This window comes from Rhinoderma darwinii, chromosome 3 (genome assembly GCF_050947455.1).
Source record: "Rhinoderma darwinii isolate aRhiDar2 chromosome 3, aRhiDar2.hap1, whole genome shotgun sequence".
In the NCBI taxonomy this organism is placed as follows: Eukaryota; Metazoa; Chordata; class Amphibia; order Anura; family Rhinodermatidae; genus Rhinoderma; species Rhinoderma darwinii.
Window position 1 is genome coordinate 124,671,094 of NC_134689.1, and position 255,809 is coordinate 124,926,902.

Below are 255,809 nucleotides of genomic sequence, written 5' to 3' on the forward strand. Positions count from 1 at the left end.
AGTATAAACATCATGCACAATGTTGTCACAGTACAGACATCATGCACAAAGTGATGTCATTGTAAAGACATTATCCAAACAGTGATGTCAAAGTACAGACATCATGCACAAAGTGAAATCACCGTACAGACATCATGCAGACAGTGATGTCACAGTAGACATGATGCACACAGTGATGTCACATTACAGGATTAATGCACACAGTTATGTCACAGTACAGACATAATGCACATTGAGATGTCACAAAACAGACATCTTGCACTATGACATTACTGTGTTCCTAATGTCTCTACTGTGACATCACTATGTGTATGATGTCTGCACTGTGACATCACTTTGTGCATGATGTCTGTACTGTGACATCGCTGTGTGCATAATGTGTGGTCTGTGACAGTACCGTATGCATAATTTCTGTACTGTGACATCACTGTGTGCATTATAATCTGTACTGTGACATCACTATGTGCATGATGTCTGTACTGTGACATCACTGTGTGCATTAATCCTGTAATAAGACATCAATGTGTGCATAATGTCTATTTTGTGACATTAACATGCGCAATATGTCTGTACTGTGATGTCACTGTGTGCCTTATTTTTGTACTGCGACGCACACAGTGATGTCTCAGTGCAGACAATATGCACACAGTAATTTCACAGCACAGCCATAATGCACATATGGATGTCACATTACAAACATCATACACACAGTGATGTCACAGTACAAATATAGGGCACATAGCGACATCATAGTACAGACAACATGCAGACAGTGATGTCACATTACAGGATGAATGCACAGAGTGATGTCACAGCACACACATCATGCCCACAGTGATGTCACAGTATAGACATCATGCACACAGTGATGTCACAGTGATGTCGCAGTACAGACATCATGCACAAAGTGATGTCACAGTACATATAAGGCACACAGTGACATCACAGTAATAACATCATGCACACAGTTATGTCACAGTACAGACATCATGCACAAATTAATGTCACATTATAGGATTAATGCACACAAAGATTTCACAGTAAAGATATCATGCACACAGTAATGTTACAGTACAGACATAATGCACACAATGATGTCACAGTGCAGTCATCATGCACACAGTGATGTCAAAGTACAGTTATCATGCACACAGTGATGTCACATTACAGACATTATGCACCAAATCATGTCACAATATAGATATAAGACACAAAGTGACATCACAGTAAAGACATCATGCACACAGTGACATTAAAGTACAGACATCATGCACACAGTTATGTCTTATTACAGGATTATTGCACACAGCGATGTCACAATACAGACATCATGCAAACATTGATGTCACAGTACAGACATAATGCACACAGTGATGTCACAGTACATATATAAGGCACGCAGTGATGTCACAGTACAGACATTATGCACACAGGGATGTTACAGTATAAACATAATGCACACTGATGGACAGGAGGAATGTACGAGGCACTCACCGCACTGGCAATAGAAAGGATTTATTTGAACAGATCTCGGACAATGATGATGTGAAGAATGCCAATGACCGTTTCACGCTGAGAGCGCTTTGTCAAGGCTGACACGTCCCTTCCTCATTGCTCTTTTTATAACACGCCCGTAAGAGCTTACAAGTACAATAAAGGAAAAACATAAAAAGGAACACAAGAGTGCACAGAAAATAGGTAACAAGATACTTAAAATCTAACAATGTGCATGTAGTATGAAATTTATTCAACGAATTGAAACAATAATTATATTAAAAAGTAACTGAGATCGTTGCGGTCATTCAGACCCAGCGGTCCTAGTGCCTCCGTTTTTAAAATAAATTCAGCCTCTTTTCTTAATAGAGTGCCATGCCTGTCTCCCACCGATGGGGACAATTTAATCTGAGTTAAAAATGCGAAACGCAGTGTCCTGTAATTGTTACCATGGCACTCGTTCATATGCTGCATGAATCTTTGGCAGCCCATTCCTGTGTCTAAGGATCTCACATGTTCACCAAAGCGTTTCTGCATCTGGCGTATTGTCTTGCCTATATAAAAAATTTTGCAAGGACAGAAAATCAAATAAACCACAAATTGCGATTTGCAGGTAATCATGTCATCTACGTAGAACGAACAGCCCCCCAATTTTAGGTACCTTGTTCACAAAAGCAGATCACAAAACCTACATTGGCCACATCTATAATTCCCTTTCGGTAAAGATGCTGTTAGCCAATTTCCTGACTCAGAATGGGAAGAAAACCTCCCCTTAACAAGTACGTCTCTCAGATTCTGACTGCGACGGAAAGAAACAATTAGACGTCTGGTTGAGACGTCCGTGAGTAAAGGATCATTCTCGACCAGATGTCAATTATTTTGAATAATCAAGCGTATTACTTCACTCATTGGGCTAAAAGCAAACGACAACACAAAACGTTTGTTGTCTTTTTTGGAGATCACATTCCTACGTCTAGATTTTAACAATGATCGTTGACTTTGGCCAGTAACGCGAGCTAATGATTTTGCAATGAGATGTGTAGGGTATCCCCGAGTAGCTAGTCTCTGACTAAGTTCCTTGTTTAAAAAATGTATCATCTTGATTATTTAGTCTCCTTAGTCTCAAAAATTGTGCATACGGGAGGGAATTCATAACATGACCAGGATGATAGCTATCAAACCTTAGCAATGAATTAGTTGCATGCAGTAGGTTTTCTATATCCCTTAGTACATAATTGACCCTCGATTATGCTCACATGTACATCCAAAAACTCTATCTCTTGATCTCCAAATTTATAAGTAAAATTCATGTTCATCGTGTTGTTATTGAGATATTCCATGAAATGGACAAATTCATTCTGTGTCCCTGACCATACTATGAATATGTCATCGACATAACGCAAAAAGATTTGCAAATGTTTGACAAAGGGATTGGATATATTGTAAATTAATACTCGCTCCAATTCTGCAAGGAAAAGGTTCGCAAAGGAGGGGGCCACAGGGGTCCCCATTGCCGTACCGGCTATCTGATGGTACCACTGTCCATCAAATTGGAAAGAGTTATGGTTGAGGACAAACTGTAACGCTTCACAAAAATATTTGGAAACGGCTTATAAAGACAGCAGCAGATCACCCAGAGGTCTACGGATGTATAAAGACATTTCACAATAGCAAGACGACAAAGTATTTACATCTATGTGGAAGCAATTACATATACAGCACTCTTTGAATTTGACAGAACTTATCTTGGTGCGTACTGAGAGGGAGTATCTTTCCATTAAAAATGATCTGGGAAAAGTCAAAATGGAGCTCAAATCTAGATTGACTGATTTGCAATTCCAGACGTTTATCTAAAAAGTGGATAAAAAGATTATTCCGATTCAATCTGAAATAAAAGAACGGAAAAAAGATAAATTCATCAGAGATAAGTCTGATTTTGATAATGATCGTGTCTTCAACTGGGGTAATCGCAAATATTTGTGATCTGCTTTTGCGACCAAGGTACCTAAAATTGGGGGGCTGTTCGTTCTACGTAGATGACATGATTACCTGCAAATCGCAATTTGTGGTTTATGTGATTTTCTGTCCTTGCAAATTTTTTTATATAGGCAGGACAATACGCCAGATGCAGAAACGCTTTGGTGAACATGTGGGCCACCAGAACTGACGGGCAGGCAATTAGGTCTCGGGTCTTACGGGCACCCGCGTGACCTGCCAGCTTGGAACTGTGACCCAAGCGAAGGATTCATCCTCAATCTGCCTGATGTACAAAAGTCCTTCCCGGAGGAATGTCTCTAACTTGCAGAGGGTTAACAGAATAGATGCAGGAAGGGTCGATAATATTGTGTGGGGACTCCATAGTGTCCTCTGTTTCAAACGACCTAGACAAGGCATCGGCCCCCACATTCTTGTCGGCAGGTCGGTAGTGGAGTTTGAACCGGAACCAAGCAAAGAACAGCGATCACCTGGCTTGACTAAGATTCAGCCGTTGAGCCGTCTGTATATAGGTCAGGTTCTTGCTATCCATGAAGACCAGGATAGGATGAGCTGCGCCTTCCAGTAGGTGTCTCCACTCTCCTGCAGGGCCAGCTTGATGGCCAGTAACTCCCGATCCCCAATCGAGTAGTTGCGCTTTGCGGGAAAAAACAGCTTAGAATAGTAGCCACATGCCACAGTCTTGCCTTTCGAACTTCTCTGGAACAAAAGCGCACCGGCACCAATAGAGGAAGCGTCCACCTCTAATGGAAACTGTAGCAATACATCAGGGTGATGAAGAATAGAGGCTGACGTGAAGGGCTTTTTTTTTTTTTTTTTAAAACATCATTTTTATTAATATTTTTCAAATTTTGTACAAACTTTTCACAAAAAAATTTGCGACATCAATGAACAGCTCGCAACTGCGAGTATAACAGAAACAGAATAAATACATACATGTATGGCATATCGACTTGCATTTGTTAAGCAATTAACATGACTTCCCCTATTCCCGATCACGACTTAGGTCATTAAAGAGTAGCTCCTCCCCCTTTATCCCCTATCTACTAATAGACTAAAGTTGTAAGCCTCCTAAAGTGCCAGCCAGAAGCTGCGTATGATACCACGCTGTGTGTCTAAACGGCTCAACAATTTCCACCACCTCAGTCGCTGTGCATTGCGTTTCTATAAATAGCTGCCATTTAGCAAAACAACTTTTTGGCTCCCATTTCTTTCCTTTTTTCTACCTCCACTCGTTCAAGGGTTACAATTGTTTTAAGCGAGACACGATCATATCGATGTCCGGTGTATCAGCTTCCAGCCATTTACATAGAAGGCATCTCAAAGCCACCAACAAAATTGTGTGCAACAGGGGGGGAGGAGATCTCGTTCCTCCAGCAACCTCTACCTCTGGCGGTCGTGCCTGATGGAACAGCAGCGTTTGGGGCGTCATTGGAAGGTTTGCTTTCCAATGATCTGAAATATAGTTGCGTATCATTACCCAGTACCGATTAGTATGAACACAACCCCATACTCCGTGCCACAAATTCGTCAGGGGGGTATTGCATTTGGGACAGCTCGTGATGCGATCGGGGAAGGACTGTGAAGGCAGAATATTGAAGCCATATATAGCCGCATGCATTAATTTGAAATAGGTTTCCCTCCAGCTCTCGTTAATGACCACCTTCCGTACCGTCTCCCAACCCCCCAATATGGTCTCTCCTATTTCCGGATCATGCGTCCACCGTTCCCAGACTTTGAACATTACCCGTTGTTGTGGGCTGACGAAATGCTCCCCGAGTGCTCTATACAAACGCGCGATAGTCGCCCGAAGAGCCACTGGGCCAATGACCTCATCTAACATATGAGTGGTGGCCTCCTTATTTAAATCTCTGAGCCTAGAGGTACAGAATGACCGCACCTGGAGAACTTGTAGGAAATTAGCACTGTCCTCTAAGGGATTGAGTTTAGCCCTGATTTCCGATCCGGTTAACCATCTCCTTTCCTCTGTATGCATAAGGTCCCCTGCATTACTAATACCTGCATTCCCCAAGAGGCAAATTTGTCTCTACTGTCTACTCCCGGTAAGAATTCCGGGTGTCCACACAACGGCATGTGCTTGGATAGTAGATAAGGCAAGTCCAAAATTTTACGAACCACTTTCCAGGCTAGGACTGTATCTCTCAGAACAATGGAGGTTTTGAGACGGCACGGAAGAGAGGCCACCCAACAATGCAACAAGGCCTTTAAGTTCCAGGGTGAGGCATACTCCCCCTCTAGATCTAAGTTGGAATAATGGTTCGTTTCATGAAGCCAATCCACTAAATGTCGAAAGAGGCACACCACATTGTATCCCCTAATATTAGGAAATTTCAGCCCCCCCTCATGCTTGTCCCTCATGAGCTTAGTGAGTGCAATGCGAGGCCTCTTTCCCGCCCATATGAATTTTGTAAATGCCGAATTCAGCTTAGAGACGTCCCCATGTTTCAGTAAGAGCGGGAGTGTTTGAAAGGGATATAGCAATCTGGGGAAACTGACCATCTTAATTAGGTGGCACCTCCCCAGAAGGGATATCGGTAACTGACTCCAGCTGGTGAGTTCCGCCTGCATTTTTTTAAACAGTGGTGGATAATTCAAGCCATACAAGGTTTCAGGTGCCTTCCCTAACTTAATTCTCAGATAAGTGATGCATTGTTTCACCGGGGATATCCCACATCCCAAAGATTGCCAAAAGGTCCCAGGTAATGGTTTGCCCAACTCCAGCAGTTCACTTTTAGCTACATTGACTTTGTATCCCGAGCATTGCCCAAAGTCCTGCAAAAAGCGAAAGACTGGCAATAAGTGTTCTTGAGGATTCGACAGAAACAAAATAACATCATCAGCGAACAAGGCTAGCTTGACCATCAAAGACCCCACCTGGATACCTCTGAATACTGCCAACTCTTCCAGAAATCTAGCCATTGGTTCAAGTGCTAGATTAAATAAAAGTGGCGACAAGGGACATCCCTTCCGGGTCCCTTTATAAAATTGAAAGGGAGCCGACAGAAATCATGAAGAGTAGACACGCGCTTGGGGATTAGTATAGACCCCTTTCAGAAAGATCCGAAAGGCTCCCTGGACATTCATCTTGTCTAACACCATCCCCAGCCATTCCCACTGGATGTTATCAAACACTTTCTCTGCGTCTAGCGCTAAGAGTGCCGGCCGGGTACCTGGCCGGGGATCGTGTCGGACTGTTTCTAGTACTGTTAACACCTTACGCAGGTTAGTCACTGCTGCCCTGCCCTTTACAAAACCCACTTGGGATTTTCCCATCAATGTCGGTAAATACATGGCCAAACGATTGGCTAAGATTTTTGTAAGTAGTTTCTGGTCTTGGTCCATCAATGATATTGGTCGGTAGGACAAGGTCCAGAGGGTCCCTCCCCTTTTTGGGCAGCACCTTTATATGTGCAATTTTGGCCTCCATTGGTAGCGTACCGGTCTGTAATAAAATGTTATAATATTCCACCAAGATGGGGCTAATCTCTTCTCTGAGGGACTTACAAAACTCACCCATGAACCCATCCGGCCCAGGGGCCTTCCCATTAGATAAGGATCTAATGGTATCCGCTATCTCTTCCAACGTGATTTCTGCGCTCAGCAGCTCGTTCTGCTCCTGCGTGAGGCCAGGCAGCTTTACCTTCTCCAAAAATTCCTTTCCTTTTTGGGTGTCGACAGGCGTGTCTGAGTACAGGGCCTGATAATATGTACGCAGTATAGTGTTTATGGTTTTTGGATCCACTGTGGGAAGTCCATTGGTGTCTTTAAGGGTTAAAATGTGTGACGGTGTATACCTCCCCTTCGCGAATCTTGCTAGTAATTTGCCCGCTTTATTACCGAAATGCATAAGGTCAGCATCAAATTGAGATAAATGCTTTCTCTTTTGTCTAGACATTGATCATACTGTCGCTTGGCTTCCCTCCAAGCCTCTCCCAGAGACGCTGATGGAGATTGTAAAAACGCCGTATATGCGCACCTTAATCGGTCGCTCGCCGTCTTATACCCTTCTGTGGTTTTACGTTTAAGATTGGTCATAAATTGTATGATTTTCCCGCGAATTACCGCTTTAGCTGTACGCCAGTATAACGACGGGTCCGTACGGTGTGGTGCATTATCCCCGTCAAATTCCGTCCACCAGCCCTTTAGCTTCTGTACAAAGCCCTCATCCGCCACCAGAAAGGAGGGGAACCGCCAAATAAAATCCAGTCCCTTAGCTACCGCGTCTGCCAAAGTAATTGTGATTGGGGAGTGGTCAGAGATGACCATATCTTCTATTGCCGCGTCACGTAGCCGGCGGGAGAAAGCGTCGTTCACCAGTAAGTAATCAATGCGCGACCACGACTGATGTACATGAGAAAAGTGTGTGTACTCCCTCGCATCAGGGTGCAAACTCCTCCAAGCATCTGTGAGGGCCATGTGTCTCAAAAAATCTGGCAGGATCCTATCCCTCTGTCTCTGCAAAATGGGCCCTACACTTCTATCCAGATGGGTTACACCCTAGAATTCTTAAAGAGCTTAGTTCAGTTATTTCTGTCCCCCTTTTCTTAATATTCAGAGAATCTCTAGTGACTGGTATAGTGCCAAGGGACTGGCGCAGGGCAAATGTGGTGCCTATTTTCAAAAAGGGCTCTAGGTCTTCCCCGGGTAATTATAGACCAGTAAGCTTAACATCCATCGTGGGGAAAATGTTTGAGGGGCTATTGAGGGACTATATACAGGATTATGTGACAATAAATAGCATTATAAGTGACAGCCAGCATGGTTTTACTAAGGACAGAAGTTGTCAAACTAACCTAATCTGTTTTTATGAAGAGGTAAGCAGAAGTCTAGACAGAGGGGCCGCTGTGGATTTAGTGTTTTTGGACTTTGCAAAGGCATTTGACACTGTCCCCCATAGACGCCTAATGGGTAAATTACGGACTATAGGTTTAGAAAATATAGTTTGTAATTGGATTGAGAATTGGCTCAAGGACCGTATCCAGAGAGTTGTGGTCAATGATTCCTTCTCTGAATGGTCACCGGTTATAAGTGGTGTACCCCAGGGTTCAGTGCTGGGACCACTATTATTCAACTTATTTATTAATGATATAGAGGATGGGATTAATAGCACTATTTCTATTTTTGCAGATGACACCAAGCTATGTAATATAGTTCAGACTATGGAAGATGTTCATGAATTACAGGCAGATTTAAACAAACTAAGTGTTTGGGCGTCCACTTGGCAGATGAAGTTTAATGTAGATAAATGTAAAGTTATGCATCTGGGTACCAACAACCTGCATGCATCATATGTCCTAGGGGGAGCTACACTGGCGGATTCACTTGTTGAGAAGGATCTGGGTGTTCTTGTAAATCATAAACTCAATAACAGCATGCAGTGTCAATCAGCTGCTTCAAAGGCCAGCAAGATATTGTCGTGTATTAAAAGAGGCATGGACTCGCGGGACAGAGATGTAATATTGCCACTTTACAAAGCATTAGTGAGGCCCCATCTAGAATATGCAGTTCAGTTCTGGGCTCCAGTTCATAGAAAGGATGCCCTGGAGTTGGAAAAAATACAAAGAAGAGCAACGAAGCTAATAAGGGGCATGGAGAATTTAAGTTATGAGAAAAGATTGAAAGAATTAAACCTATTTAGCCTTGAAAAAAGACGACTAAGGGGGGACATGATTAACTTATATAAATATATTAATGGCACATACAAAAAATATGGTGATATCCTGTTCCTTGTAAAACCCCCTCAAAAAACAAGGGGGCACTCCCTCCGTCTGGAGAAAAAAAGGTTCAAGCTGCAGAGGCGACAAGGCTTCTTTACAGTAAGAACGGTGAATTTATGGAATAGCCTACCGCAGGAGCTGGTCACAGCAGGGACAGTAGATGGCTTTAAAAAAGGGTTAGATAATTTCCTAGAACAAAAAAATATTAGCTCCTATGTGTAGAAATTTTTCCTTCCCTTTTCCCTTCCCTTGGTTGGACTTGATGGACATGTGTCTTTTTTCAGCCGTACTAACTATGTAACTATGTAACTATGTAACGTAGCCGGCGGGAGAAAGCGTCGTTCACCAGTAAGTAATCAATGCGCGACCACGACTGATGTACATGAGAAAAGTGTGTGTACTCCCTCGCATCAGGGTGCAAACTCCTCCAAGCATCTGTGAGGGCCATGTGTCTCAAAAAATCTGGCAGGATCCTATCCCTCTGTCTCTGCAAAATGGGCCCTACACTTCTATCCTCCCTAGCGGACCTTGCGGTATTAAGGTGTCCCCCTAGCACCAGCAGCTTAGTGCGATCCTGCTGGAGTTGGGTTTCCAATTTACCAAAGAATTCTGCGTTGGCCGCATTAGGCCCATAAACATTATGGATGCTAATAGTTTCCCCTGCATGCTCCATCACTAGATGTATCCAACGACCCTCATCATCACATTCCTGGGACACCACCGTAAAAGCAAAATTTTTGTGCAACAATATTATCACTCCCGCTTTACCGTCTTTTGCGGCCGAGCCAAAAACTTGGCCCACCCAAAACGTTTGTAGATATTTAAATTCAGATTCGGTAAGGTGGGTTTCCTGTAACAGGGCTACATCTGGACGTAATCTCTTCATATGTCGTAAGAGTTTGGTCCGTTTCTGTGGTGATCTAAGCCCCTTAACGTTCCATGAAACCATTTTCATGTTATTGGGCTATGTCTAAGGTGAGCTAAGGTGTCCAAAAATCGTTACCGAGTCGGGGTGTCAGAGCCATCTTTCCCTAAGTGCCATGCATGAACATTTAAAACTCGGCCAAAACCCGGCCTAGAAAACAAAGCTAAACTTCAACCCAAAGCCTTCAGACTTTGTTCAGAAAACCTTGAAAACCTTGAAAAAACGCCTGTGACAAGGGCAGTCATCTTCCTAGTACACATTGACGTCAGAGACTTCACTTTTTTCTGTTGCGCACCAACACATCCCTCCCTCCCACCCCCTCCCAGACCTGCGTAGCAGAAATTTCCAACCGACCGAGCCTTACCCGCCCACCATCTCATCCTTGAGCAGCAATCTCTAGCAGCCAATACCCGTTCCGATAGCAACGGGTCAAACCCCAGTTTCCGCTCCATTCACCATGTCTCATTTAGACCTGATCACTGTTCCACTTTAAGGTTTCCCCCAGCAACCATCCAGGAGCCCCTACCTAGACTTCCCCTCGTATTTGACTGCAATGGTCCTAGCCAAACTCATTAGAGAGACCAGCCTCGTAAAATTCCCACTCGAAGAGCCCCACCTACTAACGAGCATGGACTGCATAACCTTGAAACCAGCTCAAGCTCAAACTAAAGCCCCTAGCAGTGTAACTACGTCATTACATCCTTAATATTATAACGGCATTATAACATTAGGGCAGTATATCAGAATGCATACAGTTTGGCATGAAAACATTTGGCAACCGACTGAAATATTGTAGTGATAAAAGACTAACGTGTGCAACCATCAAGCCATATCATTCTCTGCTAATATCTGTAATAACTGTAAACTTATCTGCTTAAGATCGGAGCCTGCAATTGCTCTACAGCGTCCTCAGGACCCTCGCATAACGTATGAGGATATCACAAAAAAAACATTAGTCCTCAATCTTCAATCCGAGAACGCGGACCTGGAATGATCACGCGGACGTCTCTGTGGCTTCAGAGACGCACCTCTGTTCCTGGCTCTTCCTCCGCGTTCTCTGCCAGGTGTGGGCAATAAAGCTTCAGCCCAAGTCCGCTCCATATCCAAACGACTCCCTCCGACTTCTCTTGACTTGTGGCGCGGGCTGTGGTCTGGAGTGCGTCGCACCTCGTGCCGGGGGCAGCTTCCACATAGCTCTGTCAGAGCCTCCTCCGCTGTGGCGAACATCTTGATCCGCCCGTTTGCCTGGAACACTCGTAAGATAGCCGGATACTGCAGGTTAAAGCGCACCTTCGCTTGAAACAATTCCGTACAGATCTTGCTGAAGGTTCGCCTACGTTTCGCGACCTCCGTAGAATAATCCTCAAAAAGTAGCACTTTCATGCCCATTATCTCCAAGGGTCGGGACCTGATTCGATATGCCTTCATCATTGCCACCTTGTCATTATAATCCAACAGCTTAAAGATGACTTGTCTGGGGCGAAGTGAACTGCTGCTGTTGTCTGCTGGTGGTAGATTTCTTGGGTCCGGTCCCACCCTGTGTGCCCTCTCCACCCGGCATGGACGTGGGAGACCCAATGCTGCCGGCAACGATCTCTCGCATATACGCTGCAACTCAGAAGGGACCACCGTTTCCTTCAGGCCCACTATTCGCAGGTTACTCCTCCTGGATCGGTTTTCCAGGTCCTCCACCTTTTCCCCCAACTGCGTAGTACTGGATAGCACCGTTTTAAGCTTGGACTGCAGGCGCTCATTCTCATCCTCCAGCAGCGATACACGTTACTCCAATTCGTTAGTCCTGGAGGTTACTTGTGCCAGGTCCGCATGCATGCGGTTGAGCGACTCTTGCACCGTTTTTTCCAGCGTTTTCTGCAGGTGTGGGGCTATGCGTTTAGCCACTTCATGAGCCAATGCTATATAATCCACAGGTGCATGGTTAGAAGAGGTTATGGGCTCTGCTGGGCTTGTAATCGGTGACTGGGACTGGGGCCATAGCTGTTCCTCATCCTGTGAATACAACAGGGGAGCAGTGGCGGGAAACGCCGCCATCTTACCTCCCCTGTTTACTCCCGCGTCTAGATCATCCATGCCTGGCTTATGTGCGTTCCTGAGGAGGTATCGGTCCATGCAGGCACCCCCGGGTACTCTTCTGTGTGCAGGGCCGGTGTCGGTGTCTGTCAGCCGGTTGTCGCCAGCGAAGTGGCTTTTGCCGATAAGCAGGTTAGTCGGGAGCGGGAGCTCAGTCACACGCGTCCTGCATCGCCAGCGCCGGAACCGGAAGTTCGAAGGCCTTTTTTAAGGTTTTAAATGCGACTTCTGCTTCTGGAGTCCACACCTCGGCATTCATGCCCTTTTAGTGAGGGTAGAGATGGGAGCTGTCAATGAAGAGAAATTGGGGATGAACAGCCGGTAGAAGTTGGAGAATCCCAGGAAGCATTGTATGGCCCTTAAGCCTTGGGGGCATGGCCATTCCAGGACAGCCTTTACCTTCTCAGGGTCCATCTTGAGACCCTGATTGGAGATGATATAGCCCAGGAAGGGTAGAGACTTCTTTTCAAACACGCACTTCTCCAGCTTGGCATAAAGACGATTCTCCCTTAATCGAAGCAACAGGTGGCGGACATGACCCTGATGAGTCACAATATCTGGGGATAAAAATCAAAATTTCATTGAGATACACCACAACACAGATATAGAGGAGATCACGAAAAATGTCATTGACAAATTCTTGAAACACCGCGGGGGCGTTACACAGGCCGAAGGGCATGGCCACATATTTGTAGTGTCCATCACGTGTATTAAATGCAGTCTTCCACTAGTCACCCTAACGAATCCGGATTAGATTGTAAATCCCCGCAGGTCTAGCTTAGAAAAAAAATGTGCCCCCCATATGCGATTAAACAGTTGGGTACCTGTTCTTCATCGTGATCTGGTTGAGGCCTCGGTAGTCAATGCAGGGTCGGAGGGATTCCTCTTTCTTCTTGACAAAGAAAAACCAAGCTCCAGCCGGGGATGAGGATTTTCATATGAAGCCCTTCTCCAGATTCTCCTTAAGGTAGGCTGACATAGACTGGGTCTCAGGCAAGGAGAGAGGGTATACTCTACCGCGAGGAGGGGATGAATCAGGATCCAAGTCGATAGGGCAATCATACCCTCGATGTGGTGGCAATGTCTCTGCCTCCTTCTTGTTGAAGACATCTAAGAACAGAGAGTAACAAGGAGGCAACCCAGCCAGTGACTGATGCGGAGGAGACTGAGGCGGATGGACGTGCACCAGACAGCGGTTGAGACACTTGGGACCCCACTCGAGAACCTCTCCAGAGTTCCAATCCAGTACTGGGGCGTGTAGACGGAAACAAGGCAAACCCTGCAGCACGGGGTTGACGGCCTTGGGCAGGACAAACAGGGAGATCAGTTCAGAGTGAAGAACTCCCACTTGGAGTCTTAACGGCTTGGTCACAGACAAAACTGGGTCAGGCAAAGGCAGTCCACCTACCGAGGCAACGATCAACAGCCTTTCCAGCAGAACAGTGGGCAACTGAAGAAGATCCACAAGGTCTTGGCAGATGAAATTGGCTGCAGAGCCAGAGTCGAGGTAGGCAGAGACTGGATGGGGCCTCTTGCCAGCGATGATGGTCACAGGAATGAACAGTTTGGAGGAGAATTCTCTATTAAGTGCAGTATCACCCAGGGTTGTCTCTCCAACCAATCCTAGGCTTTGGGGTTTTTTGGCTTCTGGGGGGGTACACAGACGCACGACATGGCCAGCGAGGCCGCAATATAAACAGACGTGCGCCTTTGCTGTTTCTCTTGAACGGACAGTTTAAGCCGATCCACCTGCATCGGAACCTCAGGTGGAGCAGTAGAAGAAGGCAAAAGGGGTTGCTGGAAGTTGGGCGCCAATCTAGGAAGCCGTCTCCCCTGTCGAATCTCTTGAGATCTCTCTCTGAGCCTTATGTCCACTCGAGTAGCAAGTAGAATCAGGTCGTCCAAGGCAGATGGTAGATCTCGAGCAGCAAGTTCGTCCTTGATCTCGGGCGATAGGACATGCCAGAAGGTTGCTACCAAGGCCTCATTGTTTCAGGACAGTTCTGCCAGGGTCCGGAACTGGATGGTGTATTCGCCCACGGAGGCGTTCTCCTGGCGAAGGTTAAAGATAGCAGTGGCTGCCTTCGAGACTTATCCAGGCTTCTCGAATACGGTATGGAATAACCGCACAATGCCCTGGAAGTCTCGGGTCCCTGTCGTTCCCAGATTGGATTCGCCCACGCCAGGGCCTTGCCGGCAAGTAGAGACATAATGAAGGCGATCCTGGCTCCGTCCGAAGGAAATGCTCGGGCGTGCAGTGAAGTGGATATGGCATTGGTTCAGAAAACCCCTGCACGTACTTGCCTCTCCATGGAACCGAGGTGGCAATGGCAGCGAGAACCGCGGATCCAAACTGGAGCTGCCAGGAAGTGTAACAGGAGGGTCGATCGGGGGAGCTTGAATAGGAGCGGAGAAGAAAGTTGCTAGCACCCCTAGCTTCTGTGCCATGGAGTCTACTGCCACAAGAAGTTGATCCTGTCGTGCTTGCAGATCCTGCAGGTCCGCCTGCAAGGCTTGGGAGGGTGGCAGGCCCTTGAATTGACAAGCGGGGTCCATGGCCTGAGCGTACTGTCACAACGCGGGGTGTTGACCCACTGGGCTGTACCGTGTAGCGGGATAGCAGCTGGCCTACTAGGTACAAAACAATGTTTATAGTCCAGAAAGGGTACCTGAGGCAATGTAGACAGTAGCTGTGACACAACTTGACTTTCACTGTAGATGGCACAGTAGATGCAGCGGAAGACACGACTTAACTCTCACTGTAGATGGCACAGTAGATGCAGCGGAAGACACGACTTGACTTTCACTGTAGATGGCACAGAGGCACGGTAGCACGGAATACAGGGTACAGGCAGCAGGAACGGGTAACACTGGGAACTGGAAAACACTGGGAGACCATTTGCAAGACAAACTTTAGGTATACAACAACGCTCAGGCAAGGATCAAGAAGGCAGAGCCCTTTTTATAGTCCAACAGCATTCTAGGCTAATTACTGATTAATAACAACTGGACGCGTACTGGCCCTTTAAGGCCGTGCGCGCGTCCTGCGGGAAACAGTCTCAGAACCCGGAAGTGAGTGTCGGCATCTCCCTGGAGGGAGATGCTGCCGAGAACACAGACGTCCAATGCCAGGGCCGTCAGAGGGTAAGTCTGAATTACGGTCCTCGGCCATAGATGTTAAAATAAGGCCCACAGTTAAATCGCAGAAAACAGACATCATGCACACAGTGATGTCACATTACAGGACTAATGCACACAGTTATGTTACAATATAGACATCATGCACACAGAGATGTCACAATACAGCCATTATGCACACAGTGATATCACAGTATACTGTCGATTTTAATGCACACAGTGATGTCACAGTACAGACATATTACAAACAGCGATGTCACAGAATAGACATCATGCACACAGTGATGTCACAGTACAAATATCATTCAGTGATGTCACATTACAGAATTAATGGACACAGTCATATAAGAGTACAGACATATTGCACATAGTCATGTCACAGTACATACATTATACATACAGTGATGTCAAAGTAAAGACATCATGCACACAGTGATGTCGCAGTACAGACATCATACACACTTTAATGTCACATTATAGGATTAATGCACACAGTACTGTCACATTATTGACACAGTAATTTCACAGTACAGACATAATGCACACAATGATGTTACAGTACAGACATCATGCACACAGTGATGTCACAGTACAGACATCAATCACAGAGTGATGTCACAATACAGACATCATACACACAATAATGTCAAATTATAGGATTAATGCACACAGTGCTGTCACATTATGCACACAGTAATGTCACAGTGCAGACATAATGCACACAATGATATCAAAGTACAGACATCATGCACACGGTGAAATCACAGTACAAACATCATGCACACAGTGTCGTCACAGTAAATGCATCATGCACACAGTGATGTCAAAGGACATATATAAGGCACACAGTGACATTACAGTACAAACCCCATGGACACACTAATGTCACAGTACAAACATAATGCACACATTAATGTCACAGTACATACATCATGCACACAGTCATGTCACAGTACAGACATCATGCACAAAGTGATGTCACAGTACAGTCATAATGCACACATTTATGTTACAGTACAGACATAATGTACAATGTGATGTCACAGTACATTGATCATGCACACGGTGATGTTACAGTGCAGACATTAAGCACACAGTAATGTCACAGTACAGACATACTGCACACATGGATGTCACAGTACAGACATCATGCACACAGTGATGTCACAATACAGATATAAGGACACAGCATGACATCACAGTACATATGCATCATACACAGTGATGTCACATTACAGGATTAATGCGTTTATTGATGTCACAGTACAAACATCGTGCACACAGGGATGTCACAGTACAGACGCAAGAAGGTAGAGAAACCGCAGCACACACGTTATCCAGGTATCAAAAAGAGGTGTCTTTATTTCACTATAAAAAGCGATGTTTCAACTCACAGTAAAATAACCATCAGCTTACAGTAATGACCATCAGCCCCCCACTCACAATAATGACCATCAGCCCCCCACTCAAGTAAAATGACCATCAGCCCCCCACTCACAGTATAATGATCCCTCAGTAAAGAGACCATAAGCCCCCTCCAGTAAAGTGACCATCAGCCTCAGCCCCCCAGTAAAGTGGCCATCAGCTTCAACCCCCCCCAGTAAAATGACCATCAGCCCCCTCCAGTAAAGCCACCATAAGCCTCAGTCCCCCCCGTCCCCCCGTAAAATAACCATCTGCCCCTCTTGTAAAGTGACCATCACTGAGAGAAAGTTTGCTTACTCCTGGAGAAGGAATAAATAAGGAGGTATAAGAAAAACAACTCCAAGCATGTTGAGGCTGTTATTAAGGGATATAAGATGACATTACAGGGAGGGGGTATAAGAGTAGAGAACTACAACTCCCAGAATGTCCAGGATGTTATGTGATATCAGAGAAAGTTTACAGGAGAAGGTAGAAGAGGAGAGAACTACAACTCCCAGCATGTCCAGGATGTTATGTGATATCAGAGAAAGTTTACAGGGGGAGGAGGAGGTAGAAGAGGAGAGAACTACGACTCCCAGCATGTCCAAGCTGTTATTAAGGGATATAAGAGGACATTACCGGGAGGGGGTATAAGAGGAGAGAACTACAACTCCCAGCATGTCCAGGATGTTATGTGATATCAGAGAAAGTTTACAGGAGGAGGAGGTATAAGAACAACAACTCTCAGCATGTCCAGGCTGTTATTAAGGGATATAAGAGGACATTACAGGGAGGGGGTATAAGAGGAGAGAACTACAACTCCCAGCTTGTCCAGACTGGTATGTGATATCAGAGGACATTACAGGGAGGAGGTATAAGAGGAGAGGACTACAACTTCCGGCATTCCCCTGGCTCCATTTCTCACACAATTGGTAACAAACGAAAGAAAAAAAAAAAGACTCGCACGTCTGCTACAACGTCAGGGGCGGAGCTTGTAGCAAAAAAAAATAATATTTTTTGTACTGGATGAGCAGAATGTCGCGGCACCCCTGGATGGTTCTCGCGGCACCCCAGGGTGCCACGGCACCCCGGTTGGGAACCACTGGTACACAGTGATGTCACAGTACAGACATTATGCACACAGTGATGTCACATTACAGGATTATTACATATAGTGATGTCACAGTACAGCAATAATGCACACAATAATGTTGGGTTGCGATAACAAAACCATACTTTGCCAACATTTTAAATAAAAACACAAAAATATAAAGACCTTTCATTTTATGAACATCATTTATTTTTATTGGATTGAATCCTCCAAAATTGTATAAAAATTGTACAAAAAAAAAACCCAGGGCTTTCCCTTACCTGCTGACAGCCGCGACCGCAGACCTCTCTCCTTCTTCCGACGTCTCCCTTCCCGGAGACACTAGCACATCCGGCCTCTCTGGCCTGCAGTGTCCACCACTAGGGTGCGCGCCCTAGTTCCCAGCCGTAAAGGGCCAGTGCGCGCACATGTAAATAATTAATTATCTCCAGATCACGCTGGACTATAAAGAGGGCCATGCCCTTTTACTCCTTGCCTGAGCATTGTTGTGTATTCCCATAATAGTCTTGGCAAATGGTCCCTTAGTCGTATCTTGTTCTCAGTGTTCACATGCCCTGCTACCTGTATCCTGTGCTGTATTAGTTCCTGAGCCTTATCTAGTGTTGGAGTCGTGTTGTGCCCCCTGTCACGCCTGCTGTCCTACACCACATCTGGTGTCATCTGCCACATCTACTGGCATACCAGTGGGGGTGTCTGGTGTCATCTGCCACGCCTGATATCATCCGCCATATGTAAATAATTAATTATCTCCAGATCACCCTGGACTATAAAGAGGGCCCTGCCCTTTTACTCCTTGCCTAAGCGTTGTTGTGTATTCCCATAATAGACTTGGCAAATGGTCCCTTAGTCATATCTAGTTCCCAGTGTTCACGTGCCCTGCTACCTGTATCCACGCCTTATATCATCTGCCACATGTGGCGTCATCTACCTTCAAGTTCCATCTGTACCTAAGCCTCTGATTCTGTCTGCACTATTACAGGTACTCTTGTGCTAGGACTTTACATAGACTGTTGTTTGGCCAGCTACTACTCCGCTATGGTGGTGCGGCCTAGTGTGTCCACATACCCACGGATAGTGACAGTACTCTTCGGCCATGAACCCCGCTCGTCAACCAAAAAACCATGACGACATCACAAATCATGCAGGCAGACATGCAAGACCTCCGGTCATGACAGGATCAACTACTCCAGGCGGTAAACGCTATTGCACATAGCCTGGATGCGCAAGCTGCAGCATTCATGGCACCTGCTCCTATTGCTCCTGCTGTTCCTCCTGCTACACCTCCTGTCAGTACCAGTGCTGATCCCCAATTCTCCCTGCCACTGCCTCCTTGTTATGACGGAGACACGAGGACCTGCAGGTGATCTCTGAACCAATGCCAGATCCACTTCAGACTGCATGCAAAGGCCTTTCCTTCTGATGACTCAAGCATTGCCTTCATACTCTCTTTCCTTACTGGCAAGGTCCTGGCATGGGCGAACCCCATTTGGGAGCATCAGGGACCAGAGACCTGTGACTTACAGTGTTTCTTACAGACTTTCCGTACAGTATTTGAGCAACATTGGAGAGTCTCTTTTGACCCTTCACCAGGGAGATTCCAGAGAAGCTTCAAAGGAAAAGCAGTGGTGTGTGGCTATTATTCGAGACTTTTTTTCTCCCGCAGAGCGCAATTACTCTATTAAGGATCTAGAGTTACCGGCCATCAAGTTGGCACTAGAGGAGTGGAGACATCTGCTAGAGGGCGCAGTTCATCCCATTCTGATATACACCGAACACAAGAATTTCACCTATCTCCACTCGGCTCAACGGCTAAACCCCCGTCAAGACAGGTGGTCGTTGTTCTTCACCCGTTACCAGTTTGTGCTCCACTACCGTCCTGCTGACAAAAATGTGAGGGCCAATGCCCTGTCCAGGTCGTTTGAAACAGAGGACACTGAGCAGGGGCGTAACTAGGAAAGACTGGGCCCCATAGCAAACTTTTGACTGGGGCCCCCCCTCTGCTGGGTATCACACAACCCCCCCCCCCTTGTAGATAGTGCCTCCCTATAGATTCCACCACATAGCGCCCCCTATAGATAGCACCATACACAGCCCCCTGCAGATAACGCCATACAGCCCCCCTGTAGATAACGCCATACAGACCCCCTCTGTAGATAACGCCATACAGCCCCCCTGTAGATAACGCCATACAGTCCCCCCTGTAGAGAACGCCATACAGCCCCCCCTGTAGATAACGCCATACAGAACCCCTCTGTAGATAACGCCATATAGCCCCCCCCCCAAAAAAAAACGTCCTATAGTTTGTCCTACAAAAGACATGCATGTGTGATCGCTGGCAGTGATAAGGAGAACGGGGGACCGAAAGTCTCCATGACTAACCTCGGACTTCCGGCGTCTGCGCAGTTCAATAAAAATGAAAGGAGCGCTAGTCACGCATGCGCACAAGCGCAACCGGCGCTCCATTCATTTCTACGGAGCTGCCGACACAGACCCCGGAAGTCCAAGGTTTGTCATGGAGAACTTAGGGGGGACTTTCGGTCCCCCGTTCTCCTCATCGCTGCCAGCGATCACACATGTATCCCCTATCCTGTGGATAGGGGATACATGTCTTTATGTAGGAACAACCCCTTCAGTGGCGTCGCGCTGTAGCAGCCATAGCGGCTGCTAGCGGAGCCTGCGGCCATGGGAGGGGGCCGTGCCGGCGGGTGGCACGGGCCCCCTCATGCTGCAGGCCCTGTAGAAGTCGCTACGGCTGCTATAGCGGTAGTTACGCCACTTCGTATAGGTTTGTACGGCGTAAAACTACAGCTCCCAGCATGGCCGGAACAATGGTAAGGATATGCTGGGAGATGCGGTTTCACAAAAAAAATCCTATCACCATCATCTCGCTGCAGATCATACAGTGACTACATTACTGATTAGAGGCAGAATAAACATTTACATTAAGTGACTCACCGGTGACGTCTCAGATTCTAGTTCTTTTCTTCTCCCTCCGGTTCAGACATCTATGATGGATTTCTCCCGGCCATGACCCATTTCTGCAGTTTTCCGTTTAGATGTCTTCAGCTTCTCACTATTAAAACATTTCTGCACCTATAAACAAAGTTAAAATTCTCAACACATCTAAATATAACTGTCACAAACACACAACATGCCCCCTGTAGATAGTGACCTACATAGAAGCCCCTGTAGATAGTGCCCACATATGGACTCCAGAGCTGCAAGGCAATAGTGCTAACCACTGAGCCACCGTGCTGCCCTACATATAGCTTCCCCTATAGTTAGTGCTCCACGTATAGCCCACCTCTGTATATAGTGTCTCACATATAGCTCCCCCTGTATATAGTGTCCCACATATAGCCCACCCCTGTAGACTGTGCACTACATATAGCCACCCTGTTGCTAGTGCCCCACAGGTAACCCACCCCTGTATATAGTGTAACACATATAGACCCCCCTGTATATAGTGGCCCACATATAGACCCCCCTGTATATAGTGGCCCACATATGGACCCCCCTGTATATAGTGGCCAACATATAGAGCCCCCTGTATATAATGGCCCACGTATAGAGCCCCCTGTATATAATGGCCCACACCCCCACATCTAGACCCCCCCTGTAGCTACTGCCCCACACATAGACCCCCTATATATAATAGCCCACATAAAGATGACCCCCCCCCCACCCCCCCACTATAGATAATGCCATTCACATTTTTATGAGGGAAAAAAAACAAAAACTTGACATACTCACATTCTCCGGTTCCCACGCTGTTCACTGGCGATGCAGACATGCTCTCTTCTGAGCATGTCTGCAGGAGCTGAACGAGCGTCCTCCAATGACGCTGATTGGCGGGGCAGAATGACTTGCCCCGCCAATCAGCACCTTCCAAGCATGGAAGCGGCGCGATGATGTCATCGCGCCGCTAGCCAATCAGTGTCATTGTAAGGCACTGGATGGTCAGGCACGGAACATGCCCGGCCATTCAGTGCTAATACATGTATTTGGCTGCCGCTAGCACTGGGGCCCCCTCCGGTGCTAGCGACACCTACAGGCATGAGAGGGCCTGTGTAAGGCTCGGCGTCGCGGGCCCCACAGTAGCGACGCTACCGCTGTAGTAGCCATAACGGCTGCTAGCGGCGCCACCGGGCCCCCTCAAGCCCCGGGCCCCGTAGCAGCCGCTACTGCTGCTACCGCGGTAGTTACGCCACTGACACTGAGGAGACCCCTCAATGTATCATGGACTCATCCTGCATTGTTACTGCTAATCCCCTGCAAGTTAGAGACATCCCTCCGTGGAGGACTTTTGTTTGTTTGGCAGACAGGAGGAGAATTCTTCGTTGGGGACACAGCTCTAAACTGGCTGGGCACGCTGGTGTTCCTAATACTCGAGACCTGATAGCTCGTCATTTCTGGTTATGCACACTGCCCAAAGATAATGTGGAATTTGTCTCTTCCTGCACTGTCTGTGCTTCTAATAAGGTTGCTCAATCCAAGCCTACCAGCCTGCTTGTAGCGCCCATGGCCGCGGGCCGTCGGGTTCACTCACCTCCTGACGCCCGCAGCCATGGATCCGTGAGCGCTGGTCCCCGTCTCCCTCCTAGGATACGCCAGCGCTCACTTCCGCTCCGTTCGGCTGTGTCCCGTAGGGTGCGCGCGCACACTCGCACCCGGCCTTAAAGGGCCAGTGCGCGCAATAAGGAAATTGTCATCATCATCAAATGCCACGATTTCCTGGTCTATAAAAAGGCCCCTGGTCTATAAAAAGGCCCCTGGCCTTCTAATCCTTGCCTGAGCGTTGTTAGTTTTCTCAGTCTGTCTTGCAAATGGTCCCTTAGTGTTTCCCGTTCCTGTTGTTACCCGTGCCTTGTTCCCCGTTCCTGTTTTCCCGTGCTTTGCCTTAGTATCAAGTCCTGCCACGTCCAGAGGAATCTGCCACGTCCTGTGTCATCTGCCACGTCCAGAGGAATCTGCCACGTCCAGAGGAATCTGCCACGTCCTGTGTCATCTGCCACGTCCGGAGGAATCCGCCACGTCTGGCGCAACTTGCGGCTCTTGTGTCATCCGCCACAATTGGCGCCATCCGCTGCACCCATCTCATCTGTGCCAGAGCTGCGGCCACCATCTGGACTATTCAGGTACCCTTGTGCGGGACATTGTATTTCTGGGGTTTCCTGTGGTTTGGCCAGCTGCCTTCCCTCTACGGCGGTACGGCCTAGTGGGTCCACTAACCCGCTTCGTGACAGTACGATCAAGCCATGGACCCCGCTGGTCAACCTGAGACTTTGACGACACAAGCCATGCTGGCCGAGATGGAGGATCTCCAGTCACGACAACACCAGCTCCTCCTGTCGGTGAACGCTATTGCCCATCGGCTGCTTGCTCCAACAGCAGTCGTCACCGCACCCGTTCCTGCGGTTCCACCTGCTACACTTCCTGTCTGTACCGGTACCAACCCCCTGTGTTTTTTGCCGCTACCTCCACGCTATGACGGAGATCCGAGGTCCTGCAGGGGATTTTTGAATCAGTGCCTGATCCATTTCAGACTTCATGCCAGGTCCTTCTGTTCGGATGACGTCCGGATCGCCTTCATCATCTCCCTCTTTACAGGCAAAGCCCTGGCATGGGCCAATCCTCTGTGGGAACGTCAGGGACCAGAGACCCGGGACTTGCAGTGCTTCTTACGGACCTTCCGCTCGATCTTTGAGGAACCTGGAAGAGTTTCTTCGGCTGCTGCATCCCTGTTGACCCTACATCAGGGAGACCTCTCCGTGGGCGAGTATGTCATCCAGTTCCGTATCCTGGCTGCTGAATTGACCTGGAACAACAAGGCTTTGGTGGCTACATTCTGGCAGGGACTGTCTTCATGGATAAAGGATGAGCTGGCTGCTCGTGATCTGCCATCCACCCTGGACGATCTTATCTTACTCGCCTCCCGTGTCGACATGAGGATCCGGGAACGTTCCCAAGAGGTTCTCCGGGGGAGAGAACTCCCCAGGCTGGATTCTGCTGTCCCGCAATCCTCCTCGGTCGTCCCACCAGAGGATCCGATGCAGGGCAATTATGTCAAAGTGTCCACCCAGGAGAAACAACGCAGACGCACTTCTGGACTTTGTCTGTATTGCGGCCATGGAGGCCATATTGTGCGTCTGTGTCCCCAGATGCCAGAGAGACGACCCCCTTGCCTAGGATTGGTTGGAGAGACGACCCTAGGTGGAACGGAGCCTAACAGAGCATTCGCTTCCAAATTGACTATTCCTGTGACCCTGGTATCCGGCGAGAGGACGCATCAAGTCTCTGCCTATCTTGACTCTGGCTCTGCTGCAAACTTCATCCAGAAAGAGATGGTGGATCATCTTCAGTTGCCCACAGTTCCCCTGGAGACATCTCTGGCTGTTGCCTCAGTTAATGGACTGCCTCTGCCTGATCCCATTATCTCTAAAACCAAGCCGTTGAAGCTCCAGGTCGGAGTACTTCATTCTGAATACATTTCTTTCCTTGTTTTGCCCAAGGCCATCAATCCTGTTCTGCTGGGCCTGCCTTGGCTTCAACTATATGCCCCAGTCCTGGACTGGAATTCTGGAGAGGTTCTCCAATGGGGCTCCAAGTGCCATGGTCGTTGTCTGTTGCAGACCCATCCTGTCAAGCCTCCTCTGCCTCAGTCGTTGGCGGGATTGCCTTCCCAATTTGCTCAGTATGCAGATGTTTTCAGCAAAAGGGAGGCTGAGACGCTGCCTCCACATCGGACCTATGACTGCCCCATTGAACTGGTTCCTAATGCCTCTCTCCCCCGTATATCCTCTCTCCTTGCCTGAGTCTCTATCCATGTCGGCCTATATCAAGGAGAATCTGGAGAGGGGTTTTATACGAAAATCCTCCTCCCTGGCCGGGGTTGGATTCTTCTTCATTAAAAAGAAGGATGGATCCCTTCGTCCCTGCATTGACTACAGGGGCCTCAACCTGATCACAGTCAAAAACAAATACCCGCTGCCTCTCATCTCTGAGCTGTTTGATCGCATACGAGGGGCCAAAAATTTTTCTAAGCTAGATCTGCGTGGGGCTTAAAAATCTAGTCCGGATTCGCCGGGGTGATGAATGGAAGACAGCATTTAACACCCGGGACGGGAACTACGAATACCTGGTGATGCCCTTCGGCCTGTGTAACGCTCTCGCAGTGTTTCAGGAGTTCGTTAACGATATCTTCCGGGATCTACTCTATGTCTGTGTTGTTGTTTATCTCGATGATATTTTGATTTTCTCCCCAGATCCGACGACTCATCGGAGGCATGTCCGTCAGGTTCTACTACGATTGAGGGACAATCATTTATACGCCAAGTTGGAGAAGTGCGTCTTTGAGAAGAACTCTCTGCCCTTTCTGGGCTACATCATCTCGGATCAAGGCCTCAAAATGGATCCTGAGAAAGTGAAGGCTGTCCTGGAGTGGCCACCTCCCCAAGGCTTAAGGGCCATGCAGCGGTTCCTGGGATTCCCCAATTTCTACCGGCAGTTCATTCCTAACTTCTCTTCTCTGACGGCTCCCATCTCGACGCTTACCAAGAAGGGTGTGAACGCCAAAGTGTGGACTCCAGAGGCAGAGTCCGCATTTATTAGCCTCAAGAAATACTTCACTTCAGCCTCGATCCTCCATCATCCTGACGTATCTTGGCCGTTCTCACTGGAAGTGGACGGTTCCTCTGTTGGTGCAGGCGCACTTCTGTTCCAGAGGAGCTCCAAAGGAAAGGCAGTAGTATGTGGCTACTACTCAAGACTGTTTTCCTCTGCTGAGCGCAATTACTCCATTGGAGATCGGGAGCTGCTGGCCGTCAAGTTGGCTCTGGAGGAGTGGAGACATCTTCTGGAGGGCGCTGCTCACCCCATCCTGATCTTCACCGACCACAAGAATCTTACTTACCTTCAGTCCGCTCAAAGACTGAATCCTCGTCAAGCCAAGTGGTCGCTGTTCTTCACCCGTTTTCAGTTTCTGCTCCACTACCGTCCTGCAGACAAGAATGTGAGGGCCGATGCCATGTCCAGATCGTTTGAGACGGAAGACTCGATGGAGTCCCTTCAGACCATCATAGACCCATCCTGCATTGTCACTGCTAATCCTCTGCAGGTTAGAGACATCCATCCTGGGAGGACTTTTGTTCGGTTGGCAGACAGAAAAAGAATTCTCCGCTGGGGACACTGTTCTAAATTGGCTGGGCACGCCGGTGTCCGTAAAACCCAAGACCTGATTGCTCGTCACTTCTGGTGGCTCACGCTACCTAAAGATGTTCTGGACTTTGTCTCTGCTTGCACGGTCTGTGCCTCTAACAAAGTGACTCACAGCAAGCCCGCCGGCCTACTTCAACCTCTGCCTGTACCCAGTGCCCCCTGGCAGCACATTGCGATGGACTTCGTCACAGACCTTCCCCCCTTAGCAGGATGTAACACTGTCTGGGTGGTGGTGTACCGGTTCTCTAAGATGGCTCATTTTATCCCGCTGACCGGCTTACCCTCTGCTCCTCGTCTGGCGAGTCTCTTCATTCAGCACATCTCCCGCTTGCATGGCTTACCTCTTCACATCGTGTCAGATCGGGGTGTTCAGTTCACCTCTAGGTTCTGGAGAGCCCTCTGTAAACTCCTGGATGTGAGTTTGGACTTTTCCTCTGCCTATCACCCCCAGTCCAATGGGCAAGTTAAGAGGATCAACCAGATCATGGAAAATTATCTCCGCCACTTCAGCTCTTCACAGCACGATAACTGGTTACAGCTTCTTCCATGGGCTGAGTTTTCATATAATAACCACACAAGTGAGTCCACCACTTCCACTCTGTTTCACATCGTGTACAGTCAACATCCCAGAGTCCCTCTTCCTGTATCAACTTCATCTCAGGTACCCGCTGCTGACTCTGCATATGGGGACTTCCTGCAAATCTGGCAACAGACCCGGTCCTCTATTTTGCTGGCGGTAGATCGCATGAAGCGTAAGGCGGATACTAGGAGAAGAGTGCCGCCTCAGTATCTTCCTGGGACTAAAGTCTGGCTGTCTTCTCGGAACATTCGCTTAAGGGTGCCTTCATACAAGTTCGCTCCCAGGTTCCCTGGTCCTTTCGAGATCCTGCAACAAATCAACCCTGTCTCCTATAAGCTGCGGCTGCCTCCTACCCTCAGAATCCCTAACTCCTTCCATGTGTCCCTCCTGAAACCAGTGGTCCTGAACCGCTACAGCAAGACTTCTAGTTCCACAGTTGTTTTCTGCGGTCCCTCTGATATATTCGAGGTAAAGGAGATCCTGGACTGCAAAAGGGTAGGAGGAAGGACTTTCTATTTGGTGGACTGGAGTGGGTTTGGTCCTGAGGAGAGGTCCTGGGAGCCAGAAGAGAACCTCAGCACCCCTGCTCTTATTAAAAAGTTCCTCTCTCACTCTGGCCCCAAGAAGAGGGGGCGTAAGAGGGGGGATACTGTAGCGCCCATGGCCGCAGGCCGTCGGGTTCACTCACCTCCCGACGCCCGCAGCCATGGATCTGTGAGCGCTGGTCCCCGTCTTCCTCCTAGGAGACGCCAGTGCTCACTTCCGCTCCGTTCGGCTGTGTCCCATAGGGTGCGCGCGCACGCTCGCGCCCGGCCTTAAAGGGCCAGTGCGCGCAATAAGGAAATCGTCATCATCATCATTAACTGCCACGATTTCCTGGTCTATAAAAAGGCCCCTGGCCTTCTAATCCTTGCCTGAGCGTTGTTAGTTTTCCCAGTCTGTCTTGCAAATGGTCCCTTAGTGTTTCCCGTTCCTGTTGTTACCTGTGCCTTGTTCCCCGTTCCTGTTTTCCCGTGCTTTGCCTTAGTATCAAGTCCTGCCACGTCCAGAGGAATCTGCCACGTCCAGAGGAATCTGCCACGTCCCGTGTCATCTGCCACGTCCAGAGGAATCTGCCACGTACAGAGGAATCTGCCACGTCCTGTGTCATCTGTCACGTCCGGAGGAATCCGCCATGTCTGGCGCAACTGGCGGCTCCTATGTCATCCGCCACGTTTGGCACCATCCGCTGCACCCATCTCATCTGTGCCAGAGCTGCGGCCACAATCTGGACTATTCAGGTACCCTTGTGCGGGACATTGTATTTCTGGGGTTTCCTGTGGTTTGGCCAGCTGCCTTCCCGCTATGGCGGTACGGCCTAGTGGGTCCACTAACCCGCTTCGTGACACTGCTCCAACCTCTGCCTGTGCCCAACGCTCCCTGGCAGCATATTGCAATGGACTTTGTCACAGATCTTCCTCCCTGAGCAGGATGCAATACTGTCTGAGTGGTGGTGAACCAGTTCTCGAAGATGGCACACTTTATTCCGCTGACCGGCCTACCTTCTGCTCCTCGACTGCCAAATCTCTTCATTCTGCATATCTTCTGCTTGCATGGCTTGCCTCTTCATATAGTGTCTGATCGTGGGTTTCAGTTCACCTCAAAATTCTGTAGAGCCCTCTGTAAACTCGTAGTTGTGAAATTGGACTTTTCCTCTGCCTATCATCCCCAGTCCAATAGTGAAATCAAGAGGATTAACCAAATCATGGAGAATTATCTTTGTCACTTTATCTCCTTGCAGCATGATGACTGGGAAAAGCTTCCTCCATGGGCCGAATTCTCGTATAACAACCACACAAGTGAGTCCACTACTTCCACGCAATTCTACATTATCTATGGCCAACATCCACAAATTCCTCTTCCTGTTCCTGCTACATCCCATGTGCCCGCAGCTGACTCTGTGTTTGGGGACTTTTTATAAATTTGACAGCAGACCAGGTCCTCTATTCTCAGTTGATCGAATGAAGCGAAAAGCTGATAAACGAAGAGGAGAGCCGCCAGCAGTTCTCTCCGGGAACCAAAGTCTGGCTGTCCTCAAGGAACATTCGATTGAAGGTTCCCTCATACAAATTAGCTCCCAGGTTCCTCGGACCATTTCAGATCCTGCAACAGATAAACCCTGTCTCCTATAAGCTTCGGCTGCCTCCAACTCTCAGAATCCCCAACTCCTTTTATGTGTCTCTGCTGAAACCTGTGGTTCTGAACCGCTACAGTAAGACTCCTAGTACTGTAGTTGCTCCCAGCGGTTCTTCTGATGTATCCGAGGTAAAGAAGATCCTTGACTGCAAGAGGGTAGGAGGAAGGACTTTCTATTTGGCCGACTAGAAAGGGTTTGGTCCTGAGGAGGGGTCCTGGGAACCAGCAGAGAACTTTAATGCCCCTACCCTCGTTAAAAAGTTCTTGCTCTTGCTCTGGACCCAAGAAGAGGGGGTGTAAGGGGGGTAATGTAAGGGCTGCAGTCGCGGACCACCGCCTCCCCTTACCTGCTGACGGCCGTGACTGCAGACCTCTCTCCTGCTGCAGACGTCTTCCTCCCCAGAGACGCCAGCACATCAGGCCGCTCTGCCCTGCAGTGACCACTGAGATGCGCACGCTAGTTCCTGGCCTTAAAGGGCCAGCGCGCGGACATGTAAATAATTAATTATCCCCAGATCACCCTGGACTATAAAAAGGGCCCTGCCTTTTCACTTCTTGCCTTAGCATTGTTGTGTATTCACATGTTAGTCTTAGAAAATGGTCCCTTAGTCATATCTTGTTCCCAGTGTTCCTGTGCCCTGCTACCTGTATCCTGTATTCTGTGCTGTATTTGTTCCGGAGCCTTATCTAGTGTTGGAGTCGTGTTGTTCCATCTGTCACGCCTGCTGTCATACACCACGTATGGTGTCATCTGCCACGTCTACTCTAATACACCACGTCTAGTGTCATCTGCCATGCCTGATATCATCCGCCACGTGTGGCGTCATCTACCTTCAAGTTCCATTTGTGCCTAAGCCTCTGCTACTGTTTGGTCTATTACAGGTACTCTTGTGCTAGGACTTTGCATAGACTGTTGTTTGGCCAGCTGCTACTCCGCTACAGCGGTGCGGCCTAGTGGGTCCACATACCCATGGATCGTGACAAAAACATTGTATACAAAATTCAATCAGTGATCCATAATAAGATGCACCGTAAAGTGCGCACAAGCCCCAAACTAGATCAGACCTGCCGGACACATAAATGAACCCTAACAAGAATCCCATTTCAATACATGTGGTATATCCTAACATAGAATAAGATCATGAATAAATGTGACATACAATGCAAAAAGGCACATACCTAGGCACATACCCCACGAGTTTCACCAGGAGAAACCAAGCTTCCTCAGGGGTGTAAATGTTCAACTCTCAGTGACTACACTGCAGCGCGGTCCTGATTCCAAACTTAGGACCCGAGCGACAGAGGCACAGGCATGTCAACAGGAACCAACTACCTGTGTCACTTGCACCATTCTCCTCCATCCCTGCCCCTACTCACACAAGCAGAACATTATTGGTGGCAGCGGAAACAGGAGGGAGGACTCAGCTCATCATTGGTAGCACTGGGAAAGGAGGGAGAAGCGTTCCTCCCTCCTACTGTTACGCGCCCAGGACTAATAACGAGTGGGGCTGTCACTGAAGGAAGAGAACAATGCTGGCGCTGTACTGTGCATGCGCCATGTTCTCATTATGTATTTTAATAGTAAGCTGTGCGGACGCACAGCTTAGTATGGAAATACGTAAATTGACGGTATCGAACCGTTTCCCAGCACACAGCATTCAAATGGTATCGAAATTTCGATGCATCAAGCATCCCTTCAGTGATGTCACATCACATTTGAACACTATGTTTGGTGTACATGCCTGGAAAAGCTCCCGGCGTATACACCAAATGTATCCATAGAGTTCCATTTACCCGACGAGGCCAAAAGAGAGTTTTTTGGTCTCCATCGGGCTGGTATTCGTCGGTATACCATTTTCTTTTTTTAGCCAAATAGGAAAGCGTAGTCTACTACGCTTTTTTTATGCAGAAGCATCCCACAAAAAAAGTATACTGCACAGTATACTTTTTTATCATTGGAACATGTGAACAGTGCCTAATCCGCAGTGATGCAAAGGAATAACAAGAAAAATTCATGCAGTCTTTAGGAGATGGCGCCAGGCAAGTAGGACCAATTGCAATGTGTAGAGCCTGGGCTGATGGTCGCTTTATGGGGGGCTGATGGTCACTTTACTGGGGGGCTGAGGCTGATGGTTAATTTACTGGAGGGGCTTATGGTCTCTTTACTAGGGGGGGCTGATGTTCATTTTACTGTGAGTGGGAGGCTGATGGTCACTTTACTGGAGGGAGCTGATGGTCACTTTACTCGAGGGGGCTGATGGTCACTTTACTGGGGGGCTGATGGCCACTTTACTGGGGGGGCTGAGGCTGATAGTCACTTTACTGGAGGAGGCTAATAGTCATTTTACTGTGAGGGGGGCTGATGGTCACTTTACTAGAGGGGGCCAATGGTCACTTTACTAGAGGAGGCTGATGGTCACCTTACGGGGGGGGGGGGGGGCAGATGGTCCCTTTACTGGGGGGGGCTGAGGCTGATGGTCACTTTATTGGAGGGGACTTATAGCCTCTTTACTGAGGGCCTGATGGCCATTTTACTGTGAGTGGGGGCTGATGGTCACTTTACTAGAGCGGGCTGATGGTCACTTTACTGGGGGGCTGAGGCTGATGGTCACTTTACTGGAGGGGGCTGAGGGTCATTTTATTGTGAGGGGGACTGATGCTTTTTTTACTGTGAGTGGGGGTCTGATGGTCATTTTACTGTGAATGGGGGTCTGATGATCATTTTGCTGTGAGTGGGGATCTGATGGTCATTTTACTGTGATTGGGTGTTGATGGTCATTTTACTGTGCGTGAGGGGCTCATGGTCATTTTACTGTGAGTGTGGGTCTCATGGTCATTTTACTGTGAGTGGTGGGCTGATGGTTATTTTACTGTGAGGGAGGCTGATGCTTTTTTTACAGTGAGTGGGGGGCTGATGGTCATTTTACTGTGAATGGGGGGCTAATGGTCATTTTACTGTAAGTGGGGGCCTGATGGTCTTTGAGTGGTTTCCGCCTCTGACCTCCCGTTGAAATTAATAGGATGCGGAAAAACCTGCGGCACTCGTGTGGAGTGCTTTTTTGGCTGCGCTTTTTGCATTAGCTTCAACAGGGGCGTAGCTAGGGGGGGCAGGCGGGGCATGCACCCCGGGCGCAACTTAGAGGGGGCGCCAGGGTCGCACCATCCATGATGGCGGCCTGCTGCCTCCCTGAGGGGTCGGCGGCGCCACTGAAACCAGCCGCCGCCACCCCCTCCTGCACTATAATTGTACCTGCGTCTATAGGACACAGGTACAATTAGAAGCAATGAATGCCCGGGTACGTTCCGTGCCCGGCCATTCAGTGCCTTTCTACGAGTGAAGCACCACAATACTTTGCGCCACTTGGGCCATTGAAAGGCGCTGAATGACAGGGAAAGTCATTCTGCCCTGCCAATCAGCATCTTTCATAGACACAAGCGGTGCGATCACGTCATCGCACTGTTTGCGTCGTTCAACCCCAGGAGACCTGCGCAGAAGAGAGCAGGTCTCCATTGCCGCCGGACAACGCGGGAACAGGATTAAGGTGAGTTTGTATAGTTTGTTTTTTTATCCTAATAAAAAAAATTGTGGCACTATCTACGGGGGTTGGCTTTATCTATGGGGGCTTAATCTATGGGTGGGCTTTATCTATGGGGGGGGCGATATCTACAGGGTGGGCTATATACTGAGGTGTGCTATATGTGTAGCACTATATACAGGGGTGGTGTAATGGATTTGCCTGACACAGCTTCTTTCCCATGGTTAATCAGCCTGCATCTGTGCCTAGGTCTGTTAGAGTGACTCGATCTGCTACCACTCAGGTTGGGAGGCTGAGGAGTGGGAGAACCTATCACAGCCTGGACAGATGGAGCTAGCTCCCACCCTCTGTCTATTTATACCTTCATTTCCTGCTCCTCCTTTGCCTGTGATTCTGTCTGGTTTCCTGGCTCTGCTGCTCCTGCTAATACTATTGACCTCTGCTTCAAAGTGACCCTGGCTTTACTGACTACTCTCCTGCTCTGTGTTTGGTACCTCGTACACTCCGGGTTTGACTTGGCTCGTTCACTACTCTTGTTGCTCATGGTGTTGCCGTGGGCAACTGCATCATTTCCCTTAGCTTCTGTGTACCCTTGTCTGTTGGTCTGTCGTACACTTATTGAGCGTAGGGACCGTTGCCCAGTTGTACGCCGTCGCCTAGGACGGGCCGTGCAAGTAGGCAGGGACTGAGTGGCGGGTAGATTAGGGCTCACCAGTCTGTCTCCCTACCCCATCATTACATAATCACAGGCCCAAATACCTTTTCTACCCTGGTTCCTGACACACTATGGACCCCCTTGGGGCCCTGGCTCAGCAAATGTAGGGTCTTTCCCTACAGGTCCAAGACCTGGCTCAGAGGTGCAACCAGCGTGATGCTACCCTGGTAGTGCCCCCCACCTCACCTCTAGAACCCCACCTCAAGTTGCCTGACCGGTACTCAGGGGACCGGAAGACTTTTTTCTCCTTCCAGGAGAGTTGTAGGCTCTATTTCCGTTTAAGGCCCCACTCCCGGCTCTAGGAATGGGCCTTCTCCTTGGCTCTTGACGCCCCTGAACTTTCGTCTGTTGATTTTTTTTTCCCGCTCTCGGGCTCATCTATGACGAGACTGACAAGACTGCCTTTGCCGAGAGTCAGCTGGTGACCTTACGTCAGGGTAAGAGACCCGTTGAGGAGTACTGTTCTGACTTTAGGAAGTGGTGTGTAGCTTCTCGGTGGAATGACCCTGCCCTGAGGTGTCAATTTAGATTGGGTCTGTCGAACACCCTGAAAGACCTGTTAGTTAGTTATCCCTCTTCGGACTCTCTAGATCAGGTTATGGCTTTAGCGGTACGTCTTGAACGACGTCTCAGGGAACGACGACGCGAACGTTTTTGTGCCTTTTCCTCTGACTCCACTTTGATGGCTCCAGAGGTTCCGTTGCTTCGTTCTTCCACGGAAAACTCGGATGAACCTATGCAACTCGGGACCCACGTGTCTCCTCAACAACGTAGAGAGTTCCGCAGGAAGAATGGTTTCTGCTTCTACTGTGGGGATGACAAGCATCAAGTGAACGACTGTCCTAGGCGTAAGAATAAGCAGCCGGAAAACTTTTGCGCCTAAGTGACCATCGGGGAGGTCGCTTGGGTGCACAGGTATTTCCCGTAAATATGAAGCCTAATAAGATCTTGCTTCCCTTTCAGGTATCTTTTGGTGGTAGGTCTGCCACCGGCAGTGCCTTCGTGGACTCAGGGTCTTCTGCTAATATTATGTCTGTGGAATTTGCTATGTCTCTAGCTATGCCTTTAATTGATTTGCCTAAACCTGTCCCGGTAGTGGGTATCGACTCCACTCCACTTGCTAACGGTTATTTTACACAGCATACCCCTGTATTTGAACTCATAGTTGGCTCCATGCATTTGGAGCAGTGTTCTGTGTTGGTGATGCAGGGATTATCGTCAGGTTGGTTTTAGGCCTTCCTTGGTTGCAGATGCATAATCCCACGTTTAACTGGAATACTGGGGATCTTACTAAATGGGGTAATGAATGCATTACTACCTGTTTTTCTATTAATTTGGTTTCTCTCGCTGAGGAGGTGAACACTCTACCTGAGTTTATTCAAGACTTCGCTGATGTTTTTTTCTAAAAAAGCCTCTGAAGAGTTACCTCCTCATAGAGAGTACGATTGCGCAATCGATTTGGTACCAGGAGCTAAGCTCCCTAAAGGTAGGATATTTAATCTCTCTTGTCCTGAACGTGAAGCCATGAGAGAATATATCCAGGAAAGCCTGGCCAAGGGTTACATCCGCCCCTCTACTTCTCCGGTAGGTGCTGGCTTCTTCTTAGCCGTCGCCTAGGACAAGTAGGCAGGGATTGAGTGGCGGGTAGATTAGGGCTCACCTGTCTGTCTCCCTACCCCGTCATTACAGGTGGGCTATATGTGGAACACTATATACAGGGGTGGGCTATATCTAGAGGGGGCTATATACAGGGGCCGGCTATCTGTGGAGCATTATATGCAGGAGTGGGCTATATGTGGAGCACTATATACAGGGGTAGGCTATATCTTCAGGGGGCTATATACAAGGGTGGGCTATCTGTGGAGCACTATAGGGGGAGCTATATGTGGGACACTATAAACAGGGGTGGGATCTATGGGGGACACTATCTACAGGGGGGCTCTATGGCAGGCACTATCTACAGGGGGCACGGTGTGTGTGTGGGACACGGTGTATGGTGCTATTATAATTAGAGGTGTAGTGTATGGCGCTATTATATTTAGGGGCGTAGTGTTTAGTATAATGAGAACTTTATATGTGTTTATAGGTGTAGAAATGTTTGAAAAGTGAGAAGCTGAAGACATCTGAGCGGCAAACTGCAGAAATGGACTGTAACCGGGAGAAGTCATCATAGAGGTCTGGACCGGATGGAGAAAAAGAACTAGAATCTGAGACGTCACTGGTGAGTCACTTAATGTAAATGTTTATTCTGCCTCTAATCAGTACTGTAGTCACTGTATGATTTGCAGCGAGATGATGGAGATATAATTTTTTTAGTGAAACACCAACTCCCAGCATATCCTTACCATCAGTCGGGCCCTGCTGGGAGCTGGAAACAATTTAGTGCAAACCTATACGGCAGTGGTTTCACTAAATTGAGCTGTATTTGTGATGGTGCTGTATTTATGTACTGAGCTTTGTTCTGGTGTTGTATATATGTACTGAGCATGGTTCTGTTACTATATATATGTACTGAGCTGTGGCTGTATTTATGTACTGAGCTTGGTTCTGGGGCTGTATTTATGTACTGAGCTTTGCTCTGCTGCTGTATATATGTAATGATCTTGGTTCTGGAGCTGTATTTATATATTGAGCTTGGTTTTGGTGCTGTATATATGTAGTGAGCTTTGTTCTGGTGCTGTATATATGTAATGAGCTTGGTTCTGGTGTTGTGTATAGAACTATATTGCTTGTAAAATGTACAAATGTTTTTATGCTCGAGAAACATAAAAAAAAATGTGGAAAAGAAATGACACGTCATTGATTGGTAGAGAAAACAAACATGGTGAGGGGGAAGGAGATGTCGGGAAAGAGGTTGGGGCGGAGCGCCAAACTGAATCTTTGCCCTGGGTGCTGGAGAAACTAGCTACGCCTCTGGCTTCAACGGCTTACAAAAAATGTGGGCAAAAAGCAACGGGGAAAAAAAGCGTAAAAAAACGCTGCCAATTCAAAATCTGGCTCAAAGTTCCTAAAGGAATTTTTTTTCTGCCTTACAAAAAAACGCTGTGTGAACATACCCTAAGAGTGTAGAGCTTGTTTTTAGCCATTTTTTTTTGTTGCTTTGTAAACAATTTTTGGTAGGGGTGCCCTGAGGAAATATTTTTTTCCCAGGGGTGCCTTGAGCCTGAAAAGGTTGCGAAACTCTGAAATACAGGAATGATTGCACCAAATTAAAACAAAGTCCAAATTCGATTTTTACAGACTTTGTCTCTATGAAATAGAACTCAAAGGATCATTTAGTTTGGATTTTCTTCACTTGAATCAAGTCTCTTGCTATACAGTTTCTTGCTATACAGCGATTAAGACAATGTCTGCTAACTTCTAATGCACAATACTTTTTTACAAAAATGTGATAAACAAACAACAAAATAATGGGATACAGTTTTAATTGCTAATAATATTGATGTAAAACGTTTGCATGAAATGTTTATTTGTGCTTGTTCATGATGTCAAAACAAGCGCTTTGTTTCTGTTTTCTCCTCCCCCCTTTTTGTATGTTCTTTTCAAAAGAAATGTAACCGTTTCTGCCCGGGTTTTCACGTTTTTTTATGATGTAAAATAGGGCGCACCTTCCAAGTGCAAACATTATACCTGCCCTGACGAAGGGACCGGTATGGTACCGCACGAATAAAAAGAGATAAACCTCTATACATTGCAATTGGTCCTACTTGCCTGGCGCCGTCACCTAAAGACTGCATGGATTTTTCTTGTTTTTCCTTTGCATTTTATCTCATCCCCACGACAAGGATTCGTTCTTTCAAGGGATCACAGTAGGAGGCTGCCAGCACACTCCGCTACCATACAGATCCACGACCGCTGGTTCTTCTGATGTCATGCCGAATACCAAGGAATGAGCTAACAGCTGGGTCTTGTGGTACTAGATAAAAGCAATCAAGGTACAGATTGCACTTTGAACGACATTGCTTCTGAGGTGCGCCACTGTCTCCTTTTCCCCCTTATATTCTCGTATTTAATTCACAGTGATGTCACAGTACAGACATATTGCAAACTGATTTTAAAGTATGCACAACATGATGTCACAGAACATGGATAATGGACACAGTACAGGAACAATGCACACAGCAATGTGCAAACATTATGAACAAAATGATGTCATCATACTGGAATAAAGCACACAGTGATGTTACAGCTATTAGATAAAGCACATAACAATGTCACTGTATAGGGATAATGCACTCAGTAAAGGTATGACTAAATCATACAAATAGTGATGTCACAGTAGTGGAATATTTGCACATAGTGATGTCACAGTACAGAGACTTGCTAATTACATGGGCTGTCCAGATGGAAAAACTCCTTTCATAACCCTTCACTATATCAGCCTGATGAAGGGCTTATTAGCTGAACAGTTGTTATATGTGGCGATTTCACCAGCGCTGATAGTTGGCACATGAATGCTTGAATAAAGGGCTTTCACTAGATGTCACCTGTCTGGAGTGCTGTTCTATTACATTTATATTTATACTGGAAGTTTGGGTGAAAAATATACCACAACACTAAAACTAAAGCTAAACTGCATGTTCATTCAAAAGAAAAGCTTCAGTTTTAATAAGAAAAATAAAGTATATATAGGCACACAATTTCAAACATGTATGTATAGTATAATATACAGAACGGATCTCCTCAGAAGTGCCAGGCGCTTCTTCTTCCAGGGTTCCCCGGTGCCGCCCTCTCCTAGCAGTGATGTCACTAGGAAGTGACCGGCCTCCTATATAGTGGCGCCGCTCGCTGTTTCACACTCAGTCCCCGCAATGTCTCCTGCTCGGGCATTTCTAGGAGGCTGCTGCCGGCTGACCCTGTCCACTGGAAAGATGGTGGCCGGGAGCTTCGGACCTCCACTCAGGACTACGAACGGATGGCTGCGTTACCTCTCGGCTTGTTATTCAAGCGGCCCGGAGGACGGCGATATGAGGAGGTATCTGAGTCAGCACTACAACGAGGCGAGGAGGAATATCAACGGTGAGCCGAGAATGACTGTGCCCCACACTGGCATTCCCTCCCTGGGCTGTGAATGTGTGTGGTCGTGGCGAGAGTAGAGAGTGACACAACAGGTGAATGAGTCCCGGGGTCGTGCCCTCGTATACAGTGATAATATACGTTCCAGATCTCCCCTCACAAGGACTCACCTGAGCGCTACCACCCTACTGCACCTGCAGCCTGACAGTCCCCCGTCTCCCAATGTCACATAGCACATAGTGTTGTCCCGGTTTAGTAATAAGCTATAGGGACTGAGATCAGACAGAGCAATACAATGACTAATGAATTATGCTAGTATATATATATATATATATATAATAGCACTGACATGCTGTAGACATTGTCACTACTCATGTCAGTGCCTGCCCTCAACGGAGCTCACGATCCCAATTTCCGATACACGAGGGTCAATTAATCGATCTATGTTTTTGAAGTGTGGGAGGAGACCCATATAAACACCTGGAGAATGTACCGACTCCATGCAGTTATTGTCCTTGGCTAGAATTGAGCTAACCACTGAGCCACCATGCTTCCCATGTTCTCGTATTAAGGCCTCACTCACACGAGCGTGGCGTTTTTGCGCGCGCAAAAACCACTTAACCGCTCCGTGTGGCAGCAGCATATGATGCACGGCTGCGTGCTTTTCGCGCAGCCGCCATCATTATGACACTCCATTTGGATGTTTGTAAACCGAAAAGCACATGGTGCTTTTTTGTTTACATTCATCCTTTTGACAGCTGTTGCGCGAATCACGCAGTCCGCACGGAAGTGCTTCCGTGCGGCATGCATGGTTTTCACGCACCCATTGACTTCAATGGGTGCGTGATTCACGCAAAACGCCCGAAGAACGGACATGTTGTGACTTTTTCAGCGGACTCACGCTCAGTATAAATCACGAACATGTCTGCACAGCCCCATAGACTAATATAGGTCTGTGCAACGCGCGTGCAAATCACGCGCGTTTCACGGACGTTTTTCCCGTTCGTCTGAATAAAGCCTAACAAGTATGGTCTTCGTTCTGAGCACCATATTTCTAAAGACCCACTGTTAGTTTCTGTCATAAGAAGATGTGACTTTCCACTGGCGCGAAGTGTGACTTCTGAAAACTTTCTGCACATTTCAGTATCCTGGACCATGTTTCCCAAGGAACGTGGAGCCATTGGTGCATACGGTGTACATGACAGCAAATCTGCCCTGCTGTGTTTTGTTGCAAAGGAATATCCTCATGCTTAATTTAAGGTATATCACTGGGATCCCTACTTATTACTATAGTGCATCTAAGTGGTTTGATAGAGCGATGGTGCCACTGCAACATACACCCCCGAAAAGAAATGAAAGAAGAATTTATGTACCTCAGAATCCTATAAAAACAAAGGCCTCATACAGCTAATTCCATGGCAAAAATGAAAAAGTTATAAAAAGAAAAAAAAAATTGCTACATGATTAAAGGCCACCTTTGACATGGAAAAAGAAAGATTTTTACATATATACTAGTCCCTCTCAATGAATTAGAATATCATCAAAAAGTTTATTTCCGTAATTCAATTCAAAAAGTAAAAAAACTCCTATAGATTCATCACACACTGAGTGATCTATTTCCATCATTTTATTTCTTTTAATGTTGATGATTATGTTAACCGTTAATGAAAATCCAAAATTTAGTGTCCGTGAAAATCAGAATATTATATAAGCCCAACTTCAAAAATGATTTTTTATACCGAAATGTTGGCCTACTGAAAAGTATGTACAGTATATGTGCTCAATACTTGGTCGGGGCTCCTTTTGCATGAATTACTGCATCAATGCGGCGTGGCAGGGAGGCGATCAGCCTGTGGCACTGCTGAGCTGTTATGGAAGGCCAGGTTGCTTTGATAGCGGCCTTCAGCTCGTCTGCATTGTTGGGTCTGGTGTCTCATCTTCCTCGTGACAATACCCCATAGATTCTCTATGGGGTTTAGGTTAGGCGAGTTTGCTGGCCAATCAAGCGCAGTGATGTAGATTATGTACCGCCAGTTCTGCATTCTGTTTTTTTTTTCCTGAATAGATAATTGCTGGTTCACAGCGTGTGACATTAAAGCATTGGGTGAGCATCTGTGTTTCTGTAAAAATCAGTGTTTGGCAGGCTAGAAAGTGAGACTTTCGGGGTTCGTGTGTGAAAACCAGTGCAGACATAAAGTAAAGCCGTTGTTTATAGTAACCAATTATTAAATTCCAGTTTTCCTTTTCACAACTCTAGAAGATTTAAGGGGTTGTCTGGTCTGGACAAACATTTACCCCATATTAGATCCTCCGGTGATCAGCTGTTTGGATGACTGACCGTGAGTCCTCATTGTAAGTCATTAAAGCATTATCCATGGTAATCGAAAAAATACTAGTTCCTTTAGAGGGAGAGCCACAGTTGCGAGTGGAGGACCCCTTTTTATTGCGTCCATTTGCCCTAATAGGGCATATTGAGAAGGGTTGTCTAAAATAGTCAACTCCTTTAAAGTGTAGCTAAACGTTTGACAAACTTCTGACATGTCGTCATAGAGACATGTCAGAAGTTTGGAAATAGCCGAACAGACACGAAGCGGCTAAGCGCTCACACGAGCACTTCAGCTGCTTCGTTCTAGCGATTTGGTGGGGGTCTCAGTGCTCGGACCCCCACCAATCCAAACTTCTGACATGTCTCTATGACATGTCAGAAGTTTGTCAAACGTTTAGCTACACTTTAAAGAGTCTCTGTCACCAGATTATAAGTGCCCTATCTCCTACATAATCTGATCGGCGCTGTAATGTAGATAACAGCAGTGGTTTTTATTTGGAAAAACTGTCATTTTTGAGCAATTTTAGATTTATGCTAATTAGTTTCTTAATAGACAACTGGGCGTGTTTTTACTTTTGACCAAGTGGGTGTTGTACAGAGGAGTGTATGATGGTGACCAATCAGTGTCATACACTTCTCATTGTTCTAGCCCAGCTTCTTTCACTGCACAATCACACTGTGCTCTGGATCATGCTGGGCTGGAACAATGAGAAGTGTATGATGCTGATTAGTTGGCGTCATACACTTCTCTTCACAACGCCCAGTTGGTAAAAAGTAAAAAGACGCCCAGTTGTCTATTAACCCCTTCCCGTCTTAAACAACTTAAATAATGATGTATTGTAATAGTTCAGACTTTTACGGACGCAGCGATACCAATTATGTTTATTTATTTACTATGCTCTAGGGGGAAAATGGGAAAAGGTTTTGTTTTTTTTTAACTTTTAATATTTTTTTTATTTTTTTTTTAACACAAAAAAAAACTTTATTTAACTCCATTTTTACTTTTTTTTTTATTAGTCCCCCTAGAGGACTTCAACCAGCGATCGTTAGATCGCTTGCACGATATACTGCAATACTAATGTATTGCAGTATATCGTGATTCTGACAGGCATCTATTAAGCCCTGCCAGAGGCAAGGCTTAATAGGTGTACAAATATGGCAGACCTCGGGGTCTTCATTAGGCCCCCAGGCAGCCATAGCAACCATCGCCCCCAACCCCCCGCGATGAGCTGTTAGAGGGGGTCGCCCCCCTCTTTCTCACGATTTAAATGCTGCGGTCGGCATTTACCTAGTTAAACTAGCGGGATCGCGCTCGAGAGTGATTGCCGCTAGTTACTCTGAAGTGTCGGCTGTAACATACAGCCGACACCGGCATTGAATGGAGTGAGCTCACTGCGTGAGCCCGCTTCATACTTCCCCCTTCTCGGCTATGATGTAACTGTATGTCATGTGTCGGGAAGGGGTTAAGAAAGTAATTACCATAAATCTGAAATTGCTCGTAACTTGCTCAAAAATGATCGTTTTTCAAAATAAAAACCACTGTTCTCTACATTACAGCGCCTATCAGATTATGTAGGAGATAGGGCACTTATAATCTGGTGACAGCCTCTTTAAGCCATTTGATTGGTTGCTATGGGTAACTGTACCACGTTTTTACTTGCTTATTTGTCTCTTAGAGTTAATCAGGACTCCCATTCATAATACATGAATAATGTACCAACTACCAAGATACTAGAAGCTAGGTGATTTTTGCCTTGTAATTATTGGTATAACTTACTGTAAGGCAGGGGTGGGGAACGTCTGGGCCGTATAAGGCCCCCAAGATCATTTGGTCCAGCCCGACCTCACTTAGACTGCGCTGCTGCCGCCTCATTCGCTACTTGGCTCTGTCCGCCCTACTTACTCGCATTTAGGAGAAGGGCGGATGGAGCCAGGTATGGCGGTGGTCTGAGTGAGGTCGGTGCGTTCCGGCCCAAGAGTGGAGCTGTCTCGTCACCTGAGTCAGTGATGTGAGGTCAGGGGACTGGTCTTGTCCACTCCCGTCACAGCACACCCCGAAATCACTGGCCGCCGTGTCATTCTCTCCTTGGCTCCATCCGCTTCCCTACTCACTCTAAGTGAGGTCAGGTGACTTAAAGTTTTTTTTTAATTCATCAAGGGCATTTATGGTATATCCACAGGATATGTCAGATGCGGGTCCCATCTCTGGCTCCCAGATCTATCTCTAGAACGGGGCCCCCTAAACCCTGTTCTATCTCTGTGTTGTGATTGAAGCTTGTGATTTCTGACCATGAAGAAGAAAACAGCGTAGCTCGCTGAGCTACACTGTTTCTGTAAGTCCCATAGAACTGAATGGTAGTTACTGAAACAGCGTTACTCACATGCAACGCTGCTTCCGTAACTGCCATTCCCTACTATGGAAGTTACGGAAACCGCTCAGCGAGCTACGCTGTCTTCTTCATGGTCAGAAATCAGCCGGAACACAGAGAGGTAGAACGGGGTTTAGGAGGCCCCGTTCTAGAGATGCATGGTGGTCCCAACTCTGGGACATGCACCTATCTGACATTTATGACATATCCAGTGGATATGCCCTAAATGTCCCAGATGGGGAAAACCCCTATAAGTAAGTCGGAACAACTTTCTCCTGCGAGTTCTTTTCAAAGCTTACCAAAGATTCGACCGCTCCAGACTGACCGACGCAGTAGCATGGTCATCGATGCCGGCTAACATCACGCGCCTTACCAAATAGTAGCAGTTCCAGCCATAACATTAGGGGTGAGTTAATTGAATGTTTAACCAAATATAGCAGGGTCAGTTTTAAGTTGATAATTTTGTATGGCCTGCGAATGATATTACAAATATCCACATGGCCCTTGGCAGAAAAAAGGTTCCCCACCCCTGCTGTAAGGGATTAATTGCTTATAGTACATACTTTCTTCTGAAATAACTTATGCAGCTCCTAGAGTGTGTGTGTGTGTGTGTGTGTGTGTGTTGCTTTTGCAGTACCTGATGATGTACCTCGGTAGGGGGCTTCATGTAAGTCGTTATAAAGGTCCGGAGAAAGTTTCTCTAAGGGTAAACATGGGATGGGCCTAAGGAGGAAAGCGTATTTCATCATGGGGAGGTGTTTTTGGGTGTAGCATTGTGCAGGCTTTCACTGGAGCTGAGAATGAACTGTTCCCCTGCTGTGTCTAGATCAGTGTAGCCCCAGTCCTTTCAAATCTGTGCCTTATGCATGCTGTTCTAAATCCCCTTTCACATCAGCATATAGTCTAACTGAAGTACTAGTCCTTCTCAATAAATTAGAATATCATCGAAAAGTTAATTTATTTCAGTATAGATTTATTACACACGGTTATCTATTTCCAGCATTTTTTTTATTTTAATGTTGAAGATTACGGCTACCAATTAATGAAAAACCCAAATTTAGTCTCTCAGAATATTAGAATATTGGGTAAAAGTTGAAGATTGTAGACTCATGGTGTCACACTATAATCAGCTAATCATCGCAAAACACCTGCAATGGTTTCCTAAGCCTTTAAATGGTCCAACAGTCTGGTTCAATAGGCTTCGCAATCGTGGGGAAGACTGCTGTCTTGACAGTTGTCTGGAAGACCGTTATTGACATCCTCCACAAGGAGGATAAGCCACAAAAGGACATTGCTAAAGAAGCTGGCTGTTTACAGAGTGCTGTATACAAGCATATTAACGGAAAGTTGAGAGGAAGGAAAAAGTGTGGTAGAAAAAGGTGCAGAAGCAACAGGGATAACCGCAGCCTTGAAAGGATTGTCAAGAAAAGGCCATTCAAGAATCTGGAGGAAATCCACAAGGAGTGGACTGCGGCTGGAGTCAGTGCTTCAAGAGCCACCACACACAGACGTATCCAGGAGATGGGCTACAACTGTCGCATTCCTTGAGACAACGTCAGAAGCGTCTTACCTGGACGAAGGAGAAAAAGGATTGGTCTGTTGCTCAGTGGTCCAAAGTCCTGTTTTCGGATGATTTCCAAATGAAATGCAAAATTTACTTTCGAGGTCCCATAGTCTGGAGGAAGAGTGGAGAGGCACTCAATCCAAGTTGCTTGCGGTCCAATGTGAAGTTTCCACAGTCACTGATGGTTTGGGGCCATGTCATCTGCTGGTGTTGGTCTACTTTGTTATATCATGTCCAGAGTCAACGCAGCCGTCTACCAATAAATTTTAGAGCACTTCATGCTTCCCTCTGCTGACGATCTTTATGGCGCTGCAAATTTCATTTTCCAGCAGGTCTTGTCACCTGCCCACACTGCCAAAAGTACAATACCTGGTTTAATAACCACAGTATCACTGTCCTTGATTGGCCAGCAAACTTGCCTGACCTAAACCCCATAGAGAATCTATGGGGTATTGTCAGCAAAAGGAGCCCCGACCAAGTATTGAGCGCATATGCTGTACATACTTTTCAGTAGGCCTACATTTCGGTATTAAAAATCATTTTTGAAATCGGGATTATTTAATATTCAAATTTTTTGAGACACTAAATTATGGGTTTTCATGAACTGTTACCATAATCCTCAACATTAAAAGAAAAAAATGCTGGAAATAGATCACTGTGTGTAATGAATCCATATAATATGAGTTTCATCTTCTGAATTGAATTACTGAAATTAGCTTTTTGATATTCATTGAGAAGGACTAGTATATGTCGGATTCCTGACATACACCTCCGATGGAAGGCTTCAATGTATTTCACTATATAGGCATGCAGTGGGATGTGTCGCTCCAACCCCTCTGGCAGAGCGCTAACTGAAGTGCTGTGCCTGGGAAAGCTCCAGAAGTTATTGTCCATTTATGGACCGTGATGTCAGGAGCTCTACAATGCCCCGGGACCCTGGCCAGGGCATCCCAATTCTGGACCGAACGCTACCTGATGCTCTTCTCTAGGAATCTGTCCCCTCGGAAGCCTCCAAACAAATGCGTTCAACATATACCTGTGATGGATGCCCTACAATAATGGTATGTCCATACGATTTTTTTCGCAACGTATTTAATTGTGGAAAATCCGCAGTGTAATACAGTAGCAGCAGAGTGGATGAGATTTGAATCTCATCCACACACAGCATAAAAATCAGCTGAAAAAACGTTCATAAATTGACGTGCGCTGCGTTTTTTTTTGTTTTTTTCCGCAGCATTTTATGCTGCGGAATAGATGGTTTTCTGTTGCGGGTTTTCCACCTTGAATCAATGGGAGGTAAAACCTGCAACAAACAGCAGATGTTGCGGTTTTTATGGCAGAAAAGCTGTGATTCTGCCGTCAGAAATATCGCATTTCATTTAAAAATAAATTATGCTTACCTAAATCTCTCTGCTTCTGGATCCAGCCTGACCTCCTGGGACGACGTTTCATTTCATGTGACTGTGCAGCAATCACAGGCTGCAGCGGTCACACGGGATGAAACGTCATCGCTGCAGGACATCAGGGGGATGCATCGCCATGGCTACGAGTAAGTATAGACTATACTTTTATGTGCGGTTTACTTCAGCGGACATTTCCGTCTGAAAAGTGCACCTGCGGGGATCAGGGCGGATACGCGGTGTAATTTTCTGCAGTGTATCCGCCCTGTGTGAACTAAGCCTGAGGCTTCCATGTTAAAAAAAACAAAAGCCTATACTGCGCAGTGTACCCCCCCCTTTTTTTTTTTTCTCTCGCATCCCTCATGATGGAATAGCATAGTCTACTACGCTAATCCATCCTTCAAACAAAAAGGTATACTGATGTATACCAGCCCAACACTGGCTAAAAGGACACACTTTTGGTCTCTGTTCGGATAATAGATCTCTATGGACCCGTTGAGCGTGTATGCCGAGAGCTTTATCGACGTACATTCTAAACGTAGTTCAATAACGAGATGTGAACTAGGCCTATCTGATATTATTTACATTCAGGTTAGTGAAAAATTCTCCATTAACCCTGACCTGACCGCGCACTGTCTTCTGACGGCAGGCCGTGCAGGTCCTTAGTCTACAGTGACGTGTTTTTTTTTTTTTTTTTGTTTTGTTTAGTTTTTTTTTTCTACAGCGCTTCCAAGACCTATATGAGCGCTCATCCTCTAACAGCTCCTGAACTTGGAGAAGCCTACTAAGTACAGCTGGGATCGGGAAAAACTCAGATCCCAGCTGTTTAACCCTTTGATCGCTGCGGTCCGTGGCATCATCAAAAGGGACTACCCTCTTCAATTGTGTCACCGGAAACCCGGTGATGCAATTTGATATTGGGGGAACCCTCTGCAGTCAGCCCTGGGGACCTAGAAAGGACCACAATTGTCTGTTCTATAAGCCTGCTGTTGGGGCACACTATGTATTGCCCTAATAGCAGCCTGTGTCATAATGACAAAGTATAATGTATTCACATATAGGAGTTGCAGCAAAATGCAGCGTATCACCAGTGTCCTATTGGACATATTGCTCAAAATGCTTGAATGATAGTTTTGTTCCTGCGTTTTTTGAATTTTTATAAAAGTTATGGTTTGTGTTGTTGTTTCATGAGATCAGTGCAGAGGGGTGTATATTCATTGGCTAAAGCTGTAACGGGCTACTAAATGGACACAACAAAGCCAGCCACTCAAATCCTGGGTTTTTAATTTGTAACACAAGGTTCTGTATTTGTCAGCTGTTTTGATTATTTTTTTTTTTCTTCTTCTTTTACAGAGATTATTCCTTCAATTTCAAGTAATATGCTGAATCCAAATGCTATATTTTCCAACAATGAAATGAACCTAGAAAACATTGAAATTTATGGCTTTGATTATGATTATACTTTAGCTTTCTACTCTAAAGATCTTCACAGTTTGATTTTCAACACCGCTCGCGACCTTCTGATTAATGAGCATCGGGTAAGTCTTTCAATAAATTGTTACTGTTAAAATAAGTATATTTATTGTTTTACAGGTATGAAATAAGTAATATATAATTTGACTCGTTACTAGAGTAGTTATGTTAAGCTGACGGTTCCAGTTTTCTGTAGATCACTTAGCTTTGCTGTATTGACTGGGGCAAAGGAGCAGAGTAATCTCCTAATTAGAAGATGGGAAAATAATAACCACTCTATTGTACCCCTGTCACTCTCTGTTGAAAGAGGCTATATTCCATAACTTTCCGGAGACTGTAATATTCTGTAACATTTCTTCATTATGCTTCTATTCATTTCACTTGCCGCAAAACACACAACACTGCTGCATTGTCTATGTAGATAATACAAGCAGGAAGTGTTTTCTCCAATATGGCCGCCAAAAAGGAAGTTTTCAAATCTAAATGAGAAATTAGTACAACTTTTTTTAAAAAACAGAACAAACGCGTTAGTTCTCTTCTACTAACTTGCATCTGATTACATTTTTACTTATAGTTTCATTAATTTGTTTTACCGCTCTGACGGTCTCCAGACTCAATATTTCTCCTGCTCAATATTTGTCAGAGATATGTTCCATTGACGGCATGCATTTTAGATGTACAGCTGGGCACACCCTCTGTGCCACAATCGGGCTACCTTGAAGATGATCCTAACAGATCAATACCTCACAATTGCGTGTTTCGTTGAAAGGTTTTATTTATATGTACAGGATTAAAATAAAATCAAGCATAAAATTTTTATGCGGCACACCAAGTGTCTAGCCCGACCATGGTTTTTGCCGTTATGTCTTTTTCCAGGGCATACAAGGCATTCTAACACAATTCAAACACTCGCCCAATCAATTAATAATAGCTTACTTACATTTATCAAAACAAATAGCACTAGGTGTACATATATACATCAGGGCAATAGTATCTATAAAAAAAAACTATCAATCCAAATATTTTAAATTCTATTTCACATTGTAAAAAACCCTATAGTTATATTTACTCCCCCACGTTTAGATAAAGCTTCATGTCTCATATTATAACATAGTACGATTAAAACCATTATTTGTACTTAAAAACTTATAAGGTGACTTAGGCCTCATTCACACGACAGGTTTTCCTGGCCGGGTGCCGGCCGTTCATAAATCGGCCGGCACCCGGCTGCATTAGGAATAATAGACCCCTAATGGGGCTATTCACACGACCGATTTTTTGACGGCCGGGAAAACCGGCCGTCAAAAAATAGGACGTGCTCTATTTTCGGCCGGGTACCCGGCCGCCCGGCTCCCATAGTCTATGGGGCCGGGTAATACCCGGCCATCACCGGAATGTGTCCCGAGTGATGGCCGGGTTTCCCGTCGCTAGCGCTCTATCTCCTCCTCCTCACAGCGCAGAGTGCATGTGAGGAGGAGGAGTTGATGCCATTCGGACGAATGGCTACGCTGTACACTGCTGTGGCTGCTACTACTGTAGCGACGCCACTATAGCAGAGCGCGGAGGTATCTCCCCGCTCTGCTATGTACTAGCCCCACTTAAGCTCCTTGAAGGAGCGGAATCCCCGTGTTTTCGGGGATTCCGCTCCTGGACAGAGCGCTTGATGTCTCTGTCCATATCTGGGCAGTGACATCAGGGGAAACTCCTGAAGCGGAATCCCCGAACACATGGGGATTCCCCTTCAGGAGTTGCTGCTGATGTCACTGTCCAGATCTGCCCGGCCCGGAACGGATGCAAAACTTTATGCAAACCGGCCGGGCAAAATGGCCGATTTTACCGGCCGGCACTCGGGCTCGGGCGGGACCCGGTCGTGTGAATCCCGCCTAATTTGACCAATAGACAGGCTACTATGTATTTCATTGATAAAAATGATGTCCGATATTTCGCCTATCACGTGGTCTCTTTTGACCAATCATAAGTTTCTAATTACTCTTGGTTTGTGCACTGTCCTTGAATATATGTCACTGCATCTCATTCCACTAATGGAATACATTCATCTGACCGCATTTATTCCTGTTTATTGTTGGGAACTTTTTATACAAAAACACGTTACATAGAATATAAAGCCGTGTGGCTAACTGTGACATGGTAATTCTACTTATTTTGGTCCTTTCTCGATCTTCGGCAGAACCATCTATGGTAGGAAAAACAATAACCGTAGGCCGTTTTGACGTGTGTATGTATGTATGTGTATATATATATACACACCCCGTTTCTTTTAGTATATTTTACATAAAATTATTATTATTTTTTCCTACAAATTATTTGTATTTATGCACTTTAGATGACTTCACAATATGTAAGTACTCTATATATATATATATATATATATATATATATATTATATTGCAAAGATATGATCACACATATGTATGTGTTTGAGATTGATAGATATATATATATTTATATCTCAATCAATGTCGAGTCACATTATTATAACCACCAGCTAATATCCAGAGTAACCGCCGTATGCAGCACGGACAGCAGCTAGATGGGCTGGGTGTCAGTCAATAAGGTGCAGGTAGGTTGTTTCAGGTATCTGGAGCCACGCTGACTGCAGTGCATCCCACATCCCAATCATCGATGGTCCAATTCCAATATTGCCCTGCAAATTGAAGCTTTTTTTTTTTTTTTTTTTTTTTTTTTTTACAATGCTCCTTTTAGCATAGGAGCAGTGACTAGCCTTCTGCTTCGGAGCCCCATACGCAGTAGGGTTTGCTGAACTGTTTGATACACACGTCTGGTAACCCCCTGTTTGATTTTTACGGTGAACTGTTCTACTATAGGGTGTCGTTCGGCCCTCGCGCACCTTCACAGCCTTAGTTCACCTCTCAACAATGGCACCTGGTGCTCCAGTTTCCACTTCAGTTATTCCCAATGGTGCCATTTGTCCACTTGCAATACACTTTCACCAGAGCAGCATGCAAACCGTTCACAAACTGCGCTGTTTGAGAAATACTGCCACCCTTGGCCCGAAAGCCAATAATCCTCATCCCTTTTTGCAACTCTGATCGCCCCTTTTACCCATGGCAACAATAAAGTGATGTGTTCAGACAGCCTATCGCACACCTTATATACCCACCATGCCAGCCCACAACACATTACTTCCTTCATGGCCTATGCGCTGCCGACGTCGAAAGTAGGAGGTGGTCATAAATTACTACCAAATGCATGTGCAATAAATATTATTATAGTTTAAGAAATAACTATAAGCCCTATTTCAGTGGCTATAAAGGAATTTAAGCTTCTGGTGTTAACTACCTTGCATAATTTGTCAGGGTCCACAACAATATATGCAACAGTGAAGAAGGCATAACACTGTATTTATGTTTTAAGAGTTTTAAAAAGTTTGTGTTTGAGGTTTTACAAAAAAAGTTATCGGGCAACCATTGAGTTTTGACTTTCGGCGTCACAGTCTAGTATGGCAACAGAGAAAGATAAGCATTTGCTGTGTAGGCTGGCTAAAACGGCTGGTGCCATTGTTGGCTTCAATGATTTACAATACACCGGTATTTGAGGAGCGTTGTTTGATTAGAGCAGCTAAAATCTTAAGGACCATTTGACACCCATGAAATGGCCTGTTTGAATTTCTACCATCTGGAAGGCAGTATAGTGCTATTAGAACACGAACAAGCAGGTTAAGGTCATTTTCACATATTTGTAAGCCAAAACCAGGTGTCGGTCCAAAATACGAAAAGAGGTACAATCTTTCCATTATACTTTTTCTCTGTTTTTTGTTTCACTCCTGGACTTGGCTTCCAAATACTGACACAAATCCTGTCGTGTGAAAGCTGTCTAAGGGCTTATTCTGACTCCTGGGATCCCTGTCGATCAGCTGTTTTGAAGGGGGTACAGCACTCGTACGAGCGCCACTTCCCCTTCACTTCTACTTGCTCAATGTGAATCGCCAACACACATGTTTTGGCGATTCACCTGTATTGTAGCCTCCTTCTTTTCCTATTCACTTCAATGGGAGAAGAAGGCTGCAGTACCTGTGAATCGCCACAACATCTGCGTCGGCGATTCACAGTGAGCCAGTAGAAATGAAGGGGCGCTGCACCCCTTCAAAAAAAGCTGATCGGCGGGGGTCGCGACAGTCCTAAGGATAGGCGATCAATTTTTAGGGACTGGAAAACCCCTTTTAAGTGCAAAGTATAGTGCAACTAAGATTATTTTATAAAACATTTTAATTCAAAGTCTTTATTTAGACCCATATGTGTCAAAGTATTATGGATAGGAATTGGATTCATAGGGCAGCACATAATTTCCTCCACCGCTGTGCCACAAAAGACTATGGGAAAACCATGACAAAAACTATATGTGGTAATTGCCATTTTGCCATGCTGCTGATTTTTCTTTTACCTTTTTATATTAAGAAGAAAAAGGCAACAACAATAATAAAAATAAATTCCAGTAAGCCTACACTAGAAATCATCATTTTTACTTTTCAATTGCAAAACACAAATGACCTTTTTAAAATCTAATTTTAAACCTCTTCCTTGTAACATCTGAAGACCATGGTTGTTCTACACTGAGGAAAAATTGCAACACAAACGCAAAATGTGAACGATGATGTGAATGCACTGCTGCAGGGAAAACACCGCAACAACCTGCTAGGTTTTGTTAAAACATCGCATTAAAATTAGGCTGTGAAACCGGCCTTAAAATCTGCGCCGAAATTCGCAATGAAATATGCTTAGATTTTGTTGTTGATTTTGATGTGAAAGTTTATCTGTGGATTCCCAATCCTTGCAATAGGTGAATTCCGCAATGAAAAGCTACAACATTTTTGCAACTGATGTGACATCCTGCAGATTTAAAAATCTTAATATCGAATAAAGATGGTGACCACCTTCTTAAATTACATATATGTTTGTATAGGGGAATAAACCACACTACGTGTACACCACCAATGGATATGTAACTATATATTAGAAAAAGTTGAGAGGACTAATGTGTGGTTGTATAGTATAACAAATAAAATAACTTTTATTAGATTTAGTAAAACGAACAAAATATTTAAAAAGATATATTCATCTCCCACGCCTCAGAATAATTCCAAGTAGATGTGAGTGACGCCCCCCCCCCCCTCTCCAATGTCACACCCTCAGACTGGACAAAATTAGCCAACAATAATCTGTTTATTCATGTGGTAATTGTATAATTAGCCAAATAACACTTATATGAATAACCGGTAAAAACTGTAGAATTAGCTACCTTGAAATAAAGGGCTATTCTATAAAGGAAGGACACCAGAATATACATGTACTATAGCAGTACGACCTGTGCGATGTTCTGCCGCAGCGCCTCACTGGGCCCCTGTGGATATGGCCCTACTAAGGAGGTGGTGCGCATGTAGGAAACAGAGCTGGCAGAGTGCCAGTAGGACTGACCAGCGTGTGTGAAGCCTGTTGCTCGTAGAGCAGTGTAGCTGCCAGCTAGGAGTGTTTCTTCGGAACACTAAGTAAACTCTCCTGGATGTGACACAGTATACTTCTTTGCCGTGCTGAGCTGATAGCGGCAGGGCAGAACGTGAGTGATCTGCTTGATATTTTTGAATAAACTCGAAGTCCCTGTCTGTACATAAATTGTGGTTGGGAGATTAAAAATAACTAGACACACACTGTGCGTTTCTCTGTCATTTCTGGCTTCTTCCAGGGGTGGGGACTATAATTCTCAGGGCCGTTTTATAGGTCAAAGTTTGATTGTCTATATGACCTGTCAATCACAATATTTAGATAATGTAACCCAGTAGGAAAGCTAAATGTTGATTTTTTTTTTTGTAATACAATGTTACTCCTTTCGGACTAACAAAGTTTGCCACCATTAGAGAAATACTGTATTGTACAAAAAGAGTGCATTTAAAAGGAATTGCACCCACTTGCACAATAGTGTATAATAAACAAATATTTTAAAATAGGTCTACTTTAGGACTGGGCAATTAATTGTAAAAGAAACCGAAATTCAGCGCAGATAATTGAGGTCATCATGTGCATTAGGTTGTTTTTGTTCCGGTTTCAACTGTATCTGCGTCCTCAGGATCCTATAATAGAACAGGGAGCCGTAAGTTCCCTATGTAACGCCGGCCGTTCATGGCTCAGCGCAGACAGGTGCAATGACGTACAACTGGGCGTGTTTAAAGTTAAAGTACAAGTGGGCGTGTATTGTGTATGTACATCTGGGCGTTTTTGCTTCTTTTACTAGCTGGGCGTTGTGAATGGGAGTGTATGATGCTGACGAATCAGCATCATCCACTTCTCTTCACAATGCCCAGCTTCTGGCAGTGCACAGACACAGCGTGTTCTTGAGAGATCACGCTGTGACGTCCCTCACTTCCTGCCCCAGGTCCTGCATCGTGTCGGACGAGCGAGGACACATCGGCACCAGAGGCTGCATTTGATTCTGCAGCAGCATCAGCGTTTGCAGGTAAGTATCTACATCACTTTAAACACGCCCAGTTGTACTTTAGAAAGCCTCATTTGCATAAATATAAAAATGGTCATAACTTGGCCAAAAATGCTCGTTTAAAAAAAAAAAAAAAAAAGCGTTACTCTTATCTACATTGCAGCGCCGATCTGCTGCAATAGGAGATAGGGTTTGCAAAATCTGGTGACAGAGCCTCTTTAAGGATGACTGTTTCCAAAGTTGATTTTTAGGCACCATAGTGTCTTTGCGGAGGCCTTGTGGTGTCGGATCATAAAAATACACTTAAAAATGACCCAATCTGGGAAAGAAGACCCCACAGGGTTTTTACCTAAAATTTTTATGACACTATGTATTATCACAGACCTAAAGATATGCATCTAGGGGTATAGTGAGAATGAAAACAGAAAAAAAAAGTTTTTCCCTACAGATGTAAAGACCACCCCCCCCCCCCACCCAGAATTCTCATTGACCGGTTCACTTTCGCATAAGGAATCCCTGCCTATTTTGGTTTTCCCTAATTCAGTAATTTGCTACTGTATGGTAGGTCTCAAAGCATGGGTGATTACACAGTCCTGGTTTTGAAGGGCAAAAGGGGCACAAAAAAAAAAACGTGATTCGCTTCTTCGGTCATGTTTTTGGAAAACTCCATGTCTTCTGCGGATACATTTTGTGTCTCAGGGACAGGATGTAAAAAGTGACACTCCGGGAGTCTCTTGACATCTTCTGACTCATGGCGTCCTACTTCCCCCATCTTCAAATAAAAGATGTTCAATAATTTTTTGGGGGAATTCCAGATATGTCATGGTACCCTGGGCCTTTTTGTATATTACATAAGAATTGAAATTAGAAACCTGCATCAGATATATTGCCAATTTCTTGTACCAGGCTCTAGTTCTCCTTTTGATCAAATAAGGTTGGAGAGCTTGGTCTGAAAGGTCGACGCCACCCATGAACCTGTTGTATTCTGTAATACAGAGCGGACTCTTTTTCTAACTACATTTTTTTTTTTTCTTTGTATTTTTTTTTATAATTTTTATTTTTATGACGTTTACTATAAAAATTGAAATAAACACTAACAAAAAAAACGGGGGGGGGGGGGGGGGGTGGTTATTACAGTGTAATGTGATGTGTTTTTCACGGTTTGTAACTATTTGTTTCTATTCTCGCCACAGGTCTCGGTCTCTCCTCTCACAAAACCACAACTGAGGGGAGAGGCGGAGAGCAGAGGAGAGAGCCCGTTGTTTAAATTCAGCGGGTGGTGATCGCTGTGATAGGGTGTTCACAGCGATCACCTCCTCCTATCAGAGGGTCCCCTGATGTTGTCTCCAAGCCTCCAGCTGTCGCCTAACAGCCGTGAATAGGCTTATCGGCGGTCATTAAGGGGTTAAAGTTGATTGTATCAGTGCTCTTTACACTTTGCATTTCCTTTCACAGGATGCCTGTATTTTCTAAACAGCAGGTCCTGGTCATTAATTATATATGTAGGCTGATACTGGTTTTTGTTTTTATGGTTACCACAAAAGAAATCCTCGTGTTTTCCCAGATACTCAACTACAAAAAGAAAACCCTACAAGAAACGTGAAAAACATTTAACATCCATGCAGAACAGAGCGTATACTATGCCAGTGAAAGAAATTCATCTGATTTTATTTAATGCTGCATATATTTCCTCAGATTTTATAGCATTTTTCCTGTGCTGTACCTTGTTCACACAGAGGAAAATTCAGGCGAATTTCAACACATTTTCTACATTGAAATTAGCGTGAACTCTGCTTGAAAAAAACCCTCTCAATGTTCAAACAGGGTGACATTTTCTGCACGTGGAATTGAAAACCAAAAAAAAATGTCCGGTAGCCACACGCAGATTAGCCCCATAAAATGCGCAAAACCTCAACAGAAATTAGGGTCAGTTTAGGATTTCTGCAGCAGGATCTCCGCCAAATCCACATCTAATTTTTTTGTCAGGAAAAATCCTCTGTGTGAACACTGCCTAAATAGTACACGATCCTCTCTTAGTTGTTTTGTGTGTTTTTTTTTTATTTATTTTGTTTAATTGGACTAAGAAAAGGAATAAATATTTTGTACAAATACACATCTACATATGATCAATAAAATGCACAGACATTTCAAACATCAGGGAAAGTGTATATATAGTAAGTGTCAGAAGGTTATGTTATGTCACAATGAGTGGGATTCAGTTAACAGATCCCAACTAAGATCATTCATGGTACCCTACTACTAGTCGCAAGCTGAGAATGCAGTGACATCAGAGAGAATTGTGTCAGTAGAGAGGAGCACCAAGAACCCCATACCATGGAGCATTTTTCTGTCGGCATCCTCTATTTATATATACAATGTGTTCGTGTGGGAAGGGCTCATTGACCATTTTTTTTTTTTTCTATTGAGTTCTTGAGGGGGGTCTTTACCTATCCCCATTAGATTAGCGATGAGATGGGGTAGAGTTATCCATCAAGCCCAAAAGGCAAACATGAGGAGTGTGGCTATAGTAGAAAGACTTAATAGTACATAATACATCTACAAACCCTCCCTAAAAGGCCTGAGCATAGGGGCATAGCCAGGCCATGTTCTAAAAGTCTGCCTCCTCCCTTGAGCATCTATGACCTGGAGAATGTGATAATTTTCCCATCCTATGTAAACATTTTAGTGTCCAGTAACATTGAGTTAAAAAATACAACTATTATACTATTGTTAACAGCAGGCGACAAAAATAATGAAGACTCTACAGCAGTGGCGGATTAAGTAGACAATGGGCCCTGGGCTGTTGCCCAAACTTGGGCCCCCCTTCCTCACCGCCGCCCTGCCGCGCCGTAACTATTTTTAACACTACCTTTTTGGGCAAGCATTAACAGTGTTACGATTTCCCTTGTCACAGCGTGGTGTCCCTACATACTGACAGTATCACACTGCAGGGACACAACCTCCTGACAAGGGGAATTGTCTATCGGTCCTGGACTGCAGAAAGACTTTTTGTGAAATACAAGGATTTCCTATAATAAACATGTCAGGAAAGGTGACAGATTCTCTATAAATCTAGTGACTCACAGGTGACGACGTCTCAGATTCTAGTAGTTTTTTTTCCTCTTTTCTTCTCCATCTGGTCCAGCGCTCATGTCGACTTCTCCCGGCCATGACTCATTTCTGCAGAATTTGCCACTCAGACGTCTCCTCACTTTTCCAACATTTCCACACCTATAAACGAAAATAAAGTTATCCTGGTGCCACATACTGTACCCCTAAATATAATGGCACCAAACACTGCGCGCCTGAATATAATAATACCACACACTGTAAAACACCACATACACACAGCCCCCTGTACATAGTGCCACACACAGCCCCCTCGTAGAGAGCGTTACACACAGCCCCCTATAGATAGTGCCATACAGCCCCCCTGTAGAGAGCGCCACACAGCCCTCCCCCTCTTGTAAATGGCACCAAAAAGCCCCCCCTATAAAGAGCGCCACACACATACCACTGTGGATAGCACTACACAGCCCCCCCCCTTGTATATAGTGCCACACAGCGCTCCCCCTTGTATATAGTGCCACACAGCGCTCCCCCTTGTATATAGTGCCACACAGCGCTCCCCCTTGTATATAGTGCCACACAGCGCTCCCCCTTGTATATAGTACCTCACAGCACTCACTCTTGTATATAGTGCCACACAGCGCTCCACCTTGTATATAGTGCCTCACGGTGCTCCCCCTTGTATATAGTGCCTCACAGCGCTCCCCCTTGTATATAGTGCCACAAGGTTATGTACACATTTAAAAACTTTATATTATAATTATATATATATATATATATGTGTGTGTGTGTGTGTGTATAAGTGTGATTGATTGATTGATTGATTTTATTAAAAAATATTTTTATTTATATTTTCTTTTTTGAGATACAGCTGCTTTGTATCCTGTATCCATCAGGTCAGCAGGACTGACAGGATCAGTGACACGCAGGATCCACCTCAAATCTATCACATTTATGATTCTAATTTAGCGCAGGGCCCGTTTCACTGATCCCGTCAGTCTTGCTGACCTGACGGATACAGGATACAAAGCAGATGTATCTCAAAAAGTGAAAATATTTTTTAATAAAACGTAATTGCAAAGTTGCACCAAACATTTTTATTAAAAAAAAATAAAACCCACGTGATTTTTGCGATGTTTTTTCCGTAGACAATGCAGGTTTCTTTTTTTAGCGTTTTTATACACACCTTTTTTGCTATTTTAGAATTTTTATTCATAAAGTTTGAAAATAATAGTAAAAAAATAAGCTTTTTTACGTTTCAGCTATTTTTTTTTTTGGTAATATCATAGTTTTACCCTAAAATAGACCTTTTATTTGTAATCGTCATTGTTTACCGTAAATTTTAATATATTACATGTCTATATTAGGGCAATTGGGTCAGCGCTAGCGTTACAACAAAGATTGGCAGGGGGAACGTTTTTTTTGGGGTGGGCATTTTATGTGTATTTCATTTTTTTTTTTTGCACTTTACTTTACTATTTTTTTATTACTATGGTTTGTTCCTCAAAGGTCAAAAAAGACCTTTGGGGAACTTTATATATTTTTTTTTCTTTTACACCATGTTTTTCCACTGTAACTGGGGCTGCACAGCAGCCCCAGTTACAGGGGAAATCAGCCCTCTCATAGTGACGATTGTCACTAATAGGGCTGTGCTGGGTCTAGTAAGACCCAGCAACAGTCTGCCACTAACGGCACCCGGCGATCAGGTGACCAGTCACATGATCACCGGGAGGAATAGAGACAGCGCCGCTGCTGCTGTCTCTATTCCTTTACACAGCGTTCATTGAGCGCTGCGTAAAAGAGATCAGAGAAGACAGAAGCAGCGAAAGATGCTTCTATCTTCTCCTCGGGGTCCCCGGCAGTCACTGACAGCCGGAGACCCGACATTAAGCTGCCCGATCGTGCGGGCAGCAAGTTAAAACCCGAGCCATAGAAAGTCTATGGCTCGGGTTTTAAGGACCCGTCCCTGACCGCTGGCCGTAAAAATACAGCCAGCGGTCGGGAACCAGTTGGGCAGGATAAGTCAACTAACCTAAGCGCCGGTGACCGCCCGCCCGGCTCTTCTCTTGCAGCTTTGGAGTAACAGAACAGCCGTCCGTCTCTGTTCTGTTACTCAATGGCGGCGCCCGCACTGTCGGGGAGGCGTGTCCTACCCCTGGATCCCGGCCAATTCCCTGCTCCTCCCCATCTTCGGCAGTTAGCAGCGCTAGCGCGCTGAATAGGTTTATAGGACGATGTTTTGATAATCCGCCACTGCTCTACAGGGTCCTCCCAGTCACAGGTTTTAGCTGTCTAATTTGTTTGTTCCACCTGCTCTCTGTAGGATGTTGCATAGGGGCAATTCTGGCACCGAAGAGATATGTGTAAAGGATAGAGAGCAAGCCCTGGGGACCCTGGAAAGTGCATATCCCAATAAAAGGGTGGTGAGATATGGGTATACTCGTGGCAGGGAATTTTTTTTTTTTTTAGGGCATATCCGAATTGCAAATACCTGTAAAACGAGGTTCTAGGGAGATCATAGCATTCTTGTAGCTGTGTTTAAGAGCAGACAATACCGGATTGTTAAATCCCCCCAGTGTTTAGATCCCTCGTGATTCCAGATAGGTGAAATCGGGAAGAGGGATTAAGTGAGGAAACCTAAGATTATGCTATAGAGCTAGTGAATTTGAGAAATCGCTTTATTATTTGATATCCTTCGCCACCTTCCACACCTGAACTGCCAATTTATGCAACAAAAGTTAACAAGTGTATAGTGACGGTTGTTCAATGACCGGCCAAAATATAGGAGAACCTAAATGAGATGCCAAGTAATAATCAGAACTCGTTATTTGGGTAGCTTCCACCCATTTGTTTAAATACCTAAGCTGGCCAGCCAAAAAGTACAAATAAAAATTGGGGAAAGCCATCCCACCGTGTCTTTGCTCTCCTAGCTTACATAGCAAGTAACAGTTTTGTCCTCTGTTTGCCTCCAGAAAATCATGAGTTTAATTTTGGATTGATGTAGTTTAAAGAGGTTATCTAGGAGCTTTTTTTTTTGTTTTAGAAAGGGGAAATTAAATAAGTATTGCTTCTCTATTCTTGCTCACGGCAATCCTGCGCTATTGCCCCGACGGCACTCCCGGTTGTTGATTGGCTGCAGCAGTTACATGCATGTAATCGGGGCTCCCTGGTGACTAATGGTATTTCCGGCATAATGCCAGAAGTGCAACTTATGGCCGCTATGTTCACAAACAACAGCGCTAGATTGCCAGCGGCAAGGATAGGTAAGTATTGTTTTTTGGGTTTATTTTATTTCCAGCCCCTAATAATAAAATTCACATCCCGGGTAACCCCTTTTTATATCTTTGGATTGGACAGTGGAGGGACAAGTCTATGAATTGCTACTTCCATCTCATCCCAAAAATGTTCAGTGAAATTAAGGACTGGGGATTGTGCACAAAGTAGATGAAAGTAGACCACTGTATAGCGGCCGTGCTGCAGTATCGCAGCTCTGCTCCTATCACTTGAATAGCAGTAGAGATACGGTGTTGCAGCACGGTTGCTATACAGTGGTCGGAGCTTTCTACTTCTGGCACCGACCACTCCATATCTTCCGGTGCAGGCGGCGGCCAGAACAGTTGAGCGGTGTGGGGTCTGGGTGTTCAGCCATAATAAAATAAAACCACTGATGGGTGAAGTGATTAACACGGATTATCTTATTACAATAGCACCTGTCAAGAAGTGTGATATATTAGGCAGCAAATCAACAGTCAGTTCTTGAAGTTAAAATGTTGGAAGCAGGAAAAATGTGCAATCGTAAGGCGAATTTGACAAGGGCCAAATTGTAATGGCTAATCGACTGGGTCTGAGGATCCCCCAAAACGGCAGGTCTTATGAGGTGTTCCTAGTATGCAGTGGTTAATACCCACCAAAAGTGGTCCAAGGAAGGATAACTAACAAAGGCATGCCCATGTGGTCTGATCCCACAGAAGTTACTATAGCCAAATTTGCTGAAAAAGTTAATGCTGGCTATAAGCGAATACATATGTCAGAATATACAGTGCATCACAGTTTTCTGCATATGGGGCTGCGTAGCTGCAGACTGGTCATTGCCCATGCTGACCTCTGTCCACCCGCCGAATGCACCTACAATGGACGTGTAAGCATAAGAACTGGACCATGGAGGAGTGAAAGAAGTGCAGTGCGTGTGTCTCGAATATCTGGAGAATAGGGGGCACAAGTTTGCACTTTCAATAGAAGACAGTCTGGTGGAGGCAGTGTAATGCTCTGGGTGATGTTCTGCTGGGAAACCTTAGGGGGAGTTCACTCGAGTTTTTTTTTTTTATGCGGAAACCGCGTCGCAAAACGCGCCAAAAAACAGCCGAAAATGCGTTCTATTGATTTCAATGGGAGGCGGAGGCGTTTTTTCCCATGAGCGGACAAACTGGCTCGTGGGAAAAAGGGACATGCCCTATCTTCGGGCGTTTACGCCTCTAACCTCCCATTGACCTCAATGGGAGGCAGAGAAAGCGTCTTTCGCTGCTTTTTATGTCCGCGGGCGAAAAACGCAGCGAAAATCGGCATGCAGGCAGAGGAAAATCTGCCTCAAAATTCCAAACTGAATTTTTAGGCAGATTTTCCTCCTCCAAAAAACTCAGTGTGAACCCAGCCTTAGGTTCTGGGATTCATGTAAATATTTCACGTGTCACCTACCTGAATTTAGTTGCAGACCAAATGCTGTACTCTATTGTTTCCACCATTCCCTTAAACTTTGAATGGAGTGGCAGCGCTCATGCTCGACAGCTGCTCCATTTAATATACTTCTCATTGCAGTCGAGCGGTGAGGAGGAACAGGTGGTTCCTGACCCCCATTCTCGTTATCCATGTAGCTCCAGCTGTGGGACCCCCAACGATCAGACAGTTATCACCCATCCGCTGGATAGGTGATAATTATTGATTCTGGATATACCCCTTCTATTTAAAGGCTGAATGGTGTATATAGATGTATATAGACTGGCTTGATTTGCACGAGCACTTGTGTAAATGTGCAAATGTCCAGACATCGAATCCGTGGAGACAGACAAGCCGTTAACATAAGTCTGGCAAAACTTTGTATGACTAATTGAAAAGATCCAGCGCCAAGACAGGTATAGTGGTTAAAAAGGAAGCTCCGTTTCAAATTTTATCCCATAAATGTATTAAAATCAGAAAGATATATTCCAGGTACAAAAGGTGGTTGTGGGTATAGGCGGTGCCTACGCGTTTCGGATGACTGCAGCGTCCTTACTCATGGCTTGTTTGAAACAGGTAACACACAAGACTGGGGTTTATATTCGGTTACACACGTGGACTAAATTGCGGTCCAGGGAGGGTCTTAACCTAAAAAAAGAGCTAATGTTCCACTACTAGATATGAATCAATATTTGGCCAAAAATAAATCTCGCTTACCAAGAAGAAAAATATAAAATTTAAAATATTTAAACTGAAAATCAAGTATGATATGAATAAACTCATCAAAAACACCCTTCTCAGAGGTGATCGACATGATTACTAAGCAAAAAATTCCATCCAAACAAGGAAGGTAAAATGATATAAAAACAAATCAACATATTCAATGTTACCTATATCGTACATCAAAATATATTCCAGTGATCTGTATTATGCATATAAATTAGAATGCTTCTGATTGTTAATGCACTTTCCACCTAGTATCGAATCTTTCTTTTATCTACCATTATATCAGCATCTACGGATGTTTATATGTATGTTTTTAGCCTCTTTTCTTACACCATTGCAATTTGAGTTTTTCAATGGTTGACAGGGTTTACATCCGGTCAAACACAATTACGGTACATTGTTAGAATTTTAAAACTAGTACCCAAAGTATATAGTGGTGTACTTTATCATAAAATATTCACTTACTTTGACCTCGCTATGTAATTGGACACCCTCCGTAACTTGGTGCCTAAACTGCTAGGTCATGTGCGCTCCAGAATTACTTTTTCCCTGGACCGCAATTTAGTCCACGTGTGTAACCGGACATAAACCCCAGTCTTGTGTGTTACCTGTTTCAAGCAAGCCATGAGTAAGGACGCTGCAGTCGAAACGCGTAGGCACCGCCTATACCCACAACCACCTTTTATACCTGGAATAGATCTTTCTGATTTTAATACATTTATGGAATAAAATTTTGGAACGGAGCTTCCTTTTTAACCACTATACCTGTCTTGGTGCTGGATCCACTACTTGCATTCCTTCCTGTTTCTATGCCGTGTGCCGACCCGGGGATCCGGGCGCAGCCAGCGGTGTGAATCTGCTTAAAGGTGAGCTGGAGGATTTATCCTATAAACATTTTTTCTAATTGAAAAGATAACTGATGCACTTTAAGTAATTTCATATATTGTAAGGTGTAGTTTTAAAGTGTGCCCACACTTTAAGGTCAGATTAATGAAGTCCTTGTTTTACTGTGCTCACGTTTAGCAGTAGTGGTTGCAATTAAAGGCGAAAATAAAAGTGGCACAAATCGCTGAAAGTACTGAAGTAAAGCAAAAGGTTTAACTTTACCTAATGGTGAATATGTAAAATTATCAAAATATGCTGCATGCCTTCATGAATTAAGATACAGTGGATTTAGGAACTGTCAGATGTTTTAAGATTAAGGTGGAAGAAAAGCATAAACTCTGTTTATTTAAACTTTGTTTCTGGTTTATCTTATGACGTTCCTCACAAGTTTCTATATAAGCTTCAAAGTAACTATCATCATATGAGGAAAGAAAGTGAAAAAAACGGAATATAGCTGTTCCAAAAGATGGACTCGCATTAGGCTGTGTCTTTAAAGGGGTATTTTGGGTTTCAAGAAAAATCTTTTAGATTGTGTAATGTAAAGTTCTAAATTTTTCCTATATACTTTTTTTAATGTCCTTTTTTTTTTTTTTTTTTTTATTTTTTTTTTTTTTTACACACAGGTGAACAGTTTGTTACAAGCCACTCTATACTGTAACTGTAATAAGCAGTACACCTGTGTGATCATCACATGACTTGGACAAATGTGTATTCACTAGAAGTAAACCATAAGCATTCCTATTCAATAATTGCAATCAGAGTTCTTAAAAACTGAGGTATTGATACAGAAAGCATATTGGAAAATTGCATAACTATTCATTATACAAAAAATAACATTTATTTGCTGAAACCTGGAATACCCCTTTCATTAAATACTCTTATCTATCCAGAGAAACTTGTAGAACAAACTCTTGGCATCATGTTAATCAAAAAGTTTTCCCCAGCACAGGCATGCTAAGCGGTGGTATTTTATGCCATTCTGCAAATTCAGCTTGGTTAAGTCCCTCACTTGTTTGTTAGATTGGCAATTACACTGGCACTTATTCCTATTCTGTAACCATTGAAACATGTATGATACAGTTTTGGCTTTTCGTCTGAAGTATACGTCGGTAGTCTTCCCGACGTACACATGCAACGGAAGGCCAAAACGTGATGTAAATGGGGCCTTACTGGTACTGCTGGAATTTTTACTGTTATTGTCCCTCTGGATTTATTGCGTGCGTTTTGGTTTACCTTTTTCCTTTTCAGGTACCGTTCTACTTGTACTGCCAGTCAGAGGCTGCCCAGTGGTCCTCCTAATAGTCTGTATTTTCTAACCGGGCTCACTATAAAGGTTACTAGGAAGTTCATGATGGTGGAATTGCTCTTATCAGGGATGCAGTTCCGCTGTAGGTAGGGGTCCTCTAGAGTTAGGGTTGATTTAGGGTTGCCCATTGGACCTCAGAGGTTGCTCACTGGGTAACTTGTGCCAAGTCTGACTGCAATACCTTGAGTTTAACGGTAACATGACACATAAAAAAAACCTGAGAATTCTGGCAAATATATAACTTCATAAGCTATGGTTATGTATATTAATGTTAGAACTTTTTTTTTATTTCTTACAGTATCCAAATGAATTGAGAAGATATGAGTTTGACCCTAACTTTGCAATTCGGGGTCTACACTATGATATTCATAAGGTTAGTATTTTGACGTTCAGTAATAAGGGTCTACTGTTTGAAGAGACCTAATTAACGCGATCAAAGTTTACAATTAATTTAAAATATGTAGATTTGCTTTTAAAAAAATAATTATATATATTTATATAAAACTCTTTCTAATTAAGGAGCTGTTTTCAGCACATTTTCAGAAACGTTTAACTTGACTTTGTTTTGCACATTTTCCCATTGTGGATTATATTTATTTTTTTTGAAGCCCCACTTCCCCTTGCTAATTAACGTAACCTTTTTTTTTCTTCATACACAATCTAAATTTATTCCTAGTTTATTATGACTTGTCTAATATGAAAATGTTGATTGTCTATTTTCCTTATTAGGCACTACTAATGAAGATTGACTCCTTCCATTACATCCAACTTGGAGCCGTATATCGGTGAGTCAAGCACACTTATCGGCAGGGCTTAACTGGCAGTTTTGGCAAATTCCAGATGTGCCGGTGAGCAGTGGGCCGCCTGCTGGCCGCCCACACAAATAGTTTCGGGAAGTGGTGAACACTAGCACTGATGGGAAGGAGAATTGCAGAAATCAAGTACCGTATTTTTTTGGACTATAAGACGCACCTGACTATAAAACACACCCAGATTTTAGACAGCAGAAAATAGGAAAAAATTATTTCATATTTGACTACTTCTACAAAGAAAAAACGATTTGTTAAAAAAAAAATAAAAAAAAATTGTTCTGTTTCACCACATTCTGAGAGCCATAATTTTTTATATTTTTTTTTTCATCGAGCGGTGTGAGGGATTATTTTTTGCCGGAAGGGTTGACGTTTTTATTTGCACCATTTTATGGTACATATGATTTTTTTGATCATTTTTTTTTTTTCAAAATGTAGCACTAAGATGACCAAAAAAACAATGATTCCAGTGTTTTCAATTTTATTTTTATTTTTTACGAACGCAGTGATGCCAAATTTTTTTACTGTGTGTGTGCGTTTTTTTTGAACTTTTAATATTTACCTAACTTTCTTTTACACATTTTATCAATTCACCTAGGGGACTTGAATCAGCGATAGTTTTGTATTGTAATTTTTACATGGCTTAGCAGAGGCAGACAGAAGGAAGACCTGGGGGCCTTCATTAGGTCCCCGGGCTGCCATGACAACCATTGGCACCGTCCCTCTCCGAACTGTTTAAATGCCGTGGATCCTGTGGATATGTCATAAATGTCCCTCATGGGAAAACCCCTTTAACTAGTTAAACGTCCAGGAACAACACAATCCCTGTTCCTGGCCGTTGGAGCAGCGTGTCCGCTGTAAAACACAGCTGACACCTGCAGTGTATCGAGCGGGCTCCGCGCGTAAGCCCAGGCCAAACGTCACCCACCCACTTGATGACATGCCGGCACATCATGTGTCTGGAAGGGGTTAAGGATGTGGTCAGGGGGGTCTGGCGCAGCCGGGCCTTTTGACTGCCGACTATAAGACATAGATACTTTTTAGCAAGATTTATTCTTGCTAAAAAGTGTGTCGTCTAGTACGAAAAATACGGTATATCGTGGTTGGCCAAGCCACAGCTAATCCACTCTAGGCTTGTTTTCTGCACTGATGGCCATCTCATCAGAGCACAGTTATACATCTCTGGCACCACAAAGGAAAAGGAGAATCCGTACCTACCCTGCCTCATATACAAATCAAGTCTAGCACTGGTTGGCCGAGCAACAGCCAATCCGTGATAGGCTTGCTATTTCTACAGATTCAGTCTGGCTGCCAAGGAGAAGGGGACTCCAGCCCCTGCCAGGCACGTTGCTGATGGCTGCAGCGCCAGCAGGTTTATTTCTTTCGCTGCTTCAGCTTCATGTAAGCTGCAAGCAGCCTGCTACAGTGAAGGGGGGGGGGGCATAAGTGAGTGTAGAGGACATGGGTGATGCACACCGTATAGTCTGCATCTGCAAGCAGCCTCTTGTGGGAGGGCAGGGGGGTTCCAGCTACTATAGGTAGCTGGAAGGTTAGAAGCATAAGCAACAGGTTATGGTTAATTTGAACCACAGATGGGAGGAGCCTAGTGAAAAGGGTCTGACTTCGGTCACATGGGTGGGGCTTAGTGGTGGAGGGGTGTCTCCGGTATAGATTCCTATGTACTTCCAGTGCCCAAGAATCAGCAGTTTACTAAAGAAAGCTGGTAAATATAGCAATGTGCGTGAAATGATGTGTTGGACTGATATTTGTAGTGTGAATGATTGGTGTAGTGTTTACAGTGTATGGCCATTGTATGAGTGCAATATGCAATTTGTGTGAGGTTTGTGTCTGAATCTAATGTATTAGAGGCATTTGTATGCGTCTTGTATCCAGTGTGTGAGTGGTATGGGACTAGTGTGTATGTGGTATGTGTTTGGGGGTGTGTGCAGTATGTGTCCAGTGTGTAAGTAGTTTGTGACTAGAGTGCGTGCTGCATCTGTGCTAGGTATGAGCGGTGAGTCTGCAACATGTGTGCTAGTGGAGTGAGCACGGCATGTGTCCAGCACAGAGCGGAATTGGAACGGATACAAACCGGCCGGGAAAAACTGTCTATTTTATCGGCCGACACTCGGACCCTGTCGTGTGAATAAGGCCTTAGCAATTAAATCTATACACTTTTCCTGCAAACATTAGATCAGAGGTCCACAAATGTTTTTTATTTTTTTTTGTCACTTTGAACAATGAGGAGGTGATGTTGAGTCATATTCGGTATCCTTAAAGAGAAGCCGGCCTGGCGATCAGCTACTCCTTGCGAGTCCAGCTAGCAATTGTTAACTCTGCGGGAGGCAGCATCTATCCAAAAGTCTTAATGCTCAAGCATATGGTACATAGCAGGCCAGATCCACCTGAGCGAAGCCTGCACCTTTTGAGCGTCTCGTCACACTGGCTCACTGGGCAGGTGTAGGGGGGTATCTAGATTGGGAAATATATGTATTAAATATTTTTAGTCAGAGCCTGCTTATTTTCTATGGGGGGAAACAGGGTTTAAGCATGTTGCATTTGAACATGTCTGACCCTTTGTTCAACTGAGAGAGAAGCCGTATCAACCCCCTCAGCATGTCAGGGGAGATAGCTTCTGGCTTATTCATCTTAAAGTTGTAGGGACTGAATTATGAATGAGACGGAGTGGTTTTACACCTAAAGGTTTCTTGGTAGTTAACGAGCCGATTAGAGGTGCTTGTTTGCTCCATTTATGTAAAGCAATGATCGTGACTATGGGGATTACCAGTTGTTAATACTCCATCACTAGAGATTGGAATAATCAAAGTAATTTCTCTGTTAAGAGGCAGGCCTTTCGTCACATAGTACTCCGATCCCAGGCATTTAACCCCTCAGATGCCACGGACAGCAGCATCTAAGTAGTTAGACCGAGAGAGGGGCCTCAAAACCGATCTTTGGTTGCCAATGGATTGCCATGGCAGCTGTGGGCCTAAAGAATGACTTCAGGTCTGCCATGTTTGTATGACTATGAGGCCCTGCCCTTGCAGTGTATTATGGTAGCAATCGCATGGTCAAACTCCCCCCGCCCCCCCCCCCCCAAAAAAAAAGCCGGTACTCAAAAACCTATATGGAAAGAGGAAACAAAACTTCTTTATTTTTCCCCTTTTCATAATGCTGTATTATGCAAAAATAACACTATTACTTACTCATGGTGAATGCCCTAAAAAAAAGAAAGCTAGGAATTGTATTTTTGTTCAGCCCCCTCGTAAAAAAAAAAAAAAAAAGACTAAAGTTGATCAATAAGAATAAGTTCTCCATCCCCCCCCCCCAAAAAAAACGGAAAAATGAAAAAGTTATGTAGATCAGTGATGAGAAAAACCCAAAATGATGACTCGTCAAGGGCCAATATAGCTGCATAGAGGCTTAAATAGAACCTTTCACCTGCCCATACATGTGCAGCATGTAATGGGCAGGGCTGCACAAACCCTGGGGCATTTTACTTTTTTTTTTTTTTCTACCTTCCCTCGTTATTTAGATATCGGTGACGTTCTATTTGGCACCCGATATTTAAATAACCCCCTGAAATGTCAATGGGGCGTGTAATGGCAAGGGGGCGAGTTATTATGGCTGTGACACTGTCCAATCAGCTACGGACAGTGTTACAGCAAGAGCGAGAAGAGCGTGTGCATGCACGCTCTCCTCTCTCCAGCTCTTACACTGTCCGTAGCAGTGACCACGCCCCCTTGCCAGTTCGGCAGACAAGTACAAGACTGTGATCTCTCGCAAGAGCACACGCTCTCTTTCCTCGCTCTTGCTGTAACCCTGTCCGTAGCTGATTGGACAGTGTCACAGCCATAGTAACACGCACCCTTGCCTTTTACACGCCCCATTGACCGTTCAGGGGGTTATTTTAAATATCCGGTGCCAAATATAACGTCACCGATATCTAAATAACGGAGGAGGGTAGAAAAAAAGATTGTAAGGCTGGATTCACACGAGCACATTACGTCCGTAATGGACGGATGTATTTCGGCCACAAGTCCCGGACCGAACACACTGCAGGGAGCCGGGCTCCTAGCATCATACTTATGTACGATGCTAGGAGTCCCTGCCTCTCCGTGGAACTACTGTCCCGTACTGAAAACATGATTACAGTACGGGACAGTTGTCCGGCAGGGACTCCTAGCATCGTACATAAGTATGATGCTGGGAGCCCGGCTCCCTGCAGTGTGTTCAGTCCGGGACTTGTGGCCGAAATACATCCGTCCATTACGGACGTAATGTGCTCGTGTGAATCCAGCCTAAAGTGCCCCAGGGGTTGTGCAGCCCTGTTCATTACATGCTGCACTCAGCTGCACATGCATGGACAGGTGACCGGTTCTCTTTAAAGCACGGTAACCCCTTTAAAGTCCAACCATTTTTAGTTTTTCACTCCCTGCCTTCCAGGTGCCATAACTTTTTATTTTTTTTATTTTATTTTACTATCAATGAAGTGGTTTAAAGGCTTTTTTTTTTTTTTTTTGCAGGAGGAGCTGTATTTTGTAATAGCATTGTTTCAAGTACTATATAATGTACTGGGAAACTAAAAAAAACTCTGTGCGGTGTAATTGGAAAAAACGGATTCCTCCATAGCTTTCTGGGTATCGTTTTTACGGCATTTACCGTGCAGTAAAAACGACAAATTAACTTTACTCTGCTGGTCAATACGATAACGGTGATATAAAATTTATATAGTGTTTTGTTTTTTTTTTTTAATGTTTTATTACTTTTACAAAGAAAGCATTTGTGGGAAAACAATTTTTTTTTGTCTCCATATTCTGAGAGCCATAAGTTTTTGGGTTTTTTGTTTGTTTTTTTTCTCTGTCGTCTGAGCAGTGTGAGGGCTTTTATCTTGAGGGAAAAGCTGTAATTATTTTTGGTACATATGACTTTTTTTTTGATCACTTTTTAAAAAAAAATTGGAGAACTTTGGGGACCAAAAAAATCAGCGATTCTGGCATTTTTAATTTATTCAGATTTTTTTACAGGGTTCACCATGCGGGATAAATAATGTTATATAGTAATGGTTTTTTTAGACATTTTTGTTTTATATTTTTTCTTTAGAGAAAAAATAGGAAAAATATTTTTTTTTAACTTAATTTTTTTGTATATTTTTTTGTAAAATACCTAAAACTTTATATAACTATTTTTAACAACATTATTTTTTTAAAATTCTGTTTCCCTAGGGGATTTGACCCAGCAATTATTAGATCGCTGTTGCAATACGCTGCAATAGAAATGTCATTTTCACTGGCTCCTGTTAAGCCCTGCTAAGGCTTAACATGAGCAGAAAGAAGGCAAACCCTTCATTAGGCCCCTAAGCTGCCATGACAACCATCATCATCCCGCGATTGTGTCGTGGGTGCGATGGGCTGTAGGAGGGGGCTGCCACCTCTTTCAGACAGTTGCTATTGACTGCGGCATCTAAGTGGTGGTTAAATGGCCAGGATCAGAGTTCTCTCTCTTCCTGGCCATTAGTGTGAGGTGTCAGCTGACATCCACAGTGTATCGAGCGGGCTCATCCCATGAGCCCGCTCCATACTTCAACCCCCGCACCATGACGTACAGTTTCGTCATGGTGGTGTGTCAAGGGGTTAATTGAGTGCTAGGCTGGTTTCACACTGTTTTTGTTGCGTTTTTAGCTTGGATTTTTTTTTTCCATTTCGTTGATGACCTTTTTTTTTGAGAGACATGAGAGTTTATCAACCAAAAGACAAAAATGCAAGCTAAACCATTAAAAAAAAACAGTGTGAACCTAGCCTTAGAGTCCATTCATACGTTGCGTTTGAGGTGCGGTTAGAACGGCATAAAAAAACAAATCGAATTTGCTTTTACTGCGATTTGACACGATTGTGGCGCATGCACAGCATAAAGATGCAACATATTTATTAGGGGGAGTGTGCCTTTTAATAAATCTGTCGCGTCTTACTCCAGCGGAGCAGAAAGCTAAGACTGGCGTCTAAAGCGTCAGTCTTGGTAAATCTGCCCCAATGTCCTCAGATTAGGAACAGTGTTTAGTGTTTGGGACCGTGATGGTTAGTGGTGTCTAGTGTTTGGGTCAGTGTTCAGGGATGGATATAGGGAATAATAGAGTTGGGGGCAGCTTGTTACCATCACGCACCATCATCTTGTTACCATCCCTGTCTTCAATCAGTGAGTTCCTGTTTTCATATATTCTAGTTCCCTGCTACAGTTGTGATTCATGCTCCATGTTTCCCTTTCCTTCCACTATCCGGTTGGCTTACTATTTGACCCTCCCTCCTGGGGATTACTGCGTACTGGGAAAAGCTGTTCTTCCCATGGTGAAGCCTAATTCTGCTGCCTTTTTGCCAGCTGGTGTCGTCTACAGTGAGCCCTAAAGTGCTCCAACTATACAGCAGTTTGGGGGGTTGTATAGGCATCCAAATGAAAAGGATATTTGAGAACCTGCTGTAATTGGCCAAACAGCATCCAATCTGCTAAGATATTATTGGCTTCGGGTATGTTTCTTAGCTGTTGGGCTTAGTACTAGAATACTTAATTGCAATAAAACAAAGCAGGGCAAGGATAGCATGCCCTGCATGCCCACCAGGTAACGTGCTTGTACTTGTAATGTTTAAATGGGTTTTCTAGGAGTTACAAAAAAACAGAAATTGCTTCACAAACATGTTTCCTGCGGAAATAATAACTGAATACACTTCTGCCTGTTCTTTCAACTGTTTTGATATGCTTCGGTACTTCCGGCTTTAGAGACAGTAAAACTTCTGCTTTGCACCCTCCCACTACACCGCCTATCTCTCTCCATTTTCACCCAGGACACCTCCTAGTCCTATCAAACAACGCCCAGTATGCCTTTCTACAACCATGGTGTAGAGTTATGTCTGTGACATCACATTCGTAGCCTGTTTTTTCCCAAGTGTCTTTAAACAGCTCCAGATTTGACCCATGTTCGTGACATCCGTAATGACGACCCGTACATTGGGGGGGGGGGGGGGAGACATCCATCAAAGATCACGTGTCCGATGAACGACACATCATATACACTGCAAGTGGAAGAGAGTACACGTGACCTGTATCCGAATGGACGCATAGGTAAATCTATTGAAAGGGGGGTAAATTAAAAAGTTATCCAACGTTATTGAATCGTTTTTTTTCATTAAAAAGTAAGGTTTGGAAAACCCCCTTTAGCTTGTAATACTGGGCGTTCCATACCAGATGAGCCCTGATGTCTTCCCTCAGTTTGATTGGTTCAGGTTTTTTCAAGAGTTTGTATGTTACCTTTTTGTATAACAAAAATTGGTTGATGCGGATGGCTTGCAGATTGTGATCGCTGCATTTAGGGTGTTTTGGAGAACATCGGCAGTCCCCATGCAATTGTGGGGGTTGCTAATGCTATGGACGCCTATGTCCTATAGCTGGTCCTCGTAGACTTACTGTCAGAGTGACTGTGATGTCACACTGACAGTTGGAATACGTTACACTACCTAGGTAGTGTAATGTATTCTACAGCGATCAGAGCTGCAGGTAAAAAAAAAGTGTAAAAAGTAAAAAAATTTTTTTTAAAAAGTACACATATTTGGTATCACCGCATTCGTAACGACCCAAACTATAAAACGATAATGTTGTTTTTCCAGCACCGCAAACAAAATAAATGAAAAACTATGCCAGCATCGCTATTTTTTTGTTCCCCACCCCTCCCAGGATATAGGATAAAAAGTGATCAAAAAGTCGCATATACCCCAAAATAGTACCAAAAAAAACTACAACCCATCCCACAAAAAACAAGACCTCCCACAGCTATTTTGACTAAGAAATAAAGAATTTAAAACGACAAAATCACAGGGTTTTTTTTTTGTCACCTTCGCTCTAAAAATAAATATAATAAAAAGTGATCAAGACGTTGTATGTACCAATAAATGCTACAGCTCCTCCCGCCAAAAATAAGCCCCAGACCACTCCATCGACCAAAAAACTAAAAGTTATGCATCTCAGAATGTGATACAAAACAATTTTTTTTTTTTAACAAATAGTTTTTTCCTTATAAAAGTAGTAAAATCTAAAAAAGCTATATAAATTTGGTATCACCGTAATCTTATTGAGATGCAGAATAAAACTAATTTGTCGTTTTTACTGCACGGTGAAAGACTTAAAAACAAAACCCCAAAAACAATGGAGGAATCAAAGTTTTTTCCAATTTCAGCACACAAATAATTTTTGTTCAGTTTCCTAGTACATTATATGGTACTTTAAATGGTGTGAATAGAAAGTACAAAGCCCTCACACCGCTCTATTGATTGAAAAATAAAAAAGTTATGGCTCTTGGAAGGCGGGGAGTGAAAAACTAAATTGAAAAAGCAAAAAAGGATCAGACCTGAAAGGGTTAATTAATTTCTCAAACATTTATAACCACAATATTCGGTATTACCGTACTCTGGACAAATTGCTTTACAAACGTTGGGCAGCTTTTCTCTTTTATCGCTTGTGAAAATTAAAAAATGCAACATTTTAGTGAAATGTTGATATTCATTGTCACGGCATAATTCCACAAAATTCTACAAAAAACCTGTGTGGTCAAAATGCTAACTATACACCTAGAAAAATTCCTTGTGGGGTGTAGTTTCCAAAATGTTATCACTTTTGGGGGGTTTCCACTGTTTTGGTCCCTCCAGGGCGTTGCAAATGAGACATGGCACCGAAAACCAATCCAGCAAAATTGGCGCTCCTTCCCTTCTGAGCACTGCTGTGGGTCCAAACAGCAATTTTTCCATTGTTTTTTTTATTTTTTTTACGGCGTTTACCGTGTGGGTTAAATAATGTAATAGATTTATAGTCGGGGTCGTTACGGACGCGGCGATACCAAATATGTGTAACGTTTTTGCTTTCTTTTGTTTTTTTTAATAGTAAAGCATTTTGTAAGGGGAAAAAGTGGATTTTTCATTTATTTTTATTTTTTTCACATTTTTTTTAAATTAACTTTATTAAACTTTTTTACTAGTCCTACTAGGGCACTTTAATATGTGATCCTCCGATCGCATTTATAATACACTGCAATACTTTTGCAGTGTCTTACCGTTTAAAACGGACAAGCATTTGCTAGGTCATGCCTCTGGCCTTTATTAGGCCCCGGCTGCCATCGGAGACCCAGACAATCGGCGATTTTATCGCCGGGTGCCGGTGGGATGAGAGGGAGCTCCCTCCCTCTCTGCAAAACCACTCGCTATTGAGCGCCGCATCTGAGGGGTTAAACGGATGAGATCGATACTAATATCGATCTCACTCGTTCGAACAGGGATGCCCCCAGCTACCTCTGGCAGCTGAGAGCAGGGAGATTTAACGGCTCCCTGCTCTGTTTATTTATTCTGATGCAGAGCCGTGAAAAGACTATTGCATCAGAATAAAGCCCACTAATGACCGCCGTGAAAAGGCTTATCGGCGGCCATTAAGGGGTTAAACAGGTCAGAGACTCAGTGAAAATAATCTTAACTACACATGTTGGGGAAAACTAACGGAAATTGAGAATTACTTACAGTGATTTAAAGTTCTAAGCCTTGTAACGTTCAAGAAAATAAAAGGACGTGAAAAAAACAATGCTAACATATAGTAGACATATGGGAAATGTAAACTAGTAACTATTTGGTGTGGTATTGCTATCTGTTTTACAAGTACATTTAGAAAACTGCAAATTTTCGCTAAAATTTGAAGTTTTTCACAAATAAATATTGCATTTATCGACCACATTTTTTCACTAACATAAAGTACAATATGTCAGGAGAAAACAATCTCAGAATCGCTTGGATATGTAAAGCATTCCAAAGTTATTACCACATAAAGCGACACATGTCAGATTTGAAAAAATCATCTGTGTCCACAAGGCCAAAACAGGCTGGCTAATTACATGTAAACACTCAGCTTTAACTTGTTTTGTATTAAAGAATACATCTATATATTATACGAATTGCATATACACTATTTGGCCAAATGTATGTACATACACCTTCTGATTATTGAGTTCTGGTGTTTCAGCCACACCTATTATAAACCGGTGTATAAAATCAAGCACACGACCATACAATCTCCGAAGACCACCATTGCTAGTATTATGGGACGTACTGAAGAGCTCATTGACTTTAATCCTTTCCCTGCCATGGACGTATCTCATACATCCTGGTGGGGAGGCTGTTTAATAGCACGTGACATATCTGTTAAAGGGGTTTTTCGAGTTATTTTTATCTGGCCACTATATTTAGTCTCTCCCAAACTAAATTTGTAATTTACTTACTCATCCTAAAGTCCCGTGTTTCTCTGTTCTCTACGATCGTCATGTGACCTCTGATGTTACATTTCCTGTACCCTTTACAGATGTGTCGTGTACTGGTCACATGTTCTGGGATCTGATAGTCCTAGTCAAGTATATGTCACGACATTAGTGGCGTCTCGTTTTTGGAGCATGTATTTTCACAGTAGGGGAATGCGCATTATGGGACATGTAGTCTCCGCATGGAGCTCAATAAACGAGCATTTGTTTTAAATTGCAGTCGACTGCGCTATTGATTCCGTCATTAAAACGGAAACCTTCCGGAATGGTGAAGAACGGAAACCATTAGCAATGTTTCTGTCACCATTGATATCAATGGTGATGGAAACGGAAGCTGTGGTTTCAGTTTGACTTTCCGTTGCGAGGTTCACCCGACGGAAACCTCAGACGGAACCCCGGAACGGAAGGCCAACGCTGATGTGAACAGGCCCTCCTTTGGCTCTTGTCAAAATTGCTCAGATCCTTACTCCCATTTATCCTGCTTCCAACACATCAGCTTCAAGAACTGACTGTTCACCTAATATATCCCATTCTTGTCAGATGCCATTGTAATGAGATAACCGATGTTGTTCAATTCACCTGTCAGTGGTTTTATTGTTGTAGCTGATCGGTGTATATGACATCGCTATGCATGGGATAATTAGTTTTCCAAGCCTAGTACCTCCTAGTCAAAGAAATTTTCAGCCAAGTGCCCCCAAAGCTACAGCCCATTGCAATCTTAAGCAAATGTACTCTGCTAGCTGCATATTACACGACGATGTTGCCATTAGTGCAAATTCATGCATAAATCAATCACAAATAATGAAATACAATAGACGAATACACAAGAAGAAAATTGTCAATGTGGAGGTTCATAGCTATCCTTCAACCTTTACCGCCATACAATTCTTACTTAGTACCCCAATAAATTGTTCGATTTATTACTACCCAGACAAGTATTAATCAATTAATGCCGCCATTTAGTGTCCAGTTAATGCAGTATATTAAGAAAAAATGTATTACAGAAAAGTTCGCTCACTGCGTTTCCAATGCGTTTTCAAAGCGTTACATGATGCAAGTTTTCATTCAAATGCTGCAGGTGCTTGAAGATACCCTCAACGTAGTCCTGTATCGACAGCAGGTATGCAAGGCAATGGAAATGAACAATGATGGTGTATCCAGCACTCGATATAAAAGTTAAATGGTTTATTAGTTCATGTTAAAAACAAAAGTTTAAAACAAAAATCCTGGGACCACGCTTACGCGTTTCAGACCGTTAAGGTCCTTAGTCATAGCTTGACTAAGGACCTTAACGGTCTGAAACACATAAGCGTGGTCCCAGGATTTTTGTTTCAAACTTTTGTTTTTAACATGACCTAATAAACCATTTAACTTTTATATCGAGTGCTGGATACACCATCATTGTTCATTTCCATTGCAATGCAGTATATTGCCAATGCTCATTAATTGCCACTATCCACAGTACAATTGATGCGGCTATTTAGTTGTGAATGAATGGCCACACTTAATGCCGCCTTTCATCCCCAGTTCAATTAATGCTGCCACCCCCCCCCCCCCCAATACAATTATTGCTATTATTCACCCTAAGTACACAGTACAAATAAGGCTGGAATCACACATCGCATATATGTTGCAAATCTTAGCGCAGATTTTTTTCTGCCAAAGCCACAAAGCCAGAAGTTGATCCAGAAGGGAGAAGTATAAGTTCTTCCTTTTTACATTTACCATTCCTTTTGAAACCACTTCTGGCTTTGGCTCAAAAAGCTGCAGCAAATACGCATCGTACAAATCCAGTCTTTGGGTATGTCAACACGGAAAATTTCCACAACAAGTCCGGTGACAGCCGTTGGGAAATCCACAGCGGCAAGTCCGCACCAAATAAATTGGATTTTGGTGCGGATTTCCCAGTCACGGGTGACTTAAAATTAAAAAACGCCACTATACTCTCCTCCCATGACAACGCTTCCCTCATCTCTGTACGTGTTGTCGCATGTGATCGCTGCAGCATCACATGTTGTCACGACACTACCCCCACTGGAGGTTGGGTGTACAGACACCGAGGGATGCGTTGCCATGAATGTACCATAAGAGGTGAGTATAGTGTGTTTTTTTTTATTTTAAACTAACTTTACACTATCTGGACAGGCAGAATTTGCTGCGGATTCACAGGTAATCTCCAGCAAAATACGTAACAATTAGGATTTGTTGCTTATTTTGACTTTACCATTGAACTGAATGGGGAAAATCTACAACAAATCTGTGACCAATCCGCATCAGGAATTGACATATTGTAGATTTAAAACTGCATCACAGGTCAATTTCCATTTGAAATGAGATAAGTAATTTCACCCGTTTCACTGCGGATTTTCAGCCCGCAAATCTGTTTGAAAAATTGCAAATTACCAGCCCTTAAAGGGAATGTGTTGCCAGAAAAACATGTTTTTTTTTTTTTTAATTAAACATTTAGTGTGTAGGTGATTAAACATTGTTCAATTTTTTTTTTTTTTTTTTCACGAGTCAGGAAATATTATAAATTAATTCTAATTTATAATATTTCCCATTGCTGGTCACTAGATGGAGCTATTCCCGAAATTGCAGCATTGCAAAATTGGGTAAAAAGCCCTCGCTCTAGTGAGCTCTCAGCATCCCCCCCTCCTTTATCCTGGCTAGTGCCGGGATAAACGAGGGGTTTGAACGGTCTAACCTCCTACACGGTGTGTCGCCATTTTTTGAGCTAACACACAGTGTAGTAGGTTTACATACAGTAGTAAACGTACACAAACACGAACATACATTGAAATCTCTTACCTGCTCCTGCCGCGACTTCCGGTCCACAGGAAAATGGCGCCGGACGGCGCCAATTTCAAGTTGGACTGTGTGGGAGCGGCGCATGCGCAGTTCCCACACAGACGGCGTACATAGAAGTGGATGGGACGGGACCCGTTCGCAGTCTCTATGGGACTGTGGCTGCCGTATTCCATGTCTGTATGTGTCGTTAATCGACACATACAGAAATGGAACAAAAAATGGCAGCCCCCATAGGGAAGAAAAAGTGTAAAAATAAGAAAAAGTAAAACACAAACACACAAATAAATATAAACGTTTTTAATAAAGCACTAACATCTTTAACATATTAAAAAAAAATTTGTGATGACACTGTTCCTTTAAAGAGGCTCTGTCACCAGATTTTGCAACCCCTATCTGCTATTGGTTGATTCTGCAGCAGCATCAGCGTTTGCAGGTAAGTCGATCTTACCTGCAAACGCTGATGCTGCTGCAGAATCAACTGTAGCCTCTGCTGCCGATGTGGCCGTCACGATGCAGGACCTGTGAGTGACGTCACAGATCTGCACTGTCAGAAGCTGGGCGTTCTGAAGAGAAGAGGATGTTACTTCTCTTCAGAGCGCCCAGCTAGTAAAAGTATTAAAAACGCCCCGATGTACGCACATAATACACGCCCACTTGGACTTTTACTTTTAAACACACCCACTTGGACTTTTGCAAGCCTCATTTGCATAACTACAAAAATGGTCATAACTTGGCCAAAAATGCTCGTTTTTTTAAAATAAAAACGTTACTGTAATCTACATTGCAGCGCCTATCTGCTGCAATAGCAGATAGGGGTTGCAAAATCTGGTGACAGAGCCTCTTTAAACTACATTGAAACTACAGGAATAAATGTTTGATTTATGAAAGTCTGACACTGGAAATTCTATAATTTTCAGAACTCTGGTCCATTGGCCTTTTCTCCATACATGGTCTGTTGGTCTGGTGGAGCAGCAGCCATATACTTACTCTGTCAGTGTTGTGTCTGAATCTCACAACATGTCAGGTGTGCATATTTTTAAACGTTGGGGCTTCTTTCCTCTAAATTCCTAGTATATTACTCGATGGAGCGTGTGTTTCTTTTTCCTTTTTTTTTTTTTTTTTTTTTTTTTTTTTTTCTTTTTTTTCTTCTCTCGTCTCGATTTTACCTCGGGTCACATTTTTAGCACAAGCATATTGCAATGTGTCAGCTTGTACACACACACACACACACACACACACACTATTATTTTTTTATTATTTATTTATTTTTTAGTGCTGTAAAAAATAAGCCTAGGTTATAAACCCAGCAGAACCTATTTTAACTAATTTTCTGCATAGTTCACATGCGTGTCCTAGTCTTCTGTTTTTACAAAAGCCATGATTGATATGACTGATCCACTATGATCTGTTGTGTAACTGATCCGGACTGGTTCTCAAAAGTAAAATCGTGGGATTACAGCATTGTGACCTAAATGTTTTTCTGTGCTTTGAGATTGTTATACTGCCAGTTTCTAAATACACAGGGGCTTCTGTTGCAAGACAATCCAGCTTGAATTTTCAAAATCGTATTGTAAGAATGAAACCTGCAGTGTTGGCTGGCTGCTTAGGCACATTGTAAATTAGGTACATATAAAAACAGTTGTGATTTGGCGATGGCAACCAATTGGATTACAGATGTGATTTATTTTTTCTAAAGCGTTTACCATCATCTACAACTTCCCTTTTCTTTTGCAAACCTACTGGAGAAGATTCATAAAAATTCAGTTTCTCTAGTAGTTTTCTAATGAAACTGCCATACAATGTCATTTATTTTCAGAGGATTTGATGTTGTACCAGATTCTGAGGTTATTGAAATGTATCAAGGTTCTCATGTACCACTGGAACAGATGAGTGACTTTTATGGAAAGGTAAAGCTATTCTTAAACTTATTTCTAGTGCAGAAAATAATTAAATGATCTTAAACTTTGACAAAGTCTCGCTAATGCAAAATCACTGCAGTTATTCATGCAATTGAGGGAACCTGCCACATTGAAATGCAGTCCAATCGGCAGGCTACATGTCCTAGAGCAGGAGGATCTGAGTAGATTGATATATAGAAAATTGTGGAAGAAATCCTCCAGCTCACTGTTTACCAGGTCTTGAGTGCAGGCTGCGCCCGGATCTCTGCGACGGCACACGGTAGAATCAGCAGAGACATAGGAGAAGCAATGACCCAGCGCAAAATAATTTTCAAAGGAAGCACGGTTCCAATTTTATTTAAAAAAACTTCTTTAAAAAGATGTGTGTCTCAGATACATAGGTGGTTGGCTATACTCAGTGGTGCCTACGCGTTTCGGACAGTTACAATGTCCTTACTCATGGCTCATTTTAAAGAAGTTTTTTTAAATACAATTGGAACCGTGCTTCCTTTTAAATTACTTTGCGCTGCACCATTGCTTCTCCTCCGTCTCTGTAGATTGATATATAGTTTGTTGGAAAAGATTCAGCATAACTTGCAATTTTATTAATTTAAACCTCTGCTCATTTTATGCTTTGGAGTCCAGTGGGCAGTCTCAGTCCATGATTAACAGCCTTCCCTCCAGAAGTGTGAATAGAGATAGCTGTCAATCACTGATTAGAACCACCCACTGGACTCCTAAACCCAGAATGAGCAGAGGTCTAATAAATTACGAAGTGATTAAGTGATACTTTATCTTTTTCCACAAAACTATTAATCTGCTCAGCTCTTCCTGCTCTAGAACATGCTGCCCGCAGATTGGACTGCATTTTCAATGTGACAGGTTCCCTTTAATTGTTCTGTACTGTCCTAACTCTAGAAATTGTTTTCTTGCCTTTTTTGTTCATGTAAGAATTATGCTGTTGGTTCAGAACACAAAGGGTTATTCCCATCTTCAACATTTATCACATATCCTTTGGGTTTGCCAAAATTCAGGTTAGTTGCTTCTTGGCTCTTACCTGAACTCCTATATACTTCATTGAAGTGGGCTGCACACAAGTCGGGCCACATCCCCATTCCCTACAATGGGGTAAGAGGCCAGTGTGAATTGAGGAACGATAGTTAAGGTATCACGTCCTCCCAATAGGTAGGATCCACAGTGATGTGGATATGCCATAAGTGTTGAAGATGGTAATACCCCTTTAATTTGTACCTCACAGTTGCACTTCTCTTATATTGGCGCAGACCGTAGGAGTTTTTACCTACTCAAACACTTTTGTTGTAAAGAGAAAAGCACCAACTATTTGTAGTTTTTATTTCCTGTTTGACTTTGCAGAGCTCAGAAGGGAACACCTTGAAGCAGTTTATGGATATATTCTCATTACCAGAGATGACTTTGCTGTCCTGTGTCAATGATTATTTCCTGAAAAACAACATTGATTATGAGCCTGTACATTTGTATAAAGATGTAAAGGTATGTGTTCTAAGACCTAAATATGATGTCTGCAGAAAAGTGACTCTACAGATTACATTAATATGAATAATTTGTCAGTTTTGGAGCACTACTTTGCACATAGACTTAAGGGGATGCTGGACATCAATAGACTCTGTGATATGCTTACTGAATATCAGAAGTTTCATGAAGAGCACTTTTTATTCTTAGACAGAGCATGAAAAGAAAGTTGAGACGTCCCCTTATGCTTTCTTTAACCCCTTAATGACCAGCCTATTTTAAACCTTAATGACCAAGCCATTTTTTACGCTTTTCCATCGTCGCATTCCAAGAGCTATAACCTTTTTATTTTTGCGTAGTCATAGCTGTATAAGGTCTTGTTTTTTGCGGGACAAGTTGTATTTTTTAATAGCACCATTTTGGGGGACATATTTATTGATTAACTTTTTAACTTTTTTTGGGGGGGGGAATAGAAAAAAACCTGAAATTTCGCCACTCTTTTTCGCATCTTAAATCAACGCCGTTTACCGTGTGATATAAATAACACAATAACTTTATTCAGCGGGTTGTTACGATTGCAAAGATACCAAATTTGTATCGTTTTTGTGTTTTACTACTTTTACACAGTAAAAACGCTTTTTTTTCAAAACGATTTGTTTTTGTGTCTCCATATTTGAAGAGCCGTAACGTTTTTATTTTTTCGCCGATGCGGTTGTATGAGGGCTTTTTTTTTGCGGGAAGACTTGTAGTTTTTATTGGTACCATTTTGGAGTAGATGCGACTTTTTGATCACTTTTTATCACATTTTTTTTAAGTCAGGATTCACAGAAAACAGCAATTTTTCCATAGTTTTTTATTACATTTTTTACGGCGTACACCGTGCGGGTTAAATAATGTAATATATTTATAGTCGGGGTCGTTACGGACGTGGCGATACCAAATATGTGTAACTTTTTTTTACTTTTATTTTGGTTTTCTAATAGTAAAGCATTTTGTAAGGGGAAAAAGTGGGTTTTATTTTTTTTTCACTTTTTTTTTTTTATTAACTTTATTAAACTTTTTTTTTACTAGTCCCACTAGGGGACTTTAATATGCGATTCTCCGATCGCTATTATAATACACTGCAATACTTTTGTATTGCAGTGTATTACTGCCTGTCCGTTTAAAACGGACAGGCATCTGCTAGGTGATGCTTCCGGCATGATCTAGCAGGCATTCGCTCCAGGCAGACCTGGGGGCCTTTAGGCCCCCGGCTGCCATTGGAGACACAGACACTCGGCGATCGTATCGCCGGGTGTCGGTGGGAGAGAGAGGGAGCTCCCTCCCTCTCTCCAAAACCACTCAGATGCGGTGCACGCTATTGTGCTCCGCATCGGAGGGGTTAAACGGGTGAGATCGATACTTATATCAATCTCACACGGCAGAGCAGGGATGCCCTCAGCTGCCTCTGGCAGCTGAGAGCAGGGAGATTTGACCTCTCCCTGCTCTGTTTACTTTATCCTGATGCAGTGCCGTAAAAAGGAATATGCATCAGAATAAAGCCCGTTAGTGGCCGCCGTTAAAAGGCGTATTGGCAGTCACTAACGGGTCAAACATTGAAAAGGGTATTCCCAGAATTGACATCTATTACATATCCACAGGATAGATGAGGTGTTCACTAGAATAGAGGTCCCAAGCCCCTCGTTCCACCTCACTGCACACCCCACAGTGAGGAGGAGCTTTAATAGAACGGCAGTAGAGCATGCACGCTTCCGCTTGATTCAATGTCTATGGGACTGACGGAAACAGCAGATCGCTGTACTCGGCTGTCTCCTTACTCGGCTGCACATAAGTAGGATTTGCCGTTACTTATCGGTGGAGGTCTGATCTCTGGAATGAAAAAAGAGGCTCCCATCAGGTTACATTCATATGAATGTGATTGTTTCTGCTGCACGTGCATGGATTTCTGCAATAAAATATGTCATATATATTTAATAGGGAAAAAGGTTTGTTTATCCAAAATCTTATTTTAATTTAAAAAAATTCTCCAAATTCTCCACGATAGGGACTACATTTTTATTTATTTTTTTAAACATATTCGGCCAACATATTGTGCCTGTGCATAGAAATAGCATGCAATAATAATAACTTGAAAGTCATACACGTAAAACAGCCCTGGGGACCTTTGGCATCCCCATGGTGACGCTAGCCCCGGTGATTTGTACCATTACTGTTTTATCGCAGTATTGAAATGTTTAAGGCAGGGGCGGGGCTGTATATTACACAAGGTTGCACCGACAATGCTTTTGAGATTGTCATGACTAAAATTTAAAAACTGCAACAAATTGCAAATGTTGTGATTTTTGCGACAGAAAAGCTGCTATTCCACCACAAAAATCGGAAATCTGAAAAAAAATAAAACATTTGTCAAGATTTGATTGAATAAAGAAAGTCTATACTTGTCCCCCTGGAATTGTCATAGAGACAGCTCCTTGTTTCACCAGCAGTTCTCTGGGCAGCTTGGCCTCCTCGTTTTCAATCCATGTGACTGCTGCAGCCAATCAGACTGTAGTGGGGTCACATGGCCTGCAGAGTCTTCACAGGAGGCCATGCTGCATGGAGAACAGAGGGATGCTACAGTGTGGCAAGACCAGTGAAGGTAAGCTTGTTGGGGTTTTTTCAGCTCTTTTTTTTTCAGCGGTAAATTTGGTGCGGTGTTTACCATGAATTCCCCACCGGTTCTAGGTCGGATACACTGTGTTCTTTTATGCAGTGTATCTGACTCGTGTGAACATATCTGAACGGGTGTAGAATTGTGATCTGACCTTATATAACCATGTTTTTGGGCAGGATGCAATTCGAGATGTCCATGTGAAAGGTCTGATGTACCGAGCTGTGGAGGCTGACATTGGTAAGTAGTGTTTCCTTCTATTCTCCTGCTAGATACGAAGTACGTGAAATACTGATCTGTTAAAATGTTATAGATTGCCTGTGGAGCAATGGACCAGCCTTTCTACATTCTGCTGACATTGTTTTATTAGGTGCAGCGAGGAGATTATACCTCTTTATGGGTGTTATGAAATCATTTAAGAGTGAACTTTATACAGTTTTTAGTGGAGACCAGTATTACCTTGCAGCTCAGCCTTTCATGTTCCGTTCTCCTTGGCTAAAATGTAGTACTTGTGTTTAAATGAAACATGCCATTTTCTCATATTTCTCACCCAGTATTCATAATCCCAGCCCCGTATATTGATCTGAATTTTACCTTATCTCCTCAACCTCTGGAAAAACTATTATATATGCTTTACTGCCGTGTCTGAATATAGGTGTCACCTATGTACCTTATTTGATCAGAATTATGTTCTTTTACAAATTGGTCACTTCTATTGGAGTTCTAATCCATGTAGACAATCTCTCTAGGGAATATATTGTATCAAGTTTTTATTTTTAAGTTGAGCTTTTTTTATTTTATTTTTCCTTTTTATTAGAAAAATTTAATTAGGTGTGAATAGTTATAAGGGGTATGCCATTCCCCAAATCAGTCTATAGGACTACATTTATTTGTTTTTAAACTCGTTTTATTGAAAGTAAAACCACAGAGTCAAATTGCACGCAAACCTCAGAATAAGATGTACCAGATAATCCAGAACACAACAAGAAGTATTAGTCATTATGCATCCAAAATGATGCAATGTAAAACAGATGCACACTATACATACAGTTGTACAGAGTGATGATGCATTTGTTTGTTTTTAGAGTTTTGATCAGAAAGATGAGGGGGAATGAATCTCGTAACCCACACACAGGCATGTGGTGAATTACCCATGAGAGTACATTACATCCAAAAATAATGCTTTAACCAAGCCCAATCATAGCATTTGCCAAAGAATCACTTAATCCTTGAACTGTACAGTGAGTGAGATTCGAGGAGCACCAACCACCCCAAATTAAAGTAAATTTAGCAGGACAACCACGATACTTTTATCCAATTTTCTCATACAGAAGAATATCATTTATCAATTTACTCCATTGTGCTATAGTCCACGTCCTATCAGCCATCCATCGTATAGCCACCGCCTTCCTTGCCATAAAGAGTGACTCCCTAAGAAAAAGCCTCTCATGCGCTGGCCACCTTCCTCTGACATCAACCCCAGAAAACACAATTCCGGCTTGAGTTTAACCTCTTTCCCACCACTTCGGTTAGTAAATATACCACTTCGTTCCAGAAGGCAGAGATCCAATGACACTGCCATATGAGATGTATAAAGTCCGCCCTATCCTCACCACATCTATGACCACTAGAGGAATCCATCCTTCTCATGTGTCTTAATCTGATCGGAGTTAAGTAACATTGAATATATGATATATAATTGCACCAATTTATTATTGGCAGCTGGAGAGACTAACAAATTGGATCTCTGAGCCTCCCTCCAATCCTCATCAGACAATGAAGGAATCCACTCCCTCCATTTACTTTCTGCTACAATGGATTCTAGAGGCATTTTGGCATCCAACAAATGAGAGTAGATCAGAGACACGTACCCTTTTGGTGTTTGGGCGGCTAAATGTGTCACTAGAGTACAACAGGATAACATGGTGGAGGCTGGTGGAAACTGATTGGTCACATCATGGTACAGTTGCATACAATTTTATGTATCCCCTTGAGGTATTTTAAAGGAATTCCAAATCTCACCCACTGACATAACAGTATTGACTACTCTTCGCAATTGTGACATAACATGTATGTCCCTAGAAACCCAGTAAGATTTCCCAGGTAAACCCAGGAGATGAGAAACTCGGATTATCCCATAGCGGGGCATCAGTCACTACCCCAGTGAATCCAGTTACAGATTTAGCTTGTTGCCATACCCGTCTCGCCAATTTGTATAAGGATAACAGATGACAATTGCTAAAAATATGCAGCTCTAACACCGGCAACAAATTTTTCAAGCCCAGCACATGGGCTGAATGAAGTTCAGCAGTTGAAGTCAATGGGGAAGAGACCCAATCTACCAGGTATCGAAGCTAGACCGCTAGATAGTACAGGTACAAATCCAGCAACCCAGCTCCAGCCTCCTCTTTGGGTCTTTGAAGGGTTGAAAGTTTGAGCTTAGATCCCCCCCCCCCCCCCCCCCCACACACACACACACACACACACACACACACACACAGCAAACAGTGCATTGACTATTCTGAAAAAGTGCTTCGGTACAATCACGTCTACATGTTCCAATATATACAAGAGCTTGGGTAGTATAACTATTTTCAAGAGATTTATTTGTCCTGCCACTGACAGAGGTAAAAGCTTCCCCGTCTGGAATTTGTCCCGAAGATATTGTATTAAATGTGTGACAATCAAATCATTGGACCAAGTGCTGTTCCTGGTAATACATATCCCCAGATATTTAAAGTCAGGAGTTACTGTCAAACCACAGATTTATGAATTCCAACTACAATCCTCTCCTCTCAGAGGCATTAAGAAATATTTCTGCCAGTTTATCAATAGACCTGAGTACTTCCCAAAGGTGTTAATAATGGATTTAGCTCTAGGAAGAGTAGCATTGAGATTTGCCATAAAAAAGTGCCATGTCGTCCACATAGAGACCTATACGATCCTCGCGAGAACCTATTCTAATGCCTAAATATGCAGCATCTTGCCTAATCCGGAGAGCCAATGGTTCTATAGCGAGTGCAAAGAGGAGTGGTGAAAGGGGGCACCCCTGCCTCGTGCCTCTATGGAGGCCAAAGGAAGGGGACAGCATCCCATTCACCAACACCTGTACCCTGGGAGACTGATACAACCGAGACACCCAATTAATGAAACTTTCCCCAAATCCAAACTTGCAAAGCACTGCCAATAAATAAGGCCATTCGACCGAATCAAATCCCTTGGCCGCATCTAAGGAGGCCAAAGCCCAGTCCTGCTGCTCCCCCATACGACCTGCTATGCAACCTGCACCCGTCTTGCGGTCTCAGAAGTGGATTTACCTGGCATAAACCCACATTGGTCTGGGTGAATGACATCCTGTATCGCTTTACATAAACGATTAGCTAGCAATTTAATTAATATTTTATAGTCTACCGTTAATAGCGATATTGGTCTGTAGGACCCACATTCCTCAGGATTTTTCTCAGGTTTTAATAAGACTACTACGGTCGCATCGCACATCGATTCTGTAGAGTAAATTCCTGAAAAATAAAATCAAAAAGGGTCAACAGTTGAGGAGCTAGCTATTCCCCATACTGTAAATAAACCAAGTGGGATCTCATCTGGTCCATATGCCTTCCCTTTTGGACATCAATGCCATCCCTCCCAATATCTCTTCCAATGTAAAAGGAGTATGCAACATTTGTACGTGAACTGGCGTCAAAGCGGGGAAAGACTCTCCATCCAAGTATGACTCCAGCTCATAGTCAACCTGAGAGGAATGTAATTGACCATAAAATATTGCAAATTGATTGAGGATGTCTTCCAGCTTGTGACTGACCTGTTATCCTGTCCCACTATGCAAAGCACAGGAGGAGATGCAGAGTTGTTCCTAACCACTTGAGCAAGCAATTTACCAGATTGGTTTCCCAACTCCAATTGGGATTGCTTGGTGAAAAACAATTTACACAAGGATTTATCTTTCAGAACCTGAAGATACTGTCTGCCCACATCTAACCACTCCTGTCTATTCGACAGGGATGGATCTTGTACAAATCTCCCCTCCGCTTGCAAGCACATTTGTGCCAAGTTCTTCTATTGAAGGGCTGAAGTGCATTTTACATAAGAGATGGAAGACCTAAGACATCCCCTCGATAGGCTTTGAGAGTGTTCCAGACAAGCATACGGTTCTTCATTCGAGAATGGGCATCTAGAAATATTGACAATTGGTCAGGTATCTGGTCATTCTGCTGAATGAGTTGAAGCCAGAAAGGATGAATCGTACTCGCCCCCCTCTGAGCAATCTGAGTGTTGCAATGTCATCAATAATGGGCTATGGTCCGATATTCCTCTTGGCAAATTGGATATAGAAACTACATCTCTCAAAATGACAGGAGATTCAAACATAAGCTATTTTAGATAATACATTATGTTGTGGGGTATGACACGTAAATTCTCGAATACCAGAATGAGTAGCCCTCCACAGGTCTATCTAACCCATTTCTTGCATAAGTAGGTTGAGCTGAGACGGCCCATTTGAGCTACGCCCCTCAGGACGGTGTAAACGATCCAGAAATGGATCCATAAGAAGATTCAAATGCCCCATTAATATAATACGGGTCCCTGGATATGTTGACGCAAAACTCATTGCATCCTGAATAATCTCTGTGGCCGGATGGGGAATTATAAACAAATATTATTACATGGGGAAAGAGAAATCTACCGTTCGGATCAATGCTTGACTGTAGAAGTTTCCATCTTAACCTAGAGTGCACTAGTAATGCCACCCCTCTAAAATAAGTAGTGTGTGATGCGTGGCCAACCCACTGTAACCAAGATTTATTCAAAGCGGGAGCAGTGTCCGATGTCATATGCGTCTCCTGCAAACATTTCAAATGGGGTTGGTGTTTTCTCAGGACTGAAAAAATCTGATGTTTTTTTTTTACAGGGGAGCCCATAACTCGCACGTTCCAGGACATTATCTGTAAGCCTGCCATTTCCTTTTATGTTTTGGTTATTCTGGCAGCTATATCCTAGAACCCCGTGAATTAATATCTGAGCATTAAAATTCCTGAACCAGCAATTATATCTTATTATCCGTAGTACAGTAGTTGTGGACTCGCATATGTCTCCAGCAATCATAATTGACCCATAAACTTGTAAAAAGCAACTAGGTATAAACATTGCTCCACAGGAGCTAACTTTTCGCAGCCAAGAAGCTAGGGGATAGTCTTTACAGCTAGCCGAACTTCTACCGTAAAGACTCAAGAGTGTCTGAGTACTGCAACCCTTCCTTCAGCCTGCACCCATAAAGCGTAAAACTTAGACGTATCCATATCTGGTCACTGGTCAGCCACATATAGTATGACCGTTACATCTCTATTACAGGTACAATTAGGTCATGAATATGAATACCATTGTTAAGTGACCAGTTCTATGAAATTCACATAACAGTAAACTACCCTTGAGCATCAGCACAGATTGTAGCAATTATGAGAAGCGATATACATGACCGTTACTACTGTATAACCAAAAGTTCTGTATAGATGCTATAGTCTCCCTTCATAAATGTCCATTAGGATCAGCGACGAGAGTGTCTATTTTTAGTGAGCCAGTCATCAGCTTCAGACGGATTAGTGAAAAATAATGCAGTCTCCATCCACAACCCGAAGTCTAGCAGGATATGCCATTGAGTACGGAATCTGCAAGTCCCGAAGACGTCTCTTAATCTGAGCATATGACGCTCTTTGGCACTGCAAATCAGTAGAAAAATCAGGAAAGATGGAAACCAAGGTGTTTTCAAACAGGATCCCTCCAGCCTTGCGAGTCGCCAATAGAACGGTATCTCTGTCCATACAATTGAGCAAACGTGCTAGCAGGGGTCTCAGGAGGGGGGGGGGGCTCCCGGAATGGGGTGTTTAGCCAGTACATAATGTGCCCTCTCCACCGCAAACGCCATCGAAAATGGGGCCTCGGGGAAGGTTTTTTTAAATCCAAACTCCCCAGGGTGTTGCCCCTCTGCCTTCTCTAAGTGATCCTACAATCCGAAGATTATTGCGCCGTGACCTATTTTCCAGGTCGTCCTCTTTCTGGCTCCACAAATCTACCTTCCGATGCAGGTCCTGTATATCAGCTGCCATGCCCTCAGTACGGTCTTCCAGAGAGGATACTCTGCTCTCCGCCTCAGTCACGCGCTCTCTCAGATTCTGGAGATCTTGACGCAACAAGCTCACATCTACCCTCACCTCGTCAATCTTAGAGGTGAGTGAGGTTCTAGTATCCAGAATTGCGGATGAAAGCTTCCATGATGCCTCCTGTAACGCCATCTCTTTTTCTGAGGCAGCAGGTGTAGGGCTATCCGCCACAGCCGTAGCAGCGGCTGATGTCTGTATAGATAAGCTCCCACCAACACCATCTTGGTTTACCACGCAGGCATAAGTTTTGAGTTTTTCCGCTGCTTCTGTTGCATTATTTGGTCCCATCCTTCTCTTGGGAGATTTCCTTCCCTTTTTTACGCAGTTGGTATGGAATTTTAGCAGGGTTTTAAGTCTCCGGTTGTAATCTAGCAGGATGCTGGCCCGGAGCTACAGCCGCACGCGTCCTCTCACATCAGCAGTTAGCCACGCCCCCCAGGACTACCAGTATGTAGGGGAATCCGCTAAATTATGTATTCTAAGTAGGCTGGACAGAGGCAGAACCCCATAATAAATATTCACGAGCAGCCATATTGATTATAATACAAGTGAAATTCAGGAGGATAACCATGTAAAATAACTATCATTCAGGGCAAAATTTATGCATCATATGTTTCTACACTTTAAAGAGTAAATGTGTATTTGTTACAGTCACGGGACACTACAAGACTTGGCAAATTCTAAATGCATCATTAAAAAGCATTTTTTTGTATTAATACCTATGTTCAGGTCTATTTCATTAATTTGTATTTATTCTTTTCCTAGAGCGGTATATTCGCTATGGGGAGAAAACTCGAGCTGTGTTGGCAAAGTTGGCAAATCACGGAAAAAAGATGTTTCTGATAACAAACAGCCCCAGCAGCTTTGTGTAAGTGATCTTTTTTCAAATCGCAAAAGCAAAAGCAAGGATTGGATTCTAGTCTAGGGCTACTTGGCGATACAACTTTACATGTGAATTGCAGGCGACTTTATTGTTTAGTTGCAAGCAAGTGGACAGATATATTGTAAAGAAAAAAAAAAATCAAATACGTTGCCTTTAAATAGGCTCTGTCACCACATTATAAGTGCACTATCTCCTACATAATCTGATTTGGCGCTGTAATGTAGATAACAACACTGTTTTATTTTGAAAAACTATCATTTTTGAGCAATTTTAGATTTATGCTAATTAGTTTCTTAATGCCCAACTGGGAGTTTTTTAACTTTTGACCAAGTGGGCGTTGTACAGACGAGTGTATGACGCTGACCAATCAGCGTCATACTTTCTCTCTATTCATGATTTGTTTGTGTAGGACTTAATCACAGCAGTGCGTGATCTCGTGAGGTCACGCTGTGAATGACAGTGTGATTAAGTCCCACAAAAACTTTACCGAAGTGTCAGGATTGGGAATAGACATTGCGTCCTTGCTGGGGGTGATGTCTATTCACTCTCAAGACACTTCAGTAAAGTTAATGTGGATGTATGTGACAGCACAGCGTGATCTCGTGAGATCACGCTGCGCAGTGAATACAAATGGACATGAATGGAGAGAAGTGTATGACGCTGATTGGTCAGCGTCATACACTCCTTTTGTACAATGCCCACTTGGTCAAAAGTTAAACACCCAGTTGAGCATTAACAAACTAACTAGCATAAATCTAAAATTGCTCATAACTTGCTCAAAAATGATAGTTTTTCAAAATAAAAAAACACTCATCTACATTACAGCGCCAATCACATTATGTAGGAGATAGGGCACTTATAATGTGGTGACCGAGCCTCTTTAAAGACACCGCAAACAATGGCTGTGCCTGCTTCATGATTTTTATCCCCCCATTTTTAAAGGTTTCTCTGGATATGTCCAGTTACTTGATATATTTTAATACTAGACTTTCAACCTGTTGCATTGTGAAGGACATTTCCTGGATAGTTCAATAAAGCCAATTTAAATAAGACAATACAAAAAGAGTAATTTAAAATAAAAAAATTAGTAAGTGTCCCTTATAGCTTCTGTCCACAATACGAGTGATTCTAGAAACTAATCATTTGCTAATGGACATGTAACATGCATTTCCTTTGTAAAGAATCTATTTTAACACCCCACCCCTCCTTTTTTTATTTATTTTTTTGCGCACTGAGTGGCAGAATAGCTTAACGTCCCTTTACACGGGCCGATATGGGCCGTGAAAACAAGCTCCGATCAACAAGACAGCTAGTTGATTGTTGCTCATTTGCTCCTTTCAAAAGGAGCAATAATCTGTAATGTATGGAGACGATCGATTGTCCCTACGATCGCTCGTTACTACGATTGCTCGTCCACATACATTTCTATCACCGGGAGATGTGCTGCCAACAACGATAATATTTCTTGCAGCATAAATTATACAATCAGCCAATGAACGAGTTTTTATATGTACGCTCGTTTGCCCAATCATTTGCCTGTGTAAAAGGACCATTAGTTTGTTTCTATTCTATGGGTCTTAACCGACCCATTAGAAGTCAATGGGTTCTAATCCTAAGATTCATTACAAAACAAATCACATAGGATATTTCATCCTTCATTTTTAATGTAAAAATGGAGCCCAGAACGCCAATGTAAACAAAGCTTTACACTGGGAAAACCAAATCAGAAGCGAAAATCCTACGCATGTCTGGTGCCAACTAAATACACTATATTGCTGGTTGCCAAGTCTGCATCAACCGTGTTGCATTACTTCTTCCTCCTCAAGGCTGGAAGCACTTGTATGAAATACACCCTACTTAATCACAGCTGCCCCTAACTTTTTTTTGTTTACCTTGACCTAGATGTATGAGGCCTTGTTTTACAAAACTAGTTTTTTGTTTTGTTTTTTAAAAGCCTCATTTTGGGGTATAAACTTCAGCATTTAAAGCCTACTTCACACATCCATATTACGGCCTCATTTTGGCGTCTGTATTATGGACGCAACATCAGGGCCTCCCTGCTGATCTACTGAACCGAACGGGCCACTATAGCTTAGGAGAACCATGGGAGGTCCTGTGTCCAGAAGACAGAAGCTAAAATGTACATCAAGGCATCCCAACTGGTAACTCAAATTGGTTATAAAAAAAAAAGTAAATACAAACTATTTCTTCACAGATATTATCATTTGTCTCTTTAATCTTTGAATTATATATTTGTGATTTTTTATTTTTTAATTTAAATACATTTTGAAAATATGAATGTATTTGTTGTTTTTTTTTTTTTAGCAAACTTTAGTAAGCTTTCAATTTAGTGTTAACAAGGAGTTAATGTTGCATAATTTCTGTACAGAGATAAAGGAATGCATTTCATTGTGGGAAAAGATTGGAGAGATCTTTTTGATGTTGTCATTGTTCAAGCTGACAAGCCAAATTTCTTTAATGACAAAAGAAGGTAACTATTTATTTTTTACAAAGCTTAGAAAATATGTATTTTCAGTGACCTTATGATCTAAATCTAACAGCGACAATGCTCTTGTTACTTCCTTGCTTACATGGTCTCTGTTCACATCGCCAATTTGTACAAATCTTTGCATTTAATAAGCAATTTGCATCCATGCAGCCATTAAAAAAAAAAATAGGAGGGGAAGTTTGGGCAACGTGTACTTTAGCTAACGGAAACCTATCATAAGTACTACATGATGACATTTAGCTTGAATAAAAAATGTGAAACTTTTTTTTATTTTTATATTTTAGCATGTATTCTCACGGTGTAGGTTTGTTATGCAGCCGAAAACCACACTGCAAAAACGCATGTGTTTGTACCACAATCTGCAGTTGGCATAGAAACCGCACTAAAAACGCATGCAATTTTTATTTTTCAGTCCAGTTTTTGGCCGTGCAACAAAGCCTCACCATGTTATAAATGTTGTTTTTATAAGTGCTTCAAGTTAGGTTCTGTTCACACTTGTATTATAAAGTTTCCGGTCACTGGTTACGATATTTTTGACGGGAAGAATAGTCCAGTCTTGCAGTACTTAACTTGCTATCAAAAATACTAGATCCCTGATGGACACCATTATAAGTCATTAGAGTGTGTGAAAATTCACTGGGACCCTTTAGCAAAGCTAAACTGACATTTAGCTAGACCTACTTCACACTAGCATCATTACATTTGTTCCCAAGCCTGCAGATGTGCTTTTTCTATGTCCTCATGACATCATTTCTCTGTAATTTCTGACATATTCTGTATTATTACAGGATATGTGTGGATCCAAAACACCATCCACATTTTTTTTTAAAGTGGCAGTAATGCGTGTGCATTTAATATTGATGCGAACTGTCCCAGTAAGTCCAACAAAACAATTAGGGTATGTGCACACGATAACTGCAATTACGTCTGAAATTACGGAGCTGTTTTCAGGAGAAAACAGCTCCTGCATTTCAGACGTAAGCATGTACTCGCGTTTTGCGGGGCGTCTTTTACGGACATAATTTGGAGCTGTTCTTCATTGGAGTAAATGAAAAACTGCTCCAATTATGTCCCAAGAAGTGTCCTTGCACTTCTTTTGACGAGGCTGTCATTTTACGCGCCGTCTTTTGACAGCGACGCGTAAAATGACAGGTCGTCGGCACAGTACATCGTAAAGCCCATTACAAGCAATGGGCAGATGTTTGCCGACGTATTGGAGCAGTTTTTTCAGACGTAATTCAAGGCGTAAAACGCCTCCATTACGTCTGAAAATAGGTCGTGTGAACCCAGTCTTAGGGTGGATTTACACGAGCGTGTGCGTTTTGCATGCGTGAAAGGCACTTAACAGCTCCATGTGTCATCACCATATGATGCGCGGCTGCGTGCTTTTCGCGCAGCCGCCATCATTATGACACACTGTTTGTATGTTTGTAAACAGAAAAGCACGTGGTGCTTTTCTGTTTTCAAGCATACTTTTGACTGCTGTTGCGCGAATCACGCACGTCCCACGGAAGTGCTTCCGTGTGGTGCGTGTGATTTTCATGCACCCATTGACTTCAATGGGTGCGTGATGCGCGAGAAACGCAGAAATATAGGACGTCGTGAGTTTTACGCAGCGGAAACCCGCTGCGTAAAAATCACGGACTGTCTGCACGACCACATAGACTAATATAGGTCCGTGCGAGGCGCGTGAAATTCACGCGCGTTGCACAGACGTATATCACGTTCGTGTAAATCCGCCCTTAGTGTTGTCATAGGTGTATTGCAACTGCGGTGGGGAGAACTGTATTCACATTATTTTATGTACAAGAAAAACAAACATGAAAAGTCCTTAGAGTTCTGCTTTTAAAAAGAGCAGGTAAATTTCTACCATACGATCTGCACTTATTTGTTGCACAGATCTTGCACTAGGACATGCTCTGTAAGTAGGAATTTAGGCATAAAATCTTGATGAATTACCTTTTATCTTCTATCTACCCAGACATCACTCAGCATGCACGCGCACACAGCCTAATAATTGTAACCAAGACTTGGCACAAGGATGGTTTCATTTACAACCTTCATATTGTGTTTGGATTGGTGGGGGTCTGAGCACTGAGACCCCCACCAATCGCTAAAACGGAGCAGCTGAATCGCTCATATGAGTCCTCAGCCGCTTCGTTTCTGTTCGGCTTTTTCCGGAAATGAATCTATCAGAGGACGGATGCATTAGAAAGTCTGAGCCCGTACTCCGATACATCGGATTTCCGGAAAAAGCCGAACAGAAACAAAGTGGCTGAGCGCTCACATGAGTGCTTCAGTTGCTTTGTTTTAGCGATTGGTGGGGGTCTCAGTGCCCGGACCCCCACCAATCAAAATTTCTGACATGTCACTATGATCGTGTACGGATTTTCTGCAGTACAGGACCGTATTCCCGCGGGGAGGCAGGGACACCTAGCATCATACATTACTATGATGCTAGGAGCCCGGCTCCCTGAACGGGTGTTCGGTCCGGGAAATGCGGACGACATGTGGACCGAACACGGCCGTGTGAATAAGGCCTTAAGCCGGCCATACACTTGAGATCATTTTCAGCCAACAGTTATTTTTCACAACAGCGGATTTACACGAACGGACCTATGTTAGCCTATGGGGCCGTGCAGACAGTCCGTGATTTTCATGCAGCGTGTGTCCGCACGACATGGTCTATATTTCTGCGCCGTTCCCGCATCACGCACCCATTGAAGTCAATGGGTGCGTGAAAATCATGCGCACCACACGGAAGCACTTCCGTGGGACGCGCGTGATTCGCGCAACAGCAGTAAGAAGTGTGATTGAAAACAGAAAAGCACCACGTGCTTTTCTGTTTACAAACATACAAACAGAGTGTCATAATGATGGCGGCTGCGCGAAAATCACGCAGCCGCGCATCATATGGTGATGACACACGGAGCTGTTAAGTGCCTTTTGCGCACGCAAAACGCACACGCTCGTGTAAATCCTCCCTAAATGCCAAGCATGCATGCTAATTTCATTGGGGAGACGGAAATAAGCAAGCTTTTATTTAATTTCTCATGACCTATGACAAATAATTCAGAACATTTTACAATGCGGCAGCTACTGCTCTGATTACTAGTAATTCATTACCTTTTCATTTTTTATTAAGACCATTTCGTAAGGTTACAAATCGAGGTGTTTTACTGTGGGATAAAATTAACCAACTAGAAAAAGGCATGATTTACAAGCAGGTATGTTCTGTAGCTTTCTTTTTGAATTGGATTTGTTTTTAAGACTTTGAGTATACAGAAGGGTATTGTCTTACAGTTTTTTTGCTTTTCTCTTCTATAGGGCAACCTGTTTGAATTTTTGAAACTTACGGGCTGGCGAGGATCAAAAGTGTTATACTTTGGTGATCATATATACAGTGATCTGGCAGTAAGACCTGTCTATTTACTAAATCTGCAAGTTACTCTTACCTTTATAATGGATGCTGTAACTTGTTTCACTTTATGTCAGCTTTATTATAGCTCTTACGTTTTTATCAAACTGATTTCTGTACATCATCTAGGGTGTGTTCACATCAGCGTTCCATCAGGCTTTTACGTCGGAGGAACCCATCAACTGAAAGGCAAACGAAAACGATAGCAATGGTAATGCTTGCATTGCTAATGGTTACCATTTGTCTCCGTTCCGTAAGGTTTATGTTTTTTGATGGAATCAGCTGACTGAAATCAATGGTAATTCGAACGGAAAGCTATGGTTTCCCTTTGCCTTTCCGTTGACGGGTTCCCCTGACGGAAAGTTTTGACGGAACCCAATGCTGATGTGAACAGGCACTTGGACAGTTGGAGAAGTGACATCCCATAGTGTTACGCAAATATTTATTGAAAAATAGATCCGAAATCTGTATACAACTACAGTAGTATTTAGTTATTTATTTTTATAAATAAAAGAGGATTTGGCCATAAATCACCATTTCACATGGAGTGTGGTTGCTGGTCGGTCATCTGGGTCTACATCCAATTTGACGATTACATCAAATTTATACCACTCGAGAAAAAAAAGACACATTCGTGTAGCCAACCTCTTGTTACTTTATATTCGTGAATGTGAAGTCTGGCAATTTAGCAACGCACAAACCTAAGCAATGTCTTAACATGTCTTTCTTGTTGACTAGGACCTAACATTAAAGCATGGGTGGAGAACAGGTGCCATTATTCCTGAGCTGAAATCAGAACTTACCATCATGAACACGTCTCAGTATATTCAGACTATGGCCTGGCTTCAGGGTTTAACTGGTTTACTTGAACGAATGCAGGTATGTAGATTTTCTATCAAATTCACTTATCAGCTGGGCAGAGAAGTCCCTCCATCTCCACTGTCCTAAATACGATTAAACCGTACTTCCAGTGTTCCACTTAAAACCTTTTAGTGCATGAACCCCATTGAGTAAATTCAAGCTCTAATCTAGAATTTAAAAAAAAAAAAAGAGTGCTCTATGCTGTTTATTCGCTTTATTCACTTGCTTCACACTCTATTCATTTCAATATGAGGCATGGTAGGACACTTGAAATGCCACTGCCCCATACGTCCCCCCTGCTGAGAGATGGAGATAAAGCTAAAAGAACTTGAATATCTTACCCAAACAGGGAATTAGGAGCTATTTGAGTGTCTTTAGAGGGAACTCTCTCTCTGCAGTGTTAGAGGGTTTGGGAGATGGGGAGAAGTGGTGTACGTGTAATGTGAGCTAGCGGGATCTAAAACTGTGGCTGTGACCGGACTGCAGCTTCACTGTATCAGTAACATGCAAACAATGATAATTTCCTATTAGTGAATTAGGAAGAAAGAGGTTTGAAATGCAAATAGCTGAGCTTTGAATAGAACAACCACAAAGGTGAGCCTCTAATTGGACTTCACATCAGTAAGCTGCAATACCAGGCACAGCCACTAACCGATGTATGGAGTTTTACATGATAAACAATGAATGGGAGGCAGTTCTCTCCAGAGCTCCAAAGGCCGCTTCAATCAGCTGATCAGTGGGGTGTTGGGAGCCAGGCCGCCACCAGCCTGAAATATATGGTCTATCCTATAAAAGGGTTTTCAGGAGTTAGAGTTGGTATGTCTTGTGATTTATATTCAAAAATAGGAAACAGAGCGATCTGTAATTTGCTAAAGGCTTCTACAAGATCGATACTCCATACCTCGGACATTTTTCAATTCCTACATAAATTAAGAATTCAGTTTTGGCGTTCTCACTATATATACAGGCATCTGCAGTTGCAGAAGTGAGGAGAGCGTGCAAGATCCAAGATTTATCACATATCATTGCTGGAATCCCATCTTGCCACTCTATATACGCTGCAGGTGATGAATCATGGAAAGAGAAAGCAAGCACTGCGTTGAAACCGGTTAAAAAGGGAAATCCGCTGCTTGCTTTATTATACTCACAAGATGTGAAATTCTAAATAGCCTTTTTAGGTAAATTGTATTAAGTGATTTTTAAGATTTTTACTAACCGCCACCTCCCTTCCCGAATTGACCAATCCCATTAGAGCAGTATTAAAAGATAAAAGCATCTAACATTAAAAAAAAATCATTTCTAAAATAGCAGTTAATGTCCAGCTCTATATTTAATTATTTATTTGTTTGTTTGGGATACATTGTGTCAAGCAGATAAATAAATTCTGTTACTTTCTGTGACAATACCTTATTCACATCTCCAACCTTCCAATGGCAATCCACAGACCCGTATTGGCCACAAGGCACTAGGGGTGTAGTGCCTAGGGCGTCCAGTAGAGGGGTGTCGGCTGCAGGTGCAAAAAAAAATAAATGAGCTATGACCTGACTGACGGGCAGTCAGATCACTTGTGGTGGGAGTGGGGAAGAGGGGTCCCGGGGCGGAGCATCAGCTAGTGCTCTGCCCAGGGACTCAAGCACTGCACCTGACGACACTGTCCATATATGGACAGTGACGTCAGGAGTTTCCTGGTGCCAGTGGCGTAGCTATGGGGGTCGCAATTACGCCCAAGACCCCCCGCAAAACGTCTATCCACTGTTAATACTGTTAATATGGTAACTGGGGCCTATGTAATAAACGACATGGGCCCCAGTTACTATAGTAAAGGGCGCACACAAGGAGGGTGGAAGGGCCCTTACATACTAGTGGCATAGCTGTCACCAGGCATTGGCCGCTGCCCCGGGCGACTGCCACATTTAATTGTATCTGCGTCCTCATGATGCAGATACAATTTAATTCTATGACAAAGCAGGGAGCACTATCTACATGTGGGGGGGGGGAGGGTGTGGCACTATGCTGGTTTTTAAGCTACAAGTAGTAGTCAGCATATATAGCCTAGCCCTTTTTTTATTAGAGCTTGTAATATAAAATGCTTGGCTGGTGGATACGTGCAGACCCATACTCGTTGCTTACAAAACAGAGGGTAGCGGGAGTGTGATTGAAAAGTATGCGTTTGGAAACCCCCCTTTAAAAACCCTGTGTTTGCCCCTGACGGTATACTTATCGACCTCGCTCCCGAGTTCGGACTGGGCACAGCACGAGTCTTGACGCCTTTCAGCATCACGGCGTCACAACGTTATGTGTGCGCCGCTGATGACATTGGGACCCGCACTGCACCCGGACCCGAAGAGAACCCAGCTCAGGAGCGAGGTGAATAAGTAAGAGTACTGTTCTCCTACCATATGGTTGGCTTAGATACAGGGCCCAGCAAACCGTATCACACATGTCTGCTGCCAATAAAGAGAAGTTGGTGGTGTGGCTGAAGAAGGACCTTTGCACCGTGGCACCATAAACTTTAGCTATGCCCTTCCTGGCGCTAGAGTCCCCAAGCAGAGCATCTGCTAGCGCTCTGCCCGGGGATTCCAGCAATTCTCCTGACATCACAGTTCGTATATGGACAGTCACGTCTGGAGCTTTCCCAGGGCCGGAAACCCAGGGCAGGGCCTTTTGTTGGCGCTCTGCCCGGGGATTCAGACTCTGGGGAAGCCCCTGCTGACATCACTGTTCATATATGGACCATGACGTCAGGAGCTTTCCCTGGACCGGAGTCCCGGGAAAGAGCCTCTACTAGCGCTCTCCCCGGGGACTCCAGCACTGCTCCTGTCGACACTGTCCATATATGGACAGTGATGTCTGCTGCTCCAGTAGGTATACGTTTAACGTATACTTGTGATGGATGCTATACAGTGGCATCCGTCACCCATAGGCTCCCATGTAAGGCCTAATTCACATCTGCGTTGGAGGCTCCACCGAAAATACCGTTAACAATAGCGCAGCATGCTGCACTATTTCTGGTAAAACCACGGACACCCGACGATACCCATTAAATTAAATGCGTTCTGTCAGGCGTCTTAAACGTATATAGTGTGGTATAGTTTTTGTTTTTTTTGTGGGATCCCTCAGCATGGAATAGCGTAGTCCTTTAAGCTATTCCATCCTTCAAAAAAAGCTATACCGACGGAGAGCAAAAGGACGATCTTTTGGTGGTCAGGATAATATACGTCGGAAGCTTTCCCGACCTACACGATAAACATAGGGCGATAACGTGATGCGAATGGGGTCTAACCTGGTTATTCACGATCATTCACCTGCTTTTGAAAGAAGATGAAAGACCACTAATAACTCTTAGTGCTGGGACTCCATTGTACCTGGTGTCCCCACACTAGGGTTTTTTAATGGCACGCGTGTGCGCACGCACCCGAGATTCGCCAAAATTCCAGCACGTCAGTAAAGCTTATCAGTAAACTAAGCAGTGACTGCTCTAACTGGTCATTTGTTAGTTTACATCATGTGGTGCCCGGTTACCTCAGTTCATTGCTCTACATTTAATTGTCCTACTGATGTAAACTAACCAAGGACAGCTTAGAGTCTAGTGGCGGGAGAGGTATACTTTCTAGGAATTTCTGTGCATGCTGTATTTATGTACGGACTTGAGCGCCAGTGCAGTGAATACATGAAGTACGGCTCACTTCAGTGGACGCTGGAGGGAGGAAGCTTTCTATCTAAACATCAGAAATAGTCACGGCACGGCTGAAACTGCTGCTGAGCTGCCTCCTCTGGAACTATGCATTTGCAAACAGCAACGTCACAACGCTGCCATGGGGGCGGGGCCAATAGTGTGTGTGGCGCGGGAGAATCTGCATCCAACATTGGACACATGTATACAGGCTGCACATGCTTTGAAGTAGTGCAGCGCACATATCCCAGACGTCGGACAGACTTCTCACACCGTTCATATGTCATTTAGATTGTACAAGTATCGAAACACTATAAAAATATAAAACCTGCATTCAATTTCATAGCCGAGAAATGGCTGATATTTGCACTACAAAATACAGTGGGTATCTCACTCTGATGGACTTGGCACGTTCGTTCGTTCGTTCGTTCGTTCGTTCGTTCGTTCGTTCGTTCGTTCGTTCGTTCGTTCGTTCGTTCGTTCATTGATTTCAATGAGAACTGTGTAATGCTTCCTGTACAGATGATCACTTGGGGTTATCTTATTGTCGTGGGACTCTTTTAACAAAATGGGATTATCCGAGGTAGACAACCCCTTTAAGGACTGTTCAGCCCAAGCTCCCAGCTCAGAAGATGTCGAGCATGATTATTGGAAAATGATTGAATGTATGCTATAATATTAATCGATTGTCAAAAACCAATAAGGCACAGTAATCTAAGGTTATTGGGGCTTTGTGTGTGTATACTTTGTTGTCCTACTTTACAATAGTAAACATCTATTTCTTAAATAGGTTTACAGAGATGCTGAGTCACAAATGGTCTTACTAGACTGGATAAAAGAAAGACAGGAGACGAGGTAATTTTTTTTTTTGTGTGACCCTGGTGATAAACACCAGACTATCCTGTCAGTCCACCCTTCTATAGTATCTAGAGCAGGGATATCAAACTCGGCCGGGTAAATGGGCCGCACATAGAAAAAATTAGAAGTTGACGGGCCGCATTACTTTCAAATTTGAGAATATACCAAATTATTGTTAATCAATTAGTTATTTGAACTACTATAACACTACTACATTACTATAATAATGCTACATTACTATAACACTACTGCAAGACTATATTAATACTACATTACTATAACAATACTACCACTGGCGTAGCTATAGGGGTCGCAGCGGTCGCAATTGCGACCGGGCCCCAAAGCCAGGGGGGCCCACGGCCCCCCGCACCACATCAATAAAAAGTTACTATAGTAACTCGGGCCGCGGGCCCCTGTTACTATAGTAACATACCTTCCTGGTTCCGGATCGCAGCGGAGGTCCTGACGTCAAGCGCTGTGCGCAGCGCATTACGTCACAGCGCTATGCGCCGCGCACAGCATCGAGACGACAGAACTCCCGCCGAAGAGGAAGGTAAGGTTATCCCTGACTGGCGGGGTCCGACTCCCGGGACCCGCCAATCAGCTGTTTTGAAGGGGCCGCAGCACTCGTACGAGAGCTGCTCCCCTTCATTCCGGTCACACTGTGAATCCGTGTCGGCGATTCACAGTGTGAGCGAGTAGTGAAATGAAGGGGAAGCAGCTCTCGTACGAGTGCTGCGGCCCCTTCAAAACAGCTGATTTGCGGGTCCCGAGAGACACATCAGCTATTGATGGCCTATCCTGTGGATAGGCCATCAATGTTTAGGGACTGTACAACCCCTAAGCCTACGATGTAGCAGGCTTAGGGGGCCCATGAGACCGGATCACAGATTGTGTGATCCTGTCTGCTGGGCCCTGTATCTAAGCCAATCACATGGTAGGCTTAGATACATGGCCCATGCGTGATCCTGTCTGCTGGGCCCTGTATCTAAGCCAATCACATGGTAGGCTTAGATACATGGCCCATGCGTGATCCTGTCTGCTGGGCCCTGTATCTAAGCCAATCACATGGTAGGCTTAGATACATGGCCCATGCGTGATCCTGTCTGCTGGGCCCTGTATCTAAGCCAATCACATGGTAGGCTTAGATACATGGCCCATGTGTGATCCTGTCTGATGGGCCCTGTATATAAGCCTACCACACTGTAGGTTTAGATACAGGGCCCCAGCACACAGTAATCTTATACTGTATAAGATTACTGTCTGCTGGACCCTGTATCTAAGCCTACGTTGTGGTAGACTTAGATACAGGGTCCCACAGACAGTATCACACATGGGCCCTGTATCTAAGCCTAATACACGTGTTACTAATCATTTTTTGTGTGTTTTCTTACAGGTTCGGTCGTTGGACTACGGCGGATTCCAGGACTACTTCGATGACAGCTTTTTTTTAATTATCAATAAAATGGTTAATGAGGGCTGTGTGGGTTTTTTTTTTTTATTTCAATAAAATATTTTTTCTATGTCTTTGTGTTTTTTTTTAAACTATATTACTACCGCCTTAGTAATGGCCGCCGGCTGATTGACCGCATCCATTGCTAAGGCGGGGCTTAGTGTTCGCCGATGCAGAGGCGAACACTAACCCCCTTTATTACCCCGGTACCCACCGCCACCAGGGGTGCTGGGAAGAGCCGGGTACGATCCAGTTCCTGACCATCTGTAGTGATGGTCGGCCACTGGGGTGGCCGCAGGCTGGTATTATCAGGAGGGGAAAGGCCAAAAACAGTGGCCCTTCCCACCCTGGTGATGCTAGGCTGCTGCTGCTTTATTGTATCTGGCTGGTTATGAAAAATGGGGGGGACCCCACGTCATTTAAAAAAAAAAATTATAATAATAATTGGAAAGAACGATGTGGGGCCCCCCCCAATTTTCATAACCAGCCAGATGCAACACAGCAGCAGCAGGCAGCATTACAAGGGTGGGAAGGGCCACTGTTTTTGGCCTTCCCCAGCCTAATACTACCAGCCTGCGGCCACCCCGGTGCCTGCCCGTCACTACAGATGGTCGGGTACTGGTTCGTACCCGGCTCTTCCCAGTACTCCTGGTGGCGGTGGGTACCGGGGTAATAATGGGGGTTAGTGTAGCCTCTGCACCGGCTAACATTAAGCCCCGCCTTAGTAATGGAGGTTGTCAATCAGCCAGCGGCCATTACTAAGGCGTGATAATAAAGTTTAAAAAGATACAAGCACATAGAAAAAATATTTTATTGAAATAAAAAAACACAACCCTCATTAACCATTTTATTGAGAATAAAAAAAACGCCGTCATTGAAGTCCACGAATCCGAAATCCAACAACCGAACCTGTAAAAAAACACAAACACATAAAGAAGCAAAATTATTATTCTTACCTATCCTGGGTCCAGGGCTGGAGCCGCAATGTTAGCGAGCTCAGACCTGTATCTAATCCAATCATGTGTGATACTGTCTGCTGAGCTGTGTATCTAATCCAATCATGTGTGATACTGTCTGATGGGCCCTGTATCTAATCGTATCTTGTGTGATACTGCCTTCTGAGCCACTGTATCTAATCCTATCATGTGTCGTACTGTCTGCTGAGCCACTGTATCTAATCCTATCATGTGTGATACTGTCTCCTGGGCCCTATATCTAATCCTATCATGTGTGATACTGTCTGCTGAGCCACTGTATCTAATCCTATCATGCGTGATACTGTCTGCTGAGCCACTGTATCTAATCCTATCCATAGTTTATAGGGTCGTAGTGCTATATATATGCTATGCTGTCTCATATACACACTTTTTTTTGGGCGGACACATATGTATTGGGGCTTTTTCCCTGACATTTTAAGCCCTGAGGGTATGTTCACACGGCAGCGTCTGTTACGGCTGAAATTACGGTGCTGTTTTCAGGAGAAAACTGCACCGTAATTTCAGCCGTAATGGCAAGTTCAGGCGTCTTTCGCTGCGTCCATTACGGACGTAATTGGAGCTGTTTTTCTATGGAGTCCATGGAAAACGGCTCCATTTACGTCTGAAGAAGTGACAGGCACTTCTTTGAGGCGGGCGTCTTTTTTACGTGCCGCCTTTTGACAGCGGCGCGTAACAAAAAATGACCGTCTGCACAGAACATCGTAAGACCCATTCAAATTAATTTGCAGATGTTTGCCAACGCTTTTGAGCTGCATTTTCGGACGTAATTCAATGCTAAAACGCCCGAATTACGTCCGTAAATAGGGTGTGTGAACCCAGCCTTAGTGACGCCCCGGCTGCTAGTGCTGCATTGTTGGGTCACTTAGGAGACCCAGCGATGCAGCTGGAAGCTGCGGACCGTCGGCCATGAGAAGTTTGCGGGGGGGGGGGGGGGGGAGACCCAGTAAGAATTATTGCATCGGGGCCCATGAGCCTTTAGCTACGCCCCTGAATACTACATTACTATAACCATTCTACATTACTATAATAAAAACACTACTACATTACTGTAACACTACTACATTACTATAACACTACTGCAAGACTATATTAATACTACATTACTATAACACTACTACATTACTATAACAATTCTACATTACTATAATAAAAACACTACTACATTACTATAACAATGCTACATTACTATAATAAAAATAATACTACATTACTATAATACTACATTATATTACATTAATAATACTACATTGCCATAACAAAACTATAATACTACATTACCATAATAATACTACATTACTATAATAATACCGCTAGGTTTAAACTTACCGGAAATTTGCAAGTTTACCCCACGTGCTTATTTTAACAATCCAGTTTTCCAGTTTGTGTCGCTAAATTCAGTCTGGCGGCTCAGTTGGCAGCGTTTGGCAGGCACAAGAATGTCAAGATTGGGCAGCCCCTTTTTAGTGCCACAGTGCCCTCTGTAGATACTGCCACCCCGTTGATAATGCCACAGTTCCCTCTGTAGGTAGTGCCACACACATCCCCCTATAGATAGGTCCATTGGTGCTTCCTCTAGGAGTGGAATCCCCCCAAAGCGTTGCCGGCTCTTTGTCCGGGGATTCTTTTCCTAGAGGAGCCCCTGACGTCACGGTCTATATATGGACAGTTAAAGAGGCTCTGTCACCACATTATAAGTGCCCTATCTCCTATATAAGGAGATCGGCGCTATAATGTAGGTGACCGTAATGCTTTTTATTTAGAAAAACAATCTATTTGAAACCACTTTATGAGCGATTTTTAGCTTTATGCTAATGAGTTGCTTAATGCCCAAGTGGGCGTGTTTTTACTTTAGACCAAGTGGGAGTTGTACAGAGGAGTGTATGACGCTGACCAATCAGCGTCATGCACTTCTCTCCATTCATTTACACTGCACTAGCGATATAGTTATATCGCTATGTGCAGCTTCATACACACACTATAACATTACTGCAGTGTCCTGATAATGAATATACATCACTACCAGCCTGGACGTGATGTGTATTCAGAATAATGACACGTCTGTAGCGTCTCTGTGAGATTTACAGCAAGGCAAACGTAATCTCGCGAGATTACGATGTAACCTGTCATTTCAAACGGGATTACGTTTGCCTTGCTGGAATCTCACAGAAAAGATTCAGAAGTGGTCAGGATTCTGAATAAACATCACGTCCAGGCTGGTAGTGATGTATATTCATTATCAGGACACTGCAGTAATGTTATAGTGTATGTATGAAGCTGCACATAGCGATATAACTATATCGCTAGTGTAGTGTAAATGAATGGAGAGAAGTGTATGATGCGGATTGGTCAGCGTCATACACTCCTTTGTACAACGCCCACTTGGTCTAAAGTAAAAAAACGCCCAGTTGGGCATTAAGAAACTCATTAGCATAAAGCTAAAAATCGCTCATAAAGTGGTTTAAAATAGATAGTTTTCCCAAATAAAAAGAATTACTGTCACCTACATTATAGCGCCGATCTCCTTATATAGGAGATAGGGCACTTATAATGTGGTGACAGTCTTTTAAGTGAGAGGCCTCGTCTATCAGCGGAATCCCCGACCAGTGTATCGGCAACACGCTAGCCGGGCATTCTGGTCCAGGAGAAGCCACGGACTTCACTTTCTTAGTATGGATAGTTACTTCAGTGGCCTTGTCCATCAGCAGAATCCCCGACCAGAGCGCTCTGGCTGGGGATTCCACTCCTAGACGGAGCCCCAATGAAGCCATCTATAGAGAGTGGGTGTAGCGCTGTCCACAGGGTGGGGTGTGTGGCGTGGCACTATCTACATGGGGGGTTGTACGGCAATCCTTCTTTTACCCGGCTCTCTCACGGTCAGTGGGCCGCAGATGACCGCTTTGAGGGCCGTGTGTTTGAGACCTCTGATCTAGGGGCTTGGAACTGGTTACTATATTCCTGATAGCAGGGCTGGCCTTAGGCTGGACGGCACCATTTGCGAGACTGTGTTGCTTTCTTCCCCACACTTTTTGGGTTCATTCACATGTGCCGTTCATTATGCAGTTTAATAGCTGCTTAACAACTGCTCCTGACCACTTTGTAGGGAGCAAGAGGCAAGGGAATTGTATAGCAGGGTCAGCCATGCATCGTCCCTCTCTTGCCAGTATGGTGCAGCGTCCTGTGCAACTGCACAGGTCGCACACCCCTAAGGCCGGCCCTGCCTGCTTGTTATTAATTGTTCATTTTAGGTTTGGTTTTGTATTAATTAGAGCACTTAACCCATGCCTCCCGTGTGGAAGTACACAATCTCTTGGGGATCTGCATTATATACACTCTCTAGCACTCAGTATCACATCTTTTGTGCAAACAAAGGGGGGGCCGATATGAAGAAATCAAATCCCCATGGTTATGGGACACATAGACAATGAGGAGCAGGTCTCCTACAGATCATAATATGAGGACAATAAATATAATGCTGCCCCTTTAATATAGCTTCTGTTCCTGCAAAACATAGGTTCACTTTACAAGTAATATGGTGTGAAGGGTTCTTTTGTCATTCTGTGTACAGATTTTGGTTGAAGCAATGTCACAAATGCAACTTATAACAGCAACTGACTAACCTTTGTTTTCTTCACACTAGGGACATGGCACGAAAAATCTTTAACCCTCGTTTTGGCAGTATATTCCGGACTGATCATAATCCAACCTACTTCTTGAGGCGCCTCTCTCGTTTTGCTGATATTTACATGGAATCTTTAAGCTGCTTACTGAACTATGACGTTCATCACACTTTTTATCCAAAGAGAACGCCACTACAGCATGAAGTTCCAGTGTGGTCTGATCAGCAGTACCCTGGCACATTTGGTATCCCATTCTTACAGGAAATTGCTCAGCTAAAGTGATTCCAATTTTTTTAAACTCCGGTTGTGCACCAGTATGGCTTAGGTGGATGATGGATTGTAGCTTTTTTAAAGGGAACATGTCAAATTGAATTTGCAGACTGATTGGCAGGATGCATACTAGAGAGCAGGAGGAGCTGGACAGATTGACCTATAGCTGTGTGAGAAAAGATTTAGTATAAGGAGTCCAGTGGGCGGTCCTCATCAGTGATTGACAGCCTTCCCAGTATGAATGACATATGTTTGTATACACATTCACAGAAAAGGATTGCCCACTGGACTCCTAAGCCCACAAAACTTTATATTAATCGGCTCAACTCCTCCTGCTTTATAACATGCTGCAACTAGACCAAACTGCATTTTCAATGTGACCGGTTCCCTTTAAGTAATTTTATGTGGTTCATTGTTCGTAACACTCGATTTTAACAGCTTTTATGGAGTGCATAGTGCCACGTGTATTTAAAACTGAACGTGAATGCTGACTGATACAGAGCAGCATTGTTTTTATGTTGGTTTTTAGAGCTGTTACCAGTCCATCAAAGTGTTTCTGTTATATGGTTCTCTTCATGACGCAGCTATTTTTACAATTGTAGACTGAGTTTAAGTAGTTTGGAGATTTTTTTTGTAACGTTTGTTTTATAGTTTTAGAGAAAAAATTGTTGTGTTCTAATACACAACCAGCCATCATAAGCAAAGTAAAGCATGTTGTATGAACTTTAAACCTATGTAACCCTAAGGTGGCTTGCCTTAATTCCAACCTGAAATAAACTGGCAGAGCACTGGAGTAATGGAAAGAGCTGTTAACAGTGATCGATTGAATTTGTCTGAAAGGACCTGCCCGGTCAGTATCGCAGTTACCACACATCCAGTCCATCGTCTGAATCTTCCATCTAGTCCTTAGCAGCACAGTAAAGAAAGTCAGTGCAAAGTTCCTGGCAAGGGCTCTCTAGGTGGAAGATAACATGATTGAAGAAATTCTGTTTACACACTATTTTCTTGCACTGCTTTGCCTTGTAAAATCTAGAATCTTTTTTGTTGGTGTTGCTCCAATGTGTATTTGCCTCAGAACAATGTTTCTATTTTTGTGTGTGCAAGGAGTGTAAAAATGTATGTTCTCCGCCATGTCCATGTACCCAGAAATGTAAAGTGTCATATTAGTGTGAAATAATTGTAAGCAAATCAGCCGGCATATTGAATATAAATATGTCTATATCATGTGTTAGAATCTGTACTTTTTCTTCAGTTTATCCACCAACATAAAACGTATTCATTTGTAATTAGGCTCCCTCTTTATTCCCTATTGGAAGGGAATACAATAGTGTGTGTGCGTGTGTAAGTGTGTGTGTAAGTGTGTAATCTTAAGGGGGAAAATATGCCTGAGATTTGGGAATTTCTGAATGTACACTTCTGCATTGGAGGCTCCATTATGGGGTCTCCATCGCTGATCCGGCAGGGATTACTAGAAACAATAGTGCATCATTTTGAGCTATTGTTTCCGGTAAAATCACGGACACCCCGACGGAACCAATTAAAGTCAATGGGGTCCGTCGGCCGAAAGCATTGCTTCCGTTCTTCCCTTGTTCTGCTCCTCTGTTGGAGCAGAACAATGGAACACACAGACGCAGGTGTGAACATAGCCTAACAAATTAATTCTCTTTACTGTACTAAGCATGTGTAAAGAGATGGCAAGACGCCGGCATGACTCCCACAGCACAATAAATAAGGTTGATGCTGACAAAACTAGATGTTTAAAACTAGATTTTGGGTAGCATGATAATATTGCTTCGCTTTTCCTGGCTCTAAGCCCTTTCTATGTTCCCGGAGCAAGGAAAAAAAGCAGGCATCACTACTATATAGTTATGGGGGACAGTTTCATGAAAGACTGCCCACAGAATTATATATAGAAGAAAATGGGCTACTTGTCTGTGAAAACAATGGCTATGCCATGCATTTGCGTGATGGGAAAACCCCCTATATCTGTTCCTTATCATAGTTGATCACATTAAAGCTACCAGTCATGTGTTTTTTTTTTAGATATTCGCTCTATCTGCTACTATCTGCTAATGCTGCAAAATGAGCTGTTTCTATGTGCAGTACTGGGAGTCTTTGTGTGAGGGGTGATTATTTTAGTCCTTTTTAGTTAATTCTTAAATTTTCTTCTAATACTCCATGTCCATTATTGATTTGTATATTTCTTGTATGGTCATAGACAGACTGTGACTGTGAAGTATGTTTACACTGATGGGTTTTGTATATTTGCCGCTTGTAGCACAGTGCAGCCACTACCATACGATTGTAAGTACATTATGTTGCTCTTTTGCACATTTTCTATTGTGTAGTAAATACAGCTTTAGAGTATTTATAAATGGCACCAGCTGATCTCCACGTTGTATTTCAGTATGATCCTGTGCAATGTCTCTATTTATGACCGGTAAATTGATTAAACTATGTAATACTTACTGTATTATACATATATGTAGTAATTATTTTTTCAGTTTTAATAAAAGTGATTTTAGACTAATAATAAAAATGTATGTTTGAATAATTGTTATTTCGTATACTTAATTTTAATGTAGGGTGTAGTGACCGAACTAATGTGTTTAAGAGGACTAGAGTACATAAACCCATTATTGACCTGAGCACACAGGAATTACATATAGGCAATGACGAAATAACCTTTTAAATATTTTCGTGTATGCAAATACCTGTTAATTTCAAATAGACATCCTGTAATTTTATTGAGTAAACCATTACTGGTACCACACAGAACATTTACCTTGTTTAACCCCTTAATGACCAGCCTATTTTAGACCTTAATGACCAGGCTATTTTTTACATTTTTCCATCGTCGCATTCCAAGAGCTATAACTCTTTTAATTTTGCGTCGACGTAGCTGTATAAGGTCTTGTTTTTTGCGGGACAAGTTGTATTTTTTAATAGCACCATTTTGAGGTACATATTATTTATTGATTAGATTTTATTAACTTTTTTTGAGGGGGGAATAGAAAAAAATCAGACATTTCGCCACTCTTTTTTGCGTCCTAAATCTACGCCGTTTACCGTGTGGTATAAATAACACTAACTTTATTCAGCGGGTTCTTACGATTGCAACGATACCAAATTTGTATAATTTTTGTATGTTTTACTACTTTTACACAGTAAAAACGCTTTTTTTCAAAATAATTTTGTTTTTGTGTCTCCATATTTGAAGAGCCGTAACGTTTTTATTTTTTTGCCGATGCAGTTGTATGAGGGCTTTTTTTTTGCGGGATGATTTGTAGTTTTTATTGGTACCATTTTGGAGTAGATGCGACTTTTTGATCACTTTTTAATCACATTTTTTTCAAGTCAGGATTCACAGAAAATAGCAATTTTTCCGTCGTTCTTTATTTAATTTTTTACGGCGTTCACCGTGTGGGTTAAGTATTGTAATAGCTTTATAGTCGGGGTCGTTACAGACGCGGCGATACCAAATATGTGTAACTTTTTTACTTTATTTTGGTTGTTTAATAGTAAAGCAGTTTGTAAGGGGAAAAAGTGGGTTTTTCATTTTTTTTTTATTAACTTTATTAAACTTTTTTTTAAACTTTTTTACTAGTCCCACTAGGGGACTTTAATATGCGATTCTCCGATCGCTATTATAATACACTGCAATACTTTTGTATTGCAGTGTATTACTGCCTGTCCGTTTAAAATGGACAGGCATCTGCTAGGTCATGCCTGCGGCATGATCTAGCAGGCATTCATTACAGGCAGACCTGGGGACCTTTATTAGGCCCCCGGCTGCCATCGGAGACACAGACACTCGGCGATCTTATCGCCGGGTGTCAGTGGGATGAGAGGGAGCTCCCTCCCACTCTCCAAAACCACTCAGATGCGGTGCACGCTGTTGAGCACCGCATCTGAAGGGTTAAACGGGTGAGATCGATACTAATATCGATCTCACCCGGCAGAGCAGGGACACCCCCAGCCCTCAGCTACCTCTGGTTTCTGAGAGCAGGGAGATTTGACAGCTCCCTGCTCTATTTACTTATTCCGATGCCGCGACGTAAAAAGTCTATGGCATCGGAATAAGGCCCATTAGTGACCGACGGAGAAACACTATGGGCCGGTCACTAACGGGTTAATAATTGTCTATTTCTCATTTCTTCAGCCAACACAATCCATTTTTCTAAAACGCAAAGTGGGGCATAGTCTCTAATACTGGCGTATAACCATATGGTCCATCAGTATGAAATTTTAATCTAGTATGTGCACATTATGACAAAAGGGGGACCCCTGCTAAATTTCAAGACCTATGGTCCCCTTGGTTGGACACCCCAGGTTTGGATCCAGCGATTCTACTGGTGGATAAGCCCTCTATACATTGACAATCTCCTGGTGTGGGGGGAATGGCGGATCATCAGTCGCTGGCGCTTTGATTTCTGTCAATGTACATCTGGGATGTGGGTTAATTTTTGCTTATCACATGTTTGATGTATCTGTGTTCCATGATTGAGTCATATTTGGCATGTTAAGGGATGGGGGTACTTTATTTACTTCCTTGCTGTTGCTACTTTGGAGGACTATCTGGGAACATCCATGGACTGGCGGGTTGGAAGATCTTTAACAATCAATGTAGAACTTTTGTTTGTGAGCGGAAGGATTTGGGTGGGGTTGGGAATTCTAATTTGTTAAATTTGTAATAAACTTTTTTTGATCAAAAAGAAGTAACCACTCCATTAGGCTAAATGGAACAGATTTTCAGTCACATAAATTTGTGCAACAAGTGCATAGTGAAAATTACCTGCCTGTGGGGGAGCTAGATAAAGAACAGTTATGTGTTTACTAATGCCTGTCTTTTCAGAAGGCACAATAATTATTGATTTTGACCCCTTAAAGCGTACCTATCTTTTCAGATGACTTTTCAGAATAAGCTGGTCATATGTGTGTGTACATAGAAATAACACAAATTCTGACCATTATGACTTGTACTCTGCTAAAAAAAAAAAAAAAAAATTGGCGTTTTCTCATCTGCAAACTCTCTCTCTAGCCTAACGACTATAATGTCTTCTATCCACAGCACACAGAGATAGAAGAGCAGGATATAGAAGCTGCAGCAGCATTGAGGACATTATACAGCAGTAATGAGCAGTGTATCTCTGAATACCGCACTGGGATGGGACAGTGAGGCTATGTTCACACTGCTTAGTTTCAGCCATTTTTTGGGCCGTAAAGCCCTGAAAAATTGCTTAAAAAATGGACGTCTCCAAACGTTTGCCCATTGATTTCAATGGGAAAAACTGTTTCGTTCCGACGGGGCGTTTTTTTTACATGGCCGTTTGAAAAAACGGCGTGTAAAAAATACGTCCTGTAAAAAGAAGTGCATGTCACTTGAGCTGTTTTTCATTGTCTTAATAGAAAATCGGCTCTAAAAACGCATCAAAAAACGTTTGCTGCTTAAAAAAACGGCTGAAAATCAGAGGTTGTTCTCCCTTGAAAACAGCTCTGTATTTTATAGCCGTTTTTTGTTTGGCGTGTGAATATACCCTAAAACTTACCAGGAAGCGCCAGCACGTCTGTGTGTATCTTTCGCACTCTGCTCACTGCTCCTCCCTCCCCTCTCCATAGACTTTTATGGCAGCAATGTTTGTGTTTCTCACTTTTCTCCTGCTTCCTCCTCGCCACTCTCCTCTCCATATATTTCTATAGGCAGGCTGTGAAGAGACATGCCCCCACTTGCTGCAGTCCGTACTATCTGCTCTGTAACTATGGACGGGTTTTGCTTGAGGGTGGACAGCAGATTACTGGAAAGGAAACACCTAGTAGCAGTAAATTCATACAGAATTTGCATGGATAAAACAACCAACTTAGTATACCTCATATAGATTAAATTTTAAGAATAAGTAACTTTCAATTAGATTAGCATAGGCAGTTTGAAAAGTTAGTGTCCATTAAGCCTTCAGAATACAGTGATCTTTTTTTACATTGCGAGAGCCCTGACTTTTTTATTTTTCTGTAGAGATAGCTGTATGAAGGCTTGTTTTTTTGCGGGACGAGTTTTATGTTTAAACGCAACCATTTTGGGGCATATATAACTTATATATAACATATTCCCCCATACATAACTTTTTTTTATTTTTTCCGTTCACAGAGCTGTGTGAGGGCTTTGTTTTTTTTGCAGGACCAATTGACTTTTTAATTGGAACAAAAGACAGCGTGGGTATGCTGTGATAATGGCCCAAACGATAAAAGATTTTTTTTTTCTACATAAAGCATTTTTTTCTTAAACGTTTATTTGCCCTTTTTTTTCCCCCCTCCATCTTTCCTTCCTCTCTTCCCAGGGGACTAGACTTTGCAATCTGTTGATCACTGATACTTCTGTATTGTAGTGTATAATTCCGGTCAGCATAACTATAGCAACCCGTCTTTGATTCCGCCTGTTGGAGTGAGTTGTCGGCTGTATTACACATCGACACTCGCTAAGTATGGCGCAACCTCCTACTTCCCCCTTAATGGCTACTACGTACATGGCATGTCGTTAAGGGGTTAAAGATCGTCATATTATATCACTTTATACAGTGTACCATATTCTACATCTCATACAGCTAAAATGAGCTGCTATGGTGTATAGAGGAACATGCACTGCATACAAAAGGATACAGATTAGCACGTTTATCATACTGATGTGTCCTCCTTAACTTCTCTCTAAACCGACGTATCCTGAGATGTATGGCACGAGAAGTTAAACATGTGAAAAAAAAGTATACCTCTGACGAATGTCATCTCTCATCCCTAGGAAATTTTTGTTTAATAAAAAGCATATGGTTAATGTATGTGTGTATAAAAGAGTATCCGGCACACCAATTTTGAAACAAAGGTATTTTTATTTTGTTTTTAATGCCAGCGGCAGAGTGTGACGTTTCGGTCTAAGCGACCTTCATCAGGCACTGCGCCGTGCTGGAAAATTGCATAGACGGGCGCTAGTGGTGCTGATAGCGGCTGGCCGCTGTGTCATGGCGCCCTGTGTTTTGTATGTTTCAGGTTGTTTTTGTTTTACAGGATTGCGTGAGATTGTATTGAATTGGTAACATGACAAATTGTATAACTTAATGCTATTGAAGAAACACGTGTATACAGTATGTGGTCCTTTGTATATTTGTTTTCTTGTAGCATTAAAATTGAGTAAAACGCTATTAAAAGTAAATGAAAAATTAGTATGTATCACCTGTGTACAGGGTACTTCTAATTTTGTTACTATATATCTACAAGTATCCAATTGATCGATATAGAAATTCCCAATTTTACTCGCTGATTTTTTTTGTACATGGATTTCCATTTATGTGCCGTGGCTTTCTGCCCTGTTTTCTGCGTCAAGTCAGGTCACTTGATGCAGATTTTAAATCCGCGCCGGAAAACGGCAATGTGGGTTTTCCATTTAAATCAATGGGAGGTGGTTTGTGGGTGGATTTCAGGCACCCAGTCCACGTGCATATTCTGCCTCGTGAACATGGACTGAAGTGCACTTTTTTTTTTTAACAGAGTTTTATATTGGTAATCATTCAATTGGATGCTTGTAGATTGCCATGTAACAACAAATAAGAGCGATTTGTGAACAGAGGATTTGCACCAATTTTAAATTGTTTTTTAATTGTGTTTTACTTGATAGTACAATAAAAAACAAATATTCATTTAAAAAGGACTACATAGGTGCTGAACAGGCCAAGCTTTTTTTTTTTTTGTTGGTGTCTGTTCTTGAGGAGGAGCAATATTTACCTTGACTGAAAATAGAAGAATGCACCTGTTCTAAAATTGTGCAATATATTATGCACTAAATGCATATTGTGGCTATTTTACCTGTACTCCCCTGTCTTAACTTGTTTTCTTGACTTTTTGATATGTGCTGCATGATGGTTACATTGAAAAGTATTCCATTATGGAGTGTATGACTGTTAGTGGGGAAAGACATAGTCAAGCATTAATGTGGAACGAACCTGACGTGTCTTGTGTTCTACAGTTTATTATCCGTGTGACGTCTGTAACGCAAATCTTCAATGCATTTCTCAAGCAAGTCTTGAAGGTGAACCGAACTCTTAGGCTGGGTTCACACGTGGCGGAATTTCACTTAAATTCCGCTGCGGACACTCCGCAGCGTTAATCCGCAGCGGTGCCGTTTGTCCATTGACTTACACTTTAATTTAGCAGTGTTCGTTTAGACGAGGCGTAAAATTCCGCTGCGGAGCATAGGCTGCGGAGCGGAATTTGGTGTCCGCAGCATGCTCTGTCTGTTGCGGAGCAGTGGCGGACTCATGGCGGAATTTCTCCATTGACTTCAATGGAGAGTCAAAATTCCGCAATGAAGTCCGCAGATCTTATGTGTGCTGCGGAGCGTATTGGTTTTACTACCATGACATTTCTTCATTCTGGCTGGACCTATGTATTTCTAGGTCTACAGCCAGACTGAGGAAGTCAATGGGGCTCCCGTAATGACGGGAGCGTTGCTAGGAGACGTCTGTAAATAGTCACTGTCCAGGGTGCTGAAAGAGTTAAGCGATCGGCAGTAACTGTTTCTGCACCCGGGACAGTGACTACCGATCTCAATATACATGTATCTGTAAAAAAACATATAAGTTCATACTTACCGAGAACTCCCTGCGTCTGTCTCCAGTCCGGCCTCCCAGGATGACGTTTCAGTGTAAGTGACGGCTGCAGCCAATCACAGGCCAAGCACAGGCTGCAGCGGTCACATGGACTGGCGCGTCATCCAGGGAGGTCGGGCTGGATGCCGAAAGAGGGACGCGTCACCAAGACAACGGCCGGTAAGTATGAAATTCTTTTACTTTCACTAGGGAAAGTGCTGTCCCTTCTCTCTATCCTGCACTGATAGGGAGAAGGGAAGCACTTTTCCCGCAGTCCGCAGCAGCTAGTCCGCATCAATTTTCTGCATATTTTGTGCAGATCCGCAGCAGAATCTGCGACGCAGATTCTGTGCGGCATTGATGCGGACAGTTGCGGAGGAAATCCGCCACGTGTGGTCATGCCCTAAGAACATGAATGGATATGATGTCCAAACTGAATCAATGGTTTTTATTTACAGGTTCACAGTAAAAGAGCCAAATAAAGTGTGGACCTGCCCCAAAGCTAGGCCCCAATAATCTCTGCAGGCAGGAACTGTACAATCTACAGGGTAACTGAATAATTGGACACCATCTGGTTTATGCAAGTGAATGGAACCGACCAGACTGATAGGCTGGAACAGACACCTGCAGTTTGTAGTCATCAGCTGTTAGGTTATGGTTACAACAGCAGTCACCCACTTGTGTCAGCTACCGCTGGATTTATCCTATTTACAATTTTTTTCTTCGGCCACCAAAGTTTACTAGCTGCTGATCGTCTGAGTCCTGAAAAAAAAAAAAAAAAGGAAAACATTCTATATAATGTACATTAAATATTAGATTTTCTAGGACTGTAGTAGCAAATGTAATATACTAACCATAATTTTATAAAGTCATGTAAACAAAAAGTACATGATCTTTATGCCCAGCTAAGCAACATATCTGGAATCATATTAAATTGTGATTGGGTTATGTCTACATGCCTTATATCACAGGAACGGGCAAGTATAGAATACATACTATACAAAGCATGGAAATCCACACAGTCGTTTTTCAACTACATCTGATTGATTGAGACAGCAACTATTTATGTAAGCAGTCTGGGCAATAAGTGTAAAATATCATGACCTTAAGAAATTTTTGGTGGGTCCCCTATTTTGCAGTGTGCACAGTGCATGATACAGGAGAGAACATTGTGACTAACTGGCAAGAGTTCTGTATGTACGGGGCACTGAGAACATTCAGTAATTTAATAGGGAACACTTTAAATAGAAACGTATTCTCTCGTCATCAATGCCGACATTGACTTAGTCATCTATGCAAAGCTTCCGTGTGCCAAGAGTAAAATATTTTACTCCTGCTCTTCCATTCAGTCTGAAGCAGGGGCACCTAGTGTCATAGATCACTATGATGCTAGAAGCCCGGCTCCCTACAGTGCGTTCGGTCCGGGAAACGCGGCCGACATACGGACCGTATATCACAGGTCGAACACGCTCATGTGAATCCAGCCTTAGGATGAGACCAAACATGGCAGAGAATTTCCACCGCGGATTTTACCACAAATCCGTGATGAATCCACATGCGGATTTTGCAATGAATTCGCTGCAGATTTGTGGAGATTCTCCACTATTGCCGCTGATTTTTGCTGTGGATTTCACCTTATGAAAGGGTGGTCCATGGCTTTTCCACACAAGAATTTGCAGCATGCTCTGATTTTCATGTGGATGGGGTTTTGAAAACCCTATGCACTTGAATTGAACTGTAAATTTATGCACATTTGCGATGTGGCATTCGCATTGCAAATCTACCACGTTAGTCCACACCCTTAAAGGTCCTAATTAAAAACTATAATTCTACCAAAAAAATAATAATTTTTGTTTTACTTTAATACTTTAAAGGGCCTTTCCGGCTTTATGTATATAATGCCAGTGGCGTAACTATTGGGGTCGCAATTGCGACCGGCCTCTAAGCCCCCCCCCCGCACCACATCAATGAAAAGTTACTATAGTAACTGGGGCCTGTGTAATAAACGACACGGGTCCCCATTACCTATAGCAACTGACAGTACTTACCTTCCTTGTTTCGGAATGCAGCGAAGGTCCTGATATCACAGCGCTGTGCACAGCGCATGACGTCACAACGCTATGCGCTGCGCACAGCGCATGACGTCACAACGCTATGCGCTGCGCACAACATCCTGACCATGGATGGAGTCAGGACCTCCGCTGCAGCTGAAGAGGATGGTAAGTTTAATACCACTGTCTGCTGGAGCTGATAGGTCGGGGTCCGACTCCTGAGACCTCTGCCAAAGAGCTGTTTTGAAGGGGGCGCAGCGCTACTTGCCCTTCATTCCGGTCACTTTCTCACACTGAATCGCCGACACGGACGTGTCAGCGATTCAGTGTGAGCAAGTAAGGGAAATTGAAGGCGAAAGCCGCGTTTGTACGAGCACTGCACCCCCTTCAAAACAGCTGATTGGCGGGGGTCCCGGGAGTCGGACCCCGACCCATCCGCTATTGATGGCCTATCCTGAGGATAGGCCATCAATGTTTAGGGACTGGACAACCACTTTAAACCTACCATGTGGTAGGCTTAGATACAGGGTCCAGCAGAGAGTAATCTTATACTGTATAAGATTACTGTCTGCTGGACCCTGTATCTAAGCCTACCATATGTGTTAGGCTGTGTTCACATCACCGTTGCCCTTCCGTTAAGGGGTTCCGTAGGAGGTTTTTGTTGGGTAACCCCTCAACGGAAAGGCAAACTGAAACCTCAGCTTCCGTTTCCCTCACCATTGATCTCAAAGGTGACGGAAACGTTGCTAAAGTTTTCCGCTTGTCACAGTTATGACAGGGTTCCGTTGTTCTTGACGCCACCAATAGCGCAGTCGACTGCGCTATTGATTCTGTTCTTGACGCAAGCAATAGCGCAGTCGACTGCTCTATTTGCATCCTTATTGAATTCAATGGGGAAAACCCGCAACAGAAAAGCGACGAAAACGCATAAATTGACGTGCTGTGGATTTAAATTCTGCAATGCAGGTCAATTAACGTTTACGCTGCAGGTTTTTTTCCGCAGCGTGGGAACGAGATCTAAAACTCATACACTTTGCTGTTACTCTAAGGCTGGGTTCACACGACCATGTTACGTCCGTAATGTACGGAACGTAATTCGGCCGGAAGACCCGGACCGAACACAGTGCAGGGAGCCGGGCTCCTAGCATCATAGTTATGTACGATGCTAGGAGTCCCTGCCTCTGCGTGGAACTACTGTCCCGTACTGTAATCATGATTACAGTACGGAACAGTTGTCCTGCAGCGAGGCAGGGACTCCTAGCGTCGTACATCACTATGATGCTAGGAGCCCGGCTCCCTGCACTGTGTTCGGTCCGGGTCTTCCGGCCGAATTACGTTCCGTACATTACGGACGTAACATGGTCGTGTGAACCCAGCCCTAGTGCTGCGGAATTTCCTCACAGAATTCTGTTGCGGAAATTCTGCAGTGTTTACACTACGTGGGAATCCGGCCTTAATCTTTAGTTGCATAAAACCAGAAAACGCCTTTACAGTCCCATCAATCAAGGGCAGTGGAAGTTGTAAATACAATTTGGTTATTATATGGTTCACATTTTAACAAACATGAATAATATGTTATAAAAGTATAGAATGTATTGATATAGACTACATGGTCATAAAATTTTTGTATGAGCATACTCTCCTACCCCCTGTATTGTGCAGAAGTCTCCCAAAAAAGGGGAGAGCGACAGAATCTAGTTAAAGGGTCAGGCAAGTGGCCTACAAAGTCAGTTCAGCTGGAGCAGTCATTCACTGACTATGCCACCGAACTGAATATATACGGCAGTAAGTCACATGTTAGTGGCTGCACACATAGCTTTCTGACAGCGCAGAGTGAGGAGGAGTGTGGGTTTTTTGATCATTGAACTTATTAGCTAGGATTGTGTATGAGGTGATTTTTGGCTTGGAACGCGCTAGCTTTGGCACAGTTAGGGCTTGTCCACATGTAATGGAAATGCAATTCCGCAGAAACTAGCAAGATTTCAGCTGCGGAAAAACCACAGTTTCCTGCATTTTTTACTTCAGAAAATAAGGGTATGTGCACACACACTAATTACGTCCGTAGTTGACGGACGTATTTCGGCCGCAAGTACCGGACCGAACACACTGCAGGGACCCGGGCTCCTAGCATCATAGTTATATACGATGCTAGGAGTCCCTGCCTCTCTGCAGGACAACTGTCTCGTACTGTAATCGTGTTTTCAGTACGGGACAGTAGTTCCACGGAGAGGCAGGAACTCCTAGCATCGTACATAAGTATGATGCTAGGAGCCCGGCTCCCTGCACTGAGTTCGGTCCACTACTTGCGGCCGAAATACGTCCGTCAATTACGGACGTAATTAGTGTGTGTGCACATACCCTAAGGGCGGGTTCACACATAGCGGAATTTCACTTAAATTCCGCTGCGGACACTCCGCAGCGTTAATCCGCAGCGGAGCCGTTTCTCCATTGACTTTCACTTTAATTTAGCAGTGTTCGTTTACACGATGCGTACAATTCCGCTGCGGAGCATAGGCTGCGGAGCGGAATTTGGTGTCCGCAGCATGCTCTGTCTGTTGCGGAGCAGTGGCGGACTCATGGCGGAATTTCTCCATTGACTTCAATGGAGATTCAAAGTTCCGCAATGAAGTCCGCAGCTGTCATGCACATGTCATGTGTGCTGCGGATGCGTCTTGCTTTTTTAACTTGACATTTCTTCATTCTGGCTGGACCTATGTATTTCTAGGTCTACAGCCAGACTGAGGAAGTCAATGGGGCTCCCGTAATGACGGGAGCGTTGCTAGGAGACGTCAGTAAATAGTCACTGTCCAGGGTGCTGAAAGAGTTAAGCGATCGGCAGTAACTGTTTCTGCACCCGGGACAGTGACTACCGATCTCAATATACATGTATCTGTAAAAAAATATATAAGTTCATACTTACCGAGAACTCCCTGGGTCTGTCTCCAGTCCGGCCTCCCAGGATGACGATTCAGTGTAAGTGACGGCTGCAGCCAATCACAGGCCAAGCACAGGCTGCAGCGGTCACATGGACTGGCGCGTCATCCAGGGAGGTCGGGCTGGATGCCGAAAGAGGGACGCGTCACCAAGACAACGGCCGGTAAGTATGAAAGTCGTTTACTTTCACTAGGGAAAGTGCTGTCCCTTCTCTCTATCCTGCACTGATAGGGAGAAGGGAAGCACTTTTCCTGCAGTCCGCAGCGGCCAGTCCGCATCAATGTACTGCACATTTTGTGCAGATCCGCAGCAGAATCTGCAACGCAGATTCTGTGCGGCATGGATGCGGACAGTTGCGGAGGAATTCCGCCATGTGTGGTCATGCCCTAATGCAGATTTTGCTGCGTTTTTCTCAATGTTGGGAGATGGTGACATCTCTGAAAAAACGCAGCAATTCAGTCCACTTTCCGCAGCAGGAATTGACATGCTGCGGTACGAAAAATACGCACCGCAGGTCAATATCTGGTCGGAAATTTTACACAGTGTGTGGATGAGATTTGTTAAATCTCACCCACTTTGCTGCTACTGTATTCTGCTGCATATTTTCCGTCTGCAATTTCGCACGGAAAATATGCAGAAATTCCGCTACGTGTAGACAAGCCCTTAGATGGCACTGGCACTGTTAATGGGGCTGCAATGGTAGCGTAGTTAGAATTTGAGGGCTGTGCTCATGTGGACATTTTGCTTTTTTAATCTAGAATTTCCCTGCAATCTTTTTTCAAAAATGGTCACTATGGGTATAACTGAATGAACATGTATAGCATCATATTACATATAACGTTAGTAACACAGCTAGTTATCAAACTTCGCAATCTGAATGACAACAGAGCAGAAAACTTACAGAAAATGGTTGAAACGTTGGCTCTGCTGTAGGTTCCGGAGGGATGTTGGCAGTTTCCACGCTGTCATACATGGGGTTTGCAATGTTTGAGGATGGAACTATGTTGAAATCAGACACTACTTCCTTTTCATCATACTGTATAACATAAAAGACTTCACATGTCAGACTTCATTCTACCAAGACATTACTCGTTACTAATAATACATGTTCACCTTACATTATATAAGAAGCATTTGTGAGTAGAATAGAGTGACTCAGAAGCATTTCTGCAAGGTTTATTTATAAACAGTATATCGCAGTATATCGCAAGACTGATAGATCACATATCTATGTCTTATAATTTACTAAACGGGAAGGGTAATTAATAATGGTAGTTGAATAAAGTGAAAGATAACAGTGAGTGAACCTTCCAGCAAGTGCATTGCTGTGGCCCCAGGTGTTCTTATTCATAATTTTTCCCCTCCTGTCATCTGTGCCTGTTTTCTGTTTCTGCTAAAGGTGGCCATATACATTAGATTAACTTAGACTGAACCCGCCGATTTCTGCGGGATCGGTTGGTTCATCCAACGTTTGTATGGCAGATGTTGAGGGAAAAAACTGGGCATGTTACATTTTAAGATGGCCAATCCTTTGTTTTCAAATGTGATAAGAGGTGTTTAGCAGCGGCTTAGTCCCCTCTCACCATTGAAAATAAGTGCACACTCTTCCGAACCGAGCGTGCATGTGTATGGGGAGGTCGGGAGGAATAGTTGCTTATTCGGCCGATAGCAATTGAAGGTGTATGGCCACCTTAAGACAGATGACAGGGCATGAGGGAAGGATAAAAAATAGGATAGGAAATGGCTTTTTCAATCATTTTCAACTTGAAGCTATAGTGCCCTCGGATCTGCTACTGTTCTATGATGAAGAGCTGGGTAAAGCTCCTTACTGCTCTACTCTTTCCTCTGTCACCGCTACACTTTTAGTCGTGTCTATTTTCTTTAAAACAGGCACAGATGAAGGAACAGAAGTGTATGCAACCTGTGCAAGTATGGATCGGGGGCACAGGCTTAGCCCATTCCATACGCTGACACTTATAGCGGACACCTCACGCTAAAGGGCAGGATCAAAAATAATTCAGATCATGGCATATTAACCACCTAGATGCTGCGATAAATATCAACTGCGGCATCTAAGCCGTTATAAATGGGGGTGCTTACTCTGTTACTCCATCCGCCCCCTGCAAAGCCATTACTGATAGTTGTCATAGCAGCCAGGGGGTCTAACAAAGGGCCACAAGTCTGCCGATCAGCAAGTTATGCAGTGGTCGGTGTCAGAAGCAGATGGCTCTGACCACTGCATAGCGGTCATGGTGCAACACTGCAGCTCTGCTCCTATTACAATCAATAGGAGCATAGCTGCAGCATAGTCGCTATGCAGTGCACGGAGCCATCTGCTTCCGGAAACAACCACTGCATAACTTCCGGTGCTGGAGGCAGCTGGAACAGCTGATCGGTTTCAGGGTCCCGGTGTCAGACCCCCACTGATCATATACTGATGACCTACCCATTGGACAGGTCATCAGTATGAAAAACCGCCCCATGCCCGGACAACCCCTTTTAATAGCAATACGTAAGTATGGCACTGTATTGTACAAGCAATATTTTCCCCTAAAGTAATGTAAAAGAAAAAAATAAACATTATTAGTATGGCCGTGTCCGGAAATGTCTGATCTATTGCAATACAACATTATTTATCTTCTGCAGGGTGAACACTGTAAAAAACAACAGCAGCAAAAAAGTAAAGCCAGAATTGCGGTTTTTTTGGTCGCATTAGCTCCCAAAAATAATGAATAAAAAGTGATTAAAGAGTCGAATGTACCCCAAAATGGCACCAATAAAATCTAAATAAATAACTAAAGCCCTCATCATGCTCTATTAGCAGAAATATAAAATAAAAAGTTATGGCTCTCAGAATTAGACACAAAACTATTTTTTTTAACAAATCGTTTTTTTTGTAAAAGTAGTAAGTCATAAAAAAACAATGTTTTGTATCGCCGTAACCATACTGACCCGCAGAATAAAGTTGGCATGGTTTTTACCGCACAGTGAACGCCTTAAAAACAATGGAGGAATCGCTGTTTTTTCTATTCCACCCACAAGGAATGTCTTTGCAGTTTTTCAGTACATTATATGTGTGATGGATTTGCTTATATTCGCTGTGTTAAATTACATTATGAATTCAGAGATGTAATTTCTATTCCTCATGCAATGACCAAATTCCCCACCTATTTCAAAAATATATCATCTTTGAATGTTTCTTCTGTAAGGCCCCATGCACACGACCGTGCCCGCAATCACGGCCCGTGATTGCGGGCACGGCCGGCCGCTGACTGACAGCCGCATTTTCGGGCCATGCTCCCATACAAAGTATGGGAGCACGGCCCGCAAAATGCGAAAGAACGGACATGTTCCATAATTCCCGGAACATTTCCACGGCACTGACACCCTTCCGTAGTGCTACGGAAAGGTGTCAGTGTTCAATGAAAGAGAATGGCTCCGTTTTTGCGGACCGCAATTGCGGTCCGCAAAAACGGAGGTTTTTTGCTGTCGTGTGCATGGGTCCTAACCTTGTAGATAGTAGTCTGGCTGATTGCCCAGACATACATATGTGAATATAACTCCTACACACTCCCCATTTAGAAGAACAAACTATTGTATTCTTGCCAAATAGAACAGATGCAAGTCGGACGTAAGCATCTAATGAAATTACAATACACTTCAAATGTAATATTATATGTCTGTGATTGGCTCAATATGAAATATTCTCATTATATTCTATAGGCTGAATCAGAGTTATTGTCACATAGTCTCTGATTGGTTAACGTCAAGCCTACACCCCATTTGAATAATATTATTGTAATTTTTTGATCAATAAACCTCAGAGGAGTATTTTTGAGCATACAAGCAATGTCTGTGTCTCTACTTCTCTCCGATATACATAGTTATAATCTTTCATTTGGAGATGGCTAAATTTCTAGAGTGAGTGTCGGTTGAAACACTCATCTAAAATTTCAGTCTAATATATTTTGAGCCATGACTTCCTCAACATATGGTACAAGAAATGGTGCTGTTAAAAACTACAACTAGTACCGCAAAAACAAGCCCTCATATGGCTATGTTGACTCGAAAATAAAACAGTCCTGGCTTTTAGAAGATGAGGGAAAATGAAAAGCGGCTGGGACTGCAACAGGTTAAAAAAAAGAGACTAATTCAAGTATGGGGGCAAAGGTAGGGATTCACAGTGATAAAGGTCATGGACTTGTCAGGTGTCTGACTGAGGTCACAAGGATGTGTATCTGAGGAAATGGTTCTGCTCCTGTTAGTGAACAATACAGATATTTGGTGTATGGCTTCCTCTGCTCTTGGCAGTAAAGCTCAGCCCAGTATTTTAGGAGACCATTACCTCATGAAACTGCTGAAACTGAAAGTCTTTTCTGCTGAACTTCTTGTATGCGAATATGGCAAGTGCCACTAATCCAATGATGAAGACAATGCTAAAGAATATTCCTGCTCCATGCCCGGCATGTAGAACCTAATACAGAGAAAGGGAAGAGTCAATGATGAGAAGTTAGAAAAGTAAGTTGGGCTGTACCATACCTCAGTCTCAAGACTTATTTCCATGGGTGTAAGGGTCCATTCACACAGCAAAGTGGCATGTACAGACCCTGTACGGTGGCACACGGAGTTCCTATGGCACCATATTCTCCCCTACAAATAATGCTTTTAGGGGAGAAACCTCTAACTAATATGACATGCAACTAGTTTGTATAAAATCAGAGGTATGTACAGCAGGGATCTGTAACTTTGCAATGTACATGTGCCTTAACAGCTGTATTTTTCTCTTATTTTTCCAGTCTGCTCAGCCCTTAAATACACTCATATAAATGAGCCCTCAGGTAAATTAATATGTCAAGGTAAGTAAACCTATACTCCACTAGGCTGTATATAGTTACGGTATTACTGAACAGCATCACTTCAGACCTTTACATGGGATCATTTTTATTAAAGGGGTTATCCGGGTCATAAAAATTGATGGCCATCAGTATTAGATCGGTGGGGGGTCCGACTGCTGGCTCCCCCACCGATCCGCTGTTTAAAGGGGTCGCGGCGCTCGTACGAGTGCTGCAGCCTCTTCACTGTTTTCATGGATCTTCTTTCTGTTCGTGCCTGCACGAGGCATTACATTTGCAGCAGCTATTCAGTTCAAGGTTAAGCCATGAATTTTAACAACCTGGATAACGACTAACAATAAGTTAGTTTGTGACTGATTAGGCTCTGTTCACATCTAAGTCAGAGGCTCCATCAGAGGTCTCTCTTGCAGATTCTGTTGCTTTTGCCGGACAAAATAGCGCAGGTGATGTCCTATCAATACTTCAAAATTAAATACTGAGACACATTCACAAAGCTGTATTTTCTTTTCATGCTCCTTTCACACATTTATGACTAAAACTGGTTTGAATCCCAGTAGATTTAGTCTCCCAAAGCTAAGGTTTTTTTTCTTTACACAGGTGAGATCTGGTCCTGTTATAGAAATATGCTGATGGACTGAAAATATAGCTGTGTGAACATGTGAGCTGTATATACACACATTCACTATAGCACCTGCTGTTCCCCCTAGTGGCTACTCTGAGCATTTACAACTGAATATCGTTTTATACTTACTAATGGCTCAGGGGGAGCTTTAAGAGGTTCGGATATCATATGTATCACTCCATTTGAAGCAATGTAGTCTGCCTGTACTATACGTTTGCCACCTACATATCTGATATAGTTCTGAAAATGAATGAACACAAAAAAAATTAAAACCAGTCTGAACACTTTTTCTAATACATAACATCATATACAGTAGTGACAAAATAATACTGTCATTTACAGCCCAAACCATTTAACTAGATAGTGTCCAAATAATAGGCAATATACAATAATATTCAATTAACCAGCCCACATCATACTTAAATTCCGCAAAACCATCATACACCGCTAAGTAGTACTGGGTGGTTGTAGTTTATTCCTAGGCTTCCTGTCCTCGGGGCATTTTAGGGAATGAGGGTTTTGGTAATTGCTCAGTTTTCCATCCCTTGAACATTTATAATCTAATACCACTATCTCTATCAGAAACAGTTGTTGCACGTGCTGTAACTAATGCACAGCCTGACTGTACTAGTACACTAAGACAGGTATAGGATATAACAGAATGAGCAATAAAGATTGTTTTTTTATCTATTAGTTTTACCAGAATTCCTATGATTTTGCTGAATATAGTAATGCTAATATGCCTACGTTATCCTATATCTGACCTAGCTGTAATGCTGAAGAATAAATATGTCTGTTTTACTTCTAGATTTCTCCCTCGGCTCATGCATGGCATTTGCTCGCCATGAATAAAGCACCCACATACAGAAAGTTGGTTGTTGGTGGTTTCAATTTTTTTATTTTATTTTTTTATAATCTGGGCAAACATTGCAGTCTAATTGTAAATAGCATGAAATTCTTGGAATTTTGGGCATACTGCACTAAATGTACAAAGAAAAAACTACAGCCGGCCTTTTATTGTTGTACATGTGTAGATAACATAAATCTCTTACCTTGAATTGTGGGTCTGAGAAGGTTTCGTCGAAAGAAACAAGAAGCTTGCTGCCTATCCTGGTCTGAAGTAATGTTCCATTGGTGAGGTCACTAAAGAATACCATGCTGACATTGGCAATGTGATATTCAATATCACGACCAGAGAGAGTCTACGAAAGTAAAGAAGACAGTGAAAGGTGCAATAATTCTGACATAGTTTCAAGACATTCTAATCTATTTCTGATATAAGAATCTCTGTGTGGTTTTAAAAAGAATTTCCATCCAAAATCTACAATTGGCCATATATTAGTAAATCAAATGTTGCTATAGTTTGGTAATGTTTTATTTACATCGATATTGTTATTTTTGTTTGGGTGCAGCCATATTGTTGTTACTTTTAAATAATCTACTTGGTAAATTATCACTTTGGTATTGATTAAACATGTTCTAAAAAAAATTACAGTTTTACCATCAGTTACTAAGAAGCTCATTCAGAGGTGACAACTAACATGGCTGCACTTCCTGTTGTCACTTTTAAAAAAAATGGCTTCTGCAACCGAATTGAGAATTGCCAATATCTCTGTAAATAAAACAAACATTATTACTAAACTTTGTCTACAGCTCTAACTTCTGATTTACTAATATATGATAATTTTTCCATTTTAGGTGAAAACACTCTTTAATTATTGTTGATTTCATCATCACATAAAACCATCACCTCTGTAATGACACACGAGTTATTAAGATCATGCTTGTAACTGCTCACAAGTAACGGTTACTTACCACATTCTCATTAATGCCATCATTACTCGGTGCAAAAAGTGTAGCTTGTATGGACAAGTCAGTAAGATAACTCATAAATTCTTTGCCTTTGGCTGAAGTATTGGAATACCTAAAGATTTCCTGTGGAAAGAGGATTGAAATTAATAAATCTGCAATTTTGTGCATGTTTATAATTTAGTGTTCAACACATGACATATGAAATGACTAACCCACCTTTATTACTTCTAATTATTTCATTCACCATAAATAAAGGTCTTTGGATATTTTGGTAAATATCATTGCATTTACAGTTAGGAAAAATTGAACAGTTTACAAAATGGCAGCAAACTACTCTTTTGTACCCAGGCACCTCTAGCAACATTTTAAGAATTCTTCTGGGCACCGATATCATCTACAAAGCAGAGTTAAAATAAGGAAATAGGTTTTTTTTCAGCTGAGAGTAAAATGGAAGCCATTGTGCTTCTGTCGCGTTCTGTGATTATTTCTTAACATACCAATATAAAGCTTGAAAATTCAGGGAAAGACATAAGGACTTGGAGCAGGTTCCCATTGCAGGTGTAGCCATCTCCTACATAGCCGGGCTTGCAGGTGCACTGTACGTCTACGGAAAAGCAATAATATATATATTTAATGAAAACCCAAGGGAACACAACAAACATATACATAATACATCAGCTTCATTTATTTCCACCATGCTACCTACAACAGTATTGTTACATTTATGAATACAACAATGTACTCTTTTATGGCCATATCGGACATACTGCGTGCCAAGTGTACCCTGAGGGTATGTGCACACGATGAGAGGCTTTTACGTCTGAAAAGACAGACTGTTTTCAGGAGAAAACAGCTGCCTCGTTTCAGACGTAAATAGCTGCTCCTCGTATTATGCGAGGCGTCTTTGACGCCTGTATTCTTGAGCTGCTCTTCATTGACTTCAATGAAAAACGGCTCAAATTACGTTTCAAAGAAGTGCCCTGCACTTCTTTTCCGAGGCAGTTATTTTACGCGTCGTCGTTTGCCAGCTGTCAAACGACGACGCGTAAATTACAGGTCGTCTGCACAGTACGTCGGCAAACCCATTCAAATAAATGGGCAGATGTTTGCCGACGTATTGGAGCCATATTTTCAGACGTAAAACGAGGCATAATACGCCTCGTTTACGTCTGAAAATAGGTCGTGTGAACCCAGCCTGAGACCAAATCAGTCAACATTGACCTACAACTACTGATCACGTTTTATGCCAAGTATGAGGTATGTTCATATAAAATATGTATTGTATTGATTAACCCCTTCCCCCTGCTTGCATTCTGGGCCCTAATGTCCAAGCCATTTTTTACATTTTTCCATTGTCACATTCGAAGAGCTGTAACTTTTTTATTTTTGCGTCGGCATAGCTGTATAAGGTCTTGTTTTTTGCGGGACGACTTGCAGTTTTTATTGGTACCATTTGAGAGTAGATGCGACTTTTTGATCACTTTTTATCACATTTTTTTTAAGTCAGGATTAACAGAAAACAGCAATTTTTCCATTGTTTTTTATTTTATTTTTTACGGCGTTCACAGTGCGGGTTAAATAATGTAACAGCTTTATAGTCGGGGTTGTTACAGACGCGGCGATACCAAATATGTGTAACTTTTTTGCTTTATTGTAGTTTTTTTTAATAGTAAAGCATTTTGTAAGGGGAAAAAGTGGGTTTTTAATTTTTTTTGTTTCACTTTTTTTTTAAAATTAACTTTATTAAACTTTTTTACTTTTTTACTAGTCCCACTAGGGGACTTCACTATCCTTCGATCGCTATTATAATACACTGCAATACTTTTGTATTGCAGTGTATTACTGCCTGTCCGTTTAAAACGGACAGGCATCTGCTAGGTCATGCCTGCGGCATGATCTAGCAGGCATTCGCTCCAGGCAGACCTGGGGGTCTTTATTAGACCCCCGGCTGCCATAGAAGACACAGACGCTCGGCGATTTTATCGCCGGGTGTCAGCGAGATGAGAGGGAGCTCCCTCCCTCTCTCCAAAACCATTCAGATGCGGTGCTCGCTATTGTGCACCGCATCTGAAGGGTTAAACGGGTGAGATCGATACTAATATCGATCTCACCCGGCAGAGCAGGGACGCCCCCAGCCCTCAGCTGCCTCTGGCAGCTGAGAGCAGGGAGATTTCACGGCTCCCTGCTCTGTTTACTTTATTCTACAGCAGCAACGTAGAATAGCGGCGCTCTAGAATAAAGCCCACTAATGACCGCCGTAAAAAGGCGTATCGGCGGTCATTAAGGGGTTACATTTATTTGTATTGTTTTTAGTATTATTGTTATTATTTTCTATATTATTGTCTTTTATTATTTATCTGAATAATATGCCATGTGTGTGCACAATGAGCCCCTAGGCATGCATTGGGTCTCCTTTTGTACATGCTGGGCACACTTCAAGTTACCTCGTCATAAAATATCCTCCTATAGGATGGGGATCATCTTGAATGGGAAACTAATGATTACATATACACCAATGGGTATTGCGTTATGATTGTACATTTTTACATCTAATGGGGACTCCATATTCCTAATATGTCTGCTTTGTTGGCACTGTGTATTATCGATGCCATCATCCAACATGACCAAAATCGATCTATGGGTGCAGTGCACATGCGGGTGGTGAGGGGCCATTCGTGACGTTGTTCACCGCGCAACATGGATTTGGATTTTCTGTGCAGTTGCACATTACTCACTTCTAGACACCGTGCTCAAGGCTACTGAGGTGCCTCCTCCCCTCTCGCATGCACCAACAGACATCTTTAGAAGTAAATAACAGGGTTGAATTTAATTTTGTTTAGATTGAGATGTGTGCTGACTATTTAAATCCTCCAATTACACTGATCCAGCACCCCCTGATGAAGGCAGGTGCGAAATGCGCATTGGGGTGTTGGACAGTATACCGGCAGTTTAAGCTGGCTTATGGTGGGTGAGGTCTCATGTAGCATAGGGTCTTAGTTTTTTTGATAAATTACTTGTGCGGACAGTTGGTATGTTGTAACTAAGGCTCCGTTGTTGGACTAATCGATGTGCACATATTGGTTACATGTATACAAGGTATGTTCTGACATTTGTTAATACTGACCTGTGTGAAATCTTTATTTATGCCTTGTCGTATGGTATACACTGTCCTTCTTTATGTGTTTTTATGGGTGTGTTCTTTTAAACAGTATGTATAACTGTCTCTGTGTCTTTAAATAAAGATTTTGTACTTTTCTCTATATATTGAAGGATAATTGTTTTATTTTTTGCATTTGGGTAAATTTTGTCGGTTTATATACCCTGTATATAATGCGAAGTCTACATTTACAGATAATTGTTATGAATAATCGACTGGTAGATAAAGTGTACAGTAGTAAAATAATTTGTTGCGGATGGTGTGCATTATAACTCTACATTTTGGAAAATAAACCTTACCTTTAGTCCTATAACAGAAAACATCCCAGGTCTCTGACAAATTGACACGAACTCCATAGTCCACTATCCCTACAAACCCAGATCCACAGTTAGTGCTTGAGTATGCGGTTGGATACCCCAGTCTTAATCCATCCAACCATCCCGCAGAACATAAATGGTAATTGGCCTACATGAAATAAATAAGTACTCCGTTATGGGCAGCAAAGAGACTTTTTTAAGTTAAGAAAGAATGACAATACATGTCTGATCGGATTAGTAAAGAGAATACATGTAAAGTGAAACTTCTTTTAGATGACCACCCAAAATAATGGTGGAAAATGGTCTTTTAGAGTCTGTTACAGAGGAATCTGGTCTGAATCAGGGGTGGTCTTCTCAAAGAAGAGATCTTTTAGTTTAAAAAAAAGTTTCACTGTACAAATAAAATGAATTTACTAAATGATAAGTCATTCCAGTATTACATGGGCAAGTGCAGAAAGGGAGGGGGGTCTACTGAGAAGAAAAGAGTAAGTTCTGAACTGCATTATACATGTGTATCTTGAGTTGCATATAAATGTATTAGTGCTTTTAGGATAACAAGACTGTCAATAAACAAATGGCAGAGGATGAAGTGTCACAAATGTTTTCTTTGGCAAACTGGGTCTCCTATCTGAATATTGATAGCATTAGGGCAAGTGCTTCAGATATGGAATTTATTCTGTAAAGTTTGCATCTCCAATCTATACTATAAGGGTTATTGCAATTTACACTTTATGTAAAATACATATACACATCTAGAAATATATTTAGTAAACAGTTTGGAATAAGAGGCCTTGATTTCTGATAGTTTATTACTAGCATTTTACCTTTTGAGCATAAGATAGTTGGTTATATGTAGCCAGGGTGGCATCTTCATCTTTGCACGCTTGGATGGCCTGGCTGAAGTTGTACTTGTATTGGCCTTTTGGAGAACGTAAGTGAAACACTCCTACTGTCGCATCTAAGGGGAAAAAAGATCTTCAAAATGAGGCATGTATGAGTAGTATAATGTACGGACATATGGTTTGCTCTAATCTGTATTCAGTGGAGCACCCAATTGCCTTGAATAAAGTCCTTCAGTGTAGCCCCATTGTATATAATTTATATATAAGTATGAGTAGTAACATCTGCTGGATTATGTGGACACGCACTGAATAGACTATTGAGAGAACATAGATTATAATACTACATATATTAGAAACTAAATATGAATACTGATAATGCTAATCATTGATTTTGACGGCTTGTCCAGGATTAGAATAAAGAATCTGCTCCCCCCCAGGAACAGAGCTATTCTTCTCCATGGCCTGTGTTTGGTAAAACAGCTCAATACTATTCAAGTGAATGGGGCTGAACTGCAATACCAGATACAGCCCATGAATGCAATGTAAATAATAAAAGGTAATATAACTATGTAATAATGGAAATAATGTGATGAGGAATATAATAAGCCATCTTTTAGTTAAACGTATTTTGGTCCTAAACCAAAAGGTTGCTATCAAAATAGATAAAACGATTTCTTACTGTGCCCATATACACTAGATGACCATCGGCTGAATCCACCAGGAATGGCCGTCTATCTAAAAGTGTATGGGAATGTACCAGCTCTCCCCCAATGGCAGATATCGGGAGAAAAAAGGATTGGGCATATTGGATTACAACATGCCTAGTCTTTTGTTCCTGCAGGAGATAATCTGCTGCTAGAAGGGTCTGGCAGCGGTTTCAGGGGCGGACATACCGCATGTGCAGCCGGTGCAGCTGCACAAGGGCCCCGCGTGGGAAGGGGGCCCGTTCAGTGGCGTAACTACCACAGTAGCAGCCGTAGCAGCTGCTACGGGGCCCGCGGCATGGGGGGGCCCGTGTCGCCCTGACAGGCACATTACATTTTATGTACCAGGCCTGGCGGCACGGGCCCCCTCATGCCTAGTAGCATCACAACACTAGGCATGAGGGGAGGGAGGGGGCGGGGGCCCGGTGATAGCCGCCACACTGCACTACCAATCGGGAGGGAGGGGGCGGGTGCCCGGGCCCGGTGATAGCCGCTACACTGCACTGCCAATCTGGCACAGATGAATAGGACAGGACGGCGATGCTGGTGGTAGGAGGAGCGCTCAGGCAGGGGAGAGGACAGGGGGCGGTGCGACGTAAGACTTCGGGCGGCTGGACAGTACAGTCAGGACTGCCGGAGAACTCATAGGATGAGCGGAGGACAGACACAGGACGAGTGGAGGACGTGCAGACTGCAGAGGACAGGTAGATGAAGTTAAAAAGTTCATGTCAGAAGGGAGAAGTTTTTATGTAGAAAAATCTGCCTCATAATTCCTTCCGGAATTTTGAGGCATATTTTGACCTGCCGGTAGAACACTTCCCGCGTTTTTCATTGCGTTTTTTTGTGGCGTTTTTCGGCCATCGGGCCGTGGGCAGGGAAACGCAGCAAAAAACGCATTTTCTGCCTGCCATTGTTGTCAATGGGAAGTCAGAGACAGAAACGCCCGAAGAAAGGGCATTGCGCTTCTTTTTCCCGCATGCGGTTTTTACTGCTCGCAGGAAAAATTTCATGGATTTCAATGGGAGGCACTTTCTGACGTTTTTCGCGAAAAAAACCTCAGTGTGAACTCCCCCTAACACAGGGGCGTAACTACTGCTATAGCAGCCGTAGCGGCTGCTACGGGGCCGCGGCATGAGGGGGCCCGCGTCACCTGCCGGCACGGGCCCCCACCTTGGCCGGAATCTCCGCTAGCTGCCGCTATGGCTGCTACAGCGCGATGCCACGGAACACTACGGCAGAGCAGGGAGTATCTCCCCGCTCTGCCATTAAACATAAGACATGTATCCCCTATCCACAGGATAGGGGATACGTGTGTGATCGCTGGCATTGATAGGGAGAACGGGGGACCGAAAGTCCCCTGAAGTTCTCCATCACAAACCTCGGACTTCCGGGGTCTGTGTCGGCAGCTCCGTAGAAATGAATGGAGCGCCGGTCACACTTGAGCTGCGCAGACACCGGAAGTCAGAGGTGAGTGATGGAGAACTTCGGGGGACTTTCGGTCCCCCGCTCTCCCTATCAATGCCAGCGATCACACATGTATCCCCTATCCTGTGGATAGGGGATACATGTCTTTTGTCTTTTCACACTGTAGGTCGCATTTTTTTGAGTGATTGGGGGTGTATGGCGTTCCCTACAGGGGGGGGGGGCTGTATAGCGTTCCCTACAGGGGGGGGCTGTATAGCGTTCCCTACAGGGGGGGCTGTATAGCGTTCCCTACAGGGGGGTCTGTATGGCGTTCCCTAAAGGGGGGTCTGTATGGCGTTCCCTACAGGGGGGGGCTGTATGACTTTCCCTACAGACCCCCCCTGTAGGGAACGCCATACAGAACCCCTGTAGATAACGCCATACAGACCCCACTGTAGATAACGCCATAAAGTCCCCCCTGTAGATAACACCATACAGCCCCCTGTAGATAACGCCATACAGCCCCCCTGTAGATAACGCCATACAGCCCCCTCTGTAGATAGCGCCATACAGTCCCCCCTGTAGATAGCGCCATACAGTCCCCCCTGTAGATAGCGCCATACAGTCCCCCCTGTAGATAGCGCCATACAGTCCCCCCTGTAGATAGCGCCATACAGTCCCCCCTGTAGATAGCGCCATACAGTCCCCCCTGTAGATAGCGCCATACAGTCCCCCCTGTAGATAGCGCCATACAGACCCCCCTGTAGATAGCGCCATACAGACCCCTCTGTAGATAGCGCCATACAGTCCCCCCTGTAGATAACGCCATACAGCCCCCTCTGTTGATAGCGCCATACAGTCCCCCCTGTAGATAACGCCATACAGCCGGAGGAGGTGAGTATAGGTTTTTCATTTTCTTTGCCCACATTTAGGGACTTAGTTTAGATAAGAATTTAACCCGGAAAAAAATGTGTTACTTGTGTTCTAAACTGGTAATAAAATGTACAATATAAATCTTCCTTCATAATTTTTATTAGTAAGGTTTATTTTTATATGCATATATATGTTTAGGTAACTTTGTCGGTATTGGGGGGGGGGCGGGGGGGCCCTGGCACATTATCTGCACAGGGGCCTTTTGCAGTCTGTGTCCGCCACTGAGCGGTTTATTCCCCTTTCCCCATTGAAAACACATGGGGGAGTTGGGGGAAATAGCTGTTGGTCAACCGCTATCTGAATTGTATGGCTACCTTCAAACTTTGCTGTGTAGGAGATTTTGGTCTGTTGGAACTATGTGTATGATAATTTATGGCTGGAGAGAAAAATGTAAACAACTAAAACAATACCCCAGCTACCTCATTTTTTTTAACCTCCCTGTTGATCTATAAATTACTCTTTCTTGCAATGTGATCGATATAACCGCTATATAAAAGTTGTAATTAGACTGGTGGGGAGGCAGTGGTTTTACATGGGCAGATATATTCCCATGTTTATTACCTTAAAGAGCGCCGATCGACACTACAGCTTGTCAATCAGCGCTCATTTGCTCCATCGAAATGGAGCAGGTCGATCGATACGTATGGGGATGAACAATCGTTGCTACAAATCCTGTTGTCCCGTTGCATTTGCATTATGTCAGCACCACATCTCTGTCCTTACACAGGTCGATGTACTGCCGACTAGCAACCATTTTTCTAGCTGCATAATAGATGCAATCAGCCATTGAACAATGAACGTTCATCTGCTAATCTTTGCCCTGTTTAAACAGGGAAGTGATTGGGAACAAGCATTTGCTTAATAGCTTGTTTACCTGATGATTCGCTCGTGTAGAAGTGCCTTTACCCATTGACTTGCTCTACTAGGATAACTGCATTATTTTAGGCTACGCTCTCGCTCATTCATGAAGTAAACAAAAATCCACGACAAGTGGGATATACCCTACATAAGCCAGTTAAATGTGACTGCTTTCCCTTCAGGTTAGAGCAATGACTCACCTAGAAAGTGTAAATCAGCACATATTGCATCTGAGTGACACTGCCCATTATCCTGCAGGCATCGGTCAATGGACAGCTTCTTTAATTCACAGTCCTCACCATCACCTATGTATTGGTCCTTACAGTCACATTTCCGTTTATTCTATAAAAGAAGGTAAAACATGATGTAGATGGATTGAATCACACTAAAGCATTTAACGAAAAAAACTAAAAATATGCATTTCAGTACATGACAGAACCCAACCAAGAGCCCATCATCTCCCAGTCAACATCAAATGATGGTTTCTAGCAAAGCATTTATGTAAGAGTCAGACAGAAATAGATTTTAAATTGCTTTGTTACATTTTACCAGAACATTAGACTTACTGGTCCAGTCATGGTACAGATGGCATGTTCGTTGCAACCACCATTCAGTCCATCAACACATGGGTTTATGGCTGTACAGACTTTTCCATCTCCACTGTATCCCTTCAGACAGCTGCAGGTGACTTTAACACCGTTTTGTGAGCACTTAGCATTCGTGTCGCACCCACCATTATTTGTCTGGCAAAGTTTCACCACTAGAGGATAGGAAGGAGCTCCGATTATTGAAGAGTAATGACATACTTTCAGTAAATATAAGGGTATTAATTCTGTAAGAACATCACATGACCTATCATCATCACCAGTGCCATCTAAAAAGTTAATTGACTCAAATTTTTATTTGTGTTTTGGTGTTGTCCTCTTATGCACATATCAGTGTATGTGAGCTGTTACCTGTGCATGTTCTTCCATCCCCTTCATAAAACTTTTTGCATTCACAAGAATTCTCTTTCTTGCACACAGCGAAACTAGAACATGGAGGCGTGCAGATGGGTGGCAGCACTGTAATAATAAAATATTGTATTAAATATAGGTTATAGTTCTAAATAAGTTCCAACATGCTTCAGAACACTGTAAAGTGGCAATTCCTATTTCGGAATGGCTTCTCTTGCAATGCCTCTTCATGCCATGCAATCCAAAAAAAGCAAGGTACAGGCTAATCTCATACAGTGTGGATTTAGTCAGTATTTTGTATCTGTTTTCTTTAAAGCCAAAAGCAGGAGTGCAAAAAAACGTCTTTCCATTCATTACACCTTTTCTAGCTTCCACTGCTGGTTTTGGCTTAAAAGTAAGGGCGCAAAATACTGCACTGTGTGAAAGTGGCCTACATTTGTATGTACAGATGGCCAAAAACAAGATGCATATAAACATTGTGAGATGTTCCCCTTCTCTCAGGGGCAGACACAGAATTAATAGGGCCCTTGTGCAATAACAGTTTATGGGCCGCCTGCTCTCAAATCATAGTGCATCCCCTTATCATAGAGAATGTCTCCAAAAATTCACCAGTAACTGTTAACTGTGAAATTCATTAGCTCATTCCCTCACATGCAATCTAATAGACAGTAGGATTCTGCTTTCTGATTTTGTGGTAGCAGAGTGCCCCCTTAACTGCTGGGCCCCTGTGCGACTACACAGGTCGCACATATGTTATATCCACTCCTGCCTACTCTGGCTAATTCTGGCAAGATGGGGCAACAACCTTGCAAGTCATTCCGAAGGTGGACTTGTGATGCCTATCAGAGAAAAACCTGTTCTATGTTCTATTACTAATAAAGTGCTTCTTATCTGGCATATTGCAAAAAATATTGTCTGTCTATACAAATCTGAGAGTTTTTTGCTCTTGGGCTTATGAAACACTTTTTTGTTTCTACCAATGCTAAACTGCAAAAACGGTTCTTGTTGTTGTGCAGGTTAATCTGTGAAAATTACGTATAAAGGTGGCCACTATGTCAAAATGTATACTTCATATCTATTCCAATGAACGGAATGTCTCATAGAAGGTAATAAAATGTAAATCTGAGTGATAATTCATACAATATATAAAACCCTGCTGATCATTTTCAAATGTAAGCTTTGCATGTATCTGGTTTAACCCCTTTCCAACATTTGACGTAACTATACGTCATGGCCAGGAAAGGGTAGTATAGAGCGGGATCACGGATACTCAGCGGGTGTCGGCTAAATGTTACTAGGAACAGAAAAACTCTGATCCTGGACATTTAACCACTTAGATGCCACGGTCAATAATAGCCACAGCATCTAAGCGTTAGAAAGAGGGAGGACCCACTCCATCAACTCCCCGCGACGTGATTGGGTTTAATAAAGGCCCCTAGGTCTACTATCTTTGTGCTCCTATTAAGGCTTAATAGGAGTTGGTAAAAAGCACAATACATAAGTATAGCAGTGTATCGTATCAGCGATCCTATGATCACTTGTTCAAATCGCTCAGGGGTACTAAAATAAAAATGTAAAAAAGTTAAATAAAGTTTTTTCTAATATGCAAAAAATAAATAAAAAAAAAACCCTTTCCCTATTTTTGTCCTTAGAAAATATTAAAAAAATAAACATAATTGGTATCGCCACATTTGTAAAAGTACAACCTATTACAATATAACATTATTTATCCCACATGGTGAACACTGTAAACAAAAAGATAAAAATAAATGCCGGAATTGCTGTTTTATGGTAATCTTAAAATCTAAAACAGGTGATCAAAAAGTCGTATGTACCCCAAAATGGTACCAACAAAAAACTACAGCTCACCTCGTAAAAAAATAATCTCTCACACCGGTCCATTGACGGAAAGATAAACAAGTTATGGCGTTCAGAATATGGTGACACAAAACAAAAACTTTTTTAACAAAGTTTTTTCTTTGAAAACATCATTAAAAAAAACACATAAATTTGGTATCTATGTGTTTGTATTGACTCGCAGAACAAAGTTAACATGTCTTTTTTTACCGCTTGGTGAATGCCGGAATCATAGTTTATTTACGATTCCACCCAATAATGATTTTTTGTTTGCAGTTTTCCAGTACATTATATAGTACATTAAATGGTGTCATTAAAAATTACAAGCCCTTATGCGGTTATGTTGATGAAAAAATAAAGTTATGGCGGGGAAAAAACCCTAAATTGAAGACAAACGATATGATATCTGAGCTCTCATCTTGTTAGCTTTCTCCTTCCCCAAAACATCTGTTAATATCACATTCAACTGATCGACTCCTGTTCTATTGTGATCCTCTTTTATCTTTTTTTTGTTGAAATCAGTCTAGGTAGTTTGGCTCATGCATACAAAAATAATAAAACTAGTCCCAAAAAAATATTGGAAACCTAATTTTGTTTCACAACGTTTTCCAGTCCATTCTTTTTCACAGGTACATTGTCCGGTTCCACTGATGCCTTCATCACATTGACCATTTTCTGTGCAGTCACAGGCTGAAAGACAAAAACCACTAAATCGGTGAAAATTACCCATGATATGACTGTAACTAGTCACATGGAAAAATACATTTCATCAACATTGCTGTTGATAATTTGTTGGTATCTGCTGGTATATATAAACTGCAACAAAATAACAGACAAAAAAATTACAGCAAATATTCATAGTCCCGCAGCCACACTCAAGGCAGAGACAAGGAATAGAAGTTTTAGGCACCACCATATGGCTTAGGCCCTGCTCTAAACCTGTCCATAGGGCTCCATTAGACCGAAATCTTTCTTTTCCTCTGTCGGACTGTTATACATCAGTATACCTTATTTTTAGAGGATGGAATAGCATTGTAGTACCCGACAGACCCCATTGATTTATTGCGGGGACCGTCAGGGTTCTGTTGAGGTTTACGGCAATTTAACAGCATGACTAATGCTGCAATTTAGTTGAATCTATTGAAACTGCCGACGGAAATGGAGCGTCCAACACATATGTGAACAGTGCCTTAATGCAACTAAATGGAGACGGCTCAATTTTAAATATCTTGTCAGACGATTGGACTCCCATAAGATCTCCTACTGGAGAGTTACTGCATCACGTGTTATCAGTCTGGCTCACTTATTGAAGGTGCTAATGGGTTTAGAATCGTATGTATGCCCCAAACGTTCTCCCACAAGAGCACCTTATGTAGAGAATAAGAAATATGTGCTAGGCATTATGCTTATGATCAATCCTCTTTTAGTTGCTGTAACAAGTAATGTATGAGTAAGTAAAATGAAAAAAAAGTGTACCTGGAGAAGAGTGAATATAGATGGGGGTGGGGAACTGGATTATTGGACATACAGATATGTGAGTTCTAACAATCCAAAAAATCCAGTCTTCTTCTGTCAGGCAACAGAGGTTCAATACTGCACATTCAGTTACACGTAAGGCCCAATTCACACGAGCATGTTTGGTCCGTGATATACGGTTCGTATGTCGGCAGTATTTCCCAGACCGAACACACTGCAGGGAGCCGGGCTCCTAGTGTCATAGTTATCTATAACACTAGGAGCCCGGCTCCCTCAAGCGTGTTCGGTCCGGGAAATACTGCCAACATATACGGTCCGTATATCACGGACAGAACATGCTCGTGTGAATTAGGCCTAAGAGTGAATGCTAAACCAATGGTAGTGGTGAACTATCTGGTGGATGAGCATATGACCTGTACAGATGGAGGTGGTTTCATCAGGATAATTTCCTCTGACCCCAAGGAAGAAATGTCCAGCACTGCCTACATTACTTGAGTGATAAACCTGTAAAATATTTCTTCATTCATCCAACTACAATAACAAGCTTTGTAAGAAACATCTTAGTTACATACATTTGCAGTCTAGTCCATATCTTCCAGGAATACAGGACTCACAAGCCGTTCCATTAAATCCTTCTGTGCATGTGCACTCTCCAGTGCCTGAATAGCCATCATTACACTTTCCATGTTTATTACAAGGTGTTTCTGGACTCCCAGGACAGGCTGCCAATACATAAGTTTTTATCACATCAGAATAGATAGGCATTGACGCTGAAGATGGGGGGAGGCTTCAAATAGAATGTCCATAAGGATGATCAGGTAACGTTCACCATAACTTCTTTAGGGTATATTTGCTCATAGGTCTGTCAGTAGCAGCTATTATTACAATGCTAAGGGAAATTTACATAAATCTTGTAAGTGGATAATAAGGAAAAGAAATAGTGATTATTAAGGTGGTACAAAACTGACCTTGGCAATCCTTCCCAAAGTACCCTTTGCAACATTGGGACATCCAAAGTACCATGGTGCACTGCTGGCGACAACCCTCGATACGTCTCCAGGAGCTAACGTCATATGTACACTTTGTCTTTTGGCCCTGTGAGATAGATTGTTGTTATATATGGAAGGTTGAATTTAAAGGGGTATTCCGGTTACAACAAGTTACCCCCTATCCGTAGGGTAAGGGATAACTTGCTGATCGGTGCTGTGTCCGACAGCTCGGACCCCCACCGTTTACGAGAACAGGGGTCCCAAACCACTCATTTGAACCGAGCGACAGGTCGCTCGAGCGCACTACCGCACCATTCATTCTCTATGGCAGCGCCGGAAAAAGCCGACCACTGCACTTGGCTATCTCCGGTGCTCCCATAGAGAATGAATGGAGAGGCAGTGTGCATTAGCGACCTGCCACTTGGTTCAAACTAGGGGCTCGGGTCCCCATCTCGTAAACGGTGGGGGAGTTACCCCTTACCCTACGGATAGGGAGTAACTTGTTTTAACCTGAATAGCCCTCTAAGCTATGTGCTTGTTATTTAATTAGTTTGCAGTGTTTTGGGAGCTTTTTGTGTACTCCTGTTTCCACTTTCTCTGTGATTTTCCACTTGTGACTGTGTTAGCAAGAACAATTCATGTTATCAAGCACACCTCCAAAAACATTACTGCATCAATCTTGTGGCATACTCTCTACACCTTTGAAAATTCCAGCCTATAGGCTGTTCTCTTCCTACCACATTTACCTCACATGGAGAAACGGGAAACGTAGCAGAATATTTAAAGGTTTATTGTATGATAGTTTACCTTCGGTTTGCTTCCTGCAGGACACTTTGGAACATTAAAGCACAGGGCACATTCTCCCTGTTGAAAGTCAATAAAAAAAGCTCTTATTATGCATCATTCAACATGCAGCCTAGTTGTTATATTATCACTGTAACACATATATCACTGCCAGCGGCGTAACTAACGCGGTAGCAGCCGTAGCCGCTGCTACGGGGCCCGCGGCTTGAGGGGGCCTGTGCCGCCAGCTGACACACCCCTCCCATATGCCTGGCGCAGCCGTTACGGCTGATACGGCGGTAGCACTGCTACTACGGGGCCCTCTCCGCCGAGCCTCCAATAAGTATGGGCCGGGCGACACAGGCCCTCTCATGCCCGTAGGCGTCGCTAGCACCGGAGGAGGCCCCAGTGCTAGCGACAGACAAATACATGCATTAGCGCTGAATGGCCGGGCATGTTCCATGCCCGACCATTCAGCGCCTTACAGTGATGCTGATTGGCGGGGCAAAATTACTTGCTCCGCCAATCAACGCCTTTCAACTACGCTAGCGGCGCGATTATGTTATTGCGCCGCTTCCGTGCTTGAAAGGTGCTGATTGACGGGACAAGTCATTCTGTCCCGCCAAACAGCATCATTGAACGACGACGTGTCGTTCAGCTCCAGCCGACCTGCTCAGAAGAGAGCAGATCTGCATTGCCATCGGACGGTGCGGGAACGGGATCATGTGAGTACGTAAAGTTTTTCGTTTTTTTGTAATCAAACTGTAAGTGGCATTATGTATAGTGGGGGCTCTATCTACAGGTGGTGGGGGTCGTCTATATGTGGGGATGTGGGCCACTGTATATAGGGGGTCTATATGTGGGCCACTGTATATAGGGGGTCTATATGTGGGGATGTGGGGCACTATCTACAGGGGGTCTATATGTGGGGATGTGGGACACTATCTACAGGGGGGTTATATGTGGGGATGTGGGACAATATCTACAGGTGGGTCTATATGTAGGGCACTATATACAGGGGGAGCTATATGTGATACACTATACAGGGGTGGGCACTATCTATAGGGGAGCTATTTTTAGGGCACTTTCTATAGGGGTGGGCAAAATGTGGGTCACTATATACAGGGGTGGGTTACCTGTGGGGCAGTAGCTACAGGGTGGCTATATGTGGGACACTATATACAGTGGGAGCTATATGTGAGACACTATCTACAGAGGTGGGCTATATGTGGAGCACTATCTATAGGGGAAGCTATATGTAGGGCAGCATGGTGGCACAGTGGTTAGCACTATTGCCTTGCAGCTCTGGAGTCCATATGTGGGCACTATCTATGGAGGGTTGTATGTAGGGCACTATCTACAGAGGTTTCTATGCAGGGCACTATCTACAGAGTCTCCATGGGGATCACTTTCTACAGGGGGCTATGGGGGCACTATCTACAGGGGGCACGGTGTGTGTGTGTGTGTGTGTGTATGTGTGTGACAGTGTATGGTACTATTATAATAAGGGACACAGTGTATGGTACTATTATAGTAAGAGGTGCAGTGTATTGCGCTTTATTATATTTAGAGGTGTATAAAATTTTAACTTCGTTTATATGTGCAGAAATGTTTTAAAAGTGAGAAGCTGAAGACATCAGAGCGGAAAACTACAGAAATGGGTCATGGCCAATAGAAATCCATCATAGAGGTCTGGACCGGAGGGAGAAGAAAAGAACTAGAATCTGAGACGTCACCGGTCAGTCACTTAAAGAGGCTCTGTCACCAGATTTTGCAACCCCTATCTGCTATTGCAGCAGATAGGCGCTGCAATGTAGATTACAGTAACGTTTTTATTTTTAAAAAACGAGCATTTTTGGCCAAGTTATGACCATTTTCGTATTTATGCAAATGAGGCTTGCAAAAGTACAACTGGGCGTGTTGAAAAGTAAAAGTACAACTGGGCGTGTATTATGTGCGTACATCGGGGCGTGTTTACTACTTTTACTAGCTGGGCGTTGTGTATAGAAGTGTCATCCACTTCTCTTCACAACGCCCAGCTTCTGGCAGTGCAGCACTGTGACGTCACTCACAGGTCCTGCATCGTGTCGGCACCAGAGGCTACAGATGATTCTGCAGCAGCATCGGCGTTTGCAGGTAAGTCGATGTAGCTACTTACCTGCAAATGCTGATGCTGCTGCAGAATCAAGTGTAGCCTCTGGTGCCGACACGATGCAGGACCTGTGAGTGACGTCACAGTGCTGCACTGCCAGAAGCTGGGCGTTGTGAAGAGAAGTGGATGACACTTCTATACACAACGCCCAGCTAGTAATAGTAGTAAACACGCCCCGATGTACGCACATAATACACGCCCAGTTGTACTTTTACTTTTCAACACGCCCAGTTGTACTTTTGCAAGCCTCATTTGCATAAATACGAAAATGGTCATAACTTGGCCAAAAATGCTCGTTTTTAAAAATAAAAACGTTACTGTAATCTACATTGCAGCGCCTATCTGCTGCAATAGCAGATAGGGGCTGCAAAATCTGGTGACAGAGCCTCTTTAATGTAAATGTTTATTCTGCCTCTAATCAGTACTGTAGTCACTGTATGATCTGCAGCATGATAATAGTTGGTATGTATTTTTTGTGAAACAGCATCTCCCAGCATATCCTCACCATTGTTCAAGCCATGCTGGGAGCTGTAGTTTTAACCGGTACAAACCTATACGGCAGGGGTTACATGAAATTGAGCTGTATTTGTTCTGGTGTTGTATATATGTACTGATCTTGGTTCTGATGCTGTATGTAAGTACTGAGCTTTGTTCTGGTGCTCTATATACGTATTAGATTGGTTTTCGTGCTGTATATATGTAATGAGCTTTGTTCTGGGGCTGTATATATGTACTGAGCCTGGTTATGGTGCTGTATATATGTACTGAGCTTGGTTCTAGTGCTATATGTAAGTACTGAGCTTTGTTCTGGTGCTCTATATACGTATTCGATTGGTTTTGGTGCTGTATACATGTAATGAGCTTTGTTCTGGGGCTGTATATATGTACTGAGCTTGGTTCTGGTGTTGTATATATGTACTGAGCTTGGTTATAGTGCTGTATTTATGTACTGAGGTTGGTTCTGGTGCTGTATTTATGTACTGAGGTTGTTCTGGTGTTGTATATATGTACTGCACTTGGTTCTGGTGCTGTATATATGTACTGAGCTTGGTTCTAGTGCTGTAAATATGTACTGAGCTTTGTTCTGGTGCTGTATATATGTCAGAGCTTGGTTCTAATGCTGTATTTATGTACTGAGCTTGGTTGTGGTACTGTATATATGTCAAAGCTTGGTTCTGGATCTGTAATTATATAGGATATATTTATAATAACAAAATTGCAGGGCAGATGGAATTGTTCTCAACTCATTGTATATTTAATGGGAACCTGTCTGGTAGTTTTAACCCCTTGAACCTCCACTATGCGGTAAAACATGAACTGACAATATTTCGAAACATTCCCTTGCAGCAAAATCTTTAAAATCCACTTTTAAAACGGCACACACTATATGCTAATTACTCATTAGAGGGTCATGGGGCGGTGCCACTATCCTGAAGAGTCACATAGTCCTGCCTCCAAACCCACCTTTCCATGTTTAAGTGACATCTCCCTGGCTGATACAACTTTCTCGGATGCGCCATCGCCTTGTGGCACTATGCACAAGGGGGGCTGTGTGGCACTATACACAAGGGGGATCTGTGTGGCACTATACACATGGGGGAACTGTATGGCACTATTTACAAGGGGGGGGGGCTGTGGCTCCATCTACAGGGGGCTGTGTGGCACTATACACAAGGGGGAGCTGTGTGCCACTATATACAAGGGAGGAGGGCTGTGTGGCACTATATACAGTGGGAGCTGTATAGCACTATATACGGTGGGGGCTTTATGGCAATATCTACAGGGGGCTGTATGGCACTATCTACTCGGGGGAGGTGGGGGCGCTATCTACAAATGGGGTTTGACACTGTCGGGGCTGTATAGCACTGTCTACAGGGGGGCTATATGGCACATTCTACAGGGGGCACTATTTATAAGGGGGGCGACATGTGGCACCCGGGGGGCACCGGTCAAGTTTGCTATGGGGCCCAGTCTTTCCTAGTTACGCCCGTGATCACTGCCACAATAAGACAGAACTTACCATTATGTCAAAAGTAACCAAACTGTCACATCGACCCCCTAAAGTAGGTGGAGCAAGCAGGCAGTCAATACCGTATGCTATTCCTCCATTAAAGGCAAGCTGACGTTGGATAATCTTGCACTGTCTATTGTCTAGAAGAATGTCTCCCTAGAAAAGAAAAAAAAGTGTATTACTATCTAAATTTCTTGTAGGTGTTAGGAGAATGAAGGGCTTTCATTAATTACCTGGACACACACACACACACACACACACACACACACACATACAGGTGGGGCGGATACACTACGTAATAGCACTCAGCGTATCCGTCCTGTCTGCCGTAGGGAATTCCGGACGAAAAAGCGCACCAAATTGTGGTGCAGTTTTTCACCCGGAATGTCAGCTGCGAGAAACTGCAGCATTAAAGCCGGCCTGTGATTGGCTGCGGTCACATGGGATGAAGCGTCATCCCAGGAGAATGACACACAGACTCCTAGGTAAGTAAAAAAAATTTTTTGTTTTCTGAGTTCTGTTTTTTGCGGCGGGATCGCTGCAAAAACGCTGCAAAAAAATAAACTGCTATTTGATGCAGGATTTACATCCCCATTGAATTCAATTGGGAAATCCTGCAACATATAAGCAACGTTTACGTAAAGACAAATGACATGCTGCGGAATGAATGAATTTCCGCACCGCAGGTCAATTTCTGGGCGGTATTTCCACTCAGTGTTTACGCAGCGTGTGGATGAGATGTGTTTTACCTCATCCACTTTGCTGCTACTGTATTTGCTGCGGATTTTCCGCAACGACTTCCGTTGCGGATGTCCGCAGTATTTACGCAACATGTGAACTGGCCTTTACAGTATGTGTATCAGAGATGTGTCTTCTAACGAGCTGTGCACCTGTGTGTCTATCACGTGACCATGGACAGAATTTTATCCACTGGAAGTAAACAATGAATGTTCCTACTGAATAACAACAAGCAGAGATCTTGAAAAGCTTAAGAATTAATACAGAAATCATATTGAAAAATTGTATAACATTTTTGATTTGACAAAAAATTACATTAATTTTCTGAAACTGGACAACCCCTTTAAGCTAGGGTTACACTGCCTCCTTTGTGATTGGCTGGGACCTTGTGGACATGTTAGCTCATGACTGATCTTACAGGCGACCTGTATTAAGCCGCATAAAATGTGTGACTGGGTGCATTTGTACAGCTTGTGATGTCGTCCTTTCAGCCAGAATGTGCATCTGTAGTGGTCATCTTTCCCTAGCCTTAAAGAGGCTCTGTCACCAGTTTATAACTGCTCTATCTCCTACCTAATCTAATAGGCGCTTTAATGTAGATAACAACAGTTGTTTGTTTGTTTGTTTGTTTGTTTGTTTGTTTTGAATGATTTTTTTTTATTTTTGAGCAAGTTATGATCATTTTTAGTTTGATGCTAATTTGTTATAAATGCCCAACTGGGCGTTTTTTTACTTTTCACCAAGTGGTTGTAAGGAAATGTGTATGACGCTGACCAATCAGCGTCATACACTTCTCTTCATTCATGCCCAGCTTGTTTAACAGCACAGCGTGATCTCACGAGATCACGCTGTGACGGAACTTCCTCCTGCAGGTCCTTCACCGGAGCGACGGGGGAGTCAACAGACATCACCTCCAGCCGTGCCAGGACGTTTATCCGAATCTGCAGCGGCTGGAGGCGATGTCTGTTCAGTCTTCCATGGCTCCGGTGAGGGACCTGCGGGAGGAAGTCCCGTCACAGCATGATCTTGCGAGATCACGCTGTACAGTGAAACAAGTTGGGCATGAATGAGGAGAAGTGTATGATGCTGTTGGGCATTTTAAACACATTAGCATAAAACTAAAAATAATCATAACTTGGTTAAAAATAAACGTTTTGAAAAAACAAAAAAAAACTGTTATCTACATTATTAGGTTAGGTAGAAGGTAGGACAGTTATAAACTGGTGACAGAGCCTCTTTAAGTAGGTAAAGCTAAAGAGACTAGAAATAGAAAAAGGTACTGGACTATGAAATGATAATCTATAGCACAACTACAAGCTTTACATCCAATGGCGGATTAAGTGTACCATGGGCCCTGGGCTGTTGACACAACTTGGGCCCCCTCCTTCCCCCCTCACACGCAATCCAACCCCCACAACCTGCTGACACTGTACCAGTCAGTGCCACTGACCTGACGGATACAGGTTTTTGCACTAGATACAGCTGCTCTGTATTCAGGATATAAAGCAGCTGTATCTCAAAAAGTAAAAATAATTTTTAATAAAAAGTATTTAGAAAGTTGCACCAGACACTGATACACTGTTTTATTAAAGAAAAAGTAATACATAATAACAATAATAATAATTTAAAACAATTAACACCTCTCTTTAAAGTGTAACTAAACTTTTAAAATTTTTTTGACATGTCATACTGATATGTCAGAATTTTTAATGGGATGGGGGTCCGAGCACTGAGAACCCCACCGATCGCTAAAGTGAAGCGGCAGAAGCGCACGATTGAATGCTGCGCCACTGATTGGCATTCCTAGGAGTGGTGTACGTCCGTACACCGCTTGCTCGGCTTTCCGAGAAAAGCAGATCAGAAAGGAAGCGGCACAGCAGTCATCTGAGTGCTTCTGCGACTTTGTTTTAGCGATCCATGGGGGTCTCAGTGCTCGGACCCCCACCGATCAAAACTTCTGACATTTCACTATGACCTGTCAGAAGTTTTTTTAGAAGTTTAGTTTCACTTTAAAGGGATTTTCCCGTGAGGGAAATGTATGACATATCCTGTGGATCCTGTCAGATAGATGTGAGTGCCACCTCTGGGACCCGCACCTATCTCTAGAACCGGGTCCCCTAAACCCTGTTCTACCTCTTTCTGCTATCGCTGCCTCCCGGCCACTTCCTGACTTCATGGACTTTCTGTAACTTTCATTCAGTTCTTTGGAACTTACGGAAACAGCGTAGCTCAGCAAGCTACGCTGTTTTCGTAACTCACGACCATGTAATCAGGATGGGGCCGGGAGGCAGCGAGAGCAGAAACAGGTAGTAAGGGGATTAGGGGGCCCCGTTCTAGAGATAGGTGCGGATCCCAGAGGTGGGGCCTACATCTAGCTGACATTTATGACAAATTATGTGGTCCTGTGGATATGTCATAAATTTCTCTCATGGGAAAACTGAGGGCTGTATGGGGGGATTATATTGCAAGGGGAGGTGATGTTGTCTGACTGCTGGGGTCTCTATAGGGAGGTCTTTGTGTCTGATTCTGACATCTCTGTGGGGGGTAGCCCCCCCATAGAGCCCATCGCTCAGACCCCCCTATACAGCCCCCAGAAGTTAGTCGCTCAGACCCCCCAGCAGTCAGACAATTTGACTTACCCTTGTAATATATTCGGAACTAGTGAGGGCTTTATGGGAAGGGATTATACTAAATGGGGGAGGGGGGGGGGTCTAACCATCTAAGTGACTCCAGAGGACTCCATGAAGGGGGGAATGACCCCCCATCCCATCCCCCATAGAGCCCTCAGTATTTCAGTATTTATTATACATCAGGGGGGGTTGAGCGTGTAACTGACTGCTGAGTGTCTATGGGGGGAAATTACATAGAGTTACAGGCTCAACCCCCCTGCTGTATAATAAATACTGAAATGCTGAGGGCTCTATGGGGTGAGTATTCCCCCCTTCATAGAGTCTTCTGCAGTGACTTAGATGGAAATCTCTCAACCCCCCCCTTGCTGTATAATCTATCCCCCTTTAGCGTCTACCGTTGGTGCTTGTGGCAGGCTGGCAGGAGACGAACATGAAGACTTACCTTCTTCCTCGTCGCTCGATCACCGCCCTTCTCGTCCGTTCCTCACTGGCAGCGTCAAAGAGGGGCGTGTTCTACCACGACTAGCAGACGCACGTCTGCTAGTCCTATCCAGCTATTGCTATCCATCCTCTCCTCCTCATCAGCACTGCGCTGGCGGCTCCATTCTGTTGCAGTCCGCCCACCCGCCCCTCCCTCTCTCTCTCCCCCTCCCTCTCAACGGCCATTATCGGCGCTACCACGCCGTGAGTCTTTAAGTGATTTTTACAATGATGTGCGGTTCGGGCTGCCATGGGCCCCCTCAGAGCCTTGGGCCCCGGGCGGCCGCCCGAACCTCCCATATGATAATCCGCCACTGTTTACATCACAGTAAAGCACTTGTGCCCCATCCCTTTACCAGCTCCCCTCCTATCTCCACATAAATCTGTGACCATCTGACCTTTCTATTCTTCTCACTTTTCTTTATTGTGATTTTTAGTATTTTATGTCAATTTACATTATGTTGATAGAATTATATGAAAATAAAATGTCATCTACTTACAATAGAAGAATCATCTGCACATTTTGCACTAAGGTCAGAGCCCTGTAGTGTCTTTATCGATCCTCTAATGAGAAGATCATAAGCTTCAATCTGTAATTAGAAAAAATACATCTTAAATGCAACTGACGGGAAAACAGAACAGTGTCTAAAGCATTGAGTTTGTCTTTTAGTGTCAAGGTTCGTAGAATGAGTCTGCTGATTTTGAGCCTTTTATCAGAGGGTCATGTACTGTATCATAAGGTTTTCGTTTAATTACTGTACAGAGGAATTTAAGTTACCTGAACTAAATAGCTATTTTCATGACAAAAATTTATGATATATCTCAAGGATATATCATCACTTCATGGTTGGCAAAGTTGGGAACCCTATCATAAGCTAAACGAAGAGTCAGAATTTCCCTCAGCTTTTTCCGAGCACAGCAACGCTCCTGTTCACCCACTTTGTAAAACTGTAATGGCTTCCTCTTTCTGAGGATTGGTAGGGGTCCTGGCAGTCTCACCCCAACTGATCAGGAAGTGATACTGTGACTTCTTATCATGGGAATACCACATAAAGTGTTTTACACAGCAGAAAAATTCTTGCTGTGGTATTCTCAGAATTTATAGTTTAGGTTTAACTAATAGCTGCAGATGGTGACGACTGAATATGTGATAACAATATATATCTATATTAGAGTATACTTAAAAGGGTATTACCCTCTTAGAGCTCTATGACATATCCACCAGGAATATATCATAAATGTCTGAAAGATGCGGGTCCCAGCTCTGAGTATAGATGGAGCGCGGCTATCTACATTTTGTTCTATGGGAGTTAGCAAAACAGCCTAGCAAGTGTGCCTCACCAGGTGGGATGAGTGTCGGGGGACTATACTGGTCAGCCATAACATTAAAACCACCTGCCTAATTTAGTCTACTACTGTACATGACTACACAGTCCCATACACAGAAAACACAGAAGACTGCAAAAACTGGCACCTTCATATCATAGTCAGCATCAACTTTTTCAGCAATTTGTCATACAGTAGCTCTTTTGTGTGACTGGACCAGACAAGCTAGCCTTCGAGCCCCACGCCCATCAATGAGCCTTGGGCACTCCTGACTCTGTCCTTTTTTGACCACTTTTGGTAGGTACTAACCACTGCATACCAGGAACACCCCACAAAACCTACCGTTTTGGGTTGTTCTGACCAAGTCATCTAGCCATAACAATTTGGCCCTTTGGTAAAGTCTCAGATCCTTAATATTGTCTGTCTGTATGTCTGTCTGTCTGTCTGTCTGTCTGTCTGTCTGTCTGTCTGTCTGTCTGTCTGTCTGTCTGTCTATCTATCTATCTATCTATCTATCTATCTATCTATCTATCTATCTATCTATCTATCTGTGTTGTTAAACATGCTCGATGGTCTTGCAATTAAAAATGGTGTTGCCATGTAAACTGTCTAGTAGCATGCATAATGATGACTGTAACGATAATTTCGACTTCATCGCAATTTCGAATAATCGCCACAAGTAAAGACTGGTTGTTTATATCTCCTATCATGAATTAGTCGAACAAGCGGTCGAATCGCTGAGTTGTATGTATTATCAAAGCAGGTTTGCCCACCGTTAAACTATGTCCATTCTTCTACCTATTTGTGTGTGAATAGCATTTATTTTATGGTCACAATTATTTCTCTCCTCTGACAGTGTACTCAATGTGTAACTCCACTATTTCATACCTGACATTGTTTTTGATATATCCATTTTAAAGAGGACCTGTCACCTTTCCTGACATTTCTATTTTAGTTTATACTTGTATTTTCCATGCAATAACAATTCAGGAACATATTTGCTTAGAACTGTGCCATTCCTCTGTTATTACTCCTAGAAAGAGATGGACACACCCCTTTGTCAAGTGAGATGGTAACACCCAGTTGACAATTTATTCATACATTTCTAGGAGTAATAATAGAGGAACCGCACAATGTAGAGTACTAAGAAAAGATGCCCCAGAATTATAATTTCATGGGGAATACAATCATTTTCCAAAACAGACTTGTCAGGAGAGGTGGCAGGTCATTTTTAAAAAGTCTATAGCTTCTATATATTTTAATTAAAAGCAGAGTCTGTACCGATGCATTTAAAATGGTGAAGACACATTAATATATTTACATAATGAATGTGTGTCTTACCTTGGCATCTCTAATAATGTGATACTTTAAATATTGTGTAAGTTTGTCTTTGTTCTGAATATTATATAGAAAATCACTTTGCTCCGTGGGTAACATTTTAATAGCTTGGTCCGATGGCAGTAACACAGTGATCGGTTGATGTATTGGATCATCTATGAATTTCAAAAGATCTGCATCCTGCCAGTTAAATCAGAAAAAAGACCAGAAAAAAATCTTTAGAATTGCATGGGCTTGCAAAGCTATAAATATTGAGACAATATGCAATTAAACATTTATCTATACAGTTTTCACATTTTCTGAATATTAAAGGGGTTTTCCCATCAGGGACATTTATGACATATCCATAGGATATGTCATAAATGTCAAATAGACGTGGGTCCCACCTCTGGGACATGCACCTAATATCTCGGACGGGGCCCCCTAAACCCAGCGTGTGATTTCCAACCATAAGGAAGAAAACAGCGTAGTTCGCTGAGCTGCGCTGTTTCCATAACTCCCATAGTAGTAAATGGCAGTTACGGAAGCAGCGTAGCATGCGAGCGATGATCTTTCCGTAACTACCATTCAGTTCTACGGGACTTACGGAAACAACGTAGCTCAGCTGTTTTCTTCTTCATGGTCGGGAATCAAATGCGTCAGCCAAAACGCTGAGAGGTAGAACAGGGTTTACGGGGCCCCGTTCTAGAGACAGGTGCGGGTCCCGCATCTATCTGACATTTATGACATATCCTGTGGATATGTCATAAATGTCTCTGATGGGAAAATTCCTTTAAACATGGAACCTTTACTTGCAAAATGAAAATCATATTCCAATTCTAAATCTAGCTCACAAACATTTTAGTGAACCATAAAGAGTCAAACCTTTTAAAGGTGCTTGTCCACTTTAATAATAAAATGTAAATGTGCTTATTAATGTTCCTGAATTTGATAGAGCACCAGCTTTTGCTGCAGTGATGTTCTTTTTACTGTAACATGGGACAGGAGTCACAATTATAGTCTGCCATTTTGGAGATTATGGAGAACTGCCTTTGGTCACTGTCACCCACCAGTATACAATTATACACATATTTCCCTGCTTGCTCCTGCTCTTCTCCTCATATCTGTCAATCTATTGTATTTTAAACTGGCTATATGCATTACATTTTGGTGGGATTGGCCGATGTTGTAATCTGTATGAGGACAGTTGACACAATGTAACATGTCTGATCCGATCATTAATATAAATATAGTAAGACTTGGAGTTTTTAAATAAAAGTTAGCATCTTAATAGTGCACCTGAAAGTGCATCTCTACAATATATATTATGATAGCTCAATATAGTGTTTCTGTTGGTAGCCAACCTTCTCTTCAGTGTGCAGTAGAAATAAAGGACAGTAGTTTGTTATATTGTCTATTTTCTAATTAATAAAATATGTAAATTCCAAAAATTAAATCTTGTTATAATTATATGTTTACACACCATAGAGATGTAGCAATCTTTAACTTAGGCCCCATGCACACAAACTTATTTTTTTCCTCCCGTAAATACGGGTCCTTTGTCACACGTATTCGACCCGTATTTACGTACCCGTTTTCTCTGCACTAATCGGCAGCTCCTTCTCTCTATCAGTGCTGGATAGAGAGAAGGGGCAGCCCTTTCGGGCAGAGTTTCCGCAGCGACTGAAAGTAAAAGAAGTTCATACGTACCCCGGCCGTTGTCTTGGTGACGCGTCCCTCTTTTGACATCCAGGCCGACCTCCCTGGATGACGCGGCAGTCCATGTGACCACTGCAGCCTGTGATTGGCCTGTGATTGGCTGCAGCGTCATCCCGGGAGGCCGGACTGGAGGAAGAAGCAGGTTGTTCTGGGTAAGTTAACTTTTAATACTATTAACTCCAGCAGTAGTCACTGTCCTGGGTGCTGAAAGAGTTACTGCCGGTCAGTTAACTCTTTCAGCACCCTGGACAGTGACTATCCCCTGACGTTGCCTAGCAACGCTCCCGTAATTACGGGTGCACACACGTAGCCACCCATAATTACGGGAGCCCCATAGACTTCTATGGGCCTGCTCGTGCCGTAATTACGGCCTGAAATAGAAGATGTTCCATATTTTTCAACGGCCCAGGCACCTTCCCGTAAGCAAACGGGAAGGTACCCGTGACCAATAGAAGTCTATGGGCCTGTAATTACGGGCCGTAATTATGGGCGTTTTTACATTCGTGTGCATGGGGCCTTAGAGTGTTAAATACACTGTGACAAGAAACTTTGAGTTTTTCAATGACTATTGCTGAGTTAAGTGATAAGTTATCACACTGCAGCGAGTTATCAGGGTAAAGTTAAAGATTGCTATATCTATATGGTTATGTATTCAGCTCAAAAGTTTATTTACCTGAACTTATGACATTATATGTATGGACAGTATCTGGTTAGTAATCTGTTACACTGCAGGTGGTGGAGATATTATTACTATAAAACACATTTTTGACATGTTCTGTTTCGTCATCAGAAAATACGATTTTGTTTTGCTCAAACCATTATAAAGGATATTTTAAAGGGACAATAGTATTTTTACAATTTAATTGGGATCTGAGTCTGTTAGGGATTACGGAGAATAACAAAGCAGAAATGTATTCAGTAGTTTACCTGTAGTAATTTATACATTGTACTGTATCCATTTGTATCTGCAATATTTTTTAAATTATCCTGAGGAAAAACAAACAGAATTATTAAAAATAAGTAGAATGTAAGGAAAAGTATAACTGGTGGAACAGTTTTGTTTGTTTTGTTGGCATTGGCCACATACTGCCCTACATATATAATTTAAGAACATTCTGTATACCTTAAAGGGGTTGTCTCATGAAGACAACCTCTTTCCATGTGCACTATTAGGACCGCCCTCTATCATCCTGAGTGGAGAACTGCTCACAAAGAGATTGTGACGGTTTAGACAGCACCAGGTAATGGTGGGTGCACGAGTAGGGACCCAATCCAACAATACTATCAACAAAGTACTCAGCACACCAATCTGGAGTGAAATTCTTATTTTTTTATTTTAATTTTGCCAGTGTATATGTGCTCACAAAGACATGCTCTTGCTCTGGCGGACCCAGCCTATTCAAATATTACATAATGGGCCATCTATTTCAATTTCCGGCATGTAGTATTATATTTCTCCTGCAGAGGTCCAGCATGTAGAAGACAAATTTAGATAAATAACCCATGGGTGTACATAGAGTACAAGTAGCACCATAGCAACATAAGAAAGGGCCCTCTCTTTGCTTGCTTATGTCATCACACCCCACCATCCCGGGACTGGAGTTTTCAGAACTTGTCATCTCCTCCTCCATCCTTATTCCATATATTGTAAGAGAGAATGGTGACATGACAGCTATTTGTATAAAAACCACAGTTCTGACCCCTATAAAGATATATTATGACATTATAGTAGAAATTCATTTTAGTAAAGGTGTAGTACACTTGATGGGGCTAACAATGGAGGATTAGGCCCATCCAGAGTTTTGCTCTGGGGCCCTATGTTGTAGTCCTCCTGTCTGAAACATCTCCTGGTAGAATATTATTTAACCACATACAGTAGCATCTGGAGAAAAAATAATAACCATTCCCATGTCTATAAAGCTATGGGTGCTCTTTACATGTAAATATTTGTGAATACTATAATTAGCTATTCTATACATCCTAGGTAAGGATTAAAGCTTACCTAACTTTTCAGGTTACTTTTCAGAATAAGCTGTCATATGTGTGTACATGAGGAATAACACTATTTCTGGCCATTATATGACTTGTTTATGCCATATTTAGAAAGCTATCCCCTCTGCAGGCTCTAATTCTCAGTAGTATCTGAGCTAGTAAGTGATGCCTAACTGCTATGACGTCTTCTATACACTGCACACAGTAATAGGAGAGCAGGTTTCTCCTTTTCTCTATCTATCACACATATATTGAAGCTGCAGCAGCATGGAGAACATTATACAGCAGTACAGACCAGTGTAGCTGAGAATTCAGCACTGGGGTGACATAGAAATCTTACCAGCAGCGTGTCTATGTGTTTCTCTCTGCTCCTACTTTCTCCCCCTGCTCACCCCTCCCCTGATAGACTTGTATGTAGCGTGTCTCTCTCTGCTATCTCCACCTGCTCCCCCCTTCCATCTCCATAGATTTGTATGGACAGGCAGTAAAGAGACACACCCCCACTTTATGCAGTTTGTTAATTCCGCCCTGTAACTAGGGACGAATTTTGCCTAACAGGAGGTGGTCAGCAGATTACAGGAAGGGAGATACCTAGTGGCAGTAACTTCATACAGAATTTGAATGGATAAAACAACTGAATTTTGACAGTAAGTAAATTATAAAGTTGTTTTATATCAGGTATACTATTAGATTAGCATAAGTTGTTTGAAAAGTTAGTGTCCATTTAATGTCCAACTTTGCTGATATTTCCCACATATTTACAATGGTCTGAAATACTAAGGCCAACATAATATTTAAAAACTTGCCACTTTTCCGTGAAGGTAACTGGAAGTTCAGCTACGTATTCCACATCTCTATACTTATGCACACAACATAAATACTTACCAGTGTTTTTTCAGATTTGTCTTGCATTTTCTTAGGAACAAGAACTTTATCAATGAAGTGTACAACACCATTTGTGAGGGCTAACATCGGCTCATCTGAGATTATTTTTACTTCTTCATTCAAAACAATAGTGTTCTAAAATAAAAATAAAAAGCATAACATAAAATGAAGGCGTTTTAAATTGCTACTTGAATTCCATCAACAAAGTCACTTATTATTTATTACTTGCAATTTGCAAACGTTTTAGGCCAAGGTTATGCTTTTATTTGATATCTATCTATTTTATTTAAGAGAGTTTTTTTTTATTGCTGTTAGAGACTTTTAATCTGGAAAACCTATAAAAGTTGTTCCCTGAAACATAAACCAATAGAGTTAATAATAATAAGCACAAGACTAAACCTACACTAAACCACGTGTTCAATAGGAAATATCTTTATTATAAAACAATATGTCTATATGTCGCGATGTCTATTCACAGTCCCGACACTTCGGTAAAGTTTTTGTGGGACTTAATGTGCTGTGCTGTGCTGTCATTCACAGCGTGATCTCGCGAGGTCACGCAGTGCCGTGATTAAGTCCCACACAAACTTTACCGAAGTGTCGGGAGTGTGAATAGACATCGCGTCCTGGTTGGAGGTGATGTCTATTCACGCTCAAGACACTTCAGTAAAGTTAATGTGGGAGTATGTGACAGCACAGCGTGATCTCGTGTGATCACCCTGTGCAGTGAATACAAATGGACATGAATGGAGAGAAGTGCATGACGCTGATTGGTCAGCGTCATACACTCCTCTGTACAATGCCCGCTTGGTGAAAAGTTAAAAAACGCCCAGTTGGGCATTAGGAAACTAATTAGCATAAATCTAAAATTGCTCATAAATTGCTCAAAAATTATCGTTTTTCAAAATAAAAAACACTGTTGTTATCTACATTACAGTGCAGATCAGATTATGTAGGAGATAGGGCACTTATAATATGGTGACAGAGCCTCTTTAAGAGAGTTGAGTTAGCCTCACTAAGGCCTTATTTACACGAACGTGTGCATTTTGCGCACGTTGCAGTTACGTGTGTCAACAGTGTTTGGTGCGAGTCTGCGTTATTTTTGCGCGTATGGCACCCTTATGTCACATGTTTTTGATGTTTGTAAAATGAAATGAAGGACGTGGTTTTCTCTTAATTTCTTGAGCAACTTTTACGCGAATCACGCACAGCACACGGATGTGACTTCAATGGGCGCGTGATGCGCAAAAAACGCTCAAGTATAGTACATGCAGTGAGTTTCACGCAGCGGATACAAGGCAGCGTGAAAAACACGTAATGTCTGAATGGCCCCATTGACTTACATAGGTCCGTGCAACGTGCATGATTTTCACGCGCGTATCTCGGACGTGAAATACGCTCGTGTAAATAAGGTCTAAGACTTCTTACCAATAGTCATCTTCAATAGGATCTATTTTCGCCTCCCACTTCTCTTTATTACATAATGGATGATTGATCAATATAGCATCCAGCAAGGATTTACAGAGCACAGATACAACTCCAGCTGAAAAGTCTGTGGCAGCAATCAAATCTAATTGTTCCGTCAACCAATATGTGTGTCAATTTCCTGATACCCCTTTGTTTCTACACTCTAAATAAACTGTTTGGAATTCATGTGCATCATTGCTAGCTATATAATTGGTTACCCGCTACCGTAGCTTTTAGGGTATTTGTTTTTATTAAAACTGTTGTATAATATGTATTTGTAATAATATTTCCTACTGAACATGTGAATGTGGTTTATGTTTAAGTTGGGATTTGTAGATTTAGTTTTGATCTATTTCAAGAAGGAAACAGAATGAAGTATACATTTTGATAAAGTCTATGTCCCTAAAACACATTTATGGGGTCAAAATGATGTTAAAAAGGAGTAGGCAAGTAATGGTTATAATAAAACAGGCTCCTCCCAGCAGTCATACACAGCACTTATGGGTTAGCAGACATTGCCACTGAGCCCTATTTCAGTATAACCATTATTTACCCATCAGATCCTACTCCTTTTTAACATCATTTGCCTCCTGTAGATGTGTTTTAGGGACATAGACTTTATCGAAATATATACCATATTCCCTTCATTATTGCACATCTAAATCAATGAGTGGCATGGTTTCACGTTTATATGGTCCTTGTTTTTGCATTTAATAGCTGTGCTAGAACAAATATTTGTTTAGTTGCAGAGGACATTATTCTGTAATAATAATCGCACTCATCTACATTTACATAGTTGGCTGTAATTGGGTCTGGTCAGTAACTGTGACATACATATTTTTTGTGCGCTTTTATTTTTAAACAAATTCAATAAAATAGTATTTTTATACATTATTCCATTAACTTCTTGTATGATGTTTACTCTATCTGTATGTAGAAGAAAAAAAAGTATCCGGCACACCAATTGGAGTAAAGATAATTTATTATTATTTATCTTAGATGCCAGTGGCAGAGTGCAACGTTTCGGTCTTAACGACCTTCTTCAGGCCCTAAATAATCAGAAAAGAGCAATCAAAGTAAATACATGTAACAGAAAGGGGGAGGGGATTTCTCCATATATACTTGTCATAACAATCAAGGGTAAATTTTTAATGGACTATATACGGAATACTCAAAAGAGTAACAATGGCAGGAGAAATGTAAAGCCATACAAAAGCAGGGGCAGGTAGAAACATCAAGTCACAGACTCAACATCAAGGTAATATATAGTTATTATGTATTTTTAAAGATAATGGTGGCAGTATCGTTATATAGATAACAGTGTCTGCAGATATACAGTGAAGGAAATAAGTATTTGATCCCTTGCTGATTTTGTAAGTTTGCCCACTGTCAAAGACATGAACAGTCTAGAATTTTTAGGCTAGGTTAATTTTACCAGTGAGAGATAGATTATATTTAAAAAAAAAAACAGAAAATCACATAGTCAAAATTATATATATTTATTTGCATTGTGCACAGAGAAATAAGTATTTGAACCCCTACCAACCATTAAGAGTTCAGCCTCCTCCAGACCAGTTACACGCTCCAAATCAACTTGGTGCCTGCATTAAAGACAGCTGTCTTAAATGGTCACCTGTATAAAAGACTCCTGTCCACAGACTCAATTAATCAGTCTGACTCTAACCTCTACAACATGGGCAAGACCAAAGAGCTTTCTAAGGATGTCAGGGACAAGATCATAGACCTGCGAAAGGCTGGAATGGGCTACAAAACCATAAGTAAGACGCTGGGTCAGAAGGAGACAACTGTTGGTGCAATAGTAAGAAAATGGAAGACATACAAAATGACTGTCAATCGACATCGATCTGGGGCTCCATGCAAAATCTCACCTCGTGGGGTATCCTTGATCCTTGATCCTGAGGAAGGTGAGAGCTCAGCCGAAAACTACACGGGGGGAACTTGTTAATGATCTCAAGGCAGCTGGGACCACAGTCACCAAGAAAACCATTGGTAACACATTACGCTGTAATGGATTAAAATCCTGCAGTGCCCACAAGGTCCCCCTGCTCAAGAAGGCACATGTACAGGCCCGTCTGAAGTTTGAAAATGAACATCTGGATGATTCTGAGAGTGATTGGGAGAAGGTGCTGTGGTCAGATGAGACTAAAATTGAGCTCATTGGCATTAACTCAACTCGCCGTGTTTGGAGGAAGAGAAATGCTGCCTATGACCCAAAGAACACCGTCCCCACTGTCAAGCATGGAGGTGGAAACATTATGTTTTGGGGGTGTTTCTCTGCTAAGGGCACAGGACTACTTCACTGCATCAATGGGAGAATGGATGGAGCCATGTACCGTCAAATCCTGAGTGACAACCTCCTTCCCTCCACCAGGACATTAAACATGGCTCGTGGCTGGGTCTTCCAGCATGACAATGACCCGAAACATACAGCCAAGGCAACAAAGGAGTGGCTCAAAAAGAAGCACATTAAGGTCATGGAGTGGCCTAGCCAGTCTCCAGACCTTAATCCCATCGAAAACTTATGGAGGGAGCTGAAGATCCGAGTTGCCAAGCGACAGCCTCGAAATCTTAATGATTTACAGATGATCTGCAAAGAGGAGTGGGCCAAAATTCCATCTAACATGTGTGCAAACCTCATCATCAACTACAAAAAACATCTGACTGCTGTGCTTGCCAACAAGGGTTTTGCCACCAAGTATTAAGTCTTGTTTGCCAAAGGGATCAAATACTTATTTCTCTGTGCACAATGCAAATAAATATATATAATTTTGACAATGTGATTTTCTTTTTTTTTTTTTTAGATAATCTATCTCTCACTGGTAAAATTAACCTAGCCTAAAAAATCTAGACTGTTCATGTCTTTGACAGTGGGCAAACTTACAAAATCAGCAAGGGATCAAATGCTTATTTCCTTCACTGTAGTTTAAGGAAAAAATGCAAAAATGGTAAATCATCCAGTTAATATCGGCAGCAATATCTCTATCTAATATAAGCATCCAGGTATATTTTATTCATAAGTATCATAAAGTCTGGTTATATCACACAAAGTTTTCTGACTGAACCAAACAGCACACAATCCCAACATAGTGTTTTAAAGCAGAAAAAAGCAGAAAACAAAAAGGCAGAAAAAATGACGTGTGGTGACTCCTACTGTTGAATAATACCTGAGCCGTGCTGGGGATAGTAGTACGAGCGCTTTGCTTAATAGAAGCGGCTGGCCGCTGGTAGTGGCGCTGTCTGAGAGCGTTCCATGCTCTCATTATACAGGGTTGGCCATTTATATGGATACACCTAAATAAAATGGGAATGGTTGGTGATATTAACTTCCTGTTTGTGGCACATTAGTATATGGGAGGGGGGAAACTTTTCAAGCTGGGTGTTGACCATGGCGGCCATTTTGAAGTCGGCCATTTTGTATCCAACTTTAGTTTTTTCAATGGGAAGAGGGTCATGTGACACATCAAACTTATCGAGAATTTCACAAGAAAAACAATGGTGTGCTTGGTTTTAACGTTACTTTATTCTTTCATGAGTTATTTACAAGCTTCTCTTTGTTTACAGCCATTGACATGTCGCGGAGGTTAACACGTGAGGAGCGGATAGAAATTGTGTTGATGTCTGGTGAACGCAGTACCCGGGTCATTGCAGCAGATTTCAATGCAAGACACCCTACGAGACCACCCATCTCCCATGCTACAGTTTGCAAACTGCTTGCCAAGTTTCGTGAAACTGGTTCAGTGTTGGATTTGCCCAAATGTGGACGCATGAAAACTGTCACTAATGAAGAAACATCAGTGGCTGTCCTAGCTTCATTCAGCAAGAGCCCACAGCGTAGCACTCGCCGCATGTCACTGGAGAGTGGCATCAGTCGAACATCCCTTCGGCGGATATTAGCTACTCACAAATGGCACCCTTACAAACTCCAGCTGCTGCAGCATCTCAGCGAGGATGACCCAGATCGGTGCACTGAATTTGCAGAATGGGCAAAACAAAAATTGGAACAGGATGCTCAGTTTACATAGAACATTTTGTTCAGTGATGAGGCAAACTTTTATGTGAATGGTGAAGTTAACAAACAAAACCACCGCTATTGGTCTGACACTAACCCACATTGGATAGATCCCTCCAAGACTGTTGTAACACAAAAATTGATGGTATGGTGTGGTATATGGGGTACAAAGATAGTGGGGCCATTCTTCATCAATGGAAACCTCAAGGCCACGGGATATCTGAAATTGCTACATGATGATGTGTTTCCCTCTTTATGCACTGAGGCTGGCACGTTCCCTGAGTTTTTCCAGCAAGATGGTGTACCACCACATTATGGGTGTCAGGTCCGAGCATTCCTAGATGAACAGTTTCCTGGAAAGTGGATTGGTCGTCGTGGGCCAGTTGAATGGCCCCCTAGGTCTCCCGATCTGACCCCCTTAGACTTTTATCTTTGGGGTCATCTGAAGGCAATTGTCTATGCTGTGAAGATACGAGATGTGCAGCAACTGAAACTACAGATACTGGAAGCCTGTGCTAGCATTTCTTCTGCGGTGTTGCTATCAGTGTGTGAAGAGTGGGAGAAGAGGGTTGCATTGACAATCCAACACAATGGGCAGCACTTTGAACACATTTTATAAGTGGTCAGAAACTTGTAAATAACTCATGAAAGAATAAAGTAACGTTAAAACCAAGCACACCGTTGTTTTTCTTGTGAAATTCTCGATAAGTTTGATGTGTCACATGACCCTCTTCCCATTGAAAAAACTAAAGTTGGATACAAAATGGCCGACTTCAAAATGGCCACCATGGTCAACACCCAGCTTGAAAAGTTTCCCCCTCCCATATACTAATGTGCCACAAACTGGAAGTTAATATCACCAACCATTCCTATTTTTTTTAGGTGTATCCATATAAATGGCCCACCCTGTATAATGCGGCCACAAGTCTGACGTTGGTCAGGTGTGGGTTGTGATGACGTCAATCCTGACGTCTGAGTGTCCTACAGGCAGGCGTATCTATGTTGATCGCAAGTAGGGGGCGTTGCCGGCAGAGGATATGTTCATAGATTTTGGAGAAACCGTAAGTGGGCCGGTATTATGACTACTGCGATATTTACTCAGGGTCAAAAAATGGTGGAAGAGATATGGAGTAATTCTGTAGCGTATTAAGCTTAATACAGCGGGATGGGTTGGACCGGGTATATAGCGGGGGCGTGTCCAGTACCGCACTATATACTGTAGGATGTTTGTGAAGGCCTTTTGTTTTCTGCTTTTTTTCTGCTTTAAAACACTATGTTGGGATTGTGTGCACTTTGGTTCAGTCAGAAAACTTTGTGTGATATAACCAGAGTTTATGATACTTAAAATGTACCTGGATGCTTATATTAGATAGACATCTTGCTGCCGATATTAACTGGATGAGTTACCATTTTTGCATTTTTTCCTTAACCTGTATCTGCAGACACCATTATCTATATAACGATACTGCCACCATCATCTTTAATAAATACATAATAACTATATATTACCTTGATGTTGAGTCTGTGACTATCTACCTGCCCCTGCTTTTGTATGGCTTTACTTTTCTCCTGCCATTGTTACTCTTTTGAGTATTCTGTATATAGTCCATTAAAAATGTACACTTGATCGTTATGACAAGTATATATGGAGAAATCCCCTCCCCCTTTCTGTTATATGTATTTACTTAGATTGCTCTTTTCTCATTATTTTAGTGCCTGAAGAAGGTCGTTAAGACCAAAACGTTGCACTCTGCCACTGGCATCTAAGATAAATAATAATAAATAATCTTTACTCCAATTGGTGTGCCGGATACTGTTTTCTTATTCAGAATTGGGTTGGGCCCCCATCCGTGCACCCCCTCCTCCAGAGCTGGTGCTATCTGAACCTTCACACATCTATCTGTATGTATGTTTGTTGCTTTGATTTCCGAGTGAAATTTAATACTAATCGTAACCCATGCAATTGGTCCTATTAACTGTGTGTATAATTTATAGGGTAAAATAGTTGTTTTACATTATTGGAATATTATATAGCATTAAGTCTGGGGCTAGACATATACTAGAACCCAATGCACCTAAAAATTGTCTTAAGTCTTTACTAACATTATGGGTTGTTTCCAATTGATGATGAACCAGACCAATAAAAAATCATAGAGTGGTCTTCAGCTGGCCATAGACATGATATTTTTACCAGTTGGCACACGCACAAACAATTGGTTATTAGACCACATTATAAATATTTACATCTATTAATCTAAGATCATCAAATGCAGTAGGCAGAAGAAAAAAAAAGAAACTACGATATGACGTCCATGTGAGGCGTGCTGCTTTTATTGTTATGAAAAATCACTGCTTTTATTTTAACTGTTCATCTGAAGTTGCGGAGTTACACTATGTTTGGGCCATTTAAACTTTGTGGCAGCGAGAGGCTATATTGCAGAACGGAAGCATTCGGGGAGATTTAGTTGTCTTTTGTTCTGAACAGAACAAATACACGTGGCAGGTTTGGCCTGAAAAACATATTTCTCTGCACTGCCAGAATAAGTAAGATCACTTATACCTTTACTACAAGCTGGAGTTGAAGGGAGGACAGTCCCTAAGGTGGATTGTTTTGCGGTGTATTAGTGGACTGGGATCAGAGGACCTCTTTTGCTTTTGAGAAAAAAAAAGAAAAACCTGTATAGCATCTAATACCCATCTTAATTCGCCAATTGTAGCTTATATTTCTGGTTATGGCGGATTACCAACCAAAAACATTCATCATGATTGATGACAATTTGTTCAGATTGTTCAGTCATTTGTATGAAAGAACTTGGCTGATAATTGGGAAAAAAACATCTGATCTGCCTATCATTTTTGTCTTGTCTATGGCCAGTTTTACTGTCTGCCGGTCTACATTATTTTTCCCATCATTAACCTTGGAAGTCTCACTTTTGGAAACAGTAGCATTATACAATTTGTAAATGTTCATACATATAAACATCTATACTTAAAACGTACGTAAGCAGTACCTTGGAGACTGATATTTTCACTGTGTCACCCTGTAGTGAGGTCAGCGATGTAATTGATGAGAGGTCATCTCCAGTGAGTTGTGTGCAGGTTACAATGTGATACAAGAGAACCTGCTCCATCATACCTTTAGTTGTCCATTCTTTAGTCTGCACAAAAGGACAATATTTGTAATTTGTCTGGGTGTTAGAGAACTGTAAGGCCTCATGCCCACTTCAGTTTTTTCCTTCAGGGCGCTATCCGTTGTCACGGATAGCACCCTGAACCCATTAATTTCAATGTGGCCATGCACACTTCCATTGTTTTAACGGAGCTGTGCGGCCGTTCCATCAAAACTAGTGTAGGTCCTACTCCTGCCCGTTTTTGACGGAACAGTCTCGACCGTTGCATTGAATTTGGTCCATGAAACAACGGGCTGCACATCCGTGTGCAGCCTGTGTGTGACGGGACCATTATTAACGGCCATACAACGGCCGATGGAAGTGTGCATGAGGCCTAAAGCTGTAAAAAAAAACAAAAAAAAAACATAGATCACCCTTCCCTTACCCGAGGATCATTTTTCAGGGCATCATTGCTTGGCACAAAAACTGTAAATGGGCCAGATCCAGACAGCTCATCAATAAGATTTGACTACAAAAAAACACAACAATATGATAAGATCTCTACGATTGTTATTATATAAAGTTCGGTAAACAAATGGTCAAAGGGGTTTTCCCATGAGAGACATTTATGACATATCCACAGGATATGTCATAAATGTCAGATAGATGAAGCTCCCACCTCTGGGACCCGCACCTATCTCTAGAACAGGGCCCCCTAAACCCTGTTATGCCACTCTGTGTTGCGGCTGAATCAGGTGAATTCCGACCATGACTTAGAAAACAGCGTAGGTCACTGAGCTACGCTGTTTCCGTAAGTCCCATACAACTGAATGGTAGTTACGGAAACAGCGTAGCTCAGCGAGGTCTGTTGTTTTCGTAACTCACCCGACCATATAGTCAGTAAGTGGACGGGAAGGTAGAGGGAGCAGAAAAAGTTAGAATGGTGTTTTGGGGTGCCCCGTTCTAGAGATAGGTGCAGGTCCCAGAGGTGGGACCCGCATCTATCTGACATTTATGACATATCCTGTGGATATCTCATAAATGTCTCTGATGGAAAAACCAGTTTAATGTAAGAAGGGTTATTGGAAACTGTGTAACAAATAAACTTTTTTTTCCCCAAAATAGCGGCACTCTGATTCATAGGCTGTGTGGCTGTGTCTGCTATTGCAGCTCAACACATTTCACTTAAATAAAGAACAGCTGCTGTACCAGACTCAGCCAATTGACAAGAGTGATGCTGTTTTTGGAAAATAATGCAGACTTTTTTTTTCATCTCTAATAACCCCCTTTAAATTCAACTTAATAGCAGAATATAATGTCATATAGAAGTACAAACATACGTAAACCTTCTAAATAACGTTTAATATTTTTTTTCACCCGGTAATTAGCAATTAGAAATATATTTATCCAAGGAAAATGTCAGGTTCAGAACGATGGGTTACCTTTTTAATGAATTTGAGACTATATGCATTTATTTATAAATGTTCTTTATACAGTACTTGTTTAAATAGTTTGGTTCACATACAATACCTGTAATAGATAATAGAAATTTGATGTCTTCGGGTTTTTCCGTAATTCCTAAGCAGAAAAAAGGAAAGTAATAGACATTTATTATAATACTTTTTTGGGGGAATATAATTTTATGTCATATATAAGTAGGAAAATATTGTATTTAGAAAATTGCTGCAGTGTTATAGTAGTTTCACTTGATTTAGATAAAAGCAAATAAACATAGGACAGGATAACGTATTTGGGTGGCTGAATTATATCATGACCAGACAGTGATGTGTGATGTGTATGCTCACACAGGGTACATCATCTGTCATTACTGAAGGTAGGGCCACTGGTCGTGATTGCCAGGCCACCCGAAGCTGGATCCCCTGATTCCGTACTTGGTGCCCCAACTAAAGGAATGGCAGCTGAGAAGGATGCAGCTTCATTTCTTAGTTTATTGATTGGGCAATATTTTGTACCCCGTATCATTGTAATATTTGGGGACAACATGGTACACCGTGTCAATAGACAATGGAAGTGGTGTCAATAGAAGTTACTGCACAATGCGCCATCCAACCTAAGTCTTGTGTAATGATCTAATAAGTAAATAAAATCTCGAAAACCATACTACATTGCTGCGTTACCTGACCGTGTCTTTGTGCTATGATTACTACCTATCAACTCCAATCACAAGTCAGTTTATGTAATGCCACTCCCTATATAGTTAATATTTCCCCACTTGTGGTAATATGTAAGTAGAATTCTACTCTCTGGAACCACATACTCCAATAATACACTCTTTTCGGTTATTGTTTTTTTAGTCTGCTCTGTAGGCATGAGATACTGCGTTCAAGGGTGGGAAAAGCTCTTTTGGTGTCCAAGGCAGGGGTTTCAAAATGCACCTCTCTCCCCCCACTAAAACCTCGGCTGCTGAAATTCAGCATGATAGTTGTCAGATCTTCTTTCAGTTCTTATTTACAATACAGACCCTCTCTCCTCCCCATGGTACATGTGCATTTCTCAATGATGCTTTGGCTGGACCCCCAACCACATATATTACAGACGTCATTTCCCCGTCAATGTACTCAAGGGTACAATGTATCGGATCTCAGCACCTAGAGCATTAGCAGCAGTTAGCTGAATGTTTTTTAACTAGAATTTGCGCACCATCCCTCAAGAGTACCCTAGACTTCTGCCTACACCTTGTTCTTCCCCTTACTGAATTTAAAGCTAGTAGGATAAATTGGCTTGTCTATATAATAGTACCTCAAAGATGTTGCCTCTACAAGTGATTCCATCTCCGATATAAGTAGACTTGCAAGTACAGGTTCGTTCTGCTGGACCAGTATGATTGCATGTGGCATATTCACTACAACCACCATTTTTCTAAAAAAAAAAAAGAAATAAAGCATGGATTCAGGCCTCATGCACACAAACTTATTTTTGTCCTCTCGTAAATACTGGCGTAAATACGGGTCCTTGGTCACACGTATTCGACCCGTATTGCACCAGTATTTACGGACCCGTGCCCGTAAATACGGGTCCGGTGTCACCAGTATTCCAACCGTATTTACAAACCCGTTTTCCATGCAAAATTGCATTGCACTAATCGGCAGCCCCTTCTCTCTATCAGTGGTGGATAGAGAGAAGGGGCAGCCATTTCGGGCAGAGTTTCCGCAGCGGAACGCAGCGATTGTAAGTGAAAGAAGTTCAGATGTACCCCGGTCGTTGTCTTGGTGACGCTTCCCTCTTTTGACATCCAGTCCGACCTCCCTGGATGACGCGGCAGTCAGTGTGACCGCTGTAGCCTGTGATTTGCCTGTGATTGGCTGCAGCGGTCACATGGGATGAAACGTCATCCCGGGAGGCCGGACTGGAGGAAGAAGCAGGTAAGTTAACTTTTAATACTATTAACTCCAGCGGTAGTCACTGTCCCGGGTGCTGAAAGAGTTACTGCTGATCAGTTAACTCTTTCAGCACCCTGGACAGTGACTATCCCATGACATCGCCTAGCAACGCTCCCGTAATTACGGGTGCACACACGTATCCACCCGTAATTACGGGAGCCCCATAGACTTCTATGGGCCTTCCCGTGCCGTAATTACGGCCTGAAATAGGACATGTTCCATATTTTTCAACGGCCCAGGCACCTTCCCGTAAGCAAACGGGAAGGTATCCGTGGCCAATAGAAGTCTATGGGCCCGTGATTACAGGCGTTTTTACGTTCGTGTGCATGAGGCTACTGTGACATCAATATGTATTATCTCTGTTCTCTGAAATTATTGCATGCAGTATCTAGTTTTATGACTGTGTTTATTATCCATGTTCTGTGACTTCACTGCATTAATTAACGCTACACTATGATATTCATTACATCTGTACTGTGACATCACTCTGTATATTATCCCTGTACTGTGACATCAATGGGTATATTATTCTTGTATAATGATGCTGTGTTTATTATCCCTGCACTGTGACATCACTGTGTTTATTATATCTGTACAGTGACATCACGGTCTTTGTTATCCCTGTACTGTGAATTTACAGTGTGTATTATTCCGATATCTTTGTGTGCCTCATCCATGTTCCTGTGACATAACTGTAGAGGCATTCCTGTGTAGTGACATCACTGGGTGCATATCAGGGGTTTAAAGGGGTTTTCCTGGGATGTGAATTTGTTTTTGTTAAGGGCTGGAAATGAAATAAATAAACCAAAGAAGCAATACTTACATATCCTTGCCCCTGGCAATCCATCGCTGTCGCTCAGGCGGTGGTTGTTTGCATACACATAGCATGTAACCGCTGCAGCCAATTCGAGGGCTCAGCGGGACTCACTGGTGCCAAATATTATTTCTGCCATAATGTCAGAAATACAACATACGGTGGCTGAGCCCTCTGATTGGCTGCAGAGGCTACATTCTACGTGCATGTAAATGACCACTAGGAGTGCCGCCGGAGCGACAGCTGGGGCAAGGATAGGCACGTATTACTTTTTTGGTTTATTTAATTAAATTTTCCAGTCCCTAATAAAACATTTTCACATCCCGGATAACCCCTTCAAGTATATGTGTAGTTGCATTTGGGAATTAATGCCTGAAGTGGCCCAATGAAACCCTGCCACATAAGAGAATACTAGTAGTATATACTATAAATTGCAACAGATTTTGCATCAGGGCCGAGAAACTTATACCACTGTTTCCATTAATACATGGAAGCAGAAGCAATTCTAGAAAATGTTGTGGTAACACAAGTAAACAACATGATTATGGATTTTTCATACATTGCCACACAAATAGCAGAACAAGAACATGTTGCATTTTGAAAAAACTACTGCATTTCAGGGGATATTTATCAAAACTAGTGTAATGGAAAAGTGAAGCAGTCGACCATTGCAACCAATCGACCATAGCGGCTGTAGTTTTCTAATGGGCCTTCATATTTTTCAACGGCACGGGCACCTTCCCGTAAGCAAACCGGAAGGTACCCATGGCCAATAGAAGTCTATGGGCCCGTAATTGGGGCTGAATAAATTGGGGCTGAAATCTGATTGGTTGCTTTGGACACTTGCTGTACTTTTGCTGTGTACCAGTTTTGTTAAAGCTTCTATGTTTTAGAAAACAAACAGCTCTGGGCCACAGTGTGAAAATAGGATTTTGAAAAATCCCATTCACTAACATACAGTACATCATCTCACCAGAAAACAGGAGAACCATGATGTCTGAAAGGTCCTTACAAGTCTATCTGAATTAGTGTTGTGTAAGTAAAGTTTAGTCATAGTAAGTACACCTTGGCTATGTTTCTCAAGGGGACCTCAAAATAAACGTATATCAGAGTTGTTGTTATTTTCCTACATCAGATCAGTGGCTGGAGTAAAGATTATACTCCCCAGAATGTAAATCACCAGATCAAGCTCTATGCAGATGCTGAACCAGCAGATAGGTTGGGAGATTTAAGCTCTAAAGCTTGCAGTATTGTGAATGCAGCTGTGAACTGAGACAGACTGTAAAGCAAGAGCAGTACAAGATAAGTAAAAATGTTTTTACGTTACTCAACCTTTTATGTAGACTAGATCTATATGTAAACTGTAAAAGGAGAATCTATGCTTTAATACCTCAAAACAGGTCATTAAATAAATCAAGCATTATACTCACAGATAAGCATGGGTTAATAGGACTGCATTTTTTACCATCTCCACTATATCCTTCCAAACAATTACAGACAGACTATAAACAAAGAATATAAATATGGTAGACATTAGATATAATTCGACATGGGTGCACCCAATAAGTTTACAACCTTATTTCCCATGTCTTTTCCTTCATTTTACCTCCAGGAAGTATACAATCCAAAATGATTATGTAAAATTGATATGTCCATAGAGATCTACAGATTTATGCAAGAAGAATAGAGAATTTCCAAACTAGAAGAATGGGGGTAATAATAAAGCAAGAATACAAAAAACAATTGGAGGCTGTAATTAGTTTTACTAAGTATTGACTGACAGGATGCCCAAACATTTGCACATGACAAAATGTTATATTTTATTTTTCTCCACTAAATATTCTACATATGCTAAAGAAATAAACAGACAACACTTGGGTATACCTTACCTTGTCTGGACCAGTTTTAGTACACTCCGCAAATTGATCACAACCGCCATTATTCACAATGCACGGATCAATCTCTGTAGAAAAACAACACCATAGGCGCTAAAACAGCCTGGCAAAAAATTCCATCTACATGTGTATATGTAAGTGTTATGGAAATATAAACATGTATTAATATATATATATATATATATATATATATATATACACACACACACACACAGTAAATACATGTTTACATTTCCATAAAGAGCACCTTAGTATATTCTGATGAAAATGAATACATACCCATACAAACTATCCCATCTCCAGTGTAACCTGCTTTACAAACACATATCCGGTTTCCAGGAGTAGTTTTTCGACATTCTGCATTGGCTGAACATCCTCCATTGCTTACTGCACAGGCATCAATAGCTGAAATATTACACAATAAATCAACAAAGTTACACAAATGATGACATTAAGTTATAACTCATGCTTTTTTTATAAATTGCATGGGGTAAGTGAGGAATATACTGACGACAGTCATATGTGAGGATATTCCATTAGACGCTATGTTTACCTGCGCATGTGGTGCCATTTCCCTCAAATCCAGAAGAGCACTGACAGTAAGCGGTGCCATCCTCTTTCTGAAGACAGCTGAAGAAAACGATAACAATATAAGTGTCCTAGCACATCTACATGACCGTAACTTGTTGCTGATATTTTCTTTGGTATGTAATAATCTGTGATTGAATAGATAGCGACTGAAAGCCTAAAGCTCCCTGGGCTTGTAGCCTAAAACATTTATCTGCAAATTTCTGACATTTTATGTCTAATTAATATGTCTCTACTCCATTTCAGGATTGAATGTGGCTCCCGACCAGAAGTTAGATTTGAAGGTGTCTCACAAGGTACAAAAAGGGTCGGGGACTTATACTTTACAGCTAATACCTACTTCAATTCAGTGCCAACATTATAGAATTCCGTACAAATGGAAAAATTACATACATGTTACCTAGTTTTTTTATTTTATCATATTGCATTTTATCTTAAAGATCTGTGTTTATGTTATATATAATATTATAGCTGATTATAAGCCTTTCCATCATAGTTCATGTGTTTATGGTGGCAAGAATAGCATAGTCTGCAGTGCTATTCTTGTCATCAAAAGCACTGGAACCCCGACAGAAACCTGACAGGATTTGTTGGGATCTGCTTGAAGACCAATCTGGCATAGCTGTCTTGGCTCCATTAAGAACACAAACCATGACGGTCGTGTAAACGAAGCCTAACAGAGATGATCTGTAAAACAGGAGCTTTCATATACAGCTGCCCGGTGTATAACAGTGACCCAAATCATTAATTGCATCCATTTATTAATTTACTTTTCACAATAGGCAGGCAAGGCATACATACTTTGCACTAGTGTGGCAGATTTTATTGCATTTATCTTCTGTGATTGCTGAAAAGAAAATATCAAGAATTAGATAATATACATGGACTACAAGTTTTAAATGTAAAGAGTATGTTCTTCATTGAGCGCCATTTTACATTTTATATATAGATATACTCTATATATAACTGGTAATTACATTGAATTTCATATTTTGTACTCATCCTGAGTTGTACCCTATATTATAGTTCTTTCAGTTATGGGAAGCAGTCAACAAGCTTGTTGACAGACACCCCTGACAGCTTCGCTGAGATTTCATACTGCACTGGAACGGTTAATTTTCCTAAATCAAATTATTGTGGCTGTTGTAAAGAGGGCACTTTTTTTCCAGACATAACAGTGGACCCTTTGGGTTGTTATAGGATTTGGCTTAGAGCATATCTCAGGTGTTGAGTCTAAAGCTGGCCATACAGTTCAGATAGCTGTCAGCTGAATTCTCATTCAGCCAACAGCTATTCCTCCCGACCCCCATTCACGTGCAGACACGGCGTACATGTGTTCTTAATAGGGAGAAGGAGTAAAGCCACTGCTCCTCTGGCAAACAAAAGAATTGGGCATGTTGAAATCCAACACGCCCGACCCGTCTTTCCCCGACATCTGCTATCAGAGGAGAGTTTGGATAACACTATACATATTAGATGGTTGGCCAGTCAGGCCAAAATCAGCGGGTTCGGCCAACATATATCTAATGTGTATGAGCCCTTGTGATCTTTACTTTGCTTCAGGATTTTCTTCAGGTCACTGTCCCCAGAGTAATTCCCTAAAGCAGCAGCTGATTAAACCATTGTGAACTTCGGAATTGTGGACAGTCTCTGAGTTGTATGTGGCAGACAGGGCAGGCAGACTTAAATGCAAGGCAATTGCTCAGTTGCAGGAGGGGAGAACGAGGAGGGTCGTGAGAACAAGCGGAGGCACAAGGTAACACTAGCAGATGCATACACCGAGGCAGGTCACAGATAGTTAGATACCTAATTGATCAGGCAACTTCATGATGAGCTGAGCTAGAATACATAGCCAATGGTGCCTGTGACATGACCAATAGGAAATCTTTGCCCGTTAAATCTAAGTGAGTGCACCCATGCCAGCCATGACCATATGATGGCATCAGAGAGGAACAGCAGGACAAAGCATAAAAAGCAGTCATGAATCATGTGGTTATCAAAGATTACAGCTCTGAAACCTCAAGACTTGTGAATGCAGCTCTGGACAATATGTACTGGACTAAATGTATTTACAAGTTTACTTAACTTTTTGTGTAGATTATATCAGTATGTAAACTGTGAAATGTTGTTCTAAGGTATGCTTTAACAAATTAATTGCATTTAATTTCCCACATAGGTTTCTCTCAGTTATGTGTTTGTAGTAGATCTCAGATAAATATCCCATACATCACGTCTAGGTATAGACATTTTCTTGAGTTCTAAACATACAATACTTTGTGAACCAGTGTAAAAAAAGGATGAATTCAAAACATGATACAATATCCCAACATACCTTGCTAATACATTAATAACATTAGCTGTGTAATTTAATTCATATGAATCTGTTTTAGACACACAAAGCCTGGCCACTTACTAATACAGGAGCAGGTTGAAACACCACTTCTCAGCAGGATGCAGACAGACCGCCATTGCAGCATAGAGGGAGATTGCACAGGAGCATATACTGATAAAACAACCACTCACACGAATCATATTTATGGGGTGGGTGGCAGCTTAATATAGACATTGCCCAAAGATAAGTGTTCCAGTCGCAAGGTTGTGTATAATGCGCCATGCTGGCTTACAGCCTATTAGTTACGCCAATCATATTCCAACAGACGGGCTGCCCAGCACATATCAGGTGCGCTATACCAAGCACTGATACACTATTCTCCCCCAGAATTAACAAGGCCTGTCTGCATCCTGAAAAAAATGTCCATGATAAACATGAGGTATTAGTTTATATTTTGGCCAAAATACGCAAGCCCGCAACCCACGTCAAGGGTCCTCACCGACTTGCAAGTCCCTACACTGAACCGCTTCACTACCACATAAAAAATCGTCACAACAAAAAAGGGACATAAATTAATTTATGTCCCTTTTTTATTGTGAATCTGTTTTAGACATAAAAAAATTAAATAACTGAGCATAGGTAGCTAATATTGTAAAATACGTGGCACATCAGACATAAAGAATGGAATAGTGTATACAATATACTACAATACTTTTCTAGAAATGCAATATGCTGAAAGGAAGAACACTCTGAGCCCACTAGTGGACCTGTTTATCATGGTCTTTTATTGGTCAGTCATTCAATGGACCGGTAAACATGATACTGATGTTGATATGAAAACCTAGAAACATCTGTAAGCAGCAACAAGCAACTACATTTTGGACAAATAGTGTCATTCCTTAATCAGCTGCAAGTATAATATAAGATATTCTACGTACAATAATTCCATAATGAGATATATAGGAGATACAGATGTAGCCAACTTTATCTTGACTTTTAACGCATTATATACACAGTGGCAAGAAACTTTAACTTGACTTTTTCAATGATTTTCAATGGCTTTTGTTGTGTGATATCACGCTGCAGCAAGTTCTCAGTCAAGATAAACTTGGCCACATCTGTAGCTAGATAGATAGATAGATAGATAGATAGATAGATAGATAGATAGATAGATAGATAGATAGATAGATAGTGTAAAGGATCTGCCAGGCACAGCTTCGGGGTTAACGCCCATAGATAATCAGTCTGCACCTGCTTCTATGTCTGTGAGACTGACTCCATCTTCCACCACTCAGGGTGGCAGGCTTAGGAGTGGGAGAGCCTATCACAGCCTGGCCAGACGGAGCTAGCTCCCGCCCTCTGTCTATTTATACCTGCCTTTCCTGTTCCTCCTTGCTTGTGATTCTTCTTGTTTGGTTTCCTGGCCCTGCTGCAGCTTCTGAACTATTTGACCCTGCTTCATATTGACCCTGGCTTACTGACTACTCTCCTGCTCTGCGTTTGGTACCTCGTGCACTCCAGGTTTCACTCGGCTTGTTCACTACTCTCCTGCTCTGCGTTTGGTACCTCGTACACTCCTGGTTTGACTCGGCTCGTTCACCACTCTTGTTGCTCACGGTGTTGCCGTGGGCAACTGCCCCATTTCCCTTAGCTTCTGTGTACCCTTGTCTGTTTGTCTGTCGTGCACTTATTGAGCGTAGGGACCGTCGCCCAGTTGTACCCCGTCGCCTAGGGTGGGTCGTTGCAAGTAGGCAGGGACTGAGTGGCGTGTAGATTAGGGCTCACTTGTCTGTTTCCCTACCCCCATCATTATAGATAGATAGATAGATAGATAGATAGATAGATAGATAGATAGATAGATAGATAGATAGATAGATAGATAGATAGATAGATAGATAGATAGATATGTTGAGCAAGTAAGATAGAAAGAAAAGAATAAAGATATGAGATAGATAGATTAGATTACAAGAACACGAGGGAAGTATATCAATTGTAGCTGAGAAACTATATTCCCAACCTTAATACAACAGGTTTGTTGGTTCGGAGCCTGAAATACATTGGCACACAACGTGTGCTGCAATTTTTAAACTGAAATATTTCTCGATAGGAACATAAATAATATAATATTAATGGAAGTTAGTCAGTTGAACTATTTTTGTCAGCGGAAAATCATTGCCGTGTGTCTGTATTTGGCTAACAAGACTAAATGGATTTATCTGACTGAAGATGCCAGTGTGACATGATAGTCGCCAGGCTAATTCTGTTTGATCAAAGTCAACTATGCTTACTGTGTGGCTCAGCCAAGATACTCATTAAATCACCATTTCTTTGATGTTCCCTGATTCATGGAAGCAAAGGGGGAAATATTGTGCCATGTGTCTCATTCATATTAGGGAATCATTCATCATATTATACTATTCAAATAAAACATGTATCCTACACACACACGCACACACACACACACACACACACACACACACACACACACACACACACACACACACACACACACACAGGCAAACACATACACATGCAAACACAGCACATACATTCATGAATGCACCCACACACACACAGCATGCTTGGGACAAACACACACACTGCACACACACATACACACGCATTGACGCACCAACACGCTTAGATGCACCCACCCACAAAACGTACACACACACACAGACACACAGAGCATTCATGCACGCATGCGCACATCCTACTATAATATAGGGTCTTCAGATGCAGCCCTTAAATCCAGCTGAAGGCTGCACATATTATTTAAACACCATTAGTAGTAATAATGAAGCTCTCACCCCCCAAAAAACATTCCAGTACATAGATGTAAGAGGGAAGTCAGGGGCCACAGGGTGAGCACCTGGGGCTCCATGTTGCCCACGGGCCATTATTACCCTACCACTAATGTAAACAGTCCTCCAACTGGTAAACTGCAAACTGACCGATCTAAACCAATATATTGTATTTATCTCATTTGATCTTTCAGACATGTTTTGGTTATAAGTAAAACCTGAAGAAATCAGAATCTACTCCTGAGCATCTCATATTCTAATAAGGGAAATGATTTACTGGAACACACCCTAGGACCAATTTCAATAAGTGGTCCCATTCTCAATACATGGTCTGCACATCTTGAAGACCCAGCAGACCATCAAAGGATGAGACCTGAACTTACCTGTGTCACATTTAATACCTCTCCAGCCAACGTTACATTGACATGTCCCATCTCCAGGTATCCCTTCATTGCATTTTCCATTGACACAAGTACATTCTGAACACAAAAGCAAATGTGGTATTAGCATAAGAAATAGTAATGTTTGTAAGATACTACTTATTAATACTACCATATGAGTAGGACTTTAATTGTTAGAGCTATAAATTATGGAAGCCGTGATTGCTAACGTGAAAGCTAAAACGTCTTAAAGGGATTCTGCATTAAATACAAAGGTGTGTGAATACATGCAGTTTGTAGTAAATCCAATTTTTTGTGGGTATCACACACTCCCAGTTAATATACACTCTAGAGCAGGGAAAAGAGGATGAGCAGCACGATCATGCATGCAGAAGGCATTGCTGAGGAGCAAGTGCAACAAGTAACTAACTTTGGCTACACTAATATGGGGAAACTGGGGCATCTGAAATAGGAGCATGCAAAAAATTTGGAGCGGTTTCCTCTGCTCACCATATGTAACATGGTTGCAAAGAGGAATTGTGAGGCAAGTGCATGCTGATGACAGTAAGAAGCAAATTCCAAAGGGGTAAAATGAGGTCTATGGTTAATTTGTACAATTACAATGATGGTTTAGGCAGGAGCTTTGTATTATATCATACTACCAATATTAACAGGATGTATTTAGCAAAAAATGATCCATAGCATCCATGAAGAATGGTAAGCTTTGTATGGTTTCTGTTCATAAAATAGAAAAGTTTTTTTCTTTCATATAACTTTTTTCAAATTTTTCCCCATATATATCCAAATCCACAAAACAATGCGTACCTTGATCACAGCGTGTCCCATATTTTCCTTTAACACAGGTTTCACATGCTGTTCCAGTATATCCGTCTTCACACTGGCACACTCCAGTGCCATTAACACCATCCATGCATATTCCATTTCCAAAACATGGGTTTCCAGCTTTTCCAGGGCAGGATAGACACTGCTGACCAAAGAATCCTGAGCAACACTCTTTGGTCTGCACAGAAAAATAACAATAAGATTATTAATTCCTATAATACATTTCTGATGATTGTTACATAAAATTATGCCCAAAAATATGTTACCAGATCTATCTATTACATCTAATATCTATCTATCTATCTATCTATCTATCTATCTATCTATCTATCTATCTATCTATCTATCTATCTATCTATCTATCTATCTATCTATCTATCTATCTATCTATCTATCTCATATCTATCTATCTCATATCTATCTATCTCATATCTATCTATCTCATATCTATCTATCTGTCTATCTATCTATCTATCTATCTATCTATCTATCTATCTATCTATCTATCTATCTATCTATCTATCTATCTATCTATCTATCTATCTATCTATCTATCTATCATCTATCTATCTATCTCATATCTATCTATCTATCTATCTATCTATCTATCTATCTATCTATCTATCTATCTATCTATCTATCTATCTATCTATCTATCTATCTATCTATCTATCTATCTATCTATCTTTTTTTGTATCTATCTATTTATTATATTTCTTGTTCAACAGATATATATCTTGTATTTATCTATCTATCTTTTTTGTATCTATCTATTTATGATATTTCTTGCTTTACAGATATATATATATATATATATATATATATATATATATATATATATATATATATATATCTTGTATCTATCTCTCTTGTATCTATCTATTGTTTGAGGATAACACGGTACTACACAATTTTTTTTTACTGTACTTTGTATCTATCTAGTTATTATCTTTCTATGTTACTTTCTCAACTATCTATCTATCTTGTATCTATCTATTATCTTTCTATTGTACTTGCTCAACAGATCTATCCATTATCTTTTTCATTATGTAAAATATTTATAAGATATAGTATGCAGTCACAAGGTTAATTCCATACATAAAATGCTTTACTTACAACTACAGTTTTAACACAGTTGAATTGACATCCAATAAAGATGAATCTCTTCCCCAAGTTATATCTTGTGTATATACATGCCTTCTTCACACTAACCTGAAAATATAAAAGGGGTGAAAAGGTTGCAACATACTGAAAATACATTAATAATCATAAAGAAACAGGACTCACACATATGTATGTGTACTGCAATGTTCTGCCGGTGAGTTAGCATTGACATTTTTTGTATCCTTACCGTAGGTTGCATGTTTTTGTCACAGACAGGGGATAATGTGCAGTCACCACATTTGCTCTACAAAAAATATATAACAACGATTAATGCTATTTATTCATTTTACATTGTTTAAATATATATCCACTTCTGTAGAGACTTAGAAAAATAAAGTTTTTAATTTCAATCGTAAATGTTTATTTCTACTGAGATCTCTAGAGTTTTTACAGTGCTTGTCAGGTGGCACAATTTAAAGGAACACACCAGTAAAAATGATACTTTGTGTTATACCTAGTACAGGTCCTGAGGGGGTGGTACATGACACAGGGATTTAAAGATCACCAAAGAAAGAATCCGTGTGTCATGCGCTGCCCCCTCTGGTCTTTCTCTAGACATAACATCAGGTTTTCTTGGAGTGTTCCTTTAAAGTCCTTTCCAGTTTTATGTAGTTAAAGCTTAAATTTTGCATAATGAAAACTCATCCAACTTTCTAAAGGCCTGTTGACATCAGCATTGGCTTTCCGTTCCAGGGTTCCGTCGGAGGTTTCCGTCGGGTGAACCCCGCAACGGAAAGTCAAACTGAAACCACAGCTTCCGTTTCCGTCACCATTGATATCAATGGTGACGGAAACATTGCTAATGGTTTCCGTTCGTCACCATTCTGGCAGATTTCTGTTATTCTGATGGAATCAATAGCGCAGTCGACTGCGCTATTGATTCCGTCATTAGAATGGAAACCTTCCGGAATGGTGACGAACGGAAACCATTAGCAATGTTTCCGTCACCATTGATATCAATGGTGACGGAAACGGAAGCTGTGGTTTCAGTTTGACTTTCCGTTGCGGGGTTCACTCGACGGAAACCTCAGACTGAACCCCGGAACGGAAAGCCAACACTAATGTGAACAGGCCCTAATTCACTTTCCTCCCCATTTCCAAGATGTTTGTTTTAACAGGTACACGGCTCGTCACAGTGTATCAGAGCTTTCCCTTGTATTGGGCCTTGCACCTCTGGAAGGTTTTCAGCCACTAAATACACCGTAAGCAATTACTGTTTCTATTCAAACAGAGACCTTGAAAATAGTGAGGAATTAAAATACAAAGTTAAATTTATTATACAATGAATATATTTACATAAAACCAGAAAACCCTTTAATAATGAGTTAGGCACAAATGTGCATGGAGCATAAAATAAAAATAGCTCTGTTGTATGTTTTGGCACTTAGTTTGCCATTTTCATGGTGACAACGTAGCTGTTGGCATGAAATAAAGAACCCATTTTTATTTATATCAGGACCAGACAGTTATTGAGGTGACAATGAGAAAGCCCAGCTATATACATGATTCCTTTCCTTAAAATTTAGGATTAAAGAAGTTCTTTAATAGCTCATCCGTTAGTTACAAAGTAAAGTATGTTCACATTACAGAGTACAAAGAAGATTACTAATGGACAAGAACTGTATCTGGATTATATCTTCAGAGACATAAAGCGAATGACAAATACTTCCTAATATATATAAAATCAGCAAGCACGTTGCATGGTATCTTTCAACAACGTTGGCAGCCACGCCACCAGCCAAAAGTATAAAATTGACGACGAGAAAAGCAGACAGTCTGGTTGCCTAGGCAAGAGTATGGCGCCAGAATCCTCTCCTGCGAAGCAGGAGCACAGCGCAGTGCAGGAATGGACATATCATTTGTGCTACCTGTGCAGCTGCATAAGGGCCCTGCACACTAAGGTGCCCACTACTACTTCACAAGAAAACAAAAATAGTACTTTCCATTGAAAATTACATTGCACATGAGTGACTCTTACTCAGTAATGATTCTTACCCATGACTCATATTAAACTAATGGATTGGCAGATTAGTGAAGGATTTTCTGCAGAACAATGAAGTAGGTTGTCCATAACTAGCACCCCACACTCTTCAAACTTGGTGACGGAAACTGAGGGGCCCATACATTGTTCTAGCATAGGGGCCCTCTGCTGTCTCTGTTTAACCCGGGTTACAGTGTTAACATTTGTATTTCATTGATAGCAAAATGATACCACATTCAGATATGAATTATATAACAAGACCTTATATATCTTGTAGATCTCAAGTTATCATTACCATAGCAACAGTTGTATCATTCATGTCACATCTGTTCTTCTGAATTTCCAAAACTTTCCCTAATCCATGGATAACTCCTTTGTCAGTTGCCGCATTAGTGTAATTTACTGGTGCATCATTAACAAAGAGCTGGAAGACAAAAAAAAAAAGGTTTCATTTGACGTAACATTATTCGACAATGACGCAACAACACTTCACGTGTCCTGACTGTGCCTGTTTTAGTTTATACTTGTATTCTCTATGAAACAACAAATCTGGAGCATCCTCGTTGTGCCGTTCCTCTGTTAATCTTTATTATCTAACTCTGAATAAAATTAGGAATAATTTACCTTATATATTATTTAGTTTATTTAATTTATTTTTTTCTATATTCATTTAAAACATATACAGTAATTACAAAATTAGACTCTGTTCACATTTGCATAGGAGGCTCCATTAGTGGCCTCCTTCGCAGATCCGGCAGAGCTATTGTTTCCGGTAAAATCACGGACACCCTGATGGAAAGCCGATGGAACCCATTAAAGTCGGGTTCCGTTGGTCACCGGTGGTGTCCATGATGCAATGAAATCATCCTCTGATGGAGCAGAACAACTGAATGACCTATGCAGGTGTGAACCCTATTATTGAGAAAACTTTGACAATACTGACTTTATGATGCAATCCCTGACCCTGTAAGTTATGCATGTACTATATAAATTCAATGTTTGAAATGTTATCTTTTGTTTAAAATAGTTCTTTTGAACAAAAAAGTCATCTCTGACTTTACCTGGCCATTATGCATAAAAAATCCGACTTGAAATGAGGTCCCCAGCATTGTTTTCCGATGCAAGCCTTCCAGCATATCATTCTTCATTAGCTGTTGTCCTAGTATGATATGATATTTTATTGTATCTTCATCCTGAAATTGATTAGAAAACCTGTTTCAATGTTTTTATTTCTGGTCTATTGACAGTACATGGTGTACCTCCAGCCAAACATAACAAAATTGGCCTGTACTCTGAGTCCTATGGAGTAACTGTGTGCAGTCTCTCTCTTCTCCTGCCTTTAATATCTGACACAGGAAGAAGTTACTTCCTGTCACTCATATTAGTTTCTTTGGGGCTAATATCTCTGTCACCTGGTCATCAGCAGAGCCTACAAACTGTGTCTAAAAATAATCACTTCTGGATTCTTCTCCCCCCTCTGTCAACTTCTCCTGGCAATGACAACACTTCCACGGCTGTTCCACTCCCTGTGCCAGAGACATGCCTACGTTAAACGATGTGCTGTTTCATATAGTCACTACCAATAAATACACAGGTAAGCGCTTGCAAAATTTAATTCATGTAGTGTTTTAAACAAAGTGTTTGCCAATTCAAGATATGGGAATGCATAAACTTTATTCATGTACATAAGTGGTCTGGAAACTGTGGCTCTTTAGCTGTTGTGAAATAATTCCCAGTCAGAATATAAATGGGCAGCCCATTGGATTAGGGGTAAAACATTAATTTGTTTATGGAAAAAAAAATTTGTAGACCCTATGAAATTGAATGTTTTTGTTTTTTTTAGACTACTGGAAATGTGCTTTAAGTTTCTTTATACAAATGACTCTTTCTGGAATTGTAGATGAGAGATGAGGGCCTGTAAACAACTTCAAAGTGTGCCGGCTCTACTCTAGTCAAAGAATACAGACTGCCATAAACAGCACCTGTGTTCTATTGACAGCACCAGGAGGATAGCTGGAAGGTATTTAGCCTTGTCAGGGAAATTCTATGGGCTGCCCTGATTTATTTGGACACGGTATAAAGCTGTTTATCTGGACACTTGTATTCAATATTTATATGGACTCTGTATAAAACTGTTTATCTGGCTGCTATGTATTTTTCCAATGCAAGGCAAATTTTTGGGGCTCCCTATGGTAATATGTATCTGGTGCTGTTTCAGATGAAGTAGCTTAGAGGGAACAATGATCAGGCCTCTAACTGTAAAAGTTTACTCACCACAGTGGCTGGACTTTTATTACGGATAAAACTGTTGAAAGCATCATTGTGTGGTGCAAACACTGTGTACGCATCTGCAGATTCAATAAGTTTTGACAGCCGATATTCCTATGGGAAATAAAATATCTGTCATCTACAATATCCTTGCATATATTTACTTAAAAATAGTCAAGTTACTATAAAAAATTATAACAAGTATATGGATAGACAAAATATACACTCATGTTGTATATTACCCACAATTATATAGCCACGGAAGATGGAGTAGTCCGGCATCTGATCAAGCCTGGTCATCAAGTCTGGCAATTGCCCAGCAGTGAATGGATCAGGGGTTAAAACCTACAAAACAGATCGATCCCATCATGAGCTATGTTAACTTTGTTTTAAATAATCAAAAAATAGCATTAAAGTGTACACCCAGCCAACAATGAAAAATTCACCATACTTCTGACTCTTTATGTTCAATAACTGTACTCTAAAATTAAAGTACCTTGTGTTTCCGACACAGGAAGAAGTTACTTCCTGACAGTTTTATTAAAATCTTTCATCTGGTCACGTACAGTGCACACAACACATCTACCAATTTTCAGAAAGACAAAAGAGGAACAGTCCTGCAGATTCAGGGTGCAAATAAAGTGACTATCATTAACCCCTAAACCAACCCTAGGTAAACATGTGTGATGTCATTTTTGTAGAAAGTTGGCAAAGTCGGTATAATTGGGAGAATTTTGTTGTCTACCTGTGGGCACATTTAGAAACCCCCTGTTTAAAAATCCTTTTGCCCCTGATATTAATAGGCCTCATTTCTTTTTTAGCCTAAAGGTCCATGTACACGGATGTATTACAAAGCTGTTTAGACGGCTTTGTGGCTATATTGTGGCCAGTTGTAGTAATCCTTATCTTGACTCTGATAACTTAGCACACTGCAGCAAGTTACCACTTAAAGAGGCTCTGTCACCAGATTTTGCAACCCCTATCTGCTATTGCAGCAGATAGGCGCTGCAATGTAGATTACAGTAACGTTTTTATTTTTAAAAAACGAGCATTTTTGGCCAAGTTATGACCATTTTTGTAATTATGCAAATGAGGCTTGCAAAAGTCCAAGTGGGTGTGTTTAAAAGTACAAGTCCAAGTGGGTGTGTATTAGGTGCGTACATCGGGGCGTTTTTAATACTTTTACTAGCTGGGCGCTCTGATGAGAAGTAACATCCTCTTCTCTTCAGAACGCCCAGCTTGTGACAGTGCAGATCTGTGACGTCACTCACAGGTCCTGCATCGTGACGGCCACATCGGCACCAGAGGCTACAGCTGATTCTGCAGCAGCATCAGCGTTTGCAGGTAAGTCGATCTTACCTGCAAACGCTGATGCTGCTGCAGAATCAACTGTAGCCTCTGCTGCCGATGTGGCCGTCACGATGCAGGACCTGTGAGTGACGTCACAGATCTGCACTGTCACAAGCTGGGCGTTCTGAAGAGAAGAGGATGTTACTTCTCTTCACAGCGCCCAGCTAGTAAAAGTATTAAAAACGCCCCGATGTACGCACCTAATACACGCCCACTTGGACTTGTACTTTTAAACACACCCACTTGGACTTTTGCAAGCCTCATTTGCATAATTACAAAAATGGTCATAACTTGGCCAAAAATGCTCGTTTTTTAAAAATAAAAACGTTACTGTAATCTACATTGCAGCGCCTATCTGATGCAATAGCAGATAGGGGTTGCAAAATCTGGTGACAGAGCCTCTTTAAGCCATTGAAAACCATTGAAAAAATTAAAGTTTCTTGCCACTGTGAATGTAACACGTTAAAAGTCAAGTTAAAGATCGCTACATCTGTATGTGTCCCTATGATTTTCTATGTAGGCACAAGGAGTTTTTTTTTCACAGATTCATATGGAATCCATGAGAAAAAAAATTATCACATGTTCCATGCCATATTATGTCAATGCTGCTAAGAGAGAGCATGCATACGGGCCCATAGGGACTCTGTGTGCTGCTGTATTTAAAATGTACATGTATATCCTATTATATTTCATACTGTACATATAAGAGCAAGACAAACACTAGACAGTAATTCTAGTAACATTCTGTGGCAACATCATGACACGGATTTATTATCACAATTAATAGATGGAATAACATCAGGCAAATTCTGAGTTATAGGGAAATTATGTCTTGACATTGGAGTTACTCTTTAAAAGAAGGTATTTTAAGGCTTCAGTAAATGTTGTCTTATCTAAGTGTGCTAAGAAACTGGACATTTTAAAGGATTTAAGTTTGACATATATGCAGAACTGATTGGTGTTCATGGCTTTCGAAACATTCATTTACCTTGTCAATAAGATGCACCACTCCATTTGTAGCTACTATGTCACCGACAACAAAGTTAGCACCTCCGATAGTAATATTCTAAAATAAAAGAAATTATTTCCATGAAAGCTATATGGATAATAGGGAAATTTAAGGAATAAGTAAGAAATGTACCCAAATTGTACCCTTCATGGGTCAGGTTGCAAAACACATAATATGTAATCTGCGATTGTATTCTGGTGTCGCTACCAGAAGACCAGCTGTGGGTAAAAGGAGCTAAAAGCAGTGATTCATGTTGTTCACCTCAAATTTTTTGGCCTACGTTTGACGTTTACATCAGGAAAAGCTCCCCATTTAACTCAGGCTGCGATGAATGCCTAGCAGTAGCATCCGTCATCCATAGGCAAAAATGGTATCCACTTAACGAATACGTCATGAACTCTCAAAAAGGTTTTTTATTAGGTATCGGATTAACAGACAGCATTGTAGCCTATGGGTGACACATAGATCCGTCATCCATAGGCTATAATGGAATCCATTTATTTGAGAAGTCATAAAAAGCTATTAGAAAGCTCATGATGTATCCGCTTAACGGATGCATGTAACGGATGTATTCGTTTTTTTTACTGGACTGGAGTGTTATTGCATATTCTTTTTTTTTAAGCAATATTCCGTACTGACAAAGGCCATAGTAGACCCGAACTAGCTATCCATATATCTGTCGAACTGTCTATCTTCTTATAGAGTCTTGTAACTTACCCCATTTTCTTTATAAAGTTGAAGAAAATTTCTGTTAAGAGAAGTAGCTAATAAATCAGATGAGGATAAGTTCTTGATATCTTCATATCTGTAGATACCGGACAATATATGATGTCTAGAAGTAAAAACATTAAATTTAGGTAAACGAACTCTGACATAATTTGTATAAATCACAGTAGACCGTGAGATATATATATATATATATATATATATATATATATATATATTGTAAAGGGTTTGCCAGACACAGGTTCTGTGTCGACGCCCGGGGTTAATCAGCCCTCATCAGCTCCAAGGTCTCCTAGAGTGACGCAATAAGCTATCACTCAGGCTTGCAGGCTGAGGAGAGGGAGAACCTATCACAGCCTGGCCTGACGGTTCTAGCTCCCGCCCTTGGTCTATTTATACCCTCACTTGCAGCATGTTCCTTGCCTGTGGTTGTCTGGTTTCCTGGCTTTGCGATTCCTGCTATTCACCTGATTTACTGATGTTACTTATTGACCCTGACTTGCCTGACCATTCTCCTGCTCTGATTTTGCTACTACGTACTCCCCTGGTTTGATTCGGCTCGTTCACCACTGCCTTTTGCTCACGGTGTTTCCGTGGTAAACTGCCCCTACTTCCCCCTTTGCTTATGTGTGCCCTTGTCTTGTGTTGTCTGTCTTGCACTTACTGAGCGCAGGGACCGTCGACCAGTTGTACGCCGTCACTTAGGACGGGCCGTGCAAGTAGGCAGGTACTGAGTTTTGGGGAGATTAGGGCTCACCTGTCCGTCTCCCTACCCCGATTCATTACATATATAGTATCAAATTTATATGTGTTGTTAATGAACAGGTTTTTTTTTTAGAGAATTATAAATAAAAAAAAACACCCTTGCTTTCCAGACTTTGTGGGACTGTCGTTTACTAGTGCATCTTTTGTATGTATTCTTTGGTGTATCATTTTGCCACATTTTGGATTTAACTTTACACATGTTACTATTTAACATGCGTCTTATTACTAGTACCTCTGATGAAGCCAGTAACATGGCAATACACGTTGGGTCCTCGCATCCTCATTGAGCCATAGGCATAAAAACTCGATTCTTCCGGTTATCGTCAGATCTTATATTTTCTACTAACATGCTAATTTGATATTGTATTGTTATTTATACATGTTGAGCTTGCATACATGTATGTAATGTGGACATTTTGTGACATTTTATATTGCTTGTGACCTGTGGTTTGTTACTTATTTTTTCTTCCAAGATTTGTCCTTTAGCCCAACCAGGGGTTAGGACTTGGGTCATGTTTGTGCATTTTTTAATGTTTTTAATTTTTGTCTGTTTTCCGCGAAATTTTTTTTTATGCTATAATAAAGAGACTTTACTTGTATGAGTGGGGCAGTCCAGTATACGTGTGTTCTTCTTCACTTCTTATAAATAAAATAAATACGCATGACAAAAATACTGACAAGAAGAACTGATAAAAATAATTATCTACTTACTTTAGTAAGGTTGGTGCATTCTCTTTTTTCAACCAGTAAGTCTTATCCTCCTTCTTCATATTGTCAAATGCCCGTCGAGATGGGATAAACAAAGTGACATTTGAAGTTTCAGAAATTAAGGATTTTATATCGGGATCCTGAAATGGAAGCCACAGAGTCAGATTGTGTGACTGAATATGACTTTCTTCAAACATGTGGCAGTTTATCATCTTCTCTAATAAACCTTTATATTATTGTATACTCTCATCCGTTATGGTTACGGTTCTGTGCAAGCTGCGTTATATTGAAAATAAACATGGATGGTAATGAGAAATGTATAAAGTTGTTCTGAAGCTTTATTATTAATATAAACAGATAATATTATCCAATTAAAGGGGTAATATGCGGCAGACTGCTGGAAATGTTTAACAAAAAAAATTAGAGAAAACTATGAGCAGACTGGAACACTGCAAAAGTAGAGTGGTAGGCTCAGCACCCATAAAACTAAGTGTCCCTGAGATCCAAAGTTCTCTTAAGGGTCCATGCACGCAGAATTGACGCATGCACAGGCCCTGTATGGCGGTTAAACAAGGACCCTTTGGGTCTTTTTTGCAAACTCATAGACCCTCCAGGTGACGCTGTATGGTTCCTCTGTGAGGCACTATACTTTCCACTAGAAGCAATGCTTCTAGGGGAGAATACCTCCGTAATACAACATAAAAAAGGCTGTTTTTTTCTGACGGATTTATGTGTTCTCCACATACCTCCAAATTAAATTGGAGGCACATGGAGGTAAATTATGGGCCCATAGTAGGCTGTGTTGTACAGATCCGTAATAAATTTGTCAGGCCTTACAATAATGTTAACTTACGTTAATCCACTTATAAAATTCCGAAGCTTCTGGAAGCGATGCAACCACCTTAGACCAAATAAAAGATAAATATGTTATAATAAGTATGTGTCAAAAAGTCTTAAAAAAAAGAGGATACATTAAAAAAAGTAAATGGAATATAGAACGGCTATAAATGGCATTTTAAGTGAAGATCTACTTTTAGATTTGGTTTTATCATCTCTAGATATCAGTAATAACAATAATAACTACAGATATTTTGTTTTTCAGATGTTTCAGATTAATGAATACTTACATCTGCTACACTTCCATAGCATATTTTTCCATCGCCTTGATAGCCTTCTTTACAAACACAGTCCCAGAAACCAGATGCTACTTTTTGACATGTTGCCTAAAGAAAAAAAAAATATTTAGCCAATATTTCTCTATCTAGCTGATCTGCCCCATACAGTATTTGCTGGGTAATACTTATGAGAGCTGCAGTACTCAGAATTGCCATGACTGTCTTCATCTACCTAATACACCTATAATATAATTATATATGTACATTTAGCTGTTGGGGCTGCCTGTATAGTGCGAGGAACTGAACCTGAGGACCATTTGTAATGCAAGGTTACTACACTAATAAATCCAAATGATAAAAATACTTAAACAAACAATTTTAGCGTATGAAACCTACCAGAAAATGACACTTTTCAATATCTCCTAGACAAGTGTTCACCGGCTCACACTGAATCCCATCACCTCGGAACCCTTTCTTGCACTCACAGTCACTCTGTATGAAGTGCAAAAACAAGAGTGGCAAAATACAGCAGTTAGGGGATTGTCTAGTTATTAATTTTCTTCTTCACGATCAGATCTTAATACATTACCTTTCTTTATATGTATGCAGACAGGTAGATATATAACCAACATTTGGACAAAACATTTTTCCATCCGAACCCTGAATTCTCAGTTCTACCTGGACTAAAGTTTGTCATAGAAGATGTTGGCAGATCTGGTACATTTTGGTGGGATGTGCAGCAATCTAAAATTTGCCATATGCATTAAATAACTTATCCTTTTTCCCCATGAGCAAAACAATGCACATGTTGTCGAGTTTATGGCCAGCTTAGGTTTTATACAAATTAGTAATACAGGTACATTTTTGTGCCCAAATAACGAACGCAAATCTTGGCCTGAACGCAGGTCTAATGACCCGAACTAACTTATTTCAGGTCAATAGACCAGCTCTCGGACCAGGATTTGCAGTCATGTGCCTATATTACATTCGTGTGAAACTGGCCTTGAACGGGTTTTGTGGGATTCATGTATAGGGATTTATTTTTTATCTTAAAATGTGGTGAAACATTAATATTCTTACCTTTTTAATTTTGCTTTGATCCTGCGTTGCTGTTTCCTGACAGTTTCTGGTCATTGCTGTTTACAAATTGTATGTAATGACGTGACATCTATGGGACACATTATGTCCTCACATCACGTGACCATGGTGGCCAATTGCCAACCATCTGGTCCATGCTGAAGTTACATCACATAGCAGTTTTCTGGCACAATTGCACTGAAAAAAATGGTGTTCAGACTGAACACAATATTTATCAAGCTTCCCCACACACTTTTTCTGACACTTGCAAAGTATAAGAAAAAAGGGGAATGGATTCAAAGTCACATGCTGTGCAATTGATTTGCCAAAAACAGCTACTGCGATAACTTTGTACTGGCGAACTGCTTGGTGATATGCCAGTGTGAATGCATATGCCCCATTAAAACCCTGCTAGCGGTTAAGGAAGCACTAAAAATTTAAACTAGAATTATTATACTAAGAAGTATAATATATATTTAATACTGCCATGAGATACAGTATATCATGGTAGAACATCAGTAAATTACCTGGCCAGGACCAATATATAAACAAGCAGCATTTTGGTGGCAACCTCCGCTGTCTGCAAGGAGACAGTTATTAATCTCTGAGCAGTCTATTCCATCGCCTGTCCATCCTGCTCGACACACACACTTGAACTTTCCTGGTCCTGTTGGAATGCACTCCGCCTGCATAAACATATCAATATCCATGTCAGTGCACACATAAGAAGCTTACTAGAATTATTAGCAGGTTACATAGTAATGGAATGCTACTAACACACAACAGGTCAATAATACAATGCCAACAATATAGACTCACATAATAAAATCATACATAACCAAAAATATATGAGCGGTTGGTAAAAGTAAGTAAAACCTAAAAAATTAGAATAAATCGAAATCACAAATAACATATGATGAAGGCGGCTGCATCATTTTAGGAGTATGTTCACACGCTAAAGTAAAAACGGCTGTAAAATACGGAACTGCTTTCAAGGGAAAACAGCCTCTGATTTTCAGCCATTTTTAAAGCATCAAATGTTTTTTTGATGCGTTTTTTGGAGCTGTTTTTGGAGCTGTTTTTCTATTGACAGATTGAAAAACAGCTCCAAAAATGGCTCAAGAAGTGACATGCTACTTCTTTTTATAGAAAGTTTTTTTACGCGCCGTTTTTTCAAACTGCCGCTTAAAGAAATACCCCGTCTGAGCGAAATGCCGTTTTTTCCCATTGAAATCAATGGGCAGATGTTTGTAGGCGTTCAGCTTCTGTCTATTCAGGCATTTTTCAAGGCGTTTACGCCCCGAAAAACGCCTGAAAACACTGCGTGCGAACATACCCTTCTACTGCATGTAGAAAACAATGCATATATTTATTTGGGAGAAATACCAACTCACATTAACACTGCAGGGTGATCTGCCAGAAATCATACAGGCATTTGTTTCTATGCAATTTATACCATCGCCTTCATATCCTAATTTACAGACACAGCTGAAAGACAAGCAGATTTATTATATAAATAACCAGCCATAGCTAATATGTATAATAAAAAATTATGCCATTTTCTAATATACCATGCATTTCAATCCCTCGCCATATACCGTCTTTTTTAGACTATAAGACACACCTGACCATAAGACGCACCCAGGTTTTAGACAACAGAAAATAGGAAAAAAATAATTTGTTAAAACATAATTTATTCTGTTTCACCACATTCTGAGAGGCAACACTTTTTTATATTTTCGTCATCGATTGAGGGCTTATTTTTTGCGGGACGAGCTGCAGTTTTATTGACACCATTTTTCTGGGGATATGTCATAAATGTCCTTCATAGAAAAACCCCTATAAATGCCACGGTCACTATTGACCGTGGCATTTAACTAGTTAAAGGGGTTTGCCATAAAACACATTTATCCCCTATCCACAGAATAGGGGCTACATGTGAGATCGCTGGGGGTACGACTGCTGGGACCCCCAGCGATAAGGAGAACAGGGGACTGAAAGTCACCCAGAGCGCTACATCTTATCTGTTCTGCAGCTCCATCGAGATCAATGGAGAGCCTCTTGTGCATGCGCAGAAGAATCCCATTGATCTATATGAAGCTGCCGGACACAGAATGCGGAAGTCACAGCTTCTCATGCAGTGCTCTTGGTAACCTTCAGTCCCTGTTCTCCTTATCGATCACACATGTATCTCCTATCCTGTGGATAGGGGATACATGTGTTTTATGGCACAAGCCCTTTAAACTGCCAGGAACGGCGAAATTGCTGTTCCTGGCCGTTAGAGCAGCGTGTCAAAAGCTGACATCTGCAGTGTATGGAGCGGGCTCAGCACGTGAGCCCGCTCCATACATCAACCCCCTCCAGCTCCATGATGTGCCGGCACGTCATGGGTCGGGAAGGGGTTAAGTAATGAAGCGGTCATGGGGCCTGGCGACGCCGGGTACCTTGACTGCGGACTATAAGACGCAGGGACTTTTTTAGCAAGATTTATTCTTGCTAAAAACTGCGTCTTATAGTCCGAAAAATACGGTAAAGGTATTTTCTTGCTTTCAGTGAAAGAAAACATTATTGTTTACATTTTAAGGCTGAAAACCCTTCATGAGCTGGTCCTGCTTACATAGCTGCTGGGATTGTTACAAGGTGTCAGTATATCTGACAGATTTGGAGCGCATGGAAGAGTGGGCAACAATTGCCAAGTCAAGATGGTCCATGCTGATAGACTTCTACCCAAAGTATTAGTTTAAGGGTGTGCATATTTATGCAAACACATTATTTTTGTTCTTTATTTTTATTTTTTCACTCTAAAAGATTTCAGTTTGTTTTTCAATACAATTGTAGAGATTATAGATGACATTAAAGGTGGAAAAAGTTCTGAAATTACTCATCTTGGACTGATTTTGTAACATAACAAAAACCTGGCATTTTAACAGGGGTGTGTAGAATTATATCCACTGTATATAAGAATATATGTAGCAATAAATATCTTTGCTATAAATCTGCTGACACACATTAGGACCACAAGAAATAAATTAGGACCACCTTTTTTTAGATTTTGTAGCTCGGATCCTCCAGACTGTCTGAATAGTTAGCTGTAAATATAGTATTAAAATACCGAAGAGTACCTGGGCGAGCCGTTGCTGTATTCACAGTCTGCATGAGCATGACAGAAGGTGACAAGTTGTCCACAAGAAGAAGTCATCCGATCACAGAATTGTCCTGTAAATTCAGGTTTACAAGATCCACTCAGGCAGCTGCCGTCACTGTCTATATGGTTATTGCATCTCCCATGGATGCATCCACATTCTAAGTCAAAGTAACATTAAATTAGAAGTCTGATCCTTCTTTTTTACAACTTTAGCCTATACATAGTCACTTGCAGACTTAAAACTATTTAGAAGACCAATACTGATGTTTAACACAACTCTCAATCAGAAATACGACAACAACATAGTCCAAAATCGCCACAATTTCTGATGTTTAAAAAAAATAAAAAAATAAAATAAATATATATATATATATATATATATATATATATATATATATATCAAAATATTTAAAAAAAAACAATACAATTGGATGCAGAAAGGATGAATATGTTTCCACTTATTTAAAGACCATTGGGTTGTGCAGATTCTAAGTGTTCAGATTAAATCAGCACTCTATCTATCTATCTATCTATCTATCTATCTATCTATCTATCTATCTATCTATCTATCTATCTATCTATCTATCTATCTATCTATCTATCTATCTATCTATCATCTATCTATCTATCTATCTATCTATCTATCTATCTATCTATCCATCCATCCATCCATCCATCCATCCATCCATCCATCATCTATCTATCTATCTATCTATCTATCTATCTATCTATCCATCCATCCATCCATCCATCCATCCATCCATCCATCCATCCATCCATCCATCCATCCATCCATCCATCTATCTATCTATCTATCTATCTATCTATCTATCTATCTATCTATCTATCTATCTATCTATCTATCTATCTATCTATCTATCTATCTATCTATCTATCGTATAGTGTAGAAAATCGGTTAGTTGCCTTATAGGCAAATTGTGTTTTGTCATAAAATTACCCGTCACCTACTAGGGCAAATATTTTTGTTTGTCTTTCTTTTTTTTTTTTGTATTAGTGGCGTATGAAATCTGGGCTACAGACTGTAGAGTGCAATACATGAAGAGTGAATTTGATTGCAAGGAGTGTCTTGAGATAGAAAGAAGCTCTCCAACTTGTTAGTGTCTTATGGTATTAACTCACAATTGCATATGCCTTCAAGCTGCCCTATTTCATAAGCTTAGGATAATACAGTTATTGGTTACCAAACTACACTTACTTTTGTCACAGCGTAGCCCATACTTGTCTGTATCCAAACAACGCTGACAGTTAGAGCCAGTATATGCCTCATCACAGACACAAGTCCCATTCCCTGTCATTCCATCCATACACTGAAGAAAGAGGAATAATACATAATTAGTAAAGATGACAAAGAACAAAGTTTTCCAGCATTTTTACATACTGCTGAAAAGCAATGCCAACTGTCACTGACCATCTGCCAACAAATACACTAGTATGACATGTATAGATAGATATATTTCCCTTACAGGTATCCGTGAAACCTGCGGGTACCTTGGAAATGGGTTAGGGGTTCCGGTTACGCAGAAGACAGCAGTGACAAGAGCTATTACTTTTACAGTAAGCATGGCTTACAGTACACTGCATAATTGAGTATGCCGCCTCTGAACATAAAGATATGTTTCTTTTTCTAATTAATACTAAACATATACTTAATAACAACATAGAATGATATGTCAATAATATCTGTAAAATAAAGAAATTCTGCAACTTTGCTTGTTGACAGACACAGTCTCTAAGGGGGGAATTTATTAAGACTAGTGTTTCATACGCCAGTCTTAATCTCAAGATTGTTGGAGTACAATGTGCCTAATTTATTAAGAGGCACATGCCTTTTAATAAAATAGGCGCATAACTGGCCGTTTGTGCGCTTGCAAGTCAAATCTACGCCAATGGTGAGCTGTCAAAGATTTATGCTACAATTTACACCAGTTTCTGGTGTAAATTATCATAAATTTGTCAGGCCATGGTTTGGACTGCCCCTTTTGCTAAGCGAAACATTTTTAAAAAAGTGGTGGCAGTGGCGTAAAAGTGAAGGACACATTTGCGCAAAACGAGCATATGGCAAAATTTGCCTCTGTTTTTATGCCACTAAACTGTCATACATATGATAAAAGATTCCCCTAAAAGCATTTCATTACGTTCCTAAAATTAAGTGAATGAGTTCATATTTTTTTTTTAATCAGATTACTGTACAGTGCCTGTGTAATGATGAATAATTCCCAGAATAAAATTCATCATCTCAAGCAATACTGTGAGATTTAAACTCTGAAGCATGCAGAAACATCACTGTAGTTCTGAAGTAGGCTATAAGTCAGGATCAGTACAAGATAAGTAATGCATTGTATTAGTAAAGTTGTTACATTTAATGTCTACTAGGCTTTGTTCACACCTGCATCAGTGTGTTTCGTTGCTCAGCTCCGTCAAAAGAGCAGATCAAGGGAATAACGGAGGCAATGGCTCCGTTACATGATGGATACCATCGGCGGCCGACATAACCTATTGACTTTAATGGGTCCGTCAGCAGTGGCGTAGCTATAGGGGTCGCAGCGGTCGCAATTGCGACCGGGCCCCCGAAACCAGGGGTGCCCGTGGCCCCCTGCACCACATCAATAAAAAGTTACTATAGTAACTGGGGCCGCGGGCCCCTGTTACTATAGTAACTGACAGTAATTACCCGCCTGGTTCCAGAGTGCAGCGAAGGTCCTGACGTCACAGTGATGTGCGCAGCACATCCCGACCCTGGATAGAGTCAGGACCTCCGCTGCGTCTGAAGAGTAGGGTAAGATTAATATCCCTGTCTGCTGAAGCTGATAGGTCGGGACCCCGCGAATCAGCTGTTTTGAAGGGGCCGCAGCGTTCATATGCTCACACTGTGAATCCATGTCGGCGACTCACAGTATGAGCAAGTGAGGGAAATGAAGGGGAAGCCATCAATGTTTAGGGACTGGACAACCCCTTTAAGCCTACGATGTAGCAGGCTTAGAGGGTCCATGAGACAGGATCACAGATTGTGTGATGCTGTCTGCTGGGCCGTGTATCTAAGCCAATCACATGGTAGGCTTAGGAGGGCCCAATAAGAACTTTTGCATCGGGGCCAATGAGTCTTTAGCAACACCCCTGTCCGTCAGCTTTCCGTCGGTGTGTTCGTCGTTTTACCGGAGACAATAATGCAGCATGCTGCGCTATTTTTTTTTGTAATCTCTGCTGGATCTGCGACTGATGCCCCTAACGGAGCCTCCAATGCAGATGTGAACAAAGCCAAAGTTTTATATGTTAAATGCAAAATAGTGTTCACAGGTGAACCTACAAATTGCTGACTTCACTCAACCATTTTATCCAGTAAACCTACCTCTCCATTTCCTGAGCAGGGGTTAGTAAAGCCACCGGGACAAGGTCTGCATTCAGGGCCATAAAATCCTTTGCAACACTTGGGCACCTTAAAAAGGTTATAAGCCACATGAGTTAAACTGGCTCAAAGTCACACTTTCACCACATTGGTTTTGCTTTTGTTTTTTTTATTCACATTAAAAGTACATACAGTATATGGGGGACACACAGTGGCGTAACTACCGCTATAGCAGCCGTAGCGGCTGCTACGGGGCCCGCAGCGTGAGGGGGGCCATGCCAACCGCCGCCATGGCCCCCCCCATTGCTGGAGGCTCCGCTAGCAGCTGCTATGGCGGCTACAGCGCGACGCCACTGAAGGGGTTGTTCCTACAAAAGACATGCATCCCCTATCCACAGGATAGGGGATACATGTGTGATCGCTGGGACGCCCAGCGATAAGGAGAACGGGGGACCGAAAGTCCCCCGAAGTTCTCCATGACAAACCTCGGACTTCCGGGGTCTGTCTGCAGCTCTATAGAAATGACTTGCGCACCGGTCGCGCTTGTGCGCATGAGTGGCCATTTTCATTTTTATTGAACTGCGCAGACGCCGGAAGTCCAAGGTTTGTCATGGAGAACTTCGGGGGACTTTCGGTCCCCCGTTCTCCTTATCGCTGCCAGCAATCGCACATGTATCCCCTATCCTGTGGATAGGGGATGCATGTCTTTTGTAGGACAAGCTATAGGCGTTTTTTTGGGGAGGGGGGCTATATGGCGTTATCTACAGGGGGGGTCTGTATGGCGTGATCTATAGGGGGGTTCTGTATGGTGTTATCTACAGGGGGGGTCTGTATGGCGTTATCTACAGGGGGGGTTCTTTATGGTGTTATCTACAGGGGGGTCTGTATGGCGTTATCTACAGGGGGGTTGTATGGTGTTATCTACAGGGGGGACTCTGTATGGTGTTATCTACAGGGGGGACTCTGTATGGCGTTATCTACAGGGGGGACTCTGTAGGGTGTTATCTACAGGGGGACTCTGTATGGCGTTATCTACAGGGGGGACTCTGTATGGCGTCATCTACAGGGGGTGTCTGTATGGCGTTATCTACAGGGGGGTGTCTGTATGGCGTTATCTACAGGGGGGACTCTGTGTGGCGTTATCTACAGGGGGTGTCTGTATGGCGTTATCTACAGGGGGGCTGTATGTTTTTATATACAGGGGGGATTTGGGGCTGTAAGATGTTATCTACAGGGGGGCTGTATGGCGTTATCTACAGGGGGGCTGTAAGGCGTTATCTACAGGGGGCTGTATGGCGTTATCTGCAGGGGGCTGTATGGCCTTATCTACAGGGGGGATTTGGGTCTGTAAGACGTTATCTACAGGGGGCTGTAAGGTGTTATATACAGGGGGTTGTGTATGGCGCTATCTACAGGGGGCTGTGTATGGTGCTATCTATAGGGGGCGCTGTGGGGTGGAATCTATAGGGAGGCACTATCTACAAGGGGGGGTTGTGTGATACCCAGCGGAGGGGGGGGGCCCAGTCAAAAGTTTGCTATGGGGACCAGTCTTTCCTAGTTACGCCTCTGGGGACACCCAAGTATTAATTATTAACATAAGTAAATTCCTGTAATGTTCCTAATGAACGAAGAAGCAGGCTTACCGGTACAGTTACGTTGCAGTATCTTGAGCAACCGCCCACTGAAAATTCACTATCCATAACAGATCTTCGGTAGATACATTTGTGTGTAAAGAGAGACTAACAGAAAATGAAAGATATGTTATACCCATTCACAAGTTCTAGAATTTCCAATATATTGATAATAAGATCCTAGTTCTTACTGTTTCTGCAGTTCCTAGTGGACATCTACTGAAGAGGACCATAGTACACGAAACACAAGAGCCCTAATGTAAAAGTATAATTGTAACTTGTATGCAGTGCATAGCTGAAAAACCATATGCATAAAAAGATGCATAAATTAGTGAAATTGAGGAAAGCATAATACAGTAAGATTTCATTAATTCGATATTCGATAATTCAGAGTTCTATAATCCAGCAATGGTATCCAGCCCAATACTGAAATTTAGTGCAAAATTTTACAAGCCAAAAAGCAGAAAACTGATTCGAAAAACACAATTAGGAAATTCCTCTGATTCAAAAATATACTGTAGAAATATTAGTAGATTTTGTTATAACATTTTACTTTGAATTGCCTACCTAAAGGGTCACAATTTTTACAAGTGAGTTTTATATATTTTTCTATTACCATTCAAAATATCTTATGATCTGGCACCTCGGGTCCTATCAATGCTGGATTAATGGAATTTTACCATATTCTTGAATAAAATTTATACCACAATAAAATCTCTGTAAGATATATGTTGTTATAGGAATTTCCTATTAATGATGGAGCATTGCTTTTCTCTTTACTTATAGGCAATACTGGTTCTATAGACTCATTGTTTAAAGTGTAGCCACCACATTATGGCCACCCACCATCCTAACACATCAGGAATGTCCCTCCATTATTCACAATAGCCCGCTAATTATTAATATAATTAAATTATAATGAAAAATACACTCACAGGTTTTATCTCATGCTTAGTCTCATCACATCTATGTGGTAGTATGGGAAGTATAGAAGGCGGAATGAGAACACCATCCAGAGTATAAATCCGTCCATTCTTCGCTGCGACATCAGCTTCTTCAACCTCTTCCCCATTGACTAGAATTTGTCCCTTTTAAATAAAACAAATGTGTGTGTTGACAAATACTGTACCGTATTCACATATGTAAAACATTCATTAACGCAAGCATAGCATTTGGTATCTGTAAAGTCATCTGTTTAAACATTTTCCATATACTATGTGTTGTAGACTTTTTTGTATATGTATATTTTACAGTGTTTCATTTTGCGCTTTTATTTCTGTGCCTGAATAATAAAACTCAATGTGTCAGAATGGGCCCTTTAAATGAGCTGGTATTGATATAATGAGACACAGGGGGGCTCATGTATAAAAAGAACTAGTATAACCAATAATATTCTGTCCATAAGGCCCAGTTCACACAGTTTTTTTTACGTGCAAACAGAGTCGGAATCAGCTCCAAAAAATTTGTCGAAACTTCCTCCCATTAATATAAATTGGAGGCAGAGTTTTTTTTGTTCCCGGGCGGATTTTAGACGCTCACGGGGAAAAAAAGCAAAATGTCCTTTCTTGCCGCAGTTCCGCCTCTGACCTCCCATTGAAATCAATGGGATGCAAAAATAGCATTTTTTGCTGCGTTTTTTGCCTGTGGTGCTGAATGGCTGCTGGCGAAAAACGCTGAATTCCTGAAAATTTTTTGAGGCAGATTTATTTGCTTGCAAAATACTTTGTGTGAACTAGGCCTAACTGTGATTATGTTAAAGAAATAAGCATGTATCTAACTGCTTTCCAAAGTAACAACATTGTTTTTGATTGTTCTAGACTTTGTTTGTAACCCCACAGTCTCGTACTCTGCGCTTCCAGAAAACATCTCAATCATTATCAATGTTTCTAACAACTACCAAAAATATGTCAGGCAGCACTAGATATAAAAGTTTCGTATATATTCTGAATGCAAATTAATTTATTGAGAACTGATCTGAAAGCAAAATCAAAGAACCAAAACATCTGCTTTATGGCATCACTAACAGGATAAAGTGAAAACGCCTCTCATCGACAAAGTGGCCAATTTGTTTTGTCCCTTTACCTCAACATGCTCCAAATACTTCAAAGTGTCATTGCTTGCAATAGCGGATCATCATAGGGCGTTGTAGTTTTGTTGCGTTTTTGCCGCGAATCGCGGCAATCCCGAGATGAAACAGCATTGTATATGTCTTGCAAAAGGACCTTTAGACATAAGGTCACATGACCTCATCTCTGAAGTTCTTGCTACTGATTAGAGACCTGCTGGTCACATGACCGCAGGTCCATGAGCAGCAGCAAGACCACAGAGAAGACTGAGATGAGCTGCTATGTAAGTATAAGGCTGGATTCACACGAGCATGTTCGGTCTGTAAACGACGGAACGTATTTCGGCCGCAAGTCCCAGACCGAAGACACTGCAGGGAACCGGGCTGCTAGCATCATAGTTATTTACGACGCTAGGAGTCCCTACCTCTCTGTGGAACAACTGTCCCGTACTGAAAACATGATTACAGTACGGGACAGTTGTCCCGCAGCGAGGCAGGGACTTCTACCGTCGTACATAACTATGATGCTAGGAGCCCGGCTCCCTGCAGTGTGTTCGGTCCAGGGTGAAAAAGCCGCAAAAATAAGCGTGCAGGCAGAGGAAAATCTGCCTCAAAATTCCAAACTGAATTTTGAGGCACATTTTCCTCCTGCAAAAAACTCTGTGTCAACCCAGCCTCAGGGGATGGATTTGTTTAAGGGGTCTGTATTTAGGGGGTCTGGTGTGGGGACTGTATTTAGGGGGTCTGTTCTAGGGTCTGTATTAGTTTAGCGGTCTTTATTTAGGGGTCTGAATTTAGGGGTTTGGGGTCTGTATTAGTTTATGGAGTCAGTATTTAGGGGGCCTGGTCTAGGGTCTATTAGTTTAGGGGTCTTTATTTAGGGGTTTGTATTTAGGGGTCTGGTCTGGGGTCTGTATTAGATTAGGGGGTCTGGGGTCTGTATTACTTAAGGGAGTCAGTTCTGCGGTCATTATTAGTTTAGGGAGTCAGGTCTGGGGTATGTATTTAGGGGGTCTGTATTAGTTTGAGGTCTGGGGTCTGTATTTAGGGGGTCTGTATTTAGGGGTCTGGGGTCTGTATTTAGGGGGCCTGGTCGAGGGTCTGTATTAGTTTAAGGGTCTTTATTCAGGGGTCTGTATTAGTTTAGGGGGTCTGGTCTGGTATCTGTATTAAGGGAGTAAGGTTTGGGGTAATTATTAGAGTAAGGGGTCTGTATTTGGGGGTCCTGTCAAAGGTCTGTATTTATTTAGGGTGCTTGTTCTGGGGTCTGTATTTGTTTAGGGGGGTCTGGTCTGGGGACTGCAATAGTTTAGAAGGTCCGGGTCTGTATGTATTCTATGATCTAGTTTGGGGTCCAAATTTATTAGTCTGAGTAAAAGGGGTTGTCCGGGCACATCGATAGGTCAGCAGTATAAAAAACGTTCTGTTCCCGGACAACTCCTTTAATGTATGGGGCTGGGCCTTGGTGTCTATATTTGTGTATTTCTATGGAGGCTGGAAATGGCTGCAGAAGTGATGGGCAAAGATGTCTCATCAGGAGAAGTCGCCATAACGGTCTGCGTCAGATGGAGAAGAAAAAAAAATGACCCCCATCAGAGAAGAAGTCACTTGTGAGTCACTGGATCTATGGGGGATCTGTTCTGTGGTAGGAAATCCTTGTATTCTACATATCTTTGTGTACCCAGGACTAATAGACAAATGTGTGTTACCATTCCCATTGTCAAGAGGAAGTGTCCCTGAACAGTGTGATACTGTCAGCGATGGTTGGAGACTGTCAGTATGTAGGGACACAGCCCTTTGACAAGGGGAATCGTAACACCCATTTGTCAATGCTCACCCAAAAAGGAGGTGTTCACTATAGACACAGCAGAGCGGCTTTGGGGAAGGGGGGCCCAAGTTTGTGGAACAGCCCAGGGACTATGATAAACTTTATCTGCCACTGATTGCTTGGTCAGCACGGGGATAGCTACCACTTTGAGAGATTTTTAGTGATCATAGTGGCTGATAGAGGGAGAGACTGAAATTCAGACACATAGGGCAGTAAATATCATCATCATATCTATTCCATTGTCTGAAATAGTTATGTACTCATCTGAGAATGGGGCCCCATTTCAACTTTTGCTGTGGAGAACCATGGTTAGTTGGTACACTTGGTCGGTTATAACCTCTTGAAATTGCTTAAAATTTCATTTGCTTGAAATTGAGATAATCTCCATAGATCCTAAAAAGTATCAGTTTTAGCATGTAAAATATTTCTATTATGTGTGATTATCACTAATATTCAAAATTTTGCAGCCACTGTACTTATTTTCTTTTTCTGTCAGGTCTCAATACTATTGAGTTGAAATTTGAAAGAGAATAATGCTAAAAATAAAAAAAATTCCATTTCATCATATACACCACAACATGCTACAGGTGAGTAACATATCTCCAATACTTACATTGCTTGTTGTTTGAAACTGGATTAACTGATTTGCCATACTCATAATTTGAGTCGAAGAGATGATGTTTGCAACATCCAACTGACGAAAACATAGTGAACTTTTATTAATAAACAACAAATATTTATAGCAAAATGTATGATAATGGTAAGATCACACTGACTACAGAACAGAACAGTCTGACCCGACTTCTTCACATGTTCAACCCCACAATGTGATGCCCAGAGTAACAACCAGTGACCACAGCTATTGTGTCTATTGCATGAGAACGTGGTCACCAATACAATAAGTTAATGACAGATGATTAGAAGGACAAGAGGAAATGCAGGAGGGTGGACGGCAGCATGTTAAAATATATAAAAAGAAGTGCCACTAACCTGAGCAGATGAAACAATGTGGTACCTCAACAGCTCCAGGAGTTTCCTAGAGCCCTATGTACATATAAAATGCAAACAATTAAACACAATACCATACACTATTTTGACAAGGTTAGTTGTCAGTTGATTAAATTACTAATAAAGCAGATGTTATGTAACGTCATAATATCATAATGACTTGCTAGGGCAATGTAAAAAAGCTTCTATACCTCTTTGGATAACAGGTAATCTAATGTTCCATTTTCCATTTCAGACAGTGCAGCATTGTTGGGTACAAAGACTGTGTAGGGTCCATCCTTTTCTAGATCTGGCCCAAGGTTAGATTTCTGTTAAACATAATGTACAAGATTGTAATATTGCAAATCTATAGTTAACAAGAAAACTTGAAAAGATCTAAGAAAAAAAAAATTACCTCCAGCAGAAACCTGAAACGATTGTATCTACCATTTTCCTGAAGTATTTCCATGATTGTCTCCTAAAAATAAAATTAACACATTTTGACGCTGCTGATGTAAGAATGAAACAGGGTTCACAGTACCAATTCAACCTTCAGTACTCATTAGCCAATACAGTGAGATAACCTGTGCTTTATCCCCCTTTGATCTGCTACACACTGAAAATAAAATAATCATTTTAGGTTTACTTACATATGAACACTGTCTTTTTCTATATTAATCTGATTAGATAGCTGAATGGATGTTAGTAACCATAAGCAACAATGTCCATAACATAGAGGCAGATCAAGCGGCTGCTATGGGGCCCCAGAAGAGAGGGTCCTGCCCAGGATGGCCTTATCACTTTTTAATAGGTTGTGAGAACCTGTACAGGGATCCCCTTTCCATAGGTGCTACAACATTAGCCATCAATGGTGTGTTAAATTAACCCAGGGATCATGGAAAACAAGCATCAGGTAATCCTGTTTTGGGTGTTTAGGGGTGTGGTGGTGTCAAGCGAGACACAATGAAAACTATGCTATGGGACCATTGACGTGTGCCCCTGACCATGAGGATCAAATAAGTGATCACAGGGGCATAGCTAGGGGGGCAAGTGGGGGATGTGCCCCGGGCGCAACTAGGAGGGAGGGAAGTGGTGCGCCAGGCAGCACAGGCCCCCTCATTCCTGATGGACCCTGGGTGACTGTCACATTCATTTGTTTCTACATCCTATGACGCAAATACAATTGAATACTATGGCAGAGCAAGGAGCTAGCTCCCTGCTATGTCATTCACTAAGGCACTGGGACAGAATCCCTGTGCAGGCCGGCACGATGACATATATGGATCACGAGAAGAGGCTGTGTGTCACTATTTACAGGAGGTGTGTGGCACTATCTACAAGGGGGGGGGGCTGTGTGGCTTTATCTACAAAGAGGGATGTGGCTTTATCTACAAGGGGGGTGTGTGGCACTATCTACTAGGGGGGAGTGTGGCAATATCTATAGAGGATCTGTGTGGCACAATTTACAAGTGGGGGCTGTGTGGCACTATCTACAGTGGGGTGTGTGGCATTATCTACAAGGGTGTGTGTGGCACTATCTACAAGGGAGGCTGTGTGGCACTATTTATAAGGGGGGGCTGTGTGGCAGTATCTACAAGAGGGGTGTGGCACTATCTACAGGGGGGCCTGCGTGGCACTATCTACAAGAGAGGGGGTTGTGGCATTATCTACAGGGGGGGCTGTGTGGCACTATCTACAAGGGGGCAGTGTCGCACTATCTTCAAGAGGAGGCTGCTCATTGTGTCACCATATAGTCTCATTAGCCTCAGTTCTACAATCTGTTTTAGCCAGGCACACTGGCCTCTTTAATTTATGTTCTTTTAATTTATTGTTATGTTAACTACGTTATATAACTATATTGCTTGTAAAATGTATAAATGGTTTTATGCTCGAGTTACATTAAAAAAAAAATTGCCCCTCATTGATTGGTAGAGAAAGCAAACATGGCGAGGGGGAAGGAAATGTCGGCAAAGAAGTTGGAGGTGGGGGGCGGGGCGCCCCGGGTGCAGGAGATCCTAGCTACGTCTCTGAGTGATCATGTATGTCAAGAAGAACTGCAACCTACACTTAACCCCTTAATGACCAGCCTATTTTAGACCTTAATGACCAAGCCATTTTTTAAGTTTTTCCATCGTCGCATTCCAAGTGCTATAACTCTTTTATTTTTGCGTCGACATAGCTGTATAAGGTCTTGTTTTTTGCGGGACAAGTTGTACTTTTTAATAGCACCATTTTGGGGGACATATTATTTATTGATTAACTTTTATTAACTTTTTTTTGGGGGGGAATAGAAAAAACCCTGAAATTTTGCCACTCTTTTTCGCGTCTTAAATCAACGGCGTTTACTGTGTGATATAAATAACACCATAACTTTATTCAGCGGGTTGTTACGATTGCAACGATACCAAATTTGTATAGTTTTTGTATGTTTTACTACTTTTACACAGTAAAAACGCTTTTTTTTCTAAATTATTTGTTTTTGTGTCTCCATATTTGAAGAGCCGTAACGTTTTCATTTTTTCGCCGATGCGCTTGTATGAGGGCTTTTTTTTTGCGGGACGACTTGTAGTTTTTATTGGTACCATTTTGGAGTCGATGCAACTTTTTGATCACTTTTTATAACATTTTTTTTAAGTCAGGATTCACAGAAAACAGCAATTTTTCCATAGTTTTTTAATTACATTTTTTACGGCGTTCACCGTGCGGGTTAAATAATGTTATAGATTTATAGTCGGGGTCGTTACGGACGCGGCGATACCAAATATGTGTAACTTTTTTACTTTATTTTGGTTTTTTAATAGTAAAGCATTGTGTAAGGGGAAAAGCTGGGTTTTTCATTTTTTTTCACATTTTTTTTTTCATTAACTTTATAAAAAATTTTTTTTACTTTTTTACTAGTCCCACTAGGGGACTATAATATGCGATTCTCCGATCGCTATTGTAATACACTGCAATACTTTTGTATTGCAGTGTATTACTGCCTGTCCGTTTAAAACGGGCAGGCATCTGCTAGGTCATGCCTCCGGCATGATCTAGCAGGCAGTCGCTCCAGGCAGACTTGGGGGCCTTTGTTAAGCCCCCGGCTGCCATTAGAGACACAGACACTCGGCGATCGTATCGCCGGGTGTCGGTAGGAGAGAGCGGGAGCTCCCTCCCTCTCTCCAAAACCACTCAGATGCGGTGCACGCTATTGCGCACCGCATCTGAAGGGTTAAACGGGTGAGATCGATACTAATATCGATCTCACCTGGCAGAGCATGGACGCTCCCAGCCCTCAGCTGCCTCTGGCAGCTGAGAGCAGGGGGATTTGACACTCCCTGCTCTGTTTACTTTATCCTGATGCAGCGCCGTGAAAAGGCGTATGCATCAGAATAAAGCCCATTAGTGGCCGCCGTTAAAAGGCGTATTGGCGGTCACTAACAGATTAAAGAGAATTCAGAACTTACCTTAGTGTTGCTTTCCAGAGTTGGTTCCACAAAATCCATAGCCCTATCAATGATATGTAGGATTCCATTGGAGGCAATTATATTTTTCTGTAGAATTTTTCCTCTCTTCTTGCCTCCACGAATCCTTATTTTCAACTCATTATCCTAGAAATTAAAGTAAACTGTAAAGTCCTTCTGTGTTGATGAATTCAAAACCAATTCTTATGTAATAAATATATTATTTGTCAAAAACATACCAAGCAGTACCAAAAAGTATGTTAAAATAGAATGAGCTGGGGAACATATTTAAAGTGGATCTGTCGCCATAATATGCTCCCATTTTTAAGGTTTAGCTGTACTATTAGCACGAATTCCATAAAAAATATTGTGGTTTTCAAGTGAAAGGGACTGTGGTGTAAAATCTTGAACAGCTACTACAAAGTACTCGTGTGCAAAGTATGAGCGAGAAGGAAACCATGTAGAGAGTGAAGAGGCAGCCCCTTCAAATAGCTGGTCTGTGGGGGCGCAGAGAGTCGGACCCTCGTTGATCTAATATTGATGGCCTATCCTAAAGATAGGCCATTCATTTTATCCCTTCCCATTGTGGTGGCATCAAAAGGACTTTGCTGCTTTTGAATTTATAATAAAAACCTCCAAAACGTTTAAAAAAAATTGTCGTTTCTAAACTGCATTGTGAAACATACGATACGAGGTTAATAGTAGAGATTGATAGAATATAAATATTCTCACCGTGTCTCCAACTATTATTTCTCCTGATTTTCCAGTCAGTGTATAAATTAAATCTGTGCTGTTGAAATCTTCAGCATTCAGCTGCCCAGCAATCATATGTAGCTTGATAAAGTACAGAGCATTTTCCTTATTTGATTTAAGACTCCTTACCTGAAATAGAAAATTCTGATTTACAAACACTTGATTCTATGTACAATAAAACCATAGCCTATAGCTTTATCAAATCTAGTAAATGTACATATTTATGTGGAAACCTAGAAGTTGTGCAGAAGCCAGATGAGGACTAAAATATGAATTATTAAACATGACCTCTGTATTCGGGTGCAGTCACACACGGCAGAATTTACTGCAGAAATTTCTGCAACTGAAAATCAGTTCTATTCATCTGAATGGAACTTGCAGAAATCTATGCACCTGTTAGGGTATGTGCACACACACTAATTACGTCCGTAATTGACGGACGTATTTCGGCCGCAAGTAGTGGACCGAACTCAGTGCAGGGAGACGGGCTCCTAGCATCATAGTTATGTACGATGCTAGGAGTCCCTGCCTCCCCGTGGAACTACTGTCCCGTACTGAAAACACGATTACAGTACGGGACAGTTGTCCTGCAGAGAGGCAGGGACTCCTAGCATCGTACATAAGTATGATGCTAGGAGCCCGGCTCCCTGCACTGAGTTCGGTCCGGTACTTGCGGCCGAAATACGTCCGTCAATTATGGACGTAATTAGTGTGTGTGCACATACCCTTAGACGTATTGATTTTCAGTGGCAGAAATTCCTGCAACAAAATCTGCCGTGTGTGACTGCACCCTTAGGGTATGTTCACACGCTAACGCGAAAACAGCTCCTGAATTTCAGACGTTTTTGCAAGTACTCGCGTTTTTCGTGGCGTCCATTACGGATGTAATTGGAGCTGTTTTTCATTGGAGTCCATGAAAAATAGCTCCAAAAACGTCCCAATAAGTGAAATGAACTTCTTTGACGCGAGCGTATTTTTACGTGCCGTCTTTTGACAGCGACGCGTAAAATTACACCTTGTCTGAACAGAACATCGTAAAACGCCTGAATTACGTCTGAAAATAGGTTGTGTGCACATACCCTTAAGGATCTGTACGACATGGATCTATAATACAGTTGGGTGCATAAGGCCTACCACAGGAATGCAGGTTACTAAACCTCAATGTTCATTAGACATGTAATCCATTGACAACAAGTAAAGTACACAAAGGCAGGCAATAAAAGAAATGCAGTAAACAGTTCACAAAGATGGTAAATCCATAACTCCACTCCGAAAGGAGGGACATACAGATAAATACATTTTCATTTGAAAAACATTTTTTTAAATATTATAAATTTGCAGGCGCTGACAAGAAAATTAGGCTTTGTATTTATATGTGTCCGCAACTCAAACATATTGGAGCTAATTTATCAACCTATCTATGCTTATTTTCTGGCATAGAATAGTGGCAAAAGGGTCAAAAATTCAAAATTGCGACTTTTGCCAACCTAGGCACTTGTGGAATGGGGCGTGACTTCAGAAAAGGGGGTGGGGCCATAGCAGTCCAATTTGTTTTCATTTATAATGCAAATCTGGAGTAGATTTCACTCTATGGGTCATAGCATGGTAGAGGTCCATGCGGGGCCCCCTACGGGATAGTTAAATTAAATAAGATAAAAAGAAAATTATACTCACCGCTCCTTCTTCCCTCCAGGGTCCCCTCATCACTACAGTGCAGTATCAGGACGTTGTATGCGACTCAGCACTGATTACGTTAAAGTGCTGTATCGCATATAAGACCCTGACGCTGCTCGGTATCAGGACTTTGTATGAGTCGCCCTGGAATGATGAGGGAACCAGGAGGGGGAGAAGAGGATAAGAGCAGTGAGGTGAGTACTTGTTTTTCATTTTATTTCCAATGTGGAGCGGAATTGTGGCGCCTGGCAGAAAATTGTGACACATTTATTTAGAGGCTTAGGCATTGTTAAAATCCAAATTTTTATTAATCCAATTTGTGGGTTATTCATTTTTATTTTTTTATTTTTAAATTCTTTGCAGTTGAGTGCAATGTATTGATTCTTTTCAGGCAGAGAGGCTAGCTGTGGAGTTCTTCATTAGGTTTAGGCCCTGTTTACATCATGTTTTTTTCCTTCCGTCAGAGGTATACATCGGGTGGAGTCCCAACGTATTCCTCCAACAGAAGGCATTGTATAGACACACAATGGGATACGCAGCCCAAACTCCACGTACTCAGCGCTACAATTTGTCCATATAGTGGGATACGTCGCCTGAATTCACCGGGCATAGCGCTACTTGAAGTGCTGTTCCCAGAGAAGTGATGGACAGTGATGTCAAGGGCTTACAACTATGGAGTCCCCTCTGGCCAGGGACTCCTATCTTGGTAAAGTCCTTGACGTCCCTGTCCATATATGGACAGTGATCTCAGGGGCTTTGTGATGGCGGAATAGCCGGCCAGAGGATTCTCTTCCTAGTGGGAGCCCCTAAAGTCACTGCCCATGTATGGACAGTGACGTCAGGGGCCTCTCCAGTCCTCGAGTCCCCAGGAAGAGCGCTACAGATGCTCTGGCCGGGGACTCCTTAGTTGAAAGACCCTGACATCACTGTCCATACATGGACAGAGATGTCAGAGGCTTCCAACAAGGGCTGGAATACCTGGGTCGAGCTCCAGCTGATGCTCTTCCCGCCCATTCCAGCCCTGGGAAAGCTCCCCAAGGTATAGGTTTAACGAATACCTGTGATGGATGCCATACAGTGGCATTTGTCACAGATAGTTTTCCAAAAAAGCATACCGCGTAGTGTAAGTTTTTTGCGTGATCCCCCAGGATAGAATAGCGTAGTATACTACTTAATTCCTTCTTTAAAAAAAAAAGGTATTCCAGCCCAATGGACGCGAAAAGGACACTCTTTTAGACTCTGTCAGACTAATGGATCCCTATGGACACGTTTAACATGTACGTAGGGAGCTTTCCCAACATGCGCGCTAAACATAGGGCCAAAACATCATGTGAACTTAGCCTTACTGACAGGAAGGCCAAAAAATGTCTGCCTCCATGACTTCAGCTGACCATAAACATTAGATAAATGTTGACGGATTCTGCTCATGTAATGTATGTAGGGGCAGTCTGACTATACATCAAATGTCTGTTGTCATTGGAAAGAAGGATCAGGTATGTTGGATTTCAACATACCTGAACCTTACCCCGTTACCCTGGGAGATAAGCCACTACCAAAAGTGTCTGACAGCGTCTTATACCCCTCTCCCTGATAAAATAAACATGCACGCTTGGCTGATCTGAGCGTCATGTTTCTGGAGAGATAGCTGTCAAGTGAATCAGTGTTTGGCTGACAGGCAACTTTTTTGGATGACCTGTCCATATCGCACATATTTTCGGTACTGAAAACATGCAGAAGAATGGTACATTTGTGAATGTTATTAGCAGCTCTCCTTATCAACAGCACTTTTCTTTACTATTAGGTTTGTTTGCTGCATAAACAAGTGTAAGAAACAAAATGGAGTCAAGTGGTTTAATTTACTTTAGACTACCTTCTGTTAATTTTGATATGTATAGTAAATATTTAACAAACTGTAATTTTTTACCTATTTTTTCTAAGTCATATTAATATAAATATATACTTACATCCTTTGCTTTGATGCCTTTGTTTATAGGTACTAGAACAGTGAATGGTCCAAGTGAAGACAGTGGCCAAGAATACACCTCTTTGAAAAAAAGGAACAGATAAATTTGAATACTTTATTTAGGAAGAGAAACAACGTATAGCTAGATTCACACACAGCGTTTACTTTATCAAAGTCAGTGCCCTCTTGTCTTTTGAGGGGATTTTACATGGAACAGCTTTTCATCATATTTTTTGTATGGGCCATTTATATACTTATAAAGATTTATCGCGTCCCCCCTCTTCTGAAAACTAAAGGCCCTTTCACACAGGCCGATAAGCGGCCGATGCAGCGACCGTCGATCAACGAGACATCGTTGGTCGCCGCTCGTTTGCTCCTGTCACACGGGGCTATGGATGGGGACGAGCGCATGTTACTCCGATCGGGAGATGTGCTGCCGACAACGATAATATTTAACTTTTTTAAAACAATACGACCAGCAGATGATCGAGCGTTTGCTCGGTCATCTGCTGATCGTTCTCCTGTTTACACAGGGCAATGATCGGCAACGAGCGTTATATGAACACTCGTCTGCCCGATAATCGTCCTGTATTTAATGTAATTATTTTAATCTTTCCTCATAGCTAAGATTCTCCATACCCCTTATCAGTTTTGTTCATTATCTGATTTTAAGAAAAGTAGCCTTTTTTTGTCATTTTCAAGAACACCATACGTAAGTCTCAGTTTTTCCAGCTCATTGGCCCAGATGTACTAATACTGGTGTTTCATACGCCAGTCTTAGTCAGAAGCTTGTGGAAGTAAGATGCAAGCAATTTATTAAAGGGTAACTAACTTTTCAGAAAACTTCTGCCATGTTATAGTGACATGTCAGAAGTTTTGATCGGTGGGGGTCTGGGTACTAAGACCCCCACACCGATCGCTAAAATTAAGCGGAAGGAGCGCTTGGGTGAGCACTGAGCCGCTTGGTCTCTGATCGGCTTTTCTCCGAAAGCCAATGTAACAGCGTACGAACTCAATACAAAGTCTATGGGCCCGTACTGTGTTACATCGGCTTTCCGAAAAAAGCCGATCAGAAACTATGCGGCTCAGCACTCACCCAAGCGCTTCTGCCGCTTTGTTTTAGCGATCGGTGGGGGTCTCAGTGCTCGGACCCACCACGGATCAAAACTTCTGACATGTCACTATGAAATGTCAGAAGTTTTCTAAAAGGTTAGTTACCCTTTAAGAGGCCTCTTAATAAATTATTTGCATCCTGTGCCGTCCGTGCGTCTGAAAGCGAAATCTATGGCAGCTCCGAGCTCCGATATATTTAAAGTGTAGCTAAACGTTTTACAAACTTCTGACATGTCGTAGTGACATGTCAGAAGTTTTGATTGGTGATGGTCCGAGCACTGAGAACCACACCAAGCGCTAAAAAGAATGTCATAGTGTGAGCGCTCAGCCACTTAGTTTCTTCTGTTCAACTTTTTCCGGAAAGCCGATGTATCGGAGTACGGGCTCATAGACTTTCTATTGAGCCTGTACCCTGATACATTGATTTCCGGAAAAGTCGTACAGAAACTAAGCGGCTGAGCGCTCACACTATGACATGTCAGAAGTTTGTTAAACGTTTACCTACACTGTAGCCCCACCCCTTTTTAAAACCACCGATCTTTTTTTAAAAAGTATTGGGTGCGGTATAAAAGTGAAAAATGTTGCAAATTTTTGCACAAAACAGTCGTACGCCTAAATTTGCAGCTTTTCCCACCACTAAAGTGGCACAAATCGCTTACTAGATGAGGGCCATTATGTGTTATATTAAATTTTATTTTTTCTATATTGAAATTATGGTATTTAATGGTTCTTTAAAAAAACCTTGGTTAACAATACATAACAAATTACAGCAGCACTTACCAAATAAGCTTATAGCAATAGAAAGCCTTCCCTGCCACTGTCCTGGTTCACTGTTAATTTCTCTCATGCGTTCCAAAATGTTTCCATAGCATATGACGCCATCACCGGAATAACCCTTGTTACATGCACATCTGTCAAACATGGCAGATGTTATCATAAAAGATCATTTTCATGAGACCATTAGCTATATAAAAAGGAAGAAACGCTTACTCAATTTGCCCAGGAGCAACAGTGGTGCAGTTTGCATGTTTGCTGCATGTATTCTTGGTAGCACACACATCTTCTAGATGGCACCCAACTCCTGGTTGATAGTTAGTATATCCTTCTTTACATTCACAATGGGACTGGAGAAAAAACAATAATGCTTATTGCAAAAGACTATACACTCTCATTAATCCTGTCGCCACGTTGTAAGAATGTGTCTTATATTATTTTATCTTGTAATACATGGGCGCGCCAGGTCTGCTAAAAGAAGAACCGCTGTATGCAAAAGCTCTTTGCTCTGACTCATAAAAGGGTGTCCCGAGTGGGGGACCCCCCTTCTTGATATTCAAATGCCCCAATAAGGCATATGGATAGGGGTTGTTGTCATCATGTGGCAACCCCTTTAAATGTCAGATTTTTGTGTCATAGATTACATCTACCAGAGCACATCCTCATAGATTACATCTACCATTCTAATTTCTAGAGATCACCTTAGAAATGATAGAGGAAAAAACAAGCAATGTACTCACAAATCCCTAAGTAATCTTATTAATAAGATTTTTTTTTAGGGCAGAAATGGGTTGACTGATCTAATACTATGTGCAGTGACTAGCTTACATTGCTAAAAAGGGAATCTATAATCAGGAAATTACATATTATTTAAATCTGTTTTTTCTTTTAATAAGCATATTTTTTCTTAAGTTTTGGTATTTATTAATTTATATGGCTATTCATATAAAAAAAAATATTTAAATATATTTACATTTTCGCACAGGCTACTACAGCAGTCACAATAAGTGGACCCTTCCTGTGTTCTGTAGCTCATTTGTCACACTTTGCTGTGTAGACTGGGACAGTGTCAGCAGAGGTCAAGGGATTTAAAGAGGATCTGCCAATCATTTATTAATTCCCTATCTCCTAACTAATCTAATAGGCACTATGATGCTGATAACAGTGAGATACAGTGTGATTTTGTTTTTAAAAATGATTATTATTTGCAAAGTTATGAGCATTTTTCTAAATATGCTAATTTGGCTATACTTGCCAAATAGGAGCTTCCATTCCCAACTGTGTTTTAAACTAATGATATCTCCGGTTGTGTCACAGCTAGAACTGCGATCCTGGTGTCACATGAAAGATTAGAATCTCCTCTTTCATATGACCGCTGTTCTAGGCTGTTTTAAGTGATCCCCCTTCCCTCTAGTCTGAGTCTCTCATGCTTGAAGCAGCTTCATGCTGATAGGACAGCGTCAGAGTCTGTAAGGTAGCTCCACCTCAGGAGAATCGCTGGTGGTGACACCCACTTGTCACTAGCCTCATTTACATATTTAGAAAAAAGCTCATGTCTATACAGGAAGAGTGCTTTCTAACCCAGAAAAAAATAACAAATAGGTACAACATTTTAAATAAATAAATAAAAATAAAGAAGAATAAGGACATTATTTCTTCTACAGACTCTTAAGTAAAAAAAAAACAAAAACCCTCAAATTAAATACATGAGACATTCCTTTTAAAGGCAACATCTTACAAGAAAAAAATAATGACCTATTGTTACTTATAATAGCAAAATAGAAAAAAGCCAGGCCTACAACAAAAATTCTTTCTTCCCTTGCCAATGCTAAGACATCACCCGTATGAGGTAGTTAAAAAGGTTACAAGCATTACTGTCTACAGAAGAACCTGTCAAAAATATCTTCATGGACACGATGTTAAATATTCTGATATAAACTCAACATACCTTAATCGTGTATATGTTAATACAGGTTACTTATTTATAGTATAGTATAGTGTAGTTTATCCAAGATTCCAGGCAATGCAAGGTTATAGCCATGGAGATTATGTGAGGTTTAAACTCATGTATGGGAATGTCAATGAGGCAATATTTCTGAGTGGAACACATCTGCCTGTGAACATTTCATGTAGAGGTTATGGAATTTAGTTCTAGTCTAGAATTTCCCATCAGAATTATAATTTGTCAGAAGCAATGGCGGATCATCATAGGGCGTTTTGGGAGGCTCCAGGGGGGCCCATGGCCTCCCAAAGTACAATGTAGTTTTGTCATGTTTTTGCTGCAATTTTTCTGCGAATCGCGGTAAAAACCGCGACGAAATGACATTGTATGGCTATGTTCACACTGAGTTTTTTTTTCGTTGCGTTTTTCGCAGTGTTTTTCGCTCGCGCCCATTGAGCGCCACGGGCAAAAACGCCTGCAAATACGCTTTCTTTGCCTCCCATTGATGTCAGTGGGAGGTCAGAGACATAAACTCCCGAAGATAGGGCATGCTGCTTCTTGTTCCAGCGAGACGGTTTTTCCGCTTGCGGCAGAAAAACGCCTCCGCCTCCCATTAAAATCAATGGGAGGCATTTTTGGACGTTTTTTGGCGCTTTTTCTAATGCGGATTCTGCATCAAAAAACGTGTCTAAAAACTCTGTGTGAACTGACTCTATATGTCCTGCAAATGGACCTTTAGACATAAGGTCACATGACCTCCGCTCTGAAGTTCTTACTACTGTTTAGAGACCTCCTGGTCACATGACTGCAGTTCCTTAAACAGCAGCAAAATTCCACAGAGAATACTCAGGTGAGCTCCTATGTAACTATAAGGGGATGGATTTATTTAAGGGGTCTGAATTTAGTGGGTCTGGTGTAGGGACTGTATTTAGGGGGTCTGGTCTGTATTTAGGAAGTTTGGTGTCTGTATTAGTTTAAGAGGTCTGTGGTCTGTATTTAGGGTGTCTGAGGTCTGTATCAGTTTGAGGCTGTGTTCACACGACCTATTTTCAGGCGTAAACGAGGCGTATTATGCCTCGATTTACGCCTGAAAATAGGGCTACAATACGTCGGCAAACATCTGCCCATTCATTTGAATGGGTTTGCCGACATACTGTGCAGACGACCTGTAATTTACGCGTCGTCGTTTGACAGCTGTCAAACGACGACGCGTAAATTGACTGCCTCGGCAAAGAAGGGCAGGTGTAATGACGGGGGTGGGGAGACAGACAAGTGAGCCCTAATCTACCCGCCACTCAGTCCCTGCCTACTTGCAACGACCCGCCCTAGGCGACGGGGTACAACTGGGCGACGGTCCCTACGCTCAATAAGTGCACGACAGATAAACAGACAAGGGAACACAGAGCTAGGGGGAGAAAGGGGCAGTTGCCCACGGCAACACTGTGAGCAACAAGAGAAGTGAACAAGCCGAGTCAAACCAGGAGAGTACGAGGTGCCAAACGCAGAGCAGGGGAGTAGTGAACAAACCGAGTCAAACCAGGAGTGTACGAGGTACCAAACGCAGAGCAGGAGAGTAGTCAGCAAGCCGGGGTCAATATGAAGCAAGGACAATAGTACAAGAAGCTGCAGCAGGGCCAGGAAACCAAACGAGAAGAATCACAAGCAAAGGAGGAACAGGAAAGGCAGGTATAAATAGACAGAGGGCGGGAGCTAGCTCCATCTGGCCAGGCTGTGTTAGGTTCTCCCACTCCTAAGCCTGCCACCCTGAGTGGTGGAAGATGGAGTCAGTCTCACAGACATAGAAGCAGGTGCAGACTGATTATCTATGGGCGTTAACCCCGAAGCTGTGCCTGGCAGATCCTTTACAGCAGGGCACTTCTTTGCAACGTAATTTGAGCCGTTCTTCATTGAACTCAATGAAGAACAGCTCAAGATTTACGAGCGTCACAGACGCCTCGCATAATACGAGGAGGAGCTTTTACGGCTGAAACGAGGCAGCTGTTTTCTCCTGAAAACAGTCTGTCTTTTCAGACGTAAAAGCCTCTCATCATGTGCACATACCCTAAGGGTTTTAGGGTCTGTATATTTAGGAGACTGTGTTAGTTTAAGGTGTCTGGAGTCTGTATTTAGGGGGTCTGTATTAGTTTGACGTCTGGGGTCTTTATTAGTTTATGGGGTTTATTTAGGGGGCCTGTTCTAAGGTCTGTATTAATTTAGAGGTCTTTATTTACGGGTCTGTATCTGTATTAGATTAGGGGGTCTGGTCTGGGGTCTGTATTACTTAAGGGAGTCAGGTCGGGGGTCATTATTAGTGTAGGGGGTCAGGTCTGGGGTCTGTATTTATGGGGTCTGTATTAGTTTGAGGTCTGGGGTCCGTATTTAGGGGCCTGGGGTCTGTATTAGTTTATGGGGTCTGTATTTAGGGGACCTGGTCTAGGGTCTGTATTAGTTTAGGGGTCTTTATTTAGGGGTCTGTATTAGTTTAGGGGGTCTGTATTAGTTTAGGGGGTCTGGTCTGGGGTCTGTATTAAGGGATTCAGGTCTGGGGTCATTATTAGTGTAGGGGGTCTGGTCTGAAGTCTGTATTTATTTAGGGTGCTTGTTCTGGGGTCTGTATTTGTTTAGTGGGGGTCTGGTCTGGGAACTGCAATAGTTTAGAAGGTCTGGGGTCTGTATGTATTCTATGATCGAGTCTGGGGTCCAAATTTATTAGTCTGAGTAAAAGGGGTTTTCTGGGCACATCGATAGGTCCTCAGTATAAAAAACGGTCTGTGCCCAGACAACCCCTTTAATGTATGGTTCTGGGCCTTGGTGTCAAAATTTGTGTGTTTCTATAGAGGCTGGAAATGGCTGCAGAAGTGATGGGCAAAGATGTCTCATCAGGAGAAGTCACCATAACGGTCTGCGTCAGATGGAGAAGAAAAGAAAACGACTCCCATCAGAGAAGACGTCACTTGTGAGTCACTGGATCTTTAGCGGATCTGTCCCCTCTCCTGACATGCCTGTTGTAGGAAATCCTTGTATTCTATAAAAAGTCTTTGTGTATCCAGGACTAATAGACAAATGCGTGTTACCATTCCCATTGTCAAGAGGAAGTGTCCCTGAACAGCGTGATACTGTCAGCGATTGTTGGAGACTGTCAGTATGTAGGGACACACCCTTTGACAAGGGGAATCGTAACACTCATTTGTCAATGCTCGCACAAAAAGGTGGTGTTCACTATAGACATGGCAGATCGGCGGTAGGGAAGGGGGGTCCAAGTTTGTGAAGCAGCCCAGGGCCTATGGTCCACTTAATCCGCTACTGGTCAGAAGTGTTTATTGTTTTTTACTGTAGGGAAAACAGCAGACTTTGATCCAGAGCCAGTGTCCGTGAGAATTGGTTGCATAGAAGGAATGTGCACATTTAAACAATGGCTCATAACTCCATCATCATCAGAGGTAGATTCACCACAAATTGCAATGAAGCTCCTGCCCACCACATAATGCAGCAAGCACAGTGGGACTGGAGTTGTAGTGGAGTTTCAAGGTGCAATGCTTGAAGATGTGTAATGAGTGTGGATACACATTCTCTTATGTATCCATGCGCGTCTACTATATAGCTATTCTTCAAACTATTCTAGAAACTATATCAAACTGTCCTCTAATATAGAGACATGAGCATTACATAGTAGTAAATGGTGATATACTGGGTGATTCAAAAAGTCTCCATATATAGTGAATAGCATCCCCTATGTTTGGAGACTTTTTAATCACCCTATAGAAATATTAGCAAGGAAGGCGCTTGACTAGACAGTGCTTTTGCAATCAATAATGTCTACAGTACATTGTATACCTATTATCAACCAAATAATAAAAATATCTAAAAAAAACAACAACCTTAAAAACAAGGGCAATTCTGAAAGCAGTAAAGGTGTCTGGGTATAGACTGACACAAAGACCATAAGCTATTCTGCAGCATTGTAATAGGAAACAACATAGAGCTCTCTTATTTAGACAGCATTACATTCTCACCTTTCCGGGACCATCGTATTTGCAGACAGAGGATCGTGTGGAGCAATTTCCAAAGTTTGTCTGACAGGGATCAATAGGTAAACACAAGTCACCGTCACCTCTGTAGCCTTCTTTGCATATACAATTGTGTTGGTTTGGGCCAATATTAAAGCAGTCTGCTGCCGCATGACAAACCTTCTTCAAACAAGGATTAATTGCTGTAAAAAGAAGAGTGAGTAGGGATCATACATGATTAATATTTGCAATAGAATTGTTCCTACCCTCCGAGACTATAGGTTTTAATGGTATGGTACTGATTGTGACTGGCATGTATTGCTGATATTTTCTAGCTGCTTATATAGTGCCAACATATTCCGCAGCACTGTACAGAGATTATCATCATTTAAACCGGTCCCTGTCCCCAATGCAGCTCACAATCTAAATCCGTTTTTCAAACACACACAGGCACAAGCCTTTGATGCAATGTATGTATTTTGTGATGCTAAGCACTTTTCTAATATATTTGATTACAAATTTTTCTATGTTTCAGTGCTGCAGCTTCTACAGTATGTATCCACTGTACATAGAAGCTGTCAGCCAAACTCGCCAGTGAGCTGGACTGATGGCTCGGCTGACAGTGGCTCCTGTGTGTCTGACACCTCATCTAACCCTAATGCCTCATGCACACGACAATGTGTGCTGGCCGGGTCCCATCATTGATCCGTGGAAAGATAGGACATTGTATTGATAAGTAAATCATGGGTATTTATATGTTCATAGGCAATTGCAGTACTGTGGTGAGAAGATGATACCCAGGGTCAGTGGCGGATTAAGAAGACCATGGGCCCTGGGCTGTTACACAAACTTGGCTCCCCCTTCTCCACCACCACCCTGCCGCGCCGTAACTATTGCTAACACTACCCAAACACTAGTACACAAAGTAGGCACATTATGCACAAAGTAAGCACATTATGCACAAAGTACGCACATTATGCACAAAGTACACAAAGTAGGCACATTATGCACAAAGTACGCACAGTACACAAAGTACACAAAGTAGGCACATTATGCACAAAGTACGCACAGTACACAAAGTACCACATTATGCACAAAGTACGCACATTATGCACAAAGTACGCACATTATGCACAAAGTACACAAAGCAGGCACATTATGCACAAAGTACACACAGTACACAAAGTACCACATTATGCACAAAGTACGCACATTATGCACAAAGTACGCACAAAGTACACACATTATGCACAAAGTACGCACAGTACACAAAGTACCACATTATGCACAAAGTACGCACAGTACACAAAGTACCACATTATGCACAAAGTACCACATTATGCACAAAGTACGCACAGTACACAAAGTACCACATTATGCACAAAGTACCACATTATGCACAAAGTACGCACATTATGCACAAAGTACGCACAAAGTACGCACAGTACACACATTATGCACAAAGTACGCACAGTACACAAAGTACCACATTATGCATAAAGTACGCACATTATGCACAAAGTACCACATTATGCACAAAGTAAGGACATTATGCACAAAGTACGCACATTATGCACAAAGTACACAAAGTAGGCACATTATGCACAAAGTACGCACATTATGCACAAAGTAGGCACATTATGCACAAAGTATGCACAGTACACAAAGTACCACATTATGCACAAAGTACGCACATTATGCACAAATTACGCACATTATGCACAAAGTACGCACAGTACACACATTATGCACAAAGTACGCACAGTACAAAGTACGCACATTATGCACAAAGTACGCACAGTACACAAAGTACACACATTATGCACAAAGTACACAAAGTAGGCACATTATACACAAAGTATGCATAGTACACAAAGTACACACGAGTATGCACATTATACACAAAGTACACCTTGTAAACACATGAATATGGACATTAAACATACATGAATATGGACATTAAACATACATGAATATGGACATTAAACATACATGAATATGGATATTAAACACACATGAATATGGACATTAAACACAAATGCACTTACCTTTTATGTCTTCACCACAGCTCTTCTGCTCACAGCACGACACAGAGCCCGCCGACAGTCTCCCCTCCCCCATGTCCCGACAGCTAGCAGCAGAGGAGAGATGTTTAGAGCAGGGAAGGGGGGCTGGAGGGGGAGCTTCTAAAGCAGCACAGACCACGGCTGCTAAGTAGAAGCGAAGCTCCCCTCGCCTGACAGGTGCGGTCCTGGCACCGGGGCTCCCTCCGGTGCTAGCGACGCCACTGGGCATGAGGGGGTTCGGGCGGTCATAGGCCCCCTGGGAGCCTTGGGCCCCCTGGCAGCCTTGGGCCCCGGGCGACCGCCCGAAACGCCCTAATGATAATCCGCCACTGCCCAGGGTAGGACATGGGAAAGTCGCAGAGGGTACCAGATGTTGCATAAGCAAACATTTTAGTCATACATGACTGACATTCTGTGCCTGCAGACTCCTGAGATGTAAATCTGGTCATAAGTCAATTAAACCGTGTTTATATTCACATATTAAAAAATTATATTGGAGTAAATTACTGTAAAATGTCTTACGTTCACACTGTGTGCCCTTCTCTTCAAAACCGGGTAAGCATTTACACTCCATTGATCCTGTGCTGGAGCTCACACATCGCCTATTTTGGGTGCAGTTCAATGCTGCACAGTCTGGTAAGGCTAAGATCATAAAATAAATATATTAGAACCCTTTATAGATAATAACACCTTACACATTACACTTGTCATTTGCACCCCTTAGGCCTCATGCACATGACTGTGCATTTGCGGCCGTATACTATCTGCAATTGCGGTAAGTATAGAACACATGCTATCCTATGGGCCAATGCACACGACCATGGCTTCCACGTTCTGTGCATTGCCCGGAGCCCGGTCTGCAAAAGAAATAGGACATGTCATTATACGGTCCGCAATTGCAGTCCGGGCTTATTGAAGTCAATGCACATCTTGTGTGTGCATAGTCCGTGATTGCAGATGGCCTGTTGACGGCACTCCGTGGCCCGTCCGTGCCATAATCACGGACCGTGTACACCTCTATGGTCCAGTGCATGAGGCCTTAATTTGAAGATAAATAGAAATATTACTTTTAGCATGTATGAAAATCTACAAGTTCAATGATACCCATCCTTATGAACTATAAATTGCCAGCCCCTCCATAGACAGTGTCCCATTCTGCAATACTTACGTTGATCACATCTTAGACCGCCATAGCCAGAAAAGCACAAGCATATACCATCTCCATTAATCCCACTGTTACAAACGCCATGGATACAAGCACAGGCTATGGAGATGAAAGAATAATGCATTATATAGAGTACAGAAACGGCCTCCAGCAATTATCAACAATAATTCTCAACACTGGCTACATAACAAAAAATAATAATTTGTTACACAAGTCCAATATTTACAAGCTGGTTTCTACAGTGAGTGGCCTGTGGCTAGATATATAGTGCCAGTGACGTAAGCAGGTAAGTTATGACATCATTATTTGCTGAAAGTTTGTAGGATGGAATTCAACACTGCATTTCAATAAGTGGGAATTCTGATCACAGTCATCAAAAGTTTGTTTTATTTAAAGGGAAGCTCCAGCTTTGTAGTATCTTTACTATATCAGTGAATTGCATTCTGAGCAATGGAACTCTGTTACCCAAAGTGCTTCTGCTTTCAGGATTACAGTAACAGGTATACAGTATGTTAGGAAAATAACGTAAAAGTGCAGTTCAGACTTGGGTGATGCTTAAATGACATTACTTTTAATATTGCCGTGGTGACCATGATGTTCAGAAGTACGTAGTGATCCAGGGGTACAGTATCCAATCCTTGGTCACTTAGTGAAATACTCAACAATCCTCACTGACCCAGTTGGTGCAGTGCAGTCTAGTCCCAGACGACTCAGTGGTTTATGTTTTGTCATTTGAGTGCTGGTGTAAATATATGTTAATCCAATGGTCATACTTGGATACTCAGTGGTCATCTCCAGTGATCCATTAGTTTAATGTCAATACCTGCAGCTTTCCACCCACCAACATGAACAAGGTGGAGTCTCAAGGCAGGTTAGTAGAACTCAAAGAGTTAACAGCATTTGAAATGAAACATCTGCACCACCAGGGATTACAGCTAAATAGCTTCATTATCATGAATGATGGGTGGATGACCACGGAGACCCTGGGATGTTACCTATCTGCTAGTTGAACCGCCAAGGATATTCCAGAATCTTCATTCCATGACTTAAATAGTGGAAGGCGGTGAAACAAAACAACCATTTACTTTTCTTTTCATTAAAAACGAGTTCTTAAAGGAAGCAGTACTATGTCTAGAGGTACATTCTAGAATTTTGAAGAAAAATGGAAGCGGAACACCTCGAAAATCCTGGAGCTATCACTTACTCTGCTTTTCATAATAGAAAGTTACAAAGACTAAACTTACATGACAGTAATGTAACCTCTTGTCACCAATGATATCTGATTATCTGCTGCCATCTGGTGGTAATACCATGGGATTGCAATTATAAATGATGGACGTTATAACTGCAGTTTATGACAGGACAATTCTAATAGTCATAATTAATATGGATTTTAATGTATCATTTTGCATGGTTTTAATTATTTTATACTGTTTATGGTAATATTTAAATATTTGTGATTATACCGTAATCTATCTACATCTTTATCCTTATTCTTATGCAAAGTTTAATAGTAATGATAATTTTTAACATACCAAAGCGACAGTCAGCACCAAATCTGTTGTTATCAGCACACTTCTCACAGGCCGTTCCCCCAAATCCTTCCTAAAAAAAAGACTGGAAACAGTCAGCAGAAGTTCATAATGGATTCACAGCTGCAGCCTCCAACATTGGCGCTTGGGAACCAAATTTAAAGGCAGTGTATTACAAAGTTGGAGCAGGTTGGCGCTTTCACAGGTAGTAGTGCAGCAGGTGAGTTATGAGACGGCATGCTTTGATATAAATATGACATATTAGAACAGCTGTCTACAGTATGTTAAACAGTGCACTATTAGGGTCATTGCACACGAAGCGCATTACGAGCGGTTTTACCACCTGTATTTGTGTGCGGCAAAACCGCAGCATAATACAGTACCAGTATAGTCAATGAGATTCCAGGTAATCTCATGTCCACGCCGCAGTATTTTTTGGGACGTAAATTGACCCGCGGTGCGTATTTTCAGAACCGCAGCATGTCAATTTATCTTGCGATTCCCCTTGCGAATTCTATCCCTGTTGTTCCTCAGAAATGCGCAGCAAAACCCGCAGCATGAAAACGCCGCGATTTACGCAGCAAAATGTAAAAGCTGCACTGAAAAATGCATAACAAATGCACCTTCAGGTGCGTTTTTTTTCCTGCAAATTTCTTGCGGTTTTTCTGCAGTAAAATACTCAACATGTGCATTTAGCCTTACGATATGCACTTTTAAATTGATTTAAAGGGGTTTTCCAGGGAAAGAACATATTTGGCTATATTAATATAGAATTTAGTGTAACTGACATTTCCATGGTCGCTCCCGTGGTCAGATGTGCCATTGCTCCTATTTCACCACCAGTCACATGATATCCTCAGCCCCACCGCTTTATTGGTAGTTGGTGGTAACGTCCACCTCTCTTCTGCTGCATTAGCTTCTAAAGCAGCCGCCAGTGGTCGACGCGTCATCCAGACATGTGACTAGAATCCATGCCTGCTTCTTATCCTCTGCATGTTTACTGCGATTGCGCAGTGAATTAAAGATGGAGCCTGACACCGCCTCTGAGATTCACCAGCCCTTTTTGTTATTAAGCTGTGGCTCAGTGTCAGATTCTGCCGATATCATCTTACATTGAGTCTAACCACATTATAAAAAGAAGGTTTGATGTGTCAATAAACATTGCTGTGTCCAGATACATCCTACAGTTGACAATTTTTCTGAGCCTCTCTAGAGAATAGAAACTTCTCCATAAAATTATAGACTAGGGGTCGTGTGAAGCAAATGAGGAGATGGAGGGCTTCTGGCGGCGTCATGTAGAGAGGCAGAGGGAGGGGTTTGTTCGCCAGGATGGAGAGGAGTAGATCGAGGGTTTGGGGGAGTTCACAGAGTTTTTTGACGAGGAAAACGCGTCGGAAAACGTGCCAAAAAACGTCCGAAAATGCCTCCCATTGATTTCAATGGGAGGCGGAGGCGTTTTTTCCCGCGAGCGGAAAAACCATCTTGCAGGAAAAAGAAGGGACATGCCCTATCTTCGGGCGTTTATGCCTCTGACCTCCCATTGACATCAATGGGAGGCAGAGAAAGCGTATTCTGAGGCGTTTTTTGCCCGCGGCGCTCAATGGCCATGGGCAAAAAACGTAGCGAAATTCGGAATTTTGAGGCAGATTTTCCTCCTGCAAAAAACTCAGTGTGAACCTGTGTGACTTACATGACCCGACGATTTCAGTGTCCTCACAAAGAAGAATGGAGCTTGGTGGTCATGTGAGTGGCGGTGAAACCAGCGGAGCGGCGCATCTGAGTAACGCTCACTTACAAATGAAAAGAGCCTACACTTGTAGTTGCCCGGAAAACCCCTTTAAATAAGTGTTGTGTAATGCTCACTTTTTCCTCAAGTGGCGCTGCTGGAAAAATTACCATTTACATTATAATATATAATAGCTATTTTTTGATATTTTGAATTGTAGGATTGCTGCTACACTGCTACATTTGGTGGAGTGTGTGAATCGCAGTAAAATCTCTAGATTACTATACTGCAACCAGAATGTTTCCCTATGGGTTTGGGCGACCTTGTAGTCTGACCCGGTCAGCCATAAACTGATGCAAACTGCCATCAATTGTACAATTTGTCACTTAAAGAATGAAGACTGTGATGACCTGATGACAACTGATACATTTTGATATTAGTTTGCATTCTATAGAAACTAATAGGATCCGTTGGTTCTGTCACAAAAAACAATACATTTAACCAAATCCTTTTACCCCAATAAAACCTTCTATACACATTAAACTACTAAACATTATTTACCTGTTATATTTTAGGCTAAGAACAACAACTTTATGAATATCACACAGAGCATACCTGACAAGAGCAGACGCCATTGCCTTGCAACCCATCGGAGCATGTTCCTTGGTTATTACATGGGGTTGATGCTCCACCTGGACATTCTGTGGATAAGTTACATCAGCTTATTTGAAATCATATAACGCAAATCCATTAAAATACAGATTGGCCTATGAACAATATGGCTACAAGGACTGTATAACTTAGTCTCTGTTTACATTAATGTCATGACTTCTGTTATTAGACGATGGTGAGACGAAGGAGGTACTTGTCAGTGACCAGTATGTCGTAGAGCAGAGCAAGCCAAGAGTGAGCCAGAGACATTATGAGGAGCCTGAGGCCGCGTTAGTGTAAGGAGCGCTGCATGATCTGTGAGACAGACTGACGGAGGCTGTATCCTGAGTGGTAGTCGCTAGGAGTAGGCTACAACTGATGGCTGCAGAGGGCCACCGCAAGTAAGAGAGGGTCAGAGACCCCAGGAGGTATCGTGCAGTGTGAGAGGACCATCCTATCCCTATTTAGGCTGTCTGTGCACATCGCGCTGACGAGCCACTGCCAGAAACTGTGAGAGAGCATTTAAAGGGGAAGCCACCACAGCCAACCATTGTAAATGGTTATTTGTAAAAGACTGGAACCAAGATTGTTACCATTGTGGAACCAGCAAGCCTTTAAGTGAATAACCGACACCAATATTCCAACCACCACATGCATATAATGTCTGCAACTTTCGAGCACTGAGTACTCATTTGAACTGCATTTGAACTGTGTGTTTCTCTGCCATTCTTTCCCACCATCAAAGTTACTGTGGGTGGGGCGCCACACCACACTACCCCAGGCCTCACATTACAGTATCACAGATCTTTTGGTTTGCTACAATCTATCAGTTAACTGTGAGCCTGGAGACCAAGGTGTTCAGCCCACACAGTATTGCTTAGATTGAAATTACTGCATTTTATCCCCTATTTTAAACATGTCCTCCCAACACCCAGGCCTGGCGGCCATCTTCCATAACTGCCTCTGCCTTTCTGGGTGGAACTTCTTTCCACTGTTCTCAATGCGGTCAACATGGTATTGTAATGACTGTAGTTATCACTAGAGGCTTGAGAGTTTTTAGCAAGTAATTCATAGTGCAGGTGAATATATATAGTACATAAGAAGTGCAACATAATGCAGTACACAGATTAATTGTTAAAAAAAAAAATTGTATCAGTAAATGATACGCGGAAATTGGACAGGCTCGGAATATGTACAGAATTTTTGTGATTTAATTAAAACATCCAAAAAATATTTTTTTATACAAGAGATGAAACTGAAACCTCATATTATAAATTAATCATTGGTGGAGTTGAAAAAAATAATAATTTTATCTTCTCTTTTGGAGTCACCAGCTGTACCCTCATGCTCTATTTCCGTAGACTGTTCTGAAGTCTAAGTATAGACATCATCACAATTCAGACTACTGCTTTCCCATATTGCCCCCAAACTGGGGAGAAGCAGTAGTCTGAAGTCTCAGTGACATCTTTCGCCATCACTAACCGCCGAGATTGTTCTGTCAACTTCTAGACGCTAGTGTAATTCTACAGCAGAAAGGATGTAAGCCCTGATGTTGTATCCAAAGTGACTGTCTGAACCAAAAGTCGTAAAATATATCAACATCTAGCATTAGAAGCATTTATAATGAGTTTCATACACCAGTCTTAGCTTTCTGCTCTGCTAGAGTAAGATAGAAAACAGACTTATTTAGAGGCGCACGCCTCTTAATAAATCTGTTGCATCTTTCCGCTTGCTGTATGCCACAATTGTTGCACAACCAACGCGACTGTGTGCCCTTAATTCATCCATCAGACATAAAATAAAAAATATGTATACTCACCTTCCTGCTCCGCTTCCGCCCACCGGGTCCCCTCAGGCTCTCACTTATGGCCACGGTTCACACAAGGTTCTGACGCCGAGCAGCGTCAGGGCTTTATATGTGACGCAGCACTCAATGTCCTGAGTGCTGCATCACATACAACGTCCTCCAGGTAAAGTGACTACGTTTTTGTTCCTCTTTAGAGCCATCATCATTATCCATGATAATGGCTCCAAGAAGGAGTTGAAACATAGCTTGTCTGTATCATTGGTGAATAAACCATTGTAGTCACTTTACCTGGAGTGCTGCTTCCTTATTCCTTTGTATTGCTTTACCTGTTTGGACCTTAGAATCAGGTCTGCTGAAGCCTGTACCCAGACTTTACACACAACATCCTGATGCTGCAGGCGTCAGTACCTTGTATGAGCAGTGGCCTGCAGGGTGTGCCTGAGGGGACCCCGTGGGCAAAAGCAAAGAGGAGCGGTGAGGTGAGTACACAGTTTTTAAAAAAAAAATTGTACGATGGGGGTATTCTGATGGGGGAGGCAAGGTACAGTGCCCGGCACCAGCCTCTACCTTGCTACGCCCCACAGAGGGAAAGTTAAATCCTTTACGCCAGTTTTCTGGCATAAATTCTAATTACTTTGCCAGGTCGTGGTGGCCCTGCTCCCTATTTTTAAGTTACGCTCCCTTTTTCAAGAAGTGTCAAGAGCGGCGTAAAAGGTCCAAAAGTCAAATTTGGAACTCAAATTGTGACTTTTGGGCCTTTTTTGATTATACTTCACCAGAAATCTGGCTTCAAAAGGTCGGTAAATCCCCCCTATATTTTTACATAGCCCCATAGTAGATGTTTTTGTCACCATAACTATGACTGGTCATTTGTACAGGTTACGGTTGTTCTAAAGTGGATAAAACAGATGGATTAAATTTGCTGACAAGCAAAATCATTTCTGACCCTCTCACCACTTGTAATATCTTACGTCTCACGTCACAATACAGGTGAAAGTGATTACACTGTGAAAATGTTTCCACTAGAACAACAGGGTAATGACAGAATCATTGTTAAGAGTTCCAAGGGGAGCAGAGATTAAATCGCACAGAAAAACTGTTCAAAGTACATACTAGGGGCAAATGTAGTAATGACGTGTGTGGAAAAACAAACGCTAACAAGCATAGTTTCCTCTAGTCTCTGCTCTGAAAGCAATGTTAAAAATGTGACTGACTAAAAAGAAATCACTGCGCACAATTGTAAAGAAAAACGTCAAATTCAAAAAGATCACGTGGCGGGGGGTAAATTTGGTGCAATTTGAGGCAGAATTCTGGCACATTTAGCTTTGTAAATCTTCGTTCGCTCCACCCCGTTATACCTTTCCTTGACAAGCAGCCAGAGAGAACGTATTCCATGCAGATGTTGACCTGCTTTAAATCCCACACCTTTGTATACATTGCCTTATTATCTGCAACCCATGTTTATCAGTCAATAATCTCAATCTTTTCATTCCTATTAAGATACAAGCAGTTTTTTTAAGCACTCTTTTAAGTGGTTTGTTTTAACAGGTCACCAATTTGGAAATGGTCTATCTGCTGAGGAAATATAAAAAAGATAGATAAATCTACTTTGTCATCACCTCCAGAACCTGTTAAGCAGCCTTTTTCAGGCTCAGGAAGGAACTGATTGTCACTGGTGTTTTCAAAGCTGGTGTGTAGCCCTTTAAGATAAGCACAGAGGCTATTTTTCCTCACAGATCTGACAGCAGAAACAATGCCTAAAGTTTATTTTATCAAGCCCGCCTTCAATTTCATGTGCAGGAAGTTTAGGAAAAGGGAGTATGGACCAGGACTCCGACTAAATGCAGAAGAGTTGCTGCTGCAACTGAATATCAACTTTTTTAAAATGTATTTTAGGGTATGTGCACACACACTAATTACGTCCGTAAGTGACGGACGTATTTCGGCCGCAAGTCCCGGACCGAACACAGTGCAGGGAGCCGGGCTCCTAGCATCATACTTATGTACGATGCTAGGAGTCCCTGCCTCGCTGCAGGACAACTGTCCCATACTGTAATCATGTTTTCAGTACGGGACAGTAGTTCCACGGAGAGGCAGGGACTCCTAGCGTCGTACATACCTATGATGCTAGGAGCCCGGCTCCCTGCACTGTGTTCGGTCCACTACTTGCGGCCGAAATACGTCCGTCAATTACGGACGTAATTAGTGTGTGTGCACATACCCTAATGTGGATGACAAAGTAAAGTCCTATTTAGAATGTTCATAGCCTCTTCAAGGACAGCTACATTCTCCTGGCTAAAGACATAATATTCCTAAATTGTTTCATAATCCAATTTTTTTCAATTTCAATTGGCACACACTTATCTTCCATCAGTATAGAAATAATGTGCATTTGGCGAACTCTAAGGTGCATGGTAATGAGGGAGTCCTATATTTATGGCTAGCTTTACAAAAACTCCTAAAATTGATTTCGAGCAAACTCTGAACAAACACAGTTAATAAGTGAGAAAGAAAGCCATTGAGCACTCAGCTGCCACTTAAACTATATGTATATGTAATAGAAGCAAAGAGTGTAGTTTAATATAGGTTTTCAAACATACACACACCAAATGGCTAAACTTACCCATACAGTCAGGTCCCCAGTACCCAGGGCAACACTTCGGTAGAAGTTCATCTGTGGCACACGTATGTAGACAACCAGGGAGTGAGATAGAGTATGATTTTATTTCCAAGTAATACCTTGAATAAAATATTTAACCGGCATTTAGGATCAAACTTGCCATTGCATGTTATACATTGGGCTAAACAAATTTATTTATAAAATTACTCTGTGCTGTGAAGTATAATTTTCACTCCTTATGTATACATAGGTTTGCCATGTCGGGAAAATAGAGGTCATGTGGGCATTTTTGTACCAACTCATAGCATATTTGTATAGGAAAAATACTTAAGGACTATGGACACGTTTGACATGGAAACAAAATATTTTTACTTGTTAGTAAAAGTTGCACTATGTTTTAGGATGCAAACGCAATTTCTTCACCCATTTTCAGACCCCATGATATTAAATTTACATCTGACTCCTAGTTTTACAATTTACTCCTGTGGGAATGTCCCTCCCAGTAATAGTTGCTGGATGTGAGCTCTGTGAGTCCAGGATTCTGCTGTATTTTACTAGCTCTCATATATCAGCAAAGCTTCATCCCTGTACTGCTTTCTTCTTCTACAGCCCATGAGGGATCTTTCCTCCCTTGTGCTGAGAGACACTGATGCTGAGGAGAGTGTGATTTCCCCCTCCCTGCCCCTGCAGATTCTGCTATGGGTGCTCACCTCTGTTCACACAGATACACATCCTGTGTGATTCATCCCCTCCCCCTGTGTGCTTTCTTTCTTATCTACACTCTGATTCAGTACAGCTTGTGTGATCAGCCCTCCCCAAACACTTGGATGCGTTTGCTCCTTCTCCACACTCTGATCTGGTGTCTACAACCTCCTCCCCTTCCCTGCTGCTGTCTCTAACACTGAAAGAAGGGAGGGGGAGAACAGAGAGCACACGCAGATAGAAGCAGTGTGTTGTCAGATCTATGTCAGAAACAGCAAGACAACCAGCTATGTCTAGGAGTTACTCAGACTCTACAGTAGCAAAATAGTAGAAGAAGTTTGATAAAGACTATTTAGAGTTGTTTAATTTTGCATTCAGGAAGCAAATGAACAATAAAAAAAATTCAGTGCATAGGTTTCCATAGCCTTTAATGTAGAGGTTATATTGAAGAACTGGCAGAATAACTGAATTTCTGTAACATATGTTAAAGGACTGTCTCATCATGACAACTCCGGCTTAAAACAAAGCTGTCCTACTAATCAGCTGATTGTCACGGATTCACCATCTGAAACTAGTCATATATGGACCCCCTCTATAATGTCCATATACCCTAATAAGGCAAGTGGAAAAGGCTTAAACAATAGTATATATTTATTTGAGGATATATCAGCAGTTTTACAGAAATTATTTCAACCACTAAGATAAGAAAGAGAAGTAATGCATTAAAGTAAAAACAACTACTATTCACATAATACCATAAAAATCATATGATTAGGCTATGTTCACATTAACATTAGAGGTGTTGCCAATTCTGTCAGATTTGATGGAAATAATAGCGCTGCATGCAACTACGGACACCATGATGAAACCCTTCTAGACCCAATTATAAGTCAACGTGGTCGGTCAGGAGCCGATGGTATCGTCATATCACAGATCCAGCTCTGCGCCTTGGCTTTCATTATAAATGGATGCCACAATGCAGATGTGAACAGAGCCAAACATTAATGTACAGTATGTAATAAAGGAAAATTACCGGCAGTTTCGTAATCCGCTCCCAGTAGTGAGTTTCCTAAAACCGTTGGTGCAATTCACAGCAGCATTTAAAGAGCATGATCTGCATTGTGTTTGGGATATAGATGACATTTTTATATCACATCGGTTATTTACCTGTTGTAAAAAAGTAAATACATTATTGATAGGGACCCATAGTAACACAATCCACTAAAAAAAGATGGGTGTAGAAATTCAGACCTTATTATCTCAGACAAAATACTCTGCTTACATTTTATCACCTTATTATAGTGTCTATCCAGTGGCGGATTATCATATGGGCGATTCGGGCGGCCGCCCGGGGCCCGAGGCTCCCAGGGGGCCCATGGCAGCCCGAACCGCACATCATCTTGCTAACTAACGAAGATGAGGAGGGGAGGAGCAGGGAATTGGCCGGGAAAGGGGTAGGACACGCCTCCCTGACAAGTGCGGGCCGCCGCCATTGAGTAACAGAACAGCGACGGACAGCTGTTCTGTTACTCCGAATTTGCAAGACAAGTGCCGGGCGGTCGGTCACCGGCGCTTAGGTCAGTACAGCAGGCTTATCCTCCTGCCCAACTGGTTCCCGACCGCTGGCTGTATTTTTACGGCCAGCGGTCAGGGACGGGTCCTTAAAACCCGAGCCATAGACTTTCTACGGCTCGGGTTTTAACTTGCTGCCCGCGCGATCGGGCAGCTGAATGTCGGGTCTCCGGCTGTCAGTGACTGCCGGGGACCCTGAGGAGAAGACAGAAGCAGCTTTCGCTGCTTCTGTCTTCTCCGATGTCTTCTTACACAGCGTTCAATGAACGCTGTGTATAGGAATAGAGACAGCAGCAGCGGCGCTGTCTCTATTCCTCCCGGTGATCATGTGACTGGTCACATGATCGCCGGGTGCCGTTAGTGGCAGGCTGCTGCTGGGTCTAACTAGACCCAGCACAGCCCTATTAGTGACAATCGTCACTATGAGAGGGCTGATTTCCCCTGTAACTGGGGCTGCTGTGCAGCTCCAGTTATAGTGGAAAAACATGGTGTAAAAGAAAGAAAAAATATATATAAAGTTCCCCAAAGGTCTTCTTTGACCTTTGGGGGACAGACCATAGTAATAAAAAAATAATAAAGTAAAGTGCAAAAAAAAATGAAATAATAAATACACATAAAATACCCACCCCAATAAAAACCGTTCCCCCCCCGCCAATCATTGTTGTAACGCTAGCGCTGACCCAATTACCCTAATATAGACATGTAATATATTATAATTTACGGTAAACAATGACGATTACAAATAAAAGGTCTATTTTAGGGTAAAACTATGTTATTACCAAAAAAAATAGCTGAAACGTAAAAAAGCTTATTTTTTTACTATTATTTTCAAACTTTATGAATAAAAATTCTAAAATAGCAAAAAAGGTGTGTATAAAAAAAAAGAAACCTGCATTGTCTACGGAAAAAACGTCGCAAAAATCACGTCGTTTTTATTTATTTTTTATAAAAATGTGTGTTTGGTGCAACTTTGTAATTACGTTTTATTAAAAAATATTTTCACTTTTTGAGATACAGCTGCTTTGTATCCTGTATCCGTCAGGTCAGCAGGACTGACGGGATCAGTGAAACGGGCCCTGCGCTAAATTATAATCTTAGATGTGATAGATTTGAGGTGGATCCTGCGTGTCACTGATCCTGTCAGTCCTGCTAAAATCTGGTGACAGAGCCTCTTTAAGTATAATACTTATAAATCACAGATTACATATTATACCACCCCCAACTCCCTCCATAGAGGGACAAAAAAGGGGATGGGAAACCAAAACATAAAATAAATAAAAAGAATTTAAGAAATTCCAGAAAGCAAAAATTTAAATATTGAACAATTTCTCCCGCTTTAGTTTTAGGGAGAACAAAAAAGACATTTCAGAAGGTTTAACAATATGAATCCATTTTTCGTAAATAGCAACAAAATGCTGCAAACACCCTCTATATTTATAGGTATTGTACTTATATGACAGCTTAGAGGTTTCCGATTTCCGTATTTCAAAGTTGTGACTTTCTCACTCATCCAGTGTCTGGCAATTTGTTTTCTAGTAACAAACATGAGTTTTAATATCCCCAAAGTTGTTGTAGTGAGGGCATGGCCAGACGTGGCGGAATTGCTCTGGAATTCCGCTGCAGCCAGTCCGCTGCGGAAATCCGCAGCGGACATTTTTTCCATTGGTTTCCACACCTTTTTAGTTAGGTTCGTGCACACGTGGCGGAAAACTCCGCTGCGGACCATAGGCTGCGGTGTGGAATTTGGTGTCCGCAGCATACACTGGCTGTTGCGGACGTGTAGCGGACTTGTTGCAGACTCATTGAGGAATTTCTCCATTGATTTCAATGGAGATTCAAAATTTCGCAATGAAATCCGCAGATGTTATGTGTGTTGCGTTGCGTATTGGTTTTAAGAAAAGGATATTTCTTCATTCTGGCTGGACCTATTTTCATTTCTAGGTCTATAGCCAGACTGAGATGAAATGTTTTAAAAGACAGCAGTAAGTACTCTTCACCTGAATACGCAACGGCTAATCCGCATCAATTTACTGCTCATTTTAGGCAAAGCCGCAACAGAATCTGCAACGCAGATTATGTGCGGCATTGATGCGGACAGTGTCGGCAGAAATACGCCACGTCTGGCCATGCCCTAATTGGTCCAAGCTGATCCGGGCCACCTAATATGCAAATTTTTTAATTCATGCCGAGTTTTATTTAATAAATCCTATTAATTTCATTTATTACATCTATCCAATATCTGAACAATTTGGGACATCTCCATATTAAATGTATCCATTTGAAATCGGGGGAATCACATTTAGGGCAATTTAGGGAATCATAATAACCTATTCTGTGTAAAAAATGTTTAGAGTAGTAAAGGTGTGATCAAATATTGAGTAATTTTATGTGGCCCATTTAAAATAACCTTATGTGAAATTTAATAAATTTGTGTTCATTCCTCATTTAAGACAGTCCACAAAATCTTCTATCGATTCAGAGCGTGAGTTAATATATATCTCCTGTGACTTATTAACCATCAAATAATCATATAGCTTAGAAATAAAGCCCTTATTTGGCCAAGTCACTAAAATTTCATAAGCCACAAATTTACTAACTATTTCTTTTTTCCCTCTTATAATGTGTTTAAGTGCTTGAGATAATTGTGTTTATCTAAATTTAGTGATCCATGTGATTACTTCGCCTACAAGAATTTCTCCCAACTCTCTAATTTTACCCCCTCTGTATACATCTGAGATATTAAAAACACCTCTTTTCTGCCAGAATTTAGCTAGATCAACATCCCATGGATCCATAATAAAAATATTTGACCAGATGGGGGATAATTCCAAAAAGAATTCAGACTTTTGTAATCCCTTTTTAACTTCATGCCATACTTTCTCCATTAACAAACACAAACAAAAATTACTGTAAGCCAAACCCCGGAATTGACCCACCTCTAATCTTTGAAAGATACTCCATGATTGAGTATCTATATACTTCTTTTTTATATTGTCATTAACTGCCAAGTCATCCCAATCCATAATATATTTTAATTGAGAGGCCAAGAAATACATTTTCATATTTGAAATTCCCAGTCCTCCCCTATCTATGGTTAACTGAAGTTGTTTGAGTTTAACCCGTACTATTTTACCCTGCCAGATTAAATCGTTGAACATTGTATCTATTGCTTTAAAAAAAACGAATATATAGTCAGATTGGCGAGTTGGACAAAACATAAAATTTGCGGAAGTAAAATCATTTTTATTAAGGCAATTGTATCTGCAATGCCAAAAGGGAATTTAACTTAATTTGTGGTAATTTGGCTCTAATATAGTGTTATTATTGATATATTATTGGTCTTGGTTTTCCTGACTTTTGTTGAGTAAGGGCATGCCCAGACGTGGCGGAATTCTTCCGCTACTGTCCGCATCAATGCCGCACAGAATCTGCGTTGCAGATTCTGTTGCGGCTCTGCCCAAAATGGGCATTAAATTGATGCGGACTAGCCGTTGCGTATTGAGGTGAAAGTACTTCCCTTCTCTCTATCAGTGCAGGATAGAAAGAAGGGACAGCACTTTCCCTTGTGAAAGTAAAAGAATTTCATACTTACCCGGCCGTTGTCTTGGTGACGCGTCCCTCTTTCGGCATCCAGCCCGACCTCCCTGGATGACACGGCAGTCCATGTGACCGCTGCAGCCTGTGATTGGCTGCAGCCGTCACTAAGACTGAAACGTCATCCTGGGAAGCCGGACTGGAGGAAGAAGCAGGGAGTTATCGGTAAGTATGAACTTCTATTTTTTTTACAGGTTGATGTATATTGTGATCGGTAGTCACTGTCCAGGGTGCTGAAACAGTTACTGCCGATCGTTTAACTCTTTCAGCACCCTGGACAGTGACTATTTACTGACGTCGCCTAGCAACGCTCCCATAATTACTGGAGCCCCATTGACTTCCTCAATCTGGCTGTAGACCTAGAAATACATAAGTCCAGCCAGAATGAAGAAATGTCATGTTAGTAAAACCAATACGCTCCGCAGCACACATAACATGTGCGGACTTCATTGCGGAATTTTGACTCTCCATTGAAGTCAATGGAGAAATTCCGCAATGAGTCCGCAACAAGTCCGCGAAACATCCGCAACAACCATTGTATGCTGCGGACACCAAATTCCGCACCGCAGCCTATGCTCCGCTGCGGAATTGTCCGCAACGTGTAAACGAACCCTATTAAAAAGCTGTGGAAGGCAATGGAGAAACGTGTACGCTGCGGATTTCTTCTGCGGACTGTCCGGAGCGGAATTCCAGAGCAATTCCGCCACGTGTGGTCATGCCCTAAGGCCCTGTTCACACAGAGTTTTTTTTGCAGGCATAAAATTCTGCCTGTAAAAATCAGCTCCGGTTTTTTTAAGTGGTTTTGTGCCACACACAGCCGTTTTTTGCCGCAAATTTTGTCGCAAATTTTGCTGTGTTTTTTGTCGCATTTTTTTTTTACCTCTTTCTTCAACAGGCCTAGGAAAAACATGCAAGCGTTTTTTGCCATAAAACGCGCCAAAAAACGCATCGGCTGTTCGCAGTGTTTTTTTCCGTCTCCCATTGCAATGGGGGTTTTGAGGCGGAAAACGCCTCAAGATATGGCATGTCACTTTTTTTCCCGCGACCAGTTTTTTCTGCTTGCGGGGAAAAAACGCCTCCACCTCCCATTGAAATCAATGAGAGTCAATCTTGGCCGTTTTTTGCCGCGGTTTCCGTGTTCTGTGAGAACAAAAGAATTGGGCATGTTTAAATCTAACATGCCTGACCCTTTATTATCTCAACGTCAGCCGTTGGGTGAGAGTTGGGACACCCTCATACACGTCGGTCGGTCATGCTGGAATCAGAAGGTTCATCTGACAGTCATCTAATGTGTAGTGTGTGGTGAGGGCCCATAGCTTATGTACAGCTCAGGGCCCAAGATCACATTATTTCACCACTGGACATACATATTAAAGAGGCAGCCTCTGTGGCCGCTATGTGGCCCCTTGAGAAAGGTGGGGGGGGGGGGGGCGATTCCAGGTTAGTTTTGTCCTCATTTTAATGGTTGCTGAAAGCCTGCACAAGTATGTAGTCTCCACAGGTGCTGCAATTTTGGCAAACAAGAAGTAGAGAATTTACTCGAGTCATTGCATGCAGGCACCAGGACTTTGTGGTGGTTATCTTTGTGTTATTGTAGCATCCCCGGACGTAAGCTCTCATGCACACACACTTTAAGACTTATATTTCTGATTCATTTATACTACACAAACATGGAGAACATTGAAATAAATTTTCTAAAAGTAATTTCTAGAACTACACAGCTTTATGGCAGATACATAGCACTTACAGCCCAATCAAACCAGCATAGTCAATGATGATCATCATCAATCAAGATATTTAGAATTGTCTTTGGCAATCATACGTGATTCATTCTAAGTTTTACTAAATTCTTCACAGTAAATGACAGAGGCAAAACTTGAAGCCCCTGGCCCCTTTGCAAAATATGAAATAGGGCCCCCACCTACCGTGTTAATTTATAATAATTTCTTCTTACGTGGCAAAGGAGCCTTAGGGCCCGCTAAGGCACCAGGTCTGACCTCTGTAGTCTACTACCTCTGTACCCCTATAGCTATGCCCCTGATAAAGGATGCTGCACAGAGAAAACTATCCAACCTCTTAAACTGGACGATAGCTCTGATCCACGGACAGAGAATGTAATTAAAACTGTGAAGCAATACATGGTAATACATTGAACCAGCAATAGCAAGCTCTTCACCCTCATTTGGGACACCCTCGTACAAGTCGGTCAGCACAGCGATTTGTTGGAAGAAGATATTTTTGTGCTCATAAATGACAGTATATCGTACTATAACATTACTATAGCAAGTCTAAGGGCTGTGACTATAAATGACAACTAACATTATTTTTTTTAGATTTTTCAGGCTCTGTATACATTAGCGCTTGTCTCTACATTATGATGTTCTTTTGTATGTAAAAAAATTGGAGAAATGTTAATGTTCCCATTGTTTTTAATAGGATTCTTTGCTTGGAACATGACATCAGTTATCCTACATTTCATCAGGTTTCCATTGTTTTTGACAGGTAGAACATCATAGATTGCTACGCTATTCTACCTAGTAAGATAAACCTAAACCTGTCAGATTCCATTAAAGGCTATGGGATCCATTCTGTTAAATAGATCGATCAGAAACTGAATCCTTGACACAGAATAAGGCTCTTACTGACAATAAATGTCAGAATATATCGAAGGCTCCATTCATATGTATTAGTTCATACTCAACCTCTATTTGCCTTTTGTGAACAGAAGAATCGGACATCGCAATGGAGCACACTCATTACAATAGGATTTCACTTTGCACATAATTGTCCGAAAATGCATCTACTGGTACCATTGTGACAATGCACAACATTTGCAACGGTCAGGAAAACATTGCAAATGGCATCCGTTATTGTTCACATTAAGTCAACAGGATAACAGGGAAAACAAAGGGTGTGAAGGATAACTACTTTAAATGCAGTTTAAAGGGAATAAAAAAAATGACAACTGATGACAATGTACTATATAAACGCTAAATACCAAAATTCTGACAACCGATTCGATAATTATTTTCATCAGTTCACAAACAGTAAATTGTATCAGGACACAATCCCTAGTGCGACCATAGCCCTATCATAGCACTGAGGAGATGGATTAAAACCGGTGCAAAGAAAAAAATAAAGCAGCTGGCCATAGCAACCAATCAGATTACGGCTCACATTTTTCAGAGTCCCTGTTTTTAATGAAAGCTGCAACCTCATTGGTTTCTATGAATAACTGGTCCATTTTTCTCTCTCCTGCTCTAAATGTATAGAGTCAGTTACTGAAGTAATTCCTTTCTTACAGCTATCTTTCAAGTATATTACATAGTTACATAGTTTGTACGGTTGAAAAAAGACACATGTCCATCAAGTTCAACCAAGGGATGGGAAAGGGGAAGTGGGATGACCATTTTTCTTTGTACACCTCCTTACGATTATGGTATATAGGAATTTCAGCTAAATCTGATCTAATGGGGTACAGAAAGAGTGTTGGTAAGCAACATATGGGTGCTATAAATATGATACACCAGATGCCATGTAAAATAATAATAATTAAGGGTATACTGTAATATGATTTAAGTATTTATACATTATGTCATTGCAGGATAGCTCGGGGGGTTAAACAGCATTTGAACTAGCTAGACACAGTAATAGAGCCATTTATCTAAAGTCAGATTCAAAGATTGAAATGATAAGCAATCCATCAAAATTTGTGAGCCATGAAATCATACCGTAACAAGGAAAACTGCAATAGCTAAACCTAACTGTACCATTTCCTGCATCACTCCAAAAACAATAGCCTTACATAAAGCGTAAAATAACCATAAAACATCTCAAATGCTCTGTGTAGCCACAAGTATATAAGAAAAAACATACATTCAAACTAAACCAGTAACACCGATCAAGATAGAATGGCATTCTCTGTTATTTCTTACCATGGGCATCTGGGACCCTGCACAAATGCCGAGGAGACCCAAAAGAATTGAGACAATTAACATTGCCGTATTTTTCTTCATCGTAATAATTTTGTTATGTGTCTCTATTGTGTAAAGTCATGAATATGATAGTTCCAGAGGTTTTTCATTTATCACTGCGTGTACTTGTGCCGGCTACGTCTTTAAATAATTTCTTAACTCCAGTCCCCACCTCTCTTTCCTGTACAGGGTTAAACAGCTGAGCATGTGAAATCTGCCAATCACAGGAAAACATGAAAAGTTTCACTATTTGAGTTAAAAGTTGCATATTGATACTGCCAAATGGCAGGATATCCTAAATGAGCGATGGGGTGAACAGGCTGAGTAGCCTCAAACGCTCATTGTTGTCAACCACTAGTTTATTGAACTCTTTAGGACAATCCATTGTGCAATTTGTTAACATAATCCTGACCTCAATATAATTCAGATTATTTATTTCCCGCTTATATGCAGTGTACATAGATTGTAGTCACTCACATCGCACACTAGCATGATAAATTGATACAAAACTGCCGCACTTGCCTCTGCACCAAACCAAAAAGTGCCAATAAAATGCAGAGTGTAATAAACATAACTAACAAACTAATGCTTTAACTTCTGATTTACCAATATATGGCCAATGTTATGTTTTCGGAAGAAATTTTCTTTACCCCACAACAGTGGCACACATTCAGTGCGCTAGCACGTAAGTGTGTCATACCAAAAATATTATGGGGTAAAAGTTTTAAGAAAAGGTGACAATATCAATATTAATATGTAAACTACTCTATACTGACATTACAATTAAAACAAGCTAGCAACAATACATTTTAGATGTGGGGCATCATACAGGTCCACTGCAGGATCTACAAATCTAGAATTTGTACGAGTTTTAAGAGATATGTTCCTCTCAATATTTTCAATAAATAGTACTACCTAACAATACAATAGGAATCAGTATTGACTTTACTGAAAGTGGACATATGTGACCATGGCATCTCAATGGTGTGATATGAATTAATCTCTAACTACTGTGGTCCTATAAAAATGTCTGCCATGTTGCGCATAATGGGCTAGAATGAATGAGGTATTCTATAAATACTTCCCTGATACCCGCATGCAGAAGAGACTAGTAAGCGTAGACCAGCTAAGTATATCCCAAATCACGCTATATTAGAGTGGATTCTCTTTTAAGGGTGTATTTACAAAAGTCAGTTTTGCACCGTTTTTGGCACAAAGACCAATTGATTGCAGCCAATGGCGGATCATCATAGGGCGTTTTGGGTGGCCGCTCGGGGCCCGAGGCTGCCAGGGGGCCCATGGCCGCCCAAAGTACAATGTAGTACAATGCGAATCGCGGCAAAAAACGCTACAAAATTGCATTGTGTATGTCCTGCAAAAGGACGTTTAGACATAAGGTCACATGAGCTTGTCTCTGAAATTCTTACTACTGTTTAGAGACCTCCTGGTCACATGACCACAGTTCCTTGAACAGCAGCAAAATTCCACAGAGAAGACTGAGGTGAGCTGCTATGTAAGTATAAAGGGAAGGATTTGTTTAGGGGGTTTGTATTTAGGGGGTCTGTATTTAGGGGGTCTGTATTTAGAGGGTCTGGTGTGGGGGTCTGGTTTGGGGACTGTATTTATGAGGTCTGGTGTCTGTGTTAGTTTAAGGGGTCAGGGGTCTGTATCAGTTTAAGGGGTTTAGGATCTGTATATTTAGGGGTCTGGTCTGGGGTCTGTGTTTAGGGGGTCTGTATTAGATTGATGTCTGGGGTCTGTATTTAGGTGGTCTAGTCTGGGGTCTGTATTAGTTGATGGGGTCTGTATTTAGGGGGCATGGTCTAGGGTCTGTATTAGTTTAGAGGGTCAGGTCTGGGGTCTGTATTTAGGGGGTCTGTATTAGTTTGAGGTCTGGGCTCTGCATTACTTAAGGGAGTCAGGTCTGGGGTCATTATTAGTGGAGGGGGTCAGGTTTGGGGTCTGTATTTAGGGGGTCTGTATTAGTTTAATGTCTGGGGTCTGGTCTGGGGTCTGTATTTAAGGGTCTGGTCTGGGGTCTGTATTAGTTTATGGGGTCTGTATTTAGGTGGCCTGGTCTAGGGTCTGTATTAGTTTAGGGGTCTTTATTTAGGAGTCTGTATAAGTTTAGGGGGTCTAGTCTTGGGGTCTGTATTACTTAAGGGATTCAAGTCTGGAGTCATTATTAGTGTAGGGGGTCGGGTCTGGGGTCTGTATTTAGGGGCTCGTCTGAGGTATGTATTTATTTAGGGTGCTTGTTCTGGGGTCTGTATTTGTTTAGGGCGGTCTGGTCTGGGGAATGCAATAGTTTAGAAGGAATGGGGTCTGTATGAATTCTATGATCTAGTCTGGGATCCGAATTTATTAATTTATTTATAGAGGCTGGAAATGGCTGCAGAAGCGAGAAGCAAATATGTCTCATCAGGAGAAGTCGCCATACCGGTCTCTGTCAAATGTAGAAGAAAAGAGAACGACTCCCATCAGAGAAGACATCACTTGTGAGTCACTGGATCTATAGAGGAGCTGTCCCCTCTCCTGTCATGTCTGTTTTAGGAAATCCTTGTATTCCACATAGAGTCTTTCTGTACCCAGGACTAATAGACTAATGCGTGTTACCATTCCCATTGTCAAGAGGATGTGTCCCTACACAGTGTTATACTGTCAGCGATGGTTGGAGACTGTCAGTATGTAGGGACACAGCCCTTTGACAAGGGGAATCATAACAACAATTTGTCAATACTCGCACAGAAAGGTAGTGTTCACGGCCTATGCTCTACTTAATCCGCCACTGATTGCAGCAATCACCTCTACCAAACGTTTCCTGTAGTTGCAAAGACGATTTTCACACCGTTTAGGAGGAATTTTGGACTATTCCTCCCTAAAATTATGTGTCTTTTTCCTGTGACACATAGGATTTATTTTTATTTTATATTAGTATTTAAATGTTTTGTGAAATCAGGGGAAAGTACAATAAATATCTGTTTTTCAAAGTGTCACTAAAAAATTTTTTTTTTAATGTGTTCCCTTTCCATTACGGTAAATTTTATATAGAGAATATATGGTTTTGGGTAGTTAGAGGTGGGGCTAAAAGGTCTGGTTTTGGCTAACAGTGACTGACTTTTGTTTGCCTTTATTTATTTTACACATTGTGTCCCACTAAGGCCCACTTTGCCCATTGTGCCCCACTAAGGCCATAAAATATTTTTGGGGGCATTTGGGGCATTTAAACATTACAATATTTTTTTCTGATCTCCCCTGTAACTGAGGCTGGTATATTAACCCCAGTCACAGGAGAAATACAGCCTCCTGAGATACACTGCAGAGCTGATCTGGGGCGGCTATGACGAAGCAGCTTCTGCAGCCACACGGCGATCATGTCATTGACGGGATAGAAGCAGGAAGTGTCATGGTCTCTTCCTAAACGGTATCCATGGCACTCATTGAGCGCCGTGTATACAGAGATCAACGATGCAAGGACAATAATAAACCGAAACTGCCTTTTCTCTGGAGAGTACGACTGTCTCGGACAGCTGCCTCAACTCTCCTGCAGCTGCACAATTTTCATAAATCTTCAGATTCTGCAAGGATGTTTAGAAACGTCCTTGCAGAGTCATATACGGACCAGCCGGACATTTAAATTCGTTCGACAGCCCGCAGTAGTAAAGTATCCCTGCCATCAGCATTTGGGCATTGGCTTATTTAATGCTGTGTTTGTCTGACATGTGCTTATGATCATGTGTTCTAGGATAGTGTTGTGCTCTGCCTAGAATCTCTTTGGTCTGTAGTTCTTTCAGTCTGTGTTGCTTTTGTGTCTAGTTCTGTAAGGCCCTGTTCACACTGAGTTTTTTGCAGGCAGAAAATTCTGCCTCAACATTCAGTTTGGAATTTTGAGGCAGATTTTGATCTACCTGCACGCCGTTTGCCGGATTTTTCGCTCGCGCACATTGAGCGCCACGGGCAAAAACGCCGCGAAATATGCTTTCTCTGCTTCCCATTGATGTCAATAGGAGGTGAGAGACGTAAACGCCCAAAGATAGGGCATGTCACTTATTTTTCCTGCGAGCTCTCGCAGGAAAAAAACGCCTCCGCCTCCCATTGAAATCAATGGGAGGCATTTTCAGACGTTTTTTGGCGAGTTTTCTGACGCGGTATCCGTGTCAAAAAACATGTAAAAAAACTCTCTGTGTGAACAGGGCCTTAGTTGTTTAGTATTATTCTGGTTCATTGTTTTCTGCTCGCCTAGTTTTCATGAGTTTACAATCAGTTTATACTGTTTTAATTGCCTCTGGTTAATAGTGGTTTCCAGCTGCGGTGTTAGGGGTATTGTCTGAAGATTAGGGACACTTTTGGGGACAGTGTGGGTTAGTGGTGTGGTGTTAAAGTCAGTACTTAGGCACAGATACAGGGATAGCTATAGGGAGAGCTTGTTAGGATTAACTTGTTAGTCGGCGTCGTTACACTAGGATGCCGTGCGTGCACAGCCATCTTCAGGTCATGCCATAGCATCTCTATAAGGTTATGGTCAGGACTCTTACTTGGACATAGCACAAATCTTCTTTTTCAACCATTCTTTAGCTGATTTACCTGTGAGCTTTGGGTCATTTTCTTGTTGCGTCACTCAACGCCTTTTCAGCTTGAGATCTTGGACTACTGCCCTTACATTCTCCTGTAAAATGTTTTAATATACCTTTGAATTAATTGTTCCCTCAATGATCGAAAGGCGTCCAGGCCATGAGGTAGCAAAGCAGTCCCAAACCCTGATGTAACCTAACCCATGCTTTACAGTTGGGATGAGGTGTTGGTGTTCATTGTACTTTTTCTTCCAGACATAGGGTTGTACATTTGTGCTAAAAAGTTCCACTTTAATCTCATCTATCATAGAGAATTTTACCATTGTAGAACATCCACATGGTTTCAGCCAAACTCGAGACGGGCTGCAATATGTTTATTGGGCAGAGGTGACTTTTTTTGTGGTGTCCTTCCATGAACACCATTCTTGTCCAGTGTTTTTCTCAACATTAAATTTTTATTGAAATGTTCAAAATACAAGAATAGTAACCTGAGTCACATTAATTCTGAGAGCAAGTTCCAAACGTACCCAAATAAATGAACATGTAACCAAGAAGGAGGGATCAGGAGATGGAAGGAAGGGGAAGGGGGGAAACAATAGGTATAGGTGCAAAATCGATAGCAACATCATTATACAATATCCATTGGTTCCATAGGCAAGAAAGGAAGCATATCTATTCTGCCTAAGGTAAAGGAGTCGTTCATATATGCAATGTGTTGAGACTTTGGCAATAACGTCTTTCCATGAAGGGGACGGGGAGGATTTCCAGGCTTTAGCTATCAAAAGTTTGGCAGTAAGCAAAACGTGACACATTAGATGTCTAAAATCAGGCGGCACCTTCTCTATCTCCAATGAGAGAAGAGCCCGGGGCGGGAGTCTTAGCTATGGATATTCCGGTAACTGCCAAAATGACTTGGAAAACATCACTCCAAAAGGTAGATAATAGGGGACATCCCCAAAATATATGCTAAATTGTACCCACTTGTCCACAGAGACGCCAACATAAATCTGATGAATGAGGATAGATTCTAGCCAGTTTGAAAGGAGTGTAATACAATCTCATTAGAACCTTATGAAAAACTTCCAAAAGATTTGTACAAACTGAAGACTTCAAAGTCCACTTAAAGGGAATGTGTCACTAGAATTTTTTTTTTCAGTTAAACAATTAGTATTTGAGTGATTACACATTGTTTTAATTTTTTAAATTTTTTCACAAGTCAGGAAATATTATAAATTAGATTCTAATTTCTAACATTTTCATGTGCTGGTCACTAGTGTCCTGACAAAATCCCCCCTCCCTTCTTCTGGCTAGTGCCAGGAGAAGGAGGGGTTTGAAGATCTTGAAACCTCCTACACTGTGTGCCGCCATTTTCTGAGCGACTGCACAGTGTAGGAGGATTAGATACAGGGCTCAGCAGACAGTATCACACGAACATACACGGACATAATACACACATCACATACACGAACAAAAATTACCTGCTCCTGCCGCCGCCGTCTCCGCTGGTCTACACTATTTGCACCTTCGCTTCGTTGAACATACGGCCGGAAGCCGCGGCTGGAAGTCGTAATCTTACTGTCCGTCAGCGGCTTCTGGTCCACATGAAAATGGTGCCGGATTTCGCTCTACGAACGAGTTTCGTTTTGGTCTGTGTGGGAGCGGCGCATGCACCATTCCCACGCAGATGGCGTACTCTTCTGAGAATGGAACGGCTCCCGTTCGCATTCTCTATGGGGTTGTATGTGCCGTATTCCATCTTTATATTTGTCGTTAATCAACACATACAGAGATGAAAAAAAATTGCTAGCCCCCATAGAGAAGTAAAAGTAAGAACACAGTAAAAAGTTTAAAGTCACAACACTAATAAATACAATTTTTGTTTATATTTTATTAAAGGCAATATAATAATAAAAAAAAAATCATGACACCTTCCCTCTAAGTGCCGTTTCCCATTGTGCAAGGGTAAATATTTTATCAAAATCTCTTTCCCAATTCAAAAAATGAACTCACCTAGAAATCTCCATGTCCCCATTCAGTGTCATAAATTCTACCTGTGAGGTTCATAACTCCCCATCCAGACCCGGAAAGGAGAGTACTGATGGATAAAGGTAAATGGAAGTCGATTAAAGGTGAATTAACTAGGTAAGACTTAATCTGAGTGTATTTATAAATATCTCTATCCGAGATATTAAACCGTTCTATCAGTTCTGAGAATGATCTGATGCAATTTCCAGTACATAAATCAGAAATATAGTGAAGACCCACTGCAGGCCAATGCTTAATGCCCAAATTAGGAATCAACAATTCCAAAACTCGCACTGGTATCTGAACCGGGCTACTCCCAGGAAACCTAGAGGACTGCAAAAGAAAATAAAGCCAGCCCTGCATAAAGACCTTTACAGTGGGAATATTGGGAAGAGGAAGACTCGGTTTTATGGCATAGGCTAACAAAACATTACGAAGTGGATGACCTCCCATTAGGTAATTTTCAATTGAAGGCCAACTGGAGGCACTTGAAGGGGAAAACCATCTCTCGGTTTGTTTCATCACTAATGCTCTATGATAGTTCAGAAGATTAGGGACTCCCATACCTCCTCTAATTCTATGGACCATGAGAATGTATGCCGCCACCCTTGCTTTCTTACTCCCCGACAAGAAAATCCTAAGTTGTTTTTGAAATTTTGAGAGCAATGAAGGTGGGATTGGTACGACCAAGGTCTGCAAAAAAATACATTCAGTTTTTTTTTCTAATAGTGGATACAGTTTGTAGAGTCTTCAGTAGGTCTTTTGCTGTTACCCTTTGTTTTTTTTCTCACCTATTTCAGGATTGCCTATTGTGTCTTGGAGGAATCTTAACAGGATGCCCACACCTAGAGACTGTAGCAACAGTCCTGAATTTTCTCCATTTGTAGAAAACTTCAGAAATGCTTTTGTAGCCTTTTCCAGTTTCATACGTCTCTATAACACATGTTCTGAAAGTTGTTTTCCTCGAGGCAGGGTTCACACTAACCAAACTTTCTTAAGAAGAACAGATTTGTCAGGTTCCAGGCTTTGTGCGCCTTTATTAAATGGGCAAAGCACTGGTGAAATCCACACTTCCAATCTCATTTCCTTAATTGAAACACCTTTTGCCAATTGGCTCTTGGAGAAGTCATTAACACAGAGGTTCACTTACTTTTTCTCCCTACATTGGATGTTTACTCAATAAAAGAAATGAGCAGTACAACTCTTTGTGTGTTATTAGTTTAGTTAGATTGTGTTTGTCTATAATTGTTCCGTTAATTCCAAAGGGAAAAAATAAATTGTATTTGCTTTTACAGGTGTTGCTTGGAATTAAGTGCAGCTACAGTAGCTTGCTGGTAACCAGTTTTTTTTAAGTTGCATTCCATTTAATATGTGTACAGCTTCTTGAAGTCTCTAAAACTCTGATTTCCTGAACGATAGGACTTTATAGAGCACCTTTAACCCTTTCCTCCCAGCCCAGAGATTTCTGTTATTAAACTTCTGACACATCTGACAATCTGATTTGCATTGGTCCATTGCTTAGAATGTACTGTCAGATTCTTAGTATGGGGTCTGCCAACTAGGAATAGGCATGTTGGATTTTATACAATTCATGATGATGCCCATCTTCAGCATCTCCTGGTGTTTGCAGTGTTCTTCTCATGAGTAAGAGTCCTGTATGGGGTGATATAATAATAAATGTTCATCTGTGCTTAACACCTGTGCCTTTGAGTCGGATTTGTTACTCACCTCTCTCCGTTCCAGCGGCACGTTTAGCGGGCAGCTCCAGCCGTCGACCACATCAGTTTAATAGACAACCTGTCTCTCCTCTACTAACTCCAGCGATGCCCCCTGCTGGCAGCACAAGACATGCGACTCCAGTCAGCGTTTCTCCTTCTTCCTGCTGCCGTCCGTGCCGGGTTACCATGGCAACCAGGGCTTCTGGATGTCATCGGCCCAGGTGGGCAATTTAAAAGGGACTCTGGCCTGAACACCTATTATACTATAATGTGGATACAGAGAAAGGCTAAACTCATATTAGGATCAGAATAAATTCCTGGATCACAGACCTAACTCCAGCAATCTTCTACAGATAACTTGTAATTTTATATTTTCATAACCATAAGGTTTATTAAAGGCTCTGGGAGCTCTATGCATAATCTTTCATTGGGTTTCTTGCCATTTCTCTGAACTTATCAGGTTTCTAATTGTTTGCCAGCCCTTAGTCTAGTAGTAATTTCATTATAATTTCAATCTTTTTTCAATTTACCTGCTACCTGTCATGTCCATGGCCGCGTGCCGTCAGGTTCATTCACTTCCTGACGGCTGCAGCCATGAGTCTGCGAGCGCTGGCCCCAGTCTCCTCCTCAGAAGATGCCAGCGCTCACTTCCGCTTACCTCGGCTGGGTCCCGTAGGGTGCGTGCGCACGCTCGTGCCCGCTCTTAAAGGGCCTGCGTGCGCACCTGAATTTAATGTCAAAATTAGCCCATGAGTAACCTGGACTATAAGAAGGGCTCAGCCCCTTCCTCCCATGCCTGAGCGTTGTTGTCGTACCCAAAGTTTGTCTAAGCAAATTGTCTCCTAGTGTTTCCCAGTTCCCAGTGTTCCACATTCCTGTACTTATATCCTGTATCCCGTGCTATCCTGGTTAAGTGCCGTGCTGAGCTGAAGTCATGCTGTGCTATATACCACGCCTGTCCTGCTACACCATGCCTGACGTCTGCCTGCTGTCTAGTCCCAGCCGAGCCTGTCTCGCTACTGTCCGAGCTGCCACAGGTACACTATACGAACTATAGACTGTGCGTTAAAGATGGCCGTAATTTTGATATTGTTCCTGGAAGTTTAAAACATCTCCGTATCTTTCTCCAAACATATATTGCATCCTTTATTAATATAGAATTTGTCCATCTTCTTCATCTTGTATGTCATTGTTAATATTCTGAACTGAATTCGCTGGGCAATGGGTAGCCAGTGAAGGATTTGGCAAAGGGGAGAGGCAGAGGTGAACGAATAAAGAATAGGCAGTACATTGAAGCGTTCCCGGACCTCCTCCCACACTTTACCAGTCAAGAGAGACTCATTGTGACTGGAGCTTCTGAAGTTCATTTTGCACCAGCTGCTCACTGCTGGTCTTCTTCTGGCGAACTCCAAAATTCTGACCGCCACGTAGCACACCCAACACATCGCTATGAAGCAAAAGAAGGGATGGGAGCTTGCTTGGGGCCCTGTTTTAATTAGGTAAATAGGGGAGGTCTGGCATAAGCATTATTATATTCATAAATCTGCAGCGGTGGTGACTGTGGCAGCAGAGAGCCGTTTTTTTTTATATTTTCTGACGAGACTTCTAGCCATACTGCCCTGATGGTAGCTCAGTGAATATTGAGTCCTCTTGGCATTAGTGACCTAAACATTTTGATCACATTATTTACAAAATGCCTATGCTATCCAATCTGCATTCCTCCAATGTATGCATGTTATCAAAGGTGAACCGTGTATATGATAGCTCACCATACATACATTCAATCAATCTGTTTTCCATAGTATTTGATCAACCTCCTCATTTAGAATTGCATCTTTATTGAATGAATTAGTCCTCGTAAGGGTTGCCCGAACATTTCAGGACAATGATACTTATTGCTTAACAAACATTTGTCAGCATGTTCTTTTTTACAGTTGTTTTTATAACATACAGTCCCCCAGAAAGAAACCAGTTTTTCAGTAGGAACTTGGAAAACAAAGGAGCTTCCTGCAGACTCATCAGATTCCTGTTGATGACTTGGATTGCAAAGGAAAGCACATGCTCCATCAATAAATAGTACATACAAACACGTGCCCTATCAATGAAAAGAAGACATCATGAACATAGGTCAACATTTATTGTGATACAGTGAGTCTAATATTACATTTTATAAATCAAGTTTAATAAACATTGCTGACTAATTTGCTTTATTATTAAGACAATAACATTGGTTTGCAATTTTCCCATTACTGCAAGATATATCAACCATGTCAAATTTAGTTTGTTGTAACATTGTTACTAAGTCTTATAATGATTTATACATGACAAACAAACATTACGTCAATAAATAATTTTTCTCTCTTCTATTGGAACCAAGCATAACCGATAGGGTATGTACACACGAGGTCATTACGTCCGTAATTGACGGACGTATTTCGGCCGCAAGTACCGGACCGAACACAGTGCAGGGAGCCGGGCTCCTAGCATCATAGTTATGTACGACGCTAGGAGTCCCTGCCTCGCTGCCGGACAACTGTCCCGTACTGTAATCATGTTTTCAGTACGAGACAGTTGTCCTGCAGCGAGGCAGGGACTCCTAGCGTTGTACATAACTATGATGCTAGGAGCCCGGCTCCCTGCACTGTGTTCAGTCCGGTACTTGCGGCCGAAATACGTCGGTCAATTACGGACGTAATGACCTCGTGTGAACATACCCATATTCTTACTTGAAATGCTATGTCGATCAGGTGATTTAGTGTGTGTGTGTGTGTGTGCGCGTGTGTGTGTGTGTGAAGAGGAAAATACATAATCTGAGAGACTTGGAACATGGTGCAATTGATGTCACACCTACAAATCATAGAGAAAATAATTATATTAATTTAAAATCACTGATATATAGTTTTTTTTCTCTGTGACTTGTTTAGAATATAAGTGTAAGGACTCGCAATACGATGGGAACCCTTGACTGGGATGCGAGCTTGCATATTTTGGCCAAAAGATCAACTAATACCTCATGTTTATCATTAATATTTATCGTTGATCATGGATATCTTTAGAGGGCGTGGCCATGCCTTGTAAGGTTGGGGGAGAACAGTGTATCAGTGCTTTGTGTGGTACACTTAGAAGGTGCTGGACAGCTCACCTGATCTAATAGTATGGGCATAACTAATAGGCTAAATGCCAGCACTACACTACATGTAACTGTGTGACTGGCACACTTATAGAAGCTATATCTGTGTGCAATGATAATACTAGGCAGCCACCCCCCCCCCCATATGAATAGTGGGGGTGTGAGTGGATGTTCATTAGTATACTGTACCTGAGCAATCTCCCACTATGTAGAATTGTGGCTTGTCTGCATCCTGTTGGGAATTGGTGTGTGTACTTGCCCTTGTGAGTAAGTATGGCCTCCTTTTCAGTGATTTTCAATTGATGTCAGACCTACTGGCTTTAGCATTTTACAAGCAAAATACAGTTTTGCACTCTTTTTGCCAGGGGCGGATGATATATTTTTTTGGCCATGGGTGCAATTCCGGCCAATTTCAATAATACTTACCTTTCTTGCTCCCGGGCTCCTCTTCAGCTCTGAGAATGGTCGCTCTGGGTTCTCATGTCGTCCAGCATCAGGATGTAGTGTGCAAGGGGCCAAAAATGTCTGGACAGCAAACTCTGCAGTGGTCAGGAGAAGTCATCATGTACGTCTGGGCCGGATAGAGAAGAAAAGGAAAGAGGACAGCTCCGTCCAGAGAAGATGTGACCTGTGAGTCACTGGATTTACAGAGGATCTATCACCTCTTGTGTCGTGTCCGTTATAGTAAATCATTTTATTACCCATAAAAGAGCATTTCTGGTGCATCTTTGTTACTAAAACATACCTGTCAGGAGAGGTAACAGATTCTCTATAGTTGTTATGTATTCTGCCTGTGACTGTATTCTCTTGTATGTTCTGCAGAATGATAATACTCTGCAGACCACCTGGGTAGAACTGGTATCTGACTACTATATGGTCAGTAAATTGTGG

At 42.3% G+C, this 255,809-nt stretch overlaps 2 protein-coding genes across 2 annotated transcripts; one reads left to right on the forward strand and one right to left on the reverse strand.

Annotated features, from left to right (window-relative positions):
• The first annotated feature begins 37,838 nt into the window (after nt 1-37,838).
• On the forward strand, nt 37,839-111,645 carry NT5DC3 (5'-nucleotidase domain containing 3). The gene is made up of 14 exons (XM_075856670.1): nt 37,839-38,135; nt 47,145-47,329; nt 64,724-64,798; nt 65,155-65,210; nt 80,192-80,282; nt 81,648-81,785; nt 84,594-84,654; nt 91,350-91,452; nt 93,857-93,958; nt 97,122-97,203; nt 97,304-97,390; nt 98,133-98,273; nt 102,719-102,783; nt 108,875-111,645. The coding sequence occupies exons 1-14, from the start codon at nt 37,928-37,930 to the stop codon at nt 109,134-109,136; spliced, it is 1,656 nt and encodes a 551-aa protein (XP_075712785.1). The 5' UTR covers nt 37,839-37,927; the 3' UTR covers nt 109,137-111,645.
• Nucleotides 111,646-118,184: 6,539 nt separating this feature from the next.
• Nucleotides 118,185-243,571, reverse strand: STAB2 (stabilin 2). Its single transcript, XM_075856671.1, has 69 exons — nt 243,436-243,571; nt 235,368-235,501; nt 233,636-233,751; nt 229,170-229,255; nt 226,832-226,901; nt 225,300-225,395; nt 224,654-224,773; nt 222,072-222,268; nt 216,333-216,466; nt 216,123-216,253; nt 214,231-214,310; nt 210,572-210,721; nt 209,843-209,986; nt 206,812-206,874; nt 206,609-206,725; nt 206,400-206,453; nt 206,023-206,103; nt 202,452-202,604; nt 201,708-201,770; nt 201,529-201,624; nt 199,889-199,975; nt 197,738-197,849; nt 196,499-196,679; nt 194,771-194,864; nt 193,904-194,062; nt 192,696-192,791; nt 192,312-192,407; nt 192,038-192,085; nt 191,188-191,324; nt 189,703-189,817; nt 188,965-189,042; nt 186,873-186,971; nt 186,633-186,740; nt 185,420-185,551; nt 184,654-184,782; nt 182,565-182,621; nt 182,330-182,425; nt 181,196-181,391; nt 180,374-180,469; nt 175,656-175,701; nt 174,820-174,896; nt 174,546-174,671; nt 174,261-174,334; nt 173,802-173,873; nt 170,917-171,036; nt 169,687-169,734; nt 168,602-168,685; nt 168,058-168,204; nt 159,550-159,684; nt 157,600-157,659; nt 154,978-155,154; nt 152,811-152,900; nt 148,472-148,618; nt 144,324-144,380; nt 143,496-143,622; nt 143,100-143,249; nt 141,637-141,741; nt 139,195-139,302; nt 138,805-138,998; nt 138,439-138,580; nt 134,322-134,455; nt 133,480-133,645; nt 130,521-130,627; nt 130,027-130,146; nt 129,264-129,413; nt 128,341-128,451; nt 127,082-127,210; nt 123,638-123,772; nt 118,185-118,513 (listed from the first exon to the last, which is right to left on the reverse strand). The coding sequence occupies exons 1-69, from the start codon at nt 243,514-243,516 to the stop codon at nt 118,460-118,462; spliced, it is 7,674 nt and encodes a 2,557-aa protein (XP_075712786.1). The 5' UTR covers nt 243,517-243,571; the 3' UTR covers nt 118,185-118,459.
• Between the last annotated feature and the right edge of the window lie 12,238 nt (nt 243,572-255,809).

Coding starts and splice junctions, on each gene's coding strand:
- NT5DC3 (XM_075856670.1), top strand. CDS start 37,928: ATGTCTCCTGCTCGGGCATTTCTAGGAGGCTGCTGCCGGCTGACCCTG. Junction 65,211..80,191: donor CAACTTGGAGCCGTATATCG/GTGAGTCAAGCA, acceptor ATTTATTTTCAG/AGGATTTGATGTTGTACCAG. Junction 80,283..81,647: donor TGAGTGACTTTTATGGAAAG/GTAAAGCTATTC, acceptor TTGACTTTGCAG/AGCTCAGAAGGGAACACCTT.
- STAB2 (XM_075856671.1), bottom strand. CDS start 243,516: ATGAAGAAAAATACGGCAATGTTAATTGTCTCAATTCTTTTGGGTCTC. Junction 224,774..225,299: donor CGGTCTAAGATGTGATCAAC/GTAAGTATTGCA, acceptor TTATGATCTTAG/CCTTACCAGACTGTGCAGCA. Junction 139,303..141,636: donor ACGTTGTGAAACAAAATTAG/GTTTCCAATATT, acceptor TTATTATTACAG/TGCTGCCACCCATCTGCACG.